General features: G+C 45.8%; 1 protein-coding gene across 1 annotated transcript; it reads left to right on the top strand.

Annotated features, from left to right (window-relative positions):
* Positions 1-11,322: 11,322 nt before the first annotated feature.
* B4GALT5 (beta-1,4-galactosyltransferase 5) lies at positions 11,323-140,461 on the top strand. Its single transcript, XM_030212757.1, has 9 exons — positions 11,323-11,671; positions 88,891-89,025; positions 96,640-96,753; positions 98,314-98,438; positions 112,358-112,474; positions 118,513-118,700; positions 122,399-122,521; positions 126,099-126,200; positions 137,651-140,461. The coding sequence occupies exons 1-9, from the start codon at positions 11,545-11,547 to the stop codon at positions 137,796-137,798; spliced, it is 1,179 nt and encodes a 392-aa protein (XP_030068617.1). The 5' UTR covers positions 11,323-11,544; the 3' UTR covers positions 137,799-140,461.
* Positions 140,462-204,114: the final 63,653 nt, after the last annotated feature.

Here is a 204,114-nt window from a genome sequence, read left to right on the forward strand (position 1 = left end):
GCAATTCCTCTTGAGATAGTCTCGTCTCCTGAATACAAGCCACATCTGCAGGATGCCTCTTTAAGGCCTGTAGAATCTTTGCCTCTTAATTGGGAAGTGATGCCCCCTACTTCCATGTTATAAATCTAGTTCGAGCACCCCCTTTTCCAGTGTAAAGTTATTCCTAGTGTTATCAAACAGCTTGATAAATTGGGAGACTCCAGTGCCAGCTCCACCCGAGCCTCCCCGTTTAACCCCAAATAGCTCTGGAACTTTCCCCGTACATCCAATCCCCTTCTTTCTTTAATTCCCTTTTCCCCCTTCTCCTCCCCCCTCCCTCCTCCCAAACTTCCCCCCCTACCCTTTATTCCTCCCCCCTTTATCGTCTTTGACCTCTCCCTTCGCAACTTCTACTAGGAGAGCTCCGGTCAACTGATGGTGGGGGGCCCCCCCCTCCCCCATCCCCTTCCTCTTTACAATCTTTCAGCCTAGCTGAGACAAAGTTATATTAATATATTTCAAATCAACTATCTGCAAACATACAGATCCATATTAACTCCATAACATTTAACCATATTATAACTTTATGCAAGGTTTACTCTCACTGCATTAACGCTACAGGCGGGCCTGCACCTTAATACCAGCTTAACCTGCCACTGCTCATGCATGCCCCTTTCAGCCATCTTGGCTCGGGGGGATATGGAGTTGTCCGGCAGGAGAGATTGAGCCTCTTCTGGAGAGTGATACATCTTCCAGCCCCCCTGTTCCAATACTTTAAGTTGGGCTGGGTACAATAGCATGAATCTTTGGTTTTTCGTTGCTAAGTGGCGGCACAGAGGTCCAAAATGCTTTCCTGCGCTCCTGAAGGGCGGCTGAATAATCCTGAAAGATTTTTACTGCTGATCAGTCAAATGTAAGGGAGTCCCATTTGGATCTAGCGCCTCTCAAAATTTCTTCTTTGTGTAAAAAATTATGGACTTTTATGATGACTACCCTCGGTCTGTTTCCCCCTTCGTTCTCCTGCCAGACGGTGTGCTCTCTCTAAACACAGAGGCCCCTGCTGTCCGATAGGGCAAACTCAGATTTTAGCCAACTCTCCAATTGTATGGGTAATGCTCGGTCTGATATCGATTCAGGGATTCCAATTAGGCGCAGGTTAGATCTGCGAGATCTATTTCTAAGTCATCTAAATGTTTTGCCTGGGCTCGCAGCAGGTTTTGTAAATCTTGCAACTGCGTTCCTCTGTCCGTGCTTAAGTCCTCCAGCTCTGACACCCGTAAGTTCTAGTTCCCCAGTCCTCCTCGTTGTGTCCCCAAAAGCGATTCTAACTCCCGCTATTTGGTCGGATAACTTTGCTAGTTCCGGCTTCATAGCCTCTCTCACCGCTTCAGTGATCTGTTGAAGTTTAGCGGGTGAAATTGTGGAGGCTGCTCCGGGGTCTGGCTAGGCGCCATCTTGGATTCTTCTATCCCTCGATGTTCTCTCAGCTGTTTTTTTCGGCCGATTTCGCCGCTGTAGCCCTCGTTTCTTTTGTTACAAAGATATCCATGTATGTGCGCTGGTTAAGCTTAAATTTTTTGCAGTTATCGTTCGGTTTTTTCTTCGATTTTCAGGGAATGTAGGAGGGGGAGCCCCGGAGAGAAGACAAGTGCGACTTCCTCTCTCTCAGTCCATCACGTGACTGATTCATAGGACTTTAATGTAGATTTCTGTCTGGAAGCAATTAAAACTTGAAGTACTTCCTGCGAAAATATCAAAGATGTTGCAGACCCAGTAACCACGCCATAAGTTTGAGTGACTGGGGGTCCGGATGTAGAAGGGTGCCTTGGTTCTGCGTAACACCTAGTTAGATGATGGAAGAAACGCATAAAGAAGGCTGAAAAACCCCTGCTGGACGTTGGCATCTGTCCCTGTCTCCGTCAAGACTGTTGCTGAACGGAAAGAAGCAAGAAATGTTTGTGAGCCTGAGGCAAAAAGAGATAGCCCTGAAGTGTCGCAGTGAGGAAGTAAGGCTGAAAAAATGAGAGTCCATTCACCTAAATGCAGGGTGACACAACTAAGAAAAAATGAGTACAAACTCAAGAGTATACTCTTAACTCCTCCTTGGCGGATGACATAACCCATTGCCATGGCAAGGACCAACATAGCTCTCTCCGCCTTGTTTGTCAGTAGGGAAAACAAAATTCACCCGAAGGTAAAACGAATTGCTGAGGTCCCCCAGAAAAAAAATATACAAAAAAGCTTCTGCCAAAAAGTGTACTGCACGAAGCATCCCAATGACAGAACTAAGGTTCTGAGATAACTAGATGACACTTAAATAGCGCGATTGATGACCCTGAGATTCGCAATAGGATGAAGGAAAATTCCTTCTTGGGCATTAGAAAGTAAAATTGCATTCTGCAGAATAGAGCGAGGAAATGGCCGAAGGCCCAAGGTCACCAAGAAAAATATAAACTGGGATGTTTGCAGAGGAGACAAAGACTGTGCGCCAACTTGACTAAACAAAGAGAAAATCAGAGATATCTGATGAGAGATCAAATGAGAGGCCTGGCTACAATCACCATCCAACCTAGAGACTGTAAGAAATGCAACACCCGGTGCGTGACCTGAGAACTCTGCTGATAAGACTTTCTCCAATTAGGCAGTCGTCTAGGTAAGAATGAAATGACCCTAAGAGCGCAATGAACATCCTCTTAGATCTATAAAAGAACGGAAGAGAGAGTACTGCTGAAAATGACCGGTTAATGCATAAGCAAAAAACTAGCCATTCTCTGGATCCTGAGGAGAAGAGGAAGGGTGACCAAGGACACCAGTTAAATAGGGCTACAAACTCCAACCCTATCTCTATGGCGTTCCATAGTTGGGTAAGTTCTGAATATAGAAAGTTCTGAATATAGGAGTCCACCAGCTATGGTAGTACGCTCCGGACAGAAAAAAATTGTCCCAGTATGAACGTCTGATTCACCGGCCTGTAATTTCTTGGATCTCCCTAATCCACATACCACTAATCCACGTACCACGGTCATGCGTCCTCCCTCACTGAGATGTAGATTGTAAGCTCCTTTGAGAAGGGAACGTCCTTCTTTGTTAATTTGTACAGCGCTGCGTAACCCTAGTAGCGCTCTAGAAATGTTAAGTAGTAGTAGTAGTACCAGACTCACACCCAATAGATATGAATGTTGAGCTTGTTTCAGGTTAAAACACCGAACCTAGGCCCAGGGTCCCCGGTGTTCCTAGTGGTGAACAGCCATGGCAAATATTGTATGCGTTAGTTTGCAGAATTACTGCAAAGCCTTGCTTTTGGAGCAGAGATTTCTGTTTGATACTCTCGGTGAGAGGTTTTTTTTTTTTTTTTTTTTTCCTTTAATGCTGTTCTGGCTGTAGAAAGGTGGACATTTGAGCTTCCCCAGAATGGCAAAACTTATGTACCTATGCCCATTAGATATGAATGCTGGACTTGATGGACTTTAGGCCTACCCAGCATAACCATACTTATGTACCTATGGTATAAATACACAGGAAGTGAGTGAATCCCCTTCCATTGAAAGAACACTCTGGAGTGAAGGCGCATAGAATGAAAATGAAAAAGGACAAACTTGGAAATTACCTGTAACGAAAAAAGTGAAGTTGTGCCCACAGCCACTTGGTGAAGGCAGTGTAGACAAGACTGTATCTGAATTCAAGAAAGCTTGATATAACATCAGGTCTCTAAGGAAAGAGGAAGAGATAGCAGATGGTATGTATAGGCATACTGGACCAAACCAGGATGTTTATAATCTGCCAATGCTGAACTGATAGAGTAGAGACAAACACGAGTAGATGGTTTGAGGACCGTCCACCTATCTTTAAGTGAAAGGATGACTTATTCTCTAAGTGACCATATGTCCTGTAAAAAACCCAGAAGAAAGCCTAAAATGAAATATGAGAGGCTTCAAGGCAATTGGAAAAGAAGGGAAGACATGAATAAAGCATGCCTGCTAAGGCAGCTGAGTGACTGGGGAGCTTGGTAGACAGGACTGTCCCTCAGAGAATATGAAAGAGCTGATATATCCCCATGGCATCTGAACAATATACTGTATGCCTCTAGAGAAGGCTTCTTAAAGTCGGAAAAAGAAACACTGTATAACACTACAGCCATGAGAGTGTCTGTTACGTTCTTAAAACACTATATTACATCAATAGCATGGAGTAAACTGCTGAAAGGAACTAAGATATTATGGTCAGAATTGCCAAGTACCAATCAATTGACTCTTAGACAATGTAGTCCTATTCACCAGGGAATGAGGAAAGACAGAAATTTACTCTATGCCTATAGAAAAAGTTTCTAAAGTTCTTAAAACACTGTATAATACTACAGCTATTGAGGAAATGCTTGAAATGAATTATGATATTATGATAAGATGTAGATTTTCCACCCAGCAATGAAAAAATGACTGAGCACCAGAAAAACTAGTGTTAACAACCCCGTGTGATACATAGAAATTTAAAACAAGAAAAGCTTGTTATATATCCCATATATGAAAGGAGCCCCCTTTCAACCAAACTATTGCCTGCTGATGTGAAGAGCATTTTAGAATACGCCGTTCAGCACATACAAAAGTGTAAACATCTTGGAGCGAACTGCTCTATGAACTGCAGCCTTACCTTCAGCAGAGAGATCCCCGACTGATAAGATGGAGGGAGAAGAAACAAATGGCCGCCGTTCGCTCCACTGGCCCTGTGGCAATCGTCGACAGCGCGCCCGACACCTCCGAACAAGTGGAGGCCCAGTGGAACGGCGAAGAAACAACAGCCGGCGAAAAGGCCCCGAAAAAACTGGAGGCAGCACCGGACCCGAAGAAACCTTGAAGGGAGAGCAAAATTTACACATTCCGGCTGCGTGAACTGCGCGACGCTGACCGACAGCAGCTGTTTGAACTTTTAAGCCATATCGGAAAAAACAGGTGGCCGCGCTTACGCGGTTTCGCACCTTTCTTTTTTTTTTTTTTCATTTGTTTAAACTGCCAGGCCGCCAAAACGCAAGAAAATGGAGGAAATTAAATCTGACGAGAAAAATCGCTGTTTAAAGTCACAGATACTGAATTATTTTCTTCTGTTTTTTTTTTTTTTTTATAACCCCTCAATCATAATAAAACACTGGAGCTGCCTGCTCGTTAGAAGTCTGGGGAAAGAAAGGCTGCTTCTTTGAATTTCCTTTTATTTGATTTAATTCTTTTAAAGCAGCTACCTGTTAAAAGTGGCTGCCTCTCCCAAAGACGGTACACCTTTCCAGAGAAAGGGACGACCCTTCCCTGCTAAGCCAGGGAGATGGGGAGGAAGGGGGGTGGACTCGAGACACCCGAGTTTAACACCCCCGAGGCTGTCAAAGAAAGAAGAGAAAGGAAACCCTGTCAAGCCTCTAAATAAGATTCCAGGCACAGAAGAATTATCACAAATATCTGTAATATCTAAAGAGAAAAGGAGAGAGACTAATGGGCTCACTTCCTACCTGCTGGGAGACTGAGAAAATACTGAGGCTAAGGTCACATGGCCAGGGCTCCTATTGGCTCTCTAGAGTCAGAGTTTTTTCTCAGTCTCCACCTGCTGGTAGGCGAGCACAACCCATCAGTCCAATCCTGGTCCGGTCCGGAGGGACGCTAAGGAATAACCAATAAAACAAAGCAATTTACACACATAATAAGTAAAATCAATCAGAAAAGAACTATGAATATATATAGACCAGGCCAAAAAGTTGAAAGAGAGGAAAGTCGAAAAGCAAAGGTTTATGTGCGCCAGCAGGCACCCTCAGGCGCTGTCTGGGTAAGCCAAATGAAATACCAAAGTCTTACATGCGTAAGTGCTATCTGCATGCACAGTGCTATTCTATAAGCTCTATAAAGGAGGAGGCCTGGAAGTTAGAACACTGGGCTTGAAGGCCAGAGGGCCTGGTTCAAATCCCACTGTTGCTACTTAGGATTTTGGGCGTCACTTAGGGCCCCCTTTTACTGCATTTTTTTGAGGGGGTGTGTCGGGGTAGAGAGTGGGGCGTTCCTCAGCTAAACGGTGCACCTAAATTAGCACACGCAACTGGTTAGTGCAGGCAAACCGGGTGAGCTCTTAACGCATTCAGAATGGGCGGCGGCACGTGCTCATGCGGTAATTGTTTTTTTTAATGGCCACGCACTAACGGCAAAATTAGTGCATGGACTAAAGAATAATTCTGGGGATGAGATCCCTACTTAGATTATATGCACATTCGAAATAAAGGGTTCTCAGTAGAAATAGTAAACACACAGCTTGTGAAAGGAGGAAAAGCCTCGAGAAACTCCTAGACTAGCAAAACTGTCTTCAAGGAGAGGGACTTCCTCATCATCAGCAAAAACCTCCATATAACGTAAGGACAGTACGATACTTTAAACTTTAAGCTTAGTCTAATAAACTTAGCTTCAAACAGTCGATCTCTGGGACTTGACCGTGATCAACGGCGGCCAGCGTTTTGAATTTCACTTGAAGACAGTTTTGCTAGTCTAGGAGTTTCGGTCGAGGCTTTTCCTCCTTTCACAAGCTGTGTGTTTACTATTTCTACTGACCCTTTATTTCGAATGAACATTAGTGTATGGACATTAATACAAAAATATAGAAAATAGGTCATTTTATGACTGCAGTAAAAATGACCTTAGTGCATGAGAAAACCACAGTGAGAATGTGCTAAAAGGCCATGTTATTAAAAGGACCCCTTAACCCTCCATTGGCTCAGATAAAGAATTAGACTGTGAGCCCTCCAGGGACAGGGAGATACCCAGTGTACCTGAATGTAACTCACCTTGAGCTACTACTTGAAAAGGTGTGAGCAAAACGTAAATAAATAAATTTGCTTAGTGCATGAATGCAAGGGAGAATGGGCAGGGCACGAATGGGACAATTTATGTGTGTAACATAAATAATACTATAAGTTACTCCTGTAGGTGTCACATTTAGGCACCTGTATTTATGCCTGCTATTGACATGGTGTATGTGGGACCCCTTAAATGTAGGCCCATAGATACAAACTTATGCTAGCATTCTGTAACAGAAACTTGGTGCCCAGATGCTATTATAGAATTTGCGCTCTGCGAGGTCCTTTTATCAAGCTGTGGGAAAAGGGGCCCTGCCCTAGCAGCGGGGGCTGTTTTTCCCGCACACCAGGGCCCTTTTTATCGCAGTGGGTGAAAGGGCCCCAGACAAAACACGTCCATGTGGTAAGAGAACTCTTACTGCGTGGCCCTGCGGCAGGGAGCCCTTACTGCTATCCACTGAGGTGGCGATAAGGGCTCCCGAGGTAACAGGGCAGGCTGCGTTGATGCCCAATTACTGCCAAGTTACCGCTGTGCAAGCCATTTCCGGGGATTTTCTTTATCCCTTAGAGATGGCGCACGCTCAGGGCGAAACTACCGCAAGCAGCCACATTGGACCGGCGTTAGTCACGATTTAACGTTCGGTAAGCCCAAGCTGGACTTACCAACGCTTTGTAAAAGCCCCTTTACAAGCGGCATCTAGGAGCCTAACGTGAGATCCAGTTATAGAATTGCCCTTAGTATCTTCAGGGAGTGAACGGGTGAGTGCAGGCAGGCTGGATACATTTCTTTGCTTCCGATTCACATTTTGCAGCTGCTGTTTCTGAATTCCCTTGGAGGTCAAATGTCTTTCAAATTCCAAGGACTGGCAAATGCATGTGTGGTAAATCTGATAGTCATACGCAGAACTATAAGCTTCTTTTAACAACTGCATAGTACTTGCAGAAATGTTGCAGCTTACAGTAGACCTTTTCAGGCACAGTTCACACTTGGGAGCTTCTAAGATTCCCTTTGGAGATAGAGCTTGCAAGAGACATGTAAACAATGCTTTTCAGGATATTGCAGTCTCCATTACACACTTCTCTACAAAACTTAATAATGACTACGCTTTTTGGTTTCTTAAAAAAAATCATTTTGCAAAGTGAAGGATGGTGAATAAGACTGAGTATACTATCATGCCTCTGTATTACTCCATGGTGCGACCTCACCTAGAGTATAGTGTTCAGTTCTGGTCGCCATATTTAAAAAAAGATATAGCAGAATTAGAAAAGGTTCAAAGAAGAGCGACCAAAATGATAAAGGGGATGGAGCTCCTCTCGTATGTGGAAAGGCTCTTCAGCTTGGAAAAGAGATGGCTAAAGAGAGATATGATTGAGGTCTACAAAATCCTGAGTGGTATAGAATGAGTAGAAGTGAATTGATTTTTTACTCTTTCAAAATGTACAAAGACTAGGGGATATTTAAGGAAGTTACATGGAAATACTTTTAAAACAAATAAGAGGAAATATTTTTTCACTCAGTGAATAGTTAAGCTCTAGAACTCGTTGCCAGAAGATGTGGTGACAGCAGTTAGCATATCTGGGTTTAAAAAAGGTTTGGACAAGTTCCTGGAGGAAAAGTCCATAGTCTGTTATTGAGATAGACATGGGGGAAGCCATTGCTTGCCCTGGGATTTGTAGCATGGAATGTTGGTACTATTTGGGTTTCTGAGAGGTACTTGTGACCTGGCTTAGCCACTGTGCAATAGTGGCCTAGTGGTTAGAGCAACAGTCTTGACATCCAGAGGTGGATGGTTCAACTCTCACTGCTGCTCCTTGTGATCTTGGGCAAGTCATTTAACCCTTGATTGCCTCAGGTACAAAATTAGATTGTGAGTCCCCCAGGGACAGGGAAATACTCAGTATACCTGAATGTAACTCACCTTGAGTTACCAATGAAAAAGGTGCGAGCAAAATCTAAATAAATAGATGGAGCATTGGTCTAACCCAGTATGGCTATTCATATGTTCTAAAAGCCCCTGCACAGACTTATGTATTGTAAGTAATCCATCTTTATGCAATGCCCAAGTACTTCTTTTCTACAGGATCCAGGGTATGGTGTGTAGACAAATAAAAATAATCTTGTTCATTTCTTTTGTTTGTGTCATTTCCCATTTTCTTTTGTTTTTAAAGTTTTAGTTTGAGTGTACTTTCATTATAGCTGCTGGCTGCCAAACATAAAACAAGAAAAACCATGATCATCAGCCGACCCACCCCTGATCACCTTCAATCATCATTCAACCCACTCTAATCCTCCTTGACAGCATCCCCCATCCCCTCATCTCCCAGGCTCTAGTATCACCCCTCCCCCACACATTCCCTTATTAGCAGCTTAAGCCCTACTGGAAGTTACCAGTAGGGGTCAAGGATGCAATTTTGAACTCGGTGCAGTAATGAGCAGAAGCAATTGGATTCCTGATAAGATCCATGAGGAATCAGGAAGGGTGGCGGAAGATCACATACCTGTTCTATGATGGGGGGGGGGGGAGCGATGCTGATATTTAGGGAAGGATTGGAGGGGGTCAGGGGTGTGTTTGGTGTTGATAGGAAGGGGTTGAGATGGGTTACGTGACGATCAGGGATATTCGGATTGTGATTGGAGAGGGATTGCCAAGCCCCATAGTGTACATCTTTACTTAGATGAAATAAATCCAGCATTTGATGGTTTTAAGATGATAATGAAATGACATGGGAAATGTTGTGTAAACTTCCCACTGATCCATGAAAAATACAAATTCCATGCAAAGAGGTGAATATTACCCCGAATAGGAAAATAAAAATATACGAAATACATAAGGGCAAAATGAAAGCTTCAGCTGAAACAACAGATTGGAGGAAATCCGAAGTCTGGCCACTGTTCTTTTACAGAACATTTTTCCTATAAATGGTAGGAAGGGTAAACTGATGTTACTTTGGCTGTCAGCCCAAGAACATCATTTCAGGGGTCCTTTTTCTAAGGTGTGCTGAAAAGTGGCCTGCGCTAGTGTAGGCACGTGTTTTACACGCGCGCAGGTCCATTTTTCAGTGCGCCTGCAAAAAGGCCTTTTGGGGGGGGGGGCAAAAATGGACATGCGGCAAAATAAAAATTGGCGCACATCCATTTTGGGCCTGAGACCTTACCGCCACCCATTGACTTAGCGGTAAGGTCTCACAATTAACCTGGTGGTAATCATCAGCGCACACTGCCGATTACCGCCCAGTTAGTGCAGTGCGGCAGAAAATAAAAAATATTTTTGGACGTGTGTAAAAAAATGGAATTACCGCCCGGCGCATGTGGTAGCTGGGCGGTAGTTCCAAATTGATGCGCATTGGACACACGTAGGCGCCTATGCACCTTTGTAAAAGGACCCCCTCGGTTGGTTAAATTTAAGAGGTTTCAGGTCAATGTGTAATTTTATTTCCTCTTGTCTACTTTAAACATTAGGTCTAATGCAAACAGGTGACTATTTAAATGATCATTATTTTTAACTCTGCTTGCAAGGAAGAAACATTGAGTCATCAAGTATTGCCTTTTGTTCTGCTTCCCTACCCTTTACTAGACCGACATGACAATTATGCAAATAGGTAATGAAGGTCAGCTTTGGAGACGTTATTTCTCATGGCGGTTCAGTACCATCCACCTGCCTCAGAATTGCCCGATTGTGTGTACATACTAATTTAAAACAGCACAAGATGTGAACTCTGCTGAAAGCGTGTGGGACTCTGTCATGTGCAAATTCCGGTGCATCCTCTTTTGAATCACAGCCTGCACAGCAGATTTCGATGTTCCCCGATACAGCTAACTAGACCTATGCATGAGACGGAGACCCGAACCTTAGAGTGAAACAGATAATGACGATCTACAGTTTCCAAAATTCTGCAGATGGCAAGAGCACCTAGAATAAAGGCAGCGTGGTTGGCTCCTGGGTTAGTTGAATGCACGGAAATAAAGGTCAATGGAATAACCTTTCTTTTCCTGTGAAGAGGCCGCCTGAACAGGAAATTCCGCGCACAGCGACATCACCTCGGACGTCAGAACAGAAAGGCCTCTTCCACCGCACCTCGTCGTCACCACTACTCCCAATCGACCCCAGCTACAAAGAGAAACTCCCGACCCCGCGCGCCGTCTGCGGAGAGGACCAGTCACCTGGCCCCGCCCCCCCAGGGGGGGCGTGGATTCTCAGACCCCGCCCCCTCCTCCATTCCACTGGGGATTCGGAGACACCTCCCGCCCAATTCATTGCCGATGCAGGGAGGCACACTGGCGGCGGTCGCCTCACCTTGGAGCGGAGGCGGGAATTGGGAGGTGCCGCTCCGCCCCCTTGGGCTGAGAGAGGGGGGGGGGTGGGTGGGATTCCCGACCCTCTCGCTCTGGAGGCGGAGATTCGGAGGCACCGCCCAGCCTGTCCCGAAGCGGTGGGGGGGGGGGGGGGGGTTGGGGCGGAGCCTGGGCCGTGTGGTTGGTTTTTTTGGTTTCCTTTCCCCATTCCCTCTTCATCCTTCCCTCTTGAGGTTCGAGCGCCCCTCGGCGCTGCTGTGCTCGATCGTCACGTCGGTGCGGTGGAGGTCGTGAGGAGCTGCTCCGTTTTCTTTTTCCTCCCTCCCACCCCGGGTGACTGGGCTCAGCGGCGGCTCTTACGGTCTCTGTGCTTGGTTTTTCCCCTTGAGGGATTTAGTTTAATTAATTTGATTTTTTTAGTTTTATATAATTATCCGTGGGGTTTTTTTCTACTTCAATGAAGAAGACGTGTAGGATGGTGAGAGCTCTGCTGCGGATCCCGAACCGCTCCCTGTTGGCCCTCTTGTTCCTCTTCTCCCTCTCCTCCTCCTTTCTCTATTTCATCTATGTGGCGCCCGGCGTAGGTAAGACACCGGCCCCGTGTGGGGCTTTTCCTTCAGCTCATTTTGCCGGTTGTGGGGGGGTGGGGTGCGTTTAGGGGGGGGGGGGCTGGTGACTGTGAGTTCGGACGGAGAGGTTGGAGGGGGGCAGGTCTCCCATTGCTGATCTCCTACAGATCTTCTTGCCTCCCTTCCCCGGGCGGCTCTTTTCAAATTAACGGTGCCTCTGCTCCCCCCCCCTCTCCTTTCCCTTCTCCTTTGCTTGAGGGGAGCGAGATCGGGGAGCGTATCGTCCCCCCCCCCTCCTGCTCCCACACACATTGAGAGGTGTAGGATCGGGGCCTGTATCTCCCCCTCCCCCCACTGCTTCCTTAGGGTCTTTAAAAAATACCTGCAAAGGCTGAGCCGCCCCCCCCCCTAACCGATCAGCAGTATCCCCCCCCCCTTTCCTCTGTGGCAGCCGCTGAATGAATGGTTTTAGTGTTAAATGGTCTAGCGGTGGTTTGGGGTGGAGGAGGTGGTCTGTGGGTTAGAGCTTCTGCAGAGGAAGGGAAGGAGCAGCGCCTGGTTGGGAGAGGGGCTTCGATCCGGATTGATCTCTGAGGAGGATGTAAGGGGGGGGGGGGTGGGGGGGAGCGATCGCAGCCTCCGTTATGCGGTCCTGCAGGTTGCAAGCAGAAGGCGGAGGAGGAAAACGATGCTTCTGAAGTCCTCTTGCTAGCTGACTGCAGTTCAGCCTAAGCTTTCGTTCGTTCATTCATTCATTCATTCATGCAGATTAAAAAAAAAACAACCCAGAAAAGTCATATGAAATATGTGTGTCAAAGAAACCTGTCTGTATGTATGACTAAGAAGCATATGTGTGTGTGTTTCTGTATCGCCTGGAGACCGGGCACACGTTATCGTATTACTGAGCCCTTTACTTTAGAACAGAAGATCACCCCCTCCCCTTTAAAACAAAATGTAAAATACATTGTCCTAAAATAATATTAGCTTAGTTTACCAGTATGGCTTGGTGGCATGGTTTGGTACTAATAACCTACACAATGTGGTGCTCGTCTCAGATTTGTTAACGCTATTTGCTGAATAGGGATATTTCCAGGAAGAGGGATGAGCTCATCACTTTATGAGATTAGGACATTCATATCTATGCTGTAACTTGTGGGGAGGGGGTGTTTTAAGATGTAACAGTTCTTGGGTTGTACATGCCTAACTTTTATTCAGTATGTCCTCATCTTAATACTTACAAATTCACATGATACTGTTACTTGATGATTATGAAATCCAAAATAGCAGATCTCTACTCCCCTGTACTCTGTCATTCACTTCCTGTTCTCTGCTCAGCCAGAGCATGACAATGGTAGCAGAGGTGGATGTAGGCCTTATGCTAGTGTTGGCTCACTCACCCCAGTGACCTGCCTGGGTATCCAGTCTCAGGAGGCCCACACAGGAGGAGGGGGCAAGGCCTGTGAACATTTACTGACTCACAGACTCCAAGCTGTCTGCTGCTACTGGTCATAGGTCAAAGTGATTGCCCAAAGGGAAGAGCTGCATCCCAGTTTAAGGTCCCGACCCACCCTTCGGGAATCACTGTTCTGCTGCAAATCTTTCTGTGTAGGTACCAGACTAAGGAAGTAATTCTAGATCTAGTTGTGTGTGTGTTCCCCCCCCTGGAATTATAGTGTCTGTTAGGGAAGAAGGTCTGTCCATCTGTCTGTCCCTTCACACTCCCACATATCTTCATTCCCTAAATAGCCTGATGCCCCACACACTATACCCCCATAAGACACCTTTGCACCTGATCTTCCCACCCACCCAACTTTTTTCAGCATTTCCTATAACATTCACACAGTCTGTTCAACTTAATGAATGGCTAGAAAAGAGTAACTGGCTAGATCCTTGTCAATCTGGATTCAGACCTGGTTATGGAACAGACAGGCAACAATCCATAACGATTGGCAGCAACTCATCACCATGGTCACTGACCTGCGGGGTACCACAAGAATCGATACTGTCACCTATTCTGTTCAATATCTACCTCAAGCCACTAGCCGAGCTGATTCGGTCAATGGACACTCAGTTCTACATCTATGCGGATGATGTGCAGCTACTCATACCCATTGAACCTGACTTACCTACAGCCTTGAATAAACTGATCACTTGTCTAACATCAATTCAAGAATGGGCTAAACACAACAAACTTTGCCTGAACCCAAGTAAAACCAAGCTTCTCTGGGTCCCTAACACAAGTGCATACATACCTGACATCAAAATCCCTTTTGGGAAGTATGAACTCCCCCCTCAAATCAAAAGTCAGGAACCTTGGAATACAGTTAGATTCAACACTTACTCTGATTCCCCAAATCCAAGCAACCTTCAAGAGCTGCTTCTACTATTTGCGACAGCTACGCTGCCTCTCTCCTTACTTCGAGAAGGTAAATGTTATCCCAGTTGTGCATGCCATGGTAACATCAAGACTGGATCACTGCAATGCACTATACAATGGTTTGACTGCAAAGGGTCTGCACCAGCTCCAGTTGATTCAGAATGCAGCAGCAAGACTCATAGAAGGTTGCAAGCGACATGACCACATCACACCATTTTTGCAAAAACTTCATTGGCTACCAGTACAATACAGGGCTAAATTTAAAACTCTATGTCTGATCTTCAAGGCCCTGAAAGGAAATGGCCCCCGAGTATCTGAAGAATAGGATGATCCTCCACATACCGCCAAGGACAGTAAGGTCCTCCCAAGGACTTTCACCAACTACACCCTCTCCAAAAGACATTACACGATGTGATACCAGCAAGCGAGCCTTCTCCGGAGTAGTCTCCACACTCTGGAATGCATTGCCTGAAAGGCTCAGCTTAACACAAGACTACTTCAGGAAGCGGGTGAAAGCTTGGCTCTTCAACCAGGCCTTTAATGGAAGAAGTAACTAACTTGTTAGTCTCACTCACACACACAAGGATTGACTCGGGCAGCACATACTGCAGCGGGACATGTTTATCCACTCCTAGCCTAGCTGAGTTAATATTTAACCATCTCTCTGACCTCACGTGCAACGTTCTTCAAATCAATCACCTTACTTTCTAATTCTTCCTACTTTCTTACTCATCTATATGTTACAACTTTGCCTTACCTCTCACTACTAATTATAATGTTCTAGTACATATGGTGTTGTCATTGCGAGTAGTATACTATGCCATACTTTGTATTGTTTGAATATTTTTACTGCTCTAATTGCCTATTGCTCATGTTTGATCTCTTCTTACTGTAAACCGCCTTGAGTGAATTCCTTCAAAAAGGCGGTAAATCCAAATAAAATCTGTAAGATCTCCACAGACACACACTGTATGATTGGCAGATGTATATCATTTACATATTAATAAAAACAAAATGGAAAATAAGGTGATGCCTTTTATTGTATTAACTCGAAATATTTTTTGACTAGCCTTTGGAACCCAAAGCTCATTCATCAGATGCTGTCCTGACTAGTCAAAAATGTATTAAGTTAGTCCAATAAAAATATATTCCATTATTTCCATTGCTTGTTTATAGTTTTATTAATCTTTTAAATGGACTAATACTACTTTTATTTACAGTTTACATAGGTTCCCTTTTACAAAGGTATGCTATTGTTTTCAGCGTGCTCTAAAAATTAGCGTATGTTAAATACTAAGATGCCCATAGGAATATAATGGGTGTCTTAGTGTTTAGCGCTCGCTAAAAACGCTAGCATGCCTTTGTAAAAGACCCCCAGTCAGAATTGAATACAGGCACATATATAGTTCTCCACATTCAACACATCTCCTGCGACCATATTGGCATCCACTTTACCATGCCTCTCCTCACAGTATCGTCCCCCACTGAAACGTCCGTGAAAGGAGGCGGCATGCGCCATTGTGTCATACTGTGAGCATGAAGAGTGGCTAGGGCTCTTCAGCTTGGAGAAAAGGCGGCTGAGGGGAGATATGATAGAGGTCTATAAAATATTGAGTGGAGTTGAACGGGTGGATGTGAAGCATCCGTTTACGCTTTCCAAAAATACTCGGACTAGGGGGCATGCGATGAAGCTACAATGCAGTAAATTTAAAATGAATCGGAGAAAATGTTTCTTCTCTCAACGTGTAATTAAACTCTGGAATTCGTTGCCAGAGAATGTGGTATAGGCGGTTAGCTTAGCGGAGTTTAAAAAAGGTTTGGATGACTTCCTAAAGAAAAAGTCCATAGACCATTATTAAATTGACTTGGGGAAAGTCCAGTATTTCTGAGATAAGCAGTATAAAATGATTTGTACTTTTTTGGGATCTTGCCAGGTATTTGTGACCTGGATTGGCCACTGTTGGAAACAGGATGCTGGGCTCGATGGACCTTTGGTCTTTCCCAGTATGGCAATACTTACAGTGGGGGAAATAAGTATTTGATCCCTTGCTGATTTTGTAAGTTTGCCCACTGACAAAGACATGAGCAGCCCATAATTGAAGGGTAGGTTATTGGTAACAGTGAGAGATAGCACATCACAAATTAAATCCGGAAAATCACATTGTGGAAAGTATATGAATTTATTTGCATTCTGCAGAGGGAAATAAGTATTTGATCCCCCACCAACCAGTAAGAGATCTGGCCCCTACAGACCAGGTAGATGCTCCAAATCAACTCGTTACCTGTATGACAGACAGCTGTCGGCAATGGTCACCTGTATGAAAGACACCTGTCCACAGACTCAGTGAATCAGTCAGACTCTAACCTCTACAAAATGGCCAAGAGCAAGGAGCTGTCTAAGGATGTCAGGGACAAGATCATACACCTGCACAAGGCTGGAATGGGCTACAAAACCATCAGTAAGACGCTGGGCGAGAAGGAGACAACTGTTGGTGCCATAGTAAGAAAATGGAAGAAGTACAAAATGACTGTCAATCGACAAAGATCTGGGGCTCCACGCAAAATCTCACCTCGTGGGGTATCCTTGATCATGAGGAAGGTTAGAAATCAGCCTACAACTACAAGGGGGGAACTTGTCAATGATCTCAAGGCAGCTGGGACCACTGTCACCACGAAAACCATTGGTAACACATTACGACATAACGGATTGCAATCCTGCAGTGCCCGCAAGGTCCCCCTGCTCCGGAAGGCACATGTGACGGCCCGTCTGAAGTTTGCCAGTGAACACCTGGATGATGCCGAGAGTGATTGGGAGAAGGTGCTGTGGTCAGATGAGACAAAAATTGAGCTCTTTGGCATGAACTCAACTCGCCGTGTTTGGAGGAAGAGAAATGCTGCCTATGACCCAAAGAACACCGTCCCCACTGTCAAGCATGGAGGTGGAAATGTTATGTTTTGGGGGTGTTTCTCTGCTAAGGGCACAGGACTACTTCACCGCATCAATGGGAGAATGGATGGGGCCATGTACCGTACAATTCTGAGTGACAACCTCCTTCCCTCCGCCAGGGGCCTTAAAAATGGTCGTGGCTGGGTCTTCCAGCACAACAATGACCCAAAACATACAGCCAAGGCAACAAAGGAGTGGCTCAGGAAGAAGCACATTAGGGTCATGGAGTGGCCTAGCCAGTCACCAGACCTTAATCCCATTGAAAACTTATGGAGGGAGCTGAGCTGCGAGTTGCCAAGCGACAGCCCAGAACTCTTAATGATTTAGAGATGATCTGCAAAGAGGAGTGGACCAAAATTCCTCCTGACATGTGTGCAACTACAGAAGACGTCTGACCGCTGTGCTTGCCAACAAGGGTTTTGCCACCAAGTATTAGGTCTTGTTTGCCAGAGGGATTAAATACTTATTTCCCTCTGCAGAATGCAAATAAATTCATATACTTTCCACAATGTGATTTTCCAGATTTAATTTGTGATGTGCTATCTCTCACTGTTACCAATAACCTACCCTTCAATTATGGGCTGCTCATGTCTTTGTCAGTGGGCAAACTTACAAAATCAGCAAGGGATCAAATACTTATTTCCCCCACTGTAGGTACTTCTTGCATGATGGATTATATATATAATAGAAAGTAAAATGTGTATTCATAGAGGAAGCTGATTGGACTGACAGCATTTATACAAATTCTGATAATATTTTCCTCTTTTCCCGAGATTCAGGTGGCAGGAAGTGTATATTTTTATGAACACTAAAGTAGCAAAGCAAGTATAGGCATTCAGAGCTTGAGGACAAATTTTCTAAATTGATTTGTTTAACATCTTTGTGAAAAAAAATTCACCCAAGGCTGTATACAGGAAGAATAAGTTAAACGTAGGTAACAGACAATTATAGCTATAAAAATATTCAAATAACAAACAGTACATAGCATGGCATCGTATGCTACTTATTTTTATTTTTCATTTTCACATTTTTACAAGCATTTACTACTTGAATAGGTAATACAGTTAAGAAATGATCACATAATTAGGCAAAATAAAAGAGGAAAATATTACAAACTTATATTAGACCACCAAATTGGAGGGGCTAAGAGCCGTTGTCTTAGGAGAAAGAAATTTAGTAAGTCATATCACAAGATTGAAATAAAGCAATAGCAGATTAAACAAACCCCAAATATATATATAATCTCCCCACATCCTAATCTTAGGGCAAAACATAACGGTTTAGATTCAAAAAGCATTATAGTAATTTTTTCTGTAGAATAAATTGTTTTAAGTGTTCGGGTTCAAAGAAAACATATTTTACCCCTAAATATTTAATGTTGCATTTACAAGGATAGTTCAAGTGGAATGAGGCTCCTAAAGACAAAGTTTCAACACGAAGTGCTAAAAAGTCTTTCCTTCTATTTTGAGTTAGTTTAGTGACATCTGGGAATACCCAGATTTTCCCCCCATAAAATGGGGTTTGCAAGTTCTTCAAAGCCATCTTTCTAACAGATTCTAAGTCTTGAGGAAATATGAATGAAACCAGCAAGGTTTGCCGGTCGGTTATATCAGTTAACGAAGTTTCTAGTAAGTCTGATACATTTAAATTCGGTTGTTCCAACTCTTGTAGTGATTTCTTTGTAGGAAGATAATAAATTTTATTCACTGGAGGTATATTTTCTAAGGTAAATTTCAAATTTTCCATCAGATACCTTTTAAAAATTTCTAATGGGGAATATATAGAAGTCCGTGGGAAATTCAAAAATCGTAAATTTAACCTCCTATTATGATTTTCAAAATGTTCCAACTTTTTATGTATCAGCATGTTATCTGAAATTTCCTTCAATTTAGAAGTTTCATTAGACAGATTTGAATCTTTTCAGTTACCTCTTCTTTCATAGAGGAAAATGCAGAAGTTAATTCATTTACTTTACCCAAAAGCGGTTCAATCTTGCTAGTTGATTCCATCACCGTCTGTAGAGTCTCCATTATTGCCTCAAGAGTCACCGCCGGCGAGGAGACTAAAGATTTTCCTGGCCTCTGTGCCATCTGACTCTCAGCCTTTGCTATGATACAGGCCTCAGCTGTATCTTCGAAGTGGAGACCCGGTAGTAGCTCTCCTCTCTCGTTTCCACGATTAGGGGCTACTCGCCCATCATCGAAGTCAGCTGGTTGCGGTGGTGGTGGGCGCACCGGGGGGGACAATGAAACGTCCTGCCCTGGAGCTCAGCCTCTCCTCGGGCGTCCAGCTCAGCAGTGCTTCCCGCTCGTAACAGGGGTTTCTCGCGAGGGAATCCGTGGATAGAAAGCTTGCGTCGGAGTCGAAGTTCGAACCGCAGGGTTCCGGTTCTCAAACCCCTTTCCTCTTGGTATGCGGCATCAGCAAAAAAGGAATAAGGGTAAATTTTAGAAGTACTTCAACCAGGAGGTATGGGTTTAACACAGCACTATCCAACGGCTCTCTCGTGGAATGGTGTTACTGCCGCCATCTTGCTCCGCCCCCCCTAGAATCATCGTATGCTACTTATGTCAGCGCAGAACGTAAAACATCTTAATAGCATAGGGTGTAAGCAAAGGTGGAGCACATGGATAAGCATTTTATCTGTATGCAATTGATATAATTTCCAGTATCTGTTGCAGAGCGAATGAATTCTCTGGACAATTTATTTATGAGCATTTTCCAAAGCCGAGGACCGCCTTGCACTCTTCAAATGTTTGTATGTTCGGGGCAGACGGGATAGACGAGTTGTTTATTTGTTGTTATTTTCTTTCGGGCCCTTTACAAGGGTGTGCCGAAAAATGGGCTGCGCTAGTGTAGGCACGTGCTTTGGGGCGTGCGCAGATCCATTTTTTTTTTTTCAGTGCACTTTTAAAAAAAGGCCTTTTAAAAATTTTTGCCGAAAATGGACGTGCAACAAAATAATTGGTGCGGGTCCGTTTTGGGTCTGAGACCTTACCGTCAGCCATTGACTTAGCAGTAAGGTTTCGCGCAGTATCCGTGTGGTAATCGTCTATGCACGTAGAATGACGATTACCGCCCGGTTTCTGCCGTGCGCCCAAAAACTGAAATTATTTGCCGGTGCACATAGCGGGTGTGTATCAAAAATGAAATTACCACAAGGGCTAAGAGGTAGCTCCAAGCTGATGTGCCTTTGCGGCTTAGTAAAAGGGCCCCTATGTATCTGTGTTGTGTTTTATAGGAAACTAGTAAAAAAGGCCCGTTTCTGTGAGCAATGAAACGGGCGCTAGCAAGGTTTTCCTGTGGCAATGTCGTGAGGTGTTTGGAGGGCAGCGTCGGGGGGGGGGGTGCAGGACGGCAGCGTCGGGAGGGTGCAGGTGGGTAGTTTTTTTGTGGAGGGCGGCAGCTTCGGGGTGCCGGCGGATCAGGTGTTCGGATGGCACTCCTCTCCCTGCGTAGCGGTGTTTGTCGCTGTGCGTCGGGGGGGGGGTGGAGGCCTTGCGTAGGTCGCTGTTTCTGGCTGTGCGTCGGGGGGGGGAGCGTCGGAGGGCGGTGGAACTGCCAATTGGGATCTTGCAGCTACAAATTTACATTTAGAATGTTGGGGTTGTGAATTGTGTGGATGGGGCGTGGCTGAGGGCGGGTCTATGAGTGAGAGTGAGTGGTGATGACAGCCTAGAAGACTACAGGGCTTCAGTGTTTCCCTGCCACACAGTGAGGTTCAGAACGTTGGAGGTGAGAATTCTTTATATAGATATCTCTTTTGATTATAGTAAATGAAAGTTGGGCAAGAGTGGAATGAATTATGTCTGAAAAGCAGTATACTCTTGCCTTCTGGTTGGTGAAAATGGCCTTCATAGAGCGGTAAAGATCCAACCAATCACCTCATTTCAGACCAAACACAACAACAAGACAATGCAGCAGAAAACAAGTTAGTATCGAGTGATTTACTTTATCATAGTTCAGCTAATTCTATCCCAAACAGGGGCGTTTGCCATTCTGAAGTAAAATATGTTGGTTGGTTTTAACTCTTTATAGTTATTTTCTGAGAAAAGTGTGTTTTTCTTAAAGAAGGAATGAGGGAAATCTACTTTCTAGGCTCTACAGTAAATCCATATGAAAGAAGAAAAGTTCTAAATGATTATTGTGTACTGAAATGATTAGAACCTGCCTAGGATATTGTAGGATTGTCTTAAGTCACCAATAAGTTCTGTTCTGGTGTTGTTGAGGTCTTTGCATTCTCTTTTATTTTCCATGTCTGATTTCCTATATAAGGGCTTCTTCACTGGGGTGTTATAGTTTGAGATTTAGCTTGCAGCCTCTTTTAGTTTAGCTCAAGGTGACTTACGTCGTCAAGTATCACTATGAGGCATATTTTCCAAAGCATCTTTAGCCTTCAAAGTTCCATAGGCTTTCTAATGGACTTTGGAAGGCTAAGTGCTTTGAAATATGCCTCTATGGAAAACGCACTGACACTGACCCCGCGTATGTGTGGGGAAAGAGCGGGTACAAAAGTCAATAAATAAAATAGACACTGTGCATCCCTCCATGAAACAAGAAGTTACATAATCTTCCGTATTGTACCTGAGTGTGATGAAGGGTTAAATGACTTGGCCAAGATCACAAGGAGTGACAGTGGATTTGAACCGGGCTTACCTGTTTTTCTCTTTCACTGCTGTTGAGACCTCCTCTGCAGGTATAGGCTATGCAGCTTGAATCTAATAAAGGTGAGGCCATTTTCAGATCATTTAATGCAGAATTTAAAATAAAACTGCGAGTTTGCTTTTGAAATCCAAGCTGTTAGTAATCGCATGTGCCATGATGAGGCAGTTCTTACACAAACTGAAAAAATAGACATCGGTTGTGAATGTTCTGAGAAGGGATCCGTGGCGGCTGACCCGTGGGGGATGTGGGACCACATGCAGAGAGACTCGTGGCGGCATCCCGTCTGCACAAATTAGTAAGCGCTGAAAAGTGGGGTCAAAAAGTAGGGCCAGTATGAAACACAGTTGCTCATTGTCAGTCAGCCCTGTCAGTGGCTGACATATTACAGATCTGGATTCTGTTGCTGTATTGATGCAAGCTTTGGGAGTGGTTTGGCAATAAACTCTTGGAAGGTAAAGATAGGTAAGGATGGAACATTTATCAGGCTGAAATGTCATTTCTGGCTGGCAGATGTCAGGTTTACAGCTGTATCTCCAGCTAAGTTTAGTTGAAGACCCACCATTGCACCTGAGGTGGCACCTTCTCAGCCCTGGGGGGGGGGGGGGGGGGGGGGTTCCTACAGTTCCAGGAAGACAGTGGGAAGGAAGGCCTACAGCTGCAGCCAGACCTGTCCCTTTGCTTACCACAAGGACAAGCACACAGCACTGATTACACAGAAGAGGGTGTGAGAAGGAAGAGAGTGACAGATAAAGAGAACCCCTAACTCTTCCTTCTACTCCAAAAGATTGTTACACAGCGAACAATATATTTTCGCTGGCCTCTGAAGATTTTGACAGTTCAACTTGTCAAAAATATTTTGTGGGCAGTCACTTTCTGCGTTTGTCAATGTAAAGTATGGTTTTCTTACTCTTGGAAACCCAGAAGAAATATTTAAAGAACCATTGTCACTGGGCCAATCAGTATGAAAGAACTAAAAAAAAATGTTTTGATCTGGTGCAATAGCTTTTTAGAAAGTAAATCCAGGAAGGGCACATCGCAGGGAAAATTCACCTGATTGTAGTATGTCAGTTTTTAAGTACCAGCTCCAGTACAAAAATGTGAAGTGCTTTGTTTTTTTTATTTGCTTTAGTTTAAATACATCAGGTAGGCCAATCCCCTCTTCTGTCTTTAGTACCTATTGCAGTGTTGGACAAAGCCTGCTGCTCGGTTGCCAGTGGAGAAGAGCTCATATAATGGTATGCCAGCTGCCTTTCAGTTTTTAAGGTGGCCAAACAGGTAGAAAAGGTCGTGACGGTCAAAGCCAGAAGAATGCTCAGGTACATAGGGAGAGGGTGATAGTGCCCTTATTTATTTAATTTATTTATTTAGATTTTGCTCACACCTTTTTCAGTAGTAGCTCAAGGTGAGTTACATTCAGGCACTCTGGATATTTCTCTGTCCCAGGAGGGCTCACAATCTAAGTCACAATCTAAGTTTATACCTGAAGCAATGCAGGGTTAAGTGACTTGCCCAAGATCACAAGGAGCAGCAGTGGATTTGACCGGCCACCTCTGGATTGCAGACGGTGCGGAGTGGAGGAGTAACCTAGTGGTTAGTGCAGCGGACTTTGATCCTGGGGAAACTGGGTTTCGATTCCCACTGCATCGCCTTGTGACTGTGGGCAAGACACTTCACCCTCCATTGCTCCAGGTACAAAATAAGTACCTGAATATATGTAAACCGCTTTGAATGTAGTTGCAAAATACCACAGAAAGGCGGTATATCAAGTCCCCTTTCCCTTTCCCTTTAACCACTAGGCCGCTCCTCCACTTTCTTATGCAAGTCTCCGGTGAGGCCCCATCTATATATATAAAAGGCACTTTGAAGCCTCAAGCCGGAAACTTGAGGCACCCGAGATATCCGGTTTGGCCTGCAGGCTCCAGTCACTGTAGCTCCGCCATCGCGTCAAAACGCGATGATGTTGAGGCGGGGCGGCCCTCGCGTCAAAACGCAATGACGTTGAGGGTGGGGCGGCCCTCGCAACCACGTCACTGAGGGACGAAGGGAGGAAGAGGACAGGTGTGCAACTCGGTACGGAGGGGGTGTCTGCAACTCGGGAGGGGGGGATTACCCTGCTAGCGCCCGTTTCATTTTTTCCAGAAACGGGCATTTCTTACTAGTTTAGAATATTGTGTGCAATTCTGGAGACCGCACCTACGAAAGATATAAACAGGATGGAGTCGGTCCAGAGGGTGGCTACAGAATTGATCATGGTGTCTGTCGAAAAGCGTATAGGGACCGAATTAAGGCTCTCAATAGGGAGAAAGGTGGGAGAGAGGGGGATATGATAGACATTTAAATACCGCTGTGGCATTAATGTACAGGAGGGTGAGTCCCTTTAAAATGAAGGAAAACTATGGAATGAGAGGATGAAGTTAAGAGGTTATAGGCTCAGGAGTAATTTAAGGAAATATATTCACAGAAAGGGTGGTGGATGCGTGGAATCGCCTCCCAGTGGAGGTGGTGGAGACAAGGACTGTGTCTGAATTTAAGAAAGCGTGGGACAGGCATATGGGATCTCTTAGGGAAAGGAGGAGATGTGGATGGGAAAGCTGAACGCACCATTTGGCTCTTATCTGCCATCATCTACTATAATAAAACTCACCCTCAACGTTCTGAGGACACTGACGTCAGTGAAGCCAAGCTCTGACTTCCTTCAAAAAGGTTCGAAGGTTCGTGGTGGTGAAGCCACCAAAATCGTTCTGGGCTCCGTCCTCCAGGGCAGAGCAATGGCAGAACAACGAAGGGGTTGGCAGGGAGGCGGGGGTGGGTGGGAAATCGCTCCGGGCCCCACCCTCGTGGGTGGGGCAATGGCAGAACAACGAAGGGGTTGGCAGGGAGGGAGGCGGGGGGTGGAAATCGCTCTGGGCCCTGCCCTCGAGGGCGGAGCAATGGCAGAACAACGAAGGGGTTGGCAGGGAGGCAGGGGTGGGTGGGATATCGCTTCGGGCCCCGCCCTCGCGTCTAGCGTCATGACGTTGGGGGCGGAGCAATGCCAGAACAACGAAGGGGTTGGCCAGGGAGGGAGGAGGGTTTTGGCGACGAAAACCTTGCTAGCGCCCGTTTCATTTGCTCTGAAACGGGCTTCTTTTACTAGTGTTTCTATGTTTCCTTCTCTGTTTCTTAGATCACACATGGTCAGCATGAAGTTTCTTCTCATACATGTACCCCCTTCCCCTTAACGCAGAGATTCTGCTTCAGTTACATACTTGCTGCTGCAAAATTATGATGAACTTTCACGAGATCTGTTTCACCTCGTAGGCAAGCAAATTCCCCTTTGTTTTGGCAAGCATTAGTTTTGCTTGTTTGACTTATAAGCTTACAAGCCGTTGAGCCCATTAAAACGGGCAAGAAAGCGGTCGGAGCAACGCCGGGTGCAGCCGAGCCCCTGCCCAGGAAAGCCGCCCCGGGGGATGGTGGCAGAGGAAAGCGCCCGCGTAACAGCAGCGGCGGCGGCAGCAGCTCATCGTACCTGTCGGAGACAGAGTGCGCCTCGGAGCTGCTGTCGGACGATCCCCGCCCGCGGTGCTCGCCGGCCAACGTCGGAACTCGGAAGAGATTTGTGATGTGCCGCACATGCGCTTGTGCGGCACGTCGGTCACTCTTCATTTATATAGTAGGATTTTGCTCACACCTTTTTTCAATTAAGGACAGAGTGTTTTCTTGTCCCTGGTGGACTCACAATTTGTTTTTGTTTATTGGGTTCTTGCTGTATTGCTCTTCGGTACATAAAAATCAGGGTGGTTTACAGACTAATATACAGAAAGGAAATACATTTCATCAAATAAAAGTGATGTGGTAGCTGTGTTAGTCTACTTTTAAAGTGGAGTGGCGGAGTGGCCTAGTGGTTAGAGCACCGGTCTTGAAATCCAGAGGTGGCCGGTTCAAATCCCACTGCTGCTCCTTGTGATCTTGGGCAAGTCACTTAACCCTTCTATTGCCTCAGGTACAAACTTAGATTGTGAGTCCTCCAGGGACGGAGAAATATCCAGAGTACCTGAATGTAACTCACCTTGAGCTACTACTGAAAAAGGTGTGAGCAAAATCTAAATAAATAAGTGCACTATCACCCTCTCCCTATGTACCTGAGCATCCTTCTGGCATGTGTGAGCAAAATCTAAATAAATAAATAAAAATAAAGGTAACAAATAGGAATAAACTAGAGAAAAGAAAATATGATGATATCTTTTTTTATTGGACTAAATACATATTTGATTAGCTTTCGAAGGTAACCACATGAGCCCTCGCCACCTACAAAATGGGTAGTGATAGACTCGTGCGAATGTTTTGTTAATGGCTGCACGCTAATGTCTACATCAGCGCATGGCCGTTAATTGGGAAAATGGAAAATTGACCATTTTCCGACTGCGGCCATAGCGCATGGGAAAGTTTTTCAAGTTTATTAAGGATTTTCTATACCGCCCATCAAATCATGTGTTTGAGTGGCTTACAATCTAACATCCGAAAATGAAGGGGAAATAAACCACACACCATGCGCTAAGGATGCATTTTATTGCAGTATAGTGAAGAAAAAAAAAAAAAAGACCCTGCAGTGACTTGCCCAAGATCACAACGAGCCACAGCTGGATTTGAATTGGGCTCCTCTTATTCTCAGCCTGCTGCTTTAACTGTTCAGCTACTTTTCCACTCCTAGCGTAATGGAGCCGACACTGTGGGTGCTTGAGCACCCCCAATGTTGAGAAAATTCCTTGTATGTGTCCAGGGAGGGGTTATTTCCACTGGGCTTAGCAACCCCAATAATTTTGAAAAGTTAGCTCCTATGCTAACGTTAATTAGTATATGTTTTCTAAACGCATCTGAGCCCCTTCTTTGTAATGTAGGTGCTGAAATCAGAAGAGAGAGAACTTTTGTGGTTCTGCTTGATGAAATTCCCAGTAGGAATACTTGGCTTTGCTTTCTCAGTCCTTTTATTACAGTACCATACTATACCCTATTATCAGTTATAGTGGTCAACTACTTAAAACTCTGCTACTGGGAATACTTTTTCCTGTTCTGTGCATATGTGAAAAATGTTTTGGAAGCTGAGGGCTTGTATACTTGGGGTTTTATTATTTTGGCCCACTAGTTCCTTCTTTCAGTTTAGTCAGAACCAGTTCGGAGATCCTGGTGCCCTGAGCCTTCGGTTGAAGCTATCTGGAGATTTTTACCCCGCTCATGATAGCGGTGGCTCTGACGCTGAGAGCTGTGCACTAGTCTGCACAGCGCAGTTCTCGGGACACACCCAGCCAGTTGAGTTTCCAGGATACCCGTAATGAATATGCTTGAGAGATTTGTACGCAGTGCTTCATTGGTATGCAAATCTTATCTCATGCATATTCATTGTGGATATCCTGGAAACCTGACTGGCTTGGAGTGTCCCAGGACTGAGTTGAGAAGCACTGCTCTAGAACTACTGCCACTGTTTATCGTTTATTTGGCGCCACTAGACGTACACAATGCTGTACACTAAACCATGTAAAACACTCCCTGCCCGACAGAGTTATAATCTAATTAAGGACAAACAAGTCAAGTAAGGGATTACATAAGTAATGCCCATACTGGGGAAAAGACCAAGGGTCCATCGAGCCCAGCATCTTGTCCACGACAGCGGCCAATCCAGGCCAAGGGCACCTGGCAAGCTTCCCAAACGTACAAACATTCTATACATGTTATTCCTGGGATTTTGGATTTTTCCAAGTCCGTTAGTAGCGGTTTATGGACTTGTCCTTTAGGAAACCGTCCAACCCCTTTTTAAACTCTGCTAAGCTAACCGCCTTCACCACATTTTCCGGCAATGAATTCCAGAGTTTAATTACACGTTGGGTGAAGAAAAATTTTCTCCGATTTGTTTTAAATTTACTACACTGTAGTTTAATCGCATGCCCCCTAGTCCTAGTATTTTTGGAAAGCGTGAACAGACGCTTCACATCCACCTGTTCCATTCCACTCATTATTTTATATACCTCTATCATGTCTCCCCTCAGCCGTCTCTTCTCCAAGCTGAATAGCCCTAGCCTCCTTAGTCTTTCTTCATAGGGAAGTCGTCCCATCCCCGCTATCATTTTAGTCGCCCTTCGCTGCACCTTTTCCAATTCTACTATATCTTTCTTGAGATGCGGCGACCAGAATTGAACACAATACTCAAGGTGCGGTCGCACCATGGAGCGATACAACGGCATTATAACAACCTCACACCTGTTTTCCATACCTTCCTAATATACCCAACATTCTATTCGCTTTCCTAGCCGCAGCAGCACACTGAGCAGAAGGTTTCAGCGTGTTATCGACGACGACACCCAGATCCCTTTCTTGGTCCGTAACTCCTAACGTGGAACCTTGCATGATGTAGCTATAATTCGGGTTCTTTTTTCCCCACATGCATCACCTTGCACTTGCTCACATTAAACGTCATCTGCCATTTAGCCGCCCAGTCTCGTAAGGTCCTCTTGTAATTTTTCACAATCTGTCGCGAGTTAACGACTTTGAATAACTTTGTGTCATCAGCAAATTTAATTACCTCGCTAGTTACTCCCATCTCTGAATCATTTATAAATATATTAAAAAGCAGCGGTCCTAGCACAGACCCCTGAGGAACCCCACTAACTACCCTTCTCCATTGTGAATACTGCCCATTAACCCCACTCTCTGTTTCCTATCCTTCAACCAGTTTTTAATCCACAATAGGACATTTCCTCCTATCCCATGACCCTCCAATTTCCTCTGTAGCCTTTCATGAGGTACCTTGTCAAACAGTACCTCATGAAAGGCTACAGAGGAAATTGGAGGGTCATGGGATAGGAGGAAATGTCCTATTGTGGAGGGAATTACTTATGGTGGGACTCATAACAAACATTGGTACTGAACAAGTGAATATGAGTTAGGAGTTAAAAGCAGCCTCAAAAAGAGGGGCTTTTAGCCTAGGTTTGAATATGACCAGCGACACGGGGAAGCTTCTGCTTGCCCTGGGATTGGTAGCATGGAATGTTGTCACTATTTAGGTTTCTGCCAGGTACTTGTGACCTGACTTGGCCACTTCTGGAAACAGGATACTGGACTAGATGGACCATTGGTCTGACCCAGTATGGCTATTCTTACGTTCTTATTGATTTAGGAAGTCTATTCCAGCCGTACAGTGTAGAAAGATAAAAGGAATGGAGTCCTGAGTTGGCAGTGGAGGAGAAGGGTACAGATAAGAGAGATTTACCCGATGAACGGAGTTCCTGGGGAGGAGTGTAGGGAGAGATAAGAGAGGTACTGAGGAGCAGGGCCGTGCCAAGGGTCTCTGGTGCCCCCCTGCAGACTATCAGTTGGCGCCCCCCCCCCCCCCCCCCCCCCCCCCCGTCTCGCTTCTTCATTAGATGTTTCTCCATTGCTACCTGTCTTTCCTTTAGACTGAAAACTACAGGCCCATCCAGACCTGACAAAAGGGTCTACCACACCCTTCAATGTCAAGCATATACTAGCAAACTGTAAATTAGCTTACACAGGAAAGCAGTTTAAAAAAATAAACACAATTCCTGCTGTTTCTAAACACTGCTCTCCAGAGAAAGCACTGCCTTTATAAAGAGGCTTTTCAGAGGGACTTAGCCTATTAAAAACTATTAGCATAATTAGGAATGGCCAGCCCTTGTAACTGCGGAGACCTAAGCTTTGATTATGCATGTTCCTGTCTTTGTTAGGGGGGGGGGGTCTCTTCATCTCATTTACACAGTCTGACCTCACTGGGAGCCCAGTCTCTTGGAGACTGCTATACATTGCAAAATAAGATAGCAGATGTAAATTCTCAAAGTGGGCATATTCCAAACACTAAAATGAAAATAAAACGATTTTTTTTCTACCTTTGTTGGCTGGTGACTTTCTTTTTCTGATCATGCTGGCCCAGTATCTGATTCTGTTGCTGGTATCTGTCCTCTTAACTCCGTTTCCAGGGCTTCCTTTCCACTGTATGTATCCCTCTGATTCTAAAGTTTAGCAATTTCAATAAAGCAAAATGTATTTTCACATATCACAAACTCTTCCTAGCCAAGCAGAATGTTTTATATAAAAACACACAAAAAAAAGCAATCAGATTTTTACTTACCAGCTATTCTACACTATACGTCAGCTAAACTTCCTCTTTGAACTTCAGCCAATTAAATGGATTTTAGCTGTAGCTATGATAATTATGTACACATCATTGCAGTCATGCCCGCCAGTGTACATGCTCAGAAAAAACAAAAACTTTGAACCACTTACAGATAACAATTACACTATTTATTTTTTATTTCTTCCCAGGCTCACTTGCACACCTCCCTCCAAACCTGTTCTCTTTAATTTGAATGTTGTTCAAGCTCACCCTGAATGAAAAGTTCTTCCCACACCAAAGACTTATATAGCTGCTGGTTGTACTCTTTGAAATAACTTTAGCAGAGTGTGTCTATCTCAGCACTGCTGGGCTACCTTCAGTTCCTGATGCGGGAAGGCTCAGGTAAAAGATTTTGCAAGTGAGTGGCGCCCTCTAGAGGTCGGCGCCCCCCTGCGTTGCTTACCTCGCTTACTGGGCACGGCCCTGCTGAGGAGCTGCAGAGTGAATGCACTTAGAAGTCAATAACAAGTTTGAACCGTATGCAGAAATGGATAGGGAGCCAATGGAAGTGACATGAGGAGAGTGTTAATGTGAGCATAGCGATACTGGAGGATTATAAGTCGTGCAGCAGAATTTTGAACGGATTGAAGAAGGGGAGAGAGATGGCTTAGTGGGCGACCTGTGAGAAGCAAGTTGCAGTAGTCTGTGAGCTCCTTTCTGAACCCTGTTTAGCGGACCAGATCTTGTGCCCAAGGCCGGAGTAAACGGGTTTCTTATGCACCTTAAGCAGGTGATTACCGCAGTAGTTTATAAGAGTGGAATTATTGTCTTCAAGCTCGGGTTACATGATACTACGAGTCCTTTATTTGTAAATCAAATATTTATATAATCTGATCGTTTTCTGAAATTAGGTGAGGCTTGTGGTGTCAGCTATTTGTCTCAAACAGAAATATTTATAATAAGTCTAATCTCATTTTAAATATACCTTTCCCATAGGAAAATAGTGGAAACTATTATGAAGAAAATTACAGAACACTTAGACAAACATGGCTTAATGGGACAGAGCATGGATTCAGCCAAGGGAGGACTTGCCTCACCAATTTGCTTCATTTTAAAGGCATGAATAAACATGTCGATAAAGGTGAGCTGGTTGATTGATGTAGTGTATCTAGATTTTCAGAAAGCTTTTGACAAAGTACCTCTTGAGAGACTCCTGAAAAAATTAAAGAGTCATGGGATAGGAGGCAATGTCCTGTGGATTAAGAATTGGTTATTGGACAGAAAACAGAGGGTAGGATTAAATGCCTATTTTTCTCAATGGAGGAGGGTGAATAGTTGAGTGCTGCAGGGATATCGAACATATTTATAAATGATCTGGAAATTGGACCGATGAGTGAGGTGATTAAATTTACAGATGAACAAAATTATTCAAAGTTGTCAAAAACACATGCACATTAGGAAAATTTGCAGGAAGACCACATGGCAGATGGCAAATGGCAGATGAAACTTAATGTAGACAAATACAAAGTGATGCACATTGGGAAGTATAATCCGAATCATAGTTATCTGATGCTAGGGTCCACTTTAGGAGTCAGCACTCAAGAAAAAAAGACCTAGGTGTCGTCGTAGACAATACGCTGAAATCTTCTGCCCAGTGTGCGTTGGTGGCCAAAAAAGCCAACAGGATGCTAGAAATATTATAATGCCTCTGTCTCGCTCCATGGTGCAACCTCACCTTGAGTATTGTGTTCAGTTCTGGTTGCCGTATATCAAAAAAGATATAGTGGAATTAGAAAAAGTTCCAAGAAGCGTGACCAAAACGATAGAGGGGTTGTAACTGCTCCCATATGAGGAAAGGCTAAAGAGTTTAGCGCTCTTCAGCTTGGAAAAGAGATGGCTGAGGGGGGATATGATTGAGGCCTACAAAATCCTGAGTGGTGTGGAGCAGGTGGAGGTAAATCGATTTTTCACTCATTCAAAAAGCGCAAAGACCAGGGGACACTTAATGAAATTACATGGAAATACTTTTAAAACAAATAGGAAGAAATATTTTTTCACTCAAAGAATAGTGAAGCTCTGGAACTTGTTGCTGGAGGATGTGGTAACAGCGGTTAGCGTATTTGGGTTTAAAAAAGGTTTGGACAAGTTTCTGGAGGAAAAGGCCATAGACTTGATATTGAGGCGGACATGGGGGAAGCCACTGCTTGCCCCAGGATTGGTAGCATGGAATGGTGCTACTAATTGGGTTTCTGTCAGGGTACTTATGACCTGGATTGGCCACTGCCGTCATGTTTCTAACCCCTTAGAACTTGGGACATAGTATGAGTTCAAATTAATGCCCCCCCCCCCCCCCACCCCAGCAATAATTTCAGAAACGGTCTCCAGAGCAGGATGGGTAAACTTTAGGACTTGGAAATGGGCTGCTTCTTTACTTGGGCTGAAGAAGTGGAATTTGTGCCATTGTTGGGTCAGCGGGTGAGAGTTTAGGTATAATTAGTTCCAGAGGAAGGAGTATCTTTATGACGAATGATTAAGCTCAAGGTTTAAGAGGAAGTTGGATTATCTTGGAAAGACTTGGAGGCTGAGATGTTTCTTAGATTTGTATACTTTCGTTTGATATTCTGTATTTTCCAGAAAAGCCCTAAGCAGCTTCTTTAACCCCCCCCCCAAAATGTAAAGAAACCAAAAATACAGTTGTACAGAACATGAAGATTAGAGGGTCGTTCACTAATGGTTAGTTGTGAATCTTCCACAGTGACCAGAGGAGTAAAATATGTTCTCTGGCCGTATGCTAACCATTAGTAAATGATCCTCAAAGTAAATTAGAACACCTGTATCTCCAAAAGAGGTGACATCCCTAATATCGAGAGTTTCAAGTACACAGAGCATGGAAGGCTTGAGCAAGTTAGGCTTTAGAGTGTTTCCCCCCCCCCCCCCCCCCCCCCCCCATGAACGGTGCGCTCTGGGGTCCTTTTACTAAGCTGAAGTAAGTTTTCATGCTTACCACACCTTAAAATGGCGTATATGGGATGTGAGCAGGAATCCTGTGATAAATGCCAAATTGGCACACCGTAAACATTTTAAATTTTTGCACGGAGGGGGACATGTCTATGGGTGTAGAGTGGGCTTGTGTGCCACTCAGAGCAGCTACATTACCACACACCAGGGGCGTAGCTACGTGGGGCCACGGGGGCATGGGCCCCCGTAGATTTGGCCCTGCCCCCCTCCCTCGCCGCCGTCGGGTACCTTTGCTGGCGGGGGTTCCCAACCCCCGCCAGCCGAAGTCCTCTTCGGCGCGGCTGTGTTCCTGATCTGCAAGGGCAGGCTTCTGTTTCTGTGAGTCTGACGTCCTGCACGTACGTGGTTAAGGGGGACTGGGTTGAAAACCACTGGTCTAGCTGAAATCCATGGAGATATCCAAGGCAGAGAAGAGTGCAGGCAGGGCCGTGGCAAGTCTGCCCCCCCCCCCCCCGAGGTCGCCACCGCTGCGCCGCAGACCCCAGTCTCCACCCGCTCATCGACAGCCCCCCTCTGTCCGCCAACGGGCCCTCACAGAAACAGGAAGTTACATCAGACGATTTCGGGACACAGGGAGGGAAGCCCCGAAGGGAGACGATCTGCCGCTGCGTTTTCACATGGAGGTGAGGCGCTGTGATTTGAATGCAGGGGGCCCGGTGGCGGACGGAGGGGGGCTGTTGACAGAGCTGAGGGCGGGTGAGACCGGGGACTGCGGCACCGGGCCCCCCTTGGAGGCCCGGGCCCAGGGAATTTTGTCAACCTGCCCCCCCCATATCGGCGGCCCTAAGTGCAGGAGTTTCCTCAAATAACCAGGGCCTGGCTGAGACTCCCCTAATCCATGGATCAAATTTTGATCTTCCCTTTGAATAGGCAGCTGGTTACGCTATTGTCCTCCTCTGATCACTGCTGTGGAATGGTAGATTAAATGTATTCCTACATTCCAGCTCATAATCATTTCCATGGTTTTGTATTGCTTAAGATTCAGATGCAGTACTGCTGTTCAGGGCATCTTTTTTTCATGTTCTTTAAGCAAGCTGCTCAAAGCATTAAGGTTTGTAGTTCTCTTATTTTGTATTCCAGCTTTACCATGGTTCCAACATATTTAAAGATTACAATAATGCGCAAAAGGAGGCTGATTTGTTACATTGAAAACAGCTCTTAATTGTTGTTCTTCAGCCTGAGATGCGGACTTGAATGGTGCTGATTGCAAGTGACAGAATGTGCAGAAGAATGTACTGTGATTGCATTTTATTTCAGCGCTTGGAAACAGTTTGAAGTGCTGCAGGAATGATGTTGGTGGTTTCTTGTGAAGCAGAGCACCAAATAAAATGCTCATTTCTCTTTTGTTTGTCTCAAAAATTCAGGCTGACTGCTGGACTGGAATGCAAACTACAGTGGTCTGAGGATCACATGAATTTAGTGTGCTTTTCCAAGCAAGGGACCAACACTAAATTATTCAGCATTTCTTCCTGCTCTCATATCTCCCTTTAATTTCTTTAAAGTAATGATTATGTGAGCATTTTAGTCATCCCATAGTTAATATATTACATTGGATAGGCACAGGGCTGGAAATTGGAATTTCTGGATTCTAGTCTGTCTTGCCATCGGCTGTTTGACATCAAGCAAGTCTCTGTGGCTTAGTTATTCAACTAGATCCTTATATTTTTACAATTATTTTTTGAGTGTTTTTATTTTATTGTATTTTGGGGTTTAGTCCTTTTTGTTTTTATGTATTTTTGTGTATGCTTTTCGTACCCGGCCCAGAATTAGAGATGGTTCAGGATATAAGAGTTTTTAAATAAATTAAGATATTTTGAACACGTTCCTTAAAGCAGTAATAACAGCAACAACAAAATCAAAATTCCCCAGAAAGGGAAATGGGACTTGATATACCGCCTTTCTGAGGTTTTTGCAACTACATTCAAAGCGGTTTACATATATTCAGGTACTTATTTTGTACCAGGGGCAATGGAGGGTTACCGTATTTTTCAGACTATAAGACGCACTTTTTTCCCCCAAAATTTTGGGAGGAAAATGGGGGGTGCGTCTTATAGTCCGAAGGTAGATTTGGCTGGCTGGCCGCCCGTCCTCCGAGTTCGGGATCGCCCTCCCCCCGGCCCTGTCACCACTTCTCCCTACTCACGTCACGCGATCTTCCCTGGTGGTCTAGTGACGTTGGAGCAGGAAAGAGCCCCCTCTTTCCTGCCCAGCGCGCTGCTCTCCATCCTCCTGTATGCAGCCTGACGGTCTCGGCGAGATTCAAAATGGCCGCCGAGACTTCAATTCTCGGCGGCCATTTTGAATCTCGTTGAGACCGTAGGGAGAAGTGGTGACAGGGCCGGGGGGAGGGCGATCCCGAACTCGGAGGGAGGGATTCGGACAAGACGCACCGGAGCACCTAGGTTTTATTAGGTGCGTCTTATGGTCCGGTGCGTCTTCTAGTCCGAAAAATACGGTAAGTGACTTACCCAGAGTCACAAGGAGCTGCAGTGGGAATCGAACTCAGTTCCCCAGGATCAAAGTCCACTGCACTAACCACTAGGCTACTCCTCCACAAAGTTCTAGGCCATAACGGGGCTTTTTTTACTAAGCTGCACTAAAAAATGGGCTTAGCTTGTCCTGACATGGGACTTTCCCGCTCGCTAAGCCCATTTGTAGCGCAGCCATAAAGTCGGCCTTTTTCTGTTTCCAACGTATATGGCTATGCACTAATGTTAGCATTGGTGTGCGGCCATTAAAATAAAATAATTACCAAGGGAACATTTGCTGCCTCATATTTAGGAGGCATTAAGGGCTCCTGTATTATGGACGTGCTAACCAGTTAGTGCAGCGGTAAAAATCAGTGTGCTAGCTAAGTAGCACATCCATGCCCCAGGGGCGTAGCTAGGTGGGATCATGGGGGCATGGGCCCCCACAGATTTAGCCCTGGCCCCCTCTACGTTTGACACCTCCCCGTCACCAACCCTACCCAATGCCACTTTCGATCCCCCCTCCCGCTGCTGGCCCTCCCCCACCAGGTACCTTTGCTGGCAGGGATCCCCGACTCTGGTCTCCAGCGCCTTCGCTGATCTGTTTCTGCGAGTCCTGACGTCCCGCGTGCACGTGGGATGTCAGGAGTCAGGACTCGCAGAAACAGATCAGCGAAGGCGCTGGAGACCGGCGCTGAAGATCACTTTGGCTGGGGGGTGGGTGGGGGGGGACACCTGCCAACAAAGGTACCTTGGGGGGGGGGGGGGGTCGGCGGCTGGGGGAGGCGGGCTAAACTGTGCCCCCTCACCTCTGGCTCTGGACCCCCTCCCGCCGAGGTCTGGCTACACCCCATGCCCCCTCTAGCATGTGCAGATGACAAAACTAAATCTTGTACTTTAGCGTGTCATACCATTTTTGCTACATTAGGCATGCATTAATGGAAGCAAAGCATTAACACCATGTCTTGCTCTGATTTTTATTATTTCAGTTTTGAGTACCATTATTGCTGGTATTCTGCCCTTCAGTTTTCTGTGGTGATTCCGTGAGGAATAAAGAATTTCATGGGAAGGGCCTTGCCATGGATAGTGGAAGAGGGGAAGCAATTTAATATACTGCCTTTCTGTGGTACACAGTGGTTTACATGTTATATATAGGTACTTTCTCCCTTGTGGGCTCAAAATCACATTTTTTTGTGTGTACCTGGGACAGTGGGGGGTTAAGTGACTTGCCCAGGGTCACAAGGAGCTGCAGTAGGAATTGAACTCGGTTTCTGTGGTTCTCATGCCTCTGCACTAACCATCAGGTTACTCCTCCACTAACTAATCTTGGGAGGTTAGAGGACTCTGTAATTATAAGGGAAAGGAAAGACACGAGATCTTGGAGTTTTGATTTGAACAGATGAATTTATAATAAGGACATGGGGGGACTATGGGCCAGATGCACTAAACCTAACGAGCCATTAACGAGCAAGTAGTAAACCCTGGCATGCACTAAAAGCCATTTTACGATGATGGTAGCAACTAACGAAAACGGAATGCAGATGAGCAAATTGTGTAGAAACCGTATTGTAATGAGATGCACTAAGCTTTTCCGATTGCCTTAATGCTGGAAACTCTAACGAGAGGTCTGTACCTCGTTGGGGCTGCGCGGGATTGAAAACTGTTGAAAAACCGCTATAAAAGTAATTCTGCCCCCCCCCCCCCGCCGCAATAATAAAAACAAAAGTGCAGTTGAGGCCGGCCATCGAAAACAGCCGTCCGTTTTCGCCGTCATTCACCTCCGCAATAATAAAAACGTCTTTTTTTTTAGCCGTGTTTCACTCAGCTGAGAGCCTGCAGCATCGGAGCCTGTGATTTATTATTTTTTTTAAATAATACAGAATGTCCATAAAGGACGCTCCTGACGAGCACTTGGCACTTGAGGCATATTTGGCACACGCAGAGCAGCCAGCATAACGCTTTGCTGCTCTGCGCATGCTTGACCGGCCGATTGGCCGACTGTTTTACGATGGAATAGAGAATGCAAGTGCGCTACAACGAGTAGCTCATTTGCATTCCCTTTCCTTGATGCATAGCCGTTCCCTACCGATTTGCTATGGAATTCGGTACGGAACGGCTCTAACGACGACTTTAGTGCATCCCCCCCTAAGTTTGGTACATCCTGTAAGTTGATGGGAGAGCTTGTTCCAGAAATGAGGAATTAGGAGGGAAAATATATGGAAACTTGAGATACTATTTCACGATAGTCCTATTAAGTTTTAAGTTGCTGCTTTCAAGTTTATCTCATTTAAGCCCCTGTTTACAAAGCCGTGCTAGCAGCTGGTGGTGGGGTATTTTATTCATGTTTATATTTGGCCATTGTTGGTTATTATGTTAACAAATGTTTGTTTTTTAATGTTTAAACCAGTGTATTTTTTCTAGCAAAAAGGTGCCAGTACTGAAATGCTAGGCCACCCTTCAGGGGTGGGGCGATCACTGAGGGACCCACCACATAATAGCCAGGCCCCCAGCAACCAGTCACAGAATCTATGACAAGGCAGAGTTGGTGTGTAGAGCCTGAGCTCTTTCCTTAAAACTTGAGGTCCTTGGGTCAATTTTAGCAGACAATGGAAAAGGTGTTGGTATTTCGTATCCCCTCAAAAAAAGCCCTTTGTTAAACTGTACCTACTGTACACTGCCTTGGGTGAATCTCTTCATAAAGGTGGTTAATACATCCCAGCCAATAAATACATAATAGATTACCTGCCTGATGAGAGCTATATGGAACTGGTGCAGTATTTGGAGTGAAGAACATGAGGAGCGAAAGTAGTGAGGTAAGGAGGGCCAGTCCCTGGATACATTTGAAAGTGAAAAAACTGGGGGTCTAAAGGTTGCCCATAACCAATAAAGTGTTTATCACAGTTTTGGAATGATCGAACAAGAAAGGATTTTTGTGATCTTGGCATAGGCGCCCGGTATAAGAGGCTTGGGGAGGCTAAGCCTCCCCAGCCAGAAGTGCAGCAAGGGCGGGGCGGTGGGCGGACCGTGCGATCTTTACCCACCCTCTCCCCCACCCCCCAGTCTAGTGCGGTATCGCTTCTCCCCCTCCGCTCCTGTCACGTCGTCTTTCAACTTCGAGGCTTTCTTCCGGTAGCAGCAGCAGCAGCAATGATGTAAGCACTGCTTTCAGCCTGCCCCAGAAGCCTTCTCTGGACAGCGTCCCTCCTACGTGGGAAGCTGTACAGAGAGTGTTTCCGGGGCAGGCTGAAAGCAGCGCTTACATCATTGCTGCTGCTGCAGCAGCAGAGGGTGGAAGTTTTTGACTGAGATGAGGTTTGATTGAGGCTTTTAATCTTCGAACCTCCTTGGCTGAGAGAGTCCATTCTGGTCTCAGCTGAGTCGGCTCTAAGCGCTATCCGTTTTTTAATGTTGTTGATTGGTCAGGGACTGGAAGAGCAGTAGAAGGGTCCGCCCCTAACACTGATGGGGAGGGGAGAGGAGGAGTTTTAGTTCCTTCTTTGGAAACTCATTGGTCAGAATGTTTCTGGGGTTGGGAAGAGGAGGAGTTTGAGCTTTATTCCTGAGGCGCATGACGAAGGGAGGACAGGAAGGACGGAAGAAAGAGGGAGCTAGGGCTGGGGCCAATCACACCTCTTTGTTGTGAAGCTCTGCCTTTCCCTTTCTGATGTCATCAGTCTGCGCCCTGAAAGAAGCAAAGGGTAAGGCTTTCTTCCTTTCATTTGCAGATTAATGAAAAATATCAAGCCCCCCCCATCTCAGTTTTTGTCCTTCTTCCAGCAGTGCAAGAAGACAAACCTTAAGCTCAACCCATGCAGCCAGAGAAAGAGCCCCCAATTCATTTCTAATCTTGCAAATGGTAGGAGGATGTGATGCCACATCTAAGGGGAAGAGGGAGGAAGGAAAGCAATGGCAGGGCATGGGAATGGCAAAAGGGGAGGGTGGAGAAAGGAGTGAGAGTGATGGTAGTCTAGATCTAAGGGAAGCAAGAAGGGGAGGGAAGAGAAAGGTGGGATGCATGAGGGAGAGGAGAGATGCATGAGGACGCTGGAGGAGAGAGAGAGAGAGGAAAAGTGCAGGGGAGAGCCACGGACATGCAAAAGAGCAGGGGAGAGCCAGAGAGAGATGGGGAGAGAAAAAGGGGACATGGAAGAGAGCAGGGGAAAGCCAGGGACACGGAAAAGAGCATGGAAGAGACAGAGAGAGATGGGGAGAGAAAGAGGGGCCGTGGAAAAGAGCAAGGGAGAGCCAGAGAGAAGATGCTGGACAGAAGAGGGGTACAGAGAGAGATTAGTGGAAAGATGGGGAGAGAAAGAGGGGGACATGGGTAGGAGAGAGAGAGAGAAGCTGCTGGGGAGAAACTGGGGGATACCCTAGCTGTCAGATGGAGAAATGCTGAATGAAAGGAGGGAGAAAGAGGGAAAATGCTGGAAGGAGGGGGCAGAAAGAGGGAAGACACTGGACGTAAGGGTAGGGAGTGAAAGAGGAAAGACACTGGAAGGATGGGGATAGAGAGGACATGCTGAATGGAAAAGGGTCGAGAGAGAGAACTGTTTAGAAGGAAGGGTAGATAGAGGGAGACAGTGGATGGAAGGAGAGGGAGACAATAGACGAAAGGATTGGGAGAGGGTAATGGGTAGAAGGATGGAGAGAGAAAGAGGGATGACACTGGATGGAAGGGTAGAAGAGAAAGAGGTAAGGTGCTGGACATGGATGGATGGAGGGGAGGGAAAAGAGGAGAAATCTGGACATGGATGGAGTGGAGGGCAGGGAAGACAGGAGAAATGTTGGATAAGGATGGAGGGATGTAGCGCTATATAAATGCTAAATAGTAGTAGTAGTAGGTGGACATGTTGAGAGAAAAAATATCAAATGGAAAGAAGACACTGCATAAAACAGAAGACACTGGGACCAAAGCGAATAGAAAAACTAAATGATCAGACAACAAAGGTAGAAAAAAGTATTTTATTCAGAATTTATTAACTGGAATATGTCAGCTTTTGGAAATGTGCATCTGTGATATTTTGCATGTAAGTTTCAATTTTTCTAGTATTGCTGCATGCTGAGTCTGACTTCTTGAGGTAACTTTCCAGTTTTGCCTTCATATCTGTTGTGTCGTGTGTTTTTCATGTGTAATCAAGGTGCAGTATTTTACTAGTGTGTAGTATTTACAGCCCTTTTTGGGTTTTTTTTTGTTTCACTAGGTTTTAGAGCCCGGTGTAATTACAGTGCTGCTTTTCCACGCATAAGGTTGTAGCTCATCCTGTCCTTGGAATTAGTGCTGTTATGGTTTGCTAAGGTTATGAGTGTGTTTTTGCACAAGTTTGTGTATAGTGTTTTGCAATGGAGAGATTGTGTATTGGCATTACTGAGGTGGCACCAAAACATCGGAAAGGGTTTTAGAGCCTAAATCATGACACACTGCCTCTTGAAGGATCTACATATAGTTGTTAATAAAAGGAGCTCATTGTGAACACTATCCACCCTAAAAGGGTGTTTTGTGGCTCTACATGAGAATTGTGATATTATGATCCCTTGTTTCATATTGTTGACGGTCTGAATTTTCCATATGGGTGGTATATTGGTGTATTAGGGTCTGCCTAGTGTTGTTGTACAGTAAGGTTCTGAGTGTGTTTTTGCACAAAGTTGTGCATAGTGTTTTACAGTTGAGTGATTATGGTTAGTATATGCTTTGAGCAACCACTTTATTCTTTGACATATGATACATATCTAATATCTAAATTTAATAAAAGGTATTAATTGTGACTATTTTATTTTTACTTATTTTTTTCTGTGTTAATTGTGGCTATAAGCTCCGCCCCCTTTAGCCTCCCCAAACAGTTGGGCCACCGACCGCCTATGGATCTTGGAATCTTGTCAAATTCAATCAACATCTTTTAAGTATTGTCACTTTGGTCTAGCGAAGGAATCGAGCAGGCAGTCCCTTGACCTTGCATTCAAGGAGGGCTGCTATTGCAGTGGGCAAGCATTTTGTTTTAAAATGAAAAAGGAGCAACTTTATTTTCAGAGATGGTGTGTGATGGGTCATCTTAAGAGTAGTTAATCTCTTCAATGTTGCACTTTACCTGATTTGAGATAATATCTTTAGGACTGCATCTGGGGTTCTACAAATATTTATCAGGACCTCCAGTGGTGAATTAAAGGTAACTGAGGAAAAGGATTTCCATGGTACACAATCTGTTTTTAAGAAAAAAAAGAGCAAAGTTTATTAATAGTGATAAATGCTACCAGAGGCTGCTGGATGTGCGTGCATGTTTCCCCGGAAAGTAATGCAGTAAGAAAGAGAGGTGATGACAGCATTTCAATTTTACACACATCGGTGGCAGGGGCGTAGCCAGACCTTGTGGTGGGGGGGGGCACACTTTGGTCTGACACCCCGCCGCCGCCGCTCCCCACTCACTGCCGCAACAAATACCTTGGCTGACGGGGGTCCCCAATCTCCGCCAGCTGAAGCGTTTCCAGCGCCGGTCTCCGGCACCGCTGCGTTGCCAGCCGTGCTCTGTCTTCCCCTCACGTCCGGCACGCTCCTTTTAGTGAAATTAAGTAGTTTCACTAAAAGGCGCATGCCGGACGTGAGGGGAAGACGGAGCAGGGCAGGCAACACGTGGCACCAGAGACCAGCGCTGGACAACTCTTCAGCTGGTGGGGGTTAGGGGCCCACAGAAATTTTTTTTTTTGGGGGGGGGGGGGCCCAGGCCCCCGTGGCCCCACATAGCTACCCCACTGATCGGTGGGCATCACAGTGTTGCGTGTGTTTTGATATTGTGAACTTTAAATACAGAGATTGTCCTGTTTGACTCTCACTCACTCGTTCATGTGAGGGTGCACTTAGTCCTGCGCTCCTGTTTAGGTCTAACCCTTGATTGCCAGTTGGGCATCTGACATTAAGGATTTCACATTTGTATCTTTTGAATATCCTAGAACCAAATGGAAATGTCACCTCCAAAGCGGCACAAGCTGTCACTTGCTGTAATGATGAAAATAATACTCAAATTGGCTGCGATTTTCATAAGACTATGTGCCCCAGGCATATCTCATGGTAATTAAGAACACTGACAGAAATAATTGGAAGAGCATTAAGTAGTGCTTCTGAACTTTGCAATTTATTTGCATCATATTTAGGTTTTTTTTTTTTTTTTAGTATGGAGGTTTCCACATAAAGGTGTCGGAGGTTTTTTGACCTGTATTTGGAGCAGTGGCGTACCTAGGGTAGTTGACACCCGGGGCCGGTCATTTTTTAACACCCCCCTCCAAAATCCAGTACTAGGCATACCAAGAATACAAAACACTCAGGACCTATAGAGCAATTCTACCATACCATAAGCAGTCATTTCTATGAGTCGCACATGGAAAAAGAAATCTTAAACACTACAGTGAGCACTAGAACATCAATTCACCTATTGTAAAACGAAACCAGACAGATAGTACAGATCGTCAATCCTGCACAGTCAATGCCAACTGAAAGCCATGTCTTTTTCACAAACACAGATACACCCTAATCCACTATAGAACAAGTAATCATAAACTTTCCATTTAGACAAAAATTAAACTGAACCCCCAAGATGCCAGACTCTGCATGCAATGCAACACCACAGAAACAGAAAATGTCCCCTAGTACTGTGCAAAATATAAAGGCAGCAGATGTAAATTTGGAAAAAAACTAACAAATACCAATCACCACTTTACAAATTAACAAATAGAAATAAAACAAAAATAGAAAATAAAATACCATTTTATTGGACTAATACATTTAGCTGTCAGAGGCCAAAACCTTCTTCCTCAGGTCAATACAGTATAGTGTGTTACAGTGTCCTAACCTGACCTGAGGAAGGGGGTTTTGTTCTCCGAAAGTTAGTCAAAATGTATTAAAATTAGTCCAATAAAAAGATTACCTTATTTACATGTTCTATTATAAACATTTATTAACACAGCTACAATACTACTTTATCCTAAAGCAAAAAAAAAAACAAAAATATATATTTTATTTACAGTTTGTTGTCTCTGGTTTCTGCTTTCCTCATCTTCTTTTCACTGTCTTCCTTCCATCCAGCATCTGTCTTCGTTCTTTCTCTGCCATCCAGTGTCTGCCCTCTCTGCTGTCCCCTCCATCCAATGTCTGCCCTCTCTCCCTGCCCCTTCCATTCACTGTCTGCCCTCTCTCTCCCCTTCCATTCACTTTCTGCCCTCCCCTCTCCCCCCCATCCATCCATCGTCTGTTCCCTCTCTCTCTCTGCCCCTTTTTTCAGTCTCCTGTTCTAGCCCCAGCCCACATCTCCCACTTGCTCCCCCTTTTCAGCCCCACTATCCCACCAGTCCGCAGTTTCAGCCCCAGCCCTTTTCTCTCACCAGTCCCGAGCTTCAGCCCTAGCCACTTCTCCCTGACCCCTTTTCAGCCCCCAGTCCCCCCAGCTTCAGCCTCTGCCCTTTTCAGCCCCCAGTTCCAGCCCCCTTCATCCACATGCCTTGCATTAGGGACCCCTTTTCAGCCCCAGACCCATTTTCCCACCAGCCCCAGGCATGGCTCCCATTTTCTCGCATGGCCCCTTCCCCACCCCCCCTTCTCCCCACTCGTCCCCTTCTCCCCTCTTCTCCCATGAGACCCCCCTCCCCACGTCCCCTTCTCACATCTACTACTACTACTACTACTTAGCATTTCTATAGCGCTGCCTGAGACCCCCACCCCCTTCTCCCATCTGAGACCCCCTCCCCACGTCCCCTTCTCCCATCTGAGACGCCCAGTCCCCTTCTCCCCTCTTCTCCCATCTGAGATCCCCCTCCCCACGTCTCCTTCTCCCATCTGAGACCCCCCTCCCCACGTCTCCTTCTCCCATCTGAGACCCCCCTCCCCACGTCCTCTTCTCCCATCTGAGACCCCCCACCCCCTTCTCCCCAGCCCAGTCCCCTTCTCCCCACGTCCCCTTCTCCCATCTGAAACCCTCCTCGCCCATCTAAGACCCACCTACCACCTTCGACGACAGCCTTCGTCTCCTGCCTCCATCCGGGGCTTTTAAAAATATCTGAAAAGCAGCATGGCAGGCAGCGCTTCGTGTCTGCCCTGCCTGCTTGTAAAAGAAAGTGACGTCGACGAGGAGGTTTGCCAGCGCTTTCTTTTACAAGCAGGCAGGGCAGACGCGAAGCGCTGCCTGCCATGCTACTTTTCAGATTTTTTTTAAAGGCAAAGGATGGAGAGGAGACGAGGGCTGACTGCAGTCAGCAACGGAGCACCCCCCACCCACTGACACCCGGGGCGGACCGCCCCCACCGCCCCCCCCTTGGTACGCCACTGGTTGAGTCTGTTGACATTAGCATCGATACATTTATGTCCACAGACATGTTCTAAGGTCTTTTCTTCTGTTTCTATATATCTATATATGTGTGTGTGTGTGCGTGTATGTATATATATGTATATACATATACACACACATATTTTTGCATTTTTCACTCATTCAGTTATCTCTGTGAATGTGTTACTAATTAGTTTTGAATGAGACCCGTTTTTATTATACTTGAGTTTCACAGTAATTAAGAAACATGAAGAAATGGAATGAATTGCTGTGTGGGATTCACTTTCTCTTGACAGGCCTGTGAAGAAATTTTATTGCTGATCTTTGACTTTCAGGCCCTTATCTAGCATTTTATGCTTAGTAGATTACACATTGGTGTTGCTTGCTAGAACGTACTGCAACTTTTCTGGCTTAAAGTTACAAGTGAAGTGTTGGTCTTTGAGACTAGCAGTGGAGCGTCAAATTGGTTATTAATGGTCCAGTTTGGTTAAATGCATTGAAAGAATTCTCTGTGCCTTAGTATTTTGCCTTCAGCTCTGTCATGTTGTTTGTTCAATCCTCGTTGTATCTCCAGTGGTTCCAAGTAACAATATCATTGTTTCCAGTCTGTAACCTGCACAGTTCTGGTGTCCCTTGTCAAGCCATAAGCCTTCACCTCTGTCTCCTGCCCTTTGCCAGGTCTATTTGGAATGCCGCATTCTCCTCTTCTTGAATAGAGGCAAATAACATTTCAAGCATAAAAAAATTGGTCTTCTGAAGTATTTTGTGCCAGAGGGACTCATCCAGCTCCTTTTCGTGTGTTGCCGTGTGTCCAGTGTATGCACACATATTTTCCTGTGCTGTAGATACAGAAATAAGTGCTTTTCTTATCTCCCCCCCCCCCCCCCCCAGCAAGGTCAGATCTGGCTAGTTTCTGATTGGTTGACCACCTGGGAAGGTGAGGGACTATGGACGGCAGAAGCCAATGACAAATACTGTAGTCAAATATTAATTTGCCAACAATGCCACAGTGCTGGGGCTATGATCCGTCAATGTTGTAATGGAGAACAGATTTACCTCTACCACTGCTTTTCAGAATAGAAAGCTGCTTAATTATGTTCTGTGCTTCTTGGGTTTTTAAATTGTAGTATATGAGGTGCCCTAGACATACAGTAAGCTCCATTTTTTACATAGACTGTTGAGGTAGGAATTGAACTATCCATGTGGAGATGTTCACAAGTCTTATTTTTACAAAAGGCTTTGCTGAGCGTAGACTTTTTTTCTGTACAATATGTATAAGGATGCCGTTGAATACATGCATTGCTTTAAACGTGTAATTTATTTAGATTTTGCGCACACCTTTTTCAGTGGTAGCTCAAGGTAAGTTACATTCAGGTGCACTGGGTATTTCTCTGTCCCTGGGGGGGGGGGGGCTCACAATCTAATTTTGTACCTAAGCAATAGACTACTACTTAACATTTCTAGAGTGCTACTGGGGTTACGCAGCGCTGTACAAATTAAACAAAGAAGTACAGTCCCTGCTCAAAGGAGCTTACAATCTAAAGAACGAAATGTCAAGTTGGGGCAGTCTAGATTTCCTGGATAGAGGTGTAGTGGTTAGGTGCCGAAGGCGACATTGAAGAGGTGGGCTTTAAGCAGTGATTTGAAGATGGGCAGGGAGGGGGGGGGGGGCTGGCAATAGAGGGTTAAGTGACTTTGCCCAAGATCACAAGGAGCAGCAGTGAGATTTGAACCATCCACCTCTGGATGTCAAGACTGGTGCTCCAACCACTCGGCTATTCCTCCACTCCCCTCTGGGCCAGTCTTGCACCATGAGTGTGACTTTCCTGTTCATATACTGGTATTTGCAGCTTTTGTGAAATCCAGCGCATACAAGAGGAGCTGCTGTGTGAAATAATGGGGATTTTTTTGTAATGAAAATTTCTAGTAATTTTAGATGCCACAGAGGGGTTAGCACGATTGCCTCAATCACTGGTGGAGATCCCAGGTCCAGCCGAACACATAGCTGGCATTTGGAGAGCAGGTGCAAAGCTGATGTGAGAATTTTTAAATATACGTGGACGGCTGATTTTCTTTTCATTTGCAGGCGGTCCTATGACCACACGGTGCAGTTAATAGAAGCAGTGTTGCAGAAATCTAGGGATTGATGGAGATGTTGTTATGGGACATGGCCAGTGGGGTTTATCGTAAACGCCAGTCTTTAAACAGCAAAATTCTGTAACCACTGTATGCTCTAGACGTATTAAGCTGGCATTTGTTTTACTAAGCACACGAAAGACAATAACCTCAGCAGGAACACATTGGAATCCAGGAAAAGGGCAGGATTTATACAAACATTCGATGTATTGAATTTATAAGAATGTCTTTAGTGCTTTGAAAAACATTTAAATATGTTCGGCAAGCAAGATTAAACAAACACTTCATCCTTGTGCTAATTTAACTCCCCAAGTACAATTTAGAGGCTCGACAACTCTCTCAATGGACCTCCATGCGGTGAATCAGAATTGAGTGCTTCTGTCCATACGAAAACTCGATGGAACTATTGCAGGAATTAGCATCCTTTGCTCTTCTACCCGATCCCTTGCGCTTGATTTCTACGTACGATTGTGCACCCAGAACCTATGCAGAAGGATTCCCCTTGTAACAATTATTTATTTATTTATTTATTTTTGTTACATTTGTACCCCGCGCTTTCCCACTCATGGCAGGCTCAATGCGGCTTACATGGGGCAATGGAGGGTTAAGTGACTTGCCCAGAGTCACAAGGAGCTGCCTGTGCCTGAAGCGGGAAACGAACTCAGTTCCTCAGGACCAAAGTCCACCACCCTAACCACTAGGCCACTCCTCCACTGTTACTACTATTTGAGATTGAAGTTGGCTCTTGCAGATCATCAATGTGGCCGCGCAGGCTTCACAGAAACAGAAGCCTGCGCAGCCTTCTACATGGAATGTTGCTAGTGGAATAGCAACATTCCATGTAGAATCTTCAATAGTATCTATTTTATTTTTGTTACATTTGTACCCCGCGCTTTCCCACTCGTGGCAGGCTCAATGCGGCTTACACGGGGCAATGGAGGGTTAAGTGACTTGCCCAGAGTCACAAGGAGCTGCCTTTTCCTGAAGTGGGAATCGAACTCAGTTCCTCTGTTCCCCAGAACCAGAGTCCACCACCCTAACCATTAGGCCACTCCTCCACGTTTTGTTACATTTGTACCCCGTGCTTTCCCACTCATGGCAGGCTCAATGCGGCTTACATGAGGCAATGGAGGGTTAAGTGACTTGCCCAGAGTTACAAGGAGCTTGCCTGTGCCTGAAGTGGGAATCGAACTCAGTTCCTCAGTTCCCCAGGACCAAAGTCCACCACCCTAACCACTAGGCCACTCCTCGTTCAAGTTTCATGTTGCCTATTTAGAGGACTTTCTAGGCAGTATACAATTAAAAGATGAAACAAACACAGGTGTCTGAAGTTACTAATTTTAACAATGAAGGCCCATCTTTTCTTAGAAAGATTGCCACAGGAACTTGAATTGCGTTTCTTAGGAATTAAAATGTTTACTAATGTTAAATGCTGTTAAATCTTATTCTTGGGGTTTGCTAATGTTGAAAATGAATTTGTGTGTGTGGAAGTTTCCAGAGCACCCAAATCATAAGTTTATAGACCCTGTGCACCTATCTGAGCATATTTTTCAAGTTTAGTAGAATCTAACAAAATGATGTTCAGTTTTTTTGAACTCAGGGGGAGGGGGGGAGTCAGATGTGCTTGGAACACAGGAGGCTAACATTGTAAAGTGTCTGGATTTGGTCAGGATTCTACAGATGTGAAAATAAATTAACTGGCTATAGCTTTCCTGTCTTCCTCCCCCCCTCCAGTGCGGAATCCAGCTAATGGAAAGGTTGCTCTAGCGCTGTGGGGTAGATTGAGCATCTCACAGGGCCTTGCGGAGGGCTAGTTGAACTGGTGAGTGTCCTGGGGGCAGGGCCGCCGAGAGACTGAGCCAGGCCCGGGGCAAGACCGCCCCCCCCCCCCCCCAGGATTGCTGCCCCCAAACCCCTCAATTGCTACTGCTGTTGCCTCCCTCTCTTGCTCCCAGGCCACCGGTGCCGCAGTTCCCAGTCTCCATCTACCTACCCTCTGCTCCCTTCTGCCTGCCATCTGACCCCCTTCGTTTAAATAAAAAAAAATCTCTAAAGCAGCGGGCACAACGCCTTCTGTGCGAAAGCGGCAGATCGCCTCGGGCGGACCTTCCTGCACTGTGTCCAGCCCTCGCGGAAATAGGAAGTTACATCAGAGGAGGGCGGGACACAAGGAAGGCCCGCCCGAGGCGATCTGTCGCTTTCGCAGAGAAGGTGCTGTGCTCCTGCTTTAGAGATTTTTTTTTTTAAGTGCAGGGAGTCGGATGACAGAAGGGAGCTGAGAGTAGGCAGGTGGAGACAGGACTGCGGCGCCAGAGGCCTGGGAGCACGAGAGGGCGAGAGACTCTGGCGCCAGGCCCTCCTTGGTGGGCTGGGCCCGGGGAATTTTGCCCCCCCTCTCGGCGGCCCTGCCTTGGTGGGGAGGCAGGAAGGGAATGGAAGAAAGTGTGAGGGAGCTGCTGCAGTCTGAGAGAGCTGGGAAGCAAATGCAACGGTAGGCATATCTGAGTGGCATTGACTGCTCACATGATCAGCAGAAGACTAGCACGCCTTTATTTTGAGGAAAAAGCTTTTGCTTTGTTGTTACAATTACTAATACTTGCCCATCCTGACTACTATAATATATTGGGGCTAGCTTCTTTTATCTTTATTTGGATTTTGCTCACACCTTTTCAGTAGTAGCTCATGGTGAGTTACATTCAGGTACACTGGGTATTTCCTTGTCCCTGGAGGACTCACAATCTTAAGTTTGTACCTGAGGCAATGACGTGTTAAGTGACTTGCCCAAGATCACACGGAGCAGCAGTGGGATTTGAACCAGTCACCTCTGGATATCAAGCCTGGTGCTCTAACCGCTAGGCCACTTCTAAGCTTGTGAAAAAACTTCAATTGATTCAAAACACCTCAGCTAGATTAATATTCAAATTTAGTAAGTCTGATAGTATCTCCTCTCACGTAGTTAATCTGCATTGGCATCCTGTGCAGGAAAGAATTTTATATAAATTGGCTTGTCTGATGTTTCAGATTCTACATGGATTGTTGATAAATCTGGTTGTTGCACCATTAACTCAGTTTTCTGTTTGACTGCTTAGTCCCGTTCCTTTTAAAGGTGTGCCCTTTTTTTTTTAAAGATTAGCTAATACTATGTTTTTGTTCCTGTCCATTTCTTATTGGAATTCTTTTCCGTTTGGTATCAGAATTGAGGCAATTTGTTATGTATTTCAAAGAAAGCCGAAAACGTATTTGTTTGGTAGATCATAATTTTAAAAATAATATCTTTGATCTTTTAATTTTATTTTGATGTATTGTTCTTGCTTTTAATTTGTAAAACTGCATTGGACCCTTGATATTGATGTGTCTGTCTGAAGAGTGACCCTGGGGGGGTGGAAACGACTTGCCCAGCTTCATTGGGTTCTCAATCCACTTCTGTAACCACCAGACCACGTCATTCAAGGCATGTGCTTACATAGTCACCCTACTCACTCACAGCCTGCTACTGACCTCACACCCAGAACTAGGTCCTATTTTCTGTATGCTACTTCTGGAAGAATGAATGTGGATTGGGGGGGGGGGGGGCTTAGAGCTGGGGAAAACTGAATGTGGTTCTGGTGGAAGGGAGTGAGTGTTCAGAATAGGGTTCTGTGGTGGGGTCCCACAAATCCGTTTTTGCCTAGGGCCCGATCTAGTGTTAATCTGGCCGTGGGTGCATTTCATCGTGACTTCAAGATCCCTTTCCTGGGTGGTGATGCCTAATATGGAAGAAAACATCATGTAAAAAAGCAATTTTGTACTGACCCTAGTTGTGGTGCTATCTAATCCCGCTTGGCTATTAGGCCATCTTTGGTCCACCCCTACTCTTTTGTGTTTTGTCTTTGTTACTCTTAGGAGGTGTGTTCCTTTGGTGCTTTTTGTCAAAAAGCATTACATACCCAGATTTTGGATAACGTTTTGCTGTATTTATTTATTTAGATTTTGCTCACACCTTTTCCAGTAGTTGCTCAAGGTGATTTACATTCAGGTACACTGAGTCAATAGAGGGTAAGTATCTCGCCCAAGATTACAAGGAGCAGCAATTGGATTTGATGCACTGGGCAGGGCGCTGCCGTTTTGGAGGTGGCGCTGGAAGGAGGGAGCAGTTCTACTCCCTCCTCATTTTGAGGGTAAGGGGGGGGGGTTCGGGGTCACTAGACGTGGACCTCCAGCTCTTTTTCTTCTGTCGGGGTGGGGGTCGGGTTAAGGGGGGTGCTAGACCACCAAGGGAGTTCTCTTCTGTCGGGGGTGGGGAGGGGTGTCATCAAATCTGGCTGGGCTAGGCCGGGGGGGGGGGGGGCAGCCCCTTGGAATGTTTGGCTTTTCTTTTTTCTTTTGACAGCCCAGACCTATCGAACAACTTTTGCGGGAGGATTGTGCCTCGGGCGCGTGCCCAGGGGCACAATCCTGAAGAAGTACCCCTATGATCAGAGCTAATAGCGTGCATGAATTTGCATGCTATTAACTTTGATCGTATGGGCGTTATTGCCCTGCGCTGTTCTGGTCCTAATTTTAGAGCACTGTTCGGAACAGCACAGGGTTTTTGATCATCTGCACCTAAATGCTTTTCACTTGTCCATTTCTCCATCTGCTCCCACCGTTGGTGTTCAGTGAGAGCTAAAACAGGAGAAGGCAATTTTTCTTTTGCTCACCTTCTGTTACACAGTCTTTCGCAGAAGAACATCAAGTCTTTCCTGCACTTTTAATCTAACTACTTCCTGCTCAACTGGAATTTTAGCAGCCAGGCCGTAGATAAAGAGGTCTAATTGCCTTTCTTACCCAATATACATGGTTCATGCATAGCATAGCTCTTCCCATCGTTCTTTTTAGAGAGCTTAAATTTAAGCTATAAAATACTTTTTTTTTAAATTTTTTTAGGAAAAGGGGCTAAAATACATCAGGTACCAACAGATCTTCATATTTCAGAATCCTGCCTTCTTAGAGGCAGATGCACTAAAGCTTAATGAGCCTTTAATGACCCTCCAATGAGGAAAATTTGATCCGTTGCATGCATCAAAGGGCTTTTACCGAGGAAGCTAGCAGCTAACGAAAACTGAATGGAGATGAGCAATTAGTGTAAAAACCCCATTGAAACGAGATGCACTAACCTTTTCCGATTGCCTTTACGCAGGAAAAAGGCAGGAAATCTAACAAGAGGTCTGGACCTCTCGTTAGGACAGCTCTGTGCCAGGAAAAATCGTAAAGTGAAACTTTGAGCCAATCCCAGCGCATTAGCAGAGCTAAAAGCGCTGTGATTGGTCCAAAGGACGTCAGAAAACACATCAAATAAAAAAAGGATCGGGAGGGGGCAAGGGCGCTCATCAGGAGCGTCCTGTATGGACGGCCATGCCCCCCCCCCCCCCCCGCTGCTCCCCACTGTCCGCCACTTCCCCCCCCCCCCACACGAGAAAGTGAAATTCTAGCAGCCCCGGTCCCCCTCCCTTCCTGTTCTTCTGTTTTGCAAAAGCTAACTCCGCCTCCCATCATTCCTCCGCCCCGTGCACCCTCCCGCTGCTCCCCACTTTCCACCGCTTTCCCACCCACCACGAAAAAGCGAAATTCTAGCAGCCCTGGTCCCCCTCCCTTCCTGTTCTTGTGTTTTGCAAAGCTAACTCCGCCTCCCATCATTCTTGTGCCCCGCCCCCGCTGCCCCCCCCCTGAGGTCGACTACGCCGCTCCCCCCCTTCACCGAGACCCCCCTCCCTATTACCGACCCGAGCAGCGCCTCTCACCTCTTTCTGAAGCGCTGCACGGGCAGGAAGATCTGTTGTGTTGGTCGCAGAGTCTCCATGACGTCTCTTCTTCCCTGGCCTAGGCCCCGCCTCCTTCTGACGTAAGCATGCATCTTGGAAGCACGTCCAAATATGGATGCCATGTATATTATCCAGAGGTAAGTGTCAGTGGGTAGTTAGGTCGTGTGACTCGCTTGATTGACATCAACTGCTGCAGTGGTAGCCCATTTTCTGGGGTGAGGAGGAGAGGGTAGTCTTCTGTCTGCTACCTTGGCTGCCCTTGGGTGAGCAACGTGCTACCACTGCCAGAGCAGCAAGAGCGCTTGCAAATTCCTACAGGATCATTGGCTGACCTGTCCGTGGTGCCAATACTAATTTATGACACCTAAGCTGAGAAATGGTAGAAAAGGGAGATGAATGAACAAGATGGAGGAGTGGCCTAGTGGTTAGAGCACCGGTCTTGCAATCCAGAGGTGGCCAGTTCGAATCCTGCTGCTCCTTGTGATCTTGGGCAAGTCACTTAACCCTCCATTGCCTCAGGTACAAACTTAGATTGTGAGCCCTACTGGGACAGAGAAATATCCAGAGTACCTGAATGTAACTCACCTTGAGCTACTACTGAAAAAGGTGTGAGCAAAATCTAAATAAATAAATTATAAAATGTATTCATTGGCTTTGAGCCTGGGCTGTTTGACCCAGACCTTGCTCCAGTCTGATAGACATGTTCTCTATAACCTGTCCGTTCTGAGCTGCGGGTACCTGGTGTTTCTGCATCCTTTTGACTCTTTAGGACGTTTCTTCCAGTGATTCTGTTTCTTCCCCAGTTGGGCAGTGATTTAGGCCTTTGATGTCTGGGACGCTATCTGAAAGCAATGCAGTGGTATGGTCTGTCAGCGCACACCCTGTCAAAATATGACTTTCCTGCACTAAAATAACATCTGCACTTCCATTTTGTAAAATGAAGTGAAAACCTGCAGGTAGCGACCTCTGCTTGTGTACCTCAGAGGCTGTGACCTCATGGTTGCAGCCAAATAAAAATGGTCTGACCCAAGAAGGTTGGATGAAAACAAGAGACGGGATGATGTCAAAAAGTTGAAGCCAATTAGGTTATTCTGTTTCTCTTTCCCCACGCAGCTGTCATCCCAGTACACTGAAAACAAATCCAACATACATGTTGTTCTTCATTGTTGGTAGCATTTTTATTTAATCTCACTTACATTTTCAAACATGCCAGCTTGTGCCGCATACTGATGCACACAGAGGACGTTTAATAATGGAATAACTTTTCATAGGTAGGGTAGTAATTTTGTTATAAATCGTAATCATGTCATTTGGAGGGACTGGTCATAGGGACACGCTAGTATGTGTTATATTCGTGCAGAGATTTTTTTTTTTTCCCAGTAAAGGGCCACTAAAACAGACATCATGTTATGAGAATCGGGTGCTCAACATTTAAACTTTATAACTATTTATTTACTTTATATTATAGCATATCCCACATCAAACATGAATTAGGTTGAAATCTGGGAGCATTAAAATTTTTTTTTTCCTGTGCCTAAATCAAAAGAAAAAGATGGCATGTGTGAGCTTGCTCCTTTTGTTTTGTGGATTGCTGTGGTATATTATAAAAATGCAATTGATATTTTTTATTACTAGTATTTAAAAGACATATATTGAATATTGAGGGCAGTACTACCTTCATGCAGAAGTCCAGAGTCAGTGGAGGAGTGGCCTAGTGGGTAGGGTGGTGGACTTTGGTCCTGGGGAACTGAGGAACTGAGTTCGATTCCCACTTCAGGCACAGGCGGCTCCTTGTGACTCTGGGCAAGTCACTTAACCCTCCATTGCCCCATGTAAGCCGCATTGAGCCTGCCATGAGTGGGAAAGCGCAGGGTACAAATGTAACAAAATAAAAATAAATGGGCCAACATGGTACAGATCAGCACACTATTAGCCAGCAAGTTCATACAAAGTTAATTATGTTTAATGGAAAATAAGTCTATTGGCTCAGGCTGCTTGCTATGTGAATATTCCATCACTGTTTCATTATTGCTACCAAGTATTACATATTAAGGGCATTTGCTTTAAACTTTGTTGTAATTCGTTTATCCAGTTCTTATATGCATATTATTCTGCCTTTTAAACCCAAAGGTGAATCCCAAGGGTGGTGGAACAATTAGGTATAAACTGTGTTTCAGATTTTTACTTGTTTTGGACTGCTTTGGGATCTGCTATCTGGAATTTTGGAAGATGGAATGAGAAAATATGTTTTGGATGTACTTTGTAGATGTTGTTTACTTTTACAGTGTGTGTGCATTTAAATAACTGTCTTATGGCTATGATTTTTGAACTTGCAGCATCATTAAAGGACAGACTTTTAAATGCCTAGTTGGGTATATATGCCAATCTCAAATTTGTTAAATGTTTCAGACATAGCCATCTGTTCAGTTATATTGTGGGAGCAAACAGATGGCTATGTCTGAAACATTTAACATTGTACATCATCTACAGATTTGATCACCTCCATGCTCCCTTTTCTGGACAATGTCTAAATGTGAATAAGGTGTCAGTTATAGGACAGATCCATCTGTTTGCTCCCACGATATAACTGAATTCAATTTTTCTGTCTCACTTTATTTTCAAATGTAAGCCACATTGAATCCTACTTTGCTTGGGATGATGTGTGATATAAATGTAAAAAAAAAAATGAAAATAAAAAAATCCTTTATCCTCCACCTTTTAAGACACTGCCTATCCAGCTGGATGGTGATGGCACAAGGAAAGCAAGTTTGGTTCACTGAATACTAACTGAAAGTAACCTGTTCCTTATTTGGGCCCTAGTATTACCATATTGAAAATGTGACCATATCATGCCTCTGTGGTTACGTTCCACTAATAAACAACAGACTTTCTTGAAAGGATTATATAACCTTTGGATGCATGACTAAGGACACAAACATACACTTATTTATTCAATATCACAATTCCTCATGTACAGCCACAAAACAACCTTTTAGGGTGGATAGTGTTCACAATGAGCTGCTTTTATTATCAACCAGATAGATGTAAGAGTTTTCAGTTTTGGCACAGTACAAGTCATCACAAGAACAAAATATAAGAAACCAATGGACTGCTTTGGGGGGGGGTTTATAGCCCATTTAGTTATGTTTAAACAAATGAGATCTGCATGAAACAAAATTTTTATTTTATTTGCCCTGAAGCATATTCAAAACAGAATAATCTGTTTGTGTATCTAAAATGTAAACTTCTACAAAACAGACGAAGATGTGATTCCATATGCACCAATGAAAGGAGAGTTTAATTTTACTTCCATTTAATCTCAATATATTTCATCTTTATAACAACACCAGGCTTCCCAAGGCAAATTAACAACAACAGTTAAGATGAACCCATCAGGAAACAGGATACCCTCACTGAAATTTGGCCTTCTGTATTGTATAGAACAGTGTATTAAAATGAGTACAAAACACAGAGTTTATAAATGCTGTTTCTACCAGCTACGATAATTTTTTAAGCTGTTTAGTGATATTAAATGTTTATTTCATGATATTTATATCTAGATATGGGAAGCTGTCAAATTAAAAAGCTGTAAAATAAGAAAAAAAAATCTTTTGTCCTCCATCCTTTAAGGCACTGTCTTTCCAACTGAAACAACTTTAGACATTTTATAGATGGACCATGTATAGGCAGTCCCTTATTTTTAATAACCTTTTGCTAACGTTTTCAATAGCGTTTGCTATTGTTTTGGGTGTACTAAAATGGCAGCAAGCTCCGCCTACTGCCAGCAAGCTCTGCCTACTGGCTTCAGCCCATATAATGGACTAGATAAGCTCGCCCCATCTCCTGTTTTCATCCAACCTTGGTCTGTCCTTCCCCCCCCCCCCCCCCCCCCCTTCCCAGGTGCAGAATGATGCACTTTTGGAGAGCTCACCCAGGTTGCAACCCTAAACATGGGATTTGTAACCCCATTTAGGGTCCTGGTTGACAGTTTGGTACTGCACCAGTCCTTGCCAGTTGTACTGCACACTGAATTCTTTTGCAAACATTCAGAGATTTATCCAGCTGCTTGCTTCCTCAGCCTGGTTTGAGATCTGTCTTTTGGGGATGTCTGGAGAATAGAGGTTTGGTTATTTATCCAGGCTGGAGTGTTTGGTTTTGGTTTTGGCATACGTTGTTGTAGAAAATTGCAAATCTGGCTCTTCTGCAGAGCAGCAGTCTTTTAATTAGATATGACTGAGTTACACAACTGAATGCAGTTTCGACAGGTGCAGAATGACATTGTAGTCTTAATTTCGTTCACTGCAGTAACTAATCACATTTCTGCTTTTTATGGATGAAGAAAAGAAATTAAAAAAAAAATGATTTCTACAGTGCTGTTAAATTTGTGACTCCAACCATTCATGCTTGGATTTTTGGATAAGTACATAAATACTTAAGTATTGCCACACTGGGACAGACCAAAGGTCCATCAAGCCCAGCATCCTGTTTCCAACAGTGGCCAATCCAGGTCACAAATACCCAGCAAGATCCCCAAAACGTTCAGTACATTTTTATGCTGCTTATCCCAGAAATAAGTAGTGGATTTTCCCCGAGTCAATTTAATAATGGTCTATGGACTTTTCCTGTAGGAAGCTATCCAGACCTTTTTTAAAACCCCGCTAAGCTAACCGCCTTTACCACATTCTCTGGCAACGAATTCCAGAGTTTAATTACACATTGAGTGAAGAAAAGTTTTCTCTGATTCGTATTAAATTTACTACTTTGTATCTCTATCGCATGCCCCTTAGTCCTAGTATTTTTGGAAAGAGTAAACAAACGATTCACGTCTATACCGGTTCTATTCCACTCATTATTTTATAGACCTCTATCATATCTCCCCTCAGCCGTCTTCTCTCCAAGCTGAAGAACCCTAGACACTTCAGCCTTTTCTCATAGGGAAGTCGTCCCACCCCCTTTATCATTTTCGTTGCCCTTCTCTGCACCTTTTCTAATTCCACTATATCTTTTTTGAGATGCAGTGACCAGAATTGAACACAATATTCGTGGTGTGATCACACCATGGACCGATACAAAGGCATTATAACGTCCTCACTTTTGTTTTCCATTCCTTTCCTAATAATACCTAACATTTTTTTTCTTTCTTAGATAAAATTTGAAGGCATCATGCTATCCTTCGGGCCTGTAACAGAAGAGATTATTTATGGGGGGATAGAGTTTGTGTGCCAGTTCATGCTCAGGGACCCTGTAATGGCCCTATTCCTTCCATGGTTTCCTTGGTAACAGCCTGTGTGGGATTTGAAGGACAAGGCCACCCTAGGGCCTTTGGTTAAGCAGGCCTCGTACAGACTCGTATTTATTTTTATTTTTTTGTTGCTGCCGTGAGTGATGACTGACCTAAAAAGGGAGAGGACTCAAGTGGAGATGAGGAAGATCTAGGTGGGGGCACAACACCCCCTCATGTTCTCCAGAGGATACCCTTCTGATTTTTCAGGGGTATCCCCACATCCGCCATGCCTATAGGTGCTGAAATTTTAAATCTTAATTTTTATAATTCTTTTTTTTTTTGTGAGAATAATGTTCTGGCCAGAAAATTATTTTAGTGGAAGCTTCTGCTGGCAGATACCTAAAACAGTTATGAGGTACTTTTTTTACTCACCCCTCCCCTCCCCCCCAAAAAAGTTTCTCTTTCTCCGAGTAAGGGGAAGTGTGTCGTGCATGTGTTATAAGCGTAAATCATGTGCATTTTATGGTGATATCCTTTCTTGAAATAGGCAAACAGTAAGGTTCATGGATGTCTTCCAACACAAACACACTAATGAGACAAGAATCTTCTTTTGTTAGGTGTGTTTGTGTTGGAAGACTCATCAATTAGCCTTACTGTTTGCCTTATTCTACAGACTTCGTAAGGTTGCCCTGGTTCCAAAACTTTGGTGGTTTTCTTCCCTTATGCTTCCCTGAAAAGCAGTAGAGGCACACAACGTGCAGTTTGATCTTTTGAGCAAGTCAGATAGCAGTGATGCTTTTTTGGCTTATTTCTTGTCTGTCAGCCTTTTTTTTTTTTGTATTTTTTCTTGATTTAGATTTTATTTTTAATTTCTGAATTAAGTTGTGCACTCTTCTAGCCATGCAGACTTCAAAAGCCTTTTTCCTCAGGTCAGGCTTCAGTTTAGGATTGATTTATTTATTTTGGTTACGTGCATCTTTGATGCAGCTGGTTCTCCTTTCTCTCCTGTGCGTTTGAGCTCAGTTGGAATTGGGGCTGGGATCCGCTGCAGTGAACCTTAATTCACAATTGCCTGAGGATTTTTCCCCAATTCTATATTCCCTGACCACCATACCTGTTATGATAGAGCTTGGGTAGCAATAGGAAAGCTAGGACAAGGGACTCTTGAGTTGAAGCCTTTGCACCAGGCCTTAGAAGAAATATTAAGTGAACCGGGGTTCCAGCTATCTCTGCAAGTAAACAGCTAATGTCATGTGCCAAGAGAGATGCATGATAAGCTGCACGCCTCGCATCCATGTACTGGCTTAGGTACTGCAAGAAAGACAGTATACTAAATTCAAATAAGTATTTTTTTTTTAATGAAATGTATTCATGTGTGTAGGCCCACCAAAAAGAGCAGTGCTCTGTGGCTATTTCCTTTTGGGAAAAAGAAGCGAGGAAGTTTTTTTAAAGGAGGATTATTATTATTTTATTTTTTTTTTTTAAGGAAGTGTAATGGAGAGTGCAACAGAGAGGAATAAGCAACATGGATTAACCCAGTAATAATAATATTGTGTTCTTTAGAGAACTGTGATGGCTTAAAATACTGATAAGACTAGTTTTGGTCAGTGATGAAAATACTAACAAACAGTTGGGCAAAAGATTTACAGGCTTATATGACTTTCGACATAATGACTTTTCCTGAAAGTCACTCGGGGCCGGATTCTATATAAGGTGTAGCGTGCGTTAATTGTGCACGTGGACAATTTACACACGCTACTCAATTTGAGTAACAAGCCAATTAGTGATGAAAATTGATCGATAACCAATTATTAATTGGCAATAATTGGCATTTACGTACACTTCTTTTTAGGCGTATTCTTAAAAAGAGGCGTGCGTAAAATCTAAGATGCGTAGCTGAAAAGGAGGCACAGCCATGGGAGGATTGTAGGTGTGTCTGGGCATCAATCAAATTTACGTGCACTGTTATAGAATTTGGAGGAATTCATGTACATTTAGCCGCAGGTATTTACGTGGTTTTAAGTGGCATAAATGGACATACCTAAATGTATATGCATTCTTCCGGCCTATGCGTTATTCTGTAAATTGTGTGTTGCTGTAGACGTGGACACACCTACATTTTAGACGCCATTTACCCAATCTGGCCCTCAGTGTTCTAAATTGGCGGAGGTTGAGTATCGCATTCATGGGGAAGGATAAAGCAAAAGTCATGCAGTACAAACCATATGAAAAGTATTTCTGAGACAAGCAGAAACCTGCTGACTTAGCAGTGAGGAGATAAAGAAAGGACTAGAGGACACGGATGACTATTTCTCCTTGAGAGAGCTCTACGTTCCCTGGTGATTTGTCACTTTGTATTGCAAAATTGCTGACGGCATTCCAATAGACGATGCTAGTCCTTGACGGTTCAAATACAGAAAACTAAGGGCATGATTCTTTTCTAAACCCCCCCTTCACCCGTAAGGGCTATGGTAGTGGTATACAGTTGTGGGGAGCTATGTACCTGGGGGCAATTTATGAAGCCCACTGCAGTGCCCCCTAGGGTGCCCGGTTGGTGTCCTGGCATGTCAGGGGGACCAGTGCACTACAAATGCTGGCTCCTCCCACGCCCAAATGGCTTGCATTAGGACATGTTTGACATGGATGTCATTGGTTTCGAAAATCACCGAAAGTCAGAAACGTCCATGTCTAGGGACGTCCACATTTACGGATTTGGATGTCCCTGACGGTATTTTCGAAACAAAAGATGGATGTCCATCTTGTTTTGAAAACACAGGTTTCCCACCCCTGGATTTCGCCGTTTTGCAAGGACGTCCAAATTGCAACTTGGATGTCCCTTTCTAAAATGCCCCTCTATGTGTTTCCCTACCTGGATGGTAGGCTGGTGAAGAGAGCACGTCAAAGGGCGGTGCTCAGGAGTCCATACAGGGAACTATTTGGATGTTGAAGCTACTAAGGTTTGTTTTAAATTACCACAAGGCCCATCTCTATTCTGTTTAGCAATAGTTTATGAGAGCCCTGCTAGACACACAGCAGGCACAGGCTTTTCTCCCTGTGCCGAGGGTGGATACTCTTGTTGCTCTTGCCACTTGGGTCTGAGACAGCCAGTAGGTCGCAGCTCAGAAGATGTTGAGATTATTAGGCCACATGGCCTCCATTGTCCGTGTCGCATCTTTACATGAGATCTGCCCAGTGGACCCCAGGTTCCCCCTGTGGTGGTGGTGGTGGTGGGGGCTCATGTAGCTGGGCTTCACATTCAAGGGGCTTGGTCAGCTCAGTAATCGGACCTTAAAATCAACTGCCTGGAGCTACTGGCAGTCTGGCTTTCAGAGATGACTGGCTGGCCAAATTGTAGTAATTCAAACAGACCATAAGGTTTCAACAAGAAGGGGAGTACCAGATCATGCCCACTGTGTCAGGAGGTCACCAGATGTGGCGATGGGCACTCCAGAATGGGATGCTTCTCAAGGCCACTTCCCTGGCAAGTAAATCGACAGCCTGGCCGACAGACTGAGCAGGATCATGCAATCGCAAGAGTGGTCACTCAACCTGGGTGTTGCCCACAAGATCTTCCAAGTGTGGGGGCATCCCCTCGGTGGACCTCTTTGCCACTCAACTGAATCATAAAGTCCCTCTGTTCTGTTCCAGGCTCCAGGCCCATGATAAACTGGTGTCAGATACCTTCCTCCTTTTGGGGGATGGGTCTTCTGTATTTGTATCCTCAGATCCCTCTAGTGGGAAGACTTTGCTGAAACTCGAGCAAGATCGCCTCAGAATGACATCCTATAGTATATCTCCTATCACCTTCTCCCACTACTCCAACCAGAGTTACACCTAATCACACTGACCACCCTTCAACATCTTCTGTCCTTCTGTGACTGTTCTCTTGTGCTTGACTGCTTAAATATTTTAAATTTAAATGCTTTACTTTTTGTCTATTAGATTGTAAGCTCTTTGAGCAGGGACTGTCTTTCTTCTGTGTTTGTACAGTGCTGCGTACACTTTGTAGCGCTCTAGAAATGTTAAATAGTAGTAGTAGTAGTAGTGGGAAGACTTTGCTGAAACTCGAGCAAGATCGAAAAGCCATGATCTTGATCGCTCCATATTGGCCAAGGCAGATCTGGTTCCCTTTTCTGGAGTTGTCCTCTGAAGAACCGTGGAGATTAGTGTTTTCTGACCCTCATCATGCAGAGTGAGGGATCTCTTCTGCATTCCAACCTCCAGTCTCTTGCCCTCGCAGCCTGGATGTTGACAGCTTTAGAATTTGCTTCCATGTATCTTCCTGAGGGCAGCTCCCTGGGTCTTGCTGGCTTCCAGGAAAGATTCCATAAAAAAGTGTCATTCTTTCAATTGGAGGAGGTTTGCTGTCTGGTGTGAGGGCAAGGCCCTAGATCCCCTTTCTTGCCCTACACGGACTGTTTGAATACCTTCTACACCTCTCCGAGTCTGGTCTCAAGACCAACTCTGTAAGGGTTCATCTTAGTGCAATTACTGCTTACCATCGCCATGTAGATGGTAGGCCCATATCTGGATAGCCTCTAGTTGTTCGCTTCATGAGAGGTTTGCTTTTGACAAAGCCTCCTGTCAAACATCCGCCTATGTCATGGGCCCTCAACATCGTACTCGCCCAGCTGACGAAAGCTCCTTTTGACCCACTGGATTCCTGTCATCTGAAGTACTTGACCTTGGAATGTCCTGTTTTTGGTGGCTGTTCAGCTTGCAGGATCAGGTCCACTCTGATCCACTCAGGGCCTCCGCTCTAGGTGCGCGCGCGCGCGCGGGGCATTTTTCTCTTTACATCTAATCTTCTTCCCAGTTGCTACAGTACCTCAGTCATTTATGGCCCCTATTCACATTCTCTTCCTAGCCCTGTCCCTTCCTAATCTTTTCCCTCACCCCCTACCTCTCTCCGCTACAGGAACTCACTGCCCATCCATCGACTTCATCACCTCACCTTCTCTCCTACCCTCTTCCTCCCTCTTGGGTTTTAATCTCCGCCTCTTTCTTCCGTCCATTTTGCCTTCCCCATTCCACCTAAATACCTCTCGCCTTCGACACCTTCGTGGCCACACCTCTCCTACTCTCCTCCGCTCTCTTTTACTCCTCCTCTTACTCTCAGCCGGTGACATCAATCCCAATCCTGGCCCCCCTCACCAACTATTATCCCAACTCTACAGATCTCACCGCGACCTCTCTAACCTCATCTCTATTTCTCTACTCCCCTCCTCTTCTCTGCCCTTCTCTTGCGCCCTATGGAATGCCCGCTCTATCTGTAACAAACTCACCTATATCCAGGACCTCTTTATCTGGCGTCACCTCCATCTGCTCGCCATAACAGAAACCTGGCTCTGCCCTGATGACTCTGCTTCAGTCGCAGCCCTGTGCCATGGCGGTTATCTATTTTCACATACTCCTCGCCCTGCTGGTTGCGGGGGCGGTGTTGGACTACTTCTCTCTCCCTCCTCTAGATTTCAACCCCTTCTTCCACCTCAATCTCACTGTTTTTCCTCCTTTGAAGTCCACTCTATCCGCCTTTTCTCTCCTCTGCCTCTTCGAATAGCGGTTATTTATCGTCCCCCTGATAAGTCCCTTTCATCCTTCCTCAGTGACTTTGACGCCTGGCTTGCCTTCTTCCATGATCCTTCCTCCCCCTCTCTCATCCTTGGTGACTTTAATATTCCTGCTAATGATCCTTCCAACTCTTATATTTCCAAGTTACTCGCTTTAACGTCCTCCTTTAATCTCCAACTATGCTCCACCTCCCCCACTCATCAAAATGGTCACTGTCTTGATCTCATCTTCTCCTCCAACTGTTCACCTTCTAGTTTCCTTGCCTCTGATCTTCCCTTCTCTGATCACCATCTTATAACTTTTACACTTAAATCTCCTCCCTCCCAGTCCCGCCCATCTTATCTAATTTATCTAGGAATCTTCACGATATTGACCCTTCATCTCTATCCTCCCATGTTTCAAACCTCCTCTCTACTGTCAATGAGGCTGTTTCTTCTTACAACAATACTCTATCCTCTGCCTTAGACACTCTTGCACCTTTGATGACCCACCCTATAAGGTGTACAAAACCCCAACCTTGGCTGACTTCTAATATCCGCTACCGACGTTCCTGTACCCGCTCCTCCGAACGCCTCTGGCAGAAATCTCAGGCCCTTGCTGATTTCTTACACTTTAAGTTCATGCTGACCTCCTTCCAATCTGCTCTTTTACGTGCCAAACAGGATTATTATATCCAACTGACCAACTCTCTTGGCTCTAACCCTCGACTTCTCTTCACCACATTGAACTCTCTCCTCAAGGTGCCCCCTCCCCCAACTCCCCCTTCATTATCTCCTCAGACCCTTGCTGAATTCTTTCATAACAAGGTTCAAAAGATAAACCTTGCTTTCTCTACCTCACCACCTCTCCCTCCACTAGTCCGTTCTCCTTCCCCTCATTCCCTTTCCTCCTTTCCTGAAGTTACTATTGAGGAAACTACACTTCTCCTTTCTTCCTCAAAATGTACCACCTGTTCCTCTGATCCCATTCCCACCCACCTTCTTAATGCCATCTCTCCTGCTCTTATTCCTTTTATCTGTCACATTCTCAACCTCTCACTTTCCACTGCGACTGTCCCTGCTGCCTTTAAACATGCTGTGGTCACACCTCTCCTTAAGAAGCCTTCACTCGACCCTACTTGTCCCTCTAATTACCGACCCATCTCCCTCCTTCCTTTTCTCTCCAAATTACTTGAGCGTGCTGTTCACCGCCGCTGCCTTGATTTTCTCTCCTCGCATGCTTTTCTTGACCCACTACAATCTGGTTTTCGCCCTCTCCACTCAACCGAAACTGCGCTTACTAAAGTCTCCAATGACCTATTACTGGCTAAATCCTCATTCTTCTTGATCTTTCCACTGCTTTTGACACTGTCAATCACAGCATACTTCTCGATACCCTGTCCTCACTTGGATTCCAGGGCTCTGTCCTTTCCTGGTTCTCTTCCTACCTCTCCCTCCGCACCTTTAGTGTTCACTCTGGTGGATCCTCTTCTACTTCTATCCCTCTGCCTGTCGGCGTACCTCAGGGTTCTGTTCTTGGTCCCCTCCTCTTTTCTATTTACACTTCTTCCCTTGGTTCATTAATCTCATCTCATGGCTTTTCCTACCATCTCTATGCTGATGCCTCCCAAATCTACCTTTCTACCCCTGATATCTCACCTTGCATCTAAACCAAAGTTTCAGCGTGCTTGTCTGACATTGCTGTCTGGATGTCTCAACGCCACCTGAAATTAAATATGACCAAAACCGAGCTTCTCATTTTCCTCCCCAAACCCACCTCCCCGCTCCCCCTGTTTTCTATTTCTGTTGATGGCTCTCTCATTCTCCCTGTCTCCTCAGCTCGAAACCTTGGGGTCATCTTTGACTCTTCTCTCTCCTTCTCTGCTCATATCCAGCTGATTGCCAAGACCTGTCGTTTCTTTCTTTACAACATCCGTAAAATCCGCCCCTTTCTTTCCGAGCACTCTACCAAAACCCTCATCCACACCCTTGTCACCTCTCGTTTAGACTACTGCAATCTGCTTCTTGCTGGCCTCCCACTTATTCACCTCTCCCCTCTCCAGTCGGTTCAAAACTCTGCTGCCCGTCTCTTCTTCCGCCAGGGTCGCTTTACTCATACTACCCCTCTCCTCAAGTCCCTTCACTGGCTCCCTATCCATTTTCGCATCCTGTTCAAACTTCTTCCACTAACCTATAAATGTACTCACTCTGCTGCTCCTCAGTATCTCTCCACACTCGTCCTTCCCTACACCCCTTCCCGTGCACTCCGCTCCATGGATAAATCCTTCTTATCTGTTCCCTTCTCCACTACTGCCAACTCCAGACTTCGCGCCTTCTGTCTCGCTGCACCCTATGCCTGGAATAAACTTCCTGAGCCCCTACGTCTTGCCCCATCCTTGGCCACCTTTAAATCTAGACTGAAAGCCCACCTCTTTAACATTGCTTGCGACTCGTAACCACTCACCTCCACCTACCCTCCTCTATCCCTTTCCGTTCACATTAATTGATTTGATTTGCTTACTTTATTTATTTATTTTTTTGTCTATTAGATTGTAAGCTCTTCGAGCAGGGACTGTCTTTCTTCTATGTTTGTGCAGCGCTGCGTATGCCTTGTAGCGCTATAGAAATGCTAAATCGTAGTAGTAGTAGTAGTACTTTAGGCTCTAGTGATGGATCCACCTTACATGAAATTTCATCATAATAGAGTAGTCCTCCAGACACACTCTACCTAAAGTTGTGTCGGAGTTCCATCTGAACCAGTTGATCGTTCTTCCAATATTCTTTCCCAAACCAAACGTCCATCCTAGCAAAAGCACACTGTACACCTTGAACTGCAAGTAAGCACTGGCTTTTTACTTTGAGCAGACTGGGCCCTACAGACAGTCCACCCAGCTTTCTGTTTCTTTTGATCCCAGTGGGATGGGGGTTGCCATTGGGAAATGCACAATTTCCAATTGGCTGGCAGATTTCATTTCTTTCACTTATTCCCAGGATGGGTTAACCCTTGAGGCTCATGTCAAGGCTCACAATGTTGGAGCAATGGCTGTCTGTTGTCCACTTAGGGTCAGCCTCCATTGAAAAAATTTGTAAGGCTGCAACGTGGTCTTCAGTCCACACATTCACATCTCATTACTGCCTTAAGCAGGATACCCGATAGTCAGTTTGGACAGAGAGTTCTGCAGAATCTGTTTTGGGTCTAGAATCCATCCACCTAAGCTCATTTTGTTCTGTTCCAGGCTGCAGTCTTACCCAGGCTGCAGTCTATCCCAGTATATAGTTTCAGGTTAATTATTACGTTGTTCTCGCCGTTGCAAGGCCTAATTGACCTATAGTGGTTGTTTTTGGTGAACTTGGTAGCTAGGGATTCCCACATATGAGAATGTGTCCTGCTTGTCCTCAGAGAAAGCGAAGATACTTACCTGTAGCAGGTATTTGCCGAGGACAGCAGGCCATTCATTTTCACATATCCTCCTAATTCCCCTTGGCGTTTTCTCTTTTTTGTGGTATCAAACATATAAACGGCAAGTGACCGACTCACCTGCAGATGCGCAGTAGAGACTTCCCTCTCTGTCCCGCCCTTGCGTCAAGACGTGATGACGTCAGAGGGCGGAACAGAGAGGGAAACGGAGTCGGAGTCACTGTCGGATGCTGCTGCCTGGAAACGAACATTGCGCGCACCAACCTCCCCCCTCCCCCCCGCCGATCTCGCCCTCCTCTGCATCGGGCCCCCCGCACTGACCTGACAGCGCCTCTCACACGGAGGTGAGAGGTGCTGTCAGGTCAGTGCGGGGGGCCCAGCACGGAGGGGGGAGGGAGCGGCGGTGGCGAGGAGGGTAGCTGGAAATCTCACCCGTTTTTACGGGCTTAATGGCTAGTGCTATAGTATTGTACTGATGGTCCTGTGCTCTCATTGCGGGGGGTGGGTAAGGACACTGCACGAGCTGCTAAAAATCTAGTAGCTTTGTTTAAGCTCCGCACTAGGTGAAGTGGATGTCTTCACGCACGTGCGAGAATGAATGACCTACTGTCCTTGGAGAATACCTGCTACAGGTAAATATCTGAGCTGAAATGTGTTTGTGTGTGTTTAGGCCAATGGGAATGAGTGCTGCTCAGTGACTGTTTCCTTTGGGAGGAGGCGAGTGGGAGCTTAATTAAATGAAGTGCCAGTAAACTGGCATTTTTTCCCCCCCGGTAGGTGAAGAAAATAAGGCACTTAAGTTTCAGCAGTTTTCAGTAATCCAGGGTTTAGAATTGCGATCCTAAACTCTGCTATTGTTGAGGTTTGTCCTCATTTTCCTCCTTAAAGACCTGTTGTGGTAACTTGTCCTGGAGCTTAAGACTGGCACTTAGGAATAAAAACAATTTAAACGTGAAGAGATGGCAGTCTTTGCCATCTCATAAACAATACAAATAGTTTTTAGATTTACTTTTCGTTATTTCTCTTTTCTTTTGTTTCCCATCCTGTGATTTTTCTGTTGAGGAAGTATTTGTGGCAACTATTGTCTGGTGGGGCTGTTTGTATGAAAGAAGGAACCTGGGACTATTCCTCCAGTGGCCTGTTCTTTTAGTGGGTGTGGTGGTTATGAGATAATTAACCTCTTGGTGGATTGCAAACAGAGCCTCCTGAACTCCTGTTCCAGAGCTGCCTTTACAAACCTCGTTCCCTTGGGCCTGCCTCACTAATATAATTTTTGAGAAACCTTAATGCAATTTAGAGCCAGGATATTTTTAATGTGATGTGAAATATTGAATAGCATTTGAAACTTAGCTGAAGAGCCCTGAAGGCTTTCTGTTTTAATACATCACGTTATCCAAATGTTTCACTACGTTACATTAAACTTCCAGACCGCTTGTTACCACTAGGTTCAAAGCGGTTTACAAAATCGAATAAATGGAGACAGAAACTCAGGATTTACAGAGAAGCAATTTAAAAAAACCTAACAAACTAAAATCACACGCTTCTTCTAAAAAGAGTAGCCTTAAGATATTTCCTGAAGAGGCCGTAACTAGCAACATTCCATGTAGAAGGCTGCGCAGGCTTCTGTTTCTGTGAGTCTGACGTGCAGGACGTCAGCATCACAGAAGCAGAAGCCTGCGCGGCCACATTGGTGATCTGCAAGGGCCGACTTCTACATGGAATGTTGCTAGTGGAATAGCAACATCCCATGTAGAATCTCCAATAGTAGCAACAGTGGAGGAGTGGCCTAGTGGTTAGGGTGGTGGACTTTGGTCCTGAGGAACTGAGTTCCATTCCCACTTCAGGCACAGGCAGCTCCTTGTGACTCTGGGCAAGTCACTTAACCCTCCATTGCCCCATGTAAGCCGCATTGAGCCTGCCATGAGTGGGAAAGCGCGGGGTACAAATGTAACAAAAAAAAAAAAAAACAGAGTAAGTCAGAAAAGGGGAGAAACGGCGAAGGCGAGTGAGGAAGCAGAGACAACCAACCTCCTGCTGGAACCTGTCATCAAAGAACTGAAAAGTTATAGGTGCTTGAAAAGCCAACAATTGTTCAGAGAGACTCCTTCTACAAAGCCTCGTTAGCGATTCCCGATGCGGCAAATGCGATGAAGCCCATTCAATTCCCGTGGGCTTTGTCTCGCCGCACGGGAATCACTACCATGGCTTTGTAGGAGGTAAAAACGGTGAGAAATGACTTGATCTTCTAGATCTATTAACAGCAGAAAACTCCATATGAGATATTAGATACTCTGGACACTCTCCATTTAAAACGTTCAACAATACATAAGCAAATTTAAATAAAATCCTCACCTCCACAGGCAACCAACGTAATTCAACATAAAATTGAGAAATCCGATCATATTTATGTAGAGAGAAGTACTCTTAAATAGCAGGGTGGAGATGTGGAGTCCAGGGCAAATCTGCTAGAGTATGGGCACAGGGGAGGCAAAAAGGCCCTTTCTAGATGGTGTTACCACCATTATACTGTACTTTGAGGTCTCTGGTATGCAAGGAGGTTTGATAGCAGGAGATGGCATGAGCCTGAATGTCTCATTATCTGGGCTGAAGCCAGTGGGTGGAGCTTACTGCCATATTGATGACACCAAAACAATAGCAATTGCTACTGAAAATAATAGTAAACTTCACGTTTGTTTTTTTAAAATCTCCTAGGTTTTGCATTCTCTGTGTTAGAAGGGGATCGGGGGGGGGGGAGGGGTTGGGGAGTTTTTGAGGGGTCTGTGAAGGGGGGTGGGTTATATTCAAAATGTATTTGTCAGTGCTCCAGTGCTTGCTTTGTTTGCAATGCTGTATTGTGGATTTCGGTGCTGAGCTATATGCCTTTATTTTTGCTTATGATATTTGCAACAGATATCCTATGTAATAAAACACACCCTCAACGTTCTGAGGACACTGACGTCACTGTCAGGTCCTCCGGGCACTTCCTTCCGGTTCGAAGCCTTCGTGGTGGTGAAGCCACCGAAAACACTGTGTTGGGGCCCCGCCCTTGCGTCAAACGTGATGACGTCGAGGGCGGAGCAATGGCGTCAGTGGCTTCACAACAAACGACGCAGCAGATTGAAGGTGGTGTGCTGAGGTCTGCAACAATGGCGGCCAGTGCCATCAGAACCCCGAAAGGGGTGAGTAGGGAGGGAGGGAGGGGGGGGAGACGTTCGGATGGAAACCGTGCTAGCGCCCGTTTCATTAACGCAAGAAACGGGCATGTTTTACTAGTTTCTACATAAAAACAATAGGAGCTTTAACCACAAAAGAAGCCAGGGGGGTGGGGTGGAACTCTAACTTTGTCCACAGCTTAGTGATGTGCTGCCCCGGGGTTGCAGCAATAAACCAAAGCGAGCCTTGGAAGCCGAGCCACGGTCCTTCCCCTACCCGGCAATGGATAAAGGCCCTGGAGCTAGTAATTCACCACGCTGAGCCGCTGCAGCCGCCTTCTCCCCCCCCCCCCCCCCCCCACGGTGCTTGCCGCCTCCACGGTTGCAGCTCACCAGCCTCTGTCTCCCCATCACAATGCTAGGGTGTCTCTCTATAACCAGCCCCTCGAAATGATACATTGATACGGTTTAGAACTAATTACTACTCTAACCAATGAAAGGTTATTTCGTTCTGACAGTTCCTCTGTGTACATCCGTATGCTGCACAAGCTGGCATGTTTCTATAACTGAGATTTAATATAAATGCTACCAGCAAGCATGTGGCAGTGGATAGTTTGTTTTGGTATCTCCAATATGGGAGCGGCAAGGTGAGATGGCTTCAACTTTTTGTCATCATTCCGTCTCCTGTCCTCATGAAACCTCCTTGCTGGTGTGCCAGCACCTAGGATCAGGAACTGGTGCTGGACAGGGGTACCACGGTGGGACAGGGCCTGAGGCAACTGAAGTGATTTCAAAACCTTTGAAGTGCGTTTTTTCCCCCCCCAAATGAATTCATACTGGAAACGGACTGCTTTGATAGTCATAGGATGTGTGAAATTTGCGATAAAAGCATTTATTGATAAGTTTTATATGTTATTCAGTGAAAAACATTTTGTTTTGTTGGCTAGAATTCTGGAAAATAAAAACTTGCATTTCCTTAGCGTCAGCAGCACATGAATCCAGAGACTTGTGGGTTGTGTCCATCAGGTGGAGATAGAGTGCTGAACAGCACTGCCTTATAAGGCGAAATGCTCCTTGGCCAGTCAGTATTCTCTATCTCCAGCAGGCAGATGGACAGTCTCTCACAAGCTCCTGGCCTCGGCTTCTATTCTGGGTCTCCCAACTTAGTTGAGCTGTGGGATATGCGGCTGAGAGGAGCTGCGTTTAGGAGGTACATCTGGTCACCCTAGGTCCCTCCCCACCCTCCTGTTCTCTCTTGTCCTACTCCTTTCTCCTTGCTATGTTAAGCCAAAAAGAAAAAAGAGCTATGTGTTTAGAATCTCTAATTTGGACCTCCAACTGGCTTCAGGAGTGTATTGATACTGGTTCCCCCAGTATCAAGGCTGCAATGGGAGAGGACGGTGTTTTGTCTCCGGCTGCACTGGGTCACAAACAGGGCTGCTGTCGGTGACCTGGGGTGAGTCTTTCATTTCTTGCCTTTGTGTGGTGTGTCCTGTGATTCTTTTTGCGGCAGGAGCACCAACAGTTCTTTCCCCAGTGGGGGATGCTGGCTGCCAATGGTCTCCCACGGCAGTGCTGGTACGGGCCTTGCTGGGTTTTTTTTTTGCCCCACGTGCTTTGGCAGCCATTTTGCTAGCTGGCGGGCCAGGTATGACAGGACAGCCTAATTTTCCCACCTTTTTCTTTGGTGCTGGGTTTCCCCATGCAACTCTGGGTCCTTTACTGGGGCCAGCGTGTCAACGAGGGTTTTTTTTCCACCTAAGGCTTAAACGATGGAGCTCTGATTTTCATTAAATAAAAACACAGCGAGACATCACAGTTCGTTCGGGCACAGATGCAACTTCATGTCCAGTTTCTGCTACTTCCCTGCCATGTCATTCAGCTCCTGGTTACCTGGAGGGACAGGGGAGGTCGAGCTCAGCTGCGTGAGCTCTGGGCTGCTTGTGGCACTTCCTTCTGTTTGCTGCAGGGAACCTGGTGGCAGCTTTCTCTTTATAGGGCAGCCAACTACCGTCTCCACAGGGCATGGCTTTTGTTCTGGAGAAAGGAGTAGAGCAAGAGAGGACAGGTGGGGGAGGGACCTGGGGTGACCAGGTGTACCTCCTAAAGGCTGCTCCGCTCAGCCGCATATCCCACAGATCAACTAAGCTGGGAGACCCAGAATAGGAGCTGAGACCAGATGACAGGTGTCTTTCTCCTGCCCCTTCTCTGAGGCAGATCGGGGTGCCCTAAAGTGAGGCACACAAGCGTATTTGCAGATCCGGAGGTCTGCGATTTCCATGGCGTGCCCCTTCTACCGTTCCCGCCAGATTGCAAGACAGGGGTATTTGTACAACGTGGGCTTTGCTGGTGTCTGCAGTCCTCGGCATTTCTTGATGTTTGGTGCGAGTTCCTGCACTGCAAAAGCTCAGCATAGTGCTAATGTTCTGTAGAGTTGGATTTTTTTCTTCAGGTCTAGTCCCTTTGAGCTCCATTTCTTTGCAGGGGATTGAAGTCCCCTTGCCTTTTAAGCTGGGATGGTTACAAATAGAAAAAGAAAGCAAACCCCACTCTTGAGAGAGGACAGCACATTCTGGGTGTTTCTCTTTCTTCAGTGGTGGAAGTTGCCCTGGGATTGGTAGCATGGAATGTAGCCACTATTTGGGTTTGTGTCAGGTACTTGTGACCTGGCTTGGCTGCTCTTTGGATGCAGGATACTGGGCTGGATGGACCATTGATCTAACCCAGTATGGCTATTATGTTGGCTCCATGTATGCAGTTTTACATCTGGAGGGTTCCTCTGCACTGGGGTACTTGGGTCCCTGTTTCGCCGCATTCCCTGGTCTCGGTCATGATAGTAGTGGCTGCCTTCCTTTGCAAGAAGGAATTGCAGGTTCTTCTTTACCTTGCAGGCTAGTTTACAACTCTGTTGGCACAGGAGTATGCCCGTTTTATTTAAAAAAAGAGAAGAAAACCTGCTGTTCTTCAGTCCTTTGGATTGATGTTCTATTTTACCCAGGAGTCTGTTGCTTCCACCACATTCTGGACGTATCATGGAGTGATAGTCAATATAGCCTTCAGACTTATTCTTGTTCTTCAGCTCAGGATTCACATCCAGGTCAGGTGCTCCTTTCCCTCCAGGTCCTGGAGTCTGGGGGGGGGGGGTTCCAGGTCTGGGTGCATGGGCATCTGTTTTGGGTGTTTTACCTGGTGCCAGTCTCCTCCTCAGACCTCTTCTGTGGTTCTTTCTCTACTGTGTGTCCTTTCTATCGTGGACTCTCCAAGCCAACTCAGTTGCAGTTGATTGCGCCAGCGCTGCCCTTATCGGACATTCTGGCCCTCGGCAAGTGCCTCTCTGCAGTGTTTATATGGCTCTGGTGTGCCTTGGCTGGGAGCTCTAGCTTTCGCATATCTTCCAGGAGTTGGGCTGTCACCGCCTTCTGGCTTCCCTGCTGGGGAACTGGGGCTTGCATATCAGGTAGATTCCTAGGATGTTGGGCTTTGGGTATCGTCCGGGCCCATAGCTTTGATGGTCCTAGCTTGTCATTGGCTATGCTGGCACCTCTGGTTGGCTGATCAGGAATGACTCAGTGGTTGGGTAATTTCCCTTTTGTGGGCTACTGGTGTTCATGTGGCCTTAGCACATTTGGAGCACATTGCAGTGTCTCCGTGGCTTAGCATCTACTTAACAGGTCTGGTCATTCTTCCTGTTTAGTTCTTTCTCGCCCTTGTTTTCTCTAATGGTACTCTTGTCAGGGGCACCCTAGTTTTAGTCACAGATCCTGATATCGGTCCTTACAGGATTTCTGAACTCAGGTCTGTCGAGATCCCCCGGAATTCTCTTCTGAGTGGAGGTCTGCTTGATCCCGCATGTTATTCTTAATGGGTTTTCTGCCTTTCTTCTCACTTGCCCTTGGGTTTTTCCTGAGAGCTAGTTGTTCTTTGAGTACGTCTCCACTTTTGGGATGTGTCCACCAAGCTCCAGTGGTCAGTTCATTAGTTCCTGCTTTGATCAAGGCTTCAGCATGTGATGGGGTTTCCCCAGCCATGAGAGCTTGCTGGCTCAAGGAGGCTTCCACTTTTTTTTCTGGCTGGTGTAGCGCGTTGATCGGGTTTCTGGGTGTCTTCTGGCCAAGCTGTAGCAACTTTTTGGCATGGTACCTCATCTGTTTTCCATGGCGGGGATATGCAGGGAGGTGACTTGGTCATCTTTGCATTCTTTCGGTAGACATTACCTTTTGGTTGACTCTGGTCGCCTGCAGCTTTCTGATTATCGGTGCTATCCATGGGAGTTTCAGGTTCTCACCCTAGTTACGGACTGCTGTTACATCCCACAAGTATCTGGATTCATCTGTTGCTGACACTAAGGAATGAAAAGTTTGTCTTACCTGATCATTTTCTTTCCTTTAGTCGCAGCAGATGAATTTAGAGTTCCACCCTGTTTTATCATTGGTATTATCTATCGTTTTTTCTTTCTGTTGGTTCGGGTCTCTGCATTTTCCATTTTTAGATTGTTGTGTTCGGTTTTCATCTTGGTGGTTCTTGGTTGATGGTGTTCCCCTGCGGGGAAGGAGAAATGTTATAACTCTGTTTCCTTCTGCTTCGTTATGCGAAATACTGACTGGCCAAGGAATATTCCGTCCTATAAGGCAGTGCAGTATCTCCACCTGCTGGTAGATGGACACAACTCACAAGTCTGTGGATTCATCCGCTGCGACTAAAGGAAAGAAAATTATCAGATAAGAGAGAATTTTTTTGTTACCTAGAAAGCAGCTTTTCATATTTAATTCACCTCTTCAATTATGGTTCACCCCAGCTTGATGGAAAAATGTTCCAAGATTTTTTTTTCTTATGCATCAGAAGCAAACTTATATATATATATACACACACACACACGTTATTTATTAAGATTTCTTAACTGGCAGGTATTATCTTTGCATTTATCCGTTTCGTGAAGAGGGAAGGGGCTATTGAAAAGGTTAACAGTAGTAATAGTTTTCTTCAGCACAGGTTCCCTCAGCTTTCTGCTGGGAAATGAATGCTCTATATAATTAAGTTTTAGGAGTCAGCAGGTTAGCATCCCATTATAAAACTATCCAGTTCAGTGACTTATAAAGAGTTAAAGATGTAATGCCTTCCTGAATTCTCAGCAATTGTAGAGCTGAAATTTACTTTTTTTTCCTCCGTATTTAATTGAGGTGATCCAGTGTATTAAATGCTTTGATATGATCAGTACTATTTAGGGTTTCAGATTAGAATAGTATTTCAGAAATTGTGGGCACTTGCCTTGTACTTTGAAATGAACACGTGTGATGGTTGTACACCTTGAATTCTCTCCCTGTTCTTCCTTTGTACTACTACTACTGCGTATCATTTCTAAAGCGCTACTAGACGTACGCAGCGCTGTAAGATATTGAACCACTAAATGACCACTTCTGTTATTACACCTTGCTTTTGTAAGTGTTCTCTTGGTGGGCTGGTTATTTGTTTGATTTCTCTTTCCAATTTTATTTAAAATATGTCTCTTCTGTGCTTCTCTGCTGTTCTTTAGTGGATTCTAAAATACGCATGAAATGAAAAGTGCCATAACTTTACAACCAGAACCCAGTCTAGTTTAATTATATAGTTGAGAACAAAAAAAGACATCCCCCCCCCCCCCCCCAGAACTCTGTTAATGATGGCTTAAGTGTAAACCCAGTTTGGAAGAATCCTGCATCATAGTCCATCAGCTACCTTTAATTCGCTTTTCCTTTTTAGTGAAAGGATAGCAGGTTCAAAAGCGTTATTACACACCCTTGCAAAAAGGCACAGCCAACAGCCTCTGATCCTGTGACTGAAGACTTGGAAAGACAGGACCATAACTAGCAGATTCTTTATAGGTTATGTAAATTTGGGTGCAGATCTCGGATCTGCACATAAATTAGTTAATGTGTTAACCTACAGTCATTAGGATTTACATGTGGATCTGCCAGGCACACTTCAATTTTATAGAGTGTAACTCAAAGGAGGGTATAGCCATGGGAGCGGCATGATAAGGTCAGGGACGTTCCCAGGATGTAGGCGTGATGTTGTCGAACTTCATCTGTGCATGCAACTGCCATTAGTTGGATACCTGAGATAAATAGAGTGTCCCAAACATTAGTATTGCAGCAGGAAACCAACTACAGAATCTGCAGCCATAGTAAATTTTTATAGATACTATTGGAGATTCTACATGGAATGTTGCTACTATTGGAGATTCTACATGGAATGTTGCTATTCCACTAGCAACATTCCATGTAGAAGGCTGTGCAGGCTTCTGTTTCAAATCTTAATGCAACTCACACCATTAGAACATCTCGTTCTTTCTTCATATTGAGGAAAATGGTTGCGGTGCAAATCGTCATTAGATCACCCTGATTTTTTAAGTTTATAGCATATATTTTATGCAATGTTTCATAATTATTCACAAAAAATGTAATGTAGCACAGTATAGCACTTATCTTAATAAGCTGGCGACAGTATTTAGTAGCAGGAGAACCTCCACCGACACGGCCAGGTTTCGTAAAAAAAACTTCCTCAGGGACGAGTTCTCTACAAAAAACAAGAGCATCTCAAATATATTATAACAGAATTATATTGATCCCTCATGTATTACAGATCAAATATCAGACTAATTTCCAAAAAACACTCACCAAAATATGTCTCGTACTCCTGCATAGAAACAAAATGGCTGCGGCGTCTTAGCGCGGTCTCTGGCTATATTAGTTGGATACCAGCATTTGCACCAAGTTTTGGCCAAGATTTGCACTAAGCTAGTATTTTGTAAAGGTTGGGCACCCTTTGCAGAATACTAGTTTAGTGCAGAACTTCCTGGCGCCTAAATTTGGGTGCCATTTACTGAATTCCACCCCCCCCCCCCAAGTGTAAAGGGAGTTGCATTCAGACATACCAAATCATGCACGTTTGGTGTGTGATACATACATTCAGCTCCGTCTCCAGCTGACACGCCAAAGCCCCCCTCCACTCATGCATTCATGGGATGTGGTAGCACTTCTTCCTTCCTGCTCCCTGCAGCAGTGCCCTCCTATCTTCTGGGCTGCCGACAGCATTAGTGTCGGTGAAGTAAGCACACTGCCCTTGGCGGCCCTGGGAGCTTTCACCCTGCAGTGTCCCGTCTGTGCAGGGACAGGAAGTTGTAACAGAGGGAAAATTTCTGAGCTGCCGAAGGCAGTGTGCTTATTTCATTGACACTGTTGGTGGCCCAGGAGGGCAGCGCTGCAGGGAGGAAGAGTGCCGCTGCATCCCACGCGGAGAGGGCGGAGAAGGTGAAATGTTGCATCTGTGGATTGGGAGGGGGGAAATGGAGAAAGAGCCACTACATCATTGTGGGGAGGGGGGAAGGGAAGGCTAGAGATACTGTGCCAGACTCTGGGGATGGGGGAAAGGAAGAAGAGAGAGGCCTAGTGATTAGGGTGGTGGACTTTGGTCCTGGGGAACTGAGGAACTGTTTGATTCCCACTTCAGGCACAGGCAGCTCCTTGTGACTCTGGGCAAGTCACTTAACCCTCCATTGCCCCATGTAAGCCGCATTGAGCCTGCCATGAGTGGGAAAGTGCAGGGTACAAATGTAACAAAAATAAAATAGATACTATTGGAGATTCTACATGGAATATTGCTACTATTGGAGATTCTACATGGAATGTTGCTATTCCACTAGCAACATTCCATGTAGAAGGCTGCGCAGGCTTCTGTTTCTGTGAGTCTGACGTCCTGCACGTACGTGCAGGACGTCAGACTCACAGAAGCAGAAGCCTGCGCGGCCACATTGGTGATCTGCAAGGGCCGACTTCTACATGGAATGTTGCTAGTGGAATAGCAACATTCCATGTAGAATCTCAAATAGTAGCAACAGTGGAGGAGTGGCCTAGTGGTTAGGGTGGTGGACTTTGGTCCTGGGGAACTGAGTTTGATTCCCACTTCAGGCACAGGCAGCGCCTTGTGACTCTGGGCAAGTCACTTAACCCTCCATTGCCCCATGTAATTTGAGCCTGCCATGAGTGGGAAAGCGCAGGGAACAAATGTAACAAAAAAAAAAACCTAAAGTGGGGGGAGGAGGGAAGGCAAGAAGAGAGAAGCCAGACTGCTGGGGGAGGGAGGAAAGGGAAGAAGAGAGAAGCCAGACTGGGGGGGGGGGGGGGGGGGGAGGAAGGGGGTGTGAGCTGCCATACCACCACAGAAGGGGAGAGCTAGAGGATGCAGGACCTGCAGGTAAAGGGAGGGAAATTCAGGAAGAGGGGGGAGGAAGAGAGAGAAGGAAATGAAATATTGGCAGGATCTGTGAGGGAAGAAGGGAAAGAGATAGTGGGACCCGTGAAGTGGGGTCAGGAGCAGGAAAGAGAGGGACCTTTTAGCTAAATTCCTGGCATGAGGAAGGGCAGAGAGAGGGGAGATATGTTGGACACGGGGAGGGATGAGGACAGGTAGGTGGAGGAGGGAAGGAAAATGAAGGGATAGGGCAAGAATACAGACATAGAGACAGAAGTAGGCTTAACAAGGTGGGAGGATAGGAGCAGGGACACAGGAAATACTAAACAGGGAGATAGTGACACAGAGGGAAGATGGATAGTGGACATGGAGAGAGAAGAACTGCCAAATAAACCAAGAGGCCCTGGCGGGAACCAGGTTGTCTACTATCTGAAGTTTACCATTCTATAATGATTACAGGAACATCTTTATGTTTCACCTTAACATGCATTATTTTTGAGAGACTGCACTGAGTGGGGATATAGAAGTCTTATCCTGGCAGGTTCCTGGTGAATGATTACGAGAGGGTAGCTCTGTAAAGAATGTGTAGACAGAATAACTCAGAAACTGCCAGACATTGATTGCTGTAATGTTTGTTATCAGTGCTGTAACGGGACACTGCCTATATCCTGTTGGAAACAGTCATACAGCCAGGCCCTTGCACTACAACATTGGTATGTGTTTGGGTTCCCCCCCCCCCTTATATAGCCTGCTCCACGGGTGACAGTATGGATCCATTCAGTGCAACATCAGGACCTTCCAGAAATACTTCAGGCATATCGCACACGGGATAAGTTAAGCAATAGGCGGCAACCACACACTCTTACCTACTCATATATCCTGTAAGAATGTTGGGCAAGTTCAGCTGCAGACTTACATGGATATCCCCAGCTAGGTGCTAGTTTTTAGCTTATCCAGGTCACTGGTAGCCCTTTGGCCTTCTGTCCTCAGCTTCCTGTGCATCTGCTGGAGGATTTTCTCTTTTGAAAACCACATCCTGATTAGCCCCACCTGACCTCCTTAGGCCTGTCACTGTATGTTACCAGTGTCCTTTTTCTTTAAAGCAATATTATATTTAAAAAATGTGAGCCTCTCTTCCCCACGGAATGTTCTTTTCAAGTCTGGTGGACCATTTTGTTATTTGGTATTACGTTGTCCAGCTTTTCCTTTCTTTAAAGCAGTATCGCCTCTCCTCTAATCCTGTTCTCCTCCCGACTTGCTCTTGTGACGGGTGTTTACCACTAGGCCGCTTCTGAACGCGCAGAGTCCCAGCTCTTACAAGTGGATTATTGTATACCCTAGAGGAAAGGAGGAATAAGGGGGATATTGTAACTGATATTTAAATAGTTAAAAGTTATTAATATGCAAACTAGTCTTTTTCAGAGACCGGGAAGTTGTAGAATTAGAGGTTATGAGTTGAGGTTGCAGGATGGGAGACTTAGGAACAATGTCGGGGAAATACTTTTTCACAGAAAAGGTGGTGTATGCCTGGAATGCCCTCCTGCGAGAGGTTGTGAAAGCAAACAGTGATGAAATTCAAGAATGTGTAGGATAAACACAGAGGAACACTCTATTAAAAAAAAAAGAATGGGATCCAATTAAAGTAAAACTTAAATGACTTCATCAGAGGTTGGAAATAGGACCAGTGCTGGGCAGACTTGTATGGTCTGGGTCTTGTAAATGGCTAAAACAGATCAGGATTGAGGCTGGAGTGGGTTTCAAGAGCAACTGTAATAATTGGGAAGTAGGACTGGTGCCAGGCAGACTTTCTACGGTCTGTGCCTCAAAATTAGCAGGGAGTGTTTAATCATGAAAAAACAGGAACTGTTCAGACTGCAGAGTGCTAGATTCAACTTTGGCCATCTTGATGGGCAGACTTGATGGACTGTGCAGGTCTTTATCTGCTGACACTTACTATATATTATCATGAAAAATTCAGGACAAGCGCGCAGAAGGGGGAATGTGCTTGCATTAATGGTTGATAAATTAGAACTGTAGGAGGGAAATAAATCAGTTTTAAAGATTTCCTAAAGGTGTACATTGTAAAAAAAAAAAAAAAAAATTAGGAAAACTTTAGAGAATTCAAGCTTACAAAGGGAAAGGGGATGGGATTTGATATATTGTTTTTGTGTGGTTACAATTAAAACGGTTTACATATTAAATACGGGTATTTATTTTGTGCCTGAGGCAATGGAGTGTTAAGTGACTTGCCCAGAGTCACAAGGAGCTGCAGTGGGAATTGAACCTGGTCCCCCTAATTCTCAGGCCACTGCGTTCAGGGAAGGTTTTGTATACTGGCAAATTTTTACACACAAAAGGACTAAATTCTATAAATCGCGCTGAAAAATTTAAGTACTGAGTAGTATTCTGTAAAGGATGCGCTCCTTTATAGAATAGCACTAACCACATAAATAGCGACTAACTTAAGGCACTGGCAGTTATGCCTGCTGAAAGCAGATGTAAATGCTGGCACCATAGGAGCCAACTTTTCAAAATGATTGGGGGTGCTGAAAAATTTTTTTTTTTTTTTTTTTTTTACAGGTGGTGCATTCCCCCATCCCCCTCCCTCTCCTCCCTCCCCCTCCTCTGAGTTCCAGGCCCCCCTCCCTCCCTCCCTCCCTCCGAGTTCCGAATTTTAAAAGTTATCTTACATTCGTGGTCCCGGCTGCAGCAGTGAAAGGCGAGCAGGCTCGGCGCTTCAGCCTTCCTTTCTCTGTATCTCTCAGCTCAGGACCAGAGTAGTACCTTGAAACCAGGTCTTGGACACTTTTACAAAGGGAAGGTTTTCCAGATAAGCATGATTTAGTGCTTTGAGCTGACCAAAGTAATTATCAAGGACAGGGAAGCGTGTGGTAGGTTTTCAGTCTTTTTATATATTTAAAACATTTTATATTCTGCTTTCAAATAAAATGCAGTAAGACAACTAACAAAAATAATCCTGTTCAACTCAAAGCATCTTACTTTCAACTGAAAACTCAATACTTAAGTATTGTTGGCATCAAATTCTCGTTGGAATAACTGTCTTTACAGTCTCCTTTTAAACCGTTCTAAATTACGCATTGATCTCGTAACACCAGGCAGTGAATTTCACATTCTCAAACCTGCAACATAGAAAATGGAATTTCTGTATTTCTCTAAATGAATTGTACGATAAGGAGGAGCATCTAATAAATTCACTGATGCAGATCTTAATGACCTCTTGGTTGGTATAAATGTAAACTCAAAACAATCACTGTTGACACTGGTTTTGGCATAGTTTCACACAGAAGATTAGTGAGTAAGCTAGACGCCTGAAAGCAGTGTAAAGAAAAAAAGAAAACCAATGAACAGGGTTAGAAATGTGGTTAAGCAGCAAAACTCAGGGCCCTGCTTATTAAGCCGCACTATAGGCGTTTTAACTTTTTAGTGTGCGCTAAAAATTAGTGCACGCTAATCAGTGCGTTTTTTTTCTAGCAAAAAAGGTGCCGGTACTCAAATGCTAGGCCACCGTTCAGGGGTGGGGTGATCACTGAGGGACCCACCCCACAATAGCCAGGCCCCCTGCAGCCACTCACAGAACCTATGACAAGGCAAAACGGGTGTGTAGAGCCTGAGCTCTTTCATTAAAACTTGGGGTCCATGGGTCAATTTTAGCAGTACTCCCAAGTACCCCCTCAAAAAAAGCCCCGACGCTAATACTAGAGACACCCATATATTGTCTCTAGCATTAGCTCACACTAAAACGTTAGCACGCCTTTAGCGCGGCTTAGTAAACAGGGCCATCAGTGTATAATCGATGGGTTCTATTAGTAATACAGATTTTCTATTCCGTTAATACCTATGCGGTTTAGAGTGCATTGCAAAAAGATATTAACTAGCCATTGCTAGGAATTAACAAATGTACCAAATAGTTCAAATTAAAAATATTAATAAATACTCCATTACATCATAATGAACAATTCAAAGGGACCTTTTACTAAACTGCAGTACCGTTAAAAATCACTACTGCAGGGGACACTCAGATGTCTCACAGTAGTTTGGGGGATCAGTGTGCACTTTCCTCGTGCTAAGAAATAGATTTTATTTTATAGTGCTAGGGCTTGTCTTGGGGGGGGGGGGGGAGGAGAGTAGGTGTGTATTGCGCTAATCAGCGCAGCTACATTGCTGCATGCTAACCGATTAACACGTGGTTAGTGCGTGAGCTCTTCCTGCCTAGAAAATAAGTGTCAGTAAGTGCTCACGCACTAATGAGAGAATTAGCACATGTAGGCACACTCTAGAACTGTGGGTTCTCTTAAAGTACTTAAGTATTGCCATACTGGGAAAGACCAAAGGTCCATCGAGCCCAGCATCCTGTTTCCAACAGTGGCCAATCCAGGTCACAAATACCCAGCAAGATCCCAAAAATGTACAAAACATTTTATACTGCTTATCCCAGAAATAGTGGATTTTCCACAAGTCCATTTAAATAACGGTCTATGGACTTTTCCTTTAGGAAGCCGTCCAAACCTTTTTTTAAACTCCGCTAAGCTAACCGCCTTTACCACATTCTCTGGCAATGAATTCCAGAGTTTAATTACACGTTGAGTGAAGAAAAAGTTTCTCCGATTCGTTTTAAATTTACTACATTGTAGCTTCATCGTATGCCCCCTAGTCCTAGTATTTTTGGAAAGCGTGAACAGACACTTCACATCTACCCGTTCAACTCCACTCATTATTTTTTAGACCTCCATCATATCTCCCCTCAGCCGCCTTTTCTCCAAGCTGAAGAGCCCTAGCTGCTTTAGCCTTTCCTGATAGGGAAGTCGTCCTATCCCTTTTATCATTTTCGTCGCCCTTCTCTGCACACTTAATGTGATATCGAGGAAAAGCCTTGAGAAGCTCCCGGACTTTTACATAGTCACACGGGAGTAGGGCTTCTTCATCATCAGCAAAAACCTCTATGGGGTAGTTTATAACTATTCAGAACAAGGCAATAGCTTAATAGAAGAACTTAGCTTAATGTTAGCTGGTCTCCGTGTTCTTCCTCGGGCCCCGACCGTGATCAACGGTGGCCAGCATTTCTGCCAATCAGCACAGATAATTATCGGTACTAATTAGGATTTACACGCATAGCTTGCAAAGTGTATTCTGTAAAGTGGTGCGTGCGGATTTCAAGGGGTGTGGCCATGGGAGGGGCATGGTGGGTGGTAAGCATTCCTAAAACGTATGTGCAGTGTGTTAGAACATGACCAATCCTCGCCTAAATTAGTCGTGTGCTTTTACACCAGGTTTTAGTTGGCATAAATGGCTGAAACTAAATTTAGTCACAGGAACGGGCGCTAAGTGTATTCTGTAAACTGCGCCTAACTTTAAGAAAGTTTAATAGAATAGCACTAAGCGCAGTTTTTTCCAGCGCTAATTTCTTTTTTAGACACCATACACAGAGTCTGGTCCCATACAAATTTTAAAGATAGTCTGTTGGCTGCTGTCATCTGCCTCGGGTGGCCGCCTCCACTCTCCAGGCTGCATGCTGCTTCTTCGGCACTTTGTCGCGCCTTGTTGGGAGCTGGTCCAGTCACTTTGATACATCTCAACGCCTGGCTTTCCACAGTCCATTTTAGACTCTCTTCCCTTCCCTTCTTCCTCTGTTCCTCTTCCTCGTCTCTTGTCATTGTAATTGTTTTCTCAGTTCATTGTAATCCGCTTTGGGGCTGCTTTCAGTGGCACAAAGCGGGGTATAAATGTTCTAAATAATAATCCGAGATGTTAATGATAACTAGTGTAATCTTTGGAGCCTAGGCTCACTGATCTCATCTCATGGTTTTCAGTATCATCTTTATGCTGATGACACCCAGCTATATCTCTCCAAACCAGACATCACCGTGGAGACCCAGGCCAAGGTATCGGCCTGCTTATCCGACATTGCTGCCTGGATGTCCAACCGCCACCTGAAGCTGAACATGTCCAAAACCGAGCTCCTCGTCTTTCCACCTAAACCCACTTCTCCTCTTCCTTCATTCTCTATCTCAGTTGATAACACCCTCATCCTCCCCGTCCCATCTGCCCGCAACCTTGGAGTCATCTTCAACTCCTCCCTCTCCTTCTCCGCGCATATCCAACAGACTGCCAAGGCCTGTCGCTTCTTCCTCTTCAACATCAGCAAAATTCGCCCCTTCCTCTCTGAGCACACCACACGAACTCTCGTCCACGCTCTCATTACCTCTCGCCTTGACTACTGCAACTTACTCCTCACCGGCCTCCCACTTAGCCATCTTTCCCCCCTTCAATCCATTCAGAATGCTGCCGCACGTCTTATATTCCGCCAGAACCGATACACTCATATCACCCCTCTCCTCAAGTCACTTCACTGGCTTCCGATCAGATACCGCATACAATTCAAGCTTCTCCTCCTTACCTACAAATGCACCCGGTCTGCGGCTCCTCACTACCTCTCGACCCTCATCTCCCCCTATGTTCCCGCCCGTAACCTCCGCTCTCATAACAAATCCCTCCTTTCAGTACCCTTCTCCACCACTGCCAACTCCAGGCTCCGCTCATTCTGCCTTGCCTCACCCTATGCCTGGAACAATCTTCCTCAACCCATACGCCAAGCCCCCTCCCTACCCATCTTCAAATCTCTGCTTAAAACTCACCTCTTCAATGCTGCTTTCGGTACCTAACCTTTCGAGAAATATAGTATGCCTTATCAGATTGACTCTACACTTGTCTTTTAGATTGTACACTTGTCTTTAGATTGTACACCTGTCTTTTAGATTGTAAGCTCCTTGAGCAGGGACTGTCCTTCCATGTTAAATTGTACAGCGCTGCCTAACCCTAGTAGCGCTTTAGAAATGTTTAGTAGTAGTAGTAGCCTACTCTAGCAAATGCTGTGTTTTGGAAAGTTTGAAGTTTTAACGAGTTTTTGTGCGTATCCTGCATATGTACTAATGCAATGATTAATTTGTGTAAGAACATATGCTTGAACTATAATTTTAAAATGATCATAAGAAAAATAACTTCTAATCCACCTCTTTAATCTGATGAAAAGAAATCCAGTAACAAAGGAGCCACTTATTCTTGTTACCTTGCCAATACACTAAAACACGTGAGTGAGTCATCGTGCCATACTTGCACAATGCTGAGAACATAAACCTTCAAAAGAGCTGATACAAACTAAAGCCCAGCACATACATCCCACATAATGAGGATGTCCACACAAGAAAACTTGAGTTGGCTTTTATCCTTCCTTCTGTAAAATCCTCTCCTTGGGTTATCTGCCATTCGCTGCGTTTAATGGAATCTCAGGTGTTGGTCTAACCCTAGTCCAAACAAAAAAAACAGCACCACAGGCCTTTAAAAATGGAACACAGTTCTTTAATGAATGAGCCTTGACAAAAAGACCCGACACGGGCCGTGTTTCGGTAACTAGCACCTGCGTATTTTTGTATTCTATGTAGACCCCTGACGCAGGGGCCCGTGTCGGGTCTTTTTGTCAAGGCTCATTCATTAAAGAACTGTGTTCCATTTTTAAAGGCCCGTGGTGCTGTTTTTTTTGTTTGGACTTTAGTTTGGACTTCGTTCCCTCTCTTTTGTTAGGTCTAACCCTAGTCAAAATAGTTCTGTGGGAACTGTAAACTATTTTCAGAGGCAACAGATAACATAAAAGCAAAAACATCTCTGAATAAACTTGACAGAAGTAATTCCCTTTCCTTTGGCTACCAAAAATTGGAGCTTGTAATAGGGGTTTCTTTCCAGCGAGCATATCTTTCAGTGGCTTTGCCATGCATATTGCATATACTAGATTTCCACAGAGCTGATGAATGGTCTCTCTCTCTCTTCTATTTTTTTTTTTTTAAACTGTAATCTTTATTAGCACAGAAATAAAACAAAAATAACAGTACTTCAAAACCTCTCTACATCAATTACTAAAAAAAAACCTAACCAGCGAGCATAAACCAGGCTTCAATGAATAGCTTATCTGAAGCCGTGGATAATCGCTTAAAATACGAGTGACTACAGAAAGCAAAGCACTTCTTATAAAAAGGAAAAGATCCATCCCTTCACCTACCCAATGCATATTAGAAAGTTACAGTTAAATTGGAGTTCAGAATTAGCAGTAGCAGAGAAAACCCCAACAGTGATGACAAACCACCAAATTTCAACTATCACTTCCTGCCCATGAATGGGTCTCATTTAACAAAACAGTTCTCATCCTAATCCAATATTCCAGGTTATTAGACATTCTGTTGTTACATATGCTGTGTTGGTCACAATTGTTCTATGCTACCTTTCGTAAAAATGTGTTTTATGGTTGCAAAAAAGCATCATTAGTTGAACTATCATACAATTTAAAACTGGAATTTTGTTTCTTGAAAATATGGGGCCTAGCGCTCATTCTCAGTTGCTTATTTCAGCAAATTGCGTTAAAGTGAGGTTATTGGAGAAGATTATATTTATGATATTAAGGTGTAGGCAGCTAGCATTCTGTCAAGTGTTCATTACATAAGTGGGCAAAAATCACCTGAGAAGTAAATTGGACTGGAAAAAAAGGGCTTAGGAAAAGCAGTGAAATGCATTACATCTGTAAAATGAAAAGAAATGTCTAGTGTACAAAGCTGTCTAGTATATTAACAAGATCTGTAGCAATCTGCTTCCTAAGGAGTTGAATTATCTGCTGGATTGCCTCTTATCCCAGTTTGGGTAACTACATATATTTTATTTTTATTTTTGTTACATTTGTACCCCGCGCTTTCCCACTTCATGGCAGGCTCAATGTGGCTTACATGGAGCAATGGAAGGTTAAGTGTCTTGCCCAGAGTCGCAAGGAGCTGCCTGTGCCTGGAGTGGGAATCAAACTCAGTTCTTCAGTTCCCCAGGACCAAAGCCCACCAACCTAACCACTAGGCCACTCCTCCACTCCATATATAGAGAATGGTACTCGTGTTTTTATCCGTTTTCTGTGTATACGTCCCATGGTCTCATGGGCTGTATAAAATCCAATGGTGAGTCACAGGTTGCCCACCTCTGGGCTAGTGACTGAATCAACCAGCAGTGCTAATGCGTTGTTATGCCCAGCTCACAAAGCTGAAGTTCTTTAAGTGCAGTTGCTGAGTCTTTAGCAGATAGCTTTAAGAATCAAATATACAGTGGTGGAAATAAGTATTTGATCCCTTGCTGATTTTGTAAGTTTGCCCACTGACAAAGACATGAGCAGCCCATAATTGAAGGGTAGGTTATTGGTAACAGTGAGAGATAGCACATCACAAATTAAATCCGGAAAATCACATTGTGGAAAGTATATGAATTTATTTGCATTCTGCAGAGGGAAATAAGTATTTAATCCCTCTGGCAAACAAGACCTAATACTTGGTGGCAAAACCCTTGTTGGCAAGCACAGCGGTCAGACGTCTTCTGTAGTTGATGATGAGGTTTGCACACATGTCAGGAGGAATTTTGGTCCACTCCTCTTTGCAGATCATCTCTAAATCATTAAGAGTTCTGGGCTGTCGCTTGGCAACTCGCAGCTTCAGCTCCCTCCATAAGTTTTCAATGGGATTAAGGTCTGGTGACTGGCTAGGCCACTCCATGACCCTAATGTGCTTCTTCCTGAGCCACTCCTTTGTTGCCTTGGCTGTATGTTTTGGGTCATTGTCGTGCTGGAAGACCCAGCCACGACCCATTTTTAAGGCCCTGGCGGAGGGAAGGAGGTTGTCACTCAGAATTGTACGGTACATGGCCCCATCCATTCTCCCATTGATGCGGTGAAGTAGTCCTGTGCCCTTAGCAGAGAAACACCCCCAAATCATAACATTTCCACCTCCATGCTTGACAGTGGGGACGGTGTTCTTTGGGTCATAGGCAGCATTTCTCTTCCTCCAAACACGGCGAGTTGAGTTCATGCCAAAGAGCTCAATTTTTGTCTCATCTGACCACAGCACCTTCTCCCAATCACTCTCGGCATCATCCAGGTGTTCACTGGCAAACTTCAGACGGGCCGTCACATGTGCCTTCCGGAGCAGGGGGACCTTGCGGGCACTGCAGGATTGCAATCCGTTATGTCGTATGTGTTACCAATGGTTTTCGTGGTGACAGTGGTCCCAGCTGCCTTGAGATCATTGACAAGTTCCCCCCTTGTAGTTGTAGGCTGATTTCTAACCTTCCTCATGATCAAGGATACCCCACGAGGTGAGATTTTGCGTGGAGCCCCAGATCTTTGTCGATTGACAGTCATTTGTACTTCTTCCATTTTCTTACTATGGCACCAACAGTTGTCTCCTTCTCGCCCAGCGTCTTACTGATGGTTTTGTAGCCCATTCCAGCCTTGTGCAGGTGTATGATCTTGTCCCTGACATCCTTAGACAGCTCCTTGCTCTTGGCCATTTTGTAGAGGTTAGAGTCTGACTGATTCACTGAGTCTGTGGACAGGTGTCTTTCATACAGGTGACCATTGCCGACAGCTGTCTGTCATGCAGGTAACGAGTTGATTTGGAGCATCTACCTGGTCTGTAGGGGCCAGATCTCTTACTGGTTGGTGGGGGATCAAATACTTATTCCCTCTGCAGAATGCAAATAAATTCATATACTTTCCACAATGTGATTTTCCGGATTTAATTTGTGATGTGCTATCTCTCACTGTTACCAATAACCTACCCTTCAATTATGGGCTGCTCATGTCTTTGTCAGTGGGCAAACTTACAAAATCAGCAAGGGATCAAATACTTATTTCCACCACTGTACATCTTTAAATTTGCTAAGTAGTTTTAAAGCTATACAGACTGTGTATGAGCAGCAGAATTCAAAGTAATTAAGTACAACAAACATCCTTTTTTGTGTATTGGTAACTGTTCCCAATGCTTGATTTCTTGCAGTGAATACCTACCTCTTCATGGTACAAGCCCAAGGCATCATGATCCGGGAGAACATGAGAACAATAGGAGCACAGATGTTCGAACAAGTGGTCCGGAGCGCCTATGCCAGGCGGAACAGCAGCATGAATGACACAGGTATGTTTGAAATAATGTAGCCACTTTGAGTGGTTTTACCCGTCTGCATCCCAATCTCTAATCCCTTAGTCCTAACAGTGTGGAAGGTAGAACAAACCCTAGGTTTACCAATGCCTAGTCAAGGTATCTATGTGGCAGCAAAGAAACCTATGTATTTAGATGGAAAAGGTGTACCGTCTGATGTTAAACCCTTCTCCGTGTCCTCCAGACTCCATACTCTAATACCTCTGTTGCAGGGGTTCTTAATCAGTAGTGCCTGTACCCCTAAGGAGTGGAGGAAGAGGCCAAATGGGGTGTGAAGGAGGGTCTTGAAATCTGAGGCATTTTATTAATAGAAATCAAACAAAATAAAACATGGAAAAGAAAATAAGATGATACCTTTTTTATTGGACATAACTTAATACATTTCTTGATTAGCTTTCGAAGGTTGCCCTTCTTCGTCAGATCGGAAATAAGCAAATGTGGTAGCAGATAGTATATATAAGAGAAACATCAAAGCATTACTTTGACAGTCTGACAGAGTGGGAGGGTGGGGGTATGCATGGGGACATCAAAGCATTTCATTGATATTCTAACAGGATGGGTGTTGGTAGGCATTTTATTGAAACTTTCTAGACAGAATGAAGGCAGTTAGTAGGACAGATATTGCAAATTGCGTTCCTTTCCTGCGTCTTATTTGAATGTGTAAACCTTGCTATGTTGTCACGATTGGCGGGATGGCAAGTCAAATAAACCGTAAACATTAGTAGCTGTCAATAGTCACTAGTGGACATGTGGTTTAGGAAGGGGGTTTAAGGGTTTCATTGATCAGTTAAAAGGGTCTGGGAACCGAAAAAGAGTAAGAACGCCCGCTCTATTGTCTTGGACTGCAAATCATCCTCCATTAGGGTCAGGGTAGTAATATTTGATATACTGCCTTTCAGTGGTACAATCAAAGTGGCGGAGTGGTTAGGGTGGTGGACTTTGGTCCTGGGGAACTGAGGAAGTGAGTTTGATTCCCACTTCAGGCACAGGCAGCTCCTTGTGACCCTGGGCAAGTCACTTAACCCTCCATTGCCCCACGTAAGCCGCATTGAGCCTGCCATGAGTGGGAAAGCGCAGGGTACAAATGTAGCAAAAATAAAATAGATACTATTGGAGATTCTACATGGAATGTTGCTATTCCACATGTAGAAGGCTGCGCAGGCTTCTGTTTCTGTGAGTCTGACGTCCTGCACATATGTGCAGGACGTCAGACTCACAGAAGCAGAAGCCTGCGCGGCCACATTGGTGATCTGCAAGGGCCGACTTCTACATGGAATGTGGCTAGTGGAATAGCAACATTCCATGTAGAATCTCAAATAGTAGCAACAGTGGAGGAGTGGCCTAGTGGTTAGGGTGGTGAACTTTGGTCCTGGGGAACTGAGGAACTGAGTTCAATTCCCACTTCAGGCACAGGCGGCTCCATGTGATTCTGGGCAAGTCACTTAACCCTCCATTGCCCCATGTAAGCCGCATTGAGCCTGCCATGAGTGGGAAAGCGCGGGGTACAAATGTAAAATAAAAAAAATTACATTTACTGTATGCAGATTCTTTCTGTCCCTAGTGGGCTCACAGTCTTAAGTATTATACTTGGGGCAATGAGGGGTTAAGTTACTTGCCCAGAGTCACAAGGAGCTGCAGTGGGAATTAAACCCAGATCCCCAGGTTCTGAGCCCACTGCATTAACCACAAGGCTACTCCTCTCAGCGCCCTCTGTTTACCCTGTTCCCATAGACTTACATATTCCACAGATTTAATCATTTCCAGACTCATGAAAGGGCTTTGTTAAATCACTAATACAGAAGCCTCTTGTGCCACGGGACTTCAACATTATCCTTGTATGTCTCATGAACCTGCTGTCTGAGCCTGTGGAATCCACACTTGGAAGGTGTGCTTTTCACTCGGTCACATGGGGTGGAAGAATCAATGAAATTCAAGCATCAGTCAACTGTGAACCATACACGTTTCATCATAACAGAGCACGTCTATTATTTATCCTTTCACTCTCTTCCCATGTGTGAGGAACTAGCGCTTCCTGCTTTTTATCCTAAACCTGGGCAAGTATCCATGCAGTAAGTATGGACTAGACTAAGACACTCACGTACTCTTAGAGTGGAATCTGTCAGTCTATGCAGTTAAGTCTCCCAACAGATTGGCATTCCAATGACTGAATGGACTGTAGCCAACTGGCTAGCATCCTGGATCATTTCTGCCTCAAACTATAGCTAGTGAAGTTAAACCTCACAGCTGTTACTGTAGCTGTCTTGGAGTCTGTTGTGCAGAGCAGTTATGTGGTCTTTGCGTCATGCTTTCACTTTTCACTACCATTTGGACCAGCCTTCAGTTAGGGACAGGTGCTTTTGGTTGAACTGTACTGTGCAGCTTGTCTTTGCAACTTCAGCGAGTCTGAACAAGCTGCTTGCAGGCAATGGACAAACTAGCTATACCAGTGAGCATCCCTGAGCTTGGGAGTTGCTCATTTGTGTGTCTGACTCAATTTTGCGTGTGAATGGAAAAAGTATTTCTTTCCTGCAAGTGTGTGTCTGAAGCTCAGCCTGAGAAGCCCCCTTCACATGGGAGAGCTGTTCTGTCTTTGACAACACAGGATGGTGTCACCCACTCGTGTGCCCAATCAATCTTGCTGTCTATGGAAAGCATCTGTTACAGGTGAAAGGCATTGCTCTTACCATTGGAGTTTAGGTTTTAACCATGGTCCCTCCATGCAGGTCACCCTGGCCCTCTTGGAGCTCGATGCTGTTGTATTTCTGCTTTTGAGGGTTGTAACAGCTACCTTGGTGCTTTTTAGGAAGCCTGATGTGGAGTGGAGGAGGAGCCTAGTAGTTAGTGCAGCAGACTTTGATCCTGGAGAACTGGGTTTGATTCCCACTCCAGCTCCTTGTGACTCTGGGCAAGTCACTTGACCCTCCATTGCCCCTGCTACAAAATAAGTACCTGAATATACGTAAACCGCTTTGAATGTGGTTGCAAAAACCTCAGAAAGGCGGTATATCAAGTCCCATTTCCCTTTCCCTATTTGAGATTCTACGTGGAATGTTGCTACTATTTGAGATTCTATGTGGAATATTGCTATTCCACTAGCAACATTCCATGTAGAAGCCTGCCCTTGCAGATCAGCAACGCGGCCACGCAGGCTTCTGTTTCTGTGAGTCTGACGTCCTGCATGTACATGGAATGTTGCTAGTGGAGGAGCAGCCTAGTGGTTAGTGCAGTGGACTCTGATTCTGGGGAACTGGGTTCGATTCCCACTCCAGCTCCTTGTGACTCTGGGCAAGTCACTTAACCCTCCATTGCCCCTGGTACAAAATAAGTACCTGAATATACATAAACCGCTTTGAATGTAGTTGCAAAAACCTCAGAAAGGTGGTATATCAAGTCCCATTTCCCTTTCCCTATTTGAGATTCTACATGGAATGTTGCTATTCCACTAGCAAAATTCCATGTAGAAGCCTGCCCTTGCAGATCAGCAACGCGGCCGCGCAGGCTTCTGTGAGTCTGACGTCCTGCACGTATGTGCAGGACGTCAGACTCACAGAAACAGAAGCCTGCGCGGCCGCATTGCTGATCTGCAAGGGCAGGCTTCTACATGGAATATTGCTAGTGGAGGAGTAGCCTAGTGGTTAGTGCAGCGGACTCTGATTCTGGGGAACAGGGTTCGATTCCCACTCCAGCTCTTTGTGACTCTGGGCAAGTCACTTAACCCTCCATTGCCCCAGGTACAAATGAGTTGCAAAAACCAGAGAAAGGTGGTATATCAAGTCCCATTCCCTCTTGTACTACTGCTGTTGAGGGTTGTAACACTGTCCGTTCCAGCTACTTCAGTGCTTTCTTGGAAGCCCGATCCAATCAAACCAGGAGCTACTGCTTATCCCTGGGGGTTGTTTACATGATATTTTGCTATTTCTTGGTGTTCTACTTGCGACCTGGATTGGCTTCTGTCAGAAACAGGATACTGGGCAAGATGGACCTTTGGTCTGACCCAGTAGGGCAGCTCTTATGTTCACTGCTGTTTTAGAGCACTTCTCAAGCCTCAGACTTGGGAAATTGAATATGAAAATATGTCCTTATTTAGCTTAGCTTCTATTTTTATGCTTTCTTTTATATAAACAGAAATTGGTTGTGTTTAGATTGCTGGAATTATTCCATGGCGATTAAGTAGAGCTCTCTTGTAAGGCGCCGTAGTGATTGCTTAAAAGTCCCATAACTTAGATTTCAAAAGCTGGGATAAACTGGCGGCAGGTTTCACTTACCATCGCAATACAGAGGAGTTTCCATGCCAACCTAACGTCTGGATACATCAGTGCATGTCTTCCAAATGCTCAAATATTTGCACAGTTGCAAAACTAAAAGAGATGCAGTCTGCAGTGTAGTTTGAGTGGTTTGAGTATCTCCAGTCTAATAGTGTGGCTTTACCCTTATACAAGGGCATTTTAAAGTAAATAATTTGTGGTCATCACTCCCTTTAGTCTTGTGATCTGAAGCACCGGTTTGAGGTCTTGATGCTTCCTCCACCCACTTTCCCAGAAATTACAGCGTAGCATCCCCCTACCATAAGAACATAAGAGTAGGCCATACTGGGTCAGACCAATGGTCCATCTAGCCCAGTATCCTGTTTTCGAAACAGTGGCCAGGACAGGTCACAAGTACCTGGCAGAAACCCAAATCATGGCAACATTCCATATAGAACCCCAAAGAATGGCAAGATTCTGGAATCCTAAAGAGTAACAAGATTCCATGCACAATCTCAAAGAGTAGCAACATTCCTTGTAGAACCCCAAAGAACAGGAAAATTCTGGAATCCTAAAGAGTAACAAGATTCCATGCACAATCTCAAAGAGTAGCAACATTCCTTGTAGAACCCCAAAGAACAGGAAAATTCTGGAATCCTAAAGAGTAACAAGATTCCATGCACAATCTCAAAGAGTAGCAACATTCCTTGTAGAACCCCAAAGAACAGGAAAATTCTGGAATCCTAAAGAGTAACAAGATTCCATGCACAATCTCAAAGAGTAGCAACATTCCATACTACAAATCCCAGGGCAAGCACTTGCTTCCCATGTCTGTCTCAATAGCAGACTATGGACTTTTTCTCCGGGAATTTGTCCAAACCTTTTTTTAAACCCAGATGCGCTAACCAAAGTTAGTTAAGGGCAGCTTAATGCATGCACTTGGGGTGGGGGGAAAGCAAGCCCATGAATTACTGAGATAATTTTTAAGAGCCCTTTTCTCGCTCTGAAGCTCTATAGTGGTGCATTCTAGTGCTATTCGCTCTCTGAGTATTCCAGTCGCGCAGACTGAGCTGCTGAGACTGAAGTGCTTTTTGAAAATTGTACTTTACCTATAGGACTGGAATTATCATCTCTCTTTGAGAGATGCTGAAGACAGTCTGTCAGTTTTTTGTGGTTCTCTTAGTAGAACACCAAAACTTTTCAGAATCAGAACTCCTAAGCAGCTGCCACTGCCTACTGTGTGATATCTTGCTGGCATGATATTCTGGGATGCTCAATTATTCACTTGAGTACACTGGGTTACTTCTATGCAAAAACCTAGTTAACTGTTTTACAGTGAGAATTCTAGGTTGGTGATGCTCACTTTCTAGTGAACAGTGCTTCAACAAGTGGTGGTTTTCTGATTACTGCTTTGCTTTGTGTATTCTGACTTTTGCACTGTAGATACATCACACACAGCATCGGTGAAACTTTTCGTCCTTCAAACAATACATGTTTCACCGGAGTTTACTATGAATTTGTACAGTGGCTTCTGTCACATGCCTTTTGTGTCCCTTAATGCATCGATTTATGGTGGTCTTTGGTTTCAATAAAGAGGCAAATATTGTTTGCTTGCCACAATCTTCACTTAGGCTTCCAAATATGGTTCATCTCCTGAAATCAAAGGCTTGACTCAGTCCCACCCCAGAGAGTACTCTTAGTTTCATAATCTACTGACTCTGCAATGTGTTATCTCTGGTTTTATTTACGTGGCAACAGCTGTGAAGCTCAGAGATATAAACTGTAATCTGGCCTGGCGACCGCAGGCTTGGTTCAGTCAAAAATTACTACTACTACTACTATTTAGCATTTCTATAGCACTACAAGGCGTACGTAGCGCTGCACAAACATAGAAGAAAGACAGTCCCTGCTCAAAGAGCTTACAATCTAGTAGACAAAAAATAAATAAAGTAAGCAAATCAAATCAATTAATGTGAACGGGAAGGAAGAGAGGAGGGTAGGTGGAGTCGAGTGGGTACAAGTGGTTACGAGTCAAAAGCAATGTTAAAGAGGTGGGCTTTCAGTCTAGATTTAAAGGTGGCCAAGGATGGGGCAAGACGTAGGGGCTCAGGAAGTTTATTCCAGGCGTAGAGTGCAGCGAGACAGAAGGCGCGAAGTCTGGAGTTGGCAGTAGTGGAGAAGAACAGATAAGAAGGATTTATCCATGGAGCGGAGTACACGGGAAGGGGTGTAGGGAAGGACGAGTGTGGAGAGATACTGGGGAGCAGCAGAGTGAGTACATTTATAGGTTAGTAGAAGAAGTTTGAACAGGATGCGAAAACGGATAGGGAGCCAGTGAAGGGTCTTGAGGAGAGGGGTGTAGGCAGTAGGATATTTCCTTTGCATACAAAAATTTAAAATGTAAGTTTAAAAATGTGTGAGAAGGTTTTTCATCTGTGTTGTGGTGGCTTCATGTGAAATTGTGACTAATAAAAACGGGGTAACTGCGGACTCTTTCAACCCATTAATAAAAAAGCTGGTGGCTAATGGTTCTTTATGCCCTGCCCCCCCCCCCCCCCCCCTTATCACACTTGGCAGCACATCTTTTACTGTTAAGTGCACGTTTGCAGACACTTGCACACTCCTGCTTTTTTAGAGTGGAGATGGTCTGCCTTCCACAAAGTGTAATTTGCTAAACGTTTGTCATTGATCTGGAACTCCTTTCTTTCTTATTACATATAAAGAGCGGACTGTGTTTATCAAATATACCTTTATTAAAATAAATACAGACTGTCTAAGAAATAAAATATGGAAGTACCTGTAAGTCTATCAATTTTTGATATACCACCTTCTATTGAAGCACAAATCAAAGCGGTTTACATATGTAACTATTCAGGTACTTGCACTGTCCCAGATGGGCTCACTTGTAAGGACCCCTTTTACTAAGCCACGGAAGCGTCTACGCGCACAGGTCATTATTGCACAAATTCTTTACCGCTAGGTCTAAGGCTGGCGGTAAGGTCAGAGATCCAAAATGGACGCGCAGCAATTTTGATTTTGCTGCACGTCCATTTTCGGGGGGGGGGGGGGAGGGGGGTTTTTTTTACAGGCGCGCTGAAAAAATAATTCTATGTGTGCCCAAAACCCGCGCCTACACTACTGCAAGCCATTGTTTACCGTGGCTTACTAAAAGGACCCCTAAGTATATTGTACCTGGGGCAATGGAGGGCTAAGTTTGTCTCAGGCTGGGTGCTGCAGTGATTATAGGAATCTTTGCTCTGCTTTACAGATTTATTACATTTAAGAAGTACTAAAGCAATAAGACTTTAATAGCTTCAGTGGATTTTCTTTGTTAACTTTTTCCTAGATTTTCTCGTTGATCTGAACCACAATGAAACCTTCCTTCAAACTACAACTTTTCTTCCTGAAGATTTTACCTACCTTCCAAATCGCACCTGTCCTGAAAGATTTCCTTCTATGAGTAAGTAATGCTTAGATTGAGCTTGGGTAAAAGTCTGAACTTGAAACAAGTCTGTACAAGTTGACTGGCAAGAGCCACTCAAGCTTGTTATAGCTTGTGACATTTGTCATTCACTGCCACAGGAGTCTTTGGGATTTAGATTTTCAATATTCAGGGAGTGGCTTGGGTTACTTTGATACTTTCAGCTATAGGTATGTTGAATCTAGCTGTTGAATACAGGTTGTTTTGTGCCTTATGTTTTTTTAATCGTTCTGGATCTGCTTCTGTTGTTCACGCTTTTTTCCATGAAATGTTAGTAGAAGAATGGAAATTTTCTTACAATACATTCATTTTGTTATATTTGTTTTGTTTTTTGTTTTTTTTGGTCTTATTTGAGTATGTTGCATCAGCAGAATGATGTAGTGGTGTCTATATATGTGACATTTAACACAATACACCCACCTATGATTTATGAATTTATTACAAATGACTATTTAGTGTTGTGTATTTCCATAAAAAGAAAAAGAAAAAAAAAAACCCACTCAGCCCCACAAGAGCGCCCAATCCACAGTCCCAAGGAGCATGAAATCCCAAGTTTTAAAAGGAAAAAAAAAATCTGAATCGTGAACAGCCAGCCCTGAAAGAGAATTGAAAAAGGTACATAAGAAAAACCATTGGCCCCATGGTACTATGACAGAGATGACTGTCAGCCTCTCACAAAGTTGGGAGCCCAGAGGATGTCAAATAGTTGAAGCTACAAAGTATTAAGTTTAAAATGAAGCTGAGAAACATTTTCTTCACTCAAAAGTGTAATTAAACTCTGGCATTCATTGCCAGAGAATGTGGTAAAGGCAGTTAGCTTAGCAGGGTTTAAAAAACGTCTGGGCAGCTTCCTAAAGTAAAAGTCCGTAGACCATTATTAAATTGACTCGGGAAAATCCACTGCTTATTTTTGGCAAAAGCAGCATAAAATGTATTGAACTTTTTTGGGATCTTGCCAGGTATTTGTGACCTGGCTTGGCCACTGTTGGAAACAGGATAGGGGCTAGATGGACCTTTGGTCTGTCCCAGTGTGGCAATACTCATGTACTTATGTTCTTGTCACTCAAGTGATTTTCTGTAGCAGGAATATTGTCCGGCTTTCTGCATCCAACGTCAGGCTTCAGAAACCTGGTGCTCAAAAAATAGTGTTGAAGTAGAATTATTGGGATACCTTTTCCAGGATGTTAGGAGTGCAAAGTGCTGAGAGCTGAAAATGGGAGTGCTTCAGCCTTTCGGTACTGGAAGACCTGTATTAAAATGTTGTAATGGTAAGAAGCTCTTTATTAGGAAATATGGCAGCTTCACATTCACCAAATCCACCACTCTGACTTGAGAGCAATAAGCTCTGGTCTGTTTGCGTGTGGAGGAGGGAGCAGCAAGGATAGAAGCACTGATGAGAGAAGATTTTACCCCCCCCCCCCCCCCCCCACCATCACCCTACACCTGAATTGACCCAGAGTATCAAGTGATGACAATAAAGAAAAATGTCCATGAAAATACTCTGCCCCATTGAAATCCTGTTTTGGGTTTTGTTTTCAGAGGGTGCTATTGATGTAAATATGAGTGAAAGTCGAATGGAAGACATTCATCAGCTCTTCAGTAAAGACTCCAGTATCAAGCTAGGAGGCCATTGGAAACCCAGCGATTGCATACCTCGTTGGAAGGCAAGTGTTCAGTGCAAAGAACTCGCTAACAGGTCCTTCTACTAGGCTGTGGTATGCATGAGCACGTGTTTACCGCAGCTTAAAATGCCTTACTGCGGGGCATGCTCGGGCGTCTTGCGTTAGTTTTGGCATCTGTATGCTTTCCATAGATTTTATTTTCTAGCGCAGGGGATGGGTTGGGGTGGAGAGCAGGAGTGTTCTGCGGTAATCGGGTAGCATAGCTAGATTGCTGCACGCTAATCAATTAACGCATGGTTAGCACGTGAGCCCTTTCCACCAACAATATAAGTGGCGATAGGGACCCATGTGCTAATGGGAAAATTAGTGCTTGGCCTTTTTACCCATGCGGTATAAAAATGGCCTTAGCATGCAGGAATGACCTGAGTAAGCACCAGGGGCATAGCTACGGGGGCATGGGCCCCCTTAGATTTGCCCCCCCGGCCAACCCTCTCCCACCGCCGTCGGGTACTGTATTTTTCGGACTATAAGACGCACCGGACCATAAGACGCACCTAGGTTTTAGAGGAGGGAAATAGGAAAAAAAAATTTCCTTTTTCCCTCCTCTAAAACCTAGGTGCTCCGGTGCGTCTTGTCCGAGTTCGGGATCGCCCTCCCCTACTTACGTCACGCGATGTTCCCTGGTGGTCTAGTGACGGCGGGGCAGGAAAGAGCCCCCTCTTTCCTGCCCAGCGCGCTGCTCTCCATCCTCCTGACTGCTTCCTGACGGTCTCGGCGAGATTCAAAATGGCCGTCGAGAATTGAAGTCTCGGCGGCCATTTTGAATCTCGCCGAGACCGTCAGGCAGCATTCAGGAGGACGGAGAGCAGCGCGCTGGGCAGGAAAGAGGGGGCTCTTTCCTGCCCCAATGTCACTAGACCACCAGGGAACATCGCGTGACGTAAGTAGGGGAGGGCGATCCCGAACTCGCTACCTTCGGACTATAAGACGCACCCCCCATTTGCCTCCCAAATTTTGGGGGAAAAAAGTGCATCTTATAGTCCGAAAAATACGGTACTTTGCTGGCAGGGGTCCCCAACCTCCGCCAGCCGAAGTCCTCTTCTCAGGCACGGTTGTCTTGCTGATCTGCAAGGGCAGGCTTCTGTTTCTGTGAGTGACATCCTGCACGTTGTATGTTGTATGTGCAGGACGTCAGAAACAGAAGGAAGCCTTTTGCGAGAAGAAGAGGACCTCGGCTGGCGGGGGTTGGGGTCCCCCGCCAGCAAAGGCAGGCGATGGCGAGTTGGTGGCGGGTTGGGGGGGGTCCAGGGAAAAATCTACAGGGGCCCATGCCCCCCGTAGCTACGCCACTGGTTTGAATATAAGGGGGACCTTTACATGGGTGAAGCATGAGAGAGGGATGGGCAGTGCTATGATCAGACTATTCTGATACGCAGGACCTTGCTGCCTTTATTATTATTATTTATTTAGATTTTGCTCACACCTTTTTCAGTAGTAGCTCAAGGTGAGTTACATTCGAGTACACTGGATATTTCTTTGTCCCAGGAGGGCTCACAATCTAAGTTTGTACCTGAGGCAATGGAGGGTTACGTGACTTTCCCAAGATCGCAATGAGCAGCAGCGGGATTTGAACCAGCCACCTCTGGATTGCAAGACAGGTGCTCTAACCACTAAGCCACTCCTCCACTCCTTTAGACATCCTATAGCTGGTGTAACTGTGGCTGAGTAAATATAAGGTGTGCCGATGTTGGATTACATTAGTATTCTAGAATGGAATCTGGGCACCCTGATGCTGTTACAGAATTAGACTTTCACCCAAGGAGGTTTTAGGACAGGAGATGGCATGAGCCTGTCTGGCCCATTTTGTGTGGGCTGTAGCCAGTGAGCAGAGCTTGCCGCCATATTTTGTGACCCCCAATAGCAAACCTGTGAGGTTTATGACTGCCTGTGTGTGTGTGCTTTTTTTTTTTTTAATTTGAAAGCTTCCAATATGTAAACCGATGGGGGGAGGGGGTCCTGGGGCGTGAGTCGTGGACCGCAGGTGCGGGGCACTCCGGAGTGGCAGACTTGTTTTTGGAGCCACAGGAGGCTCGCTTTTTGTAGGGGGCAGCTTTAAGAAAGACCCCAGCTCTGCCTGAACCTCGAGGCTTAGTTGTGGCCCCCCCCCCCCCCTCCCCTGAGGTTTAAAAAAAAAACAGGTTACAAATAAATAAAGCTTTCAATTAAATAAAAAAGCGTCAAATAATAAAAACAAAAAGACAGAGATAGGCACAAGCCTTCAAATATTTGAGGTCACACAATATGGCGGCTGTACTGGGGAGACAGCTTCGGCTTTGATGTCATGCCATTTTACCTGTCACAAAACCACCTTGCTTTCACCACGCGGCATCAGGTGCCCAAAAGGAGGTACCCACTTTGCGAACAGTGCTTGGGGGCAATTCTACAACTAGAATAAACTGTTCTACTATGGACCTGTAGGTAATTAACAAGCCCTTACGTGTTATTTACTGTATGAAGCCATATTTGAAACAGCTTTCGTCTGTTTATCTGTGACTTGAAATTTGATCTTTGCCCATTTTGCCTGGTTCAGCTATATGGCCTGATGTACCTAACTGCTTATCAAGCCATTTTAAACTAGGGTTAATTTGGCAGTAAAAGAAAACAAGCTTTAAAATCGTGCTACCCAAAGTTCTGTCATAAAAGCAAAACTCTGCTCCTGGTCTTGTACATTGAGCTTCCTTCCTTGTGTACTGAATATTTTTTATGGCTCTAGTTTGATCGGCTGGGATGGGCCGTGTTAGGGTTTGTAGTGTTACCTAGTGATAAGAGAGCCAGGTCTGTAAAGCCTGGAAACTGTCTTAACCTTCAGTAAGAGAGAAAATGAACAATGTGGGCTACCGCGTGAGACCTAGTTACTAATAACTGGGGTTAATGGTAAAATAACATATCTTAACAGGAGCCCACATTGAAAACTCCCCTCCCCCTCCCAAGTCATTTATGCTTCTTGTGCTCAGACTTTGATTGTAAGCTTATTAGGCGTGGGTATTTTAATTATCTTGTGCTCCTACAGAATTCTGTAAATATTACCAGGCAGGTACTTCCTGCTCTTTTGGGTTTTCAATTTAATTATAACTAGCCAGAAGCTTTTATTAGGGATTATTTTCCTCACATTTTCTAATCCCTTTCTTTGGGGTCCTTTTACTAAGGTGCACTGAAAAATGGCCTGCGGTAGTGTAGGCACAGGTTTTGGGCGCACACCGATCCATTTTTCAGCGCGCCTGTAAAAAAAAGGCCTTTAAAATTTTTTTAACCAAAGTAGATGTGCTGCAAAATGAAAATTGCGCGTCCATTTTGGGTCTGCGACCTTACCGCCGGCCAGTGACCTAGCGGTAAAGTCTCACGCGGTAACTGGGTGGTAATGACCTACATGCGTCAAATGCCAATTGGTGCGCGTCCGCTACGCATGTCTGAAAATAAAAAATTATTTTTCACATGCGCGCCAAAAATGAAATTACCGCAAGAGCCATGCGGTAAGCGGGCGGTAGCTCCATTTTGGCTTTGCATTGGGCACGCGTAGATGCTTGCGCGGCCTAGTAAAAGGGCCCCTTTGTTTCTCAGCCACTGTGGAACCATGGACCATAGTTCCCCCGGCACAGAAACTAGTCTAGAACCTAATTCCATAACTGGCCAGTAGGTGGTCCTATTTAGAGAACACTATCCAGCTTATAATCGAAAGACAAAAACGCCTATATTGCGACCTAAATCGGGAGATAGACGTTTATCTCCCAAAAACGATTAAATCAGTATAATGGAAACAAAAGTTTCAGTGCGTCCATGTCGCTCCTACGTTCACTTAAAAACACCCAAATAAGGGGCGTGTCGGGGGCGTGTTAGGGGCGGTGATACGACGTCGTGTACAACGTATAACGGATAGCGAAATGGCTCTGGTTGGGTGGGAACACGGGCGTAATATGTTGGACCCGAAATAAAAGCGACCAGAGCAAGGGGGAAATCGTCTTTAGACCCATTAGCGATTGTGTGTAGTTGGAGAGTGGCAAGATCATTGGTAGAAGAGCTGATTTGGTGGTTGCAGAGAGAAAGCCGAGCGTGTTGAGTACCTGTTACGTTCGTCTGTGTGCCCTGCCTCTTTTGTGTCTTACCCTTTGACCTTTCCCTACTCCTACTCCTTTGCTCCATCGCCCCCTTCCCCTCCCCCTATCCCTCCCCATTCACTGTTCCCATGTGTATACTGTATTCCCTGACCTCCGTTTGTCTCTGTGTTATTGTACTGTTTGGCGAGTGAGTGGCCAGAGGGCGTGGTGGCTGCAACTGAGAGATCTGTGTGTGTTGGTGTTTGACTACTAGTACTAATACTTGCACTGGTGGTGGGGATATGGATGCAGTTAATGCACTTGTGGCATGCATGCTACAGGAAGAGGCCACCCACCGCAGGAGGTATTCACGGCCCCGAGTGTTTAGGCCCCGCACCACCTTCCTACAACTCACTGACCAGCAGTGTCTAACAAGGTTCAGGTTTGATAGGGCCTCCATTCTTCAGCTGTGTGAGCAGCTGAAACCCCTCCTTCAGCCCCAGACACGTAGGAATAACCCCATCCCTGCCCACCTCAAAATCACTTCCTCTCTCTCTGTCCTGGTCACTGGGAGTTTTCAATCAGTATTAGCTGCTAACACAGGGCTCACCCAGGCTTCTATTTCACACTCTCACCCAGTTCCTGGATGCCTTTCTAACTCACACCTCACACTACATCACTTTCCCCAACACCCCCCAGGCCCTGCACAACAACATGGCTGCCTTCTATGCTCTTGCTAGATTCCCCTCGGTCATCGGTGTGATAGACTGCACACACGTAGCCCTCAGACCCCCCCCCCCCCCCCCCCCCCCCCCCCGGCCACACGAAGCCACCTACAGAAATAGGAAGGCATTTCATTCTATGAACATGCAAGTTGTATGTGATGCCCAGGGGGAGATATTAGACGTGTGTGCCAGGTACCCCGGGTCCACCCACGATGCCTACATCCTACAGCACTCGGGCATCTTCCGCAGGTTCGAGCGAAGGGAGTTCATTGGTGGATGGGTACTAGGTAAGTGCAACATGCATGTACCCATACTATACCTCCTCCACTGGGCAACCCTCCGCCCTGGCTTCCTCCACCTCACTCCACAACCCACTATCCAAATCCCCCCCCCCCCCCCCCCCCCCCCCCGTACCTGCTCCAAGCAATACACACTCATCTATCTCATTCTGTTTTTCTCCAAAGATGACCGAGGCTACCCGCAGAGGACATGGCTCATGACCCCCCTGATCCACCCACAACCAGGGGCAGAAGAAACCTACAACAGGAGACATCGCAGCACCTGGGGGATCATTGAGCGGACCTTTGGTTTGTTGAAAAACCGGTTCCACTGTCTGGACCGGTCTGGAGGAGAGCTGGTGTACAGTCCAGAAAAGGTGGCCAAGATCTTTGTGGCGTGCTGCATGTTACATAATTTGGCCCAGCGCAGAGGACAGCCTCTCCCAGAGGAGCCACAGCCACCACCAGAAGAGGCCCCAGATGAGCAGGAAGAGGAGCCCCCTCCACCCCCATCCCACAGAGCAGAGCTCAATGCTTACCAGCTTGGCGTAAGAGCAAGACAAAGACTCATTGAAACAAGTTTTCGGTGAAAGTAAGTGTACATTTATTTATATTAATTGCATGTGTTCCTGTGTTCACCCCCACCCCCCCTCCCACCAACCCTCACCCTACAGCATGTGCCATCACTTTCCCCTTCCCCCGTCCCCTCCTACCCCTCCCACGGCCTTCCTTTGCAGCTGGTGCTGCACGGGAAGTCTGTTCACACTCTTCTGAGGTGCTGCTCCCAGTGTCGTCCTCCGTATCCCCACAGCAGCCTGCGGCTTCGGCTGCGCTGTGGAAATCCGGCCACCTTGTTGGCTGTAGGCTGGCCACAGGACCCAGAATGGGAGCAGGTTTGGTGGGTGCTGCAGGAGTGGGTGCGGAGGTGGACGATCGCAACGCCCACCTCTTAGCTGGTGGTTGGTGGTCAGTGGAGGAGGAAGTGGATGGCAGGCCCTGCTCCAGCAGCACAGCTGGAGTAGGTGCTGTGACCTGAGGGCGCAGGCGTTCGATGCTCTGCTCCAGCCGTTTGAGTTGCTGGAGCACCTCCTGGTGGGCTAGGTGTTGTGCCTGGAGCACCTCCTGGTGGCCTTCGCGTTGCGCCTGGAGGAGTTCCTGGTGGACTTGCTGCTGTGCCTCCAGTGCTTGCCGCTGCAGGTCTAGTTTCTGCTGCCGGTACTCCTCCAAGTTCACGTTGTGGCGTAGCAACTCTGTGGCCAGCCGCAGGAGTTGCCTCCTTTGGCTGGATGGCCTCTGGCGAGGAGCTGGCCCAGTATATGCATCCTCCTCCTCACCAAAGTCATCCAGTGCTGGAGGTGCGGCCTCTGCTGGTGGTGCTGGTGGAGGATGAGCCTCTACTGCAGGTTCTGCTGCTGCAGGTGGTGGAGGCAGAGGCTGGACTGGTGCAGGGGGTGGAGGCAGAGGCTGGACTGCTGGTGCAGGTGGTGGAGGCAGAGGCTGGACTGCTGGTGCTGCAGGGGGTGGAGGCAGAGGCTGGACTGCTGCTACAGGCGGTGGAGGTTGAGGCAGTCCTGCTGGTGTAGGGCGTTGGCCTTGCAGGCCACTAGGGCCAGCCTCCCCTGAGTCATCACCTGTATAGCACAAGAGTGAGGAACTGTGTTGGTGCAAATAACCCACTTTTGTCTTTCAGCATTCATATACATTGGCATGGCCCCCAACCTGATGACCCAGCAAAGAGATGGTGAGGAGGAATGGAATTGACACCGGTGCGAAAGAGAGAGCCCCACAGGCAGCTAGGTAGAGGTGGTGGACGATCAGCCAAGAGAAGGACACCGCTCACAACGTTGTGGACAAGCTGTTTGTTGTATAATTGTTAAATTGAAGAACATTTCAGCATGTGTTGTGTTACTACTGACTTGCTAGACTGCGTAGAACTGCTTTATGACCCCCATTACAGGCTCCTTCAGTTGAATGCAGGTGGCCCACACTTACTAGAGCACAGAGGTCACAGAAGGAAATAGGCACAGTTTGGTGATGGGAAAAAAAGTGGGATTAGTAGAGAAGGAAGGCCCCCAAAGTTGTGCCACAGTAATAACCTACACACACCCATAGGAGCCAACTGTAAAGTATTATTGGGGGTGCTAAGCCCAGTGCACAAAACTCCTCCCTGGACAGCTACATGATCTTTCCTCAATATTGGGGGTGCTCACACACCCACAGCACCCACCCTGTCTGCTTGCTCCTATAACACACATGAACACTACCACCACTCAAATAGAGCTTACAATTCAATTAAGATGCGCACACAGGACAAGTAAGAGGAAAGCCAATGACAATGGTAGGGATAGGGAGTAAGGGTACAGAGCAAGTGAGTAGGGGTTAGCAGGTCACAACACTATCATAAAGGTGGCCTGTTATTGTACATAAAGACAGCCAGAGACACTCCTCACCTCCCTCCCCCTCGCCCCAACTTCTATAACACAAGTATACTGCAGCACAACAGATACCCCAACTTCATAATGAAAAACCTACCTGAGTCCTCAGGCTGGGCCGAGGTGTCAAGGGAGCCAATCCCGTGGATGCCCTCCTGGGGTAGGAGGGAGTGAACCATCAGCTCCATTGGGGTGAGGTTGGCTGTGTCATGTCCTGGGGGATTCGCCCCCGCCTTCCTCCTGACATCCCTCCTCAGCTTCCGCCACTTTCTCTTGCAATCCTCCACGTCTCTCCCAGAATGGTACACAGCATTCAGGCTGTCCCGTACTGCCTCCCATTCCCGCTGCTTCGTGGTTGCAGCCAGCCTCTGCCCTGTGGGAGCAAACAGACTCCGGTGCCGCTGTTGTATCTCCTGCACCAGGAGCTCCACCTCACCTTCGGAAAAATTACCCTTCCGGGTTGGGGGCAGACGTGGCGGCATTGTACCAATGGGGTTTTCGAAAATACGGAGTGGGCATTTATATAGTCGCCAAGAACGCCCATTGAGACGGGGGAATAGGCATTTCTGATATGGGCGTTTGTTTTTCAATTATACATATAATTCCTAAGCGTGCCCAGCTGAGATAGCGATTAGGAGCACATGATTTCAATTATGAGTAGATAAGTATGGGCGTCCCCACCTGCCTTCCCTTTCTTCATTGCCATTTAACCCGCCATTTCCTGCACTGGGACCTTGCCGGTTGTTCTTAAGAATCGTTTACAGGGTTTTACCCTCACTTATAATAAGGTTTGTGTTTGGCAATGTATGCTTGGGTACACCTGTGTATTTGGGGGGGGGGGGGGGATTATTGCTGGCCCTCAGCCACCATGCCTTCCATTTCCACTCTTCCACATCCCGTGAGGCTCCCTTACTTTCTCCCATTCTCTCTGCCTTGTAGCAGGCAGTCTGTGGGGGTGACGAAATTGCTACACTCGCCCCAAATCAAGCACCCCTCGGTAAGGGTCATTTCAATGAGGGAGATGTCCAGCTAATGTTCCAGAAGATAAAAGGCGCACTACACATTCTTGAAATAGACGTTCATGGTAAGCTCTCATTTGTCTGCCACCTCTTCTCTTTGTGCTTATAGTCAAGGAGTGTGCATTCACTGTATGTAGTCTGGAAACTCTTAGCTAGCTCTCTTTTCACCAGGTTCCTGTGCACTGTACTGTGGGGTTGGCAGGTCCTCAGTGGTGTGGGCCAGCTGTTGGAGCTGCTGTATTGGTTCCCGGTAGGTTCCATCTTCCTTGTTTATGTGGTGAACCCCAGTCCCCATTTATGAAGTGGCCACCCATTCTCAAGGTCCATAGGAGGGGGAGGGGGAATGATATATGCAATGGATGTGTTTAGCACATTATGGAACACCTTCCTACATTCCTCCATAGGTAGGGAACAAGAACATTTTTTATAAGTGGTAGCCTGGAAAGTAGGCTCAAGGTGGCTACAGGTACTGCCACTGAGGCCTTAAGATGTGGTGGTGAGGGAGAGGGTTCTGTGTACAGGACCCAACCCAAAGTACCTGCAGGTGGCTACAGCCTGGTGGCTGCTGTGGCCTAGTGGTTAGAGCACCAGCCTTATAATCACAAGGTTGCCGGTTCAATTCCCACTCTGCTGCTTCGTGTGATCAAAGGCAAGTCACTTCACTGTCGGTTGGCTCAGGGACAAACTTTGAGACAGACCCGGAATACCTGAATGTAACACACCTTGATCTACTACTGGAGAAAGTGTGATCACAGCTGCAAATAATGAGCACCATTTTTATTTGTGCCCTTCTGTAACTCAAGTATTACATTGCAACTGTGATGAAGTAACCATCCATCTAATGGGTTTCCCATTGTTTCCCCTTTTCTCCTCAGCACTATATACCATAGCTGATGTATTGAATGTGAAAATATGAGCCAGCTGTTTGTAGGTCCTACTTGGGCCCCCCCCACCAATGTGGCTTGTGGGTAAGGATGTCTGGCCATCAGACAGCAAACACTGTGTATGTGCTACCTGGGGTTATGTGGAAGTGTCTACTTGGCAGATCACACGTGCTACACAATTAATCTCTTATTGATGGCACTCTGTGTTGTGGGTCAGTATGGTGGAGGGGAGGGAGGGAGAGAGACTGGCTGGCCACTTGTGTTCATGAACACTAATATCCATCCAGCCTCCCCGGCCCACCCCCCCCTGCACATATGGCCACGCAGGTTGGAATGAACAGGTGGCCTTCTGTATGGCCAACATTCTCACACATACATCAACTTTCTCATTCACACTGCACATTTCATGCTATATGCATGTTGCTGCCTCCTTCCTCTCAACTCAACAGCACCATTTGCTTATATGTAATGCACAAGGGAGAGAAACACACAGACACCCTGATAGTTAAAGTGTAACAAAAACATTTATTTCCCCCCCACCCCCAGCCCTACAAAACAACCCCCATCAATGCCCTCCTCCCCCCCACAACTCCCCACACCCCCAACAATCCCCCCCCCCCCCAATGTAAGTCAAGGGCAGACACGCCCTCTGAGTAAGGCCCTCTGTAGCAGGGCAATGAGCAGCCCCAGCAGTACCCTTAGTGGGCCCTGGAGCTGCTCATTGCCCTGCCGTAGGGCTCGGACCTCCTACAGCAGCTGCTGCTGGCCATCTACCAGCTGCTGCAGGAGGCGCATCATGGCACCTGCACCTAGGGCTGCTGGAGGTGGGCCACGGGCTGGAGCTGGCCCAGGGGATGGAGCAGACCCAGGGGAAGGCGGTGGGGCAGGTGATGGAGTTGCCGCAGGGGATGGGGATGGCCGAGGGGAGGGAGAGGGCTCTGCTGGTGGTACAGGTGGGGAGGGGGCCTCCATAAAGTCCTCATCTATTACGAGGACCCCCTCCTCCGAGCCCGACGACTCCTCCACCTCCTGTGCTGCCGCCGCCGCCTCCTCCTCCTCCTCCTCCTCCTCCAGGTGGCTTTCCTGGCCTGGCTCCTCCTCCTCCTGCAGGTGGTGGCCCTCCTCGTCAGCGCGCTCCGCTTGCTGGTGCTGGAGGCCTGTGTACGTAAAAGGCGTGTGATTGAGATCAGCACATACAACATGGCTTGCATGGGTGGCCTGAGGCGGGGGATGGGCCACGGTGTGGTAAGGCGTGGCCTATGCCCTTGGGGAATGAGATGCATCAGATGACATGACAAAGAATCCTGGAACCTCCTCTGGCACACACCACACAGGACATGTTGCCATACCACATTCATTGCTGACCAGCATGTTTGCATTGTGAGATGCGACGAGGGGTTGATGGGCAGTTGTTGTTGGTTTTATTGGTGGTGGGGGGGGGGGGGGGCAGTGGGAAGGGTGTTGAGCACAAAACTTGTGAGTTAGGCCATGACATCCACTAAAAGTAGGGCCTCAGGCAGGTCTACCAGGACACACTATTCAGCCACCCCAGAAAGGGGAATAGTAAAGTGAGGCATGTCATCTCATTCATCTCGGGGGGGATGGTCGTTGGAAGTTGCAGCCACACTCATGGGAGGACTCCTGCAACCTGCATCCTTGATCTGGGACAGATATGTTATTACTTACTAGTTGACTATTAGCCACATGGGAATTGATATTGTACAGCACATTCGCATTATTCAAGAAGTGTATTTACAAATCTGTACAGGTGTCCTGTTTTTGAATACTTACGCCGAGCCCTGAGGTGCAGTCGCACCGCCCGGATGAGCGCGGGCCTCTCCTGCCTCACACGGCGGAACCGCCTCCTCAGGGACTCAAGGTCCCGGTGCACTCCGAAGTGTCTGTAAGATATAAGTTTGTAGAGCAGGGGTCAGGGGATGGTCCTTTTTGTCCTCTGCACACATTGATTTGTTATTCAAATAGCAGAGAGAGAGGGTCAACAGTGTTGGGGGGAGGGGGACCACCTCCATTGGTACTGAATCATAGGAGCCACCTTTTTACCATTTTGGGGGGTGCAACCCCCAGTGGAGATCACCCCTCCCTCCATACATACAAGGCATTTATTTTATATTGGGGGTGCTCAAGCACCCACAGCAGCCACCGAGTTGGTTCCTATGCAGATGATGCCAAAGAGGTGGCCATGAGGCCAGAAAGTACCGTTTGTATGCATTATAATTTTGCTTGTAAAACTACTTTATATGTGTTATCATTACCATGTTATAAAGTATGGTATACGTTTAATTGGTATCATGTTTCCACTATTCGGATGTGTAGTAAGCCACATAGAGGCTGCAAAGAGGGGTGGGAAAATGTGGGGTTCACAGGCAAGAAATAAATAAATAACGAAATACATTCTTGTAGGGATGTGGGAATGGTCATCCTTTCAAGAACATACATTTTATTAGTGATTGTGCATGTTCCTATATTACTCATTATCCTTGCATGCACACTCCAGTTACTGGTGGTAACATTGATGACAGAGCTGTTATATGTGTAGGTACAGGAGAGGGGAGGGGGGGGGGCCGAAAACCTTACCTTTCAAGCCTGTCCCTAATGCGGGACCAGGCTTGCATGGCCTGGAGCCTGGGGGGCAGGTGGTGGTGATGCACGAAGAGCCTGTGCCGGTGCCTTAGGCACAGGCGCACCAGCAGCAGGCTCTCCTCCTGGCCGAAGTTCGGCTCATGTCGCTGCTGCGCCATTTTTCCACGTGTTGGAAAACAAGTGACTTATATAGATGTCCTTGCGTGAGGGACGTCGTTTCATGCACAGCTCCATATATGGATGACCATCCCATATATGGCCCTATCAGCACGTGGACGCCGTATTAAGCATAGACGTCTTTGACATGCACATGCCTGGTTGTTATGCGTGCGGAACGTGCCTTATATAGATGAGTATGAAGCACCCGACCCTTTTCACATATACACAATATGCATATAGCTGCATGTTCAGTAGTGTACAGTGCATGCAGGTCCGGACATGCAGATGGGCACTTATGAGGAATATATGGGTGGAGCAGCATGATTTTTCTGTAGTTGACGCATATAAGCGTTCCTCATATTTTCCCGTACCTGGATGGCCAGAACAACATGTACTGTACTTGCGGTACACCTATGTACATTCTTTTACACACTTTCTGATTTGGTCGTTTGCACCTGCAATAATCGAACGTGTTAGGGCGCCCAATGTAGTCACGCTTATGCGCTCCTCATTTGATTGTTTTGCTACATGGATAATCGATTATCGAAAAACGCCCATACTATTTTTCGATTATACATGTCTAATATTGGACGGTTTCGTAAGAACGTCCTAATTCGTACTTGGACGATCTTTCGATTATGCCCCTCCACGGGGCCCTTTTATTAAGCCGCGTGTCTATGTGCCAAAATGGAGTTAGCGCCCAACTTCCGCGTGGCTTTTGCGGTAATTTCATTTTTGGCGCGCGTTCAATACGTGCGTTTGAAAAATATTTTTTATTTTCAGGCACGCGTAATGTATGCGTGCCAAGCGTCATTTGACGCGCACAGGTCATTACCACCCGGTTACTGCGTGAGTCTTTACCACTAGGTCAATGGCTGGCGGTAAGGTCTTAGACCCAAAATGGACGCGTGGCAATTTTCATTTTACCGCACATCCATTTTCAGCAAAAAAAATGTTAAAAAGGCCTTTTTTACAGGCGCGCTAAAAAATGGATTGGCGCGCGCCCAAAACGTGCGCCTACAGTACCGCAAGCCATTTTCAGTGCGCCTTTGTAAAAGGATCTCTGAGGGTTCCCTGCTGCTAGGGGATGTGAGTGCTGCTTCTGTTGCATCATCGGCTAGAACTATTAGCTTTTAATGACCATAATTAATATACATTTTTAAAAGATTTCTTAAATAATACGAGCTTGTGTCCTTTTCCAGAAATGTAAACCAGAAGAGCACTTGGAGGTGTTGATATTAGAGTGATGTAACTGAACAGAAACGGCTCCTGGCCGGTTAAATTACCTGTTGGGGGTACTGCTGATTTTCAGTGGCACTTAACAGTTAGTGCCACTAGAAAACTGGCTATTTTGGGGGCATTCTGGGGCGGAGTTGGCACCTGGCCAGTTAAGTGCCGATATTCAGCATTTAACTAGCCAGGGTAATCTCTTCAATAGAACCATACAAGTCAGTCATATATTTATGTGGTAACCCATGACTGATTAATTGCTGAATATTACACTTAACTGGCTATGCGTTATCCGTCTCCGCAAAACCCGCAGATTCAATGCCAGTGCACGGGATGTGGCCCGGCTTTGAATTTCTGTGTTTAACACTGGCGGTGGTCAGCAAAACGCTGATCTCTGCCACTGAATAAAGTGCCTGGGATATACAAGACTTAAAGATTTTTTTTTTCACCATCCTGATTTTGTTCTGAAAACATGTTTTTGCACTGATCTGCTTGTTACGCTGCAGTTTTCCAACCATATTCTGTGATGGTTTGTTTTGAAGGTGGCAATCCTGATCCCTTTCCGCAATCGCTATGAACATCTGCCAGTTCTTTTCAAACACCTCATCCCGATGTTGCAGAGGCAGCGTTTACAGTTTGCTTTTTATGTCATTGAACAAGTAAGTGGAAGTAACTCAGCCAGCATTTGTTTTTCATAGTCTCCATGTAGAGTCTCTAAAGAATTTTGGATGGGGATAGGGGTAGGGCACAGGATAAGAATCACTATAGTGTTCAGAGACCCAAGGTTTTAAGAGGGGGGGTGCGGTTCAGCTGTTGGATATCAAACATAGGTTTAAGTAGAACAAAGCCAGGTCTTGGTTGTGGAAATCCTAAGTAGGAAATACCCAAAGGTTGAAATTTGTAATAGGGCGGTAAATTTAAAAAAACAAATTCATCCTCTTATTAAGGCAGCCATTTGAAGAATTGTTTTGGTCCTTCAGGGGCCATTTTGGAATCTCCGCACAGAATTTCCCCCTTTTGAAAATAGGGGGGGCATTTCCATGGCTTAAGCCATACGGGGATTTTAAAGTGAAATCCACTGTGTGATGTCTGGCTCTGCTTAGATTCTGAGGAGGAGGGCAGTTTTTGGCCTCTCCTTTTGCCCAGTGTAAATTTCTTTGAAAATGTATCCTTGTTATGCACTTTTTAGACAGACATCCAGTTCACCACCAAGAAAACTGTAGGTGAGCAAAACTGAGATTTTGTGGCTAAGCCAACAAGATAACCCGTTCCAATGTCTTCCGCATTTGTTGGGTGTCAGTCTTATACCTAAACAATCAGCTCATGAATTGGGAATATTCCTGCATTTTAACTAAACATGATTGGTCAGATTTCTGCCATACTAAAAGCTTCATTCTTTTATTTAAGGTGGAGAGGTGTGGTAGCCGTGTTAGTCCACTTTTAAAGGTAATCAATAGAAATAAAACAAAACATGGAAAAGAAAATAAGATGATACCTTTTTTATTGGACATAACTTAATACATTTCTTGATTAGCTTTCGAAGGTTGCCCTTCTTCGTCAGATCGGAAATAAGCAAATGTTGGTAGATGACAGTATATATAAGTGAAACATCAAAGCATTCAGTGACAATCTAACAGGATGGTGGTGGATAGGTGAGAGACAGGAAGAGGGACAGGGGGATATGCAAGGAGACAGGAGGGTGACAAAGCAGTACAATTTTATGGGTTATAACGGGCTAGAAAACCTAGATCTTTAAGTCCTGTCTGGTGGGTGTCAAAATATTTAAATCATTCTGACTTCAAAGGTCTTACGTTCCTGTATTGTTTTAAAGTTCCCTTTTAAGATTCTTACCATGAAGTCACTGGTACAGTTTCTCCAATGTAGCAGCCTTCGTTGCATTTTTTTACACTGAATGATATATAACACGTTGGAAGATGAGCATGTGAAAGATTCCTTAATGTTGAATATTTTTCCTTTGTGAATGACTGTGGAGTCCTGTAAAATGTTTTGGCATAGTTTGCAGCTGGATATATTGCAAGGATGTTTGCCATTCTTTTCTTTTTGAGTTTGTGTTGGGAGCTTACTTCTACTTAGCTTGTGTTTTAAATTGGGTGGCTGTCGGAAGGCCAGCACTGGTGGGGATGGGAATGTCTCTTTCAGTAATTCATCCTCCTGGAGTAGAGGCTGCAGATCTTTCATGATTTTTCTTAATTTTTCCAGCTCTGGGTTGTATGTCACTATAAGGGGGATTCTGTCTGTGGCTTTTTTTTTTCTTTGTACTGTAGCAGATTTTCCCTGGATGTTTTGAGGGAGGAGGCAATATTCTTGGAGATTATTTTGGGGTTGTAGCCTTTCTGTTCGAAGGATGCAGTCAGGATTTCAAGGTGTCTGTCTCTGTCCCCTGGGTCAGAACAGATACGGTGGTATCTTGTGGTTTGGCTGTAAATAATGGATCTTTTTGTATGTGAAGGGTGGAAGCTGGAGTTGTGGAGGTAGCTGCATTTGTCTGTGGGTTTCTTGTATATGGATGTTTGTATATATCCATCGCTGATTGAGACTGTGGTGTCCAAAAAAAATTGACTTTTTCTGGGGAGTAGTCAATTTTGAATCTGATTGTAGAAGTGTATGTATTGAAGGAATTGTAAAATTGTTTGAGTTTCTTCACCCTCCGTCCAAATCATAAAAATGCCATCGATGTACCGGTAGTATTTTAGGGGTTTGGTCTGGTATGTTTTCAGAAATGTCTCTTCCAGCTCAGCCATAAAAAGGTTGGCATATTGGGGTGCTGTCCCCCATCGCAGTGCCCATTATTTGTAGATAGATGTCATTGTTAAAGCGGAAATAGTGGCCAGTTAAAATAAATTTGATTAGTTTTGTAATGGTTTCTGGTGAGTATTGATAGAGCAGTGTAGATGTTTTTAGGAGTTTCTCTATTTTCCATTCTGCTGTCTTATTTAACCCATACAGGTGATCAATAAATTGAGCACTCTTCACCCGTTTTTTAAGAACTTTTGAAGCAGCAGGCGGGTTATTAGTCCAAAGAAAGATTCAGATGTGACCCGAGCCACTGAAGTTCTTTTTCCTCCAAATAATTGTTCATAGCAAATTAACAGTAACTTGTTAGTTTTTATAGTGATATCTTCAGTGAAACAAGTAAAGCCAAAAAAAGAGTTGCCTACCTCTATTCACCACTCTATAGAATTTCCCCCGGTGTCTTTTGGGTAAGATATATATATACGCATATGTACTAGAACTAGCATGTATTTTACAGGTGGGCAGAGCTTGTGTAAGACTCGCATGCATATAACGTACAATTTTCTATATGGCTGACATAAGTGCCTGTGCTTAACTTATAGATGTATTTTTACTGATACACCAACATTCTATAACCGAAAGTAGACGCCCACCTTCCTTTATAGAATAGGCTCCTATCAGGTGCCCAGTTATAGAAATTGCCCTGTGAGAACAATTTTCAAAGCCATTTCCACTTCTAAATAAATGGCCTGAAAAGTGCCTTTCCTCGCTGTAGTAGTCCACCGCGCATATATTTTTAGCTTTATTTAAAGAAGGCATTTCCCATGATTTGTCATAATTCATAAGGTAATTGATGCATGTGCATTGCATTTCTGATGTTCTATACTGTCTTTGATTGGGCCAGGAAGACGGTTTATAAGTTTTAAATAAATAAAATACAACACTTATTTTTCAGGGGAAAAAATACCCACGCAAAGCGTAAGTACTGGTGTCCTCACCTAGGCTGAGAGGGCACGAAGGCATCTGTTTGTAGCCTGTTTATTTCACAAAATTTGTTATCCCACAGAACCTTGATAAATTTACCCCATGCTGTATAGCCGTTGCAAGTTTCAAAATGAGGACGCATGAAATTTGGCTTCGAATTTATGCGTAAAGCCTGGGTGGCCCCCTTCCCAAAACGTTTACCAGTGTCTCCTCATCTTTGCGAATTGGGATTCCAGAACGCAGCCTGCCTTTAGGCTCCTGCGTACAGAACTTCGGAGCATTTCTTAGAAAGCTACCCTAGAAGTTCTTGATTTCCGTCTCACACTTAAATGCCTAAATCTGGCCTCCAGAACCTCTTGCTGCCGTTTTATTGTTTTTATTTTAAAAGATGTAGTAAGGATGTTTGGTTTTATTAATTGCGTTATGTCTATTTTGATTTTGATTTGTATATGTAATTTTATTGTGTGTGTTGTTTCTGAACCGCTCAGAATGGTAGATGGGTGTGAGATATAACTTTTTTTTTTTTTTTTTTTTAATTTATAGAAGTCTTTATTAAGCATCGTTAAGACAAAGCAAGCCAAGAACAATGCAAAACATTTCACACCATAACAAGTTTGCAGTAAATATAGCAAAGTACATTACAATAATAAACACAAGAAATTTTTTTTTTGTTACATTTGTACCCCGCGCTTTCCCACTCATGGCAGGCTCAATGCGGCAGGCAATGGAGGGTTAAGTGACTTGCCCAGAGTCACAAGGAGCTGCCTGTGCCGGGAATTGAACTCAGTTCCTCAGGACCAAAGTCCACCACCCTAACCACTATTCCAACATCCAATTATACTTCAGGATTTAGCAGTTTTTAGTATTATAAGTCCCCTAATCTACTACCCTATTGTGTTCGTAATCCCCCCCACCTCCCCTCCCTCCACATCCTCCACCTATACCCACCCCCCCCCCCCCCCCACCCTTCCAATTCAATCAACTAACTATCCAGAACAAGCATTCAAAAAAGGTCTCCACACATTTTCCCATTTAGGCAAGGTTTTCTTTTTAACTGCCGTCAATCGCTCCTTCTCACGTATATAATGCACCTTTGTAATCCAACCCACTAATGAGGGTACCAGCGGAGATTTCCAACTCTTTGCCAGGTTTATACGAGCTGCCTGCAAGGACCCTCGCATCATAAACCACTGGTTACCCGTTAAGCCCACTGGTCTCTGCCCCAGTAGGAAAGTTAAAGGATGCCACTGCACAGACTTGCCTAACCAGACCTGAAGGCGAGATCGGACTCCTTTCCAGTAAGCTATAGCCTTAGGACAGGACCACCAAATGTGGCCCATAGTCCCAACTCCTCCACAATTTCTCCAACAATTCGCAGATACTCTGGGGAACGTGGTGCAAACGTACCGGAGTAAGATACCACCTATAGAATACCTTGAGCGCGTTCTCCTTCACAGCCACTGCTATAGAAGATTTCAAAATGCACTTCTCCAATTGCAACCAATCCGCATCGGGTAAAGTAAAATTCAACTCCTGTTCCCATCGTCTACGATGCAAATGGGAGGGTTTTAGATGCGTCCCCAAATAACCATATAAAAAAGTTATCAATCCACGTGTACTCCGAGAGTCCACACACACTTCCTCTAGGGGATGAACCTCTCGCCTCCGACACTCCACATAATCAGGCTCTTTCAGAAAATGTATCAATTGCCCATAAGCATATTTGTCACAGGTTTGAAGCCGATAATCTGCCATCAATGTCTCAAAGGGCACTAGCTTGTCTCCCACATGTAGTTGACCCAACATATCCAATCCCGAAGCAGCCCACTTACAGAAAATTGTGTTCCCCATTCCCGGACCAAACAGGGGGTTGCCAACAATCGGGGCCAATCCGGATACTGGAGGTCGGCGCTCCCGGAACATCCGCCTGCACCATAGGCGGAAATCGATCAACTTGTCCCCTATATTTACCCGGAAGCCACATCAAGTGCCCCAGACTACGAGAACCGATTAGATCTTGTTCAAGATGGACCCACAGTTTGTGATCTGCCTTTTGGAACCACTCCACAGCCGATCTGGCCCGCGCAGCACAATAGTACCAATACAGGTTGGGCACTCTCAAACCTCCAGCTCGCTTACGTTTATACAGGAAGGCTCTTGGCAAGCGCTGTCGTTTCTGATGCCAAACAAAACGGATCAGGCTGTCCTGTAGCTTAGATATAAATGCCCTGGGGACAATATTTTTTTTACTAAATTAATTTTCCATGACAGCTTGCTTCTCCCCAGTATTCTCTGAAATCCTTTTAGACAAAATACAAGTGAGGCACCTCTTAAAAGCAATAATGTAACTTTTTAATGTAGGAAGCAACATTTCTGGCCTATTTTTTTTTGTCTCGGTACATTTTATAAATGTAGTAACTGCCTGTAAGGAGTTCCATGCTGGATGCTTTGGCCTTTTTATTATTATTGTTTGGATTTTGCGCACACCTTTTTCAGTAGTAGCTTAAGGTGAGTTGCATTCAGGTACACTGGGTATTTCCCTATTGGGCTGGTGGTTATATATACTGTCATCTACCAACATTTGCTTATTTCTGATCTGACAAAGAAGGGCAACCTCCGAAAGCTAATCAAGAAATGTATTAAGTTATGTCCAATAAAAAAGGTATCATCTTATTTTCTTTTCCATGTTTTATTTCTATTGATTACCTGTTGGGCTCATAATCTAATTCTGTACCTGAGGTAATGCAAGGAGCAGCAGTGGGATTTGAACCACTGGGCTACTCCACTTCTTCCATGTGCATCCTGCTGTGTAGCACTGCTGCTGGTTGTTCTATACACTCTTTTCTGAGGATCTGTTTAACAAGTGCATGTAATTTGCTGGATAAGTTTTTCTCACGTGTAATAAGAGGTGGCATAATAGAACTTAACAGACTATATATATATTTTTTTTCCTTTAAAGGCTGGTAATCAACCTTTCAATCGTGCCATGTTGTTCAACGTTGGCTTTGCAGAAGCAATGAAAGACTTAAGCTGGGACTGTTTAATTTTTCATGATGTTGATCATATTCCAGAAAATGATCGCAACTATTATGGATGTGGACAAATGCCACGACACTTTGCAGCTAAACTAGATAAATATATGTATTTGTAAGTATTAAGTCTGATTACTCTTTTGTGGTAAAAAGATACCTGTTGTTCATTGGAAGCCCTGATTCAACCTGCACCCTTCTGAAGGCTGAATAATTTGTTTCGATTTGTTGATTAAAAGGAGATGTGTTCAGAGGTTACTTTGGTTCATTTAGTATTATAAAGGAGGGTATTAAGTGGGTGAAATCACTTAGCGTTGATGGTTCCAGACCTTGAGAATGCTGAAACATAAGAACGTAAGAGTAACCGTACTGGGTCAGACCAACGGTCCGTCTAGCCCAGTATCCTGTTTTCCAAATAGTGGCTAAGCCAGGTCACGAGTACCTGGCAGAAACCCAAATCATGGCAACACTCCATCAGGGGTATATTTGAAAAGGGAAAACTAACTTACTAATTAGAACATTAAGATGGTCAAGGATTTTTCTTATGAATAAAAGAGAAATACAGATCCTGATTATTAAAATTCCATATTCCTGAACAGCACTGGTCCTAATTCTTGACATAGGAGTAAAATTACAAAGTGTTTATTTTATAGGGATTTATAATGTCAAAATCTTAGCAGGTTATAATTTATGCACATAATCATGAAAAGCAGGCAAGACAGGGGACCAGATAAATAACCCTCAAATACCTAAAAAGATATTCTTAGTATTTTGTGGTGATTTAGCCATCAAGGGGCCCTTTTACTAAGCTGGGGTAAAATTCACATTTATTGCGGTTTAACGTGGGACTTTACCGCAAGTTAATAGAACTTTTAACTTGGCAACCATTGAGAATGTTCCCAGCCTTACATTTAAAGGTTCCATTAGTACGCGTTACTCTAGAATTAAAACAGAAGCACTTAGGACCTCTATATATGGCACCTAAAACAATCCACACGGTAAAGATTTCCACCTAAGCGTATTCTATTAGCGGCACCTAGATTTAGGCGCGGTATATAGAATACACAGGTGGAAATCCTAGTGCCGAAAACTACACACCCCCATTTAGGCCAACGAAAATGTGACCTAAATCCCCGTGCATACATTTACGCGCACTGGGCCTTATTCTATAACTGTGCATGTAAATTTTTGGAACGCCCATTTCCCCGCCCATAGCCACACCCCTTTTAAACAGTGCGCATTAGAATTTAGGTACAGTTAAACATAGTAGATGACGGCAGAAAAAGACCTGCAAGGTCCATCCAGTCTGCCCAAGAAGATAAATTCATATGTGCTACTTTATTTGTACTGTCCTCTTCAGTGCACAGACCGTATAAGTCTGGCCAGCCTTATCCCCGCCTCCCAACCACCAACCCCGCCTCCCACCACCAGCTCTGGCACAGACCGTATAAGTCTGCCCAGCACTATCCCTGCCTCCCACCACCGGCTCTGGCACAGACCGTATAAGTCTGTCCAGCACTATCCCCGCCGCCCAACCACCAGCCCCGGCACAGACCGTATATGTCTGCCCAGCACTAGCCCCGCCTCCCAACCACCAGCCCCAGCACAGACCGTATATGTCTGCCCAGCACTAGCCCCGCCTCCCAACCACCAGCTCTGCCACCCATTCTAGGCTAAGCTCCTGAGGATCCCTTCCTTCTGCACAGGATTCCTTTATGTTTATCCCATGCATGTTTGAATTCCGTTACCGTTTTCATCTCCACCACCTCCCGCGGCAGGGCATTCCAAGCATCCACCACCCTCTCCGTGAAAAAAATACTTCCTGACATTCTTCTTGAGTCTGCCCCCCTTCAATCTCATTTCATGACCTCTCGTTAAACCGCCTTCACATCTCCAGTATATGATTAGCGAGTTGTGCATGTAAATTCTAATTATTGGGTTAATGCCTTCTGTTTAGGAGGCAATAAGGGCTTCTGCATTAACTGGGTATTGGTGGGTTAGCATGCAGTATTTGTAGCACATTAACCCCAAACCACCTTCCATTCTCATTCTCACCCATGCCCTGCTCCCTACCACAGAAGCACTCAATGCATGACTTATCATATCACCCTACTCCTCAAATCACTTCACTGGCTTCCGATCAGGTACCGCATACAATTCAAGCTTCTCCTACTAACCTACAAATGCACTCAATCTGCAGCCCCTCACTACCTCTCTACCCTCATCTCCCCTTACGCTCCTACCCGTAACCTCCGATCACAGGACAAATCCCTCCTCTCAGTACCCTTCTCCACCACCGCCAACTCCAGGCTCCGCCCTTTCTGCCTCGTCTCACCCTATGCCTGGAATAACTCCCTGAGCCCATATGCCAAGCCCCCTCCCTATCCATCTTCAAATCATTGCTCAAAGCCCACCTCTTCAATGTTGCTTTCAGCACCTAACCATTGTACCTCTACCCAAGAAATCTAGACTGCCCCAACTTTTTGATTGACTGTACTCTTTGTCCTTTTGTCCTTTAGATTGTTAGCTCCTTTGAGCAGGGACTGTCCTTCTTTGTTATTTGTACAGCGCTGCGTAACCCTGGTAGCGCTCTAGAAATGTTAAATAGTAGTAGTAGTATGGTGAAGTGGAGGAGTAGCCTAAGGGTTAGAGCAGTGGGCTGATAATATAGGGAACTCGGTTTGATTCCCATTGCATCTCCTTGTGACTCTGGGCAAGTCACTTAACCCTCCACTGCCCCAGCTACAAAAACTTTTATGTTCAGGTACTTGTAATCTAATAAATGTAAACCACTTTGGTTGCACCACATAAGAATAGCCATATTGGGTCAGACCGATGGTCCATCTGGCCCAGTATCCTGTTAACAACAGTGGCCAATCCAGGTCACAAGTACCTGGCAGAAACCCAATTAGTAACAATGTTCCATGCTACAAATCTGTGATCCTTGACCCTTTAACTGCCAAATTACCGCAAAGCCCCTTAAGGCGGTTATGCACTAGGGGTTACCACTTAATAAATGGCACATTAAGTGCTTCACGCTAGAGAGTTGCACAGGGACAGATATTTCACCCGTTCCCCACCCATCCCCACTGGAATCTCCCCCATCCCCCCCCCGTCCCCTGTACTACAATAACCCGACGTGTGGTAAAATAGTCCAACTCAACAGTAGCCCATGTTGATAACATCCTCCCCCCCCCCCCTCTCAGGGCTTCTGGGGATTTCAATGCTATCAACCATATCCATTAATTTTTTTAGCGTTGTTATAGTTACTAAGCTAGCTTAGAAACACAAGAAAAGGACACTACATTTCTACAGGAACCCCCGCAAGACCTGTGTCCATCCCCGCCAGAGTCCCGTGGACATAGAGGGGATCTCCACTAACCCCATTCCCATGCAGCTCTCTACTTTACATGTTTTAGTAGAAGGGCTATCAAGTTAGAAACTGAAAGAGATTCTCTTGCTGAGTTGTAGACATGGCTTAACATGGTTACTGTGTTATTCCTTGTGTTTTAACCTGCTCGGATTGTGTGCCTGGCCACCAGAGCACAGATGTTGGTGTGGACAACACTAGATAGCTCCCCTTCATCCAAAAGGGTAGGTGCGTAGAGCTACTTTCGAGCCCTGCCAGAATTCAGCAATAGAAGTCCATACAAACCCGTTCCAAATACCTTCAAAAATGCCGATTTAGCCGTAGTTAGCATGTGTTGCACATTTATTTAGAGCTAAACATTTCTGCACTCAGAGTTACTGTATTTGATGAAAGTAGGATTTATTTTACTGTAATTTTAACCACTAGTTTATTTTTTTATATTTTAGGCTTCCCTATAATGAATTTTTTGGTGGAGTCAGTGGTTTAACAGCGAAACAGTTTCGGAAAATAAATGGCTTTCCTAATGCTTTCTGGGGTTGGGGAGGGGAAGACGATGATCTCTGGAACAGGTAGGCACCACAATATTCAATCTGAAATTCTTATTTAAGTTGCTCTTTAATAATTCATTTAAAATACGACCCCTCACTGATCCTAGTTTAGGTGGAATTCTGTTGAGCAATTATGTTAAGTATTTTTCTAAAGAACTGTTGAATGTGGTAACATGAAACATGCTGCAGAATAACTGAGCAGATGCTTGTAGGTTGGGGTGGGGGAGATTCCAACATGTGGCACACAAGTAAAGGATGTCTCTGCACTGGGAGCCAGCAGGGGGATTCCTGAGGTGGCCTAGGAAGGCAATACTAATCCTGTGTTCTCATGTTCTGTATATCCTCACATTCAAATACGGCCAGGTTACTGTAATTTCATCTGTCTGGTGGCAGCTTCCTTACTAGGGAAATGAACCCAGGACTTGTGGTCTTTGCATCAAAGACTGAATAATCTTGGTCATGTCTAGCGTTGCTGTTATGAGTGTATGACTGAACTTTTCTCCTTTGAAGAAGGGACATCTTTAATACATATAGGGGGAGCGGGAATTCCCTTCATTTCTTCCAGAAAGGGTTAGTAGGAGAGCAGCACAGCTTCAGCAATTGATCCTGTCAGCGGAAGGTTGATTGAGTGACAAAGCGGCAATTTTGAAACAATGCGCCTTCCTGCAGACTTTATATCAATTTTAAGAGGGAAAAGTTCCCTTTTGGAGATTTATTCTAGAGGGTTACATGTACAAATCTACACATGCTAATTAGGAAAACCAAAAGTAAGTGCACAGGTGCACTTTCCATCCCAGGACCCCCCCCCCCCCCCCCCCCCCCCCCCCCCCCGATAGTGAGTACAGCTGTGTGTGTATTAACTTTAGGTACAGAATTGCCTGTGAAAATTTGTCCTGTTATTTGTTTTAAGCAGTCTTTTTAGTAATTTAATAACGGGTCACCTGGGTTGGGAGGCTGAGAAGATGCCTATTTTATGAAGACACAAAGGCGCCTGTGTGTCTTTAATAAATAGTTAAGGTAACCGAGCAGAAATCGCAGCATGATTGAAAGCTCTGACATTTAACCCAGCTTCCCTCCACCCCCACCCGAAGTGAAGATTTTCTTTGCTTCAGGATGCAGAGGACAGCTCTATAGAATTAAACACCCACATGTATCTCTTGGCTCCTGTCCAGCAGAGAGATGCTGATGCAGCTCAAAACCAAGGCGTCTGGGATAAAGAATGCTGAATTTGTGCAGTGACAGATCCCAGAATACTGCAGGATCTATATTCAAAACCCAGAAGCAGCTCCAAGTGTTCATGTTGCATAGACTTACCCAGAGGTTTGCCAACATCAAAGTAGATAACAACTGTGATAAACCACTGCTTTACGTATTGGGCCGACAGTCCTAAGTAATTTTCTGTTTCTACACAGAAGTGGTTAACTCGTATACCTCAACAAATTTCATTTTTTAAGACAGATAATAATTCTGGGTTTAAGAAATTGTTCGGTTCCCGATTATTGTACTACAGATTCTCACAGAAACCAAAAATAAGTTGACAGTTCCAGCATAGCAACATCCCACTGACTAAGTGAACAACAACACAACAGCTATAATCAACACAAGCTTGTTGATACCCGTTTATTATATCCATTATTTTTGAAATGCTGTAAGCACAGATTGTTTAAGCTGGTTTCTACTATACAGCGGTGTGGAGGCAGGGAGTGCTATGATGGTGGCATAAGTGGTTTTACAATATCTCGAGCCTTCGTGTCGCAGTAAAACCAAAAAAACTGAGCACAATTTGAATTTTTTATTCATATGATACATGTTTTCTTGCGCATGTAGTTTGTTTTTTATATTTAAATCTTTTTTATTAACTGGTATTCTCAGAAAAGATACATTCATGTACTGCAACCATAGCACATCACAATGTAATACAACATGTTAACTTCTGATAACTATTACCATCAACATGTCTGGGTATTTCTTTTAAACAACCTTTTGCTACCTCCTCCCTCCCTCCTCTGCTCCTCAAGTTAGTGGCATTCTAGACATAGCAGGACATTTCAAGTATCACACATGTTTAACAATTGAGTAGTCTGCTCCTGGCCTGCTGGTTGAAGAGTGTCCCAAAAATTACTCCAGGTGTTTGTCAGTTGTCTACCCGCTTCTGTTTCAAAGTCTTGCACTCCACGTCTCTCTAATTTCAACATCTCTATCATTTGTACCCTCCATTGGGCCAGAGTTGGGCTGGCACTCTCTCTCCAATTTGTCAGTAGTACTCTTTTCCCCTGCAGCATAGCTCGTTGCAAAAACCCCTTCAAGCCCGGCACTCGGAGACCTACATTTTTAAAATCTTCAAATAAAAGCAAGGGTTGTAATGGCACTGTACAGTTCCAATACTTCTCAATTGCTCCCACCACCGCTCTCCAGAAGCTGTGCACCTGCGGGCATAACCAAAACATATGGCTCAGAGTAGCTGGATCTTGACCACATTTCAAGCATGCCCCAGAGGCTCCGAACTTTGCCTTGTATGCTCGATTAGGCACCACATAGAGTCTCATCGCAAACTTATATTGCAGCTCCCAGTCACGAGGGAACGTGACACTTTTCCGTGCGCTAGTCAGAAACCCTGTGAACAGAGTCTCTGTAACTTCCTCCCTGAGGTCTATCGTCCACTTCTGTGCATAACCTCTGTAATCTATATCCTCCGTCGAGTCTAGGAGGTTTCTGTGAAAGAATCTCAGCGGCACCACACTCTGGGCCCCCAAAGTCTGTAGTTTGTTTTTTAAAAGTCAACTTATTTTTGGTTTCTGTGAGAATTTGTATTTCATTTTTTTAAGCCAGTAGGAAATGGAGCAAAGAAAAAAAACTCTTCCTTAGAAAGGTGCATTGAGCATTTGATTACCAGGAGAAAGACGTGACCTGTTCCAACGTCACATAAAGTGAGGCTCCATTTTACACAGAACGGAAAGATCAAAATTTGAGACATCCAGGTCAGGGTGTGCTCATTTTTGGTAGTATTTTAGAAATGATATGTCGATGCACAACCTTTTCTGAAATACCTGCCGGAGTGTGTGTGGAATGTACTAGCACAGGCAGCTGGCGTAGCCAATCTACAAATATACAAGTGGGTAAAATGAGCAGCAGTGAACCCAGCAACTTCCATGTGCAACTCATTCTGCTTCCACATGAGCTGCTTCGTTTTACAACCCGACATTTCTAAGTGCCACCATTTAAGTAGTGAGGCTGCAGTCTTAATTTGATCTGATTTTGGAGGAAGACATGGGGGATTAAGAGAGTGAGTCCCCTAATCCCTCGTGTAATACCCTGGCCAAAACGAGCACTTTTAAATCTCTGTTCATGGCTCTGAGCTAATGTAAAACTTGATGGGGATATTTGCCCAATAGAGGGGATTTCCTTTATGAAATGGGGCAAAACACATGTAGAACTTTGCCCCACCCAATCCAGGCCCTCTTGAAATCTCTGCTTCCTGTGGATCTCTGAAGTTGCTGTTTAAACATGTAAATGTTCCCATTTGGTGATGCTTTTAAAATAGAGGCCATAGTTACTCTGCTGATTTTTTTTATTAATTCCTCTGATCACTCTGATACAGGGTGCAGTACGCAGGATACACCGTGACCCGACCAGAAGGAGAAATAGGAAAATACAAGTCAATCCCTCACCACCATCGAGGGGAAGTCCAGTTTTTAGGAAGGTGAGTCCAGTTTGGTTTAAATCATAGCAGATGGCGTGGAGGAGTTAGCCTAGTGGTTAGTGCAGCTGATCCTGGGGAACTGGGTTCGTTTCCTACTGCAGCTTCTTGTGACTCTGGGCGAGTCACTTAACCTTCCATTGCCCCAGGTACAAATAATTCATTGTATATACTATGTAAACTGCTTTGAATGTAGTTGCAAAAACCACAGAAAGGTGGTATATCAAGTCCCATTCCCAAGATGCATGGGAGAAGGATAAAGGAGGATTACCTCCCTGTCAAAATAAATGGATGTATAACCCAAATCGAAATGTAAAGCCTGTTAAAATGATACAAAATACAGCGTGCACTTTTCAAGTAAGCCCTACAACAATGGATAGAGGGTGGCAGTGATTTGGGGGGGGGGGGGGTTATTATAGTTGCTTGTTATTTTCTATTTGTGATTTATAAACAATTGCACAGCATATTGTTCCTTATACTTTAACTAGCCGTTAAGCCCGTTAAAACGGGCGAGTTTTTTTTATTTCACCTCCATGTGTAGCAAGTCTGCTCTGTCCCCTGTCCTCCCCCCATGTCCAGCAACCCTCCTCTGTCCTCTTCCCTCACCCCATGTCAAGCCACAGTCCTCTGTTCCCTGCCCTCCCAAAGAGACTGTGAGAGTGAGCAGCTAGTGTGTGTGTGCTTGGGTGTCTCTGTGTGTGTGTGTGTGAGTGAGTGAATGAGAGAGAGTGTGTGAGTGAGTGAGAGAGAGTGCTTGTGAGCTGTTAGTACTCCCTGTCTCAGTGGAGGTTCAGTGTCTCCTTGTAGTCAGTTGTTGGAGCTGTGTGTCAATGGAGGTTCAGTGTCTCCTTGTAGTCAGTTGTTGGAGCTGTGTGTCAATGGAGGTTCAGTGTCTCCTTGTAGTCAGTTGTTGGAGCTGTGTGTCAATGGAGGTTCAGTGTCTCCTTGTAGTCAGTTGTTGGAGCTGTGTGTCAATGGAGGTTCAGTGTCTCCTTGTAGTCAGTTGTTGGAACTGTGTGTCAGTGGAGGTTCAGTGTCTCCTTGTAGTCAGTTGTTGGAACTGTGTGTCAGTGGAGGTTCAGTGTCTCCTTGTAGTCAGTTGTTGGAGCTGTGTGGCAGTGGAGGTTCAGTGTCTCCTTGTAGTCAGTTGTTGGAGCTGTGTGGCGGTGGAGGTTCAGTGTCTCCTTGTAGTCAGTTGTTGGAGCTGTGTGGCGGTGGAGGTTCAGTGTCTCCTTGTAGTCAGTTGTTGGAGCTGTGTGGCGGTGGAGGTTCAGTGTCTCCTTGTAGTCAGTTGTTGGAGCTGTGTGACGGTGGAGGTTCAGTGTCTCCTTGTAGTCAGTTGTTGGAGCTGTGTGGCAGTGGAGGTTCAGTGTCGCCTTGTAGTCAGTTGTTGGAGCTGTGTGGCAGTGGAGGTTCAGTGTCGCCTTGTAGTCAGTTGTTGGAGCTGTGTGGCAGTGGAGGTTCAGTGTCTCCTTGTAGTCAGTTGTTGGAGCTGTGTGGCAGTGGAGGTTCAGTGTCTCCTTGTAGCTGTGTGGCAGTGGAGGTTCAGTGTCTCCTTGTAGTCAGTTGTTGGAACTGTGTGTCAGTGGAGGTTCAGTGTCTCCTTGTAGTCAGTTGTTGGAGCTGTGTGGCAGTGGAGGTTCAGTGTCTCCTTGTAGTCAGTTGTTGGAGCTTTGTGGCAGTGGAGGTTCAGTGTCTCCTTTTAGGCAGTTGTTAGAGCAGTTTGAAAGGCAGGCTCGTTTTTCAGTCGTGTGCCGGTCTCCCTCCCTCCTTCCCCCCTCCCCGCATACATGTTGTTGTTCCGCCCCTTCTGCTGACTCCTGCTGTTCAGTGAGCCAAAGGGGCGGGACAGCTATGTCTTTGCTTCATGCTGCAAAGCAGGACTTGTGTGTGTGTGTGTGTGTGTGTGCTGTGAGTGAATACACCTGTTTACCTTTTTCTGTTGGCCCCAGAACGTTTTTTGATCCCTGCTTGGTTTCTGCTGTGGGTTTTTTTAGTTGCCTCGGCCACTTCGTCGTTCCTGCTGTGCCCTTGTACATGGTGGTTCTCTTCTCCATCCTCCCTCCCCCATTGATGTCCACGCCCCCTCCTTCCCTCCCTATTGGCTGCATTACGTCCTCCTTCAATTTCCACGCCCCCTCCCCTTCATATTGGCTGCATTAGGTCCTCCTCCGATTTCCACGCCCCCTCCCCTCCCTATTGGCTGCATTACGTCCTCCTCCGATTTCGACGCCCCCTCCCTATTGGCTGCATTACATCTTCCTCCGTTTTCCACGCCCCCTCCCCTCCCTATTGGCTGCATTACGTCCTCCTCCAATTTCCACGCTCCCTCCTTCCCTCCCTATTGGCTGCATTACGTCCTCCTTCGTTTTCCACGCCCCCTCCCTATTGGCTGCATTACGTCCTCTTCCGTTTTCCACGCCCCCTCCCCTCCCTATTGGCTGCATTATGTCCTCCTCCGATTTCCACGCCCCCTCCTCCCCTCCCTATTGGCTGCATTACGTCCTCTTCCGTTTTCCACGCCCCTCCCCTCCCTATTGGCTGCATTATGTCCTCCTCCAATTTCCACGCCCCCTCCTAACCTCCCTATTGGCTGCATTACGTTCGGTACAGGAGCTGCTGGTGGAGGCGGGGTTTGGAGTGTTGCTCCTTGAATGTTGGTCTCTACTGCGCATTTGCGGTGAGTACGGTCACTCGCAATTTATATGTTTGATAAAAATATTTAAATATGAAATCATAAGTGTTTGAGGCTTCTGCAGATGAGGCAGAGCCCGCGGGGATGGGACGGAGACAGAACCTGCAGGGATGGGGTGGGAACGGAGACAGAACCCACAGGGACGGGGCGAGGATGGGGACAAACTTTGTCCCCATGTCATTCTCTAGCTGTTAGCATTCTGTTCCCTCTTGCCTCCATAGGTTGATGGGCAGTGCTTGGAACTGAGCCGCAGTAGTTGAATTTCCAGAATCAAATTTGCTCATCGCTTCTGTTGGCATTAGTTTTCTGCAGAGGTGATTTGGGGTTTAACCGCTGGGCAATGATGCGGGTACATTTTAGTAGGCAAGGTCACTTTTGGAACATTTTCTGTGGGCACATTGACCTCTCATCTGCAAAATATCATGAAACAGCTGGATATTTGATGAAAAATCAAAGTGTCCAATTTATTCATCCCACATATAAAAATCGAATCATAAGTATAAAAGCCTAACAAGATCATGTTTGGCCGTAACCAGGGCTGCGTCAGGTTCTTCTGTAACAACTGTCAATGAACATAAGCATAAATTTAAAAAGTTATGATAAAAAGTTTTTTAATAAAAGCTCCACAATCCATATAAAAAGAAAAGCCAGCAAATTGGTTAATAAGAAAATGTTTTGTTTTTTAAGCATTAAGGGTCTCTTTTACTAAATAGCATTAAACATTAATGTGTACTTAACGTGGGTGGGAGGGGGAAGCTTACTGTAAAACATTTTGCGGTATTCTTTTCATTTTGGGGGGGGGGGGGGAGAGGGTGTGTCTTAGGTGGGGAATGGGTATAGAAGAGTTATCTAGATAGCACGTTCACATTAACACACACTAACTGGATAATGCTGACTTAATCCAGGGCACTTAGAGGCAGCATGTGCTCCCATGTAAAATTTTCCATTAGCGTGCAATACCTTCAAAACTATTATCTCAGGATCTGCAAAAAGGGAAAAAAAAAGCTCTATTTTGGGACGCTCTAGAAATGGGTTTAGTGCGTGGTGAAAGTCCCACATTAAAATATGTCGAGCTTATTTGTTAGAAGAAAACAACAGGGTAATCGGTCTGCAAACTCCAAGATGGAAAACAGACGAAGCAGATACGTACGTGGAAAACAATATTTAATAAATATAGAGCAATAAAAAATTAGCAAGCCCGACACAGGCCGTGCTTCGCCCATCAGGGGCTAATGAATATCTGTCTGATCATATAATCTCCACTTGAATATCTGTTTGTTGAACTCGCAATTGAAACGCACACCTTGACAGATGGCACTTCAGGAAAAAGAATTGTTCCAAAGCCGTGAATCGACATATGCTATGGTGGCATATGTCGATTCACGGCTTTTGAACGATTCTTTTTCGTGAAGTGTGTGTGTTTCAATTGCGAGTTCAACAAATAGATATTCAAGTGGAGATTATATGATCAGACAGATATTCATTAGCCCCTGATGCAGCCCAGTTGGGTGAAACACGGCCTGTGTCGGGCTTGCTAACTTTTTATTGATCTATATTTATTAAATATTGTTTTCCATGTACGTATCTGCTTTATCTGTTTTCCAAGCTTATTTGTTAGAGCATCTCAGTAACAGGGGCCCTTAATTTCTTAACAATGGCTTTTGCTGTTTTCTTAAATGTAAATACGCTATGCAAAAGCCTCCCATTTGCCTTTTTCACCCTATGGAGTCTTTCCTTCTGGATGCTGCAAGAAATTTAGGCCCCTGTTTACAAAGCTGTGCTAGCTATGCGCCTTTTTAACGGGGGGGGGGGGGGGGGGTTAATTAGAGATGTCTCCTTTCCAGACTTTGCAGCCCACTGTCAAAGGGATTTGACTTCAGTTTGCCTGAGGTAGAAGTCTGACCCTTAACCACAGAAACTGTGTACCAAACTGACTTTTGATTGTCATTAGAGTTTATCATACTGGCTCAGACCAATGGTTTATCTAGCCCAATATCCTGTTTCCAGCAGTGGCCAATCCTGGTTGCAAGTACCTGGCAGAATCCCAAACAGTAGCAATATTCTATGCTGCTGATCCCAAGGATAAGTAGTAGCTTTCTCCATCTGTCTTAATAAGTTTCTCCGAGGACAAGCAGGCTGCTTGTTCTCACGACTGGGTTGACGTCCATGGCAGCCCCCACCAACCGGAAGAAAACTTCGCGGGCGGTCCCGCACGCAGGGCACGCCCACCGCGCATGCGCGGCCGTCTTCCCGCCCGTGCGCGACCATTCCCGCTCAGTTTTTTCTATTCCGCGCTGGAGAGAGACGTGTTACCCGTCTCTCTGTCAGCCCCGGAAACCGGATTGCGGCCTAGCCGCGGTTTTTTTCTTTGCTTCGCGTGTTCTTTTCTTCAAAACAAAAAAAAAAAAAAAGGAGTTGTCCTCGTCGTTCTTAGCAGCGAGGGCGGTCGTTTCTTTTTCGGGTGTGCTTTTCACCGCCACCATCGACGACTTTGACCTCGCCGACGCGATTTTTCCGTCGATGTCCTCGAAGGTCCCGAGCCGATTCAAAAAGTGTGGTCGGTGCAGCCAGCAGATCTCGCAGACCGATACCCACGCTCGGTGCCTCAAGTGCCTCGGCCCGGAGCATAATTCCAAGACGTGCACCTTGTGTCTCAGCTTAAGGAAGCGGACACAGGTGGCGAGGCAAGTTCTTCGGGACTGTCTTTTTGGAACTTGTGCCGGCCCTTCGATGTCGACCTCGACGGCATCGGTGTCGACGGCTGGGTCTTCGGTACCGATGTCGACGAAATCGGCGCCGACTCTGGCACCGACCCCAGGAGTACAGGTACCGTTGGCCCACCGGCCTGCCGGTGACGGCCGCGCGGGCAGTCTGCCCCGGCTACTCCCTCTCCCCAGGGCCATCGGGACCGAACCCTGTCGGATCCGATTCCTCAAGGCCGGGGGGGTTTCCACCTCCTCATCGTCTCTTCCGCCGGGCGCCGATGACAGGCATCGAAAGAAAGCAAAGAAGCACCGTCATCGGTCGCCCACGGCGCACGGGACTGCCAGTTCCGGTACTTCGAGGGATGACTCGACGCCCAGGAAGCGGCAGTGCCGGGAGGAGCGTTCCCCCTCGGTTGAAGAGGTGTCGCTACCGTCTCCTGGACCCGAGCAGCTTCCGGCACCGACACCCACACCGGCCCCCCTGCCTTTCCCGACAGCGGGCCTTGACGAGTGCCTCTGAGCCATCCTTCCTGGGATTCTGGAAGGGCTGATGCGCCAGGCTCTGCCGGCACCCCCAGCGCCGTTGATGGAGGCGCCGGTGTGCTCTGGCCCGATGCCGAGGCCTCCGACGCCGCTTGCGGCACCGGTGTCGACCGACACGCAGGTGGAGATCCCGTCGACGCGGGAGTCCACCGCTCGACGCCATCATCGAGGACGTGGTTCCTCGCAGTCGAGACGGGCCCGGTTGAGGTCTGAGCTGAGAGAGCTCATGTCTGACACCGAGGACGAGGAGGCCTCGTGGGGGGAGGAGGAGGACCCCAGATATTTCTCCTCAGAGGAGTCTGTGGGTCTTCCCTCCGACCCCACTCCTTCACCGGAGAGGAAGCTCTCGCCCCCTGAGAGCCTCTCCTTTGCCTCCTTTGTCAGGGATATGTCTATTTGCATTCCCTTTCCCGTGGTTGCTGTGGATGAGCCGAGGGCGGAGATGCTCGAAGTCCTCGACTATCCATCACCACCTAGAGAGTCTTCCACGGTGCCGTTGCACAATGTCCTTAAGGAGACACTGATTCGGAACTGGCTGAAGCCACTATCTAATCCCACCATCCCCAAGAAAGCGGAGTCCCAATACAGAATTCACTCAGACCCAGAGTTGATGCGACCTCAATTGCCTCATGACTTGGCGGTCGTGGACTCTGCTCACAAGAGAGCACGGAGTTCGAGGGATACCGCCTCGGCACCCCCTGGGCGGGAGTCTCGCACTCTGGACTCGTTTGGGAGGAAGGCCTACCAATCGTCCATGCTCATGACCCGCATCCAATCAACAGCTCTACACGAACATTCACATGCGGAACAATGTGAGGCAACTGGCAGACCTGGTCGACAAACTCCCCCCGGAGCAGTCCAGGCCGTTTCAGGAGGTGGTCAGGCAGCTAAAGACGTGCAGAAAGTTCCTGTCCAGGGGTATCTATGACACCTGTGATGTGGCATCTCGAGCTGCGGCCCAAGGTATAGTGATGCGCAGACTCTCGTGGTGCGTGCCTCTGACCTGGACAACCACACCCAGCAGCGGCTGGCGGATGTCCCTTGCTGGGGGGATAACATTTTCGGCGAGAAGGTCGAGCAGTTGGTGGACCAACTACACCAGCGGGAAACCGCTCTCGACAAGCTCTCCCACCGGGCGCCTTCAGCATCCACCTCTGCAGGTGGATGTTTTTCCCGGGCCCGGCAGGCTGCGCCCTACGCCTACAGCAAGCGCAAGTACACCCAGCCGGCCTGAAGGCCTCCTCAGGCACAGGGACAGTCCCAGCGCGCTCGTTCCCGTCAACAGCGTGCGCCTAAGCAGCCCCCTGCACCTCCACAGCAAAAGCAGGGGACGGGCTTTTGACTGGATCCATGGGAACATAGCCGCCATCAAAGTACCCGTACCGGACGACCTGCCGGTCGGGGGGAGGTTGAAAGTTTTTCACCAAAGGTGGCCTCTCGTAACCTCCGACCAGTGGGTTCTCCATATAGTGCGGTGCGGATACACCCTGAATTTGATCTGCACCCCGCCAAATTGCCCACCGGGAGCCCAGTCCTTCAGCTCCCATCACAAGCAGGTACTTGCAGAGGACTCTCCGCCCTTCTCAGCGCCAATGCGGTCGAGCCCGTGCTACCCGGGCAGGAAGGGCAGGGATTCTATTCCAGGTACTTCCTTGTGGAAAAGAAAACAGGGGGGATGCGCCCCATCCTAGACCTGAGAGGCCTGAACAAATATCTGGTCCGAGAGAAGTTCAGGATGCTTTCCTTGGGCACCCTTCTACCCATGATTCAGAAAGACAATTGGCTATGTTCACTGGATTTAAAGGACGCTTACACTCACATCCCGATACTGCCAGCTCACAGACAGTATCTCCGATTCCGTCTGGGGACACAGCACTTTCAGTATTGTGTGCTGCCCTTTGGGCTCGCCTCGGCACCACGGGTGTTCACGAAGTGTCTCGTGGTGGTTGCGGCGTATCTACGCAAGCTGGGGGTGCACATGTTCCCGTATCTCGACGATTGGCTGGTCAAGAGCACCTCAGAGGCAGGAGCTCTTTGGTCCATGCAGTGCACTATTCACCTTCTGGAGCTGCTGGGGTTTGTGATAAATTACCCGAAGTCCCATCTCCAGCCAGTCCAATCTCTGGAATTCATAGGAGCTCTGCTGAATTCTCAGACGGCTCAGGCCTTTCTTCCCGAAGCAAGGGCACAGAATCTCCTGTCCCTCGCTTCCCAGACCAGAGCGTCTCAGCAGGTCACAGCTCGGCAGATGTTGAGACTCTTGGGTCATATGGCCTCCACGGTTCATGTGACTCCCATGGCTCGCCTTCACATGAGATCTGCTTAATGGACCCTAGCTTTCCAGTGGTGCCAAGCTACTGGGAATCTAGAAGATGTCATCCGCCTGTCTGTCAGTTGCCGCAATTCGCTGCACTGGTGGACGATTCGGACCAATTTGACCCTGGGACGCCCATTCCAAATTCCGCAGCCCACGAAGGTGCTGACGGCGGATGCATCTCGCCTGGGGTGGGGAGCTCATGTTGATGGGCTCCACACCCAGGGACTGTGGTCCCTCCAGGAACAAGATCTTCAGATCAACCTCCTGGAGCTCCGAGCGGTCTGGAACGCACTGAAGGCCTTCAGAGATCGGCTGTCCTACCAAATCATCCAAATTCGGACAGACAATCAGGTTGCAATGTATTATATCAACAAGCAGGGGGGCACTGGATCTCGCCCCCTGTGTCAGGAAGCCGTCAGGATGTGGAGTTGGGCTTGCCAGTTCGGCATGCTTCTCCAAGCCACATACCTGGCAGGTGTAAACAACAGTCTGGCCGACAGGCTGAGCAGAGTCATGCAACCGCACGAGTGGTCGCTCCATTCCAGAGTGGTACGCAAGATCTTCCGAGAGTGGGGCACCCCCTCGGTGGACCTTTTCGCCTCTCAGACCAACCACAAGCTGCCTCTGTTCTGTTCCAGACTACAGGCGCACGGCAGACTGCCGTCGGATGCCTTTCTCCTTCATTGAGGAAACAGCCTCTTGTATGCTTATCCTCCCATACCTTTGGTGGGGAAGACCTTGCTGAAGCTCAAGCAAGACCACAGCACCATGTTTCTGATAGCGCCTTTTTGGCCCCGTCAGATCTGGTTCCCTCTACTTCTGGAGTTGTCCTCCGAAGAACCGTGTTTTCCGACTCTCATTTCGCAGAACGACGGAGCGCTTCTGCACCCCAGCCTTCAGTCTCTGGCTCTCATGGCCTGGATGTTGAGGGCGTAGATTTTGCTTCGTTGGGTTTGTCTGAGGGTTTCTCCCGTGTCTTGCTTGCCTCTAGAAAGGATTCCACTAAAAAGAGTTACTTTTTCAAGTGGAGGAGGTTTGTCATTTGGTGTGAGAGCAAGGCCCTAGAACCTCGTTCTTGTCCTGCACAGTACCTGCTTGAATACCTTCTGCACTTATCAGAGTCTGGTCTCAAGACCAACTCAGTAAGGAATCACCTCAGTGCGATTAGTGCTTACCATCATCGTGTGGAGGGTAAAGCCATCTCTGGAGAACCTTTAGTCGTTCGATTTATGAGAGGCTTGCTTTTGTCAAGGCCTCCTGTCAAGCCTCCTACAGTGTCATGGGATCTCAACGTCGTCCTCACCCAGCTGATGAAGCCTCCTTTTGAGCCACTGAATTCTTGCCATCTGAAGTACTTGACCTGGAAGGTCATTTTCTTGGTGGCAGTTACTTCAGCTCCTAGAGTCAGTGAGCTTCAAGCCCTGGTAGCTCATGCTCCTTATACAAAATTTCATCATAACAGAGTAGTACTCCGCACTCACCCTAAGTAACCTGTTCCGGGGCAGAGAGGGCAGTGCACCAGCGCGGAGCTGACACCCCCCAGCGGCGTGCACCCAGGGCGGACCGCCCCCCCTTCCTACGCCACTGCTATAAGCAAAAAATAAAACTGGTTCCAATAAAGACTATTTGATATCCTCCTTGGATCTACCTCACTGTTTTATTTGTTGATCACCTATTTTTGCCATCGAGTTTGTGGCTCCATGCAGATTGAACTCCCCTCCCCCAGCTAATCTGTTTAGGCTTGTAGCTGCCATTCCTTACAGGTTAACCCCTCTCCCCAATGCCTTTAGTTTAGATTTGTAAATTAAAAGATTGGTTGACAGTACTGAAATGCATCATCTCTTTGGGATGGGGAGATGACAGTATGTCCTCTGGTAAATCTGATTTGCTGTGCAAAGACCATGTATTACATTATATTCATTTACAAAATTGGATACCAGATTTAATTTTTTTTTCTGTAACCCCCCCCCCCCCCAAAAAAAACCCAAAAAACTGAGGGGCCCTTTTACTAAGGCACGTAGGCCTATGCATGCCCAACGTACACCAATCTGGAACTACCACCCGGCTACTGCGTGGCCCGGGTAGTAATTTTTATTTTTTACGCGCATCCTCTACGTGTGCTAACCAGGACTATCCAGGCGGTAATCGGCATTGTACGTGCGCTGATGATTACCACCCGGTTACCGCTAAGTCAGTGTTTGGTGGTAAGGTCTTAGGCCCAAAATGGACGCGAGCCAATTTTCATTTTCGGCGCACCTTAGTAAAAGGACCCCTGCGAAGTTTGATACCTTCTAGAGAACAATTCTCCTGTTGCAGCAAGGCGAGGTGCTGTCAGGGACTTTCTGAGAAAAGAGGAGTTCGCAGAGGCGGAACACTGTGGTCCACTACGTCCAAAAGTCCACACCAAGAAGAGTAGTGTGACCAGCAAGGCTCTCCAATTACAACAGGAAGACGAGGATATAGTGAGGAGACTTTATTCTTATAATGCCCGACACGTCTTCCTGTTGTTATTGGAGAGCCTTGCTGGTCACACTACCCTTTTTTTTTTTTGTAGGGACTTCTTTCTGGACATTTAGGCTGCCTGGACTCGTAGCTTAATCTGCATGTGTGGCTGTTTAAAATGATGTCCCCTGAGTACAAAGACACAACACCATTTTGTCATAAGCTGGTCTTGAGGTAATTATCCAGCCATTTCAGCTGTGTAACTGGTGCATTCAAGCTTGTCTTACAGGTGCAGTGATGAGAGGCCGAATGGTATTCCAATAATTCCCATCCATTTTCTCCAAGCAGTATGACCCGTTGCACACGTATGCCAATGCCATTGGATAGCACCCCTCATATGTGTGATTGTTCATCCTGCTTTCAACATGGGTGTGTGTACTAAGCAGAGTGCCTGTTAATTATAGGGTAGTGTATGATGTGATGTAAACCATATGAACAAAGCTTGGTGCATTCTTGAAATAGCAATGGGGAAAATTAAACTCTTATCGGAAAAATATGTAGAGCTAACCTGTAACACATTTCTGTAGTACGTGCGTAATCAGGAACCATCTGGAACAGCCCTTCTTGAGCACAATATATATATGCCTATGTAGACTTCTTGAATTTGTGTTGTGATAATTTAAAAATTTGATTATTTTCTGAGCCATCCAGTTAATTCTTTCTTTTCCCTACCCCTTCTTCTCCCAAACAGGTACGCTTTACTGAGAAGATCAAAAGAAAGACAAGCCATGGATGGCCTAAATAACTTGAAATACTTTCCGAACATCACGTATGATGTCTTGTATAAAAATATAACTGTCCATTTGACTCCTGATTTGGCTCTGATAGACTATTATTAAGTTAGATAATACCTTGCGCTTTGCCCTTCTGCCAAGAAAACATTCGACATTCTTATGGAGTTACCAAGGACAAAATTAGAAAGAAAAATGTGGCAGTTCATTAAAGGATCACCAAGCCTCGTAGACTTTAAAATAATAATAATAATAAAAAAAACTACACACAGGTGCACAGCAGTCTTGCAACGGAGACCCAGGAAGCTCTGTGCTTGGAAGCTTGAAGAATTGTGGTTGTGTTAATGTCACACTACCTGCTGCTCCCTCTACGTTTCTGTCACCAGGGCAAGAATAATTTCCAGCACCAGACCGGATGGGACTTGGTCTTTCTCTGCCAATTTTTCAGAATGATCGTATTGACCTCTTTGCTTTGGATGCCAGAAGCAGCTTCGTAAGGCTGTTCACTTCACTGAAGATCAAAAAGGAAATTTTCAAACACCGTTCTGCTACATCACCTTTTTTTTTTTCTTTTCTTTTCTTTCTTTTTTTTATTTTTTGTTTTTAATAACTTGCTTGAAAAAAAGTTTTCTCTTCTCTTCTTAAAGAAGTGAAAGTGTGTGTAAGCCATGTATATTGCTTTGTTTGTTTTTTTTATTTTATTTTGGAATATCTCACCCAAAGCAGAAGTTTACATATTAAATCACTCATTTAGCTGAGGAGATGATACAGCTTAAAAGAAATGTGCAGATGTTGCATTCCACAAAAATAGCCCACGTTCTTGAACATCCCTCCAGCATCTTGAAAGGCTTCGTGTTGGAGTAACGGATGTAAAGCGTTCCATTCTTCCTATGCAGAATTAACGAAGCACCTCCATGAGGCCAAGTGGGAGGGAACGTGCAGCTGCCTTTTGCACATTCATGCTTTTTCCTGAACACTTTTCAGACAGAACAGTGTATCTGACCCCTTTTTCTTTACATAATAGACTCCCTCCTCCCCCACACTTTTTTTTTTAATGCAGCAAATTTGCCTTTTTAATAGTAATTCCTGTTATCCTGCAACAGGTAATTACTCTGTGGCCCATTGTTGTAAATTAAGGATAATGTTGGTGGATCTATTTATTAACTACATTATGTTTAAGTTGAGTCTTTCCCTGTGTTAGCTTTTAACATTTGTTTTATAAGTAGGCCTTTAAGGGCGTATATACTGTCTAAATCACATCGTATACTGAAGTGAGAGTAGCTGTGAAATATTGGAGCTATTAATTCAGGGGGTCTTTTCCCCCTTAATTTGTTCCAGTCGTGAAAACATGCACGTTCTCTTTGGATCCTGGCACAAATCGCCAACGTAGACCTCTGTGCACCAGAAAAGCCTACAACGGCCAATGAGATTGACTAATTGTGGGTCTTTCCGGGTTATATAGCTCCACCTCCCCTCTGCGAACGGGGAAGTAGGGTTCAAATGGGGACCCTTGGTGAGCAGGGAAAGCAGTACATCCCTTGAATAGTGGGAAATCCACAGGCTTTACACTGTAATGAACAAAAAAAAAAATTTACGAGGTTGTTTCAGTTCAGTCGGAACGGCCAGTGTTTCCAGCGCATTTGTCAAGCCTGAACGTAAGTGTTGCTTACGTTTTATTTATTATGTTTTCTTCCTTAAAAGCAACATCTGGTTGATTCCATTATGTGCTAATTTAGGGTTTTTTTTAATATTGACATAACAGTTGTAGGCACTTATCGAATGTACTTTTAAGAAAACAGCTGCATTTTGTTAGCTTTCTACTGACTTGTTCATGGTTTACATTGTTCCTTGGTTTCATGGACGTATGAACCCCCTACGCAGTTAAGTAGCTGTGGTGGGTGTGACTGACCTGGCCAATTGGTTTGCTAATGAGGCAGATTAGAAATGTGTGTATGCATGTATGTCTGTGTGAGATATTTTTCTATTTTTTAAAAAAATGTTGTTTCGTTTCCTAATTCTTATCAGCCTGTATGAAGGGATAGTCTGTTATTCTGGAAAGTGCTGGTAAGGTTTTGAATCTTATGCTAAAGAGAGTTTTTTTTTTTTTTTTTTTTGCATATATTTGTGCTTTAAAAGTTATTTAAGTGTTTCATGTAGAAACACACTCTTCTTGATCCAGAAGTAAGGATTGGTTTCTGTGGAGCCTGCAGCAATAAGGTTTTGTAGGTGCTTCTGGCTCTTAAAACCTTTGTATTCTCAGCTCACCCTTTTGCAAATGCTAAATCTTCACGCATCCCTCTGTTTTCCCAGTAGTCTGTATTTCCTGTACAGTTCAGTTAAAGGTTCTTTAGTTTCTTCCTTCTTTTATTAATTTAATGGTGCTTACAGACCAGGAATGTATATTGACAAACTGCTACATTTCATATTCCACAAACTTTTCCTAGCACATGCACTAGCGAATACCCATAATGCTTATTTTAAAATTTGCTATCAGTTGTCTTTAATTTTTCAACAGATAAGCACACTGTATTGATTGATCGAAAAGGGTCTAATGTAGAGTTAGGAAAATTCTCTATTATGGTCAGTATGAAAGGGTTCATTACCCCCTCTCTAGTACTACTATTTTTCACTGTTTTCTTTATAATCACAAGGGTTCTTTATTTTATTTTATTTTGTGGAATGTTTTCTAATGTGATTTAGTGACATGGAGTGTACAAGTCAATTATTGTATTGCATGTTAAAAGACTTCCCATACTCCATGGGGGTGGGAGCAATGGCGTAGCAAGGGCGGGGCGGTGGGGGCGGTCCGCCCCGGGTGTCACCTCAAAGGGGGGAGTGCTCCCAAAGTCCTCTTCTTCCTGCCAGCTCCCGCACCCTACTACCTTTACAAAAGAAATCTCGGAAGCAGAGGCGCAGCGCCTCGCGTCTGCATGTAAAAGCAGTGTGGATCGTCTCTTCGGGCCTTCCCTCACTGCCTGTCCCGCCCTCCACTCCAACTTCCTATTTCCGCAAGGGCGGGACAGACAGAGTGAGGGAAGGCCCGAAGAGACGATTCACACTGCTTTTACATGCAGACGCGAGGCGCTGCGCCTAGGCTTCCGAGATTTCCTTGTAAAGGTAGGGTGCAGGAGCTGGCAGGAAGAAGAGGACTTTGGACGGAGCTGAGGTTAGGCACTGGGTCGGGGGGAGACTCAGATAGGAGAAGGGGCGTGGAGCCTCCCAACAGTTAAAATGCACTCGGGGGGGGGGGGGGGGGGGTGCAACGGCAAACCGCCCCGGGTGGCAGCCACCCTTGCTACGCCTCTGGGTGGGAGGAAAAAAGTTTCTCTGAACCTGTTTTGTCATGAATGTGGCAGCTGAAATTTCAGTAAGGCCACGCGGACCCCTGTCTGTTAAGACCATCTACCGACTTCAAAACTATGTGGCTTTTACCAAAATAAAACATCTAATTATATCTCCATGTGGCCACATCTTGGAGCCTCAGAGACCAAATGGTCTATCAAACAGCTTGAAACAGGCACTTTAAAAACTATTATGCTCCTGTTCTCTAAATTGCACAGAATGGGGGTGTAATAAGCACGTTTTATTTTCACTTATCTAGCTTGGCATTGGAAAGGTTCCAGCATAACTTTCCTTTTCTTTTTTTAATGTGGTTTTAAGGAGCAGTTGAGAGATACACTTTGCACTGATATCTGAAATGTTGTCTGAAAATACACATTTTTCAATCTTTGTCATTATTTACCATGTTTGTACATTTTTGTATTTGTTAATTTATGAATGAATTTTTTTCAGTAAATATATAAATATATAGAAACCTACGCAGTTTGAGTGGTCTAATTTTATTTCTGTGTATGGGAAGTGTTTGCTTGCAGCACAGTTATGTAACTGAGTTGCAGGATTGGGGCAGGTTCAACCTTATGTTGGGCGTAGAAAATTAAAATCCCAGAACGTGCATCGCGTTTAGTGAAACAACACGTCTTGGAGGACAGAAAAGTCACATGCCTTTAGAGCAGCCCCTGTTCTTATCTGAATCATTAATTTTCAGCTTTAGCACAATTATCAGCCGGATTTTTCACCTAGAATACTTCAGAAATGCAGATATAAAAAGATAAGCTGAGTGTATTAATCATAGTCCGACATCTGGATGACAAGTTGTATCCAGAACCCAGGTATTGCTGGACACAGAACCTCTCTGAATTGTGATACAAGGTGTTGGAGAAACTGGGCAGGAAAATAGGCAGAGTAGCTGAGCAAATTTACAGGCTCCGCCCTGGATTCTGGATATGGCATCCAAGTTTGTGCACACTTCCGAGATGCACGTGCAAATAAATTAGATAATGAGCTCTGAACTTTCAATAATTGGATGCTAACAACCAGTTATTGATGTAACTTGGTACTCATTAAAATTTGCATAGGCCTATGGCTGTACGCTATTCTGTAAGGCATGATGCCTGACTCCCATGACGCATATCTCAAAAGCGGATATAGCCATGGATATGTCAGGGGTGTTCCGAAAAGTTGCATACAGTATTATAGAATGCCTAAGCGAGCCTAACTGGGTGCTGGCATTTACACCAGCTTTCATCAGGCGTAAGTCCATAACCCAAAAGTTAGGCATGGGATCCACACTAAATGCTATTCTACATAAGGTTTGCACCATTTATAGAATACCCTCCTTTGTGTCTATATCATTGGTTCTCAACCTTCCTTCTGTTGTGACAGATAATGTTCACATGCATGACACACTGAACACTACAATTCACAGCTTAACAAAGAAAAACCCTGTATATAATTTCACTGCCGCAGACAATGATGCAAAAGAAATACAGATGCAATGGTGGTGATTGCTGGGGTGGAGGAGAAGGGTGCACCATAGGCCTGCAACATTTCTAGCTAGGGCCGATGACAGGAGTAGGGACTAGATAATGGAGATTAAGTATTTAATTTCCTGGTTCTCAATTCTCCCCAACCTGCCACACATGTTAAGAAAAGCACAAGGGTGCTGTCTGTTAAATTTTTGGTGATACACCTCCCAGTTCTTGGTGACACACTGGTTGAGGACCACTGATCTATATTGAACCATTTATAGAACCTGGAAATGTTATATTGAGTAGGGGTAATAGAGCATAACTGGAGATTGAATGGGAAGTTAAAGCAACAAACTTTGAGACATAAAAGATAGATATAATTAGCATGAACATTAAAGTCCCCAAGAATGAGGGAAGCAGAGGATGGTTCAATAAATAAGGAAAACCAGGAGTCCAAGTCAGGGAGTCAAGAAAGAATAGCTATCTGGAGAGGTAGTGGAGTGAATAGGTGGATGGAATCAATGGAAGAACAGGAGTGAGATCAAGATGGAAGAAGGCTTGAAACCTACAACAAGGGAAGACTAGAAGCTTGACGCTAACGTGGCCAACTGGGCAAAGTGTATGGGAGAAAAGGTTACCTCTCTGACAGAGGGCAGAAATTAAAGCAAGGTCTTCATGGAAAAGCCAAGTCAGAGAAAAAAAAAGATGCAGAGTAAGAGATAAAGAGGCTGTGAATGTAGGCAAACCATCCACAGGCCACATAAAGGGAATGGGACTTATATACCACCTTTCTGTGGTTTTTTCCAACTACATTCAAAGCGGTTTATGTATTATATAAAGGGTACTTATTTGTACCTGTGACAATGGAGGGTTAAGTGACTTGCCCAGACTCACAAGGAGAGAGAAGAGGAAGGAAGAAGAGAAATAGGAACAAGATTGGAAGTCCAGCAGCAAGAGGGGTGCTATCCAGTCTTTTGCACTCAGTGTCACATGTATGATTATCTCCCAGTTGGTGAGAGGTTATATGTGTGTGCTCGATGCAAAGAGCTCCTAGCTCCCGGAGAACGAGTTCATTCTCTTGAGGCTAGAGTAGCAGACTTGGAGGAGCTGAGGGAGACAGAGAGGTACATAAGGGAGGCCTATAGGGGACGTTATACAGATTTTCCATCTCCAGTCTGGCAGGCCCTGTGCTGCCTTGGAGGAGGGAGGTCATCTAAAAGGAGAGCATCACCCTGGCAGTAGCAAGGACCAGCCTACCAGGGGATGCAATGTCCTCTCACACTGAGGATGTGTCTCCAGGAGCTTCTGCCCAGGAGGGAAGGGTTAGGATGGCTGTTGTGGTTGGTGATTCAATTATTAGGCATGTAGATAGCTGGGTGGCTGGTGAACGTGAGGATTGCCTGGTCACTTTCCTTCCTGGTGTGAAGGTGGCGGACCTCAAGCGCCACCTAGATAGGATTTTAGATAGTGCTGGGGATGAGCTGGCTGTCTTGGTACACGTGGGTACCAATGACATAGGAAAATGTGGGATGGAAGTTCTGGAAGCCAAATTTAGGTTCTTAGGTAGAAAGCTCAATTCCAGAACATCTAGGGTAGCATTTTCAGAAGTGCTCCCCGTTCTACGCTCAGGGCCTAAGAGACAGGCAGAGCTCTGGAGTCTCAATGCGTAGATGAGGCATTGGTGCGAGGAGGAGGGTTTTAGATTTGTAAGGAACTCGGCAACATTCTAGGGAAGGGGGGGAGCCTATTCTGGAATAATGGGCTCCACTTTAACTAGGGTGGGACCAGGCTGCTGGCATCAGCATTTAAAAAGGAGATAGAGCAGCTTTTAAACTAGAAACTGAGGGAAGGCTGACAGTCATTCAAAAGCACATGGTTCGGAACAAGGTATCTTTCAAAGATATCACCAAAACAGGGAAAATAGGGTATCCCTACAGTGAGGTTGTAATCGAGACCATAGTAGACCAGGTGTCTTTAAATAAAAATCAGACAAAAGATTGCAAATTTTCACTGTCAACTCCTGAGCAAGATGTAAATAGGAAATGTCTATATGTGAATGCCAGAAGCCTAAGAAATAAGGTGGGAAAGTTAGAAGATATTGTACTAAATGAAAAGTTAGATATAATAGGCATCTCTGAGACCTGGTGGAAGGAGGATAACCAGTGGGACGCTGTTTTACAAGGGCACAAATTATATCGTAGTGATAGGGTGGATGGAATTGGTAGAGGGTAGCATTGTATGTTAAGGAGGGCCTTAAATCAAATAGATTGAAAATTCTGCAGGACACAAAACACATCTTGGAATCCTTATGGATTGAAATTCCATTTGTAAAGGGGAAAAGGATAGTAATAGGTGTGTACTACCATCCACCTGGCCAGGATGACCAGACAGATATAGAAATGTAATCAGAAGTTAGGGAGGCTAACAAACTGGGGAACACAATATTAATGGGTGATTTCAGTTACCCCAATTTTGACTAGGTAAATATAACATCAGGGCATGCTAGGGAGGTAAAATTCCTTGATGAAATCAAGGACTGCTTTATGGAGCAGCTGATACAGGAGCCAACAAGAGGAGGAAAAATTCTAGACCTAGTCCTTAGTGGAGTGCAGGAGCTATAACAGAGATCATAATATGATCAGATTTGATATCGGCTCTGGAGTAAGTACACACAGAAAATCCAATACGTTAGCATTTAACTTTCAAAAAGGAGACTATGATAAAATGAGAAGAACGGTTAAAAAGAAAACTTAGAAGGTCCTAACAGCACTTAAAGGAATCCCAGGGGTAGTGCACAGTGCGGAGCTGCAGGAATGCCACTTCAGATCAATACACAGGGCATATTTTTTGGACAACAGGCATGGCGAGCAGGGGTAGAAGGCTCGGATAAATGTAGGAAATGTGGGGCGAGCATGCCGTCCTTAACACGTGGGATGTGGCAGTGTGGGGCCATTCGGAAGTTCTGGACATCTATTGCCCGATTTTTATCGGAGACCCTAGGGCGGCAAATAACCATCTCCTTCGATCAAGCACTGTTCAGCTCAGTAGCGGTGTGGATAATGGGGAATCGAGAGGAGAAATTGTTTCTCAGTAAGTCCTGTATCCTGGGGAAAAAAATGTATACTCAACCATTGGATTTCTAGCACTCCTCCATCCTATTGGTATTGGAGAAATAAACTGCATGCACTGATGTTATGGGAAGCACAAGGGGCCCGTTACACGGCAAAAAGGAGAAAGCTGTTCATTAGAGTGTGGGGAGCTTACCTAAACATAATTGCACCAAGATCCAGAAGCCAGGTGTTGAATGATTTGAGATGAATGTAGAGTGAATGAGAGGTGTGGGGGGGGGGGGGGGGGGGGACTAGCGTTCTGGTGGGTATCGAGATCTTATCTTATCATAAAAGTTAAATGCATGGAGACATGTTCATCTTGGGGGCGAAATGGGGATCGCTCTTTGATTAATCAATGGCATCTCAAAATGGTTGACTGAGCAGAGGATTGAGGGGTCATTAGAAAAAAAGACCCCTCATCTGGAATTTACTGCTGTCAACATTAAGAAGCTGACACGTATATCTACTAGGACAAAGCGCTCTTATAATTGGTTGGTTGGACGAACACCCACTCAGGTAGTAGGGGGGTGGGTGGGGCAGGGTAGGGCGGGGAGGAGAATGTTAAGTGTTGGTAATGGGGGAGAAGTACTGCTGTATTACTACTATATTGTTTAATTATAATAGGGGGGAGGGGGAGATAACTGATAAAGTTTGATGACTGACATTAATACTGTGTCTTTGTTGTGCAAATATGATGTTTGAATTTCTGTACATTTCAGTTGTTGGAGTTGTTTGTCTGTCTTGTCCATCAATAAAACTATTGAAATACAAAAAGAAAACTTAGAGGAGTAGCTGTGAAGGTCAAAATTTTGCATCGTGTGTGGATGCTGTTCGAAAATACTCTCCTGGAAGACCAGGCCAGTTATATTCCATGTATTAAAAAAGAAAGAAGGGGAAGGCCAAGCGACAGCCGGCATGGTTAAAAAGTGGTAAAGGAAGCTATTACAGCTAAAAGAAAAGCCTTCAGAAAATGGAGCAAGGATCTGACTTAAAATATTAAGAAACAGCATAAGGAATGGCAAGTCAAATGCAAAGCGCTGATAAGGAAGGCAAAGAGGGACTATGAAAAAAAAATATTGTGTTGGAGGCAAAAACACAGTAAAAACTTTTTTAGGCAAAAAAATCATTTGGACAGCTAGATGACCGAAGAGTAAAAGGGGCACTCAGGGAAGACAAAGCCATAGCGTAGAGATTAAATGAATTCTTTGCTTCAATCTTCACTGAGAAAGATTTGGGAGAGATACCGGTGCCAGAAATAGTATTCAAAGCTGACAAGTCAGAGAAACAATGAGATCGCTCTAAATCTGGAAGATGTAATGGTGCAATTTGACAAATTGAAGAGTAGCAGATCTCCTGGACTGGATGGTATTCATCCCAGAGTACTGATAGAATTGAAAAATAAACTTGCAGAACTATTGTTAGTAATATGTAATTTATCTTTAAAATCAAGCATGGTATTGGAAGATTGGAGGGTGGTCAATGTAATACCGATTTTTTAAAAAAGGTTCCAGAGGTGATCTGGGAAATTATAGACCAGTGAGCCTGACGTTGGTGCCGGGCAAAATAGTGGAGACTATTATAAAGAGCAAATTTACAGAGCATATTCAAATGCATGGATTTAATGAAGGGAAATCTTGCTTCACCAATCTACTACATTTCTTTGAAGGGGTAAACAAACGTGGATAAAGGTGAGCTGGTTGATATTGTGTATCTGGATTTTCAAAAGGCATTTGACAAAGTACCTCATGGAAGACTCGAGAGGAAAATGGAGAGTCATGGGATAGGAGGTGGTGGTCTATTGTTGATTAAAAACTGGTTAAAAGGAAACAGAGAGTACGGTTAAATGGTCAGTATTCTCAATGGAGAAGTGTAGATAGTGGGGTTCCCCAGGAGTCTGTGCTGGGACTGCTGCTTTTTAACATTTATAAATGATCTAGAGATGGGAGTAACTAGTGAGGTAATTAATTTTGCTGATGACACAAAGTTATTCAAAGTTGTTAAATCACAAGAGGATAGTGAAAAATTACAAGAGGACCTTATGAGACTGGGTGACTAGGCATCCAAATGGCAGATGACATTTAATGTGAGCAAGTGCAAAGTGATACATATGGGAAAGAGGAACCCAAATTATAGTTGTGATGCCTTCACTCACTGTGTCCCGCCCTCCTCTGATGTAACTTCCTATTTCCGCGAGGGCGGGACACAATGAGGGGAAGGCCCAAGGCAAGCTGCTTCTTTCAATGTGCTGGTGCTGCGCTGCCAGTTCAAAAGATTTTAAATGCAGGGTGTCGGGAGCAGAAATGAGAAGGGCGCTGTCGAGGGAGCTGAGGAAGTCAGGTGGAGACTGGGGGCTGTAGCTGGGGCTTGAACTGCAGCTAAATCAGGGGCTAGGGGTGGAACTCAGGGAGGGCTGAAAAGGGGGTGCTCGGGAGAACGGGGCTGGAGCTGGAACTGGGTTCTGAGAAAGGGGGTAGGTGGGAGAATGTGTCTGGGCCTGAAAAGGGGGGCAGATGGGAGAATGGGGCTGGGACTGAAAAGGGGGGGGCTATAATGCAAGGCAGGTGGATGAAGGGGATGAACTGGGGGCTGAAAAGGAGGTTAAGTGGGATAAGGGAGCTAGGACTGGAACTGGGGGCTGAAAAGGGGGCTGGAGCTGTGGTCACACAATGGATGGGGAGTGACGAGTGCTGGTCTCCTGAGACGTTCAGTTGGCTGAAAATTTACCATGTAAAAACTGTGGTTCCTGATAAAGCCATGTGGGTGAAATGATTTGGGCCCCGTTGAACAAATGAAAGTTAACAGTTGGATTGTGGGGTTACTAAGCCAGCCTTGAAAAAGCTAAGTTTATTCATGCTAAGCTTGGAATGTTTAATTTTTCAAATTATTAGTTTTGTTGTGAATAGTTTGAAAACAGGTGGGATATTATACCCTATGAATGATACAAGATCACAAGCACAAAAAAATCTCATGTAGATATCAGTGTCCTGGTGTTCAGACCTTGGCAGAGACCTTGGTTTCTGAGGGTATTTCCCACTAGTTAGCTATTGCTGTGCAATCTCTTTTCATATGACCCTTTGAGATTGTGTTTGGCTGTTTTTCAGTTTTTTTGTATTAGAGTGACTTGAACTCCCATCTCCCCTGCACCTTGTACTGCAGAATACTTGGTGATATTTACTTAACATAGTAAATGACGGCAGCTAAAGATCTGAATGGTCCATCCAGTCTGCCCAACAGTCACACTCATCAAATTCATGATTAAACAAATAATGAATGTGATATAAAATAATTGATCATTTTCTTTCTTTGGCATTTCTGGGACATAGACTGTAGATGTCTGCCCGGCACTGTCCTTAGGTTCCAACTTCTGGAGTTGCCATCGAAGCCCAGTCCAGCTTATCCAAATGCATCTTGTCATTTGTGGGACACAGACCGTAAACGTCTGCCCGGCACTGTCCTCACAGTGATGTGCAGACTTTTTCAGTTGCAAAACAATATTTAGCACAGAAAGTAATTTTGGCTTTAATTCTTTAAACTTTTAACAGCTCAACAGTAATAAAAAGTATGCAGTGCATAGAGTTCACATATAAAGTGCCCAGTTTTAGTCACACACTTCTCTGTGACCAATAAAATTGTGTTAATGAAGACATTTCAGTATTCCCATTTGCATAGTACAGGCAGAGAGGGTAATACAGTATACAATATGAGAAACCAAAAAGAAAAAAGCAACACTGGGCCTTCAAGAGTGGGACAACAGGAGTACTTTATTGACCAAGGACCCGACACGGGCCTCAGTAACTTGTATTGATTTCGCTATCGCGTGAATGAAAAGGGCTCCGATAAAGGGGCCTTCTCCTGTTCAACCCTTTTGGATTGAACAGGAGAAGGCCCCTTTATCGGAGCCCTTTTCATTCACGCGATAGCGAAATCAATACAAGTTACTGAGGCTGTCTTTCAAGGCACCTATATCTTGAACTCTGTCTAACCATTACATCTACAAATTGACCCCTGAGGCAGGCGCCTTTTTGGCGCCGAAACACGGCCCGTGTCGGGTCCTTGGTCAATAAAGTACTCCTGTTGTCCCACTCTTGAAGGCCCAGTGTTGCTTTTTTCTTTTTAGTATTCCCATTTGCAAAATATTGCACCTGTTCAAAAATTGACAATGTCAAGTCTTTGGGTAAATTAAGGTGTCTGTTGGTTCCTTCCACTGATAGCTGCAAAATTACCCTACATTTTTACAAGTGCAGCATCTGAAATTAGATGGCTCCCCATGTTCACAGTATCATAGATGGGGAGAACATGAAATTAAGGGGAAAATCCACTGAACTGGAACTATATTTTATTTTTGTTACATTTGTACCCCGCGCTTTCCCATTCATGGCAGGCTCAATGCGGCTCACATATGGTATACAGGTACTTATTTGTACCTGGGGCAATGGAGGGTTAAGTGACTTGCCCAGAGTCACAAGGAGCTGTCTGTGTATATATAGACTAGTAAAAGAAGCCCATTTCAGAGCAAATGAAATGGGCGCTAGCAAGGTTTTCGTCGCCAACACTCCCCTCCCTCCCTGGCCAACCCCTTTGTTGTTCTGGCATTGCTCCGCCCCCAACGTCATGACATTTGACGCGAGGGCGGGGCCCGGAGCGATTTCCCCCCCGCCTCCCTCCCTGCCAACCCGTTCGTTGTTCTGCCATTGCTCCGCCCTCAAGGGCGGGGCCCGGAGTAATTTCCCAGCCCTCTGCCTCCCTCCCTGCCAACCCCTTCGATGTTCTGCCATTGCTCCGCCCTCGAGGGCGGGGCCCGGAGCGATTTTGGTGGCTTCACCACCCCGAACCTTCGAACCTTTTTTGAAGGAAGTCAGAGCTTGGCTTCACAGACGTCAGTGTCCTCAGAATGTTGAGGGTGAGTTTTATTATAGTAGATAGTAAAAGAAGCCCGTTTCAGAGCAAATGAAACGGGCGCCAGCAAGGTTTTTGTCGCCAACACCCCCCTCCCTCCCTCCCTGGCCAACCCCTTCGTTGTTCTGGCATTGCTCCGCCCCCAACGTCATGACGTTTGATGCAAGGGCGGGCCCTGGAGCGATCCCCCCCGCCTCCCTCCCTGCCAGCCCCTTCGTTGTTCTGCCATTGATCCGCCCTTGAGGGCGGGGCCAGGAGCGATTTCCCACCCCCCCACCTTCCTCCCTGCCAAACCCTTCGTTGTTCTGCCATTGCTCCGCCCTCGAGGGCGGGGCCCGGAGCGATTTCCCCTCCCTCCCTGCCAACCCCTTCGTTGTTCTGCCATTGCTCCGCCCTCGAGGGCGGGGCCCGGAGCGATTTTGGTGGCTTCACCACCACGAACCTTCGAACCTTTTTTGAAGGAAGTCGGAGCTTGGCTTCACTGATGTCAGTGTCCTCAGAACGTTGAGGGTGAGTTTTATTATAGTAGATAGTAAAAGAAGCCCGTTTCAGAGCAAATGAAATGGGCGCTAGCAAGGTTTTCGTCGCCAACACTCCCCTCCCTCCCTGGCCAACCCCTTTGTTGTTCTGGCATTGCTCCGCCCCCAACGTCATGACGTTTGACGCGAGGGCGGGGCCCGGAGCGATTTCCCCCCCGCCTCCCTCCCTGCCAACCCGTTCGTTGTTCTGCCATTGCTCCGCCCTCAAGGGCGGGGGCCGGAGTAATTTCCCAGCCCTCTGCCTCCCTCCCTGCCAACCCCTTCGATGTTCTGCCATTGCTCCGCCCTCGAGGGCGGGGCCCGGAGCGATTTTGGTGGCTTCACCACCACGAACCTTCGAACCTTTTTTGAAGGAAGTCAGAGCTTGGCTTCACAGACGTCAGTGTCCTCAGAACGTTGAGGGTGAGTTTTATTATAGTAGATAGTAAAAGAAGCCCGTTTCAGAGCAAATGAAACGGGCGCCAGCAAGGTTTTTGTCGCCAACACCCCCCTCCTTCCCTCCCTGGCCAACCCCTTCGTTGTTCTGGCATTGCTCCGCCCCCAACGTCATGACGTTTGATGCAAGGGCGGGCCCTGGAGCGATCCCCCCGCCTCCCTCCCTGCCAGCCCCTTCGTTGTTCTGCCATTGATCCGCCCTTGAGGGCGGGGCCAGGAGCGATTTCCCACCCCCCCACCTTCCTCCCTGCCAAACCCTTCGTTGTTCTGCCATTGCTCCGCCCTCGAGGGCGGGGCCTGGAGCGATTTCCCCTCCCTCCCTGCCAACCCCTTCGTTGTTCTGCCATTGCTCCGCCCTCGAGGGCGGGGCCCGGAGCGATTTTGGTGGCTTCACCACCACGAACCTTCGAACCTTTTTTGAAGGAAGTCGGAGCTTGGCTTCACTGATGTCAGTGTCCTCAGAACGTTGAGGTTGAGTTTTATTATAGTAGATATAGATAGAGAATGAGAATATACATATATGTATTACCATTTCAGCTGTTAAGCAACTGAACAGGACATAGTGATAAAGGAAAAAAAAATTAAAATGATATTGAAAATAGAAGTGACACTACCAAATGATTATTTTGAATATCAAATTAAAAGAGTATCCTCAAGCACCCAAGGAAGAGACCAAGGAAGTGTGCTTGAAAGAGGATTAATGCCAATCAGACCCAATTAAAACCAATTTCTGAGCACATTTCGAGAGGTTGCCTATCCATGCTATATCTTATCCAGAAGGAAGCTCTCTGTGGCATGATGTAAGTACCAGGGCGAGCATTAGCAGTAAATTAGAGAGACTAATGAGATCATACTCCACATGCCCTAGCTTAGGGGTGAGGTTCATTAGTCTCTTGCTATGGGCAGAACTGCCCATCTGGAGACATTGCATCTCTCCCAAAAACTGGGAATGCTGCATCCCTAGCATCTCCAGCCAACCTGGAGAACAAAAGACCAAACTCTGGCTAGGTGTAGTAAAAAGCTGTACCATGTTACTGTATGCAGACATGCTTTTATGTGTATTATTTATCGAAGGGCCCATTTTATGCAATGCTCCATAGGACCAATTTGCTTAAATGTTCTCTCATGGGCATAGAATACCATAGAAAACAGGGTAATGGTCAGCTTTTTGGCTGCACAGGATGAGGGTGGTTGAATATGTTAAGCCCTGCTTCTGGATACACTGCCGCATGTGGATTCTTTGCAGTTCCCGCTGTGAGTGGGTGGCAGAGAGCAGCAGCAGGTTGGAGCTTGCTGAGACGCAGTTCTGAAGTACCTTGCCTGTAAAAGAAATGGGTGTGGTTTTGTTTCAGCACAGACCTATTACGCCCTGTGGGTGGGGTTGTCTTCCTCTTCCCCACAATTTCTCCTCACTTTGCCCAAGTGTAGCGGCCCCCCCCTGCCTTCACCAGAGCCTCTGCCCCTGGTTTCAAACAGTAATAAGGGCAGTGGTGTATATTCCACCCAAGGAAGGAGGGACTTATTTTAATTACTCCCATATATTCTGAGTTGGATTCCCCCCTCCCCCCCTGCTATAGGGATGTTTTATTAGAACTTTGGCCACTGAATAAGGGGGAGAGGAGAGGCATCTAGAAAGAAACTGCAGCACTCACAGACCCTCCCTACCTCTGATAAGCCTGTTCATTAAGACCTGTTATTTTAGCACAGGTCTCATTTTATACAATAAAACCTCGTTACTAATAGCTGGGGTTAACAGTAAAATAACACATCTTAACAGGAGCCCACGTTGATAACTTCCCTTCTCATGGCCTCTTTTACCAAACCGCACTAGTGATTCCCATGTGGCAATGCCCATGTCTGCACCTAGCTCTAGGCGTGTCCATTTATGCCAAGTAAAACAAGTAAATACTGGTGCCTAATAGCTTGTTAAATGGCAAATATTGGCACTGATTGGCTTGTTAAGTAATTAAGTTGCGTGCACAAAGCCGTACTATGACCAATTTGCATGCACAATTTTGGTCGTGCTATATAGAATCTGGGTGTTAATGTCCTAATCTGGAAAAGAATCTAAATATTAATACTTTCAGTGCCTCTGTCTTTTAGAACATTGTAATTGACTTTCATGCTTCATCTCATGTTTACTGCATTTTTGTTTTCTTTTGTTTTGCATTTTTTAATAATTTGTTTTTGAGATGTAGATTCACTTTGTATATAAAAGGTAGTCTGTACATGTAAATGAATACATATATACTATATCATAATAATTCTTTTTGTATTTTATTGTAAAATTTGCAGAGAACGCAGATTTTTAAAAAGTTGATTGTATAGTGTTTTTTTCAGAAGGACTTTTTTTTTTTTTTTGGCTATTGACATTTCATTGGACCCACTTCCTGACAGATCCTTCCAAATCATAGACACAGGCAAAGGATGAACATAACCTTAAATAACCCCCCTATTTATATAGCCAAGTAAAAGGCGCCAAAGGATGTGTGCTTTAAAAAAAACGCTGTTAATCACGGAGTGTTTTGTAATTAGGAGTACGTGCCCCATCATTGCAGAGATGTTTTTTTCAACACATTACAGTATTGGCATATATAGCCTATAAATATACGCCCTCTCCCATGGAGCATGACACGGTCAGCCTTTTCCCTGGTAGATGTTACCTTCCACCCCCTTTTTTTTTTACACTTCATCTTATATTTTTTCAGTACTTTGCCGAGCCTGTAATGTTTTTTTTTTTTCTCTGCGCGTATCAGCGAACTGTCCTGCAGTTGTTTCTCACGGACACGGCGTTTTTTAAAGGCACCTTTTACTTGACTGCATTTTTCTTTCCTCTTTAGCAATTGTTTTATACATGTTTTTTAATCCTGAGTCATCAAGAGCTGCAGGTGTCTATTTCTTTTCAAAGAGCTGATTGCTTTGTGGCTTTGTTGGTTTCTTAGTGTCCTTTTCCGGTAAGTGGCCACTATTTTCTCTTATATTCAATGTAGTTTCATTGTTCACCACAGTTTGTTTTTTTTTTTGCCTCTTCTTCTTTCTCACTTGGCAATATTTACCTTCTCTTTGGTTAGGGGGTTTCAGTCATTCATTTACAGGTGCTTCCTTGTTGTCTCTTCCTGTCAGGACATTTTGTACTTTTTCCCCCTTTCTTTCTTTTATTTTGTCCATCACTAACACCCTTTGTTTACATACACACACATTTCATGTCATGCACACTATTTGATGGGTGTATGTCTTTTGTTTTGTGGGTGCTCTCTGCCATCAAGTCTCTCATCTGTATCATATGGTATTGTTTTTACTAAGCCAGTTTGCCCATGGATGATTCATTTGATGTCTTTTAGTTTCGTAACTTATGTACAACGTCCACCATTAACAATATTCATTGTGCATTATTTCAATATAATTTTTATGGATTTTATGTCCTCAGTTGAGTTTATTCTTCAGTCCTTTTTATTTAATTTATTAATATTTTGTGGCATGTATATATTTTGCAACTTGTGTGTGTATATATATATATATATATCAGTGGCGTAGCCAGAAAACCAATTTTGGGTGGGCCTGAACCCAAAGTGGGTGGCACAAAAGTTTCTCTGCCTCGCCCTACCTTCACCTCAAAATATAAATACTTTAGCTAATGAGGATCCTCAAACTCTGTCAGCTGAAAACTTCCTCTGAAAGTGGCCAGAACTTCCTTTTACCAAGCTTGGCAGGCAGTAGCAACATCCCTAGGCGACCGAAGCTGGCACCCCTTGCATCCTTAGTTGTCAGTAACTCAAAGATGCTGTTGCCAACTGCAGAGCTTGGTAGAAGCGAGTTCTGACTGCCTTTGGAGGAGGTCCTCAGCTGGGATGCTTGGGGAGCCCCACCAGCTATAAAGCAAGGGTAAGTGCCAGTGTTAGACATGCTCTGGCCCAGGTCAGAAAATAAAGGAGGGCACTCTCTCCAATCCCCTCTCTTCCCTGCCTCCCTTCTGATTTCTGTACCTGCCATTACTGTCACACTGACAGACCCTCACCAAAAACAGAACAAGGGATCAAAAGTTAGAAATAAAAATATTTACACAAAAATTGAATTGAGAACCCCAAGAAGTTAAACTTAACATGTACTACAACCCTGGAGAAATAAAAACCAAAAGTGCATTTCCTTTCTACTGAACACAATGCAAAGACATTTGCTATGCACTTTTCACAAAGCTAACATATTCCATTTAAACATTCAAAATAAAATGCTTTTTTCTACCTTTGATGTCTGGACATTTTATTTTTCCATTATGTTGCTTCTAATTTCCTGTCTGTCGTCTACTAATTCTCCTTCAAGTGACTGCTCTCCATTTGTCCTTTCTCCTCTCTACTGTCTATTCCCTCACTACATCTACCTCTGACATACTGATCATTCCTTTTTAGCTCTTTCCTCTTTTTTTATTTTTTGCCTGTCAACTCAAATTTTACTCTCTTTCTCCTTCTTTTTACTTTACAGCTGCCTATCAGATCGTTATCTTCTTCTCTCACCCACTACCTCTCACATTACCCAACTCACTCCTTCTCCAGCCATTCCCTTTCATCTTTAATCTACTCCCCATTACTATATTTCTATCCTCTGTAATCACTATCCTCTCATCCATTTCCTTGCCACCCTCTTCCACATGGTTCCACCATTCCCAGCATCTTCCTCCATCCACCCTTCTAGCTCAGTATCTACTCCCTCCTTCTTCCCTCCCTGCTCTCGTAGCCCAACATCTCCCTGTCCCTTCTCTTCTATCCTCCTCTGTCCCCCATGGTCCAGCATTTCTCCCTCTTTCTTCCCTCATTCCCATTGTCTGGCATCTGTCCATCATTCTCATTTGCTCCTGGATCCAATATCTCCCTCCCTCCCTCCCATGAATCTCCTCTGCCTCTCATCCAACCCCATGTCCTACATCTCCCCTTCTCTCCCATTGTCCACATCCTTCTTTCCCCCTCCCTTGTACCCCAGATCCAATATCTGTCTTCCCCCTCCCTCCCTCACTCCCATGCAGCATTCTCTTCCTTCCTGCACCATGTCCAACATTTCTGCCTCTGCCCATTGTCCACCATCTCTGTCTCCGCCTCCCTTGTGCCCCAGGTTCAATATCTCTTTCTCCTCCTCCCATACAGCATCTCTCCCTTCCTCCCATCCACTGTCATGCCCAACATTTCTCCCTCTCTTCTCCGTGCACCATCTCGCCCTCCCCTCCACCCCCATATACAAGATTTCTCCCTTTCTTGCCCCCCTCTACCCCTTTGTCTCTCTCTCCCTTCCTCCCCTCCACCCTCATGCACCATCTCTCCCTCCCCTTCACCTCTGTGTCCAACATTTCGCCCTGTGTTCTCCCTCCCCATCCAAGCAACATTTCTCCTTCACCATCCACCCCATATCTCTTGTCCCTATCCCCCTCTCCCTCTCCTCCCACAATATACAACTGATTTCTCCCTCTGCTCCGCTGCCTGCCCGGTACCCTTGGCTGAGGCCAAAATGTAGATATGCACACTTCTCCCCAGGCTCCGCTTCGCTGCGTGATCGTCGCTCCCTGCATTCTTCGTCTTGCCTTTCACGCTGCACGCAGCGCTGCCATTCACACAGGCAGCTGCGCTCCCCTTTGCCGCTTCCATCTGGTCCTCTGATGCACTTCCCGGATAGACGCGGTAGGGGGGAGCGCAGCTGCCTGTGTGAATGGCAGCGCTGCGTGCAACGTGACAGGCGAGAAGAAGAATGCAGAGCGATGCAGTGAAGCGGAGCCTGGGGAGAAAAGGCAGCCAGCAAGGAAGAATGTGGATGGGTGGGCCTGTAGGGAAAGTGGGTGGGCCTGGGCCCATCCAGGCCCACCCGTGGCTACGCCCCTGATATATATATATATATATATATATACATACACACACTCACTCACTAGTAAAAAAGGCCCGTTTCTGACACAAATGAAACGGGCGCTAGCAAGGTTTTCCTCGGAGTGTGTATGTTTGAGAGAGTGAATGTGAGAGTGTGTGTGTGAGAGAGAGAGTGAATTTGAGAGTGTGTGTGTGAGAGAGAGTGTGAGTCTGGGTGCGAGTGTGTGTGTGAGAATGAGAGTGTGTGCAATTGCGTATGTGAATTAGTGTGAGGGAGAGAGTGTTTCACACAGATACAGTGTGTGCGAGAGAGAGAGAGTGTGAGACACAGACTCTCTGTGAGACTGAGTGTATGAGACCAAGAGAGTGTGTGAGTGTGTGACACAAAGAGAGTGAATGTGAGACAGAGTGTGTGAGAGACAGTGTGTGAGAGTGAGAGAGAGAGACATTGTGAAAGAGAGAGAGAGTGTGTGTGTCCCTATCGGGTGTCAGCCCCCCCACCCCCCTCTCTCTGGTATCTGAGCGTTACTGTGCAGGACACTGAGCTCTGGCTGTGCTTCAAGGAACTGACCAATCCTATTTCATAAAATGCACCTCCAACATTCTGAAGCCGAGAAACCTCGTGTGGTTGGTCACTTCTGCTTGTGACGAACCCGGAAGTACGTGATGTCAATTCAGGAGATGGATACAGAGAGCAGGAATGCCTCAGCCATGCAGTCAGCTTCAGAATGTTGGAGGTGTGTTTTATTATATAGGATATATTACATATATTTGCTTATGTATGATACATTTATGTCTGTCTTTTACAACACTATTGTGACCCCTGAGGCAGGTGTTTTTTAATGCCAAAACACGGACTGTGTCGGGTCCTTTCTGTCCAAGCACTGAATAATGAACCAGGCTCCCACTGAAGAGAGAACACAATGAGAGAATAGCTATATCCAAATCAACACTCATAAATCTGATTAAAATTAATATGTGTGTGGAATAATCTCAGAGTAAAGTCTCACCCAAGCGAGGCTACACTAGCGTGATTTATGCCCTCTAAGGGTGGATAAGCTTCTCAATCATTGAATAACTCCACATTTTTTTAAATTTTTTTGTGAGCAAACACCCAGTGCTCAAATTATAAACGAAAACCTCACACTCAATAGAAATAACTATTCTCTCATAGTCTCCCTTCGTGACTAAATTCACACTAGTACCCGATAATGATACTGTGGAGTTATACTGTGTATCATTATCGGGTACTAGTGTGAGCGTCAGCGTGCACAGGAGGAGCAAGAAGAGCAGAGGGCAGGCAGCAAACGCGGCTGCACCGGAGACCGTGCTGAAGAAGGCTTCGGCTGGTGGGGGTTGGGGACCCCAGCAGCCAAACCAGGGGCCTGGATGAAATTTGTGGGGGCCCAGGCCCCCGTGCCCCCCCGTAGCTACGCCCCTGGTTCATGCAGCACAGTGATTCCTTTCATTAGTCAGTCTCACAAATCCCGTTTATAACACCCTTAGTATAATTCTTCCCTTTCATGGCTTTAGTGATTTAATGCAAAAACTTAATTGTTTTCTTTTTGTGTGTGTGTTTGTGTGCACCTTGTCTGTCTCAACCATGATGAAATTGAACTTGAAGAATAATGAATATCTCTGCTCTAGTCGGTCTAATATGCATGAAATAAATTTGCATGCATTACCTCCACTGTATGCAAATCTATCTCATGCAAATGTATTGTGGGTATCCTGAAACCCTGACTAGCTGGGTATGTTTAAGCTAGGGTTGCCAGCTTGCTTCAGGTTTGCCTGACAGAGTTGATCCAGTCCAGGGTTTACCCCATTGCATGCTGGGACGTAGTTCTAATCGCACAACTGAATTAAAGCAATAGCACAAGTCCCTGCGTGCAATGTGGTAAATCTTGAACTGTATCAACCCTGTTTGGTGAATCTGGAGCCCGCTGCACCGATGAAATCCATTCTCATTTTGCCATCCAGAAAAACACTTTCATCTTAGTGACTTTTAAAAAAAAGTGTAGCAGCACCATCTAGTGACAAACAGCCACAAAGCATTTTACTCATTACCCAGAGCCTGCAAACTGCAGAACTGAATTATTGTAAATTGTGAAATTGCAGGGTGGATGCCTCTTTTAGTTGCCATAGTACATTTTTCTGAAAATGGTTTCTTTCACCAAACCAGTGCAAGCTCTGCCCCATATCAAATAAATGCCATACTTCTACGTTTTTAAAATTATTTATTAGGATCTATTTACCGCCTTTTTGAAGAAATTCACTCAAGGCAGTGTACAGCGAGAATAAGTCAAGCATAAGCAATAGACAATTACAGCAGTAAAAGTATTCCAACAACAATACAAAGTATGGCATAGTATGCTACATTATAATGCCAACACAATACAAAATAAAACATTTTAATAGACAGCATTCTCCGAGGACAAGCAGGCTGCTTGTTCTCACTGATGGGTGACGTCCACGGCAGCCCCTCCAATCGGAATCTTCACTAGCAAAAGCCTTTGCTAGTCCTCGCGCGCCGATGCGCACCGCGCATGCGCGGCCGTCTTCCCGCCCGAAACCGGCTTGTGCCGGCCAGTCTTCTTTTCTCCGCGCTCGGTACGGTTGTATTTTGCCGTTCGTGCCCCGAAAAGTCAACCTCGCGCGTCGTTTTCGACTCGTTTCTGTGAGAAACTGTTCAAATTGTTTTTCTGCCCCGGTAAGTTTTCTTTCGTCGTCGGGGTAGGCCTTTTTTTAGGCCCCGGTCGAAATTTCCTTCTCGCTATTTTTTCTGGTGCCAAATTTCGCCATTTCGACTTTTGATCTCGCCGGCGTGATTTTTCCGCCCATGACATCGAAGCTTTCCAGCGGCTTCAAGAAGTGCACCCAGTGCGCCCGGGTAATCTCGCTCACTGACAGGCACGCGTCGTGTCTTCAGTGTCTGGGGGCTGGGCACCGCCCTCAGGCCTGTAGCATGTGTTCCCTTTTACAAAAGCGGACTCAGGTAGCGAGGTTAGCCCAGTGGAACATTTTGTTCTCGGGCTCTTCGTCGGCATCGGCACCGGGGGTATCGAGTGCATCGACGTCTTCAGCGTCCAGACCTTCATCCTCGGCTGCCAGTGCATCGAGTGCATCGAGGCGTCGGCCCTCTGCATCGGCGCTGAGACATCGGACGACTGTATCGACGTCGGTGGTACCGGGACCTCGTCTGCTGATGTTGTCGGACGGTGGTGCTTCGTCTGGAGTGCAGGTGAGGGCTGTCCATTCCCCTGCTGGTGGCGGTGAGCCTTCGGGTGGGTCTCCCCCTACCCTGAGGGCTCCTGCGGTACAGCCCCCCCGAGACCGACCTCCTTCGGTCTCGGCCCCGAGGAAGCGACGGCTGGATTCTACGTCCTCCTCGTCGGTGCAGGGAAGCTCCGGTGACATGCTTCGTTCCAAGAAGTCGAAGAAGCATCGTCATCAGTCTCCTTCCCGGGTCGGCACCGAGAGCTCTGGGTCGCCGAGGGAGTCGGCACCCAGCAGGCATCGGCACCGAGAGGACCACTCACCCTCTGTTCAGGAGGTGTCAATGCGCTCCACTCTGGACAGCCCGGAACAGCCTCCACGCCCGGAACAGGTTCTGACGTCGACGCCTGCATCGACCTCCATGCCTTTCTCTGCAGCCGCTCTAAACGAGAGCCTCCGGGCCGTTCTCCCAGAGATTCTGGGAGAGCTGTTGCGCCCTACCCCTCCGGTACCGGCGGTGCTTGCGCCACCGGTACCGTCGAGCGTGGCGCCGGCTGGCCCATCGCCCGAGGTGAGGTCCCCGGCATCGGTGCCGCCGCCTCCCAGGAAGGCTCCCCGACTACGTCGGCGGAGGGAGCTTCGCCGATGCGGGCGAGGGAGTCTACCTCTCGACGCCCCCATCGTGGACGTGGCTCCACAGAGTCGAGTCGGGCGAGGTTGCAGACACAGGTCCGTGAACTTGTGTCTGACACCGAGGGTGAGGCCTCGTGGGAAGACGAAGGAGACATCAGATATTTCTCTGACGAGGAGTCTGAGGGTCTTCCTTCTGATCCCACTCCCTCTCCTGAAAGACAGCTTTCTCCTCCCGAGAGTCTGTCTTTCGCTTCCTTTGTCCGGGAGATGTCTACGGCCATCCCCTTCCCGGTGGTTGTGGAGGACGAGCCCAGGGCTGAAATGTTTGAGCTCCTGGACTATCCTTCTCCACCTAAGGAAGCGTCCACTGTACCCATGCACCATGTCCTAAAAAAGACATTGCTGGCGAACTGGACCAAGCCTCTAACTAATCCCCACATTCCCAAGAAGATCGAGTCCCAGTACCGGATCCATGGGGACCCAGAGCTGATGCGCACTCAGTTGCCTCACGACTCTGGAGTTGTGGATTTGGCCCTAAAGAAGGCCAAGAGTTCTAGGGAGCATGCTTCGGCGCCCCCGGGCAAGGACTCTAGAACCTTGGACTCCTTTGGGAGGAAGGCCTACCATTCTTCTATGCTCGTGGCCAAAATTCAGTCTTACCAGCTCTACACGAGCATACACATGCGGAACAATGTGCGGCAGTTGGCGGGCTTGGTGGATGCGCTCCCCCCTGAGCAAGCCAAGCCATTTCAGGAGGTGGTCAGGCAGCTGAAGGCGTGCAGAAAATTCCTGGCCAGAGGGGTGTATGACACCTTTGATGTTGCGTCCAGGGCCGCTGCTCAAGGTGTGGTGATGCGCAGACTCTCATGGCTGCGTGCCTCCGACCTGGAGAATAGAATCCAGCAGCGGATTGCAGACTCGCCTTGCCGTGCGGATAATATTTTTGAAGAGAAAGTCGAACAGGTGGTAGAGCAGCTCCACCAGCGGGACACCGCATTCGACAAGTTCTCCCGCCGGCAGCCTTCAGCCTCTACCTCTACAGGTAGAAGATTTTTTTGGGGAAGGAAGACTGTTCCCTACTCTTCTGGCAAGCGTAGGTACAATCCTCCTTCTCGACAGCCTGCGGCCCAGGCTAAGCCCCAGCGCACTCGCTCTCGTCAGCAGCGTGCGCCTCAGCAAGGCCCCTCGGCTCCCCAGCAAAAGCAAGGGACGAGCTTTTGACTGGCTCCAGCAGAGCATAGCCGACATCCAAGTGTCAGTGCCGGGCGACCTGCCAGTCGGAGGGAGGTTGAAAGCTTTTCACCAAAGGTGGCCTCTCATAACCTCTGATCAGTGGGTTCTCCAAATAGTCCGGCAAGGATACACCCTCAATTTGGCCTCAAAACCTCCAAATTGTCCACCGGGAGCTCAGTCTTACAGCTTCCAGCACAAGCAGGTACTTGCAGAGGAACTCTCCGCCCTTCTCAGCGCCAATGCTGTCGAGCCCGTGCCATCCGGGCAAGAAGGGCTGGGATTCTATTCCAGGTACTTCCTTGTGGAAAAGAAAACAGGGGGGATGCGTCCCATCCTAGACCTAAGGGCCCTGAACAAATATCTGGTCAAGGAAAAGTTCAGGATGCTTTCCCTGGGCACCCTTCTTCCCATGATTCAGGAAAACGATTGGCTATGCTCTCTGACTTGAAGGATGCCTACACACACATCCCGATACTGCCAGCTCACAGACAGTATCTGCGATTTCAGCTGGGCACACGTCACTTCCAGTACTGTGTGCTACCCTTTGGGCTCGCCTCTGCGCCCAGGGTGTTCACAAAGTGCTTGGCTGTAGTAGCAGCGGCACTTCGCAGGCTGGGGGTGCACGTGTTCCCATATCTCGACGATTGGCTGGTGAAGAACACATCCGAGGCAGGAGCCCTGCAGTCCATGCAGACGACTATTCGCCTCCTGGAGCTACTGGGGTTTGTGATAAATTATCCAAAGTCCCATCTTCTCCCAGTGCAGAGACTCGAATTCATAGGAGCTCTGCTGGATTCTCGGACGGCTCGCGCCTATCTCCCAGAGACGAGAGCCAACAACTTGTTGTCCCTCGTCTCGCGGGTGCGAGCGTCCCAGCAGATCACAGCTCGGCAGATGTTGAGATTGCTAGGCCACATGGCCTCCACAGTTCATGTGACTCCCATGGCCCGCCTTCACATGAGATCTGCTCAATGGACCCTAGCTTCCCAGTGGTTTCAGGCTGCTGGGGATCTAGAAGACGTGATCCACCTGTCCACGAGTTTTCTCAAATCCCTGTTTTGGTGGACGATTTGCTCCAATTTGACTCTGGGACGTCCTTTCCAAATTCCTCAGCCACAAAAAGTGCTGACCACGGATGCGTCTCTCCTGGGATGGGGAGCTCATGTCGATGGGCTCCACACCCAAGGAAACTGGTCCCTCCAGGAACGCGATCTGCAGATCAATCTTCTGGAGTTGCGAGCGATCTGGAACGCTCTGAAGGCTTTCAGAGATCGGCTGTCCCACCAAATTATCCAAATTCAGACAGACAACCAGGTTGCCATGTACTACGTCAACAAGCAGGGGGGCACCGGATCTCGCCCCCTGTGTCAGGAAGCCGTCAGCATGTGGCTTTGGGCTCACCGTCACGGCATGGTGCTCCAAGCCACATATCTGGCAGGTGTAAACAACAGTCTGGCCGACAGGTTGAGCAGGATTATGCAACCTCACGAGTGGTCGCTCAATTCCCGTGTAGTGCGACAGATCTTTCAGGTGTGGGGCACCCCCTTGATAGATCTCTTCGCATCTCGAGCCAACCACAAAGTCCCTCAGTTCTGTTCCAGGCTTCAGGCCAGCGGCAGACTGGCATCGGATGCCTTCCTCCTGGACTGGGGGGAAGGTCTACTGTGTGCTTATCCTCCCATACCTCTGGTGGGGAAGACTTTGTTGAAACTCAAGCAAGACCGAGGCACCATGATTCTGATTGCTCCTTTTTGGCCGCGTCAGATCTGGTTCCCTCTTCTTCTGGAGTTGTCCTCCGAAGAACCGTGGAGATTGGAGTGTTTTCCGACCCTCATCACCCAGAACGAAGGGGCGCTTCTGCATCCCAGCCTCCAGTCTCTGGCTCTCACGGCCTGGATGTTGAGAGCATAGACTTTGCCTCTTTGGGTCTGTCAGAGGGTGTCTCCCGTATCTTGCTTGCTTCCAGGAAAGATTCCACTAAGAGGAGTTACTTCTTTCTATGGAGGAGGTTTGCCGTCTGGTGTGACAGCAAGGCCCTAGATCCTCGCTCTTGTCCTACACAGACCCTGCTTGAATACCTTCTGCACCTGTCTGAGTCTGGTCTCAAGACCAACTCTGTAAGGGTTCACCTTAGTGCAATCAGTGCATACCATTACCGTGTGGAAGGTAAGCCGATCTCAGGACAGCCTTTAGTTGTTCGCTTCATGAGAGGTTTGCTTTTGTCAAAGCCCCCTGTCAAGCCTCCTACAGTGTCATGGGATCTCAATGTCGTTCTCACCCAGCTGATGAAACCTCCTTTCGAGCCACTGAATTCCTGCCATCTGAAGTACTTGACCTGGAAGGTCATTTTCTTGGTGGCAGTTACTTAAGCTCGTAGAGTCAGTGAGCTTCAGGCCCTGGTAGCCCAGGCTCCTTACACCAAATTTCATCATAACAGAGTAGTCCTCCGCACTCACCCTAAGTTCTTGCCAAAGGTTGTGTCGGAGTTCCATCTGAACCAGTCAATTGTCTTGCCAACATTCTTTCCCCGTCCTCATTCCTGCCCTGCTGAACGTCAGCTGCACACATTGGACTGCAAGAGAGCATTGGCCTTCTACCTGGAGCGGACACAGCCCCACAGACAGTCCGCCCAATTGTTTGTTTCTTTTGATCTCAATAGGAGGGGAGTGGCTGTGGGGAAACGCACCATATCCAATTGGCTAGCAGATTGCATTTCCTTCACTTACGCCCAGGCTGGGCTGGCTCTTGAGGGTCATGTCACGGCTCATAATGTTAGAGCCATGGCTGCGTCGGTAGCCCACTTGAAGTCAGCCTCTATTGAAGAAATTTGCAAAGCTGCGACATGGTCATCTGTCCACACATTCACATCTCATTACTGCCTGCAGCAGGATACCCGACGAGACAGTCGGTTCGGGCAGTCAGTTCTTCAGAACCTGTTTGGGCTTTAGGATCCAACTCCACCCCCCGAGGGCCCTGTTTGTTCTGTTCCAGGCTGCACTCTCAGTTAGTTGGTAAATTTTTTAGGTCAATCTCAGTTATGTCCTCGCCGTTGCGAGGCCCAATTGACCATGGTTGTTGTTTTGAGTGAGCCTGGGGGCTAGGGATACCCCATCAGTGAGAACAAGCAGCCTGCTTGTCCTCGGAGAAAGCGAATGCTACATACCTGTAGAAGGTATTCTCCGAGGACAGCAGGCTGATTGTTCTCACAAACCCGCCCGCCTCCCCTTTTGGAGTTGTGTCTTCCCTAGTCTTTGTCTTGCTACATATGAGACTGGCTGGCACAAGCCGGTTTCGGGCGGGAAGACGGCCGCGCATGCGCATCGGCGCGCGAGGACTAGCAAAGGCTTTTGCTAGTGAAGATTCCGATTGGAGGGGCTGCTGTGGACGTCACCCATCAGTGAGAACAATCAGCCTGCTGTCCTCGGAGAATACCTTCTACAGGTATGTAGCATTCGCTTAGGGTGTAAGCAAAGATGGAACATATAGATAGATAAGATAGAGTAACAGGAGCAAGAAAATAAGGGACTAATTAAAGAGAGTTGCAAATGAGATCAGAAAGGTGCTTTAACATTGTGGAGTAGATAAACATGTCCTGCTATAGTATGTGCAGCCGGTGTCATTTGCTTCTTCCGTTAAAGGCCTGGTTGAAGATCCAAGCTTTCACCTGCTTCCTGAAGTAGAGATAGTCTTGTGTTAAGCAAAGCCTTTCATGGACTGCATTCCAGAGCATGGGGGCTACTCCGGAGAAGGCTCGCTTGCTGGTGCCACATCCTGTGATTTCCTTTGGAAAGGGTGTAGTTAGGAAAACTCCTTGGGAGGACCTTGGTGACCTTGAAGGTGTGTAAAGGGGAGATCCTGTTCTTCAAGTACTCTGGGTCATTTCCTTTAAGGGCCTTGAAGGTCAAACAGAGAGTTTTATATTTGGCCCTGTTTTGCACTGGTAGCCAGCAGTGGCGTAGCTACATAGGGCCACAGGGGCCTGGGGCCCCCCAAATTTCCTCTGGGCCCCTGGTTTTACTGACCTGCTCTTTCTTCCCCTCATGACCAGCACGCTCCTTTTAGTGAAACTGAGCATGCTCACTAAAAGGAGCATGCAGGACATGAGAGGAAGAGAGAGCAGGGCAAGCAATGCGGCCCCAGCACCGACCCCTGAGGAACCCCACTGCTCACCTTCCTTTCCTCTGAGCAGATTCCATTTACCACCACCCTCTGCCACCTGTCAGTCAACCAGTTTCCTATCCAGTTCATCATTTTCGGTCCTAAGTTCAACCCTTTCAACTTATTCATGAGTCTTCTGTGGAGGACCGTATCAAAGGCTTTGCTAAAATCCAAGTAGATTACATCTAGCGCACGTCCTTCATTCAGTTCTTTGGTCACCCAGTCAAAGAAGTCAATAAGATTCGTTTGGCAGGATTTTCCTTTGGTAAAGTCGTGTTGCCTCGGGTCCTGTAACCCATTGGCTTCTAGAAAGTTAACTATCCTTTCAGCAGCGACTCCATTATTTTTCCTACCACCGGCGTGAGACTTACCGGTCTGTAGTTTCCCACTTCTTCCCTGTCTCCACTTTTGTGAAGAGGGACCGCTTCTGCTTGTCTCCAATCTCATGGAACCTCTCCCGTCTCTAAAGATCTATTAAATAAATCTTAAGAGGTCCCACCAGTATCCTGGGATGTAAGTAATTAGTGTACTCATCAACCAATACTGAATACTGTACCATGGTTTTATCACAAAACACGGCTGCAGAACTAGATGCTACAGTGCAGACTGGGTTTCACGTTTTCCTAGCCGTGGGTGGTGATTTTATAAATCTCTTTGGCTTTCATCCTCACAACAATGCTGTCCACTGCGTAGCCAGACTTTGGCGGGAGGGGGGTCCAGAGCCCGAGGTGAGGGGGCACATTTTAGTCCCCCCCCCCGGCGCCATTGCCGACACCCCGGCGCCGCCAGCACCACCACCAACTTTGACCCCCCCCACTGATGACCCTCTCGACCCCCCCCCTCGCCCACCGTCGCCATCACCTACCTTTGCTGGCGGGGGACCCCAACCCCCGCCAGCCGAGGTCCTCTTCTTCCTTCATTCTGTTTCTGAGTCTGATGTACTGCACGTACAACGTGCAGGACGTCAGACTCACAGAAACAGAACAAAGCCTTGTGATCTGCAGGGCTTCATTCTGTTTCTGTGAGTGTGACGTCCTGCACGTTGTATGTGCAGGACGTCAGACTCAGAAACAAAACGAAGGAAGACTTCAACTGGTGGGGGTTGAGGTCCCCCACCAGCAAAGGTAGCAGATGGCGACGGCGCACTGGCGGTGGGAGGGGGTTGAAAGGGTCGTCACCAGGGGGTCCAGGGCCAAATCTACGGGGGCCAAGGCTCCCGTGGCCCCATAGTAGCTACGCCTCTGGTCCACTGTGCTTTTTTTTTTTTCATCCACCATTTGCATTATCCATAAATGTAACCGCTTTTCCATCTTTTTCTTTGACTCATCACGAATGTTTTGGAACTTTCTGCCTGAGCTTCACGAATAGACCGACGCATCAAGAAAGGGATCTGGGTGTCGTCGTCGATGATACGCTGAAACCTTCTGCTCAGTGTGCTGCTGCGGCTAGGAAAGCGAATAGAATGTTGGGTGTTATTAGGAAGGGTATGGAGTCCAGGTGTGCGGATGTTATAATGCCGTTGTATCGCTCCATGGTGCGACCGCACCTGGAGTATTGTGTTCAGTACTGGTCTCCGTATCTCAAAAAAGATATAGTAGAATTGGAAAAGGTACAGCGAAGGGCGACGAAAATGATAGTGGGGATGGGACGACTTTCCTATGAAGAGAGGCTGAGAAGGCTAGGGCTTTTCAGCTTGGAGAAGAGACGGCTGAGGGGAGATATGATAGAAGTGTATAAAATAATGAGTGGAATGGATCGGGTGGATGTGAAGCGACTATTCACGCTATCCAAAAATACTAGGACTAGAGGGCATGAGTTGAAGCTACAGTGTGGTAAATTTAAAACGAATCGGAGAAAATTTTTCTTCACCCAACGTGTAATTAAACTCTGGAATTCGTTGCCGGAGAACGTGGTACGGGCGGTTAGCTTGACGGAGTTTAAAAAGGGGTTAGATAGATTCCTAAAGGACAAGTCCATAGACCGCTATTAAATGGACTTGGAAAAATTCCGCATTTTTAGGTATAACTTGTCTGGAATGTTTTTACGTTTGGGGAGCGTGCCAGGTGCCCTTGACCTGGATTGGCCACTGTCGGTGACAGGATGCTGGGCTAGATGGACCTTTGGTCTTTCCCAGTATGGCACTACTTATGTACTTATGTACATATCTTCCTGTTTTGCTGATTCATTAACATTAAACTCACGGCCAACAGCAGAAACAGACATGCCAGAACGAAGCTTATCTAACACACTTATTTTGTCACTAAAACACTTTACATGTTTCTTTCTCTTAGGAGTGGTAGCTTGCAACTCACTCCCTGGCTGCTTGGTGGCCATTTCCAGAAGCAAACGCCAAAAACACGAAAGTGAAAGCAAAAAGGGCTGTTTTGAAATGCGCATCTCTACAAATATGCGAACATGGCATGAATGGAAAATTGCAACCTCTATTTGCACCTTCACAGATGCGCAAAATAGAGAATAGTGATTGCACAAATTTATTTTATTTTTGTTACATTTGTACCCTGCGCTTTCCCACTCCCACTCATGGCAGGCTCAATGCAGCTTACATGGGGCAATGGAAGGTTAAGTGACTTGCCCAGAGTCACAAGGAGCTGCCTGTGCCTGAAGTGGGAATCGAACTCGGTTCCTCAGTTCCCCAGGACCAAAGTCCACCACCCTAACCACTAGGCCACTACTCCACTGTTGCTACTATTTGAGATTCTACATGGAATGTTGCTATTCCACTAGCAACATTCCATGTAGAAGTTGGCCCTTGCAGATCACCAATGTGGCCGCGCAGGCTTCTGCTTCTGTGAGTCTGACGTCCTGCACGTACGTGCAGGACGTCAGACTCACAGAAACAGAAGCCTGCGCAGCCTTCTAAATGGAATGTTGCTAGTGGAATAGCAACATTCCATGTAGAATCTCCAATAGTAGCAACATTCCGTGTAGAATCTCCAATAGTATCTATTTTATTTTTGTTACATTTGTATCCGGCGCTTTCCCACTCATGGCAGGCTCAATGCACTAGGCCACTCCTCCACAAATGGTGAGAATGCACTGTATGTTCATATCTTTCAGTAGTAGCTCAAGACAAGGTACATTCAGATATAGTAGTCACCCCATCCCTAGAGGGTTTGCAGTCTAAGGAGCTGATGCAGAAAGTTGGTGTAGATGGCAGAGCACAATTGGTGTGATTTCTCATAAGTACATAAGTAATGCCACACTGGGAAAAGACCAAAGGTCCATCGAGCCCAGCATCCTGTCCCCGACAGCGGCCAATCCAGGTCAAGGGCACCTGGCAAGCTACCCAAACGTACAAACATTTTATACAAGTTATTCCAGAAATTGTGGATTTTTCCCAAGTCCATTTAGTAGCGGTCTATGGACTTGTCCTTTAGGAAACCAGCCAACCCCTTTTTAAACTCTGCCAACCGTCTTCACTACGTTCTCTGGCAACGAATTCCAGAGTTTAATTACGTGTTGGGTGAAGAAAAATTTTCTCCTATTTGTTTTAAATTTACTACATTGTAGTTTAATCGCATGCCCCCTAGTCCTAGTATTTTTGGAAAGCGTGCATAGACGCTTCACATCCACCTGTTCCACTCCACTCATTATTTTATATACCTCTATCATGTCTCCCCTCAGCCATCTCTTCTCCAAGCTGAAAGCCCTAGCCTCATTAGCCTTTCCTTATAGGGAAGTCGTCCCATCTCCGCTATCATTTTAGTCGCCCTTCGCTGCACCTTTTCCAGTTTTACTATATCTTTCTTGAGATGCGGCGACCAGAATTTAACACAATACTCAAGGTGCGGTCGCACCATGGAGCGATACAACGGCATTATAACATCCTCACATCTGTTCTCCATACCTTTCCTAATAATACCCAACATTCTATTTGCTTTCCTAGCTGCAGCAGCACACTGAGCAGAAGGTTTCAGTGTATTATCAACGATGACACCCATTCAGTTTTCTGGGTGCATGATACAGAAAAGGGTTTTGTGCAGATGCTAACCCTGCACAAAACCTCACATTAGACACCAGAGCACAGCATACTAAAATCAACGGTAATAAGGCTATTGGGTCTTCTGCGTTGATGCAGAGACGTGCACAGAAGACCTTAAGGTGAGTTATAATGGAAGAACTTGAATTCCAGGTCGGGTACAAGGGTCATTGTTTGCAGTAGCATCTGTGAAGATTTAATGCCTGTTTTTTCTTTTTGCTGTGATCATATCAGTACCCACAGTATTATAAAAAATCTATTTGTAATATTTTGTTTTGCACTGCACATTGTTTTAAAGCACAGCAGAGAAAAAAATGTTGAATAATGCAGAAGGTTTTTGCCCAATGATGAACTGATGCCCACTTAAAATGCTTTGAATATCAGGGGAAATGTTGCTGTTCTAATAAAGTTACTTACATCTATAACCACTGGCTATTTCTGTTTCATAATGCCTACCACCAGAGGGCAGCGCAAAATTGTATTTCAGCTATATCTCCGGGTATTTTATTTATTTATTTATTTGTTACATTTGTACCCCACATTTTCCCACCTATTTGTAGGCTCAATGTGGCTTACATAGTACCGGAGAGGCGCTTGCAGACTCTGGTGATAACAAATACAAAGTGATGTGGAAAGACAGATATAGCCACATTAGGGAATCATACAATGGAAGAGTTGCGTTTTGTCCATTACGTACTTTAGTTTTGTTCTGTTGCAGGGATCAGGCATTTAAGTAGGATCGGTAGGGTAAGCCTTTTTGAACAGGTTGGTTTTTAGTGATTTCCGGAAGTTTGGGTGGTCGTAAGTCGTTTTCAAGGACCAACGGTTGATAGATAATCCTTCAAAGGAGTTACAGACTACTGATATAAAAGGATTAAATATAGCAAATTTTGCCCTATCAGCTTAAAAGAGACATGGAGTTCAAAAATGCGTGGGATAAACATAAAGAAATCCTGTTCAGAAGGAATGGATCCTCAGAAGCTTAGTGGAGATTGGGTGGCAGAGCCGGTGGGGGGAGGCTGGGCTAGTGCTGGGCAGACTTCTACGGTCTGTGCCCTGAAAATGGCAGATACAAATCAAAGTCAGGTATTATTAAGAATAAAATTGCAGAGCATATACAAAAACATGGACTGATGAGACAAAGTCAGCACGGATTTAGTGAAGGGAAGTCTTGCCTCACCAATCTAATGCATTTTTTTGAGGGGGTAAGCAAACATGTGGACAATGGGGAGCCGGTTGATATTGTATATCTGGATTTTCAGAAGGCGTTTGACAAAGTGCCGCACGAAAGACTCCTGAAGAAATTGCAGAGTCATGGAATCGGAGGTAGGGTATTATTATGGATTAAGAACTGGTTGAAAGATAGGAAGCAGAGAGTAGGATTGCGTGGCCAGTATTCTCAGTGGAGGAGGGTAGTTAGTGGGGTCCCGCAGGGGTCTGTGCTGGGTCCGTTGCTTTTTAATGTATTTATAAATGACCTAGAGATGGGAATAACTAGTGAGGTAATTAAATTCGCCGATGACACAAAATTATTCAGGGTCGTCAAGTCGCAGGAGGAATGTGAACGATTACAGGAGGACCTTGCGAGACTGGGAGAATGGGCGTGCAAGTGGCAGATGAAGTTCAATGTTGACAAGTGCAAAGTGATGCATGTGGGTAAGAGGAACCCGAATTATAGCTACGTCTTGCAAGGTTCCGCGTTAGGAGTTACGGATCAAGAAAGGGATCTGGGTGTCGTCGTCGATGATACGCTGAAACCTTCTGCTCAGTGTGCTGCTGCGGCTAGGAAAGCGAATAGAATGTTGGGTGTTATTAAGAAGGGTATGGAGTCCAGGTGTGCGGATGTTATAATGCCGTTGTATCGCTCCATGGTGCGACCGCACCTGGAGTATTGTGTTCAGTACTGGTCTCCGTATCTCAAAAAAGATATAGTAGAATTGGAAAAGGTACAGCGAAGGGCGACGAAAATGATAGTGGGGATGGGACGACTTTCCTATGAAGAGAGGCTGAGAAGGCTAGGGCTTTTCAGCTTGGAGAAGAGACGGCTGAGGGGAGATATGATAGAAGTGTATAAAATAATGAGTGGAATGGATCGGGTGGATGTGAAGCGACTGTTCACGCTATCCAAAAATACTAGGACTAGAGGGCATGAGTTGAAGCTACAGTGTGGTAAATTTAAAACGAATCGGAGAAAATTTTTCTTCACCCAACGTGTAATTAGACTCTGGAATTCATTGCCGGAGAACGTGGTACGGGCGGTTAGCTTGACGGAGTTTAAAAAGGGGTTAGATAGATTCCTAAAGGACAAGTCCATAGACCGCTATTAAATGGACTGGAAAAATTCCTCATTTTTAGGTATAACTTGTCTGGAATGTTTTTACGTTTGGGGAGCGTGCCAGGTGCCCTTGACCTGGATTGGCCACTGTTGGTGACAGGATGCTGGGCTAGATGGACCTTTGGTCTTTCCCAGTATGGCACTACTTATGTACTTATGTACTTATACACATAAAGTAGCACATATGAGTTTATCTTGTTGGCAAGACTGGATGGACCGTACAGGTCTTTCTCTGTCGTCATCTACTATGTTACTATGGAGGCACATTATAAGGACTTAAACCTCTCCATGAAGGTTTAGAATTGAAAGCTTTCGAATAGCTGTACCACTAGAGTAGTTTGGGGCCAACATTCAGACCACGGGAGTTAGCTGGGCTGCTGCCCGCGGTTGACTCTGAGCCTGGATATTCAATGCCAGGCCATTTCCGGCGACCAGCATTGAATATCCAGTTTATTTTTGGCCGGTTTCAACGCTGGCTGGTTAAGTTGAAACCGGCCAAAGATAGGCCTGCTATTTCGGTGGCCTATTTGGCTGCCAAACTTAGCCAGCAATGCACTGAATATTAGCGGATAGACGGCTATATCACACTATAAAGCAGGCTACCTGCTAAGCGTTAACCATGAATATTCAGCAAGAGATAACCTGGTAGTGCCCCTGATTATGCTCATTAACTGGCTATCCCCTAATCAGATAGGATTCGGGGGCAGAGCTACAGCACAGTGCCAGCTTAGCTGGATTAGCGGCCATTTTCAGTCTACTGTAAGGGGTTCTGTGGTGGCATCAGTGCGTGGATTTGCCATGTGCCATGGTCCCCTTTTACCGCAGCGGGTAAAAGACTTTCACGCTTATTTTCGAAAGAGAAGGATGCCCATCTTTTGACACAAATCGGGAGATGGTCGTCCTTCTCACAAGGTCGTCCAAATCGACATAATCGAAAGCCGATTTTTTGCCACCCTCGACTGCTTTCCGTTGTGGGGACGACCAAAGTTCATGGGGGCATGTCGGCAGGGTAGCGAAGGTGGGACTGGGGCGTGATTAGGAGATGGTCGTCCTCGGCCAATAATAGAAAAAAGGGCATCCCTGGCGAGCACTTGGCTGACTTTACTTGGTCCATTTTTTTTCACGACCAAGCCTCAAAAAGGTGCCTGAACTGACCAGATGACCACCGGAAGGAATCGGGGATGACCTCCCCTTACTCCCCCAGTGGTCACTAACCCCCTCCCACCATAAAAAACAAGTTTAAAAATACTTTTTTGCCACCCTCTATGCCAACCTTAAATGCCATACTCAGGTCCATCACAGCAGTATACAGGTCCCTGGAGCAGTTGTAGTGGGTGCAGTGTACTTCAGGCAGGCAGACCTGGGGGGGTTTGGGGGGCTCAGCACCCAAGGTAAGGGAGCTATGCACCTGGGAGCAATTTGTGAAGTCCACTGCAGTGCCCCCTAGGGTGCCCGGTTGGTGTCCTGGCATGTGAGGGGGGCCAGTGCACTACAAATGCTGGCTCCTCCCACAACCAAAGGGCTTGGATTTGGACATTTTTGAGATAGACGTCTTTGGTTTCCATTATCGCCGAAAACCGAGGACGACCATCTCTAAGGTTGACCTAAATGTCAAGATTTGGGCGTCCCCGACCGTATTATGAAAAAGAAAAATGGACGTCCATCTTGTTTCAATAATACGCATTGCTCCGCCCCTTCACGGCACTGTCCTTATAGTTGGGCGCCCTTAGAGATGGTCGTCCCCGTTCAAAAATGCCCCTCTTTATTTTCTAAAAAATAAAAAAATTTAGAAAAAAGGAAATGGCTGTGCGGTAAGTTAACTACTTCTTCCTATTTAGGACATGGTAAGGACTCCCTCAGTAGCCTGGCAGAAACCAAGCAGCGCCAATATCCACCGGGCACACCCCCGATGCTCAAATAAAAAAATACATTTCAGGAGCGCCGGAAGTGGCGCCCGGTGAGGGCAGGCACTACTGCCGGGCTCCTGTGGTAGCCCAGCAGTAGCGCCAAATTGGTAAGCCCACGGTAGGCTTGCTGTTCCTTTGAAAAAGGGCCTCTTTATTGGTTGAGTTAACCACGTAGCAGTCTGAATATCGGCAGGGTACTGGTTGACTTCTAGGTTGTTGGATATCATCCCCTATATTATTCCAACTAGGTTAAAACATCCAAACATATTTTTTTCCAGAACTCCTTTAAAATTATTTGTGATATGTCTAAGGTGGGCAAGGTCTGCTGCACGAAGCTATAACTCACTGAGGAAAGTGTGTGGCAGGGCTCTGCCCAAGCATTCCTACACAGACAAACCAATCCTGAAGAGAACCCAGTTCAAGTTACTGTCTCATTCAGAACTTCTGATTTATTAACCAAACATATTTGAGATTCCACAGCAGGCAGGAGGAACTTAACTGAAAACAAAGAAGCACCAGAAAGCAAAGCTGGAGAGAGCCACCTGACAAGAAATTGGCAGCACGTTACTGATTAAGAATCTGGCATGCTCGTGAGCCAGAATCAACGAGCAAAATCATTTCATACATATATTTTCACATTCCAAAAACATCAGGCATAAAGAATATGACAAGGATTTTTTTTCTGACTTGGTGGTTTCCTCCTGTTTGTTTGGACTTCCAGGCCAATGAAAGCCCAAAGCCGGGATCTGGCACCATGAGCCTTCATTTCCTACCAGAGGGGAATTTTTCACCCCTCAATTTATTTTAGTACAGCCATTGGAATAATAGGCTTTTACTGAGCCCCTGAGTCTGGCCACTAGATGTCACCATTAAGCAATGGCTGTGACTCTGCTCTGCCTCTGACGCATCTTCGGCCCACTAACTGGCCCCAAAATGTTCTGGCTTTTTATGTTCTTCTGAGACATAAGGATAAAAGCAAGCTCAAAGTAAAGAAAAACAAATTAATGTCCCTTCCCAACAGCGGCCAGTGCCGAGCTTCTGCCTGGTAAATATCAGCGTGCTTGTCACTGGGTATATGAAGAACTTTCTGAAGCATAGCATGACACAAGCTTAACAGACAAACGAATGCCTAGTGGCAACTGCAGAGGGATGGCGTCAATATTTTTGGAAAACAGGCCTCAATGCCGTCAATTCAATCTCTTTTTTTTCAGCAAGACTTTGGAAAGGATCCTCGTTTTCTGCCTAGTCTGTAATGATATGTTTGCCATGTTTAAGTGTTGTGTCTGTAACTATGAAAGCATAATTAGTACCAAAACTTCCATGTCGAAAACGACTTTCTTAAGACTAGAAGAGCTACTTACTTTTGGGCTTTCAAAAACAAAGTGGAGGAGTGGCCTAGTGGTTAGGGTGGTGGACTTTGGTCCTGAGGAACTGAGTTCGATTCCCGGCACAGGCAGCTCCTTGTGACTCTGGGCAAGTCACTTAAGCCTCCATTGCCCCATGTAAGCCGCATTGAGCCTGCCATGAGTGGGAAAGTGCGGGGTACAAATGTAACAAAAATAAAATAGATACTATTGGAGATTCTACATGGAATGTTGCTATGTAGTATCTAAAATAGTAGGAACAGTGGAGGAGTGGCCTAGTGGTTAGGGTGGTGGACTTTGGTCCTGGGGAACTGAGGAACGGAGTTCGATTCCCGGCACAGGCAGCTCCTTGTGACTCTGGGCAAGTCACTTAACCCTCCATTGCCTGTCGCATTGAGCCTGCCATGAGTGGGAAAGCCTTTTACTCCTCTAGCTACATGCGTAGGTCTTCCCGCTTTTGTGCATTATGAGGGTAAATTCTATATACAAAGGGGTACCTGTGTGCACACACCCCATTCATTTATAATTTAATTTTGGCATTAAATAATCTGTTTAATCCAGGGGCATAGCCAGACACCCAATTTTGGGTGGGCCTGGGTCCAAGATGGGTGGGCAGAAGAACTCCATTTGTCCCACAGGTGATTTGGTCTCTCCCTCTCTCTCTCGCCTGCATGCCATATGGTCTCTCAAACATACCTTTGAAATAGCAGATTTTCACCAGCAGCGAGCAGCAACTAATACACATTGCTCATGTTGGCCCCACAGCCTTCCCACTGATGTAACTTCCTGTTTCCGCATAGGCGGGAATACTTCAGAGGGAAGGCTTTGGGGCTGGTGCGAGCAGGATGTATCAGTCGCTGCTCAATGCAGGCGAAGATCTGCTATTTACAAGATATGCAGGAGGGACAGTCGTTGGGAGTTTTTGGCTGGTGGGGCTTGGGGATCCCTGCCAGCCACATCATAGGTGTGCTGCTACTGGGTGGGCCTGAGCTCAAAGTGGGTGGGCCTGGGCCCACCCAGGCCCACCCTTGGCTACGCCACTGGCTTAATCATCAAAGTTCAAGGCAGAGTACAATCGCACATTACGCGCAGGCACTTTCTTTGTCCCTAGAGGGCTCACAATCTTAAGTTTTTATACCTGAGGCAATGGAGGGTAAAGGAACTTGCCCAAAGTCACAAGGAGCTGCAGTGGGAATCAAACCCAGGCTGCTGAGAAGATCAAGGTTTGCTGTACTAACCATTAGGCCATTCTTCCACTCTAAGCTGTGATATTTGAATATGTGGTAGAATGGCCGAGGCTGGCTGCAGGACTTCATAAAAATGTGGCTTAGACGAGTTTTGCCGCCATGGCGTTCTGCAGCCCAGAGGTTTATCATCTTACGGAAGCCACAAAGCTACACCTCTCTTGGTTAAGGCAACCAGCCACAACAGAAGAGATTCATTTGACCCCTGATGTAGGCCCTGGTGCCGAAACAGGGCTGTGTCTGGTTGTTTTTAAGCTGTTTATATTAAAGACTTCCTGATATCCTCTTTGAGCGGTCCTCACTTTTTTGTCCATTGCAGGTTAGTACTCTTTATTGGGCTTGTTCCTAGCCAGGCCCAAACACTGTGGCAACTAATACTGTCTCAGGTTCCTTTTGGACACACCCCAAATTCATATACTTTCAGAATATTCTCCAAGGTTCTATTCTACCTTGGCAGTCTACTTTTCTTACAGATACTCAACTCCTGGAGGCTGACTGAACACACACAGTTTCTCACCCCAGACCAACACTTAGGGTTACTCCTTTTCTCTGGCACTTCCACTAGGTATTCTAGCCTTCTCTCGCTCTCTGTATCATTGCTGGGAGGTCCTCTTTCAGGTCCCTAGAGGCTTCTTGACTTAGACTACTCGCCTCGGGCCTACCTGATCTGTCCTGCCTCAGGGCATTTAACCACTTCCCCAAGGCACTTAACCACTTCCCTGCCTCAGCCCCACCCCTCTGACTGCAGGTGTAACTCCATCTGCCCTAAGGTGGCACACGCTCAAAAGTCACCGTTAAATACGTGTGCGTCTATATCCACGGTTGAACTTAACCGATTTTGATATAGCAATCGATGCTCAAAGGAAATCGAATACTACCTGTTTTGGAGGAGTTAAAAGTGCGGATTTTCCCTGACGTAACTAAGTCTACCCAGCAAAGAAGGAAAACCTTTTTGGCAATGAAATCAAGAATATCTGAAATAGGAGGGATATTTTTTTTAGCCTATCCTTGTAAATGTATTGTCAAACTGGGACAGGTAAAATATACCTTTTATTCACCTGATCAGCTAAAATCATTTCTTGATTTTAAAACAACTGAAATAACAACAAAAGATATATGGGAGCATTATGCCGCTTAGTTACTTTTTAAAATTATGTTTGTAATCTTCCCTAACTCATATCGCCCTCCTTATGTATTGTGGTCTAAGGAGGCAGTATTATTATGTTAAAATGCTTGAAAGTTATGATTAGATAAATTCAAAAATTGTTTCTTTATTATGTTTTGGTTTAGAAATATTATGGCTGTATTTCAAATAACAAGTGTATACTTGTTAAAAATGTAAAAGCTAATAAAAAAAAAAATAAGGAAATCGAATACAAATGAGATATGTACCTAACACACGTGTACAACAATCTTTCGGTAAGCATCAATGTTATACACATGCCCAGGGACATAGGTGTGTGTCCTAGGCGAGCATCATTTGCATCCACCACAAAAGTGCCATAAGGTGTTCATGTTGTAAAGTGTCGCAAATGCACTATAAACGTCCATTACTTTTATTATACCGGCCTCTTTGATGTTCACATCGGCTGCGCAAGCTTTTATGCGGTAATCTGCGCATTGTGCATCGTAGCAGTTTGCAGAGGTGTGCTGTTTTGTACATCCCCAGTGGTTTGCTGCGTTTTACAGTGTTGTTTTATTTTGTGTGTTCACATTTTTCTTCTATAATTTTCCATTGTGGTGGTGAGTATGAAATACTTTGTGTGGGTGGGTGTTCTCTATGCCATTGGTCTTGATTTTCTTTCCCCTGTGTAAGCTTATTGTCTAACATATGTTTTTTTTTTTTGTTTGCCTTTGGTTGGTAGGAGACATGGACGGGGGACATGCAGCATGACGTGCCCCACATAGGGGTGAGTGGGTTTTTTCTATGCGTTTGATCTTAGCTTTCTTTCCCTTGTGCAAGCTTACCGTTTAACATATGGTTTTATTTTTATTCTTTAATTGGTAAGAGACATGAAGGAGAAGTAGTAGGGTGTGGCCTACATGGGGTAGGTGGGTTTTTGTGCAAGCTTACCATGTTTTTCTTTTTTCTTTAATTGGTAAGAGGAATGGAGGGGGATATGCAGTGGGGTGTGCTCCACATGGGGGTGGCTGGGATTTTTTTATATGCTTTTGATCTTGATTTTCTTTCCCTTGTGCAAGCATAAAGTGGGAGGTGATATGCTATGACAGGCGGTCAAGCATTTTGCCTACCATATGCACCAGTTTTGCCAGTCCGCTGAGGCCTGGTCCTCGGGAGAGGGGGAACGGTAGGGCAGAGGTGGCACAGTCAACAAGGGTGGGTGGGTGGAAGCTCAGGAGAGGGGATGCACTAGTTGTGGTCTGTGACTGCTATTGTTTTTTTCCTTTTATCTTCTTTTTTTTTTTTGGGGGGGGGGGGGGGGGGGGGGTAAATATTAATTAATTAATTAATTCATGACATTTATAACCCACATTAGTCCAAAATAGACTCAAGTTCAATTTGGCTTACAAACAAACAATAAAGTGAATACAACATAATAATGTACAGAATATAACACAAATTACAGTAAGATCATGAAGAAAATTAATACATGTGCAGTAAGTAACCAGGGATTTAGACTATCTCAAGGACAAACAAATAATTAAGGGTGGATAGAAACATAATTAGGCAGGACTAGATGGGAAATGAGATTAAGAAAAGGCTGTGGGTACAATTCAAATAGAGTTCTTTGTATTCAGAAAGGCCAGGCTGAAGAAATGGCAGGGAGAAATGGAAAAGAAGCCCATCAGTTGAACAGGCGCCGGAAGGTCCTACAGCCCTGGCCCATTTCCCCTCCTGCTACTGTGTTTTTTTTTACCCTTTCTCTTTCATTTGTCCCTTTCCCTCCCACCGTTGCCTCCTCCTTCCCCCAAAATCTAGTTTACACGTTTATAGTTATTATATATTTATATATCTAGTTTGTTTATTTATATATTTATTTATCTAGATGAACTCCTCATGGTTTGCACTTTTATATTTACACTGCTATCTGTTCTAGGCATTTGTGAAATAAACACACAATTGTTGGTTTTGCAAAAGTATAATTTTCAACATCCTAACTGCTGGGCATGGGGGATAGAAGTACGATGTCAATGTAAATATGTTTGATTCCCCCCCCCCCCCCCCCCCCCTCAACATTTGCATTGTTTTGAAATCTTGTTTGTCAGATTATGATGTTTATATTTCCAAAACTTTAATAAAAAGAGTTGGTTTGAATTTAACTGAGTTTCTTGAAAGCTGAGCGAACTACTCTTCTGGTATCATTTGTATTTGAAACAGACTGATGTATTTCGTTTATATTTCAAACATATGAAAGCATTGTTCCTTGGAGCTAGTATACACATTTAGATTTAATTAGAGAAACTTTGAAACCATGACATGAGTTTTTGGCTTTAAAGCAGAGGACTCCTTCTTTGAAAGGAACTTTCCTATTGAAATTTCCCTGCAGATGTTTTCTTTTCCTTGATTCTGTTAATTACATGTTTACTGATCCAAAGAAAATGCAAGATTTTATTGATGCCAAGGAGGATCAGAATCGATCTACCCAGAACACTCCTGTAGGCTAATGCTGTTAAATTTGATTATGGGTTTAGTAGTTCCCCTGCTCTAATATTTAAGTATTTCTAACTTGACTTTTCTTTGTGTTTTGCCTCACATATTGTGGACTAATTAGTGGAATTATTTATCTAAAGGAGGCTATATTTCCTATTTTTTCTCTTTCATGTTTTTTTTTTGGGGTAAATTCTATTACTGTAATTGCAATCATGTTAAGTGACTGTAAATTTGAAAAATTACAAATAAAGATATAAAAAAAAAGAGTTGGAAATGAAATCACAACCAGCCTAAATGAAACATTACACGCACTGTTAAGCTTTGAGCATTGGGGCCTCAGTCTCAGTAAGGAAGTGATCCTATGGGAACCCAGCCATGTACCACCCACTCCCTCACAAGGGACCACAGCTGAAGACCAGTTGATTGCAGCGTCTTCATCAAATGCAAGGCTCAGCAAACCTCCCACCGATGGACGCTGCTCCTTTGAAACATCACAGATATCTGACAATTCCACTGCCAACTTTTACTCCAATGCAAACATTGTCCCCTTTCTTGGAGAAATCCCACTTATCATGTGTAGAAGGGGGCTTTGGTGGCGGGAGGGCTTCAGGGTTAGAAGTCTGCTCTGGCCATAGTGTCAGGAACATTGAGCTGTGACCAAGCAGCTTGAATCCCACTCCAACTTGCCTCCTTAGTTCTGATGAGCAACGAAAGTATGCATTTAACCTATTAGTGTGTTCACCAGACAATCTTCCAATGGAAAGACATTCATTAAAAAAAAAAATAAGCCAAGAAAATACTGACAAACTTGCAATTACGAAAGAGCTTCAGATGCCTTTTCATGTACTTTTAAACCTATAAGCAAACGATGTCATTTAGCAAATGCAGGTTTTGACCATGAGATTTAGGGATCCTTTTGCTCAGCTGTGTTAACATAGTAACATAGTAGATGACGGCAGAAAAAGACCTGCATGGTCCATCCAGTCTGCCCAACAAGATAAACTCATATGTGCTACTTTTTGTGTATACCCTACCTTGATTTGTATCTGTCATTTTCAGGGCACAGACCATATAAGTCTGCCCAGGACTATCCCCGCCTCCCACCACCGGCTATGCCACCCAATCTCAGCTAAGCTTCTGAGGATCCATTCCCTCAGAACAGGATTCCTTTATGTTTATCCCACGCATGTTTGAATTCCGTTACCGTTTTCCTCTCCACCACCTCCCGCGGGAGGGCATTCCAAGCATCCACCACTCTCTCCGTGAAAAAATACTTCCTGACATTTTTCTTGAGTCTGCTCCCCTTCAATCTCATTTCATGTCCTCACATTCTACCACCTTCCCATCTCCGGAAAAGGTTCGTTTGCGGATTAATACCTATCAGATATTTGAACGTCTGTATCATATCGCCCCTGTTTCTCCTTTCCTCCAGGGTATACATGTTCAGGTCAGCAAGTCTCTCCTCATACATCTTGTAACGCAAATCCCATACCATTCTCGTAGCTTTTCTTTGCACCGCTTCAATTCTTTTTACATCCTTAGCAAGATACGGCCTCCAAAACTGAACACAATACTCCAGGTGGGGCCTCACCAACGACTTATACAGGGGCATTAAAACCTCTTTGCTTCTGCTGGTCACTCTATATAGCCTAGCAACCTTCTACTTACGGCCACCGCCTTGTCACACTGTTTCGTCTAACAAGTGCACTAAAGTGGCATCGGCGTGTGCTAAGCACATGGTAATTAATTTCTCCTTTTTTTTTTTGAGGGGGCATATCAGGAGTGAATAACGGGTGTTCCTGCAATCTTACCACATGGCCATGGCTATTTTCAGCCCTTTTTTACGCACTGCAGTAGCAAGGGCTACACCGTGCAGCAAAAAATGGCCCCCCGCTGCTAGCGCAGGGTCCTTTTTACCACAGCTTGGTATAAGGACCCCTAAATTTTTAAATGGCTGTGTAGTAATGTTAACTTTAGCACACAGCCATATACTGAAAAAAAGAAAAGAAAAAAAGTCATTTTTAGTGGCTGCGCTAAAAATGGACTTGGCACATGGGAAGGACCCCATTTCTTAGTGCAGTTTAATAAAAGGACCCCTTAGTTATATTTCTTCTGACGAGCTGTTTTAGAATGTTTTAATATGTTCTAAAACCCATGAATACAGCTTTTGTTACCTTGGGGTAGCAGTGTGGAAAGTAATATTTTCCATGGTTGCTAAATGACTAGAATTAGAGGTATCAAATTTCAGGATAGAGTTCTGGACGGAACAAAATGCGAAATTTTGTCTTTTGGAAAGATTTGCCTCCTTCTCCTCTGCATTACTTGTGTTGCTTTTGTTGGCATAGCAGACAAGACTTTTGGAAGAATTTCAAGGCAATCAAAAGACATTCATATGGAAAGCCAATGTAAAAGCCTACGTTTTTCTAAGCTATGATTGGCTGGAGGCTATGGCTTGGACCACAACAGTTATCTTGAGTATATACAGTGGGGGAAATAAGTATTTGATCCCTTGCTGATTTTGTAAGTTTGCCCACTGACAAAGACATGAGCAGCCCATAATTGAAGGGTAGGTTATTGGTAACAGTGAGAGATAGCACATCACAAATTAAATCCGGAAAATCACATTGTGGAAAGTATATGAATTTATTTGCATTCTGCAGAGGGAAATAAGTATTTAATCCCTCTGGCAAACAAGACCTAATACTTGGTGGCAAAACCCTTGTTGGCAAGCACAGCGGTCAGACGTCTTCTGTAGTTGATGATGAGGTTTGCACACATGTCAGGAGGAATTTTGGTCCACTCCTCTTTGCAGATCATCTCTAAATCATTAAGAGTTCTGGGCTGTCGCTTGGCAACTCGCAGCTTCAGCTCCCTCCATAAGTTTTCAATGGGATTAAGGTCTGGTGACTGGCTAGGCCACTCCATGACCCTAATGTGCTTCTTCCTGAGCCACTCCTTTGTTGCCTTGGCTGTATGTTTTGGGTCATTGTCGTGCTGGAAGACCCAGCCACGACCCATTTTTAAGGCCCTGGTGGAGGGAAGGAGGTTGTCACTCAGAATTGTACGGTACATGGCCCCATCCATTCTCCCATTGATGCGGTGAAGTAGTCCTGTGCCCTTAGCAGAGAAACACCCCCAAAACATAACATTTCCACCTCCATGCTTGACAGTGGGGACGGTGTTCTTTGGGTCATAGGCAGCATTTCTCTTCCTCCAAACACAGCGAGTTGAGTTCATGCCAAAGAGCTCAATTTTTGTCTCATCTGACCACAGCACCTTTTCCCAATCACTCTCGGCATCATCCAGGTGTTCACTGGCAAACTTCAGACGGGCCGTCACATGTGCCTTCCGGAGCAGGGGGACCTTGCGGGCACTGCAGGATTGCAATCCGTTATGTCGTAATGTGTTACCAATGGTTTTCGTGGTGACAGTGGTCCCAGCTGCCTTGAGATCATTGACAAGTTCCCCCCTTGTAGTTGTAGGCTGATTTCTAACCTTCCTCATGATCAAGGATACCCCACGAGGTGAGATTTTGCGTGGAGCCCCAGATCTTTGTCGATTGACAGTCATTTTGTACTTCTTCCATTTTCTTACTATGGCACCAACAGTTGTCTCCTTCTCGCCCAGCGTCTTACTGATGGTTTTGTAGCCCATTCCAGCCTTGTGCAGGTGTATGATCTTGTCCCTGACATCCTTAGACAGCTCCTTGCTCTTGGCCATTTTGTAGAGGTTAGAGTCTGACTGATTCACTGAGTCTGTGGACAGGTGTCTTTCATACAGGTGACCATTGCCGACAGCTGTCTGTCATGCAGGTAACGAGTTGATTTGGAGCATCTACCTGGTCTGTAGGGGCCCGATCTCTTACTGGTTGGTGGGGGATCAAATACTTATTTCCCTCTGCAGAATGCAAATAAATTCATATACTTTCCACAATGTGATTTTCCGGATTTAATTTGTGATGTGCTATCTCTCACTGTTACCAATAACCTACCCTTCAATTATGGGCTGCTCATGTCTTTGTCAGTGGGCAAACTTACAAAATCAGCAAGGGATCAAATACTTATTTCCCCCACTGTAATTGGTTTCATATGTATCCTAAGACTCAAGTTTGATGTTTTTTTTTCTCCTAAGAATTATGGATTTTCCAAAATACACGCTGAGAATTATTCATGTAAATCTGTTTTCCAGCCTTATAGGTAGGGCCGGAGAAGGGAATGAGGGGTTGTCACTCATGTGCTGCTGAAACATAGAAAAACTAGGATTTCCCTGATGGTGTGTCTGTAATAGCAGGAAGCTAAGGCATCAAAGGTCCTTGATGGTCGGCATAATAATCCAGCAAACAAGTCTTCACATACCAACTTATTATTCAAACCAGGGGTGGGCAACCACGGTCCTTGAGGGCCACAACCCAGTCAGTTTTGGAAAATGTCCACAATGAATATGCGTGAGATCTATCCGCATACAATGGAAGCAGTATACGCAAACCAATCTCGTGCAAATCTTGAAAACCTGACTGGGTTGTGGCCCCCAAGGACTGTGGTTGCCCACCCCTGTCCTAATCAAACAAAAGTTTCCTTGTGAAAAGTGCTAAGTCGTTTCAACTGGCATAAATGACTTCTTCTAGAAACAATTTGTCTGGAATCCCTTTAGCCTCCCGGCCTCCAAGCCTCACAGAGGTCAGGATGAAGCTCTCTGGTATGTCATTGTCTCTTAAGTTCTTCAATAAGCAGATGATCCTTTCTGCTATTTCCTTTCACTCCAGACCTTATTTCAAAGTAAGAACAGCAGACACAGCAGAGAATGTTTCTAAATAATGTACTTTTTCAATGCGTGTGTTGATGATTTCTCATAAGTTGGAAAACTTTTATCAGTTTGAAAGGAAATGACCTAACTATCACAGACACAGTCATCAGCAGATGATCTGAAAAATGTGTCTGCAGTATAAGCAATAGAAATCAAGCCTGAAATCAAAGAATATAAAACAGATGAAGCAAAGTATCCTGCACAATCATGGCATCAAATATTTTGGATAGCAAAACCAAGATATAAGGATTCCAACAATATCATAACTTTGAAAACAGAATTCAAGGGCTACGTGCTTCCACTTGAATTTTAAAGTGTTGAGCTTATGGAACCTGAATGCCTGTGTTCGGTCCCCTCTATACAACAAGAAGCACCAAGAGCCTTCAAAAACGTGACACAGTTCAATATGTTCCATAAAAAAGGTCACTCAGCGACAGCGTATTAGGAACAGCGAGTCCCTTCATTCCTTAATCAAGTAGCAAATCTTGACTCACTGTTCCTAATACACTGAGTGTGCAGCATATTGAACTCCTGTATCATAAAGAAGAAGTTTGATCAAAATATTCACTTTATAATAGACCGCCACCTGACCCGTGACACAGGCGCTGTGCGCAGAAACACGACCCGTGTCGGGTCTATACTGGAATATTGATTTTGACCATCAAAGGAACTGTGTCCCGTTTTTGAAGGCTCTTGGTGCTTTTTGCTGTATTTTGGACCCCGTCTTGTACTTTGTACCCTCTCTGTGTTGTTGCTTGTCTGTGAAAGTCATTATTTGATCGTGAGTAGAGTTCTTTAACTCCCTGTATCAAAAGTAAAACTGGACGCTCATTACAGAAGATACCCTATGGCAGGTGCTGGGATGGAGGGATCTTTTACTGGACTATGGGTTCCCGAACCCATACGTCTAGCTCCATCTCTACCTCCTAACTGCTACTCATTTGCCCTCCCCCTCCCCTGTTCCTCTTTACCCTGTAATTCCCTTGCCCGTAATATCTTGTCTGTCTGTTTTACCTAGATTGTAAGCTCTTTGAGCAGGGACTGTCTCTCTATGTCAAATGTTCAGCGCTGCGTGCGTCTGGTAGCGCTATATAAATGCTATTAGTAGTAGTAGTAGTAGTACTATGCACACTGATAATATGCTGTAAAGATAAACTTGATGGCATTATTATTTCCTGATTTGTAAAATTACAGAAAGTCAAGGCAGGGGTGTAGCCAGACCTCAACTGGAGGGGGGGGGGCACAGAGCCCAAGGTGGGGGGCACATTTTGGCCCGCCTCCCTGCTGCCGCCACCTCTGCCCCCCTGCTGCTTCCGCCTCCCTGCTGCCGCCACTGCTTCCCCCCCCCACCCCCGTTGCTGCTGGAAGGTACCTCCTCTGCCTCCCAGCCACCGCTCCCCCCGCCACTGCTGGAAGGTACCTTGGCTGGTGGGGGCCCCCAACCCCCGCCAGCTAAAGCATTTGTCCCACGCTGGTCTTACATTGCTGGCACCCTGTCCTAATTTCAGTGCCGTGCATGTGCATGCTCGGTTTCATTAAAATGAGCGTGCACGGCGCTGAAAAACAAGACAGGACGCCAGCAATTTAAGACCAGCGCGGGACAGATGCCTTAGCTAACGGGGGTTGGGGATCCACGCCAGCCAAACTGGGGGCCCTGGGGCTAGTTTGAGGGGGCCCAGCCCCCCCATAGCTATGCCACTGAGTCAAGGTATGAGATACAAAGAGCTCTATTCAGCTGTAACAGAGGAAGGTGCCACCACGCTTTGTAAGCGCTTTAACATATACAATTTTTTTTTTAAATGTTTTGTATAAGTTTATGAGGCTGACCAAAAGACAAATCCAGCTCAGAGTGCTTGAAAGACGCTTTACTGGTTGCTTGAATAAAGGACCCGATACGGTCTGTGTTTCGGCGTCGCAAAGTGCCTGCCTCAGGGGTCACAAATGGTGGTCACAGAATGCACTAACCAAAGTTGGCAATGAGCATGCACTCGAGGGAAGCAACAAAAACGCGTGACGGCAAGGGTCCACTCGCTGTTAGAAGGTTATGTCTTGTAATAAATAGTGAGGGTGATATTCAGCTTGCAGCGGTAGGTGGTTTGTAAGCCACTCCCAGCCGTGGGCTGAACTATTCCTGGATATTCTATGCCAGGGCATTCGCAGCTCCTACCACTGAATATCCGGGTATGTGCGCTGACCCAGAAGTTAACCGAGCACTGAGCAATATTCATACCGGTGCCCAGTTAACTCAGTGCATAAAGCTAGGAGAGCCTTTTTGATATCTTAACTTTATGCCCTGGCTTTTTAGACAGTTAATGAACTGAATATCGCCGTTAACCAGCTAAGTGCTGGCTCCATCCAAGCAAAAGCCTTGCCTCAGTGCTTAAGCATACTGCAGAAATAACAGCAAGATGTGGAGAGAGCTTCTGTGTGTCAGGTAGGTGCGGCCATCTTGAATCCCTCTTCCCTCTGGTTGTCCTTTTGGTTATAACATCTTGAGGATTCCAAAAATTGAGATATATCTGAACTGTCTGGAGAGCTAATGTCATCCATTTGCCCTTCCCGTTCTTCTACTCTAGGTCCATGTGGTACATAATTAAGATTACTAACAACCAACAATTTATAAGCTAATTGTACGATCTTTCAAATACATTTCAAACAACTCTAGAAGAGATAAATATTGAGTAACTAGGAAATTTAAAAACCTAAGGATTCTAGCTCTGGATACATTCTCCATACCTTCCATTTGAAAATGTATAGCTAAGCTATCCTTAATAGCCAATGATACAACAGATTGTAAAGTTACGAACTGATTTTCAAATTTATCCATATGTTGCAGCTTCTGTAAATTTGCTAAGCTAAGCACCAAGGGGGTCTTTTTCTAAAGGTTAGCTTGAGTTATCTGCTTGAGGACCCATTTTATTCCTATGGGCCCTGCTGCAGATAACTTACATAAGTACATAAGTAATGCCACACTGGGAAAAGACAAAGGGTCCATCGAGCCCAGCATCCTGTCCACGACAGCAGCCAATCCAGGCCAAGGGCACCTGGGAAGCTTTCCAAATGTACAAACATTCTATAGATATTATTCCTGGAATTGTGGATTTTTCCCAAGTCCATTTAGTAGTGGTTTATGGACTTGTCCTTTAGGAAACCATCTAATCCCTTTTTAAACTCTGCCAAGCTAACCGCCTTCACCACGTTCTTGAGCTAATATTTAGTAAAAGACCCCCTAAACATTTTATGCTGCCATTGTAAGGCATGCTACACATTTTTCCCTGCAGGTCTATGTTGCGGGGACCTTGCTGACACAATTTACATGTCCTAAAGGGGCTGGTATTTATTTATTTGTTACATTTGTATCCCACATTTTCCCACCTTTTTGCAGGCTCAATGTGTCTTACATAGTTCCATTAACAGCGTTAGCCAATCCTGGTCTGAACAAATACAAGGTATAACGAATATAAGGTGATGTGGTTGAATGAGGTACATGTATGCTAGGTATAATTGGGGGGAACTTAGAAAGGGAGAGGAAGAGTCAGATAATGTCCATTTCGGTCTTTAGTTACGTTGTGTCGCAGGTATCCAAGTATATTTATATTGGGTCGGTGGGGTATGCTCTTCTGAACAGGTCTGTTTTTAGTGCTTTCCAGAAATTTAGGTGGTCGAGCATAGTTTTTACTGCTTTTGGCAGTGCATTCTGTAGTTGTGCGCTTAAGTAGGAAAAGCTGGATGCATAGGTGGATTTGTATTTGAGTCCTTTGGTGCTTGGGTAGTGGAGGTTTAGGTATGATCGGGCAGTTTTAGTGGTGTTTCTGGTTGGCAGGTCAATGAGGTCTGCCATATATCCCAGTGCCTCGCCGTAAATAATTTTATGAACAGTCATGCAGATTTTGAAACTGATGCGTTCTTTGATTGGTAGCCAGTGCAGTTTTTCTCAGAGTGGCTTGGCGCTGTCACAATGCATTTTACAAATATAAGCCTGGCTGCTGTGTTTTGGGCAGTCTGAAGTTTCTTTATGATTTGATCCTTGCATCCCGCATAGATTCCATTACAGTAGTCTGCGTGGCTTAGTACCATTGACTGTATCAGGTTGTGAAAGATTTCCCTTGGGAAGAATGGTTTCACACGTTTGAGTTTCCACATTGAGGAAAACATTTTATTTATGGTGGATTTTGTTTGGGTCTCTAGTGAGAGGTTACGGACGATTATTACTCGGAGAATTTTTAGGCTGTCTGAGATAGGGAGGGTGTATCCTGGGGTGCTAATGTTTGTGAGTTTGTATATATTGTATTGGGATGAGATGATGAGACTGTGTATTTTTTCTGTATTGAGTTTTAGTTGGAACACATTTGCCCATGAGTTTATGATGTTTAAGCTGAGCTTGATTTCGTTGGTGATTTCTTCCAGATCATGTTTGTAGGGGATGTATAATGTAACGTCATCAGCGTAGATAAATGGGTTAAGGCCTTGGGTGGATAAGGTCTTGGCTAGTGGAGTCATCATGAGGTTGAAAAGGATCAGTGATAGTGGTGATCCTTGCGGCACTCCGCAGTCTGGTTTCTACGGTGACGATGTGTTTGTTTTTGATTTCACTTGATATGTTCTTGGGGTTAGAAAACCCTTGATCCAATTGAGAGTGCTACCACTGATTTCGAAGTGTTCTAGGAGTCTTAGCAGTATGTTATGGTTAACCATGTCTAACGCACTTGACATGTCAAATTGGCCATTTTCAGCATTATAGCCACCCATTGGGACACTTCTAGATTCTACATTTCCCATGCCATCATTTTCAGATATCGCCATTGATCTCCTAGACATTTTTGACTTTTAGACATCTTGATCGAGAGGTGGAGATATGACAATTTTTCTACGATCTTAAACATACAATCCTGCATTTGTTAAATATGTCACAGATTCTAGATGTTTTGGCACTGTGAACCAACAAACCAGCAACTCAGTATCCACAAGGAAGAAATCTGTTTTCTGAATTTCAACTGTTTATTGCAGAATAAGTATAGTCAATTTATTTATGGCATAAAGAGGTTGAAAGTAGAAGTCTTTCTGCCCCAGGGCAAGAGTCTTTGAACTGGATATTTATTGTTTCTGAGAGGTGGATAAGGAGAGTTTGAAAGATGGGTTGTTTATCGCAGAAGTGGATATATTCAGTGAATAAACTGAGGTTGAGAAGTTAGGCTAAAAAGGAGGGGGTGACAAAAGAAAGACATAGAGCCTAAAGTAGCTTGTGTTGAACTGGGCTGCAAGGTTTGTGTGGTGAAAAGAGAGTTCACTTTCTCAGGAGAGAAAAGCAGAGCAGCATACTTTAAGACAAAATGGAGAATCTGTCTTGCAGGGTGCTGTGGGTGCTTGAGAACCTCCAATATTGAGAAAATTCCTTGTCTATGTCTAGGAAGGGGTTATTTCCATTGGGCTTAGCACCCCCAATGATTTTGAAAAGTTGGCTCCTATGGCAGGGAGGAGGGGGCAAGAAGACCCACAAAGTCAGAGGGCAAGAGAAGGGACCTGATAACTTTAGCACCTGAGACTAGGTCACACTGAAGGTGACACTGAAGGCAGTACTTGATTGGAGAGACTCGAGAGAGTCACGTGCATTTACCAGGACATCAGTGACTTGAAAAAAAAAAAAAAAGAGTCATATGCAGGAGCTGACTCATCAGAGCTTAGTCTGAAGGACAATCAAGAAGTGACAGAAGAGATGAAAGACCCAGTCTCTGCTACTGAAGGGGGTAGGGTGGGAGGAAGGAGGTCACATGCAAAAGAATGACATCTAGGAGTAAATATTTCACACTGAGCAGGAAGTAACTGCAGTACTAGGATGAACTACAATGTCAGCAATGCACTGCTGCAGTTCCCATACAAAGAGGGGCATTTTCGATATGACGTCTAAGTCCGACTTTGAAGGTTTTGTAAAATAACGACCAAAATCTGAATAGCAAAGAAGGTCATTTTCAAAAAAGAAAAACATCTATCTATCTTTTGTTTTCGAAAATAGAAGATTTTGTGATTTGGATGTTTTATTTTTTGGTCCATTTTCGAAGAAAAAAAAAAGTCCAAATGCAAAACGCACAAAATCAAGCCATTGGGATGTAGGAGGAGCCAGCATTTTTAGTACACTGGTCCCCCTGACATCCCAGGAAAGCAATAGGGCACCCTAGGGGCCACTGCAGTGGTCTTCATAAAATGCTCCCAGGTACACATCTGACCATTGCTCCCTTACCTTGTCTGCTGAGCCCCCCCAAACCCACTTCCAACTATACACCGCTACCATAGCCCTCACGGGTGAAGGGGGCACCTATATGTGGGTACAGTGGGTTTCTGGTGAGTTTTGGAGGGCTCACAATTTCCTCCACAAGTGTAACAGGTAGGGGGGGGGGGTAGAAGCCTGGGTCCACCTGTCTGCAGTGCTCTGCACCCACCACTAGACTACTCCAGCGACCTGCATGCTGTTCTAATGGACCTGAATATAACATCTGAGGCTGGCAAATAATGTTTTTCATCACATTTTTTGGGGGGTGGGAGGAGGTTAGTGATCACTGGGGGAATAAGGGGAGGTCATCCCTGATTCCCTCCAGTGGTCATCTGGTTATTTAGGGCACCTTTTTGTGCCCTATTCATTATAAAAACAGGTCTAGCTCAAAACATCTTAGCTTTAGTCCTGGACGGTTTTTTTTTCTTCCATTATGGCTGAAAAATGTCTAAGTAACATTGTAGATGATGGCAGATAAAGACCTGCCGACCCAAATGAGGGAGATAGGTACTTCTACAGCAGTCAAACAAACACAAAGTGGAAGGGAACAGTTCCAAAAACAACCAGCAGTCCCGTATCTTCAAGATATAAAAATTTATTCTAGCTGTTCTTGGAACTGTTACCTTCCAATTTGTGTTTCGATAAAAACCTGCACAATCCATCCAGTCTGTTCAACAAGATAAACTCATAGCATATGATATAATGCAATATAACATATGCACACTTGATCTTGTGGGGGCAAAACACTGCAATGATTAGACTAGGTGTGTTGGGGGTGAAGGGGATATAAAAATAAGGAAAAGCACAAGGGTACTTCACAATGAAGGCTTATGGCATCAGATCCCAGCCCTTGTTCCGATTCGGTTGGAAGCCCAAAGGGACAGGAGGAAATACCTGGGAATCTATCAATGTGTGTCACAACCCTTTTTGGGTGTATGAGTAAAAATAATGTAACAGGATCTGTAAACTCTTTCAGCTGAATAAACCAGGCTAACTGGATCAGATTTTTATGTTGCAAACTGTGCAAAGCTGAGACAGGCACCAAAAATTCAGGGTCAGGCTGATAGCCTTTCCCTTACCCATGGCTCAATCTCATCTTCTTCTAGCGTGTGTTTCCTTGCTAATGTAATCTTCTAAAATGACAGAACTATTGAGAAGGTGCTTTCCAAATTTGTGCGACATATCTGTGAATCAAAAGAAGGCAAATTGTTTGGGAAATGCTGTTTTGCATGTTGTCATCTGAGGCTCAGAGGCTGCGAGAGAAGATTTGCATTCCCAGCTGCCTGAGCTCTGGCTGACCTCTAATTTGAGTAACAACTTATTCTTTGGGTCATTTCAGACAGGTCATACAGGCAGGGTCCACATGAGCCATGGTTCACTGGCAATAGCTTTTCTGAATGAACTTCCAGGGGGTAAGTATCAGCCAGTGGCAGTCAGCGTTTCTTTGGCCACTGCCAGCATTTTGCTTGGATATTCAATGCCGGGTCATGTCCAGTTACTGGCACTGAATATCTGGTTAAGCGCGGCCAGCTAGCCCTTATTTGGTTAAGTGCTGTATTCAGCAGGTAACTGCCTAAGGGGCCGTTTTACTAAGGCACATGGAGGGGCATACTCGAAAGTGGGTACCCATCTCCATGGGCGGCCATGCGAAGGGGTGGGACAAACCGTATTTTTGAAAAAAGATGTGCGCCCATCTTTTTTTCGATAACCCCATCTTTTTTTCGATAACACGGGTTGTGCAGGGCAAATGCCTAGGATTTGGGCGTTTTTGAGCTGGGTGCTATCGGTTTTCAGCGATAATAGAAACCGAAGGCGCCCAGCTCAAAAACGAACAAATCCAAAGCACTGGGTCATGGGAGGGGCCAGGATTCGTAGTGCACTGGTCCCCCTCACATGCCAGGACACCAACTGGGCACCACAGGGGGCACATTTACAAATTAAAAAATAAAATTAAAATAGCTCCCGGGTGCATAGCACCCTTCCCTTGTGTGCTGAGCACCCCCAAATCCCCCCCCCAAACCCACTGCCCACAAGTCTACACCATTACCATAGCCCTAAGGGGTGCAGGGGGGCACCTACATGTGGGTACAGTGGGGTTTGGGTTTTTTGGGGGGGCTCAACATTAACCAGCACAAGTGGAACAGGTAGGGGAGGATGGGCCTGGGTCCACTTGCCTGACATCCACTGCACCCACTAACATCTGCTCCCAGGGACCTGCATACTGCTGTCAGGGAGCTGGGTATGACATTTGAGGCTCGCATACAGGCTGTCAAAAACATTTTTAAAGTTCTTTTTTTGTGGTGGGAGGGGGTTAGTGACCACTGGGGGAATCAGGGGAGGTCATCCCTGATTCCCTCTGGTGGTCATCTGGCCAGTTGGGGCACTTTTTTGGGACTTGGGTCGTGAAAAAAAAGGGTCCAGCAAAAGCGACCCAAATTCTCGCTTCTGCCGCCCTTTTTTTTCGATTATCGGCCGAAGACGCGCATCTCTCCTCGGCCGATAAAAACGCCCCAGTCTCGCCTTCACCATGCCTCCGACATACCCCCGTCAACTTTGTTCATTCCCGCGATGGAGTGCAGTTGAAGACGCCCAAAATCGGCTTTCGATTATACTGATTTGGGCGCCTTTGTGAGATGGGTGCCCATCTCTCGATTTGAGTCGAAATATGGGCGCCCATCACTTTTGAAAATAAGGTCAATTTTGAAACTACAGTCCAGCTACTGTGTGCCCCAGGTGGTAATTCCATTTTTTACGTGTGTCTGATACGCATGTTGAAAAATATTTATTTTTTACCACATGGCACTAACAATGTGGGAATCAGCCGTGTATGTGTGCTAATGATTACCACCCGGTTAATGCGTGAGACCTTACAGCTAAGTCAATGGGTGGCAGTAAGGTTTTAGGCTCAAAATGGACAATCGCCAATTTTTACTTTGCCACACATCCATTTTCGTCCCCCCAAAAAAGGCCTTTTTTTCCCAGGGGCACTTAAAAATAGATCTGCGTGAGTCCAACACACTTGCCTACAACAGCGCAGACCATTTTTTTGATGCACCTTAATATATATCTGCAATGAATATTCATGAGTTAGATTTCCATGCAATGGAGACAGTGATTGCAAATCTAGAAGATTCATTGTGGATATTCTGAAAACCTGATTGGCTGTGGTTCCTCCAGGACAAGTTTGGGAACCATTGGTCTAGGCAGTTAAGTGCTGAGTACCAACTCTGCCCCTGGTCCCCCCATAAAATCTCAGGCTATAGTTGAATATCAGTGGATAGCCGGCATGCACAAGTGATTTAACTTGACTGGTTAACTCTCTTTGAATACTTACCCCCCCCCCCCCCCCAATCTTACACTTTCTCTTGGATTCTTTATAGTGTGCCTCGAGATCCACGCTGAAATCCAAGTGTATTCTGTAACAATGCGCATAACTTAATTGGCTTAAGAAGCCAATTAGCATTGTAACAAGCAATAACGAGCACTAATTGGCAATAATTAGAATTTACACTCACAACTCCCTAACTGTATTCTGTAGTGCACTGCGCCTAAATTTTAATGTGTGCAGGCAAAAAGTGGCATGGTTATGGGTGAGGAAATGGGCATTTCATGGGCGTTTCAAAATTTACATGCCTTGTTACAGAATTTAGGCCCCGTGCCTATATCTACGCACCAGGATTTACGCCACATTTTTCGTTAGTATAAATGGAGGCGCATAGTTTTAGACACTTGGAAATCAACTAAGCATATTCTATATACCGTGCCTAAATCTAGGCGCTGCCTATAAAATGCGCTTAGGCAGAAATGTGTTCCGCACAGATTTTCTAGGTGCCATATATAAAATTTGACCCTTTAGGGCTAGATTTTTCAGAAGGCATTTCTGGCAATCATTAATATGCCTTATTTACAGGTTATGTTTTACGTAATGTTACATGCTAATGCAGTAGTGAACTTTGGTATATCTTAACCAAATGTATTGAAAACATTTTGACTGTTTACTGCAAAATCCTAACGCTAAGCAAAGTAAGTGCATACTGTGGGAACTTGCAGTGTCCTTTTTATAGGCTATAGGCATGCAAAATCTTATGGACTGCTGAGGCAAAGCCAAGTGAAATATTTTGGACTATATGGTTAACCTAACGATGTGCTTTGTAATGCAAAAATACATATACAGCGTAAGCATGATTCCATCCTAACATGATTTTGGCTTCTGGGGGATGGACAGATTTTCTCATAACAGGACAAATTCATGCACTATTCAGAAAGTTTTCAAATTTTCCTAAAGGTATAAAAAAGGCTCAGATAGAGAGATTCACAGCATATGGCTGATAGAGCCCTCCCTCTCCCCATAATTTCCATTGTGGGTCTCCTCCCTGCCTCTTTGTCCTCTAACAAGTCATATGCCCCCATCTCAGATATGCCACCCTTTAATACATTCAGAGGCCCTTTTACTAAGGTGCACTGAAAAATGGATATGTGCGCACAGTGGTGTGCTGGAGCCGGCTCGCACCGGTTTGCAAGAGCCGGTTGTTAAATTTTCTTCCGGCTTGCGAGCCGGTTGTTGCAAATAGCGAGCCGGCTCTGGCTCTCCTCCCTCCCTCCCTCCTCCCTCCCTCCGGATCCGCCTCACCGCCCGCTTGTTTTTTAAATTCTTCGCTTCCAGCACCGAGTTGCCGACTGTCCTGAGTCCTCCCTTGCCGATTTGCACTTTAAAAATGGCCGCCGAGACTTCCAGAGGCGACCTCGCGAGACTTCGGCTGAAGTCTCGGCGGCCATTTTGAAGCGTGAATCGGCAAGGGAGGACTCAGGACAGTTGGCGACTTGGTGCTGGAAGCGAAGAATTTAAAAAACAAGCAGGCGCGCGGTGAGGGACCGGATCGGGAGGGAGGGAGGAGAAGAAGAATTTCATAAAACAACTCGGGAGGGGGTGGCAGGGGGAAAAGAGAGTTGCTGCTGGGCATGGGTGGATGGAGGGGGTCGCTGGACATGGGTGCATGCAGGGCAGGGGAAAGGAGGGTCACTGCTGGACATGGGTGCATGCAGGGGAGAGAAGGGTCACTGCTGGACATCTGGGTGCATGCAGGGCAGGGCAGAGGAGGGTCGCTGGACCTGGGTGCATGCAGGGCAGGGGAGAGGAGGGTCACTGCTGGACATGGGTGCATGCAGGGCAGGGGAGAGGAGGGTACACTGCTGGACATGGGTGCATGCAGGGCAGGGCAGAGGAGGGTCACTGCTGGACATGGGTGCATGCAGGGCAGGGGAGAGGAGGGTACACTGCTGGACATGGGTGCATGCAGGGGAGAGGAGGGTCACTGCTGGACATGGGTGCATGCAGGGCAGGGGAAAGGAGGGTCACTGCTGGACATGGGTGCGTGCAGGGGAGATAAGGGTCACTGCTGGACATGGGTGCATGCAGGGGAGAGAAGGGTCACTGCTGGACATCTGGGTGCATGCAGGGCAGGGCAGAGGAGGGTTGCTGGGTATGGGTGAGTGCATGCAGGGCAGGGGAGAGGAGGGTCACTGCTGGACATGGGTGCATGCAGGGCAGGGGAGAGGAGGGTACACTGCTGGACATGGGTGCATGCAGGGCAGGGGAGAGAAGGGTCACTGCTGGACATCTGGGTGCATGCAGGGCAGGGCAGGGCAGAGGAGGGTCACTGGGTATGGGTGCATGCAGGGCAGGGGAGAGGAGGGTCACTGCTGGACCTGGGTGCATGCAGGGCAGGGGAGAGGAGGGTCACTGCTGGACATGGGTGCATGCAGGGCAGGGGAGAGGAGGGTACACTGCTGGACATGAGTGCATGCAGGGCAGGGCAGAGGAGGGTCACTGCTGGACATGGGTGCATGCAGGGCAGGGGAGAGGAGGGTACACTGCTGGACAAGGGTGCATGCAGGGGAGAGGAGGGTCACTGCTGGACATGGGTGCATGCGGGGCAGGGGAAAGGAGGGTCACTGCTGGACATGGGTGCATGCAGGGGAGAGAAGGGTCACTGCTGGACATGGGTGCATGCAGGGGAGAGAAGGGTCACTGCTGGACATCTGGGTGCATGCAGGGCAGGGCAGAGGAGGGTCGCTGGGTATGGGTGCATGCAGGGGAGAGGAGGGTCACTGCTGGACATGGGTGCATGCAGGGCAGGGGAAAGGAGGGTCACTGCTGGACATGGGTGCATGCAGGGGAGAGGAGGGTCACTGCTAGACATCTGGGTGCATGCAGGGCAGGGCAGAGGAGGGTCGCTGGGTATGGGTGCATGCAGGGCAGGGGAGAGGAGGGTCACTGCTGGACATGGGTGCATGCAGGGGAGAGGAGGGTACACTGCTGGACATGGGTGCATGCAGGGCAGGGGAGAGGAGGGGAGAGAGAAGAAATGCTGGACATGGATGGAGGGGAGAGAAGAGTGAGGAAGGAGATGAGATGAGGGAAAAGGAAGAGAGGAGAAAAACTGCACATGGATGAAGAAAATAGGCAGAAGCTGAGGACCAGAAATGAAGAAGAAAGGAGGAAAGAAATAAATGGAAAGGAAGCCTTGGAAATGGAGTTAAGAGGACAGATAGCAGCAGAATTGGATACTGGGCCAGCATGATCAGAAAAACAGTCACCAGACAACAAAGGTAGAACAAAAATCATTTTATTTTCATTATAGTGTTTGGAATATGTTCACTTTGAGAATCAGGTGCTCAACATTAAAAGTTTATATTTATTTACTTATTTATGGCATTTTATCCCACATTAAACATGAATTAGATTGGAATCTGGGATAATTTAATTTTTTTTCCTGGAGAGAGTAATGCATTGCCCCCTCCCCCGCTATAGCCAGCTCTGCAATTTGGGGGGGGGGGGGGGGGGGCGCTGAGGTGGACCGGGGAGAGAGCCTGTTGTTAAAAATTTACCAGCACACCACTGTGTGCGCATCCACAACAATCACCTACACTACTGCAGCCCATTTTTCAGTGCACCTTGGCGAGCGTCCATTTTGGGTCTGAGACCTTACCACCAGCCGTTGACTTAGCGGTAAGGGCTCTCACGTTAACCGTGCAGTAGTTGCCTATCAGGTGAATTTTCGAAAGAGAAGGGCGCCCATCTTCCGACACAAATCAGGAGATGGGTGTCCTTCTCGCAATGTCGCCCAAATCAGCATAATCAAAAGCCGATTTTGGGCGGACTCAACTGCTTTCTGTCGTGGGGATGACCAAAGTTCACGGGGGCGTGTCGGCAGTGTAGGAAGGCGGGACTGGGGCATGCTTAGGAGATGGGTGTCCTCGGTCGATAATGGAAAAAAGAAGGGCATCCCTGACGAACACTTGGCCGACTTTACTTTGTCCATTTTTTTCACGACCAAGCATCAAAAAGGTACCCGAACTGACCAGATGACCACCGGAGGGAATCAGGGATCACCTCCCCTTACTCCCCTAGTGGTCACTAACCACCCTCAAAAAAATCTTTCAAAATACTTTTTTGCCAGCCTGTATGCCAGCCTCAAATGCCATACTCAGGTCCATTGCAGCAGTATGCAGGTCTCTGGAGCAGTTGTAGTGGGTGCAGTGTACTTCAGGCAGGTGGACCCAGACCCATCCCTCCCTACCTGTTACACTTGTGGTGGTAAATGTGAGCCCTCCCAAACCCACCAGAAACCCACTGTACCCACATGCAGGTGTCCCCCTTCCAGTGGCGTTCCTAGGGGGGCGGACACCCGGGGCGGCGCCCCCCCGGCGAAAGAACCCCCCCCGGGTGCACGCCGCTGTGGGGGGTGCCGCAGCGCGCGCCTGCTCAGCGTTGGCTGAGTTGGCGCGTTCGCTGCAGCCTGCAGCTCACTCTGACCCGGAACAGGAAGTAACCTGTTCCGGGGCAGAGAGGGAGCTGCAGGCTGCAGCGAACGCGCGAACTCAGCCAACGCTGAGCAGGCGCGCGCCGTGGCACCCCCCCCAGCGGTGTGCACCTGGGGCGGACCGCCCCCACCGCCCCCCCCTTGGTACGCCACTGCCCCCTTCATCCCTAAGGGCTATGGTAGTGGTGTACAGTTGTGGGTTTTGGGGGGGGGGGGGGTTGGGGGGCTCAGCACCCAAGGTAAGGGAGCTATGCACCTGGGACCTTTTTCTGAAGTCCACTGCAGTGACCCCTAGGGTGCCCGGTTGGTGTCCTGGCATGTCAGGGGGACCAGTGCACTACGAATGCTGGCGCCTCCCACAACCAAATGGCTTGGATTTGGTCACTTTTGAGATGGGCGTCCTCGGTTTCCATTATCGCCGAAAAACGGGGACGACCATCTCAAAAATGACCTAAGGACGACCATCTCTAAGGTTGACTTAAATTTCATGATTTGGGCATCCCCGACCGTATTATCGAAACGAAAGATGGGACGCCCCTGCCCTCATGAAAACTTGGGCGCCCTGTTTGATTATGCCCCTCCATATGTGTCAAGTCGGAGTTACCGCCCGATTTTCGCTGCGTGCCACAAAACAAAATATATTTTTTGGCGAACGTAGTGGACGCACATCAAAAATGAGATTACCACACAAGCCTGGCAGTAACTCCAAATTGACACACGTTGGGTGCACATGGAGGGGCATAATCGAACTTGAATGCCCATCTCCATGGACGTCTATGTCCGAGAACGGGTACGTGAAGGGGCGGGACAGACCGTATTTTCCAAAGAAATGGGCGCCCATCTTTTTTTTTTCAATAATACGGTTTGTGCCGGGCAAATGCATTGGATGTGTGCGGATTTGAGTTGGGCGGTTTCGTTTTTCAGCGATAATGGAAACCGAAGGCACCCAGCTCAAAAACAAACAAATCCAAGGCATTGGGTCATGGGAGGGGCCAGGATTCGTAATGCACTGGTCCCCCTCACATGCCAGGACACCAACCGGGCACCCCATGGGGCACTTGTAACATTTTAAAATAAAAAGTAAAATACCTCCCAAGTCCATAGCTCCCTTCCATAGCTTCCCCTCAAATGCCCCCCAAACCCACTGCCCACAAATCTACACCATTATCATAGCCCTTATGGCTGAAGGGAGGCACCTAGATGTGGGTACAGTGGGTTTTGGGGGTTAGCCAGGCTTCCTCCCATGGTCTGAGTATCGGTCCCACAGAAATTTGATCTCTGCAACACATAACCCAGTACTGATCTAACACATCCCATACCTACTTCCCACACTTATCAACACTTTCTATAAAAGGTACAAAGAGGGTGATGCTTTTCTTTCTCATTGGTCCAATCATGCTTATGAGATATATCCTAGTGGCTCTAAGATGGCATCTTCATTTTTATGACCATTGCAGGAGACACCAATAGCAACTGTTATTCAGCATCACAATATCAGGGCTTTTTATTACGCAGACAACATCTTGTTACTGTGAAGGGGCATAATCGAACGTTGCCAGTGAAATAGATCGACGGCGATCTATTTTGGCGGCGGCGCAACAGCTGGCCGGAACCGTATTATCGAAAAAGATGGCTGGCCATCTTTTCTTTCGATAATACGGTTTGGCCCGGCCAAATGCCAGAGTTCGCAGGGTCTGAGATGGCTGGTTTTCTTTTTCAGCGATAATGGAAATAAATGCCGGCGATCTCAAACCCGGCGAAATCCAAGGCATTTGGTCGTGGGAGGAGCCAGCATTTGTAGTGCACTGGTCCCCCTGACATGCCAGGACACCAACCGGGCACCCTAGGGGGCACTTCTAAAAATGTTTAAAAAATACACAAATAGCTCCCAGGTGCATAGCTCCCTTACCTTGGGTGCTGAGCCCCCCCAAATCCCCCCCAAACCCACTCCCCACAACTCTACACCATTACCATAGCCCTTATGGGTGAAGGGGGGCACCTACATGTGGGTACAGTGGGATTTGGGGGGGGTTTGGAGGGCTCAACACTTAGCACCACAAGTGTAACAGGTAGGGGGGGATGGACCTGGGTCTGCCTGCCTGAAGTGCACTGCACCCATTAAAAACTGCTCCAGGGACCTGCATACTGCTGTCAGGGAGCTGGGTATGACATTTGAGGCTGGCATACAGGCTGGTAAAAAAAGTTTTTTATTTTTATTGTTTTAGTGTGGAAGGGGGTTGGTGACCACTGGGGGACTATGGGGAGGTCATCCCACATTCCCTCCAGTGGTCATCTGGTCAGTTGGGGCACCTTTTTAAGGCTTGGTCGTGAAAATAAAAGGACCAAGTAAACCCGGCGAAATACTGCTTAATGCCGCTTTTTTTCCATTATCTGCGAAAGCCGGCCATCTGGTAACCACGCCCATGCCCACCTTCGCTAAGCCACCGACATGCCCCCTTGAACTTTCGCCAGCGCGGCGACAGGAAAGCGGCGATGGTGTAAAAAAAGCCGCTTTCGATTATACCGATTTCACCACTTTTGAGAGATCGCCGGCCATCTCCCGATTTATGTCGGAAGATCGCCGGCGATCACTTTTGAAAATAAGTCTGATAGTCTACTTCATCTTCTACATTGGAGATTGGACCTCTCCAAGACTGCTTAATGTCGGTCTTGCAGTGGCTGCACTTATACAAGCTACTTTTGAATCCTGAAAAAACAACTGTATGCTAGGTACCTGGCTATCATCTGCCCCCCTCTCTAGTTCCTCATCTCTTTCATATTGACATAAAGTCTGCACAATCCTTCTGTTATTTAGGCATACAATTTGATTCTCTCTTAACTTTCGAGAAACAAACTTCCTGAGTGATCCAGCTTGTTTTTTTTTTTTTTGACACTTCGCTGTCTTTGTCCACTCCAGGGTCTTTAAAGTTTTTTTTGCAATGCATACTCTTATTCAAGCATTTCTAGTTTCTCGTATAGACTACTGTAATTCAATCTATGCAGGTATTACTCAACATCAACTGAAGCATCTACATTCCTTACAAAATACAGTTGCCCGCTTTTTGTATCATGCCAAGAGACATGATCATGTTCCTAACACTGGATGACTATCAGATTTCGTGTGCAATTTAAGATTCTCTGTTTGGTTTTAGGGCCTATCACTTAGGCATCCCTTCCTATCTAGCGTACATAGTCGTTCCATACACTCCAACATGGTCACTAGTTCACTAGACGGTCATCGATTGACACTTCTTCCACTAAGAAAAGCTCATTATGAAAGCAGACGATCTTCAACTTTCTTCTATCTAGCCCCAAGGCTGTGGAACGAATTACCAAAATACATTAGATCAGAACCCTCTTTGTCCGGTTTTAAAACATACTTTTATGAATTTGCCTATGGGTATATAAATTCTAATAGTTGAATTTGGTAGATTTGGAAGTCTAGAAAGCAAGCTGCTTATCAGTTCTCTGTGCCTTTGATTTTTTTTCCTAAACCTTTTATTTGGCCTTTCCTGAGTGATTGTATTATCTGTCCCATCTATAAAATAGCAATCCTTTTCTAATCTGTTTGACTTTTAATGTAATTGTAAACTGCTTTGATCAGCTTCTGGCAAGCGGTATATCAAACACATGAATAAACATAAACATACAAAGACAGCGACCACCAGATGATGCCTGGATAGTTTCAGACTGATTAGAGCTTTCATTTCTCAGCTCTGTAAGAAGACTTGTGGCTGTATGTCCTCTGATATACCTTATTTATGCAGGAAAACTTGGTCTCGCTGTAGTGTTTGACTATGAGCTTCTTTCAGAGGGTGGCAGGAGATACAATTGGTATCAGTCAGTCCTCCCTGTACTACTACTTATTTCTATAGTGCTACTAGATATATTCAACGCTGTGCACTTGAACATGAAGAGACAGTCTCTGCACAACAGAGCTTACAATCTAATCAGGACAGACAAACAGGATAAATAAGGGATACAGGAATTACTAAGGTGGGAATGATGAACCAAACATGGGTACTGAACAAGTGAATAGGGGTTAGGAGTTAAAAGCAGCTTCAAAAAGGTGGGCTTTTAGCTTAGATTTGAAGACGGCCAGAGATGGAGCTTGACGTACTGGCTCAAGAAGTCTATTCCAGTTCTATGGTGCAGCTCTCTTCTGAAGACTGTGCTTACACTTATTCAAAGTCAAGTCTCAG

Source organism: Microcaecilia unicolor, chromosome 8 (genome assembly GCF_901765095.1).
Source record: "Microcaecilia unicolor chromosome 8, aMicUni1.1, whole genome shotgun sequence".
Taxonomy (NCBI): Eukaryota; Metazoa; Chordata; class Amphibia; order Gymnophiona; family Siphonopidae; genus Microcaecilia; species Microcaecilia unicolor.

Excerpts from the sequence above, each read along its gene's own strand:
- B4GALT5 (XM_030212757.1), top strand. The coding sequence starts at position 11,545 with ATGAAGAAGACGTGTAGGATGGTGAGAGCTCTGCTGCGGATCCCGAAC. Across the intron at positions 112,475-118,512 it reads CTTTTTATGTCATTGAACAA|GCTGGTAATCAACCTTTCAA; the intron begins GTAAGTGGAAGT and ends TTTCCTTTAAAG. Across the intron at positions 122,522-126,098 it reads GACGATGATCTCTGGAACAG|GGTGCAGTACGCAGGATACA; the intron begins GTAGGCACCACA and ends ACTCTGATACAG.